Raw genomic sequence first — 288,358 nt, 5'->3', positions numbered from 1 at the left:
TATACTACTGTTGCCTTTATATATTCATGCCAACATAATGATGCAGATGAACAATTTTGAATTACTCGTATTGGTAAACTTTATTTTGAAATGAAATGGTCATTTTGACATGACCAGCTCGTAAAAGATTAAACAATGAATGATGAAGTCATGTTCAGTCTTTCAGTCACTGCGTAGATTCAGTAGTATGTAGACACTTTGCTTGCAGTCAATTAGAATCTGTTCAGGCTATATTCAGTCTGTTCGGTACTGGTTATTTTCCAGTACCCAACGAAACCTTTTAAATTATCTGAAAATCTACTGAACAGTACTGAATTGACTACAAGCACAATTTCTGAACAGTAATGAATTCAAGAGAAATTATCCAAATATTCACTTAAAACATCTTTACAAGACTTTTCAACTCTCGTTTCAGACTTTTTCAGGTTGATATTTAGATCAAAAAGTCCGTTAACGACTAAAGTTCATTTACTATTGATTTCACGAATAGAGTCTGAATATACTGGGTCTTAGTCAGAATATACTCTTGTCGTATGTCAAGCCTTAAATCAGTTGCTCAGTAGTCTTTGTTACAAATTTCATAGAACGTTATCTATGTTTAAGTTATTTGAATTAAAATATTCTTTGGGAATTACCAACGACAACCATTCACAAGGCTTCTGACCCTGGACATGTTGCAATTAATATCAAACTTTGCATAAAGTTCACACGCATTGGTGTAAAAAGTGCTATGGACAGTCGCTATGTAGTATGTCTTCTTTTAGAACTGTTTTTTTTTATCAATACGCTATTGGTTTATCAAATAGCAAATAACACCAATAATACTGAAAATATTTTTTTTCAGTTCTATGTTGTGGTCTGATTTCTTATCATTATAACGTCAGACATCAGAGGATGGTTTATCCGAGTATGCCTTTCATCAGTTATTAAAATTAGCTGTTATCTGCAATATTTAGATATCATGTCGAAACAACCTTTGCTACGATCTTTAATGGTTTACTTTTACAAATTGCGACTTGGATGGAGAGTTGTCTCATTGACACATCTTCTTATATCTATTTAAAACAGATACTAGTGCTGAAATATTGTCATGTCTAAAGCATAGTAATTTAAGTCTTGATATATATTTTCTAATCTGTTATCTATATGGGATTCAAATTATTCAGGCTCACTAGTTCAGTTACTTTAAAGGTCTTATTATCTTTTTGAAGCTACCAAATGACGTTTGGTATTACATTCATATATACCATATATAACACTGGTCTTACCTAGTTTTGTGTGCATTTCTCAAATCTGATAAATTTCCATATTCTACTATCCATACTAAATCAACTTATCAAGGGTTCATAAATTCATTAAAAACTAGGCTAGACTGGTAGTATTAGGTATATTTGGTATAAAAATAGAAAAAAAATAGTTTTTATTTCAAACTATGACAAATATAATATCGAAGTTTGGAAAATCACTAGGCGGTGTGATAAAATGGGCGCTGATATAAAACTTTTGCAGCTGATCTTCTACTTTTAAGGCATCAGCAGGTCTAATGTTGCTGCTTACAATTGTATGAATATTAAAATATATTGATTTGATTCATAAAAAAACTTTTCATCTCTCATTTAGTTCATCTGATGAAAAAGTACTATGGTCTCTGTTTTCTACCTTCTGTGATTTAAAATGGTTTGCACTTTGTGTATGAAAGTGGACATTATTATAGTAATACCATGTTCTTCAATGGTGCCTCGTGATTGGGTAGTTTCTTCATTTGATTAATTAATCATTGAATCCAAGTTTCACAAGTAAGATTATAAATTGGAAATAAAAAAAAAAACTCCCAATTTTGCTTGCCGTTACTGTTTATGTCTTAAGACAAATGTAAAGCTTAACATGGGGTTTTATAATTTTATCTTTCCCCTTTGTCTCGTGTTTGCTACACATGTCATTATTTTCTTTGAATTCATCTGTTCATATATTGGTAAAACATAAAGTACAGAATGTTTTATCGTTTTAACAGTGTAGAAAGAAGGCTACGAAAAGAAAAAAATCTTTATTTAGTTTAGACAAATGCAGTGGATATATACGACGATTAAATATTAGTTTTTAATTTTAGTTTTACAGACATACATGCTTTCTTCAGCGTATTGATTTGAAATCAGCCGTTTTAAATAGTTATTCAATCGTATTTAATATGTTATAAGAATCAGAATATAATTTGCTAACATTGGTATTTTTCGACGTTTCATTTATTTTACGTAATTTTAAGATTTTCCTTTTCCAGGTTCAAAATAAGTATACATGTACATGTGGTAATATAACTTTTCCAATGTAAACAGTGTGCTGATGACAATCAATTGGTAAGTTTATGTAGAAAACATTAATCAATAATGTATGAGTCAGATGGCAAATCGGTAACAAAAGTGAACGTGATAAATTAAAGTATTTTTGTCGCCATAGGCGATTATATTAGATTTTAAGATTTTGCTACTTTTTATTATAAAAGCAAGCGTTGACACAGATTAGTGTGTATATTATTGTTTATTTGTTTTAGTATGTTTGACGGGGTTTCTCCTCAGAGTTTATGAATCGGTTGTACCCCTTCAGATGTTTCCAGACCTATTTCTATGTTTCTATCTTAGTGTTCTATTTTTTAAAAACTGTGTTCCATTGTCACAGTCATCTTGCTTTTTCAGATAAGTAGCAATTGCTGAAAATTACTTCAGTGCGGGGTTCTACATTTTTGGGAACAACTTTAAGTAGACATAGAATATTACCTTTTTAAACCAACCACTTGTCCAAATTTTGAACTTGATTAGGAAACTTCTATACTGGTATATTGGACATAAGATCAGATGCAATGTAGCTTTCTGTTTTTCTCTCAACAGAAACACTTCCATGTTGAACGAATCTATCCCATCGAACTAGAGATAAAGGATACTACAGATACAGTTAAGTCTGCCTCATATCTTGACTAACATCTAGAAATTGACAATGAGGGTCGGTTGAAAACAAAACTTTACGACAAAAGAGATGATTTCAGCTTCCCAATAGTGATCTTTCCATTTCTATGTAGCAACATTCCAGCAGCGCCTGCATACGGAGTACATATCTCCCAATTGATACGATATTCCCGGGCTTGTATTTTCTATCATGATTCCCTTGATAGAGGATTGCTATTTAAGCAAGAGTTCAAAATGTTGAAGTTGAAATCATCCCTTCGTAAATTTTACGGACGCCATAACGAGTTGGTTGTGCGTTATGGAATAACCGTTTAACAGATGATATCGGATATGTTCCTTATGTCGTAACTACAATACCCTTCCCTTTTCACGAATGTGACCTACCGAATTAGACTATTTACCGGATTTGTAATAACATAAGCAACACGACGGGAGCCACATGTGGAGCAGGATCTGCTTACCCTTCCGGAGCACCTGAGATCACCCCCAGTTTTTGGTGGGGTTCGTGTTGCTTAGTCTTTAGTTTTCTATGTTGTGTCATCTGTACTATTATTTGTCTGTTTGTCTTTTTATTTTTGGCCATGGCGTTGTCAGTTTGTTTTCGATCTATGAGTTTGACTGTCCCTCTGGTATCTTTCGTCCCTCTTCCATAGAGTCAGCTTCCACGCCATCTGAAAATACAGGGTTTTGACACTTATTAATTAATGTTACATGCTCTCTATCCAAGGTCCATGAGCGCATTAAGTATATGTGTTCACACATAAACCCTTTCCTTATATAAAGTAGTGCTGAACTTTGAGAAAGCCCATAAATAGTTTTTATGTTTAAGGATATAGTCAGGACAGGTTAATGAATTTTTGTAAGATGTTCGGCCTCGCGGGTTTTTTCCTACGATACAGGATAAAATAATTTGCCTCATATCACCCACTTTTCTTTTATAGAAGACTTCAATAGCTCATAAAAAAGTCATTTCAAAATTTAAAGCAGAATCTCGATTTTTTTGTTACGATTTGAAAATCATTACTATACTAAATATAAGGTAAAAGTCCGATCCAGCCTTTTTCAAATATCTCCATAAAGTGTTCCATAAACTGTCAATATTATCAGCTTATTTTGTTCCTTAACTAATGCTCTTCTGATTTATAGTATCAGTTTCAAATTTTAGGTTTTTTAAATTTCACCTAAGTTTATTTTACTTTTGTTACAGATGTTTATTAAAATCAACAGTATGAAGGTGGTCTCCATTTTATATTATTTAATACGGATTCAGGTAGTGGTTCTTAAACAATTAAGTGTAATCTGCTTGATTCGTTAAAGAATGTGCGAACAACATAATCTAATTCTAATGGACCAATGCTTTTAAATGATAATAGGTAAGAAGAGAAAATACTAAAAATATGTAAAATTTTCGATATTGTCACTGTTATGTAAAATTTACTTTTTTTTGTATTCATATGGCTTTCCAAACTAATTGTATCGTAAAAATAAGACTCAAGGCTTATGTGTTTGTACGTCCGACACATGTTTCGTCTTCAAAAGACTCTAAAATGGCGCTCGAATCATAAACGTAGAAAAACCAAAATAAAGTACAAAGTTAAATAGCATTAAGGATTAAAAATTCTGAAAGGTTTTATCAAACACAGCTACGGTAATCTTCTTTTCTACTTTAGTGACAATGTTTGTTTTTGGATAAGCATCCGAATTCAAAATTGGTAAAAGAAAACCCTAGGTGCCTCATTTGGATGTTAATGTTTGGTATGATTTCTTCGAAGGTGTATATGAATATTCATATCGTTTGCATGGCTTTATTTTGTTTCACTGTGGTAGATATATTATATATAGGTTTGGCAAAAAAAAAATCCTCATGCAACGGTCCTAGTAAGTGCACAGCTTCTATTTCTTTGTGTCACTGTGTTCAATTAGGTGACCATTTTGATTTTATTTGCAAAAAAAAAAAAACACAACTAATAAACTGTCGGCAGAAAAGTATGAACAAGACAATCTAATGGACATCGACATTGCTAATTAGTTCAAACTTGCTGAAAAGAAATGAGAAGATCGAAAGTAAATATAAAAAAAAAATCATTTGACATTGAAACAGAGACATCAGAACGGCCAAAATGAAAAATAAAGGTTGAACATCACACATCATTCCATAAAACATTACACAGTAAATTAAAGATCAAGAGTTCACAGTCTAGTCTTATGTTGTGCTTTTACACCCCTGTTCTTATTTAGGAAGAGGATTGAGCATCACAGACACATTTTGTATTTGCCTGTCTCAAGTCAGGAAAATATCATTCAGATAATGTAGGTGGTTGCTGTCGGTTATGTTTGTTTTTCGTTTATTTTTTTGTAAGTAATCAGACCGTTTGTTTTCTCGATTGAATTGTTTTACATTTTGTCATGTCTGGGCCTTTTATAGATTTCTATACAGTATTTGTTACGCTAATGGTTGAAAACCGTATGGTGACCTATGTTTGCTTATATCCACTTATTTGGTCGCTGGTGAATATCTGTCTCATTAAAATCTTTACTACATCTTCTAAGTTTTATAAAGTAGTGAATAACGCAAAGCTTGTGGGACCTAATGATTCTTCTGATATACTGAACATTTCTCTGCTCTTAGCATCAAAATTAAGAGTACATTGTAATATCTAGGAAATGATCCAGTGAAATCCAAACATTTCTATCTATGTAAAACAAATATAAAGTAAGCTGTTTCAATCATTTTAGTAGCTAATATGCTATCTGTATGAACCCGTTTCAAGTTGATGTCTAAGTTGATTTTCATTTCTTGATCAAATTCCTCCATTGCAAAATTCAATGAGTAAAATGCCTTCATTTCAAGATATTTATAAAGCAACAGACATTGTATTTTGAAGTGATACTGACCAAAGCTATTCAAGTGAAAATAACAGTGCTAAATAGCATATATCGTCTTTCTACAGCCTCCATGTCTTAATATCTCCATTCACGAGACATTCACATATATCCCCCAGAACTAGAAATTAAAGAAACAACAGACACGGATTCCTCCGCCTCATTTTTAGACTTATACCTAGAATTTGACATACACAGTCATCTCAGTACCAGAATCTATGCCAAACGAGACGATTTTAATTTTGAAATTATCAATTCCCCCCACCTTAGTAGCAATATACCAACTTCACCTGCATATGGGATATACATTTCCCAACTTATTCGGTATTCAAGAGCTTGCAGATCCTACTCAGACTTTGTAAAACGTCACCAGTGTCTGAGCAGAAGGTTGATGAACCAGGTGTATGTCAAAGAACGTCTCGTCCTTTTTCTAAAAAAGTTCATCGGAAGTGAACCAAGACCATGTTGATAAATATTACGTATCAACTTCACAAATAATACACGATGGTCTTGAAGTATAGATTCTGCGTACTGACGTTGTTATCATCTTAATAACGTGTTATAGTATTCTTTTATTTGTCTTAAATTTATTAATATTAATTTTACTGTTAAGTCTGTTTTTTGTGATATCCATTTGACGTGACTCTGTACTTATGTATCCCGTCATTCTTTGAACGACAAAATTATTTAATTTTATTAATATTACTTTATTGTTAAGTCTGTTTTTTTGTGATATCCATTTGACGTGACTCTGTACTTATGTTTCCCGTCATATTTTGAACGACAAAATTATTTTATATCTACCTGTGTAACGTCAAACGCGCGATTCTACGCCAGTACTTAAAACCTTCCATCCTTTATGGGTGGATTTTACATAGATAAATAAAATCGTAATAATAAAAGAGCAAAATGAGAATGTAAAATTTGATGTATGCCTTATGTGCTTCTTTGTTACATTTGTTTGTTTTATAGTGATTAAGATGATACCACAATGTTGACTGCTGTACCCTTATTTTTGACATTTTTACCTATTGTGTCTGTTTGTTTTGTTCACGCATCCTTGTCAATATAATGGAATTTAATGCGACTGTCATACAAGTGGGAGGTTTAGCTAGCTATAAAACTAGGTTCAATCCACCATTTTCTACATAAGAAAATGTCTGTATCAAGTCAGGAATATGACTAGGAATATATGTTATATCCATTCGTTTGATGTGTTTGAGCTTTTGATTTTGCCATTTGATTAGGGACTTTCCTTTTTGAAGTTTCCTCGGAGTTCAGTATTTTTGTGATTTTACTTTTTACAGCCAATGTTTTGGTCATATATTAACCATGTTGAAAACAATTGTTCAGTATTGTTACTATATAATCTAGAAGATTTAAACCATTTAAAGGTCAGGACAAATATTGACAACAATCACAATTTTTTTTACAACGCCACAAAGCTGTCGGAGCCATATAATTTTACCCTTGTCCGTCAGTTATGTGAGTATATCAACCTGTCATTATAACATAAGAATCTTGTTATTATTATATTCTTTGGGTGGTCTGATGGAATTACTGACACCCAGATACAGAGAAACAGAGTGGTTCAGTACATAGGTCAGATCTAGATCAGAAGCAAATGTTTTCTGAATCATTAATACATTAAAACATTCTGTTTAAATGATTTTAATCTCTAGTTTAATCTGCAATCACCCAGGCAGTATATATAAGAATAAATTAAAAAATATAAAAATACATGAAACCAATGATACTTTACGTGTTATGTGTTATCTGTTTTTAGACATGGCATCAGATGTTGACAAGGAGAAAGGAGATAGTCAGTGCTGTGAGTATATTGATATTCCTTTATGTGTCATATATATATTACTTTTAGTGTACAATAAATAATGGAATAGAGAAAAAAGCTTTCAGGTTGCAATTCTGTAAATATGGACAATGCAATTTCCCATGGAAACTCCCTTTGCGGCTAAAACTGTGCCACTTTTACTATGAAGTTTCGTGAAAAATTATATCCCAGAACGGAAAGTTGATATGCACTACTATTTTATTCAAATGTCAAAATATAGGGCTGTGCGGCATATTTTCAACATTTATATGCCCTGACCTTCTAAGAGTTTAGACTTATACTAAAATTCCATACTACCCCTACCTCCACTTTTGGTCCTCCTTAGAATTAAATTCTAGGCGCTACCATGTTTTTCTATACTGGTAACATTCCCAAGTTATGTATTTATGAGATGAAACATATAGATCATATCTGTGAACCAGTATGTTAACAAATTAACATATCTATGAATATTATATATCTCCCCAAAAGAAGCGTGGCTTGTGAAACAGTTGCATTTGCAAAGTGCAACCTATAGAGTTTGTAAGCATTTTAAAAGTTGACTTGCACTTGTTTTTTGATGGTCCAAGATAAAGCACAAGAAAGTAAGACATATTTGATCTTTATTGGAAAAAAATTCAAGTCTCTTGAAAATAAACAATTAAAATATAGCGAAACCCAACGTCCACGGCTTCCCTCTTCATCTTCACACAATTCCTGTCTTTTTTTTCCCATAAAACAATGCAAGGTTCATGTACGGAACCATGTTGATCATATTAGTTTAACTAATGTCCTACAATTATTTTATCACATAATTTATAATTATGTTTATAAAGCGATTATATAGATTCCTTCTGATAAGAAATTATCAAGTTTGTATGATATATGCTGTTTGTGAATTATATATGTTTGCATCAATCCAAACCAACGAATTCTTTTCTATATTTGCACAGAAATAGATCTCATAAGGAGCACGTGTTTAAAGCATTTATCCGGGAAAAAATATTTTCTTCGCTACGCTCTGCGGTATGTAAAATGTTTGTATTACGCCCACTTTGAAAAAACCCTAATCCGTCCCTATATATTGTCAATAATACATTGACCAACGTCAATGCACGATAATCATAACACAATGGAGAGAACACAGAACCGTTTAATTATACAACTATTAATAAAATAATCATTATTGCATTTTCTCGATGGTCCGAGACTATTATACTAATTAAAACTTAGTATTATAGTTTCAATTAGGGATACATAGATTTGATTTTTAATGCATGATTATTGTAATCCTTTTCTCCCCATAACCATTCATTTTCTACGGCAATTCTGCATGCATATACACATTTGTCTTATTATCATGCCTTATAATGAACATTTAGCCTTTAGAAGATTTGTTTTAAAAGATCATAGGAAAGATTACACCCTAGGTAGATTGGATTACTTATAAAGATAAACATCCTGTTGTGCAAGAAAATCGTATATTGTGCGTCCTTCAATTTTTAAGACCGTAAACTCTTATTCCAAGTTTAAACACTCAAATTTAAATAATTCATATATAGGAATTCAAGTGTTTACAGATTCAAATAAATAATAAGTTGTCCTCTGAAGGAAATCGTTTTTCAACGAGCCATTAAACTCCTTTTAAACATGTTAAACACTGAAGTTCTTTATGTTATGCAACTATGCATGTTTTTCCTTTGACAAAACAGGGTTCTGCCATGTGAAATCTAGGACAAAACCGGGTTGTACACATTGACAAAACCGGGTCCTTCAATTTTGACATGACCCATTTCTTTCGTATTATACACAAAAATACAAGTATTGAGGCGCTCAAAGGGACTAGTTTTGCAATCTCCATGTCAATATCTTTCTTTCCGTACAATGTGATTAATTTAATGAGAAATTAAACAAATTCAAGAAAAGTTGACTAAATTCATCATATTGGCGTGCATTTTTACTTATTTCTCCGTTAATCTAGAACGGTTGTAGGAAATAATCTCACAATAGAAAATAGTTATATATGTATATATATTCTTCGATATCATAAAAATAAATGAATAAAGAGAAACTTACCTTTTCTTTGTCTATTGGTGTTCCGTCACCGTGCCGATTATTAGATACCATAGAGTACAAACATTTTTTGCCGGGGTAGTTTAGACATAATGTTAAAGAAAGTTCGCAATCTTCTTAGAAAATCGATCAAACATTTTAAGATACACAATCTCAGTTAAAGGGTATTATGATTTCATACTGCTTTACAGTTTCAGGTTATTCTACTTGTAAGTCGTGAAAATAAAATTGAGAACGGAAATGGAAAATGTCTCAAAAAGACATCAACCCGACCAAAGAGCAGAAAACAGCCCAAAGCCACTAATGGGTCTTCAACACAGCGAGAAAATCCCACAACCGGAGTCGGGTTTAAGCTGGCCCCTTAATAAAAATGTGTACTAGTTCAGAGAAACATAAATGAACCAAAATTTAAAAAAAAAACACACACACAAGACTAACAAAGGCCAGATATTGCTGACTTGAGACAGGCGCAAACATTTGGCAGGTTTAAACATGTTTTGTGAGATCGCAACCCATCTCCTATACCCCTAGGTAATGTAGAATAAACAAAAAAAACTTAATTTAATAGAAGTCCGAGTCCGATGTTAGAAAATGTAAAAGAAGAAACTAAGCAAAATGACAATGATCGACATAAATTAACAAAGGACTACTAACAGTTACTGACATGCCAGCTCCGAACTTATATTGAACTTATCGAAAGATTATGTCTTAGTATCATGCCATCATAAAATAAAATAGAAGAACATAAGCCATATTAAATACTTATATATGTTTCAAAGCAAAGATGGAAATTCTTAGATGTGTATGATTTGTTTATAGCTTCATTCAGTTCTGGAAGTCAGCATGTTTGAGTTGACTGGAATATCATTGATTTGTTCACTGTCTAAATTAAGCATCGAAAAACGGTAAACATTATATAAGTTTTGTTTTTTTCTGGCCCAGGCATAGGTAGCAAAAGATTATTTGGTTCATTTTTCGGAATTATGTTTGTGATGCTCTTCAACTCTGAAGATCAATTTTGCCTTCCAACTGTTGAATAGAGCGCCACTGATGAATCTTACGAAGATCAAATGTGCATATGGCGTATCAAGTTGTAAGTCTGGTTTCCTTGATGAGTTTTATCTGGAAGATGAAAAACAAAACACTGACTGATAGTTAATATATTTGTTTTGCAGTTTTAAAGCTGTCCTTCACACCTCAGGAAGATCCCTTACAAGATTTTCCGGAGGAAAAGTGCATAGCTAGAGCTTTATATGAAAGAATTACAGAAAATGATGTATTTATTAATCATGTTTCGTCAATACTTGCCAAGGAAGAGATTACAATATGCAAAACAAATATCATTTGCAATGAAAATCAGTCAATTACAATGCAGTGTGACTTTCATGGAAGGCATGAACGTGAAAAACTAAATACTGTTATAAGTGGTGGTCGATTGGAAATCAATTTAAAATCGTACATTGATGGATTGAAGATCAAAAGCAAAACTGGTAGACCAAACATACAGATAGTGAACTTGGATGTGAAAATATTATGTGAAATTGTGGAAAGAACTGAAAGGTTGGTCGCATATATATATTGGTGGCTTTTGGCTGTTTTTTCTCTTTGGTTGGGTTTTTGTCTCTTTGACACATTCCCCATTTACATTCTCATTTTTATATATATACTAGTATATTTATTTAATAATATTAAAATGTTTACTTGTTTGTAATGACAAATCTGAATAAAAGTAGCTCACACAAATATTAATTTACTTTGATATTAAAGGTAGATGGGGGTCTAAATTAAAATCCATAGATTATTTTAATATTTGGTCAAAATGTAGTTTGTATCATGCTTATTTTGAAAAGATATAATAAGAAGTATGAGTCACTGGGCTTTTTTTACAGGTAGGCAAAATAGTCAGATTTTGTATAGAAAATCCAATTTTGTGTGATCAAAAGAAAACTACACAATAGAATTTTACGATAAAATATGAGAAGATAGCTCTAATAATATGATTTCAGATATGAAAAGGAAAACAAAGGGGTCACCGGACTCGTTTTCTTGCAAGATAATAAAATAGGTAGTTCACAACACTTTCTATTATTAAAATTATTTGATTTGAGTTATCTTCCCTTATATTTGAGTTATATCCCCTATTGTGGCAAAGTTGGAAAAAAATTGAATCAAACAAAAATATTCTGGTTTATTTTTTGTAAAATACAGCCGTTATTATGATAAAACACTTTTTATATTAACATGAACAGTCTTACATATGAATTACAAACTACTCTCGAAGTTAGCACATTTCGTTAAAGATCTAGACCGATTGTTATCTGCTTTTTCAAAATTCAAGATGGAGGAAGACATTTTGGCTACCTTAATAACCGCTCTTGGGTTTCCTTGACTGCGTATGAAGGTTGTTGACGAGTAACACCTTCTCTTAGTTAAACGCAAGTTCAGATTCATTATTCTTGAGTAATTGAATTAGTTGGCTCTAAGTATATGTTATATTTGTTTTACTTTGACATAGGTTTTTATCTTAACACTTGAGTCATTTTTAATAAATGCCTGATGAAAAAATATAGTTTGCAGTACAACTTTATTTTACCCCTGAAATTTTTATCTATTTTCAAAAGATATGTGGCAAAGTTGCGCATGCAAAACAAAAATAAATATGATGGTTAATAATTACCTTTTTGAATAAACCTTCTAACGTATAGTCGTAAACTTAAACCACTGAAAATGTTAACAGCTTATTTTTTTCAGGACATGTCTGCCAAAGATCAGCATTTTTTATTATTCTAACGGTAATACTAAACCTGGAAATTTAAAATAAATAATGTATTGAATTTTCACGGGTATATATCAATAAGGTTCTTTAATCATAAAAAATGACAAACAACATCTGATCCATCAAAATATGAGACTAATTTACAATACAAACACATTTAACATTTTTGATCATCTTTTTCATCTTAAATTACTAAAATGAGTGCGTTTGTATTATGGTATGATTTTGTTTTCTGACTGGATTTAATTTATCAAAATGAGCGTCGTTTCTTCCTACGAATTAGTTTTATTTTTTTTAATCCAAGGAATGTTCATGGGCCGTTTACGCTCACATTTAAAATGGCAGAAAAATGTGAAACTGCCCTTTCCCCCCACCAATCAGAAGGTATTTGCCGCAACAAAACATGAATAAAGTCAATGTTACCAGGAAAAACAAGACATAAAAAACACAGGTCGTTATATCTAAATCACTGTGTGCCGGCTATGAAGAATTAATGTAATTAAAACAAATTTTCTTACTGGTCGTGATTGTGCTATCCTGATTCGAATGTGCATTCAAAATGCTTTATAATCGTTATAATTTTGAGTGTTAGTGTACTTATGAAGATGACTTTTTTGGGGGGAAAAGGTTGTATTGCAAGGTATCAGATAACACAGACTTTTAAATACATTAAAAAAAAACAAATCGTTATCAGCATTTATATGTAAAAACATATTTGATGCATTTAATACCCTATCTTCTTTATAAATGTCGTCACTAAATCTTAAACTTAGAAAATATACATATACATCAAGGCATAATACAAATTGAAGGTTATTGCTGTGTACCTAATGATATCATCCTGCAAATGTTTCTACAGTTCGAATCAACTTTCTGTTTTAATGCTTTCGGTGTCATTTGCGATGTACTTCTACATTTTAATATGCATTCGTTGGACGTATTTTCCACAACAAGCACGGCTGTATATAAGATATGTACTTAAAAAATGTCAAAATTTTTTTTCAGTGTATCAAAAACGTCAAAATCAAAATTGGTCAAAGTCATTCAGAAAACTGGGACAGAACAGGTAAGTGTCGGATAAATGAAAGTAGCAAACATGAAATTGATTATAATAGAAATAGACCAATAATAATTTTTGTGGGAATGTCCTACAACATGTACAATGCGAATATTACTTTTTTACTTATCATTGAGCTTATGTTCTTCTCATGTATTAACCCCTTGTCCAATTACATTGCTTTAATTTACCTTTGTTCAACATATTATTATTATATGTATATATATATAAATATATATATATATATATATATATATATATATATAGATTGCCTAACAATGTAATTTTAACACACTATTTAGTATGTAAATATAAGAATGTTTAAAATATTTACAAAATGATGAAAATAAACGCAATATTTCGCTAGACTAACTAGCTTTATCAAGCGTGCATCTATCCAGGTGAAATCGGATCTATATATATATAAAATGACTGAATAATAGCCAACAACAAATCTAACGGGGCGATGGATCATATAATTATGATACAGTACACTACAACATATGATATATAACAAGTCTAAAAGGGTACAACATCACCAAAAATAAAAACAAAATGTACAAATGTTAAATATTTCGGATAACAGATATCCTTCAGCAGTATGATTATGATGTAAAATGAATCATATCAATCTATTCTGATTATAAAACTATAACAATCTTGAAATTTATACAATAAAACAGTCAAACCGGAACATCATAGAGATGAAACATAATATTTCAAATTTGACAACGGTAGAGTAATTAAAACCGAGGCTGCGTAGTTAAACATTCCAAATAAATAGCAGTTTGGTAATGATTAAAAAAAATGATAAAAGGTTTAATAATTGAACGTGACTGCGTACTTGTACACCCTCCCAAATGAATAGAACCCTGTAATTTAAACTGGTATAATTAAAAAATTCCTTAAATCTGTAAGAGTCCAGTACGAAAGTCTGAGTTACTGGAAACAAGTGATGGTAGGAAAATGCGTAATTGTAGGGGAAATGAGTGACTCATTCTATGTTTTTTTTTTCATTTATGCCCTCTGTGGAGACTGTCCTTAGCTTTCTTATCCAAAACCTTTCCCTAGCAAGTCTGTCGGCCTTTGACCAACCCTTGTTGTGGTCTATGATTGTGATGGTAAGGTTTTTGAGATCAGCTTGGGCGTGCCCAGGTGATCTCAAATGACGACTTACGGGGAGGTCGGGCTTGCAGTTGTAGTCACTTCGATGACCATTCATGCGTTTGTTGAATGACTGTTCTGTCTCGCCAACATACTGTGTGCCGAATCGACACTGAAGAAGGTATAAAAATTCTGGGTTTTGCAAGTTACATTATAAAATATAGTGTACACAGACCCAGTGGAGAGGCAAGTAAATGTTTGGGTATTCAGTATTTGTTGGCAAACGCATGACCATTCCACTGATAAATGCATGCTTGCTATTTTTAAATGATCAAAATGTTAAGTTCCTCGTGCTTATTTAACCTTAGTCAAAATTTATTATTATTTTTTTAATCATTATCAAACTGCTATTTATTTGGGATGTATAAATACGTAGCCTCTGATTTAATTACTTTACCGTTGTCAAATTTGAAATATTGTACCAGCTTAGGTCGGGCAGTGCTGTTTATTGAGAATGTATTTCCACGCAATCGTTGTTGTAACATCTTAACTGTCGTCACCTTTGAAATTTTAGTGTTGTACCAGTTCATATCGCACATTACTTTTTTTGTTTGAAGCATATCTTTGCAGTCTCTGTTGTAAATAGCTATATAACCTACGTCATGTTTAATAAATTTTAGAATTGTACAAGCGTCTCTATGATGTTCGGGTTTGACTGTTTTATTGTATAAATTTCAAGATTGTTATAGTTTTATAATCAGAATAGATTGATATGATTCATTTTACATCATAATCATACTGCTGAAGGATATCTGTTATCCGAAATATTTAACATTTGTTCATTATGTTATTATTTTTTGGTAATGTTGTACCCTTTTTGACTTGTTTTACATATATATATATAATTCGTCTAAATATCAGCCCAACAATGTTAGATCTGTAAATTTGCGGAAGCAAATTTTTTTGTTCTTCCCTAGCCGGGATGAGAACTCATGCTACTTTATATATATAAATCAAAATTTAAAATCCGCAGACTACATTTCTCACAAATAATAACAGTTCGTTAAAATAATGTCACTAGCGCTTTCATGCCTTCTGTCAATCTTCAGGCGACGATTTAACAATGTCCTTGACGACACTACCGTTGGTAACGTTCATTACGTTACAATAATGGTAAAGAGAGATAAATCAAATGTGTTTACGTAGATCCATTTAAGGTTTTTATATATATAAATAAAATGCCTAGAAAATCAACCTAACAATGTTGACTTATCTATCGTAGAGGATCTTACAAATTAATGTAGGATGCAGTCACAGAATTATTTATATTATAAGTACGTCTGAACCAGTGACAACTTTACGACAGATTTTATCCATCGGATCATCAGTGATAGTGATACAAGGCTGAAAACACATTCTGTATATACTACCCGTATAACCCCGATACAAATGAATCCGGACGTTGACGCGTTCGAATCGAACACACCGTGTACCATTGAGTTCAGACAGTGAAGATTTTACAGTTTTAAAGAAAGTCCAATATTTATTCTTCGGATATTTTTCTCGAATATATTCTTTGCAGTACTACTCATCACTTACTGCAAGGTTTTTCAAATATGTGATATTTTTAAAGACAAACATTCAAAAACGCACCACAATTCCACTGATAAATGCATGCTTGCTATTTTTAAATGATCAAAATTTTAAGTTTCTCGTGCCTCATATTTTTTTAAAACATGTATTTTTGAAAATATCATCTTTTAAATTAACAAACTAATTAAGATCGTAGGTTTATGTGTTATCTAGAAACAAAGAAAAGCATGTCTAAACGTGTCTTTGTTTTCATATTGTGTACGGTTCGTTATCGTTACACGTATTATACTGTACGATTCGTTGCAACAATATTGTATTCGTCAAAAGCATGCTCTCATATGTTTTTAACCTATATACATTTTAAAAAATAGTTTACCACCATAACCTGCATAAAGCAACATATACTATCCGTTGTATTGTTGAAATACTCTTGGAGGTATTTTGTACACGTAAGAAGTTTCATTATCTATATGAAAGTGCAAATTGGTAGAAAAATACAATTCTCCACAGATAAACTCGTCCGACTGCCAATTTGATAGCATTTTTCTAATCTTTTACAAAAAAACATTTAACAATGAGCAATACCCACACCTTATGTTACCGTATAGGATAAAAAATACGTGGTCTAATTAGAAAATAATAAAACAAGAGATCTTATCTATACTACCACAAGAAATGAAAAAAAAAGCAAATCATGGTGGACAGCAATCAAAGACAACCAATGGTTCACAGTCTTTTGGCCTGAATCTCCGAGGCAGATTCAAGGGGTCATGCAATACTACTGTGATACCAATATCCAAATGATTTGTCGTTCGTTCTGATTATTATAAGCATCTTTAAATATTTACCCACACATATGAATTTTATTCAAATTTTGATTTCTTACGTGTTTTACACTCTTAAGTTCATGAAAAATAACACAAAAGTTCCAATATGAAGAACCAACGACTCCTAATAGCCTAATATTATAATGGGCTTTGTTCGTTATGAGATGGATATCAAGATCCCCGACAAACTCAGTATTTCTTGATTTTTGGTAGCCGATCTTGCTTAGTCCGAGTGAACTATCATTCGATACTAAAGTGTGGTTGTATTTGTGGTGTAATACAAATTCAAAGTTACCAAAGTTAGCAACTACAAGCATTTAGAAACACAAAAAGTTTGACTTTCCAAACATTTGCCCCTTTTAAAATTGTCAGCAAGATAAGAATGTTAGCATTAAAATAGGAAACTTAGGTTCCTGCATATTTTTTTAACTTAACAAATAGGATAAAAATGACTAAAGGGATTGACTGATGTACGTGCAATATGATAAATTATTGTTTTCCTAGCATCATATGGCAAATATTTCATGCATGTAATTATTTATTAACAATTTATAATACAATGTAGGTGGTCCTATGATAAGGATTGATCGGGATGAGATGGTGGTGGTGGTTTGGGGGATTAAAACTGGCATTGGAAAATGAAATTTAGCCTTACAAAATACCACCTCTGGGGCCCTCATAGAGTTGTTGCAATGGTTCATAACGTGCAGAGGGCATGGCACTCTAAACACATAGGCATCGGAGTGAACGTCCAAAATCTGACCGGCGTGGCCGCTAATTAAGACACTCAACACAGCCAAACGGAAGCTACAGTTCAACGAGAGCTTTACTGCCGCTATTTATGATCCAAAGTTACCCTTTGGGTCATCGGTACATAATGCGGTTGGGTAAAACATCAATCATCTACCTAACCGTAGACATTTGGTTTGTTGCTGCTCTCATGTCTATTTAAATATTAATAAAAAATAAACGCTTTCAAAGTTCGTATTGGTGAAAATTACCTGGATCCCCCTTTGTCAATGACACCAATAGGTAGGTTCTGTAATGGCGGCTGTCCAGAACTACGTCGGGGAAGTTTGGACTACCACTGGATAAAAAGAGGGTATTTTGGATCGGGACACAAATTTTGCCTTGCCTTGCAACAGGCCACTTCGGACCCCTCATAGAGTTGTTGCAAGGGTTCCTAAAGTGCAGAGAGCGTGGCACTCTCTCTACATGATGCATTAGATATAACATTCCTATTCTAACTAATCGATGCTGCGTACTTGTACATCCCGCACAACTAAACGGGCGAACAACTTCGCGAGGGTTTTACTGCCGGTCGGAAGAAGACCAAAGTGACCATATCTGTATTCCCCAGTCATCCTTTGGGGTCATCGGTACATAATGCGAATGGTTTAACGTGTTTCTAAATTTTTACGTTGATGTTGTTTAAATAGCCCGTAAATTTAGACACGATCCGAGTAAACTAATTGATCCGTAGAATATTCGTAAAGGAAAGGTTATCAAATTAACAGTAGTGAAATCTTTAAATATTGATTTATCGGTACAAACAATGAACTTGTGTGTGAAAAATCAAAGCATAACTAAATAAATATTACTAACTATTCATACTTATGAGAACTCATGAGATCGTACATCCTCTCGATACTGATTACTTATTTTTTGACATCGCACAAGTTCATGTGTTGCTATGACGTATTTACTAAATCCATTGGATTTTGATTTTGATTTTTGGTGTTTTAACGCCACTTTTAAGCACCGCTTTTGGGCTATTTCATGGCGGCCAGTTTTTATTGGTGGAGGAAGCCGGTGTGCCCGGAGAAAACCACCGGCCTTCGATAGGAAAACTGACAATCCTAGTTAATTAAGATTGGAGTCGAGTGCACCCGCACGAGCGGGGTTTGAACTCACAACCTCAGTGATGACTGGCTAGTGATTACAGTAGTAACTACTTAGACCACTCGGCCACCGAGGCCCTCCTAAATCCATTGGACATATACTGATTGATACTTAAGTCCTGAAGAACATGATTCATTTTTTAGTTGTAATTGGCTTCGAAATAACTATCAGTAATCTTATTTCGGTATTTTATGTGTATTGTTTTATGTTAGATGTTTTTGTGCCTCGTATCGAATTTTGAATGAAACCAATTGCAACTGATTAGTGCAGTTTTTTATCATGTTGTGCAGTTACACCAGTGTCCCAAATTAGGGTGATGGTTGAGGGTTCACATGTATAACCCCGCCGCATTATGTATGTACCTGTTCAAAGTTAGGAGCCTGTAGTACAATGGTTTGTCTGTCATATTTGTTTTTCGTTAATTGTTTAGTTATAAAATTAGGACGTTAGTTTTCTCGTTTTAATTGTATCACACTTTTTTTTTTATATCGAGACCTTTTATAACCGACTATACGGTATAGGTTTTTCTCATTGTTGAATGCCGTACGATAGACTATGATTGTTTACATCCACTTCATTTAAAGTTTGGTGGATATTTGTCTCATAGAATCTCTCTCTATATATATATATAAACAGTTTGAATGTCATCTAATGCATTCGACAAACAATATTCATCGAGATTCTATGGCTGCTTTCGTTTAGGCGAACTGTCCCCAAAATCTGCATTTGAAAGGGCTTCAAAATGTGAATAATAAGAGTTATTTAAGTTTACTGGCTGTTATATATTTCATGAAACTTTTTTTCATCTGGAATAACATTGAAATACCTAGCCTTCATTAGAAAAATTGCGGTCAGATGTGCGCTGGTCAAAACATTTCAATGTTGGCCTTGAAAGACTGATAATTTTATGGTCTACTATTTCGGCAAAGTTTACAGATAAAAAATGACAATGAAACACAAAAAAGGGTCGCTAATGCCATCTCGAATTGCTTAAAAAGACAGAAATTTGTGACTGTTTTTGTCAACGAATTGTACAGTGATTATTTGTAAAAGTGCAACGAACATGGTACACTTGGTGAAACGAACGGTACAGTAAGAGGAGACTTAATTAGTATGATATCGTGTTTATTCTGAGTTTTAGGGAACATTTGAAGGCACGTAGTAATTTAACTTGTAGTTATTTATTACTGCTTAAAGTATTGCTACGCAAAAGTTTATGTAAGAAAAGATATTCAACATTATTTACCTCATAAAACGAAGAAAATTGCACCATGTCTGTGCGTTTTGCGTCGAACAGTTTTATTAAACGTTCTATACAAAATCTGAGCATGCAATAGCTGTATAATTGATTAGATAAACTACCATGTACATAGGCACATTGATATATTCTCACATAAGTTATAGAAAGGCATTCGAAATTGTTGTCATCCCAAATGTTGTCATGATTATCGCTTCGAACGCATCAACGTCCGGATTCATTTGTATCGGGGCCATACGGGGTGATATATAATTCGTCTAAATATCAGTCCAACAATGTTAGATCTGTAAAAGAGGGACGAAAGATACCAGAGGGATAGTCAAAGTCACAGATCGAAAACAAACTGACAACACCATGGCCAAAAATAAAAAGACAAACAGACAAATAATAGTACAGATGACACAACATAGAAAACTAAAGACTAAGCAACACGAACCCCACCAAAAACTGGGGGTGATCTCAGGTGCTCCGGAAGGGTAAGCAGATCCTGCTCCACAGATCAGCTAAATTATCTATTGTAGAGGATCTTACAAATTAATGGAGGATGCAGTCACAGAAATATTTATATTATTAAGTACGTCTATATACTAAGAAATGTTGAATGATTTATTGAATATTGGTGTTAGCTGCCCCTATCAGTATTCTTTGTCGTATCATGACAGCCAGTTTATATTGGCGGAGGCCGCCGTAGAACCTAGAGAAATCCACAAAACTATTGCATCAAAACTGGCAGTCCAAGTCAATTAAGGGCGAGGTCTAACGCATTTACTACCAAGAGCTAGAGGTGAACACACAACCACATTAATGCTGACATCAGTGATCACTGTAGATAAACTACTTAGAGCACTCGGCCACTTAGGTCCCACAATTACGAATGGATGAACATGTTAATAAGATTATATTGTAATGTGATCAAGTATTAAGACAATTTGTTTTCTTGTTTAAATGAAAGTATTTGTCTAGATACATGTATATGTTTTTAATTAATGAAGCAATTTAATAGTATGATACATGTATCGGTTAGCAAATGGAAAGAAATATACGATGAAATTTAGTGCGAGAGCTATGACCCGTCAATTAATTTCATAGTATATCCCTTTCCATTGACTATCCAATTACGCACATATTCACAATTCGAAAAATCTTATAATTGGTCTGGTAATAATTGATGATTTACGCTGAGTACATGTTTCACACCTATTTGTAAAAAGAAGTTCATTAATGAATATTTGAATTCGTCAGTTTAAATTTATTTATTGGTATTTAAACTGTAATATCTGTTCAATTTGTGATAGTGAATTACCAGCTCTTAAGCATATATTTGAAGGAACCACGGAGATAAAAGGTGTCGATTAAACAAAAAAATAGGGATTGATTTTTAAAGGCAATAGACTCCAGAATAATAAAGATTGTATCCGCTGGTGGACATGTGTATATTAAGACAAGGCGATGTCTAGTAGAAGTTCTATATGTTTTGAAAACTTTTTTAGATTTCACTAATAAAACTAAACTAATATGAAAAATATCCAATATTTAGTATGATAATATAGATATATGTGTCTTATATATAGTCTACTGGATCGGCTGTATAATCAACTATCAATAGATCAATTATAAGGTTACATGTTTTTAAAACCTTCACCATAAAGCTCAAAGTTAGATTTATCGAAAGTTAAATATACATGACACATTTCCTGTAGAAATTACCACAGTCCTTCAATTCATAATGTCATCCTGATCAAGCATAAAATATATGCTACTGTTCGTTAAGCAAAAACAAATCAATCAATCAATCAATCAATCAATTCAAAAACAAGTTCCATAGATATATTTGATTAAATCATCGATCTTCATTTTATGCGACATTATTTATTTTCTCTTGATTAGAGTCACTACATCGTGTTCAATCAAATTTCTTGACTTTCGTTTCACAAAGTTTCAAAATACATATAAACTTTTTTATGTGTACAAAGTAACTGCAGGGATGATCACATTTATATAAGATTGCGTTATACTAGGATCGAGTTATTAAGAACACAGATCTTTTGATATTTTCAAATTAAAGTATCTTGCAATGATTGTACTAATAGTATACGTACTACTGTTTATAAAAACTGATTTAATGCAGGACAGTTTTTTTTACAATATAATAAAATCTTACCCTAGTGGTAATTCTTGCATAGTTACTTAGTACACAGAAAAAGTATGTGCTATGGAACATATAATGATTTAATTTTTATGAAAACTGTTACTCAGTCCTACTCGTCCAATGAAAATCTGTTTTTCTATTTTTCGAAATACATGGATTTCCATGCGATATAAAATGCTATATACGAATAACTTCCCATTGTAGATTAATATGAAAATGAACTCTTAAAATATCTGCAGTATAAACGCCCAAGAGGCAATTTCCATAGAAAAAGCAAAGACAAATAAATCATGAGCACTGTTGTTTGTCTAATGATTATGAATAAAAACAAGATAATATAGTTTTTAAAACATTTTAAGCTGAGTTTTGAATAGTGTAAACGTTATGTAATGGTACATAGATGGAACAAACAAAATCGGGAGTACAGGTGTATGTAAAATAAATTATATTTAATTAAGTTTGTATTTGATACTTTATAGTCAAGGTTTTAAGAAACATAACTGTTGATAAATAAAGTAAGGAAATTAAAAACAAAACAAAAATAACTTAACTTTCATCTATAAAAAGTAAGCATCTGATGATTGAACAATCGTAATTCTATCATTATCGTAAAAAATGCAATTTTCAAAAAACCTGATTTTTATGACAGTATGTGCTTTTTAAAATGAAAGATTTCGAGATATGTAGGTATTAAAGAAATTATTAACTGATAATGTAGTAAACATTTGATTTAAACATATGTAAAAATGTCCAGCTGTTTCAGTCATATATTCACAAATTGCGTCATTAGTTACGTATTCGTGACAACTTAATAAAAGGGAATTTCGTAAAATCATTATTTCTTGCAGAATTATGCAAAATTTATGACAGTTTTCTGAAAAATTAACAGTAGCGTCAACCTTCGCTTACACATATTTTTTGCTGAAATAGTCTTTATATACCATATGCTTTACTTTATAACAAAAAAATCAATGAACATCATGAAAAAAGATGGAAAAAGTTGACACATTTCTTGAAAAATGGACGAAAATGAAATCTACTCCTTTTCATGTTAATATATTTATAAATTAGAAGCAGATACACAATATTCGTATTATACTTTTAAATATCATTCGTTTAGCAATCAGGGTTGGCAAAAACCCGGTTTTTATGCGTATTGGCCAGCCCAGTTGGAAATACTGGGAAAACCCGATTTTTACTGGGTTTTACCGGGTAATACTTGGTAATATGAAATACTGGCCTGAATTTTAGAGGGGTTTTAGTGATTAATCACAAATTAAATACATTGAAGTCATAGGATTCAATTTTGTTTTTTAAATAATTATAACTAATATGAAAAATTAACAATTCTATGCTAGGAAAATTACTTTTAAACATTTTTGTTTATTACTAAAAATGTTGACTAAGTTTTAGCATATGTTTATGTACATCACTAATTAATAAGTAATTGTTCAGGTTATAATACAGATTTGTTTATATAACAATAATCAGCCTTTTGATGTCTATAAGTGTTCATGGCCTCTCCCCTTAGGATGTTTATTTAGCAATATGATTGTAACACAATCAATCTTTACAATTCACTTTAAAACTGCAATAAAATGCCTTTTTCAACTTTGATTTAATATTGAAACAAAGCTAGAAAATTTACATTTAGTATCCTGGAAAGTCCAAAAATGTATTTTCCCTACATAGAACTAGTGGAGAAAATGAAGAAATTGAATTTTCAATCTTCATGAATGACTCTAAATGGTTATCTGTACAAAATGTATGTATTTAGCTATAATACTATTAAACTACAATAAGTCTGTACTATTTTGTTTAAAAATAAGCTTGAAAAATCATATTACCCAGTATTGCCCAGTATAACTCATTGCACCTTAATATTTTTGTGAGGACAAAAATATATTTTTTTCTACTTCAGGTAAAAGGAGTAAAACCCAGAAACCCAATAAGCGGCCCTGTGAAGCTGTTATTTTTAACTTTTAATTATTAAAGTAAATCTTATGGGGATATATTGCTGACAGGGTTGGCAAAGTATTATCCGGGCGGGAAAACCCGGGGGGGGGGGGGGGGGGAGGGGGGTTCCCGTGCTGGGCAATACTCCTACAAATGAGTTATACTGGGCAATACTGGGTAATATGATTTTTCAAGCTTATTTTTATACAAAATAGTAAAGATTTCTCTTGGACATTAGAAATTGAAGAACAAGTTAAATTTACTGCATTTGCTATGACCGTCGAGATAGTAAAAATAAACTTACTCGTCTCATCTGACTACATAGAACATTAATATTATGTATAATTTGTAAAAGAATTATAGATTTATTTGATTTATGACGAGATCGGATTAGGAACGAAACTCAAATCTTCTGTTGATGTGAATAAAAGTAACAAAGACTTTCAAAGAGAGGCGGAAGTGAACAAAACGGATAGTAACACTCATAATGAAGTAGGATAAGAACTTAGAAGGCATCAAATAACAGGAACTTTTACTGAGATAGGTCTACCATTGAAGCAATTGTAAACAATGCATGAAATATATGCCAATTCACCAAAAACTGAATGAATGGTTTTAATGTAACGTTTGTGACTGCATCGAACCAGTTTACAAACCAAAAAATCACATGATTGTTTACCTAGATATTGTTGAAGTTATTTTCAATGCTATGACTTTTGGCCTCATTAAATTCTCTCATTAGCCGTAGTAAAAATGATTTTACGAAATGGCAAGATAACAAAATACACAAGTCCTTCAAGGATATGCACGTGGTGAATAAACCGTATTCCAAATATAAATTCAACCGCCGTCGTCAATCGAAAAAGAAACCAACATTTAGATAAACACAATCACAATATTAGATTTGTAATATTCCTGCCACTGGAAACGATCCAGAAACAACAAGGGCAATTACATAAACAATTTGAAGATTCTGTGCAATTATCAAACTGTCTCGGAATATTATCTCGACTGCAGACAGCATATCTCCTTGGCCTAGATGACAATACAACGGGGAAAAGGGACATATTTAAAACTTCGTCTATTGATATCATGAATATTGTTGATAAAAGAAATCAACAAAATAAACATTGTATAAATTATACACTTGATGATCCTCTATCTATATTTAGATTAGATAGTAAGCATCAATTATTATGTAAACTTGGTCAAATAACAATTAGTAAATTACAAGATATTTTCAAGGAGTCATAATCTCGTTTTTCAGCGCACTCTACGATTATTTGCGTAAAATTAATAAAGTATATTTAATGACTCAACCATTCAAAACTGTATACCTCCCTATTTGGATAACAAAGAACCACCTATTATTTCGTATGGATACATAAAAAAACCGTCGAATTATAGATATGATCTCTATGACCGTGTTATGAAAGGGGGGAGAGTCAATATCGTTCAAGATCGTTTCTAGTCTGTTCTTATGTTGTACTATTTCATCATTGTCACAAGTGGGGGAGGGTCGGCGCCTTCAAATTAGTTCAACCCCTCCACATTCTGTATGTGCCTTCCCCATGTCAGAAGCCTGTGATTGAGTTGTTTTCATTTTATGTTGTTTCTGATATTTGTTTTTCGTTTTATTGTTTTGTATATTTTGTTCGTATTTTGTGCCGTTGTATCACTGTCATGGTTAATGGGGAGGGTTTGATGCCAGCAAATTAGTTTAACCCCTCATATTCTGTATGTGTCTGTCCCATGTCAGGAGCTTTAAATTCAGTAGTTGTCGTTTGTTGCTGTATATCAAACTGGTTTTTGTTCATTATTCTGAACATAATTCTAGCCGTTTGTCAAATGTCAAATGTAGTTTCTCGTTTGTATGGTTTTACATATGCAGTATGGATTTTTACTAGTTGTTGAAGGCCGTACGATGACCTATAATTGTTAATTTTTGTGAAATTTGGTCTTTTGTGGACAATTGTCTGTCTCGTTGGCAATCATATTACATCTTCTTTTTTTTTTTATAAAAAAACATTTAAAAAAGGAAGTACTTTCCTCCTTCTGTTTTAGAAGACTGTAGGAATTAAAACAGGTCATCGTACATATCATTATTGAAAATGTAGCTTTTTGTTCGACATTGATCGCCTTGTATATATATTTTCATGATTCAGTGCTGTAATTTTTTTTTTCTGGTGATGATAACATCTTACTATCATTTTTATCACTCTCTTAAAGTTTAATTTTAATGCCAACCAGAAATTTTCAGACCTACAATAATACAGTTGTGACAGGTTTGATTGCCAAATTGTGCTTACATGAATTTATTCAACTTGTTCATATAGAAAGTATTTAGCATATTTATTATAAGCATGACAAATTGAAGTCTATTGGTAGCAGTTTGTAATAAATTATTTCTCTTTGTATTATAATAGTTACAATCAGAAAAGTTAAAATATGAAATCGAAGAAGCTAATGTCAAAGCAGTAGCAGCATCTAGTTGTAATTCAGAAAGTTGTAGTGATCAGGTGAGATTTAATTTCATTCATTAATCAAATTTATATGTTATTAAAATCAAAACTTTTATTCAAATGTTGAATTAACGGACTTTTTCAGAGGCTTGCAGCAATCATATGTTTTGTCACGACCAGTTTCCCAATCCCTTATAATTTGAATCTGTATGTCTAACTAGACTGAATGATAGGAACTTGTATTGATTTGCCTAGATCTGACGCCTGATAATACAGACTGTTAGTCTTTGAGATCATCTTTTTGATGTGAGATAAGCAATTTGGTTCGGATTGCATCCCTCGAAACATACAATATATACAGTGAACAGAAAAATAGAATCACGAGGAAAAAAGGTTAGGGAACACATATACATGTTTTTTTTTCAACTGCATTGCAATCAGAAAGAGACATAAAGGGATAGTGTTATATGATTCCTTTGCCTGGCGCGCGTCGTTCGTATTCCATCATCTGTTATATATTACCAGTTTTATAAAGCAGTTGGAAGTAATGTTTAGTTAATATTTCAAACAAGATGTATGTAAAAAGGACACAGAAGATACCAAATGGGCACAATAAAAAAAGTAATTGAAAAGAGATTCCCCTTTCCTCCCGATGAACTATAAATACTAGCAGAAAAACAAAAGACATGGTTATACTTGATTATAATTTGAATTCTTTGAATATACAAGGTCTCAACTTATGAAATATCACAGAAAGATGTCACTTTGTGTTCGACAGTTGTTAAAACATTGCGTATACTTAATTTTACGTCGACCATATATTTTCAGCCCAATAATAGTATCCCTTTCAGCTTATTCTGACACTAATAATGTCCATTCATGAGGTTTGGTTGATTGGCCCCACTGTTTTACTTATGGACATTCCACTGTTTATCTTAGTCATTTGCAACAGAAAGTTTATATAACAATCTGTTATCAAGTGTTTAAGTTTCATTATTATAGTTACAAGCAGAAAAGTCAAAATCCGAAAAAGAAGAAGAGATGGACAAAACAGTAGCAGAACCTAGTTGTGAATTAGACAACAGAGGTGAACAGGTCAGATATTATTTAGAACATTCACGTTTTTGATAAAAAATCATTTGTAAAACCTGAACGAAATTAAGTAAAAAAATAAGATTAAAGCTAATGTGTGGAAATTAGCAATTCATGGATTTTCTCAGAGGCTGGCATGAATGACTTAAGCCATTTAATACAACCCTTATCTCAGTCCTTTAATATTTGAATGATTGATTAGTTGTTGTGTAAAAAGCCACTTATAATTCGTTTTATCGGCCGTTCTACTCTCTGTATCAGTCTGCTCAGCTCTTTATAAGTATAGATTATCGCGTTTTCTACACATTGATATCGTAAAATATCAGCCGCGAGCCACAATGTGAACCTTTTTGGTAAGTGAGCTCAGCAAACGAGCTTAATAGCTTCACAATGTGTCGAGCGGCTGATATTTTACGATATCTATACGAAGAAAACCCGATTATCTCATGTATCTGTTTATCGTCTTTTCCCCCTCCCTAAGATAGTTTTACACTTGAGGAAAGCAAGCTTAATGACGTGTCCTCACACATTGGGACTTGTAATTCGTCGACCCGGCCTAAATAACTTTGACCCGGACATATCACCGACGTCATAATGAATGAACCGACGTATTACCCGAACTTATCAATTCTTCTTCTGGTGTGCTGGTGAAACAGAGAAAACACTTGTTTCCATCATGAAAAATACGCAAATACTACCCGATAAATTGATGATCAGGTTGTCTGCATATTGTTGTAAAATATGATCTGCTAGACACAGCATGAAGCCTTTTTGAACTCGTTCGCTGCTATCATTCGACAAAAAGCTTTATATTATTACTAAAAGCTGATATTTTACAAAATCAATATGCAGACAACCTGATAATCGCTACAGACTAAGTCATGGGGAAAAAGGATTATTTGTTGAAAGAAGCCAGTGTATCAAGAAAGAGTACCATAAACATAATAAAAAACAGGAAAACTGGCAAAACTTACCAATTAAGATCGGGGATCATTTATTTGATTTATCGACATTCCAACTGTATAGCTTATTCATTTGCAGCATCAATTTTATACAGCAGTCTGTTATCAATTGTTTATGTTACATTATTATAGTTACAAGCAGAAAAGTTAAGATCTGAAAAAGAAGAAGAGACGGTCAAAGCAGTAGCAGAATCTAATTGTGGATTAGACAGAAGAAGTGAACAGGTCAGCTATTGTTTAGAATCTTTGCTCTGTTGATGAAACTTATTTGCAAAACCTAATAAAATTTTGTAAAATATATAATTAGACCAAAGATATTAAGGGAAAATTAAAAAGTCATGGACTTATTAAGACAAATGTAAGAGGATGGTATGAATGACATTAGCCTATTGTCGCATCCTTTATCTCAGTCCATGATTATTTCAATGATCGATTGATTGTTGGTATAAAAAGCCGCTAATAGCACGTGAAGCTTAGTTATGGTGGATAGGTTTTATTGTTGGACGGATCCTGTATACCCAGAAAAAGAACCACCAACATAAAGCAGAAAAACTGACAAATCTTGTCAATTACGATCGGAGTCAAATGTACCTTGCCACGTGCGACTTATGAGTTGAATGTACCCTTTTGGTAATTTCCTATTCTCTTTTGCAAGTTTCAAACTGACAACCTCAGTCTTTACATGGTAATAGTCACTGTAGACTAACTACTACTTTCTATATTAGTCTGTTATGAAGTGATTATGTCTCATTTTTATTAGGGATGTCAGTTCGGTGAACAATAACTAATCTATTACTCGTTGGTTTTTATCAAGCGATACTCGAGTACTGGCTCTGGAATATATATACAACACGGAAACACAAAAAGACGTATTTTACATTCTGTGGTTTGTTGTTCAACAGGCGAAAAACGATCTACATAAGTATATGGGACAAGGAATTGCCCACCATAATTATATCTCATTACCTTCAGTTGCTAATTAAGTTAAAAAAAAGAATCTAATTAATTTGATTTATTGAACACACATTAAACAAATATAGCAAGGAAACCCAATATCAAACAATAGTATTTGGTAATAGTTAAGTAAATGATACAAAGTCATAAGGTTTAGAAATTAGACTTTTCACTAAGAGTCACCGGAGGATGCAACGAATTTATTTCATTTACTTGTCAAGTTTTATTGGGGACAGTCGATTGTGCAACTTTGTAAATTACAGTCTTGTAGACGAAATGTTTGCTCCGACGTCGGTACAGATGTGATTGAAATGGCTGAGACAGGTTTAGTTTAAACTGTTAGCCTACGTATAGCGCACGTATTTTTGGAGGTATTATAAATGACAATTTAGCACAAACATTCGAAATAAAATGTATTTTATTTACTAGTATGATTAATCAGTAATGTGTATTTAATTTTCCGAAAGAGGTTCCCAAAAAGATCAATTTTATATAAAGAAGACAGCAATATTCTAAAATGAAACCGATTAGTCGAGTATCGTTTTGGTATTCGATACTCGATACTACAAAGCGATACTCAATTACTTGAGTACGGGTTGACATCCCGATTTTTTATAGTTACAAGCAGAAAATTTCAAATCAGAAAAAAAAGAAGAGACGGACAGAACAGTAGCAGAATCTAGTTGTGAATTAGACAACAGAGTTGAACAGGTCAGTTATTGTTTAGAACATTCAGGTTTTGATAAAAAAAAAACATTTGCAAAACCTTATATAAATTTAGTAGAGTAGTTAGATCAAAGCTTATGTGTAGAAATTAACAATTCATGGACTTACTAAGAGAATGACACGGATGACACTTATCTGTTGTCACAACCCTTATCTCAGTCCATGATTATTTGAATGATTGATTAATTGTTGGTGTAAAAAGCCGATGATATAACGTTCAGCTTAGTCATAGTGGATATTTTTAATTGTTGTACGAAACCAGTGTACCCAAAAAAAGAACCACTGACATAAAGCATGAAAACTGGCCAATCAAGTCAATTAAGATCGAAGTCCAATATACCTTGCCTCTAGCGACTTATGATTTTGATAATAGGAACTGTAGATTAGTTACATATACCATTCGGCAGGTCTTTTTTTTTATCTAAAGAAAGAGCAAATACAAACAGCCAGCCTAAAAAACAATCAACTAGCGTATTATCTTTGAAAGATGAAAGTTGTTGTTTTACACTTATGTTTAAAATCGGTTCTTTCTTTCAGTAATAACATCCATTCTTGAGGTTTGACCATTTATTTAACTTATCGACATTCAAACTATTCAGCATATTCATTTGCATCAGACAAATTATTTACCAGACTTTTTTTTATTATAGTTAGAAGCAGAAAAGTTAAAATTAGAAAAAGAAGAAGAGACGGACAAAGCAGTAGCAGAATCAAGTTGTGAATTAGACAACAGAAGTGAACAGGTCAGCAATTGTGTAGAACATTCGCGTGTTTGATTCAAATTCATTTACAAATAAAGGCAACAGTAATATAACGTATAACGCTGTTCAAACGTCATAAATCGATTAAACGAAAACAAATCCAGGTCACAAACCAAATCCGCGGGAAACACACTCTTTTTATCAGAATTTAGATTGATCAGACAAAAAGGTATTAACCCTATTTGAAAAAGATTATTGGATATTTGAATATGATTGACAAAAATTTAAACCAATTTTCAATTATTTTAATCCATTTCAAACCATTCAAATCCAGTCAAATAGATTTCCTTGTCATTTCAGTTGTTTTAAGACGGTGCATTACATTTTCGCTGAAACATCATTACGTTTTCGTCCAGCTTTTGTTTACATTGGTTTTAATATTAAAGTTTAACAGTGCCCATACACAAAGAAAACATATATCCAATTACTATAATATTTAATTCCTATGTTTTTGTTTATATTCCTTTTTCACCAATGACTCAATAAATCACTTAACACTATCGGACAATTTGTGTTTTGTTTTTAACAATACTTATACCGATTTTTACATAGGGACAGATAATATACATGTATTTCTAAACTTTGATGTTTAAGTTTGAAGTTACCTATTGAGACTGAGAGATTGGCTAGAAATTAAAATATGTACTTTGTGTACTTTTTGAATTGAGGGAATTGGCAATGAGTTTCATGTATTGCTTATCTGTAGGAATGCCGATATTTCTGCTCCAAGACCGAAATTTATACCGCATATTATTATGTAAATAATCCAAGCATATTTCAGTGTTTTGATTTTAATGGGTTGTATTAGGCATATAAAATTAAAATTTTGGAAAAGGACAAACGATAATTAAAAAAAAATTAATCACTCTGGATTCTCTATTTATCATAAAAAGCTCCTGTCTAAGCTTTATAAATACCATCAAGATTTGACAAAATTATTGACCTTATTATACTTTTCTTTAGGTAAATTGAGAAAAAAAAAGTAAATTCATCTATCAGTAAAATATGGACAAACGAAATTGAAAAATTATCCATGATCTCTACAGGGATATAGAAATCCATGACAACAGCGTAGAACCAACAATCATGAATTTTAAAGTCTATATCATTTAGCATGTTTAGACCGGGGATCTGGCAGATTTTAACGATTTGACACAGCTCATAAAAATATATGTTTCAAGTAAGCAAAAACATCCGAATGATAAAAAAGAACTAACATAAATGTATTAGGCCCGGGAACACAAATATCGCCCTGGAGTCCATAGAATGGACAGTGCGTTAATGTCACAATTTTGTCATACACCTTATTTATTTCATCATGTTTACGCCTCAAAAAGGTCGAAAGGGAGTGAAAATACACTGTAAAAAAAATTGGATAAATTGTAAAATGAAGAAGTGATTTGGTTCAGTTGAAAAAGGTAAACAATTAGAATAAGTATCCATGAAGCTATCAAACAAAATTCAAGACGCCTTTAACTTTAAATTGTCCATGTCCTGAGTTAAGGCTAATATATAATTTTGATATTATTTGCCCAAAAAGCAGTATACAACACGGGGACGGATCCAGGATGTTTGAATTGGACGTAATTCCATAAAAATGAAAATATGTGTATCTATATGTAAGTACGTCTGAACCAGTGACAACTCTACGACAGATTTTATTCATCGAATCACCATTGAAGGTGATAAAAGGCTGAAAACACATTCTGTATATAATTTGTCTAAATAACAGCCTAACACAATTTTAAATCTGTAAATTTGCGGAAGCAAATTTTTGTTTTTCCCTGGCCTGGATTAGAACTCATGTACTGAGACATGTGAGATATCGTGGAATTAAATCGCTTTGCACTATAGATATATATACAGTTGGGTGCATACCAAGCATTACCCGTAGACGCACGAAAAAAGTTAATGCGGCGTTTATCCGTGTGCACTTCATGTAAACGCCGCGTTAACTCTGCGTTAACTCCAAAATTTTATTAGACATAAAGTAAACGGGCGTTTACTTTCACATTTAACTCTGCGTTAACGCGAAAAAGGCGAGTCTTCTAATTTTGTTCATACTAAACGGGCGTTTACTTCCGCGTTTACTTCCGCGTTAACGTAAAAAAAGTGCGTCTTCTATTTTTTTGTAAAAGGTTAACGCACGTTTAGTTACACTACTGACTGGACTAATGACAGGAAAATGACAGGACAATGACAGGACCAAAATGAAAATGTTTATAACTTATTTCATTTATCATTGGATTTATCTTAAATTTGAAATATAATAAGATTTCATCATTTTATGTTTGCTATATAAGACAAAAATACAAAAAATATTTCGAAGCTAGTGACTACGTGACCTGAGCAGCTTTGACAATGACCGGACTAATTTCGACAATGGCAGGACCAAATGAAAGTGAATATATTATTTTTTAATTTAGCAAAGGATTTATCTCAACTTTGAAATATAATAAGCCTGTACTTTTTATACCTCATAATGGATTGTAAGACACGAAAGTGAATAAATTTAAGTTAAGAATTGCAAAATTTGTTGTCGCATTAGAAAAAAGGTTGTCGCATCAATTTAAGATGTCAGTATTTTAAATTTTGTAAAATTATTATGTAACAACATTAAAATTCTGTTCTTTTTGTACTTAATGAGGTAACAATTTAACACAAATTGAGAGCTCTTTAAGCCTACGGTTAATTATATGTGTAGCGATAAAAATAAAAAAATTGTCAATATTTTGTTGTATTTAACTCAAGCTTGTACCATTGTACTGGCGGGATGAATTCTCGTATTATACCTTAGGATGGCTTGTTTGACATAAAAAGGAAGGAATTATTTCGATGATTTTTTTTATAAAAGATAATTCCTTATGTGTACAGGGATGAACAGGTTTAATAAAATTGAAATTATACATCGTATATATAAAAATGTCGACCAACTTAATCATTTATAAATTCAGAAAACCATGAAAATTTTGAAATTAGTGTATTGTCTGAAAACAAAGTTTCATACAGATCACTTTATTTCGTCCGTATTATTTCAAGCCTTGAAACATTGCTTAATCGTGTTAATTAAATCTACCGAAATGATTATTGTTGTTGACATATAAAATTTTATTTTTTAGCTCATATGGCCTGAAAGGCCAAGTGAGCTTTTCTCATCAATTGGCGTCCATCGTCCGCTGTGATCCGTCGTGGTCGTCGTCCGTTAATTTTTACAAACATCTTCCCCTCTGAAACTACTGGGCCAAATTTAACCAAACACTTGGCCACAATCATTATTTGGGTATATAGTTTTAAAAATGTGTCTGACGAAACCGCCATCCAACCAACATTGCCGCAATGGCTAAAAATAAAACATAAGGGTTGAATGCAGTTTGTGTCTTATATCTCTGAAACTAAAGCATTTAGAGTAAGTATAACAGGGTAAAATAGTTCAATAGGTTTAGATCTATCTGCCCTGAAATATTCAGACGAATCAGACAACCCATTGCTGGGTTGTTGTCCCTTAATTAGTAATTTTAAGAAAATTTTGCAGTTTTTGGTTATTATCTTGAATATTATTATAGATAGAGATAATGTTCAGCAAAGTTAGATTTACAAATAAATTAACAACACCAATTTTGTTAATTGACTCCCGTAAGGGGTTATTGCCCTTTATAGTCATGGCTAAAAATAGAACATTGGGATAAAATGCAAGTTGTGTCGATTATCGTGAAAACTGCTATAAGTACAGACACGCCATCCCCGTATATTGTAAATTTTACTAATACACGAATTACCCATAAGCTTGGCATTCACTTGTTGTTGACACTCGTTAGAAAATGCATTGTAAAGTTCAAATTGTTTCGAAATTATTAAGCAATATAGAAAAAATACTATTTTTCACAAATTAGCCAATTGTCAAAATTTTATTTTATCACAGACCTTCTCAAAAGTAAAATCACAAAAATACTGAACTCCGATGAAAATTCAAAAAGGAGAGTCCTTAATCAAATGGCAAAATCAAAAGCTCAAACACATCAAACGAATGGATAACAACTGTCATATTCCTGACTTGGTACAGGCATTTTCTTATGTAAAAAAATAGTGGATTAAACCTGGTTTTAAAGCTAGCTAAACCTCTCACTTGTATGACAGTCTAAATTTCAACTTAAATTAGTATCATCCCCAGCTCAATTCGATCAATGCTATTCATTAGAAATATATTTCTATGCAGTATATATATATATATATATATAAAAGTCTAAATTGAAAACAACGTTCAAACCGTTGCGTTGGATAAAAACCGCAATTTTTATACGTGTGCATGTAAAACAAATTTCGTGGTAGAGGGGTCTAAATACAGCACAAACAACAATTTCCAAAAGACCAAAAAAAGTGAAAAAGTCTATTTTAACAAAACGCATTTGACTAACAGGTCGAACAACTGATGTTCTTAAACCCTGCTGACTGCCATTGGCGATTGCCAAATAAATTGATCACCAGATCTAACAAAATGGATCTTAATATTAATTTAATACCAAACAGAAAACAATAAACTTGTGGAAAAGATGGTATACCACAAACATGAGGTGGAAAAATTTGTACACCATATCCGGATTTCGACAATTAATGTCTCTTCAGTGATGTTAGGGATCGAAACGGTATTTGGAAGGCGATATAATTTACCTCAATTTAGGAAAGACTCTTGAATTTTAAAGAGTCGAAATAGGATGAACGGATCATATAAACCCGAAGGAAAATATAATACAAGCCCAAACGAAAAAATATATAAAAGTCTAAATTGAAAACAACGTTCAAACCTATGATTGCGTTGGATAAAAACCGCAATTTTTATACGTGTGCATGTAAAACAAATTTCGTGGTAGAGGGGTCTAAATACAGCACAAACAACAATTCCAAAAGACCGAAAAAAGTGAAAAAGTCTATTTTAACAAAACGCATTTGACTAACAGGTCGAACAACTGATGTTCTTAAACCCTGCTGACTGCCATTGGCGATTGCCAAATAAATTGATCACCAGATCTAACAAAATGGATCTTAATATTAATTTAATACCAAACAGAAAACAATAAACTTGTGGAAAAGATGGTATACCACAAACATGAGGTGGAAAAATTTGTACACCATATCCGGATTTCGACAATTAATGTCTCTTCAGTGATGTTAGGGATCGAAACGGTATTTGGAAGGCGATATAATTTACCTCAATTTAGGAAAGACTCTTGAATTTTAAAGAGTCGAAATAGGATGAACGGATCATATAAACCCGAAGGAAAATATAATACAAGCCTAAACGAAAAAATATATAAAAGTCTAAATTGAAAACAACGTTCAAACCTATGATTGCGTTGGATAAAAACCGCAATTTTTATACGTGTGCATGCAAAACAAATTTCTTGGTAGAGGGGTCTAAATACAGCACAAACAACATTTTCCAAAAGACCAAAAAACTGAAAAAGTATATTTTAACAAAACGCATTTGACTAACAGGTCGAACAACGGATGTTCTTAAACCCTGCTGACTGCCATTGGCGATTGCCAAATAAACGGATCACAAGATGTAACAAAATGGTTCTTTATTATTAATTTAATAATAAACATGCGGAAAAGATGGCATACCGCAAACGAAAGGTGCAAAAATTAGTACCCCATATCTGGATTTCGACAATTAATGTCTCTTCAGTGATGTTAGGGAAATGTAAATATATATTTTCGACAGAATGTTATATATTTTGAATTTTGTTCTTCTCTGTGGTCACTAAATTGCCCATAGTTAAATGTCACTATCAGATGTATAATGGAAGGTGATAAACACTTTCGTATATATACCATCTGCTGTCACTTCTTACCTGGATACATATCTTATTACGCAATAAAAATAATCGATATGGTAAATGCAGTAAAATATACACTGTATCTCTAGCTAGACTGGGGTGTTAAAGATATTTTGATCTGACAACAATTTATGTGTCATTTAGTTTATTGTGGCAATCATCATGATCATACCACATCTCCTTATTTTTATATGTGTAATTTAGATTTATTTGTGTGTGTATGTCCAAACAATGCACAAAACCATTGTATTTTCACAGGATCTTTAAAATGTGCTACCTTGGAGCCTATTTCTGGAGACTGATTTTACCTCGTATTTAGGTTTTTGAAGAAGAAGCATTTAATAAACAAATTGTGGCTTTTTTAATATTTATCATACAGTCAAGGCAAAATTTTGCCAAAATCGATGAATAATTAGTCTTAATACGAATTGAGAGAAGAGCTTTCTTATTTCGTATAAAAAAAATTATTCATGGAAACGACAATGTCTAAGTTATGTCGCGTTAATATCTATTCAGCAAAATGGTGCAACTGGATGCACCCCTAAACAAAAATTAATAACCATAAACGGCAGGTATGCGTCAATCAGACAGAAACATAAAAATAACGAGATGTGATATGATTGCAAATGAGACAACTACCTACTAAAGTTCATACGAAGTGGATGTAAGCAATTATAGGCAATCCTACGACCTTCTAAAATGAGAAAACCCGTCTTGTCGTCTATTAAATGCCCCGAAATGAAATATTTAACAACTTCAATTGAGAAAACTGACGGCCTAATTTGTAAATAAATAATTTACGAAGAACGAATATGTCAGATATGACCAAACGACAACCACTGAACAGGCTCGATCCTCAATTGCGACAGGCACATAAAGAATGTAATAGGGATTCAACATGTTTGTGAGCACTTAATCATCCCCTAACCGTGGACAGTGGTGTTACAACACATTATAAGAAGAAACTATCAAAATCCGCTGAAAAAGGCTCAACTGATTAGATCGATTCGAAGCAGAAAAACTTCAAACAGAAACACACACCGGACCTTGCAGGATATTTATCCATCCCTCAACCCTAACAACTACAAAAAAGAAAATCTTGTGATCAATTATTTACATTTGTCAGCAATACGCGATGGTCTTTTATGTCAAAAAGACATGATAATTTAGACCCTTAGTCAAATAAGTAAAAGAAACTACCATTAGTTTGTTATCAATCCCAAATGCTTAATGGGTAAAAATACAGTATTCAGGAGTTACTGTTTTTGAATTAAACTAATTTTCGAAAGAAAAATCGAAAATGGGGTATTTCTGAGAAACTGTTTTCTCTGTTTTCGTAGCTTTTTTCTAGCAAGAATATTGACAAATTTATAAATGATGTCAAGCACCGACCATTGAAAAAACAATCGATTTGTTTAAAAAAAGAGAAATGAAGGAACTGTTTGTTTCTTTAGCAAATTAGTTTTAAAACAATATAAAGAACACTCATATCTACACAAATCCTTATTCTAAACTGTATGTTTTTTTAATCACAGTTTTAAAATATTGTTCCTTTTAAAAATATGCTCCGCCTACACAAAATGAATGGTTGGTGCATTAACATTATTTCTCTCTGTACTGTGCATGTTGCTACTACATGAAATTTATCCTTAAGTAGAGCTATCGATAGCACGAATAAAGAAGTTATACATTAAAAGAACATTAGAAAATGAGGAGGGTGCGATCTTATTCTTGGACCAACAAAAAGCTTTTAATAGGGCGGAGTGGGAATGGATAGATTTTTGTTTATTAAAATTTGGGTTTGTGGAAAAATTCAGGAGTTGGGTAAAAATGCTTTTCATTAACGCTAAGACGTGTATTCATACGAATGGGTTTACTTCTAGATTTGGAAGCATAACTCGTCCAATTCGTCAAGGATGCCCAATCGCTCCCATGTTATATATTCTGCAAGCAAAACCACTTGCAGCATCAATTAGAACCAACCCTAATATAGAAGGAATAAAACTTCCAACTAGAACTGGGGATTGTATTGAAACAAAGCTAAATATGTTTGCTGACGATACTCAACTCTTTAATAAAAGTGAGGAGTCTATCGAAGAAACATTTAAAACTTTAAAACTGTACGAAAACGCTTCAGGGACTAGAATGAATATGGAAAAGACTGTGGGTATGTATTTAGGCAAGTGGCGAAATAAAAAAAACAAAATTTAACCAAATTAAATGGTCTAAGTGGTCTGTGAAAGCATTAGGGGTTCAACATGGATATGGGGTGGACTTAGATCAAATTTTGTTAGAAAAAATAAATAGAATAAAAAGCTGTATGGAGGTAAGGAAATCAAGCGATCTCACATTTACGGGAAAATTTTTAATTATTAAATCATTTGTACTGGCTATGATTGGATACGAAATTGAAATGAGAGGTATTCCAGATATATACGAAAAACAAATAAATAATATTATCATATACTTGTAGAAAATAATAGTATAATTGTATCCCTTGATAAAACTAATTCATATATATATTTATTCAATAAATTTGAAGAATTGTCTTAGCCGTGTGATATGACTTTTGTTATCAACTGCTTCCGGTATATATCAACTGTTTCCAGCTTATATCAACTGCTTCCGGTTATTATCGCATGCCTTTCTTTAACGTAACCGCAAAGCATTTCGACGTCATTCTGCAAATTCCGGAAAATAAACCTTAGTGGTACATTTAAGTGAAAAACATAGCTAAGTAGAATAATAGAAGGAATATTAGGAAACAGGAAAATATGTTATTAAAAAACGCAAAACAAATAATACAATAATAGAATTTTATAAAGTTTTTAAAAAAGTTTTCATGTCTGTATGGCTCTGCTAAAGTATATGATAAAAAGAACATAACATATCATTTTTCATATCAGACCCCTTATCAGCCCATGGTCAAAATCATCCCCCGAGCTGTCGGCTCTCGGGCTGATATCATGACCTAGGGCTGTTAAGGGGTCTGATATGAAAAATGCCATGTTATAATCTATATTTATATGGTCTTTTATAAGGGACGGGAAAACAAACAAAATCGCAAGGACAGTGTGATGTTTACCAAAAGAAAAAGGGGGGACAGGAATGATAAACCTAAGGGACTTTATAAAATCAAAACAGGTGAAAAGTATGTACAGTATTATAAACTCAAAAACACATAAATGGAATGCAATAGGTAAATTCTGGTTAACGTCACTAGACGAAAAATATGATACAGACTTTTTTTTATATTATCCTGTTCGGACACTAGAGGTTTTGGGCAAAAAAAAATGTCTTAACATTATAAAAAAAAACTTTTGATTTCCTGGACTGACTTGCAGAAAACTCAAAAATCCGTCACGAAAGAGGACCTTTTAAAAGAAAATATGTTCGGCAATAGTAAATTCAATTTAAGGGTCATGCCTTATATTATGCAAATTTTGTCTCCAGTGAAATAAAAAAAATAAAAGATATATGGGACTTACAATAAATCCTTTAAAACTTCTTCCGAAATTTTTAACAAGTTAAAAGATAAAAGAAACTGGATAGCACAATATAGCCGCATTAAAGCTTCGTTAACGCCTGAACAAATTGACCTTTTAAAAACAGACACTATCGTCCAATATCATTCTGATAGACCTATGAAAATAATAAATTCTTGTCAATTTACAAAAAATGGAGTTGTCGTTGATGTCAAAAATTTGTGCCTTAAAGATATTCGATACTTTTATGAGAATAATACAACTCCAAGTAGTCAGTTTAAGTAGAATTTACGTTTAGGGAAGGAACTACCATTGGGAGATATTTGGGACAATTTGAATAAGAATTAAGCTAACAGGACAACTAAACAACTTCAATGGAAGTTACTTCATAATATAATTTACACGGAAGAAAAATTACAAAAAACGGAAAGTGTCACTTTTGTAATGAAAAAGAATCACTAGCTTGAAAACGTTTCCTCACACTTTGTGACGTCGGTGATAACTTCTCCTCAGACATTGTGACGTCGCTGATAATGCCTGCTCTCGTGTCAAAGCCGTGATACGAGAATTATGGAGCGACTGAACAGGATGATATAGGCATAGGGAAGGGCGATAATAGAGCATCTCTGAAGGGATACATCTGGTGCACTAAAATTGGTACCGTTAGTATTATACCGTATTCTGATATCAATAATGTCCCTATTGTTCATGCCAGAGGAAATTGTGTGGTATGAACCAGGCAAATGTCTAAGAAGAGTGATGTTGAACCTTAAGTCAATTTTAATGACTGCATGCCCACCCAAATAAATATATTTGACCGGCAATGATTTACTGTCAATGAAGTTAATTAGAATTGAAATGTGTGTTTGTCAACACTTTCGTTATCTGTATATAACAATATGAATTCCTGTGTGGCTGTTCAATCTAATGCATTGATTACTAGTGGAATAGTTCGCATTCGAATACTAGTAGATTGTTTGAAACAATCGGATCATGGCTGTTACTTTATACTTTATGTACGACACTGGATTGATACTGCTGCTTGTGGACTATCACTCCCCGAAGGTATCACAAGCTCAGTAGCCAGAACTTCGGAAATTAAATGATTTAGAACAAAACTTTCTAAAATTATTGGTTTATGAGTTTAGTATTTAACAAGAAACTAAGGTGTCTACTCACTCTGACAGGCAAAATTAACCTTAGATAGATTTGACCCTTTTTAGGTCCCTTTTGGTCATGTAAGTCTTCAATTATTTACATTTACATCCTTGGCTTTCCAATATTTTGCTTTGAGTGTTCTTGACGAGGGAAAATAAAAAAACGCTTCGATCGCATGTAATTAATCAAGTGTTTATGTTTCATTGTTATAGTTACACACAGATAAGTTAAAATCATCCAGAGAAGAAGAATCGGATAAAGGAGTAGCAGAATCTAATTGTGATTCAGATAGAAGTAGTGAACAGGTCAGTTATTGTTTAGAAGATTCATGTTTTTGATTAAACTTCATTTGTAAAACCTTTATGAAATTTAGTAGAATAATTGAATCAAAGCTAATGTGTGGAAATTAACAATTCGGGCACTCAATAAGATGATGGTATGGATAACATATACCTATTGTCACTACCTTCATCTCAGTCCATGATTATTTGAATGAATGATTGATTGCCGATGATAGTACGTTCAATTTACTATTGGTGGATAGCTTTAATTTTTGCACGAGGCCAGTGTACCAAGAAAAGGAACCATTAACGTAAAGCAGACAAACTGGCAAATATAGTCAAATAATTGACAATAAAGATCGGATTCATATGCACCTTGCTACTTGCGATTTATGAGTTTGAAGGTCCCTTTGGTAATTTTCTCCTCTCTATTGCAAGTTTCGAAATGACAACCTCAGTCTTTATTGTGTATATACACAAAATGTAGGGTTTTTGATGAAGACGAATCCAGAAATCGCTTCAAACGAAACAAATGTATCAAGTGGTATATGCATATCAGTTTAAATACAAGAACAAAATTAAAAGCTTAAATAATAAAACGTTGTCCAGAAAAACAATTTAGAAATGAATAGTTAAATGTATCATTTAAGATGCAGAAAAATACCAAAGAACAAACGTAAGGTCGTTATAAGGAGAAACCTTTTTCGTTTGACTCGACCAGAAATCTTAAAAGCAAAACAAACAACAATATTCTTATTGGTTCAAATTTGGATTCCTTTAATATGAATAAACCATGTTATAACTTTTCAAACTTACATTTAGTTGAAGGGATTTTTAGTTTACATGTGTTTAATGTATTCATTTCGTTCCTATCATTTGTCTTGTTGGTTCTAGATGAAGGTTTAAGTTCATAATAGCATAACTATTACCTCATTATGATTATCTTAAATATTACTTAAGTCTATTTGCATTTTACTCTGTGTAAAACATAATTAACACATTGTAAACAGGAAAAAAATGCATTTAAATGACAGATAAGTCAAAGTTGTCAAATAATTTATAGTTTTTGGTGAAAATTGTTTGAATGAATCTGATTAATAAATCATTTAGTACTTCTAAAAGGAATTGAGCGCATTGGTGTTGAATTAGCAGTTTCTGTGTTAATGTTTGTTTTTTTTAACTTTTTTCTTCAAACATTAGGAGCTGAATCAAATTTAATGTCAGCTAGTTGTTAATGTTGCAGACTGTGTACCTTATGTAGAACCATTCTATTCATTCTTTCATAACATGTTATCGCAAATGGATAATATTGAAAAGAATTAACAAAAATACCAGTCCCCAAGGCAAATTCACAAAGGGGGAGTTCATAAAAAAAGACAAAGTCAATCGTCAGACTTTATCAACAAACGGAACGGAAAGAAAACAAATGCCATGAACCTCTCCCAAAGACCTTGTTTTATAGCTAGGTTAACCACTTGAATTTCAGTTGTTCAAAGTTCCGTTGTACTGACAAAAAAAGGTAGGCAACCAAAAAGGACATACTAGGTTTATATGATAATAATTGTGATCCAAATGTATAAAGTGTGTTATGTTTCATTATTATAGTTACAAATAGAAAAGTTAAAATCACTAAAAGAAGGTGAATCGGATAAAGCAGTAGCAGAATCTAATTGTGATTCAGATAGCAGTAGTAAACAGGTCAGTTATTGTTTATTCTGTATCAACTTCACAAATAATACATGATGGTCTTGAAGTATAGATTCTGCGTACTGACGCTGTTTATCATCTTAATAACGTGTTAAAGTGTTCTTTTATTTGTCTTTATTAATATTACTTTTACTGTTTGGTCTGTTTTTGGTGATATACATTTGACGTGGCTCTGTACTTATGCATCCCGTCATTGTGTTGTTTGTATTATTTTTCATTTTTACTTGTGTGCTTTGTCCGTGTGACTTTTTATGTTTCTTTGATACATATGACGTGTCTTTGTACTTTAAACATCCTGCCATTGTTTTATTGTTCTATTATAATTTTTGCATACTTTGAACGACACAATTAGTTTATATCTCTACCTGTGTGACGTTACCATTCTGACGTAAAACACGCAATTTTACGCCAGAGTTAATGTTAAAATTACGATTCGGTCCCAGTGCTTAAAATCCCTCGAACCTTTATGGGTTGAAATTTGCATACATAAATAAAATACAAAAATAAGTAAGCAATGAACGAGGTTGTTAAATGTGCTTCTTTGTTAAATATTTGTTTGTTTTTCTTGTGATTAAGATTGTGACACGGTGTTGACTGCTGTGCCCCTATTTTGACATTTTTACCTATTATGTTTGCTTATTTTATTCACGCATCGTTGTCAATATAATTTGATGCGACTGTCATACAAGTGAGAGGTTTAGCACTATAAACCCATGTTCAATCCACCATTTTCTACATAAGAAAATGCCTGTACCAAGTCAGGAATATAACAATTGTTGTCCATTCGTTTAATGTGTTTGTGCTTTTGATTTTGCCATTCAATTAGGGACTTTCCGTTTTGAATTTTCCTCGGAGTTCAGTATTTTTGGTATTTAACTTTTTAGAAGGTTCAAGTTTTTGATAAAATTTCATTTGCAAAACCTTTATGAAGTCTAGAAAAATAATTAGATCACACCTAATTTGTGGAAATTGACAATTCATGCACCCAATAAGATGATGGTATGGATGACATTAAGCTATTGTCACTGCCCTTTTTGGGAAGTCCGCATACTAGATGTACAGTATTGTGCGCCGCTCACTTGTAACGTCACTACCGTTGACGTACTTCCTTTAGCTTTCTCAATACATTATCAAACTAGCAAGACGTCTGTTATTTAGTCCATGCCATCATACGATATCTTAGCCACTTTGCACAATATTGGTGCCTTGACCAGATGAAATAATGGAAGCGAAGTGGAAAGCTGTACGAGCGGGACACAAAAGCGCAGTCACGAAACTCCTGAGGAAATTTGAAGAAATTCAGCAAAGTTCGACGCGGATTATTACGAAATGTTAACGTTACTTGTAACTGTTACAAAGAAGAAAGGATCTTTAGAGAACATCAACGAGAGGAACTTAGAGAAAACTTCAGATGAGGATGTAACAGTGAACGTACAGGACTCAGATGAGTACATGTTCAATTATCAATCCAAACTTTTCTGATTAAGTTTCAATAATATATCCCCTAAAACTAGAAATTAAAGAATTAAATAGACACGGATTTTCCGCCTCATTTTTAGACTAATACCTCGAATTGAACATACATGGTCATCTCAGAACCAGAATCTATGACTAACGAGACGATTTTAATTTTGAAATTATCAATTTCCTCCACCTTATTAGCAATATACCAACTTCACGTGCATATGGGAAATAAATTTCCCAAAATAGGGACGAAAGATACCAGAGGGACAGTCAAACTCATAGTTTGGAAAACAAACTGACAACGCCATGACCAAAAAATAAAAAGACAAACAGACAAATAATAGTACAGATGACACAACATAGAAAACTAAAGACTAAGCAACACGAACCCCACCAAAAACTGGGGGTGATCTCAGGTGCTCCGGAAGGGTAAGCAGATCCTGCTCCACATGTAGCACCCGTCGTGTTGCTTATGTTATAACAAATCCGGTAAATAGTCTAATTCGGTAGGTCACATTCGTGAAAAGGGAAGGGTATTGTAGTTACGACATAAGGAACATATCCGATATCATCTGTGAAACGGTTATTCCATAACGGTCAACCAACTCGTGATGGCGTCCGTAAAATTTACGAGGGGATGATTTCAACTTCACCATTATTTTGGAACTCTTGGTTTAAAAGCTTCCTTGTGAGCAGCAATCCTCTATCAAGGAAATCATGATAGGAAATACAAGCCCGGGAATATCGTATCAATTGGGAGATATATACTCCGTATTCAGGCGCTGCTGGAATGTTGCTACATAGAAATGGAAAGTTCACAATTGGGAAGCTGAAATCATCTCTTTTGTCGTAAAGTTTTGTTTTCAACCGACCCTCATTGTCAATTTCTAGATGTAAGTAAAGATATGAAGCAGACTTAACTGTATTATTCGGTATTTAATAGCTTGCAGCTCCTACTTAGACTTTGTAAAACGTCACCAGTGACTGAGCAGAAAGTTGATGAACCAGGGGCATGTCAAAGAACGTCTCGTCCTTTTTCTAAAAAAGTTCATCGGAAGGTACCAAGACCTTGTTGATAAATATTCCGTATCAACTTCACAAATAATACACGATGGTCTTGAAGTATAGATTCTGGGTACTGACGTTGTTTATCATCTTAATAACGTGTTATAGTATTCTTTTATTTGTCTACTGTTTAGTCTGTTTTGGTGATATCCATTTGACGAGGCTCTGTACTTACACATCCTGTCATTGTGTAATTGTTCTAATGTAAACATTTTGTATTCGTGTCTTTCAGTTTTGCTAATGTGCCTTGTCTATATGCCTTTTTGAGCTTATGTTTCATATTTTTTTGTTTTCATAGTGATTATGGTTATAAAATAATGTTGACTGTTGTACCCCTATTTTTGACATTTTTTACCTATTATGTCTGTTTGTTTTGTTCACACATCGTTGTCAATATAATGGAACTTGATGTGACTGTCATACAAGTGAGAGTTTTAGCTAGCTATAAAACCAGGTTTAATCCACCATTTTCTACTTAAGAAAATGCCTGTACCTAGTCAGGAATATGACAGTTGTTAACCATTCGTTTGATGTGTATGAGCTTTTCATTTTGCCATTTGAGGGACTTTCCGTTTTGAATTTTCCTCGGAGTTCAGTATTTTTGTGATTTTACTATTTAGAATATAAACTATGGCAAATTACAAAATTAGCGAAGTCAGTTCAAAATCAGAGCTTACCCGCAAATGAATCAATTTTATTGAATGTGAACCCTCATGCTAATAGTTTTATACCGCATACACAATCAGTTCCATCTTCACGTATCAACCAACCATCAACAAATGTCAACAGCACATCAACAATATACAAACACCCCAATTGCATGCTCATTTTCTAGCACAAACAGTGAGTATCATAAGCTACCAAAGTTAAATTTAACTTTATTTACTGGAGATATAGTAGTCTGGCATTCATTTTGGGGGTTCTATGAACAAGCGATCTGCAAATCAAACACTGAGTGATGATAAAAAATTCAGCTGCTTAAAGTCCCTTTACAAAGCTAAGCGTTACAAACAATAGCAGGTTTTTCCATGTCGAACACAAATTACGACAAAGCAATTGTATTACTCCAGGAAAGATACGGACAAACCCATAAAATAGTCCAAACCTACATACAGACCCTACTTAATTAACAGGCTCCAATCCATAATTTACTATCCTCCGTTGTTACTATGATAAGATAGAAACTTATGTAAGAGGTCTCGAGTCATTCGGACAGACAGACGATACTATGGATCACTACTAGTTCCTGTCATTTTAAAAAAGCTACCTGCAGAGATACGTCAAAATTATGCACGGGAACACAGACCCACAAACTGGACACTACATGATTTACGCAAAGCAATTCCGACGAGTTTAATATAATGGAAGCCGAAAAATTACAGGACAAAGTAGAACGGTCACTCGCTACCGCTACAATTTTAATTAGCGGAAAACCCAAAAAGTGAGTTTCGGATAAAAAGCTCTACATTAAGTTTTGCATTTTTCGCCACGAAAATGGGCATATAGCCGTTAATTGTACAAAAAATCAATACCATTAATGCACGTATAGGCTTTGTTTTAACTGTCTCGGTCGTCAAAAATTAGCTGATTGCAAATCTTCAAGTATATATACGAAACGTCATCATACAAGTATATGTACTAAGACATTAAAGAATAATAGAGTGGATGAATCATATGAAAAACTAAACAAAAATAATGGTAAACCCGTATTACACTCCTCCCAAGAACTACAGAAACTTCAAATGATATCTTGAAAACCGCTGTTGCTAGCGTAAGCTCCGGAACTCAGTCAACGGTTGCTAATATCTTACTAGACGAAGGAGCACAGAGGTCATTCGTCAAAGAAGCACTCGCCAAAACACTAGATTTAGATATAAACGGGACCGAAATAGTTCCTCTTTCTGGATTTGGAGAGCAAAACAGACAAGTTAGGCATATGCAAATGCAACAATAAACTTACAAACTGACATCGGAGAGAACATACCGCTCGATGTACTTATCATACCTGAAATAGCATTACCGCTACAAACACACATGAAATCATAAACTTGAGAATGGAATTACATGAGTAGTTTACATGAGACATTTACTTGAGTTGAAATTTGCACATCCAATAACAGAAGATGAAATGTTTGACACTAATTTATTTATTGGAGCAGATTATTACTGGAGTTTAGTTGAAGATAAAATGATAAAAGGTAATGGACCGACTGCCTTCGAACCTTAATTTAGATATTTACTTTCTGGACCAACGCAAGTATTAGAGAATCAAACAGAAGTTCAATATTGAAAATTATTGTGTCTCATCAAACAAAAGAATGTATTCTTTCAAAGTTTTGGGAAATCGAGTCCCTTGGTAAAGAAGGCAAGAACTAGGCGAATTTCAAACGATTTATGAAAACTCATCAGTGTCATTTCTTGACAAAAAGTATGTCGCCAAGCTACCTTGGAAAACCGATCATCCGCCATTAGCAAAAAAAAAACCCAGTTGCCTTGCGTAGGACAGAAAATGTTATTGAAAATGCCTTTCTCAAAGTTGGAATAGATATTGAAGACCGAAACGTCACCACATTTTTGAGCCACCTGCTCACCCTTTATTTTGAAATGTTTTATCAAAACACATCAACAACCGTGAGACAGATTTACTGACAATTCGATGAGAGATTTGTGCGTAGACAATAACGTTTCTAGCTTTAATTCCAAAGACGAATTGTCACAATATTTTTAAATTATTCGCAATTTATTTTCAGAGGTGGATTCAGTTTACGCGCATAGGCATTAAATAACAAGCTATTTCAGCAACTTACAGAATCTGAAAAAGTTATCGATACAGCACAGGTAGTCAAAGTATTAGGCTTACGTTTGAATACAGATCCCGATACACAGAAGTATGCTGAAAATATTCTAGACAAGAAGCTATACCTGATCACGAAACGCGAAGTACTAAGAGAATCGTCCACGATCTATGAACAAATCGGGATCATAAGTCCAGTTACCGTACGAGGTAAAACTTTTCTGCAAACATTTTGGGGCGAAAATATGAAATTGGACAAAGCATTGCCTGAATATATAAGAACAGAATAGATTGACATCAGACGAGATATAAATGGAGCTACAAAGACCGTTGTACATCGTCATTACTTTAACAAATTGTTTGGATTCCAACAGAGACAATGTGATGCAGGTATATATGCATGCCAGTATGTAAGCTTACGGAGCTTGTGCATACATCGTGTCGGAAGGAAAAAAGTAAAATCTTAATGTCAAGAAGACGAGTTAAACCGTCAAAACAGATAACCATACCAAGACTAGAAATAATGGCTGCAGTAATCGGAAGTCGTCTTTTATCTCATAATTTAACTGATATTTATGTTAATCGTGTCGTATTATAGAGCGGTAGCCACATTGTGTTGAGCTGGTTGATTTCGAACAAAGACGTCAAAACAATTTGTCGCTTATAGAGTGAAAGAGATCAAAGAACTGACAGAAAAGTTAAATGGAAATACTGTCCAAGGGAATCTAATGCCGCCGATTTACTATCAAGAGTAATAATAACTCAAAAGTTAAGAATATTTAGAGACAACGTGTTATTGATGAACGCCTCACATTGGTTCACAAACAAGAAAAAAAATGGCCTGAATGGAAAATAGATGAATCGCAAATTATGTCTGCATTTTCTTAACAAGATGCTACGGTTGATATGATTTATATCTAATTGTAGATCAGGAGAAAAACGAACTGTAAATCTTAATACACAATAAATTCAGAATGCAACGTTAACTTTGAACAAGTAGTACAGCAAAGACACTATTTTGATGTAAAGCTAAGCTTACAAATAGGAGAGACCAAAACACACAACTAATTAGTTAAACACCTGAACCTTTATTTAGATAAGGACAACTTGATTCGTTGTGAAGTACGTATTCATTTGCACCATTGGATGATTCTACAAAAATTCATATATTGCTACCTGCAAAAGATATAATTAACTAAACTCATTATGATGGATGCCCACATTTCACATTTATACTCAGGACTGTAAAGTACCATCACACTACTTCGTCAGTCATATTGGATACCGACTATACGGCAAGTTGCAAACAGTATATTACGTAAATGTAAAAAAGTTAAAGGCCTATTGTATACAGCGCCAGATCCGCCACCCTTACCGAAAGACAGATTACGAGAAGCACCACCGTTCACAGTAACGGGATTTGGTTTTACGGGCGCTCTGACAGAAAAAAACAACGATGGAACTACTAGCAAAGCTTACATATGTTTATTTACATGTGCCAGGACTCGCGCTGTGCATTAAGAAGTGGTGGACAATTGAAGAGAAGAAACATTAATCTTAACATTTCGAAGATTCGTAAGTAGAAAATCAATACCGAAAACGATGATATCAGATAATGCTACTACATACATTGCAGCCGCTAAGTATATAGAGAGACTCACACGATCAACGTCACTTACAGAAACGGTGAACAACTATGGTACAACATATACATTTATACCAAAACGCGCACTGTGGTACGGTGGCATTAGGGAAAGATTGGTTGACATTACAAAAGACTGTGTCAAGAAAGTTTTGGGACGTTCCTTTATCAACATTGAAATTCTCAAGACAACTGTGACTGAAGTGGAAACTATTTTGAACGACCGCCCGCTAACTTACGTCTCGTCAGATCCTTTTGATGAACCGCTAACGCCATCACATTTACTTTACGGACGTAGGATCACAACACTATCATACCTTGATAATAGAGACTTTGAACATTCGACGTTTATGATAACTCATGAATCTGTGAATAAATTGTCTCGAATGAAATCTCAACTTTTTCAATAATTTTGGTACAAATGGAATCACGAGTATCTTACTTCTCTTCGATAGTATGAAGAATCACCGAAGACAATGTTGAACCAAGCAGCTAAAAGTATTGGCATGGAGAGTATAAAGAAATGGACAAACGAAAACAATTCATAATTCAGAGACTGTAAATTCAATTTTATTTACTTTTTCATAGACGTTAATTCATTTCAAAATCATTTAATAGACTTTACAGTTAATCAGTAATTTTTCAAGTCAATTGTTACATAACATTGTTGTACTGTTTTACTGTTTTTAATTTCATTCATTTGCGAGGCCCCATGAATTTTTGATCGAATCGATCAGACATCTTAGCAGCAAAACAAAAAGAATATTCGAATTTATTTATGTAAGATTTTTTTAATATGAATAAACAATGTTACAACTTTTTGAACTGTATGGATAGAAAGTCTCATATTACAAATCTGATAAATTAATATTGTAGTCGTGCAACTATCTTTGAAACTCCTTTTTGGACGTGACTTTTGAATCAACTTACATGTATTGCATTTACAGCTGTTTGTTTTAAGCAATAGTGCTCTCCTGCTGGTTTTTGTTCTTACATTATTTTTGGTATATCAATTTTCCCAAAATTGTGTCAGCATAACTGAGATTGATTTGTTAATTTAAAACACATGACTGGTGCACTTTAATCAAAGATTGGTACAAGTATTGCTTCATCCTATCCGCCTGGCAATAAATGTTGGTCTCAGGGTTCACAATCCGTCCTGTAGCAAGTTGTTTGGTATTTGCATAATCAATTTTAACAGTTTGTCCCTTTAATTTAGATGTAGCAACTTTTAGTTTTCATGTGTTTAATGTATTTATTTTGTCCCAGTACTTTTGCCTTGTTGGTTCTAGATGAAGATTTTAGTTCAAGTGCCTTGCAAAATGTAATCGGTATCTCACGTTTAAGATACTCGTTGTCTGCTAAATTACTTGAATAAATATAGGATGTAGGATATCAGATTCATCATTTTCTATTTGAAAATACTCAGTCAAGCTGATTAAAACTTCACATAACATTCTTCACTGAATTTTTAAATTTATGTTTTTTATTCGGACCGAAATGTTTTCTATCTGGATTTAAGAAATGATTATGTTTAGAATTTATATAAAGAATTCTTGAGAAGTTATCAAAATAACATAACTATTACTTCATAATGATTATCTTAAATATGACTTTAGTCTATTTGCAACTTTATTATTTGTTAACATAATTTACACTTTCTAAAAAAGAAAAAAAAAAACACATTTAAATGACAGATAAGTCAAATAATTTAAGGCTTTTAATGAAAAATAATTGAAGGAATCTAATTAATAATTTAGTTAGTACTTCGTACAGGATTTGAGCGCTTGGTGGTGAATAAGCAGTTTCTTTTTTAATGGTTGTTTTTCTTTTTACTTTTATAAATCAAATTTAGTGTCAGCTAGTTATTAATGTTGCATACTGTGTACCTTATGTAGATCCATTCTATTTGTTCTTTAATAACATGTTATCGCAAATGGATAATATCAAAATTATTAACAAAAATACCAGACTCCAAGGCAAATTCACAAAGGGAAGTTCATAAAAACACTTTATCAACCAAATGAACGGATAGAAAACAAATGTAAGGAACCTCTTCCGAAGACAATGTATGGTTAAACCTTGTTTTATAGCAAGCTGTCGCCCTTCGATGAGATGAGAATGAGAAAATGCATCTCGTTTAAAAACAAAATCTATAACTATTATAGTTACAAACAGAAAAGTTAAAATCACTTAAAGAAGATGAATCAGATAAAGCAGTAGTGATTCTGATAACAGTAGTGAACAGGTCAGTTATTGTTTAGAAGATTCATGTTTTTGATTAAACTTAATTTGTAAAATCTTTTTGAAATTTAGTAGAATAATCAAATCAAAGCTAATGTGTGGAAATTAACAATTCGTGCACTCAATAAGATGATGGTATGGATAACATTTACCTATTGTCACTACCCTCATCTCAGTCCATAATTATTTGAATGATTGATTGATTGTCGATGATAGTACGTTCAGCTTAGTCATGGTTGCTAGGTTCAATTGTTGCACGAGGCCAGTGTACAAAGAAAGAGAACCATTAACGTAAAGCAGAAAAACTGACAAATCTAGTCAATTAAGATCGGATTCAAATGCACCTTGCCACTTGCGCATTGTGAGTTTGAATGTCTCTTTGGTAAAATTCTCTTCTCTTTTGCAAGTTTCGAACTGACAACCTCAGTGTTTAAATGGTAGTTATTTTGGAATTTATTGCGTTTATTTATTTATTTATCGCCGATAAATTTTAAGACAAAAAAAAAAGGTTGCGTGTCAACTTTTTCGCACAGTGATACCACCCATTCTTGAGGTTAGACTAATCGGTGACCATTTTTCTGACTTATCGACATTCAAACTGTTTAGCTTATTCATTTGCAGCAGAAAGTTTATATATCAGTCTGTTATAAAGAATACTGAGGTTACAGGTTACAGGATATTTGATATTTAATGTGTAACTATAAGAAAAATGTTCATGAATTATATTATTATGCTTAATTATTTGAAACAGAACATGAAATAACCAGTTTGTTAAATGGTGTTGATGTTTTATCTGAATAGATACACGACGCATATAAAGAATTTCATTCAGGAAATGAAGAAAAGGCGACAAAAGCAGTAACTGAATATAGTTGTGATTTAGCAAACAGTTCTGAACAGGTGAATTTTTGTTTAGAACATTAACGCATTTGATAATTTATTTTTATCAAAGGAACAGTATCAATTGATTGTTAATGGAGCCAATAAGAATCACTCATGACGCAAATGTAGTGTCACCACCTTATCTAATCCCTGATTATTTGATGTTTAATTTCAATTAGAAATTGTTAGGGTAACTGCCTGGTTGTTCACGCGTTGAAACATACTCAGTAATTCTATAATAATTTGCGTGCCTAGGTAGTTATACATCAATGGCGTCCATTTTTTGTGTATACACAAAATATAAGCGTTCTTGATGACGACGAATCCAGAAAAGCAATAACCGAAACAAAAGTATCACGTGGTATTTTCATATCAGTCTACATACACGACCAAAAATTAATTATTAATAAAACATTTTTCAGAAAAAACTTCTTAGATGAGTAACATGTTATCGCAAATGGATAATATTAAAAAGTATCCACAAAAGCAACCAGACTCCAAGGTAAATTCACAAAGGGGAAGTTCATAAAAAAGACGAAGGCAATCGTCAGACGTTATCAACAAACGGAACGGAAAGAAAACAAATGTCATGAACCTCTTTCAAAAACAACGTTGGGTTTAACCTTGGTTTGAAGCTAGAAAAATCACTTAAATGACAGTTGTTCAAAGTTTCGGTGTATTGACAAAATAAGGTATGCAACCAAAAAGGACATACTAGGTTTTTATGATAATAATTGTGATCCAAATGTATAAAGTGTGCTATGTTTCATTGTTATAGTTACAAACAGAAAAGTTAAGATCACTAAAAGAAGATGAATCAGATAAAGCAGTAGCAGGATCTAATTGTGATTCAGATAGCAGTAGTGAACAGGTCAGTTATTGTTTAGAAGATTCATGTTTTTAATCAAACTTCATTTACAAAACCTTTATGAAATTTAGTAGAATAATTAGATCAAATCTAATGTGTGGAAATTAACTATTCATGCTCTAAAAAAGATGATGGTATGGATGACACTGAGCTACTGTCACTTCCCACATCTCAGTCCATTAATATTTGATTGATTGATTGATTGATCGTTGATATTAACGCAATTTTCAGCACTGTTTGGTATATCGTATCGGTTAGTGTATAATTTTGAAAGAAGCCTTAGGAAAACAACCCAACTATGATAGGAAAACTTAGAATCCTAGACAACTTAGATTGGAATCGGATGTACCTCCCACGTTCGGGTTCGAATTCACAACCTCAGTATTCACATGCTATTGATAAGTAGATGAACTACTTAGACCATTCGGTCAACGAGCCCCTCAATGTAATGGGATGTTTAAAGTCTAACTATAATAACATTTGGAAATTTTTAGCGTAGAACAACTTGTTTAGCTTTTTTTATAGAAAGTATGATAATAAGTGTTTTAAATGGTGTTTATGTTTCATTTAATAGTTACCAGCAGATAAAAAAATAAATTCAGACAAAGAAGAAAACGTAACCAAAGCAGTTACAGAACTAAGTTGTGATTCAGAAAGCAAAAGTAAACAGGTAAACTATATTGAGAAAAAAACCATTCACATCTTTAATAATGTTTATTTTATAAAATTTACAAATTCAAATCAATATTTTACGGACACACTAAGAGGCATGCCTGACATTAAGGTACTGGCGCCACCCTTACGAATTTCCTGATTATTTGATGTTTAATTTCAACTAAAATATCATGGTAGCTTAAGAAGTCTTGCCCGGGTTTAAAGCCTTATAAAAAATTCATTTAGTACCTGTTGATGAACTCGTTGCAATAGTCCCATTTATTCTTAAAGATACGTTTTTTATATAGCTCTCCAGGTGTGTAGGCAGTTATAGACCATTAGGTTTTATTTTTTGGGGTAAGAGCGTTCCTGATGAACGTGAATTTGGAAAGCAACCTTCGGACAAAGCAAAGGTATCAAGTGGATTTTAGAGATACAGTTATCTCTATTCTAATGCAAAATAAACAAATCATTCAATCTTAGCCATTATTTCAGTGTAAAAGTTTTATTAAACGAAAATTCCGCGATATGATGTTCTCTTCTTTGCGCATAAACTAAGTGACGGCATATGTATGTTTCCAGCATCGAACGTAAACACCAGGCGTTTTCTGGCTTCTTGTCCGCTTTAGAATGTACTAAAAGTTGATAAAAAGAAGATTTCTAGGTGCAAAATCTGAGTTTTTTTGCTTATTATTGTAGAATTATATGTTAATACATTCCGGAATTCAAAATGTCCGCTTCATTAGATACAGACAGGGATATAGATAATGTTACGCTTATTGTCATCCAATTTAGAACCATTGGTACAAAATATTTGTATTAGAATTTCTTTTCATTTGACACACATCATGTACATGGATACGGTCAAACGTTATATATATGTTGATGAAACATTGTTTGAATGTTTTTGCTATAAACGTATGTTTCGACAAAAGAAAGACATCAAGGGACAGTTTGGTCTAATTTTATCACCTGGCGTCAATCAGTCATATTCTATTATCAGTTATCTTGCCATAGTTCCATCGTAAGCTTAATTAAAATCTGTATTGCAAAAGTCACGTATATGAAAAAGAGACAGAAAGATACCAAAGTGGAGACCGTAAAGTCATAAAAGTCATAATATAGAGAAAAAAGTAATTTAACGAAAATACCGAATTCAAGGAAAATTCAAATCGGAATCAAATGGCAAAATCAAAAGCTCAAATACATCAAACGAATGAAAAACAACTGTCATTTTCCTGACTTGGTACAGGCATTTCCTTATGTAAAAAATAGTGGATTAAACCTGGTTTTATAGGTAATTAAACCTAGTCTCATTTGGAATTTTAAAAGTTTTAAAACATTAATAAATTTGATTGATTTTAAAATCATCATCGTGGCAATTATTTTGACTGATCAATTGTCCAGTATATTGATTGTTATTTTTTACCTAGAAATGTTAAATTAATTAACACAAAAACAACATGCCTATCAGCTCAGAGCAAGATATTGAGTGAACATAATTAACATACATGTATTTTAAGATTTAAGCCGATTGAAACTGTCATATTTACGACTTGGTACAGGCATTTCCTTATGTAGAAGTCTGGGTAGCAGCTGTAAGCTCTTGAATACCGAATGAATTGGGAAATGTATATCCCATATGATATGGAGTAAGTTGGTATATTGCTACTATGAAATACCATTTTCAATCGAATCATCCAGAAATCAAAGAAGCAAGAAGCACAACATCATTCCAATCGGTCAACTAATTTGAATCAGCAAAGTTTTCGATATGTTATTTTATATTACAAATTTGTGTTACTATAAGTGGTGTTGCCATGAAACTACTTTTAACATTAACCTGTGGACGTGACTTTGCAATCGGCCTATCTGTGTTCAATCAACAGCTGTTTGGGCTACCAGATTAGCGAACCAGAGGTCCTTCTGTTTTGGGTTCTTGCAATTATATGTTTGTCGTTTCAATTTCCTAGGTTATTTGAGCTTTATTTATCAAATGATACCTTAGCATCTGCAAACTTACTTTTATATTTGGACTTATTACAAAGATTGGGAGGTAAATTCTTCCAAAACTTGTGCAATTATTTCACACGTTGGTACAACTACTGCTAGATCCTATCCACCTCGGAATATCTGTTGGTCTCAGGGTTCAGCATCCACTCAGTAGCAAGTTGTTTGATATTCATAGATACATTTTGTCCTTAATTTTCAGGGAAAGGTTTAAATTTATTTGATGTTTTTAATTTTGTTTTTGCCTATTTGCTTTGTGTGTTCAAGCTCAATTGCCTTGCAAAATGAAATCGGGATCGCATGTTTGAATTACTCGTTTTGTGCTACAGGACTTGCATAAATGACGCATTTTATGCCACATAGGTTGTATGATATCAGATTCACCATTTCCTTAACAAAAACCATAATGTAGCTTCACATCAAAAACTTCACTTAATTTATCAATTTTAATACTTTTCTTTCTTATCTGAAGTTCACGGTGTTTCTTTTTGTTGATATATGCATATACATGTTTTAGAGCTATTATGAAGGTACTTGTGATGTTGCAATATTGGTATTTTTGGTTTAAATTTTTAACAGTTACCTGGCTCACTTACAGGCTCTATATCACATATTTATTCCATCTGATTATTTGTTTTAACTAGAATGATATATATTGTCTTGAGTTGTTTATGCTAGATATGATGTCTAATAACAAAGTTATTTTACTCTGTGGGATTATTATTTGGTTAGAGATGCACCAATTGCAGCGTACAATATTGACATTCTTCCCCTGGGATATCTTCAAAACCGAAGAAAAACTTCTGTTCTGGCATAAAATGCGTATGTTGTTTTTATTGTCATTTGCTGTTATAAAATTTGGGACTTATCTCCTACGTGCATAGCAATGAATTTTTGTCCAGGTTTGTCTATTACTGTTTTTCCTATTTGGTTTTATCAGCTCCTCATTGTTTGTTTTGGGTTTAGGATGGGTATATAATGATTTCAAACTCGAACATCACTGAAATAACATTACATGTGTACTTGTCGAAATGCGCACCTGGTGCAGTAAAATTGGTACCGTTCATATTTTTCAAGGAAAACGTTTTACAAAGAGTGATGATTAAATTTAAGTTAATTTTAATAACTATATGCCAACACAAATGCATATATTTGACTGGCATTGATTTGCTGACAATGCAATTAAGTCGAATTGAAATGTGTGTTTTGTAATTTGTTTAAAACAGTGTTATTACCCTTGTGGCTGATCAAGATAATATATTGATTACTTCAATGTTGTGACTCATTTCGCATTCGATAAGATTGTTTGAAACAATTAGAATATGGCTGTTTATTCATGCTTAAATAAGAATCACTGATCATTTTTGCCAAAAATGGAGAATGTGTCTCCGTGCTTGTAGTGTATACCCTTAGATGTTTTGCTTGTGAGAGAACTGTCCGCTGTTTGTTTTCAAATTCATTTCGCTACAGATTAATTGCATCCTTGGCTTTTATTGAATTCCCTTCCATCAGGAAGTTTCAAAACTAAATATTTGAACGCTTGGGATGTTCAAATACTTTAAAAAACAACGTAATGAGCTATGTAATGGAATGTCCCTTAAGTATAACCGACGATTGGGCTCAAGCAAAAAGACTATCAGGTGCTGATTTTTTAAACAATGAACCAATCTTACAAATCGTTAAAAGCTGAAAATACAAAATGAAATACAATTTTACAATGTGTTGAATTAATGTTATAATAGTCCAGCGGATTCTTGCATATTTTATTTAGAAGAATTGTGGGTTTGGTGATAAACGCATGAAACTTTGCACAATTCTTAATATATATCTGGTAGTCAATTTAAGCTATGAACCCACTCTGACAATTCCAATATGGCGATCATTTTCAGGATGTCTGCCAGTCAGTCTAAATTTCACCACCATGTATAGATTAAAGCAAAACATATTCAAAACAAATCTTTTGAAAACATATAAAATGCATGCAACGTTTCTAGTAAGTTATGACGGTATATTTGACTTTTCATTTTTTCCAAAATGGCGATAAATTTCAAAATGTCTGTCAAAAAAATCAAAATGAACAAATTGACACAAGGATTTGCTGATATTTATTTATTCTATCAAATTTCACTTTACAGTTCATACAATATTTTATGGATTGCGTTTTTATGATACATATATGCTGCTTGCATGAAAATTGAATCAAAGATCACATAAATGGAAACATTCAAATGTTTTCAGGACGTCATCAGAATATGTTTGACCGTTTAGTACCATCTGAGTCACAAATGATAATGGATATTTTCCACTACTGCTTTCCACAATCCTTTCTTTTTCACAATTTTGGTACCATCAAGATGATAAATAAATACTTATGATTTTGTACTTGAAATGAGTAACATCCCGAGTGCTACCAGTTGGCCAGAAACTACACAACCTTCTTAACACCTGCCCTGACCTCTAGTTTTGATGAAAAGGGACTTATGGTGACTCCATCGTTTTATCATCAGTTAACAACATATTTTCACAACAGTTTTCACATGTTTCTTAAGGACAGCCCATTTAGTATTTGCCCAACTCCCCACCACATTTTAAACAGGACCGTACATAACATCAATGTCCTCGGCATTTTCATCTACCGTGACATCTGTTTTATATCTGTCATCCATATTTTATGACCGCATTACAAAATGTTGATACCTCTGTGATAAATGACCAATAGGGTATATGCCATCCGCATTCACTCGAAGCAGCACTCTGGGTAAAAGGCCGAAACTTTTCACCACCTAAAGCTTTTACATGCTTTGAGAATTTGTGTTTTCCCTTTTAAACCATTCCTACTGTAGAACGTCATGTGGAAAACCTGATCACGTTATATTATTTCATATATGGGTTTAATCTCGTTAACTATCTTGCCCATTTCTAGACAAAACACTTTTAAATTCTGTAGTTGTGCGATATTGATAGTCAATCTGATTGCCCCACCTTCTCTTTTTATAAGTGTGTAATTCTGTCATGTCTACACTTGGGCTTGATCTATATTAACCATTTTCAAATTACGTTTGCAACACTACAGCTGTATAGTTAAATGGCATAATATCTCGCATTGGGTACTGGAGGTTAAAAAAGTTTGATGGAAAAAGCAAAGAACAAATGAATAAGCAGTATAAAGATATCTTTGTACATCTAGAAGGAATATTCTCTAACTGATGTTACATCAAAATGTCCAGTTCAATCCTCAATGTTGCAGCCAGTTGAAGTTAAGGGATCTTTAAATTTCCCTCTCATTACTCCATTCTTTCAATGTTACATAGTTCTCACCAGTGTCTCGTTCCTCAGTTGAAATTATGTCAGGATCTTAGCATACGAATGAGAAGTACACCTACTGTATAAACCTCATGGAAATGTCTTGTTCATGATGCATTAGAGCCTCTAAACAGACTCTGCTATTCATTAAGTATTATGTTTCCTTGACCGAACACTTGTCTATCCTCAATTCTGCTCGAAATATGTTTGTCAGGTTTCACTGGTCCGATTTTGCAAAAGCAAAACCAGTGATCACAATTGATAATTGATACATGTCTCGGAAAAGATTAACACATTGTTGGATTATATTCATGGAATGTCGAATGGTTGTGACAGGTTTGATCTCTTCCTCTAACACCGGTCAATGCAGACTGTTATATAAAGACGGATGACCATTTGTCTTGGCACTACATGGGTGGAATGCTGTCCAGAAATATTTAATGTTTTCATTATCATCTGCTTCAAGCCATATGTGTATATGTGTTATCATTTTGTTCACTTTTTTATAACATATAAGTATAGTGTTTCACAATTGAGTAATTATACCAGGTTGGCATATATGTATTTTTAGTAAGACATTTCTGTGCACGTCCTTATTATTAGATAAGTATGAAACATATGCATATATTTCAAAGCAAAATTTTATGACGAATTTGCCAAGTTCGACTAAAACAATGCTGAAATATTGAAATTGCCGTAATATGGAACGATTCGTTAGCAAAAGTTGAACTCTTGTTGTTGTCAATATTGTCCACGGCTGCTATTGTAAACCCACCAGATTTCGCGGGAGGAACCACATAATTTATTCCATGTTGAATTTTTCATAAATCTAGTTATGTACTAGATAAATGTATAATTTGCTCATTCAATAACGACGAACGTAAACTGATAATTTTGTCATTTAGTTCCTCCTACTTTCCCCGTCCTAGCATCCTAGTAGAAGGCATATGTACATTATGAAATTGTTTTATAAATTCACTTGAATGTAATACTTAGGAATAATAGAGAAATGAAACAGACGTAACTTTGAAATGGTTAATGTCATATTTGCCTCAATGGAATAACTTGACTGCTTCTGAATATTTGGCCAAACGATTTTCAACTAATGTTTTAATGACAATTGAAAATAAATTGAGGATGGAAACGAGAAATTGTCAAAGAGACAACAACCCGACCAAAGAGCAGAAAACACCCGAAGACCACCAATGGGATCTTTTGAAAAGAATGAATCAAAATAAATCAATGAAAAAATGTTTGCCTACATTATATCTTCTTGAACTACCTGCATGTGCAGCTTTTTCAAGTATCGTTGTCATATAAACAGATTGTTGCAATTGCTTATTAAATTACAAAACCAAAATAATCACTAAACAGGAGAAGCAAGGATCTGCCTTGTTACTGGCCTGGCAACCCTGATATAACTGCAATTTTCTGTTCGACTCGATATACTCGAAGTATACATTCTTGTTACGTGCAGCTTAAATATTGGAATAACGCCAGTTTCTATACGTGATCACTCTTTGTAGACTACTGTTCTGCAGAAGGTACCGTACTTACGATTTTCTATACTTTCCTCACAATGCTGTTTATGTTTGGCTTTAGTAAATAAATGTGGCATACACTTGGTGTTATAGAGCACTTAGCTTTACTGAGGTTACGTCAATACAAAACATTTTGTAACCTTCTATCAGGGAATTTTGTCGATTGTGATATCTCATGGTTGCCATCTTGTAAAACGCCGCCATATTAAAGTTTCAATTTGGGTTCAAAGCTTATATTGATCGAAGCACCCAGCACTTCTAACATGACAAATTGAACTAATATAAGGGATATTTGTTGAGTTTGATATTTTGTGGCGGCCATCTTGGAAACAGCCGCCATATTGAATTTTCAAGATGGGTCCATAGCTAATATTATTTGAAACGCCAAGAACTACTGCCTTGCCAAATTTGACAATAAATTTGACCTAGTATAAGTGATATATGTTGATTTTGATTTTATGGCGGCCATCTTGGAAAAGGCCGCCATTTTGAAATTTCAAGGTGGGTTCATAGCTTATATTATTTGAAACACTAAGAACTACGACCATGACAAAATTTGGTGTTTTTATCATCAAACCCACATTTTTTTCACCAACCTGCCGGACTATAATGAACGAAATGTCAAATATAATTGATAGCACAGTCCGTTGAATGCAATAATATGTTGTACTCTCAAGAACAGTTAAGATGTGAAAATAATCAAACAAACGCTATTAAATGAGGAGCAATGACCAGAGTAAGCTATATGACCAAAGTGAACCTGCAATAATTACCTTATTTGTGTACGGTCAGCTTTGCTAGAGGGTGCTTGAACCTAAGTTGATAGCTATATTTAATTTTTCAATATCATGAATTATATTATTTACTAATAAGATAAAGAAGATGTGGTATAAGTGCCAATGAGACAGCTCTCCATCCAAGTCACAATTTGTAAAAGTAAACCTTTAAAGGTCAAAGTACGGTCTTCAGCACGGAGCCTTGGCTCACACCGAACAGCAAGCTATAAAGGGCCCCAAAATTACTAGTGTAAAACCATTCAAACAGGAAAACCAACGGTCTAATCTTTATCAAAATGATAAAAGAAAAACACTTATGAACCACATCAACATACGACAACCACTGAACATCAGGTTCCCGACTTACGACAGGTGCAAACAAAAGCAGATTACAGCTGAGTTGAAGATAATACTCTCGTGGACAACCAGTATCGGTATCGATGCACTTAAAATAATTATAGAATAACTAATCGAAGATTTCAAATAGAGAAAAATTTTCAACGATTGACCAAACAACACATTAATTCACTAACGCGCGTAGCGCATGAGTTAATTATCAGTGTTGTTCGGTTGCAAGTTGAATATTTTTCAATATTTGAATTCTTTGATTAGTTATTCTTTTTATTACATTGACAATTGGCTTTTCAATGAAATAAATTAGAAAATGCAAGGAACTATATCTTTTCCTACGTATTCACTATTTGCTTTGATACTGCGTCATCAACAACGTGTTGGCAACAGCTACTGTTGTATGACGTCAGAGGAGTGAAATTATCGTTTTTTTTATTTAACTGGGAATCATGATAATTCATCGCAGCATATGTAATAACTCTTGATAAATTCTGTGCGTCCGATGCGATATTCCTGATATTACCTAACTGATCTGGAGTATTTTTTTATGATTCATTGTAATGGTGTTATGCTTAAACCACTCTAGTTTGTGAAAAGTCTGTGTTTTTCCTAAGGCTAGTCCACTAGGTAGTAATAGTATTTTGAAATAAGATGTATGACTAGTATTGATTGACAATGTCGTATAGTTTCATGTCGTTTATAAACATATTTAATTAGCACTTAATGACTTTCGAACTTCCAAACTGTTCATGTTTTTGTAAAAATAATTATCGAAGGACATAACTATAAACAAAATGAAATAATGTGTTTCCGAGTGACAAGATATAAAAATATACTGCTTCCTCCGGAATGTCAATTGTGCTGTTCGTTTACGTTTATGTTGACGTTGCTTATAATATATGATAAGGATGTACTCCGGTCAAGTTTAGGAATTTCTGTAAGATGTTCGGACTCCCTGTGTTGTTTCCTAAGATACAGGGTAACATATTTTACCTCATATCACCCACTTTTCTTTTCATAGAAGACTTCAATAGTTCATAAATGTGTCATTACCAAGATGCAGATTCTGGCTTTTTCTCTTACGATTTGAGACCCAAATATTAAAGCCAATGTGGAATATAAGGTAAAAGTAAATCCAAGTCGGCCTTTTCCAGCCATTTAATAAAACCAAATATCTCAAACAGGAGATCCATAACCTATCAATATGTTTAGCTTATTTGGTTGTTTAACTAATTTTTTCTGACTTATAGCATCAATTTTGAATTCTAGATTTTTTTTTTATTTAATCTAACTTTTATCCTTAAATAGTATTAATGTTACCAAAAACTTTTCCCTTTTCTCTGTGTTTTATTGCTAAATTATCTTATTAGAAACAGTTAACGTTATTGTAGGTAGTAAATTATATTTGTATACGGAATATGGAATTTGTCACTTGTTATTGACATTATTTGTGTGACATTGAGTTAAGCTCATTTGATGACTGATAGAATGTTTACATAATAAAAAATCATAAAACATTCAACAAGTATAACAAATCTGTATCACCCATAAAAAAGTGCATGTAAGCTCTGTAAATACTTTATATATTGTACCGATTTTTGCAGGACTTCAGAAAGAAAAACGTTAGACTGTACTTTGATGTTAAGGAAAAGAATGTCAAGAAAGTGGTATTAGTATTTGAGGATAGTAAATACCGTTTAATTAATACGAATGGTACAAAAATATGGCAAGTCGATTGTGCTGTTCCAATACAACATTATGAAAAGTTTGCGTTTTCAATTGAGGTTACATATTATGCCAAATCATATTTGGTAGTAACAGACAAAAAAAAAGCGAAAGCATCATTTTTGGATCGCTCAAAATCACAATATATTTTTATAGGATTTACCACTGATGGAAAATCGATTGAAAAAGAGGCATTATATGACATGTCTGTTGACATGATAAAAAACATTGCAAGCTTTAAACTTAGAAGTGCATTGTTACAAATAAAAGCTATGATGAATCAACAGGAGGTGGAAGTAAAATATGAAGGTAAAGACAGCAAGCATAGTCATGGAGTTGCATTTAATATGGATAAAACAACACCTCAGATATGTAAACCAGAAATATTAGTTAAAGATGTGATTAAACGAATTGACATTTCGTCAAAAACTTTGATGGCATTTTGCTATTTCCTATTTGTTATAAAGGCAGACAAAATAATTTTGAGGAATGATTCACCCCCAATATTTGAAAACCATACTGCCGAACTGATAGTTGACGCTTGTAAATGTGCCACAAAGGAAGAAATACCGCATGATTTTATCGAACCAATAATAACAATTGTCGAAAAAATTTGCCGAATTGTGTTCAGGGATACATTATCTGCCTTATTAGTAATAGATGTAGTTTACGATTTAGCTAACACTGAATTTTTATCAAAACTAATAGATAATTGCGAAGATATTGAAGAACGTTTTCCGTTGTATAAGCCAACTGAAAGGTTCGATTGGAAAGACCTATTACTGAAAATGTATAAAAACAATATTGAATTGCTGCAAAAAGTTGTTAAGAAGCTAGGACGAAGAATGCTCCTTGAACTACTGATATTTCTATTCGAAAATGGTATCATGAAAAACAATGTTGTTCAGGATTTTGAAAATTATCTTGATTGCCTCAGTTGTAAAGATATCAAAATATTTGGGCTGAAAAATGAACTACCTGAGGTTTTGTCATTATGGGAAAGTATTGCAAAATGCCATATCCCACGTTCGAAGAAATTCATATCTGAAACGGAAAACGCAATTATTTCTAGCGTTTCCACTATTGTGGAAAATCGAGAATTCGAATTACTCCTAAAAGTCATAGCAGATGATAATCTTTTTGAAGGTGCTCCTTTGCAAAATAAATTATTTGAGGTTTTATCTAGATCAAAAACAGCCGAAACTCCAAATTCTATCGAACAGTTGATTAAACTGTTAAACCACGAAAAACTCAAGGCATCCGGAATCGAAATTTGCAATTCAATTACAGTGTGGTTTAGAAATGGATTACTTATAACACAATTATCAAAAAAGGACAAGTGCAACTATAAGATAATCGATGAAGCATACTCCCGGTTAAGTGAAGTTCTACGAACAAACTATGTTATAAAGCATGATGAAGTCAAATATAGTTTGAAAAATGAAGTATTTCAAGTTATAGTTCAGTTCAAATCTCAAGCTATTGCCAAAGCGTTACATGAAGTTGACAATTTAAGTGATGTTGTCCGGGATATATTTGTAGCTCACATTAGACAAATGCTTCAAGAAGACTATTTTAGAGATGATGCTAGTACCTTTTTATTTGATATATGCAAAAAGGATGTACTGAATGTTGAAAATAGGTAAGCGTAGCAGGTTAAGTAACCAAAATGTAAAGTGAAAGGATTTCGTATGGTTTTTGATGAGACAATTATATAAAAGAGTAAAAATGGAATGGATTCAAGGAGTTTTAGGTCATCGTACAGCCTTCAACAATGCTTAATACCTATACCATGTAGTCACCTATAAAAGGTTCTGACGTGAATTAATTTTGACAGACAGCAACCAACAACATCCACTGAATTACAGCCTCGTGTTGATTATTGGCTATTTAGGTTGGATCATCGTGATTTCTGCTTTAGGATGCACCTACTTACTTAGAAAAAAGCGTAGAAGAGTTAGCCAAGGCATTTTTAATGACAATTACACCTCGTATTGCCCTAAAAAATTTCCCGCTCGGCCAGAAGAGTTAAAAATTCTAATGATATATAATGTAACCCTTTGGGATGCATGTGCGGTGCTGCCCTAAGATTTTCCCCTTCATGGGTAATTGCCTATAGTTTGACTTTCTAACTTAAGGTTGGTTTTCGTATTTTATGGACTAACACTGGTCTACTTATTTCGGAAAATGCGTCTTATAATTAGCCAATGCGTTTTCAATGAAAATAGCACGTCGTATTGACCTATAACATTCAATAGTTCAAAAGAGTAAAATAATTAGGGTTTGGTATGGTCAACATACGTCTGGAAATTTACTGGCGGGTAGGGGTCGACTTAAATTAATTTTAGCTTACGTTCGCAAATGTTAAGAATAAGTAAGGTTTCAGTCACATAGTAAGGACCATTAGCAATCGTGTGAGCTATAGTATACCCCTATGGCATGTCTGGACGGTGTTGGGGAAGATATTCCGTCTACGGATAAATGTCTATAGGTTGAATTTCTAGCCTTTTAGATTGATTAATTTTGGTTTCTGCTTTAGGACTCGCCTACTTAATTAGGAAAAAGCATCTATGGCATGCCTGGGCGGTGCTTGAGGAAGATTTCCTCCTCACGGGTAATTGCCTTTAGTTTAATTTTCCGACCTTTGAGGTTGGTTTTATCGTGATGTCTGTCTGCCTTACGGTGCGCCTACTTACTTAGGAAAAAGCGTCAAAGAGTTAGCCAAGGCCTATTCAATAATATTGGAACCTCGTATTGACCTATAAAATGCCCTGCTCGGTCAATAGAGTAAAAAGATCCGGGTTGGTATTGTCAATATTGGCGTCTGGGTATCTGCGGGTAGAGGTCGATTAAAATTGATTTCCGCTAACGTTCGCATAGTAAAGAATAAGGAAGGATTCATGCCTATAGCATGGATCCTAAACAATCGTTTGAGCCACAATATACCCCAGCCCTATGGCATGCCTGCGAGGTACTGGGGGAAGTTATTCAGTCTACGGGTAAATGTCAATTGGTTGATTTTCTGGCCTTTTTGGTTGGTTTGATATGGTTTCTGCATATTTCGTTAGCTGATATAAGAGTTTTGCCTCGACCATCACTGAAGAGACTCAAAGTGTCTTGATGTTTGTTTGGTGCAGAAAATTAGGTACCATCAATAAAAGTGATAACCATCAAATTTAATTAAATTTTACTTCACAGTATTAAACCCTAGTCTTGTGTCTTTTTTTTTCAGTGAGACTGCCGACGTGGTAACTGCAGTTGTAGAAACTATGAAAATTCCGGAAAAATCATCCCCAGAACGTATTCTTATCCAGGTTTTGAAAAAAAGCAAAAGTTGGAGTAAGATTTTAAATGTAACTGGTAAAATGAAAGAAAGGATTAACGATCATGAACTTGTCAAAACAGTTCAAGAATCAATACAAAAGACAGTATCTTGTATGATAAATTGTTCTATATCTTGCAAATTTGTACAGTATCTTGAATCAAAGAAAATAGAAGTTATGGCAATTTCATCACAGTCTAATAAGTTGATAGAAGAAACAACAAAATGTCATAAGAAAGTAGCCGATTTTCAGGATAGCCTTACAGTTATTGAAAAGCTTATTAGTTGTGTGACGGCAAATCACGTAGAGAAATTGATTCCAATCTGTACATGTCTAAGTTATTGTGTATCTCAGCAAAGGAAAAAAATTGATGATGGAACTCTAACATTGCAACATTTACATAATCCTAATCTATATTTGATGAAACTCCTCAGAGTTGCAGACATATACAGACGTTTCGAAAAAGTATCGACTACGTGTGTTTTCTGGAATATCGTTAGACAAGATTTGGAGAATTTCCCAAACTACGTCGATCAGAAAAAGATGAAATTTGTCGGTTTTGGATTTGGCGATACCGCATTTCTAGAGCTAGAGGATCAAATGTCATCAAACATTGTTTTTATAGAAAACATTCTCTGCAGCATTTCAGACGATTGTATGCAACATTATAAACTTATCTGGGATGATTATGCTCATGCCATGAACCAGAAAATAGCTGAGACTATACACATTTTTCATGGAATGAATGATATGGAATTTGAAATGAAAACAGCCGAGGAAATGTGCCAATTACAATTGCCTCCTGAAAATCGTAACAGTTTGGTTCGATTTTCAAGATTCAAACTATATAGGAAGACGGTTCAACTGATAAAAGAAGCAGGAAATTCTTTTCGATTTCAAGAAAAAACTAATTCTATATATTTCAAAACTGTTACAAAATTTGAGAAAATGATTGAAGGGAATTTTTCAGACTTGACATTGAAAGATATTACTCCGATTCTTGATCAAATTCATACTATCAGAGAAATTATAAACATGGAAGACCATTTATCTGACATTATCGGTGCTATCAATACATCGTCATCATTGCTTGATTTTCTAAGAGAGGTGATTGATGAAGATATCAGAAATCTAATTGATGCTGTTGAAGAACATTCTGAACAATATGTTAGAGAATCAACTGTCTCAGATTTAATTGAAGTGAAAAGATTTTTTGATCCAATACTTAAAGCTGATTTTACTGAAAAAATTGAAGAACTATTCAGGCTGTTACAGAAGCAATACCAGGAATCAGGAATACGTCAAATTCCTGCGAAAATTGGCGTTTGTCGAGATCATTTGCATTCTCTAAGGGCTCTCTATCTAAATGTAGCAAACAGAGGCGAGCACACCATAGACCGGATCAACAAAATTTTGGAGAAAGGAACTTTCAATTTTAAACTAGAAAAGGGGATGTGTAGAGTGTTTGTGCATTATGAACAGGAAAAAATCAAACATGATGCAGATGATTTGAATGACTTACGAAGTAGAGCACTTCTAATGATGAACACTGACAAAAAAGGTGAATCCGATAATAAGGATCCGGGGAAAGAAACATTGGACAAATTTGTAGTACTCATAGACAATGCATTCGAAATAAAAGCCATCTGTCTCAACCTGAAACTATCTGGTCATTTTTCTTTTGCGCAGTATGAGGAAACATGCGGAAGAGATGAGATGGTTTCACTGAAAAGTAAATTGAACAAAGAGTTTGATGATTGGACAAAAGAAATTAAGGTCATTCGTTCAAAGTATTTCTATATGAATTATTTATTCTCAGATCAGCTGTATGAACTCTACATGTTTCTAAAAGGAAACGAAAATGGAGATACAAAGAATGAAGAATGCGTTCTTGCACTTCTCAATTTTATGGGATTACCTACAGATGATTTATTAGAGATTCGTATGATCTATCAAAACAATTCATCCGTGGATTCTGACAACTACAGACAAATTCTGAAAAATATTGGGAAAACATTAAGTCATATGGGCAAAAAAACACTTACTACTACACGAGAGCATAAATTTATTGAAAAGGACAAACGGGCTTCATTTTTGGAGAAAGTTCAACCTGGAAAACCATATTTTGCGTGGTTGGATGATAACAGTCAATTAGTAATTAAAGTTTTATTGGCATTGTATCACAACACAACCAATATACTTCCAGAAGCAAATCAAGTGATATTCTGCTCCCACGAAACAACATCTGAGGAGATAGATCTACACATACAGAGGTGCAAGGAATCTTCAAGAAGATCACAAACAAAGGATGGATCACAAACAAAGGATGGACCAGAAACAAAGGAAAGATCACAAACAAAGGAAATGTTTTCAATAGTTAATACAGAGCTCCTTAAACGAGAAGTGCAAATACACCTGCATGACATAATTCGAAATCTTCCAAAAGGAAACTTTTTACTTTGCTTACTCTGTTGTGGAAGTGACAATTCTCCATTTTTAGACAAATTCAAAGATTCACTTTTCAAGGTTTCTCCGATATCAGAAAGACTGATGGATGAATGCTTTAAAAGACATTGCAAACACGTGTTGGTTGTCACATCTGATATACCTGGTGCAGGCAAGAGTGAACGTATTCAAAGTAAAGCAATTGAGGACAGAAAACGGTGTGTGACCATTCATATCAGTGGACCATTTAACAGACTGCGCATCCTAGAAGGGCTTTTACAACTGGAACTTAAATGCTATCACGCTTTGCATATTGATATTGGGACAGTTTCAGATCCATTTGGTCTTGACTTATTTCTGTTCCAGTTAATTGTTTTGAGATTTGTTTCAGCTGGTTCTATGGCATATGCACTGACATGTGAAAAAGTATATATAGAAATAGCGAATTCAGTCAAAAATGAACTGTGCGATTCTCTATCAACACTTACAACATTCCAAAGAGAACATTTGAAATGGAAGGATTATGAAGATATAAAAGTAAGCATGGAAATTAATAGCCCAATGCAGGTCGTTTGTCGTTATTTAAAAGAACTTGATGAAGATTTGATAGACTGCAAAAATTTGTATTTTAATGGTCACGATGCAGTAAAGCCTTTGTCACAATCGGAATGTAAAACAATTTTATGCAAAAACTTCAATAATTCAAACGATATGTCTTATACATTAGTTAACATTTTCATACGCGTGCTTGCTGATCAATTAAAAAAACTGTCATCAAGTGTGTATTTTCAAACTTCTACATTGCAAGCCATAGTGGGTGAAAATCAAACTCCACAAGTAAGGTCAAAAATAGTTAAGGCTTTAGTTGATATTGCAGGAAACTTTTCCATTAGGTCCGTTCACACTTGCAGGACAACTCAAGCCTCTTTTCTGTTTGAGGGTGCCGAAAAAGAGCTGGATATTTCAGAAATATTAGCAAAAAGAGTATCTGGCATGATTCGATGGGATGAAAGCAATCATTTTATGATCCTCTTCCATAACGACATGCAAACCATATCTGCCATATATAGACACCTTAACAATGTTCCAGATGCCTTAAAAAACCTTGTAGAAAGTCAGACAAAAACAAAATTGGTCAGTTTTGATTTAAAACAGACAACTGAACTAGAAACATTGCTCGTTCAATTAACTAAGGTGTCAGATACAGTAATATCTAAAAAATCTGCAGTTGATCTTCGTAAGACATATGTATTAACACCTGACAATGTCTTGAAAATGATATTGATTTCCCTGAGATTAAATACCAGGATACCAGTAATTATAATGGGCGAGACCGGATGTGGAAAGACCTCACTGATACAGTATTTGGCAAACTTGTGTGGTATTACACTGCACACTTTAAGCATACATGCAGGCACTTCTGAAGATGAGATTTATTCCACATTACGTATAGCAAGTCAAAAGGCATTAGATAATCTATATGAGATTCACTGGTTATTTGTTGATGAAATAAACACTTGTAATCACCTAGGAATACTAACAAGTGCAATATGTCACAGATTTTGTAACAATTTTCAGCTTGCCCCAAATCTTGCATTGTTAGCTGCATGTAATCCTTATAGACTACGTAGAAAAGATTCAATTTACACTGCAGGACTACAAGGCAAAATCAAAACGGACAATCTATCACCATTAGTGTACAGGGTGCATCCTCTCCCAGAAACTTTGATGGATTTTGTCTGGGACTATGGAAGTCTATGCCAAAAAGATGAAGTGGCGTATATTAGGAAAATGGTCGAAACAGTTAAATTGGGAAAGGACTTGTCAGAAACATTTCCAAATGTCCTGGTAATGTCTCAGTCATTTGTTAGGGAAAAGGAAAGAAATGATTACTGTGTAAGTTTGCGTGACGTTGATAGGTGTATAAGACTTGTTGTATGGCTGTTTGATAGTTTTCTGAACAAAAAAAATGATAATATAGATGATGAAAAAAGACGGGTTCATTCAATAGTACTTAGTTTGGCAATTTGTTATCATAGTCGCTTTGGTGATGTTGATATCCGTGAGGAGTATCGAAAAAAAATATCTGATATAATGTCTTTGGCACAAGATGACATAGAAAACATTATAATAACAGAACAAGAATATGTTTTGCATAAAATGGAATACTTACCTGAGGGGACGGCTTTAAATATTGCATTGCAGGAAAATGTCTTCATGCTGTTAGTTTGCATTCTAAGTAAAATTCCAATATTTTTGGTAGGCAAACCTGGATGTAGCAAATCATTATCAATTCAACTTCTTCGTAGCAATCTTCGTGGTAAAGATTCCTCAAATGAACTTTTCCAACACATGCCACAACTATTTTGTGTTTCTTTTCAAGGATCGGAATCATCAACTACTGAGGGCATCATTAAAGTATTTGAAAAGGCTAAAAAATATCAAGAGTACAATGATGAAAATGATGTATTGCCTGTTGTTATATTAGATGAAATAGGATTGGCAGAGATATCACGATTTAATCCATTAAAAGTACTTCATGAATTACTTGAGCCACGAAGTGGAAAACATTTGGACATAGCTGTTGTTGGAATTTCCAACTGGGCCTTAGATGCAGCAAAGATGAATCGAGCAATTTACCTGTCACGTCCAGATATGCATTTGAAAGATCTTAAGCTCACAGGTCAATCTATTTGCACAAGTATGATGAAAAGTACAGAGAAGGAAGAAGAATTCGGAATTCCATCGATTTCAAATCACAAAACAGATTTAGACGAGATTGCAGAGAACTTAATAAATGGTATTGCAAATGGCTATAACGAGTATTGTTCCAGCACACAGAAGTTTCCAAATTTTCATGGTCTTCGTGATTTTTACTCTCTCACAAAATATATTGGACGCAAAATGGAACATATCCTTTCTTCAGAGCAGAACAAAAAGGCTGAAGTGATACTTATTGGAATACTTCGCAACTTTAGTGGATTACCAACTGAACAAAATAATATATTAAAGACTTTCAGAAAGAACATACATTGTTTACCCTCTTCACCGGTTCCTGTCATGAGACTCATTCGCGAAAACATCAACGACAAAACAAGTCGACATCTCATGTTGATCACTAGAGGTAGTTTCGTCATAAGTGTCCTGGAACGTGAATTAAATGAGATGAATTTGCCTTTCGATATAATATTTGGAAGCAATTTTGAGGATGATTTGAATGATGATTATAATTACCGGATTCTAAGTCGTATCATTCTATGTATGGAACAAGGAATGGTTTTGATTTTGAAAGATTTGGAGGCGGTTTATGGTAGCTTGTATGATATGTTAAATCAGAACTACACCGTTGTAAGTAAAAAGAAAAACTGCAGGGTAGCACTTGGACATTATAGCAACCCAATGTGTCATGTTCATGATAATTTCAAGTGCATTGTTTTAGTAGAAGAATCCAAGCTTGATTATTCTGATCCCCCATTTCTAAACAGATTTGAAAAACAGTATTTTCAACTAACAGATTTACTTGAAGCAGAAAAAATGCAGTCAGTGGTAACCGAGGTAACAGAAGACATAACAAAGTTTTGCAAGATACCAAATTATTCATTCATTCCAGAGGATGTAATTCCATCATATAGCTTAGATCTTATTGTTTCCTTGATAGTTCAGTTGAGCAAAACAGTAGCAGAAGAAAATATCAAAGACTTTTCGTTTACAAAGTTGTTACAGCTTTTACCCCCTGAAGTGATAGTACGTGCAAAAGAAAGTGAATATGCTCAATCAAAAACCAATTTTATGAAAGATACCATCGGTGCATATATGAAATTACCCATTCATGGTGGAATATGCCATTTTTTTCAGAACTCTACCTTGAAATCAAAACTAACTCAAGATGGATCATCTGACGAATTTATAGACTCATGTGTTATATATACATATTCAAGTCTGCATTCAATCATTGAAGATGAGTTTACGGATCATAAAGTTCAGAAACATAAGATTGCAACTTTCAAATCGGAAAAGGAGTTTACAGCAACAGTGGAAAGTTTCTTTTTCTCCAAAAGGAGCGTTTTTCTTCTCCAATGTACTGCAGCTTCGGATTCGGAGATTCAGCAAGCTATGCTCTCCAAAGACATTATAGAGAAAGCTGTCCGAAAATATAAATCAACTTGTGTTACTGAGAAGTCCAGCAAATATGTGTTCATGGTCATTCATGTATATCGTGGCGTGTATGTTCATTTACCAATTAACTTTTTATCCCAATGGAAGTTGGTGTTTATGGACAGTATAGAAAAGCCAAAAACTCCATTAGACCGCTTTCTTAAAGTTGATAAACTAGAAATAGTAAGGGACAGGATGCCTCTTCATGGTTATATTACTGATTCACAGTTCTGGGTTCTTTCAAGAATCAAATTTACATCTGGAGATACTTTAACAGGATCTCTCTTAGAATTTATTTTGAAGTCTTTGAAGTCATGCCAATTTGCAATTGATATACTGGAAGAAATGATTGTTACTTGGATTGAGAAACGAACAAAGTCGGAGAGTTCCAGTAAATGGTGTACAGATGTTGCAAAAAGCCCGAGTGATTTAATCATTTCTGGTACCTTTATCAAGGCACTTGAGCGCAATATACAGGATTTCATCAAGACAATTCTCGCAAAATACGTTTTCCAAATGATTGACCAGAATATTTTGACGCCAGTAATTGTTTTAGATGAATTTACAAAATTGAGGAGAGAATCTTGGAGAACTTGTGTAATATCAACAGGACATTTGAATATCAAGGATATAGTGGAACCTTCAGGGCCTGAATGTTATTCCTGCAGCAGCAGGTTCTTAAACTTGAGAATGCCATTTAGCCAAGTGGTTAGTCAAACAATTGAAAGTAGAAAAGATTATTTCCTTAGGATTATAAGACGACGTATCATTGAGAAGAATATTGAAGAAGATATAGAAATACCAAGGGACATATTTCAACACGTAGTCAATACTAGTTTTGAAATAATTTGCAGCGATACAATTGTAATTGAAAGCTATCCTGGTCAGAACGATGACTACATCCACGATTTCAGTAATTTGTTTTTATCACAAATTAGTTTTGCAAATGAATCAAATAGAATTCAGGTCTTTATGTGGGCTTTATCAAATTTCATAGATCTTTCGGTATATAGGATGAAAAAATTTGAAAACTTAGTTGTCGTTCTGCATGCTTCAGTTTGGGTATATGGATCTGTACTTAGAGCAATTTGTTTGATAGCTCTAGAGCCAGCAGTATCGTTAGACCTCACTTACCACATTCCTTCAAGTAATGAGGATTCTAATGTTACTGAATTAGAAAACATCGCAGATGTCGAACAGGATTCTAAATCTATTAGAATAGCAGATTTAAATAGACAGTCGTTCGTCAAAGTTATCTGTTTGTCATTTTTACCAACACTATCAGTATTGAAATATTACGAAATATCAAACTGGTTATCAAAAGTTAAGCAAATGTTACCACTAGCACAGACAGTCTATAATAAGTCTAGAGCACTTCTTTGCTTGAAGCTGTGTCATGAAATATCGGAAGCTTTATTTGAACAACGTTTTACTGTTGACAATTATATTTACGAGATTGCTGAAATATTAAAAAGGTCAAATGGAGCAATTGATTCCACTGACGTATGCGATCTCATTTATAAAACTTTAAAAGATCTTCATAAATCTGGTGTTGATGGAAAAATTATACAGCGTTTGTTTTGTTCGTATATCGTTAGATGTCTTAAAAGCAGCGACGAAAATGTAAAGCCATTTCATTTTGCTCTGAGCAAAATAACATCTAATGACGTCTTTGATGAAACTTTAAGCTATTTCGGGCAAGTATTTAAGTATGCTTTAGCATTAGATGCTTCAAATGATCCAAATATATTTTTTGGGTTTCTTTCAGAAGAGGGAGCTTTAAAAGAAGAAATGCTTTTCTGCAAATGCTTGCATGAATGCTTATTGACATTAAATCACAATGTAGATGCCAACATGTATTTACCAGTTTTGGTGACAGATATATTAGAAAACGTGGCATTTAGTGAACATTTGACGATCGCTGAAATGAAAAGCGGTGAATCAGCGACATCGAATATATTTACCTGTCTCACAAAAGCATTACAAATGGCTGAAAAGGGGATTTGTGGGATAAAAACCCTTACTGCGGTAGCATACATCAGAATTTTTTTTAAAAATGCAGTTGTTATTTTGGAATCATGGAAGTATGATTGTAGTGATAAATCAGTTTTTGCTCAGCAGATCAATGCAGTTTTATGTCAAAGAAAGCAAACGGTTTTTTTGTCATTATTGTCATCTGAATTACTGCATTTATTTTTGAAAATCGTGGAGAATGTCGCTGGCCAAGAAAATGTTGAAAAAGTACTTCGTAAACTGGATAGTACCATTACTGTTTTAAAGAATATCAACTGGAGTAAAGACATTTTGGAAGAAATGCCTGTATATAATCCATTAATAATGTATGCTGAAAAGAATGAACACCTGTTAAAAGAATATCAATGTCAAGTATTATGTGTGTTGAAGGATAATACTCCATTGAATAAAATGTTGAATGATGAAAAAAATAGTCCTGGTCACCTATTATGTGTGCTAATAAAAGAGTTTTATATGAAAAAATGTTTTCGCCAGTTAAGCGATGAAGAAAAAAGGAAGACAAAGGCAATAGTTGAAGAAGTAGGCAAATCTGGTCTTGATATCAAAGTTAAACGTGTAGTTGAACTTGTTTTAGGTCTGAAAGATTTCAAGCCTAGTATATTCAATATTTCAGAAGTAGTTGAATCTCCAGTACCACAAATTGTTTCAGTGATGATTCATTTAGCTACTATAATAACTTTGAATAATAAAGAAAACACAAATACAGTATGGTGTAAAGCATTATTCAATCCGTCATCAGTAAAGTTTGAACTGCCAGCAGATTTACCACCGATAATCAAACATATCATCAAGCTATTGATCTACAGTTGTTTCACTTGCTCATATGGATTTGAATTCGTAGATGTAACACCTGAAAATACTGAATATATTGAAAAAAACTTAAGAAAAAAATTAGAAAAACGCTGGAAATATTTGCACCATATTTTGGAAATCAATTATTTTGATATCTGCCTGCTTCTTCATGAATTAATTTTCAAATTAATGAAACCTGGAAACTTCTGTACTGGTAAAACTCAACAAAACACGCAAAACGTTGATGCCCATTTTATATCTGAAAACGCTGCAACACTTGAAGATATCCTGGAAAATAGAATAGAAATTATTCACAACATAAAGAAAAAATGTGCAGTCAAGAGAGGAAGTAAACTTCAACAGTGTGTATTAAATGTTCAACCTTGCAACTTAGATGTTGATTTTTCCAATGCAGCACTTACATTACGGCTTTCAGGTACATCTTCTAAGAGTTTACTTCTTACTGAAATTCAAGCAGGGTGCAAGAACCGTTTCAAATTTTTAACCACTGTTGTTAAAAACATGCAAACACTTGATTTACCCAAGCATTTATCGTCATTAATAAAGTGGCATATGTCAGTTGTAACAATCGGCACCTATAAATTTAGAAAAGTGGATTTCAAGGACATGACTGTTTCGTCGTTTTTATCTGCAATTCAAGACGACTCTCAAAGAATTGTTTTAGAGAATGCTTTTAATGAATTTCATAACAGCTGGAACGAAATTCGTTTAGCCTTTCCAATTTTGAATTTTGTATCAAATTGTAGAACTGAAAGTGACAAACAAGGATTAAACTTAATGAAAATAAATTCAACAATGAAAGAATGTAGCATCATTGAGGATGATTCAATTTTTCTTGAAGTTATTAAGTGCCTTGCAAACATTCAAAATAAATTTTTAAAAGATTATGGTGTCATTGAAGCAAATGAGAAAAGTAAACTGATAAATAGCCTGCCAATACAAGATGTTAAAAGCGAAAATCTAATCAGCTTTAAATGGGACACATATTGGGAAGATTATTGTCAGTGTGAAACACGGTACGGCCTTGGACAAAAACTGAACTTTTACTGCGACATGATAGAAAAAGAACTGGAACAAGATATGTTATTTGGAAAAGTTTTAGTTGAAATTCCTAATCCGCTAATGAAAATTGGTTTCAAAGATGATTTGTTTCACAACAGTATTGAACTTTTGAAAGAAATTTCAAGAAAATTTGAACAGAAGGTTTTACCTGATGAAATAAAAATTCAAATAAAATTGAAAAAGTCTAAAGACAGATCACATATCAGTGAACTTCTAACACATGTAGGAATGGCATTGTCATTACTTCGAAAAAAAGGGCTTGGAACTCAAAATGCAGATATACCAATCGCATTTTATCTTAACAGTTTAGCCGATATAACTGGCATGAGCTCATCTGTTATCGAATCCTTATTTCCTGAAGATATTAGAATTAGTCATTCTGTTAACCTGTACCAGTGGCTGGAAGAATTAAATGGAGAAAGTATTATTGAAACTTTAGAAGATAAATACCGTGTAAAATTATCAGACAATGCCATACAATGCCTTCAAGAGGCGAAACAAAATATGAAACACTTGGAGAAACTGGATCATCCATTAAAAGTTTTTGCACATAGATGTCTTTTTGTAAAGGACAATGAGATTAGATCAGCACAACCGTTGAACGAATACCTTTCTAATAAAGATCTGTGGTGGCCAGACGATTTCATATACGATGATGCTTTAAAAAAGGAAGTTGTTGCAGCAAAAGATACCAACAAATCTTTAGAGGAATTGCTATCATCTTTAATCTTAGTAGAAAATATTTACGACACTGTCAAGTTTCTTGCTGAAGCAATCAAGGTATGTATACTTTTAACATGTTTGAGTGAACTTCTGGCTGAGTATGAATTCGTATGGCCGTAATGCATGCACAGGTAATTTCCCTGTCGACGCATCCGGTCACGCTCTATTTGAAGTGCATGCGATTCTCCCAGTTTTGTTGGTTACCTTGAACATCGGTAAACTGCAGTCGACTTGATAAATTGTAGTTGTTTTAAAATAATGAGAAACAGTTATTTTGAACATTGTCTTGAACAAATTGCATATCATAATATGATAATGCAATTTACACATGATCCCCCTTATCAATATTGGTAAAGAGATAAAATAGTTAATTTGAATAGGTCAAATATACATTAGTTTGCTAAATTAAGGAAAATATTAAAAAAATAGTAGCTGTCAAAAATTTTAATAATAATAGTCATTATGAAAATAAGAAGATGTGGTATAATTGCCAATGAGACAACTCTTCACCAGAGACCAAATGAAATTGAAGTTTCCTATATGTAACCGTACGGCCTTCAACAATGAGCTAAAGCCATATAAAGTCTAATAGGATTAACTTATCTCTAAATCGAGTTAAAGGAGAAAGAAACTAAAAATAAAAATGGGTGTTAAATACAATCTATCAAATATGATATCACATCCTAATTTTAACGACATTTATTTTTATAAAACACGTAAATTTATTCGATCCATGGAAGTTTATTGGTCCTTTGGGAAGACTTATTCTTAAAAATGAGTATCATTTGTAAAAACGTAGTAAGTTATTTGGATATATTTTTTGTCGGTTCTAACATTGATTTTGTTTCGATAAAACATATCTAAATATGTATTATTTTTCATTTATTTAAACTTATGTCCCACATCCTGTCGATATTATACACTTATCTATCGGCATTGCAAAAGTGATACTTTTCTCGGACTGTTTATGACTTCTGTATACTTAATCCAATAGATGTGTAATAATTGATACTTTCGTCTGAGAAAACATAAATTGTTTATTAGTTATGACTTTGAATTAGCTTTTAGTAACTGCGAGTACTCTTCGATCGGTACTTTACGTCTTTTGTCTATGTTAGCTGCTTTGTTCTTCATGTCAATCTGATAATAAAACTATTTCAGACTGATGTTTACAGTTTGTTCTCATGTTGTACTGTAACACCCTTTTCCCAGCATAGGGAAGGGTTGAACACTCACAAACATAAATCTGCCACTTTCTTTGTGTGTCTGCCCCAAGTCAGGAACCTGTAATTCAGTGGTTGTCGTTGGTTGCTTTGTGTTATCCCTATCCCATACGGTTACCTATAATTGTGTAAATCCACATTATTTGGACTCTGTTGAATAGTTGTCTCATTGGCAATCACAAATGAATCATACCACATCTCTTTACTTTATATGGTTTGTATAAAATAATATACAAATTTCTATTTCTAAATATATTGCTCAGGTTTAATCCACCATTTTCTACATAAGAAAATGCCTGTACCAAGTCAGGAATATGACAGTTGTTATCCATTCGTTTGATGTGTTTGAGCTTTTGATTTTGCCTTTTGATTACGAACTTTCCGATTTGAATTTTCCTCGGAGTTCGGTATTTTTGTTATTTTACTTTTTAGGATAGTTACACACGAGAAATACAGTTTTCAAGATTTTGTGTATATAGAAACATGGGGATGTGGTTAATAATTCAAACTAAAAAAAATGGACATGACCTGATGTTATGTATGCTAAAAAAACTAAACGCGATACAAATATTACAGACAGAAACTGACGAAAACCACATAATTACAGGCTCCTGACTTTGGACAGGCAATATGACTTGGGTAAACATGTTTGAGAGTGTTCAACCACCTTCAAACACAGGACAGTAGTGAAACAACCCAAAACATGGAATGGCTTCGCTTGTTAGATTGACACGAAGCATTGCTTACAACTAACAAAATGACCACAAGACACAAAATACCGAACTGATAGTAATTGCAGTAACAATAAGAGTCAAAGACAATTTCAACTAATACATATACCATGTTTCCCTACTGACATATCGATCAGTACACATACAACGGATATAGTGTAAAGATCTCATAATGAGTTTTGAAACAACAAAACCTTGTGCAATGCCAAAATGAAAATATCGACAGGGTGTAGGGCCTTCTGTGTTCATAACTGTATAGCTATACAAATTTTGATATGTTTTGATTACCCAAAAAACAAATTCAAATGTAGAACAATACATCATTCGAAAAGCTTACTACAATGTTTAATTGTTAATCTTCAAACGTATGTTTCTGCAAAGGATTAATGAGTTAACAGGGATCCTATCGAATAACATCCGCGTGAAAAGTTGAATGTTAAACATTTTCTATTGGTATGGCAAAACTTTCAAACTAAATATTTAAGTGAAAGAATTTAAAAACAGGTTTTAAGAATTGTATATAGAAAACACCTTCAAAGAGACACTAAGGTGTGGTAATAATATGGTTGTCTACGGTTTGAATTTCTGTTTTCAAAAAGACAAAACTGAGAAACAAAATGTTTGTTTTTAAACAATTAAGTATTTTTGATATTTCATTTCAATACAAAAATGATTTCAGCAAATATTATTATATCAGACTGTATAATGACGTCTTGACACTTAATCCATTGGATGTTGGATGGGTCCTGATTGATTATTTAGTCTTAGATGTATGGTTTTTTTTATTAGTTGTTATTGGCTTTGAACTAGCTTTCACTAACTGCGAATACTCTCAGGTCTGTACTTAGTGTCTTTTTGTTGTTGGGATGTACAAGTACCTAGCCACGTCCACTCTTGTTTTTGTTAGATGTATTTCTATTTGTATCCATCTGATGAGTTAAGCCTTTTTTCAACTGATTTTTATAGTTTGTTCTTATGATGTACTGTTACATCACTGTTCCGGGTAATGGAGGAGAATTAGGCGCCCGCTAACATGTTTAACCCCGCCACATTCTGTATGTGCCTGTCCCAAGTCAGGAGCCTTAATTCAGTGGTTGTCGTTTGTTGCTGTGTTACATATTTGTTTTTCGTTCATTGGTTTGTACATAAATTAGGCCGTTCGTTTTCCCGTTTGAATTGTTTAACATTTGTCATTTCGGGGCCTTTAATAGCTGACTATGCGGTATGTGCTTTGCTCATTGTTGAAGGCCTTACGGTGACCTATAGTTGTTAATTTCAGTGTCATTTGGTCTGTTGTGAAGAGTTATTTCATTGGCAATCATACCAAATCTTCTTGTTTTTATATGGAACAAATATTACAGTATTTAATTGATAAAAAAGTAAGCGCATGAAAGAGTAGTTGAAAGAGTACGGCTAATGTTAGATTTTTGTTTACTTGTAGGAGGCAGAAGAAAAAGAGTCGTCATTCTCCAACATGGAACAAACTAAAAATGAAAGACAAAAAGAAAATTCTAAAAAAGAACAAGGACGACTGGTAATAAAGAAAATGAATAAAAGATTGTAAAAATTAACCTTCTGATATATGTACATAATTATGTAGATCTCTGGTAATGTTACATCAACATTTTAAAATTACTGTTAACAAATAGTGTTTCCTACTGAACATACAACATATAAGCTTCTTTCAATTTTGAAAGGATTTATGTAACTTATATTTGTTAACAAGAAATGTTTAATATTTCTATATTTTTAAATCTTTTTATTTAGATTTTATTGAGGTCCAATTTTATTTCCACTTCATTACATGTGGAGCTTGTGGTATGGTATGTGTGCTCATTGTTGAAGGTCGTACGATGACCTATGTTTACTAACTTTTACGTCACATGGTTTCTGTTTGAGATTTGTCTTTTTTGCAAATCATGCCACATACTCTTATTTGTTTTATACTAATCAACCTCATTTTGACTTCTTATTACCCAAACCTCATAGTCGTCAGTGTTAAGGAGTTGTAAGTTGTATGCATATCATTAAATTTACACTGGTGCCTAAATTTTGTATATATATTTTTTAATTTTCATTTGTTTATAGATATAAGAAGATGTGGTATGAGTGCCAATGAGACAACTCTCCCTCCAAGTCAAAATTTATAAAAGTAAACCATTATAAGTCAAAGTACGGTCTTCAACACGGAGCCTTGGCTCACACCGAACAGCAAGCTATAAAGGGCCCCAAAAATTACTAGTGTAAAACCATTCAAACGGGAAAACCAACGGTCTAATTACATGTTACTGTTTTATGTCTTTTTAATTACTATAATTCATAAATACGACAATGGCACGCTTAAGAAACTTGTGCTTTTGGTAACAGTTACGATAAGTTACGCATCCCGTAATTTTATTTTAATTCTAGACATTTTTATATCTTTATTTGAAAACAAATGATTTCAATGACGGGATTTGGATACATTGAAGTTCATATTTCAAGCAGTCAAAAGTATATTACTTTATGCTTGGTGGTGCATTTATGTGAATGAATCATGTATTCAAACAAAGCTAGGTGAACTTGTTTTACATTTAATGTTGTATTGATTTTGGTATCCAGTTCACATCAATCTCACATTATGTATTATACGCCTCATAATCAGATTGAGATGAAAGTTCGTGTAATTTTGATCGGGTGACATCTACATGTATCTCTAATTTTGTTTAAAATCCTCTTTTTTGACTGGCTATACATATTCAAGCGGTTTTGTGTAAAATTGACATTTGTGTACTCTGATATGTGTTACAATGATAATATGTATGATGATTTGCCTCATGTTAGTTTGCAATAATTCGGGATAAAATTGGTTACATGATTCAGTTTTTTTTTTCGTTTGTACAGAATATTTTACTTTTTTAAATGCTTATGATTTTGAAATTTTGATAAATCCTTTGTTCACATTTTTGTATATTTGTACATAACCCATCTTTGTATTCGTAGAGTATTTATGTCTTTGTATTTCATATACACAATATAACTCGCTATTTTGATGTCTTTATTATAAAATGTTACTTGTACAGTTTCGACCAATATCTGAAAATACAACAATTTCACTTGATTTAGAATGACTTTAATAATCTGTTAATTTACTGAGATACAATAATGTTTAAGAGAATGTAAATATTGAATCTGATTTCTTTTTATCTAAAATGTAGTCATTAAAAAATTAAAGATACATAAAACCTGAAGTACTGAACATGTAAGTACTACATGTAAATCATGCTTCTAGTTTCATTATGCCTACTTATTCATTAAGACATGTCCAATATAAAAATACCTGATAACTCATCTCTGTTTAATTTCAATTAATTTATCCAATATTTCTATTTTTACTTATTTCTTAGATATAACATATATCCTTTTATAATGTGTCTTGTGTTTTGTGTATATATAATATTTGGTCTGTTTCTGCAATAAGTCATTTATTTTTATTCATCTATTGCAATGTCTTTTCTTCGAAAAATTCTGCTCATTAAAAAAATCTATTCAGATGAAGAACAATTATAATTAAGTCATATGCAAGTAAGCACAATATTAGTCTGCATATAAAAAAAATTGTAGCTTTGGACAAGAAGGATGTTTATCGACGTCATGGAAAGTTATCATAGTATGCGCTTTCAGAGCAGCCAACATGAGCTTAACTTAAGCTTTATATTGCAGTCTTGGTCTTGATCAGCTTATTGAAAAAGGAACACAATGTGATGAACATCTGTGTTCACCATAGCAGTTTCTCACTAGATTGCCTTCCAGATTGCCTTACATTGTTATAATTATAATTATCACAGAATCAGAACGATACCGCAAGCTGATTCTTTTTTTAATTATATTATTTACTCAAAGGAAAACAAATGTTTCTCTTTTATATATGTTGTAACAGTCAGCCAATAATGGGCTCTACATACTTGAATCAGCAGAGAAAATATATTAAATGTAATACTAGTATTGAATTATTTGTGTTGGGAAGAACTTGGTCGACAAAGAGGATTTATTTGAGATAATCCTCTTGTACCGGGATTGTTTTCTTGCACAACCTGTAAAGTGTTCTGCTAAATGTAATATTTTCAAATTAATTTAAAATACTATTCAAATAATTGATACTGAAATTGATGTCTTCATCAGTTAAAAACTATCTAGTGTTCATTAATACGTATTGTGCTTAATATATCAGAAGGTTAAATTTGTTTCCCGTAACTTTAATTGATGTATTTAAGTAGTGTTTAATAAAATGCTTCGCTGGGCGCAGCTTGATACGACCGCAGAGGTCGAACCCTGAACAGTTGGGGCAAGTACGGACACAACATTCAAGCTTGATACAGCTCTGAATTTGGATTGTGATTAAATATTTGACACAGCATAGGTTTCTGACACAGAAAGAATGTGGTCTAAGAACTTCAATTTTTTTAATTTACCTATTATGGTCCAATGTCCAAAATCAAAATACATGGTTAGATTCAGCATATCAAATAACCCCATATATTCAATTTTTGTTGAAATCAAACAAAGTTTAATTTTGGACCCCAACTTGGACAAACTTGAAAACTGGGCCCATAATCAAAAATCTAAACACATGTTTAGATTCAGCATATCAAAGTACCCGAAGAATTCAATTTTTGTTAAAATCAAACTAAGTTTAATTTTGGACCCTTTGGACCTTAATGTAGACAAATTTAAAAAAACGGGACCCAAAATTAAAAATCTAAAAACACACGGTTATATTTGGCATATCAAAGAACCCCAATAATTCAATTTTTGATGAAATCAAACAAAGTTTAATTTTGGACCCTTTTGACCTCAATATGAACCAATTTGATAGCGGGCCCACAAATAAAAAATCTAAATACATGGTAAGATTCAGCATATCAAAGAACCCCATATATTCAATTTTTGTTGAAATCAAACAAAGTTTAATTTTGGACCCCAATTTGGACCAACTTGAAACTGGGCCAAAAATCTAAAATCTAAATACATGTTTAGATTCAGCATATCAAAGAACCCCATATATTCAATTTTTGTTGAAATCAAACAAAGTTTAATTTTGGCCCCCAACTTGGACCAACTTGAAAACTGGTCCCATAATCAAAAATCTAAACACATGTTTAGATTCAGCATATCAAAGAACCCCAAAAATTCAATTTTTGTTAAAATCAAACTAAGTTTAATTTTGGACCCTTTGGACCTTAATGTAGACAATTTAAAAAACAGGACCCAAAATTAAAAATCTAAATACACGGTTAGATTTGGCATATCAAAGAACCCCAATAATTCAATTTTTGATGAAATCAAACAAAGTTTAATTTTGGACCCTTTTGACCTCAATATGAACCAATTTGATAGCGGGCCCACAAATAAAAAATCTAAATACATGGTAAGATTCAGCATATCAAAGAACCCCATATATTCAATTTTTGTTGAAATCAAACAAAGTTTAATTTTGGACCCCAATTTGGACCAACTTGAAAACTGGGCCAAAAATCTAAAATCTAAATACATGTTTAGATTCAGCATATCAAAGAACCCCATATATTCAATTTTTGTTGAAATCAAACAAAGTTTAATTTTGGACCCCAACTTGGACCAACTTGAAAACTGGGCCCATAATCAAAAATCTAAACACATGTTTAGATTCAGCATATCAAAGAACCCTAAGAATTCAATTTTTGTTAAAATCAAACTAAGTTTAATTTTGGACCCTTTGGACTTTAATGTAGACCAATTTAAAAAACGGGACCCAAAATTAAAAATCTAAATACACGGTTAGATTCGGCATATCAAAGAACCCCAATAATTCAATTTTTGATGAAATCAAACAAAGTAAAATTTTGGACCCTTTGGACCTCAATGTGGACCAATTTAAAAACGGGGCCCAAAATCCAAAAACTTAATACACGGTTAGATTCATCATATTAAAGAACCCCAAGAATTCAAGAATAAAACCCCATTGAAATTGATCAAGAAATAACTAATTTATACGAAGTATCTTCTTTTGCACAATACTTTGCAATTGAATATTTCTTGCTATTGCGCAATACTGTACAATTGACAATTTCTTGCTATTGCGCAATATTGTGCTATTGGATATTTCTTGCTATTGCGCAATACTGTTAAATTGAAGATTTCTTGCTATTGCGCAATACTGTGCAATTGAAGATTTCTTGCTATTGTGCAATACTGTGCAATTGAAAATTTCTTGCTATTGCACAATACTTATTATATAATAATTTACACATCCTGTTTGGTGTGTATCTCCTACCATATCATTATTATTTGCTTTTAAATATAAATCAGAAATAACCAACTTAAAATGGAAAATTTTAAAAGAAAAAAAAAAGGAAAAACAGAAAAAAAAAAAAAAAAAAAATCCCCCCCCAAATTTTTTGAACCCCCTTATGATTCATCACCCCCAAACTCAATCCCAGCCTTCCCTTTGTGGTATGGTACCTTGCAGTACAATTTCAGAGAGATCCATACACTTGAACACAAGTTATTGTCTGGAAACTAGAAAAATGCTTATTTTTGGCCCCTTTTTGGCCCCCAATTCCTAAACGTTTCGGGCAATTACCCCCAAACTCAATTCCAGCTTTCCCTTTGTGATATGGAACCTTGTAGTACAATTTCAGAAATATCCAAACACTTACACACAAGTTATTGTCATGAAACTAGAAAAATGCTTGTTTTTTGCCCCTTTTTTGGCCCCTAATTCCTAAAATTTTGAGGCAATTACCCCCAAAATCAATTACAGCCTTCCCTTTGTGATATGGAATCTTGTAGTACAATGTCAAAGAGATCCATACAATAACACACAAGTTATGTCTGGAAGTTACAAAAATGCTTATTTTCGGCCCCTTTTTGGCCCCTAATTATTTAACTGTTGGTACCATAACCCCCAAAATCAATCCCAACCTTCCTTTTGTGGTATTGAACCTTATGGTGAAATTTCATGGAGATCCATTCACTTAAACTAAAGTTAGAGTGCGAAAACCAATGTGTCTTCGGACGACGCCGGACGACGACGACGACGACGACGACGACGACGACGACGACGCCAACGTCATACCAATATACGACGAAAAAATTTTTAATTTTTGCGGTCGTATAAAAATGAAATAGGACTTGTGAATTGTCATCTTTTTACCACAACTTTAATTGATATATTTAAATAATATTTTAGAATGGAATTTAACTTGTGAATTGTATATCTGTTTACCATATGCCATTTTTATAAGGAATGCTGGAAGTCGTGAAGACTATGGTATTTTCAAGTATCGAGTCCTCCCCATTCCCTACCAAAATAAAAAAAAAAACGCAAAAAAAAAAAACAAAACAAACTCTACGCTAGTTTCATGCTGTCTATTCAATCTTGAAAACCTGACAACCCATTGTTTTCATAAATTGGTTTAAAAAATTAGTTTTACTTAATTTTTCAGTTCATTGGCTCAAAATAATGAAATATCATAATTAATGATACGTGTTTCTTAACAGGCTTATTTGTTGACAACCCCATACCACAATTCCTAGAAAACAGTTCATATTATCAGTTTTCCCTAGGTCCTTCAAATGACATGTAAACAATACATTTTCTGATGGAAAAGTGAGCAGATTATGCTTTCCCGACCCTCTTTGCTTTGTATTGTCTCTTCTTCTTCGTTTCATTAGTTTTATTATTATTATTTTTATTATTATTTGATAATAATTTTATTATAATAACCATTTATTTAGTATTATTATTGTTTTTGGAACATAAACGATTCATTTATTTACTTTTGTGATTTAATTTAATTTAATGTTTTTATCATTATCTTATTTGAACGGGAAACAATAAATTTCCAATGTGATTATGAGTTTTCCAATTCTATCTTGCACAGTCTTTGTATTTAATAGTCTCAGAAATGTTTTTATTAGCACTGGAGTATAAGTATGTAGTCATGACAAGCCTTTTGGGGTTTTGAATTTGTGTTCTTTAGTGTAACGTTGATTACTTAGATAATTAAGGGATGACTGTTTGAATTGAAGGGAAAGGGTTTATTGAAACACTTATAACAAATTATACTATTCATAAAGAAGTAGCTAATGATGCGAAATTATTCCATTTAAATATTCTCGTCTTCATACATGTCAGATGAAAATGGATACAAATATAATGTTCAAAAAATTAAAGATCGTCCCTTATTTATAGACACAATATTTGAGTATCCCTATTACAATTTGTAAATTTTTGAATTATGATTATACTCTGGTACTCTTTATTACATTGTAATGACATGTCTTGATGATGCAAACATGTTTTTTTTGCATTTCGACATTGATATCTATGTTAATAAATACATTTCTTTAAATTATTAGAATCTTTTAATTAACAATAAAAATTACACACACATAATTGCATCCACTTCAATAACTGTTCAGATGTGCAGATTCAATGGGCAATGCAAATCATAAGTCTAAGAAAGACAAACAATTCAATAGTAAAAAGAAAGATGGATTCTTTATTTCTTATAAAACCAAGTTAATGGTACAACGAAAGATATTATCACATATAATAACATACAGATTCTGCAAATCCGAATGAATAGACAAACAACAGTTCACAAAAAAAGACCCAAGGATTGAGCAACACGGACCTTAAATAAACTGGCTAAATCTGATTTTTTTCATAATCAATAGCAGCTAAATCATACAAAGTGGGCTTTATTGTGATGCCTTTGTCCTTTGATCTTTGAAGGATATCTGGCTGTCTCATCGGTAATCATACGTCTCTTGAAACATGTACTGTTTTAATATTCATACGCGCTTGGATTTTTTTTTTTTTTTTTGTGAACTCTTCCTCTGGTTGAATGCAAGCTGTGCAGCTTTTTGGTGCAGGATTACCTGGTGCAAAAACTGAAGTCAACACTTTATAAATTGCGTGCGTCAGAAGCGTTTTTCTGGACTTACCTTCATCAGGAACGCTCATGCTGAATATTTGAAAGCCACAAAAAGTTGAAGAGCTTTATGAGCTTAAATGACCTACAAAATAGCCAAATCCATATAAGGTCAACTTTGCCTGAGAAAGTTGAAACCTCAGTTTCTTAATAACATTTTTAATTTATAAACGAACATTTTTAGAATTATAGGTTTGCTGGGCTCATGATACCGTCGGGGACTGATAGTCCACCCGCATCGGTATCGACCCATGCAAACGTTTTCAAGCTTTTTTTGTAGAGAGGTTTCAATAAATTCACATTTAATGATTAACTTATCTGTAATGATATCCTCACAATACAGTTAAATATAAAAGGAAGATGTGGTACGATTGCCAATGAGACAACTCTCCACAAGCGACCAAATGACACAGTAATTAACAACTATAGGTTACCGTACGGCCTTCAAAAATGAGCAAATCCAATACCGCATAGTCAGCTATAAAAGGCCCCGAAATGACAAATGTAAAACAATTCAAACGAGAAAACTAACGGCCTAATTTATGTACAAAATAATGAACGAAAAACAAAAAAGTTACATGTAGCAACAAACGACAACCACTGAATTACAGGCTCCTGACTTGGGACAGGCACATACAGAATGTGTTAAAGTTTTCTTAAAGTTTTTTTATATTCTAATCTTCATGAAAAAAACCTTGCCATGACCATTCATCTAGTTTAATGGTTTTGCGTAAAAACCTGATCCACCTCTAACGATCTTAAAATTAATCAGGGCTGCAAGGTTAAATGTAAACAGATAAATTTATAATATCTAAGTACATGTTTGATAGAAATTATGGTTTCTGTACGTAGTTGATCATCTTATTACGTGACTGAACAGCAGCCTGCTGTGTCTTACTTATTATTCAAATAATTTATAAAAAGGTAAGTGGAATAATTTTAGAAAGTACATATGAAAACGTATGCAGTACAGAGATAAGTAGTAACTTACAACTTCTGGCTGTCAAATATGCCGATTTTTGTTTCTTTTTTATTTGTAAAAGAAAAACATGCACGATTAAAAAAAACTCAAAGCAGTGTCGCCCATTCTGAAATTAATAGGTTGATTGATAGATTGGTGATTGGTTTACGACCCACCACATAGCAGGAAATAAAGCTACCATAGTCAAAGCCATAGCCATTATGCATACCAAATTTTAACATCTGGCGATCAAATTAACAATATATCGCTTTTTAAACATGATAAACTGATCACCCACGTTTTTTGATGGGTTCGCATTGCCCAGTCTTCCGTTTTCTGTGCAGTATTTTGTTTCCAATGCCATGTAACGGTACTCGTCAAAAACCAATAAGAACAACAGGTATTGTTCATCTGCTTATTGTTTATCTATTTTAACGAAAATATAGAAAAAATAGCATATACTGTTTCGTAAACTGTTGTTTGTCTTTTCGTCGTTTTTATTTTTCAGCCATTGTTTTATCGGTGCCTCTTCCACTGGTAAACTTCCATTGTCCCTTTGTTATCCTCCGTATTGTTTTGTTGTTGTATTTGAACCCAACTCCTCAGAGATAGAGATTGTTTGTTAATAAGCTTTCATATTCAATAGGACTGTTATCATCATGTGTAGTATTAGGAGGGGGTATATACTCGCCTCCCATGCCGTTAACTTATATTGGCTTGAGAGTAACAAAAACACATCTATTGTTATGGTACATTTATTCAGAAGGGACAAATTACATTACACGACAAATTTCATCATTACACAAAGGAAAACAACTCTCATGACTTTCTACAAAACACATACGACCATACGTGGGTCTGGTCTGTATGGGGGTTCTTCCATTTCTGTATTCCTCAATTTTTCTCTATTCTCTATATATTTTGCCACTTATTCTCTATTCTGTAAATCGCAATCCAGACCCTCATACATGTGTTTAATATCATTCCCCCAAAATTGTTTTTTATTAAAATGGTGCATGTGCTTTTTCCATATACAATTTTATAGGAAAAGAGTAAATGCACTATAAATTCAAACTACCGAATCACTGCATTGTTGAACTAACATGTGTTTCTAATCAATCTTAGTAAGTAATAAATAAAACATTGGAGACTGCACAGTTGTAACATCTAGTATCCATAGGCTTGCACACCAGTATCAAGTTGATACTCTGCATCTACGAAACAGTACACAACATGAATAATTCTAACGTCTGGCATTTCGATCTACCCCTTATGACCTTATATGCACGCATTACGTTCATTAAACTCCATGCAGTTCTCTATACATATGAAACTGATACATTAAGCTCGCTCTTCCAAATGGAAAATACAAGGAAATCTCTGTAGCTGTATACAATACAGTTGTTCAGTGGTTGTCGTTTGTTGATGTGGTTCATAAGTGTTTCTCGTTTCTTGTTTTTTATATAGATTAGACCGTTGGTTTTCCTGTTTGAATTGATTTACACTCGTCATTTTGGGGCCCTTTATAGCTTGCTGTTCGGTGTGAGCCAATGCTCCGTGTTGAAGGCCGTACTTTGACCTATAACGGTTTACTTTTTACAAATTGTGTCTCATTGGCACTCATACCACATCTTCTTATATCTATTGATAGATAATCATTAGATGCTAAATTTAACTCTAAACAATGGTGAATATTCATTCAATAAAACCTTTCATTAGTTACATATGTCACGCAGTATAATAAAATACGACTACTTATCCCTACCTTTCATGACCTTCTCTAATACTTAACACGTACACACACACACATACATAAAGATGAAATATATGAAAGCTCCAGAAATTACAATTTTAACCTAGGTTTTATTTATGACTAATATCACAAAGCTACTGACAAATCTTTATCGAATCAGTTCAGATGTTTACAGAAATTTGGTGAATAAACAATTATTCACACATACCAGTTAATCTATAAAAATACTTGAAACAAAATTGAATAATCAAAAATGTTTAAAATAAAAGTATACGACGAGATAAATCTCATATGTACCGTCTCTGTAACCAGGCTGAAGCTAGCGAACAATAAGCCAGCGAACAATAAGGCGATATATCTAAAAACCGAAAAAATGAATAAGACAGCAACGGTAGAAAAATTCTAAATCGTTCAAAGCTGTTAAACATTTATCCTACGAAATACACACATAAGTCCAATGACTTTTTAAAAAAGACCATGTCCAATTACTAAGCAACAAGTAAGGGTATATGGACGTCACATTCAAACAGTTTTCTGCACACATAAACATAAACCGATGTACTGTATGATGTCCAACTCCAATACGGGTTCAAACTTTGTTAGCTTAGTGTAGAAATTTCTATCGAGTCCAATAAAACATTGAAGATCAAATGATATAAAAAAATAATTGCGGAAAACTTTCTATGATATACAGGAAGTTATCGATTCTTTAAGTATTTACAAACATTTTGTGTTGACGAAAAAACACATATGGTAACTTCTGTTATCGACCAAATCAACCTTGACATCCAAATTTAAATGAAATATCCAAAATTCGGTTCCGGCGACAAAATCATGTACAAATCTACATTACTGAATGAAAATTCCTAATTTTTACGTGTTCAAAATTTAATAATTTAACAACTTGAACCTCGTCGTCCTGAATTTAAAAGTTAAATCCACATCTATAGGGAAACAACTCATATAAAAAAACAACCGGACAGGAACGTTTCGGAAGTCCTCCGCAATAAAACGAACATGGGGGGTATATACCACAATTCCTCCACGTGCCACATAACTAAAATTGGCTTGTTATTAACAACAAAACACTTCTATTAAATTCTGCAGCTTACAGTATTCCACAGTCCACAGCGTTCGGGTACAATCGGGAGGCACTCCAATATAAAATTTTATCGTGCGCATTTTTTAAGAATGAAGCGTTTCCGCGTTTCATGCAAAATGTGCTTCGGTCAACGTTTTTCTTTGATTAGTGGTTTGCATTGGTTAAGAATGTCCATCTCCTCAAATTTTTTTATACTTACTAACAGTTTTCCAAAAATCGAGCAAAACTTGTAGGTTTTAGTCATTTTAATGCATTTATGACATGAAGTATTCGAAAATACGCTGAAATATTGTTTAAACCTCGAAGTAAACATATGAATAGGATATACTGTGGGTTTTAATAAAAGAATAATGAACTTTTGAAAAATGCACCTGGTGTGTAATGAATTCAAGGAAAATTGACTCGCCACCCAACAACACCCATGTAAGAAAATGGTCGGTGCCTTAGATATGTACAAATCTGATTGATAAATATGATAATTCGGAACATTTTAAAGTTAAGATTTTAATAACATACACCATTCTGATGCTGGTTGATTTGATACAAGATAATTTTTAGGATTTAGGATTCAACACCATTTAGCGCTCACAGTGGAGGATCCAGGGTTAGGGGGGGGGGGGGGGGTAGTAGGCTTAATTTCCATCTAATTCAGTTCCTTCAAAGGCTTGAAATTACATTCTAAGACTTGTGAGTACTAGTATTTTGTTAGGACACTTTAGTTTGTTAGGTAATTTTGATCTCAATTACTTGCCACTATCAATTTAACCCTAGTTCGTTATGCAAATATGCATTGTTAAATTAATGTAAATAATGAAAACAGACTGAAGACATAACTGTGGGAATTCTTAGTTAAATCTGAGTTTAAGAAACACTTTAGTTAAGATGTTTTATGCATACGGGTCCAATTTATGGCATGAAATTGCAAACCATTTATCAGTGTAAGTACTTCTAATGACGTCTACATATCGGGAATAGCAAATAAAAAGAAAGAAGAAAAAAAAACACTCTTACACACATAAACAAAACAATAACAACATTAAAAACTTAAAAAATAAAAATAAATCAAGAACAAGAACAACCCAACCGGACGACAAAAAACAAACCTGTATAAAACAAAATGTGATAATCTTTATTGTGAATATTTAATTTGGTGGTTTTGCCAATCTTTGCATACAAAACCTACAGAAAATTTATGTTTCGTTGATCATTTGAATTCGTGGCTTACCTGTAACCACGAAACCCACGAAAATTGGTATCCAACGAATAATAATGAATCCACAGTACTAGTTTATAAAGCCTTTTAAATACCTACCATTTTCTAATGCTAGGTTCTAAGCTCCTGGAAAGATCAGTAAAAACAACAAAAAAATGAAAATAAGTCACTGAGGCCAGGTATGGACTAGTGATTACCTTTATATTTTTTATAATAAACTCATGATACATTAAGTAAAATTCATTATTTGGACCAAGATTAATATATTTGCATACATATAACTATATTTTTTCACCTTAACCATTGAAATTATTTTCAATTAAAATCTTATATCTACCTTTGTACTAAAACACAACAAGGAATAAGCTGTCAAATTGACAGCAAACTGGGTATCCTGTAATTTGTTAGGCTCTCGCAGAATTTATTAACGTGCTACATTATATGCCTATTTCTCAATCCATCAAGGACCATAACTCCTGAACAGCAAAATTGAAAATCGTCAATTACAAACATGACCACCATTTTGTCATCAGTAACAGTATATTAAAATTCAAGACCATTAGTTGAATGGTTCGCCATTAATTGCATTGAAACGACATATATATATATATACATATATATATATGTGCAAATTTCAATCTGCCAAGAACCATAACTCTTGGATGGCAGAAGTGTAAATCATCAATATCGAACTTAACCTCCGTTTTTTCATCAGTAACAACATATCATAATTTGAAAACCATTGATGGAAGCGTTCATACGTTATTGAACGGAAACGGCAATAAGTGTAATTTTTAAATATATCAAGGACTATAACTCCTGAACGGTAGAAATGAAATCGTCAACATTGAACTTAACCTCCATTTTGTCATCAGTATATAACATATTATAATTTGAAAACCATTGGTGGTAGCCTTCACAAGTTATTGAATGGAAACGACATAAAGTGCCATTTTGTACAATATCAAGGACAATAACTCCTGAACGGTAAAAGGAAAAACTTGACCTCCATTTTGTCATTTATATCAACATATTAAAATTTGAAAAGCATGTTTGAACGGTTCATAAGTTATAACTGCACGGAAACGGGCTGCAGCTGCCCTCCCATCGCCCGCCGTACTTCACCAATTCAATAACTTTTTTTCCATAGGGAAAAAACAGTTAAAAAGCAAAGGTAGAGCGCTTGTATTGCTATTCTTCATCTGAAAGTCACAGTAATGCCTTCGATGCGGAGCAAAATAACATTTCATCTCACTGTAAGTTTAAGACGGCCCCATGCAACGGTTTGAGTGGAATTCTTTGCAAAATGACATACTGTCATAATTTTGTGTGTTTTGTTGACGGAGGGGATAAAAAATGTACACTGGCGGAAGCAAATACGATTTCTTCTGTTGAATTGAAGTCACATTAACTGTTGTAGATATTTTCTTTAAATGAGAAAAGGACAGAACTTAGTTACCAACTTTGTTATGGTCATGGATAAAAGGTAAATTATACGTCTAGTTAGGTAGAAAATTGGAAATCAAAGGGTTTGGAAACAACGGATCGACATTGTTCTAGCTGTTTGAGAAAACACGTACTTTAAAGTTTTTTTTCTAGTAGTTGCATGAATTATGATACTTATTATGAAATCGTAGAACTCATCTCATGTGTTTCGCCGTCGGTTTGTCATATTTTGTTTTAAAAAGCCATTCCTTTGTATACATTTGGTAGATTTGGCTTTCAAGCATGAGTAGTATGATATTAAAACAAAATGTATACATGACATAAGTTTGCTAAACTTTTTCACTATTTCTATATACCTGCACGACTTGGTGCTCGACATTTGGTTAAGACATTTGTCTATTTTAGAAGGTTGTATAGCGACCCTTGGATGTATTTTGTTTTGTGTCGTTTGGTTGATGTCACATTCGTGTATACCCCATACATCCTCTATTCATATTGTTGGAACTTTACGTATTCCATTTGGACGACAATATAAAAAAAATGAATTGATTAAAAGTTGTTTTAGTATCTTTTTTAAGATGATTTTGCACAAGTTTGTTATGAATTTAACAACAATAAATCTAGTAACTCTAAGAGGGTTAATTGTGTTGTAAGTTTTCGAAAAATTTGATTAAAGAAATCATCAATTTCGCTGATTGGTGAAAAAATAATTGATTTGTTTCTGCTGTGGTAAGAAACATTTAAAAAGTTTGAGAAAGAAATTCCGTTTTTTATATGTGCAATAGCCCCCCTTATTTCCAACCCCAATAATAAAGGAGAGAGAGAAAAATACCATAGAGACACTTATTTGTTTTATGTTCCGTATTGTAATAGATTATCGATCTAGCAGACAAGCAAAACGAGGCAACTTATGTCCTATTTTTCTTTAAAAGTTTAATGATTGCTCCCTAATATATTCATAGTCTAAAAAAAGAGAGAAAAGGTCCGCGAAGAAGTTGCATTAAACTTGTACATTTTTAAAAAGAACGGAGTTTTAATTTTTAGATTAAAACAGTTAAATATTCAAATTAGACACACATTTATAGTATTTACATGCGTACAAATATGTTACAAAAATTTGTCTATTTAAAATGTATTGTTGTCAGGGTTAAATGTATGTCATTCAATAGGTAATGGCTTACTTATATCCTTAAAATAGCTCAAATTATATCTATTGGAATAATCTTTCCGGGGATTCACACTTAGATAACATTCATAACGGCTGCCCCCTTTAGCAATATATCTGTAAGCAGAATCGATACAAAATATATTTCAGTATTCTAATGAAAGAAGAAAAATTACTACCATTTTTCACCAATTTGCCACTTGAATCAAACAATCTAAGGATTAAATACTTTTATATTACCGGGTATTCATTGTTAAATAGTTGGGTATTAATCAACTAACTATTGACTATTAGTACTAAGCCGGTATAGGGCGTCCTTAGTTACCAAGGTACGGTAACTCGACCGTGTTTTCGTTTTAAAGACTAAACAGGACGGGTATCAAAATTATAAAAGTTTTTCAACATTTGTTGGATTATTTCAGCTAAATTTTAAACAGGTAAGTTTTGTTTATTTTTTTGTCATTTATTTAATTTTCAGCGTTTATAAAAAAAAAGTATTGGAAAAAGTATTTAGAAACGAATCAAATATGACACTCGTATATTGTTAACTTGACATAATTACAAGACTTTTTTTACCGGATTATGTATTGATATCCTCGTAAAATATAATTTATTCATTTCAGTATCAAGAAACTTTACATACGAAATTGTATTGTTTGTGACTAGATGAGTAAAGGTTTTCGGTTGATATAAGTTGTTAAATGTTGGTGAATTGAAAAACCGCATAATTAATCGAATTTATGAGTCTATGAATTATGAAATTTGAGTGGACTTGGATTGTCATTATTCTATTGTATGTACTAGGGGGTATATACGGGGTAAGGCCAAACATAGACTTTTGCCTGTAGGCATAAACCCATCAACACAAAAGGTACGAATAAAAGTTTAATTTATTGGCCAATTTATGCTGTCGTTTTAGAATCACATTTGTTCGATCAAACTTGTTTTTCCCGTGACAAGTTACACATATTTCATTCAATTCATTTAATTTACAATTCAATTTGAAATAATTCTACTCCTTTGGCCAAGATTCATGTGATATTGTAACTGCCAAGATTCACAGGACGGTTTTGGAAAGGTGCCGTCTAAATGTCGAATTGTTTTGCCCATTAAGGGTTAGCTTCCTGTCACTCAAAGACACAACAAACTTATGACATACGTACCAATTTGATCACTCTGCAGTATCGATTTATAATATAATTATCGTTGATATGGTCATGGTTATAAATTAACTGTTTAAAAGTTTGAATTTTACGAAATACTAAGGATTTTCTACCCCATGAATAGATTACATTAGCTGTATTTGGCAAAATCTTTCGGAATTTGGGTCGTGAATGCTCTTCGAACTTACTTTATTTGTCCTTTTTAACTTTTTCGGTTCGAGCGTCACTGATGAGTCTTTTGTAGACGAAAAGCGCGCCTGGCGTACAAATTTTTAAGCCTAAATCTATGATGAGTTTAATTTATAATCAATTCAGTTCTTTCAGAAATGTAATCGCGATCACATCGTGAACAACTATTTAATTGGAAGGTTGTTAATTGTTTTGTTTACACCCCCTCTTCCTGAACTAACGCCTTTTGGATAAAAATGTTACTTTGTCCTGACCAGACAGATTTTAAATTCAAATCCTTAAAATCAGTATTCAATTTCTCACACACAATTAATAAATAACTATGATAAAATCAATGCAATTTAAATGTGATTTATATCTTAAAGCTAGCTATGGGGTATACAAAATCCGTTTTAATTAACATTTTAAACCAAATGTCATTCCCGTTACCGTTAATTGAATAATATATTTTTTACAGTTAACCGCCATCATTGGAATAATGTTCTGGGCGTCATTAGACATTAGCAAAAAGTGTTAATGCATAATTTCTGTTTGCATTAAAGTTCTAAAATGTCTTGTGAGTTTTGAAAACAAATGTTTCTTGATACCACTTCAATGGGGAACATCGTGTGTTGGCAATTCATTAAGTGCAGAAAGAAAGTATTGAGAAATTATGTAATAGTATATTTCTAACGATGGCAAATTGCAAGTACATTCAAATTAAAGATGTACCTACATAACGTCTCAAGTTGTCGATATAAGTCAAGTTAAACCTGAAAATAAAAATAGTATTGTTCTAGATAACCTTTTGAGTTTGTTCAGGTTAAATATAAGCAAAACCAGGTGTCACTAAAACTTTTGAGTACCAATATAAGTTTTTTGCACTAAGAGGTTGTCAATCAATGTACGACGACAAACAAATTAATATTCTTTTTTGAAGAAGTTTGTATCGATTGTTAAATTATGTAAGATGCATGAGTTGAATTTCAATAAATTTCAATCAAACGATATTTTAATATTTTTAGAGTTTATTACGCCTCATTGTGACTGAAAGTGTCTCTTCACTGAGTCTGTTATCACACAGTATGATAGTCAACATTGTTATCCGACTACAGAATGCATAGTTACCAACATCTTATTTTTTTGTAATTACTCTAAAAGTTTTGCATCACAGTTCTGGTGAATCATCATGGTTACACTCAACACAATTATGGAATATTTTGAATATTTTAAAGTGAACGATTCATATAAATGGTAAAGGCCCAGCCTGATACTACTATAACTGTGCCAAGAGTAGTCTCTAATCCAGCGGACAATCTAAAAACCATCATGTTAATGTTGTATTAATATAAACACGGTATGAACCAGATTGACACTTTTAGCTTGGTTTGTTACCCTAGTACTCGCAGTTGGGTAACAGAATGCTAAAAGACATGTACACCCACATGGACACGTTATATCTGGCTCTGAGCTGACCAGTCTTTGTCTTCATTCATAAATGACGAGTACCAGGCCGACACTCAATGCTGGATTTGTTAACCGAGCTCTGAGCTGACTAATCTGGGTCCTCATTCATAAGAACCATGTGTTTAACAGAGAAGAAACAAATGACAATATTCCAAACCTTTGTTATCAGGCGTAACTGACTAAGGTGATTCTAATGTGATTCTAGAAAGATGTGTACCCCCCCCCCCCCCCCCCAATATTCACCTCTGAGTCCCATGCACCCAGTAGTCAGGATTTTGTAATGGCACAATTCAAATAATGCTTTGGGCGGTTTAATTCCTGTTCATGATCATCTAATTAACTTAAGTTGCAACTACCTTAGGAAAAGTTAACCTTAGACGGGTTCTACTGTTCAGTTTAGGCTGTTTTGGTTTTTATCTTCTTTGGATTTCTAAACTATTGTTCGGAACGTACCTGTTGAAGATTTTCTAAAAACACAGTGTGTTCACGGAAATCATATCATACTTTTTGGAATGAACGTCGTTCCGATATTTTACTTCAATCAATCGAGGCGACCACGATTACATCAGACTATCGAACGGGTAAATATTTATTCGAAGGAAATTTTTAAACTTTTGACTGAGTGAGAACTGTAGGAATATATAAGAATCTGCAACACTACAACAGTAAACAACATCATATGTCAACTTCATAAGGTGGCCCATGAAAAATTCAACAATGCAAATTTTAAATAGATTTATTGAGCAACCAATTGCTCAAATGTTCTCTGATTTCATTTGATATTAATCTAATCAAAATGAAAATTGCAATTATACCTAGTTGTTTGAATTGATTATTGGAGAATAGTGAGGAAATTGCAATTTTAATATACTATTGTTCACATTTGAATCATTAATCGGATTCTTGAAACTATAACATTAAAACAGTTTCTGTTTTAAAAAGCTTGCATATAAGGTCTCTAAATTGATTAGTCTTTTGATTTCTGAATCATTTAACTGTACGTTTTAATATTTCTATGCAACCCAACAACCATGAAGTTGTTCTGTAAACTAAAACAGCTGGAGATCAAAGTGGCTGTTATGAGAATGAGTCAAAATCCATTTTTGGTTGATAGGGAATAAAGAAAACATACAAAAACAAACGAACAAAGTAATGCCAAAAAGTATTATATCATTTTGTAATAGATATACGTGGTTTTGCTTGATAAAAGTCATACATTTTATAATATCATTTATTCATTATGGGTATGAACTAATATTATGTCTTCATAACCCTAAACCGGAACTTCAACAATGGTTACTCATACATGTCTTAAATCTGTTACTGGTCATTTCAAATTAAAGTTAACCCGTAAAAGCGCTTCAAACACAACGAATCATATATTTTTTTTTTTTAATTTACTACCACTTCTCCGATGAAATGATAATGGATTAATATCATCGAGGGTCCAGAAAAGTATGTGCCTTACGTATGGCTCTGAAATGATTTATTAAAAAGTAACAGTTTTAATAAAATTTTGTTTAATAAATTTGAGAGATTTCAACTTAAAAAAATGATTTCATCTCCAATGAAAAATTTACCAACGACGGGACTGTGTCCTTTTTTTAGTCTAATGGACCCCACTTTTTACTTCGTTCGGTCGCTGTGTGGTCCAAGCATAAAATACTGAGGGAGTGTGGAGATCTAATTTTAATTTTAAAAAGCAAAGTAACGAGAAACGTAGTGCAAAGGTCTTGTGGGAACATAACATTCGATCTTCACATCAAATTTTTATATTTCTGAATACACGAAAGTTCGAATCAAGGTCGTACTCCTCAAGGTTCACAATATAACAAACTCAGACACTTTCAATTTGAATATGTTTTGTTGATTCACAATCGAAGTAAAATTACATAATCTTAAGGAAAAATTCCTTTTTAAAATATCAAATCTTAATGTAAACAAGTTTAACAAAAACTATATAACATTTAATGGATTTCTTCTCAGTTAAATAGAGAGTTAATTTATTTTAAAGAATAGGTTATAAAACCTTGTTTATTAAGATGTCGGGACATGTGCCAATGTAATTGTCAAATTTATTATCAAATTAAATTAAATGAATGTAAACTGAAGAAAAGATAGATTTTATGTTACATTTCATTTGAGAATTTGCATAGACTATAAATTGAAAATTATAATTTATGTCAAAATATGTTTTCAAGGACGTATAACTAATATACGTCCTTAATGTTTTATAGAAAAGTTTTGCAGTATCCTACTTGATTATAATTTTTTTTTTTAATTTCGGAGAGTTCATCTTTACATAGGCTCTCAGCTTAGACCTGTGCAATTTATCAATTGTTTTGAAATTCAAAAAATCAGGTTATCTTAGCAACGCTAAGACTGTATCCTGGTTTCGTTTCCCTTAAGGTATTAGTAATATCAAATTAAATTTTGACTTGTATGTTTTTTTTATCACGATAGATTAAGCTAGTTCAAGCATGTTGGTCACTTAATCCTCAGCGCACAAAGATACACACCATTAGTTGTAAGTTTTGACAATCTGGTGCAGGATATATGGTTTAGGACAAATCGGCAAACCTCGGGTGAATTCGGTGCTCTTCTACCAGATGGAGGCACGGAATCAGCCGAAGTTGCGACAAGTGGTGTCAGGATTTTTACTGATATGTTAACATATTTGTATATCATATAGTCGAATTCATAAACATTTGCTTTACACTAGCCGGTGTGCAAGCACTCCATTTAACAAATTATTAATTTTTAAATATATGATATGTATTTTTAGATGGTATAGCTTTGCTTTTTTTAATATGGCAGTTGGGTTTCCAGTTACTCAGTAGTAGTGGTTTATATGTCACATGACATCTTGAAACTTTTATTCGTTCAAAACTGAACTCAAAGTTAATATAAACAATCTATTAAACCATATTACATCAACAATCCTTACATAAAAAATAAGGCTAAAACCCGTTACGAAATCATAACGGTAATGTTTGATCACGATTGTGTATGTTAATGTCATGTTGTCCATCAATGGCCCTTAATTGGAATAATAAATAATCATTATTCTTAAATACTGGTCAATATTCATGAATTAAGTGCCATTTTACCAAAAGTTTTTCGATGTTGACAAACCTGGAACAAAACAGATAAGCTAACTAACTACAATACCAAGTTTCATCGATATCGCTATAAAGAAAACTATTTGTCGTATTTAGAAATAATTTATAACTATGTGTAGATAATAGTTTTGTAAACCTATAGAATTTACACGATCAGTGACATAACTTCAATGTTGATATATTTATTTGGTATATTTGTTTAAATACTTTTTTGTAAAGTGTGACAACAAAAGCCTTTATGGCAAATCGACGTTAGGGCGTAATTATCTTCACCTCAATAATAGTTTAAATATTCTATTTAAAAATAATTTGACAAAATCCGTTTTTTAAGATAAATCTTTAAGTTGAAATTAAGTGAAATGACATCTTGATGATAATGAATGACGTGTGTTACTATGGATAACTTATTTGGTTCTCAATAACGCTCGTTGTTGAATAAATGATAAATTTGGAGTCGGTAAAGAGATGTACCACCCAATGCCATCTATTAAGCTTGAGCCGTATTATAGGACCAAGTTTATGTATTTAGTAACCCAATTGTACATGCTTGCTGTTATTACTTGAATTTTATGTATAGCTTTGTTCGTGTAAATCTGGATCACCCATTTGGTGCATTTTATTATAAATCATACTTTGACCGAAAGACGGTATTTGCTTGGTATTTTTATTTTCAATTCCAAATTTAAACATGTATCCCAAATTACAATTCTTGTTTGTTTGGCTCAGAAGAAACAAATTCAGTTGAATATTTAGATATGTAAGTAGTGTGTTAAGTATTATGTTTTGAAAGTGATATATTTTACTGATCAATAAAGTAGGATCAAAATTAAACCTTTTTACAAACAATTTCACCTGACCAAACAAAGGCTTGATAATGTATGTATCTCAGTCAGTTTTACAATTCACCATATATACATTTTAATTGCTGGATCTACCTACCTGCCTTAATAATGATTATTCACAAAAACAATTAACCATGTCACCCCACAAATCTAATCAATATAGACAAATGTTTCAACTAACGTCGGTATTTTAACTTCATAAAAAATGTTAATGTTCTATAGTTTGAACTGTAGTGATTTGCTTGTTATCAATTCCCTGCTAGAGGATTGCTCCTTACAAGGAAGCTATTGAACCAAGGCTTCCAAGCGGTAATGTTGACGTCATTGTTTCAAAAGTTTTACGGACGCCATCACAAGATGTGTAACTGTTATGCAATATCTGTGACACAGATGACCACTGATACGTTCCAATTGTCGTTGCCCCAATACCCTTTCCGTTTTCCCGATTGTGACGTCATCGAATGAGTCTTTTCACCGAATTGGTACACACCACGACGCAAGCAACATGATGTGTGCCACTAATGAAGCAGGATCTGCTTACCTTCCGGAGAACCTGAGATCACCCCAATTTTTAGTGTTGTTCGTGTTGCTCAGTCTTGTATTGTTTTGTGACCTTGCATGTATTTTGGTCGTCTTTTGTTTTTTGCCATGTCGTTGTCAGAACCCCTTCGATTTAGAGGTTTTAAGTGTCCCCTTGTTATCTTCCGTCTCTTTATTTGTGTTAAAACAGATATTTGTTCATTTGCCGTTCTCAAAAACATAGTAAATGAATAACAAATCAGTCAACGAAAAGTCAACTTTCATTTTGAAGACTTTTATATTTTTTAAATCAGAATTATTGGATCTTATAGAAATAAGATATATAATGGTGAAGTTGAAATCATCCCTTCGTAAATTTTACGGACGCCATCACGAGTTGGTTGACCGTTATGGAATAACCGTTTCACAGATGATATCGGATATGTTCCTTATGTCGTAACTACAATACCCTTCCCTTTTCACGAATGTGACCTACCGAATTAGACTATTTACCGGATTTGTAATAACATAAGCAACACGACGGGTGCCACATGTGGAGCAGGATCTGCTTACCCTTCCGGAGCACCTGAGATCACCCCCAGTTTTTGGTGGGGTTCGTGTTGCTTAGTCTTTAGTTTTCTATGTTGTGTCATCTGTACTATTATTTGTCTGTTTGTCTTTTTATTTTTGACAATGGCGTTGTCAGTTTTTTTTCGATCTATGAGTTTGACTGTCCCTCTGGTATCTTTCGTCCCTCTCTTATATATAGGAATACGATTAGGTTTTGAACAACACACATATGCATGATCGGGTTATATTTTCGTGCAAAGTGTTAACTGAATATTTCACATGTTTATGTTCTGAAAGACCGCAATTCGTCGTATTTCGTATTTAAGGGCAACATTTATTTTCCACGAATTTACACTTTTATTTTATGTTCTTTTGTGCATTCCCCTTCACGCAAGCAATAATATGTAAATCAAATGTGCAATAAATCTTTTTGATATATATTTTTCCCTTAATCAATGCACATACAAGGTGTATATTCGATCTTTTATTACTTATCCTTTTGCATATCGCTGAAAGAAATATCAATGGTAAATCTATTTCAAAAGATTGTATTGTAAATGAAACGGAAAATGTGACTTTAGAAATCAAATAAATATCAACATTTACCAATAATTAACATCTTATACTAAACGAAATCAAATATAGCTGTGTGTTAGAAAGGAAGTGCTTTGTGTATCTGCTTAATACTCTATTCAGTCACCTGAAAAGCGACTATTTGTTCAGCAAAGAACGTAAGCGTGACTCGGAAATATAGTAATCCGTATACAAGTTATAAGGCGGGTATATAAAATCAATTAAAACGTTTCTTGCATTCAATAATAAAAAAATGGAAAGACATAGTACATCATTTGGGGCAACATCATTTATTAACTTAACTTCGGTCAAATTCAGACCCATATCAACTAGAGAGAAAAAGAAAACACTAAACACACACACAAACCCAAACAAACACATAACGTCAGAGTATATACATTTTTTTCAAGTATTTTGCGAAAAAAAAATTGACTGTTGTCGAAGACCTTATTATCCCTTAGATAGTCATTTTATTTCTTCTACATGTGACCAATTTTCTGTACTGACATAAAACAGTACTCGAAATAACACTTAACGTGGACCAAAATTTATGCGAAACAAAATACTAGGTAGTTTGTTTAAAACACGTCTCAAAGTTGATTCAATATAAAAATAAGGAGATGTGGTATGGTTGTCAATGAGACTCATGCGACAACTATTAGTATACAAAAGAGACCAATGGACAAAGAAGTAAACAACTATAGGCTATACGGACTTCAACAATAAACAAAACTCGTAGCGTATAGTCAGCTATAAAAACAGCACCGACATGACAAAATGTGAAACAATTCAAAAGAGGAAACCAGCAGCCTGAGTTATTCTAAAAACAATAATCAAAAACAAACATGGCTCATTAAGCATTCTGGGGCGCGACACCCTCCCCTTAACAGTGCTTTGCCTAATTCAGTTATTTTCGTTGAATAAATCTGACAATATATGAAATTAAACATTGAAATATGATTTAATAATTTTAAAACTCGATCTGGGAGACATATGTTAAACTTCATGTTTCATAAAGTTGATAAATTAAAACTATACATATATATTAATAGTTTCTACTGTGTACTTAAAGTGCGTGAAATTACGGTATACATTTTTCTGAAAAGGTCAATTTAATACCTGTGTGGATGTCATAAAAATTGGTTTCTTGGTTTGGAGAAGGGTTTAGTATGTTAATGCTGTGTGAATACTAAAAGAAGCATGCATATTTCTTTATAAGTTCTGAATAGAGGGCATCTTCATATCAATCAGTGAGTGACACGTGTTCTTGATTTTACCATTATTTCTTTATATATGAAAACGTATTTAAAAAAAAAATAAGCACTTATACAAAAGGGCCATACACACGTGGTCACACGATCATACTGATTTATAATGCATGCAAATATTTTACATGTTAAAGGGTGAATATATATATTTCAAATAGTATCCCGTGAACCTAATTTCATGCCCAATTATGGCCTTTATACTTCTCCGATATAAATATAATTACATTATTATTAAGTTGTGATATCGAGTTAGTGCAGGGGATTTTTTGGCCCACGAAAAAGGGGGACAGGGAGAAGGTCGAAATACATTTAATATTTGGTGCATCAAAAATGTTATTGGCAATCCGAATGGAATGATGCTATTGCTGCTGAATTTAGTAGACATCTTTTTGGCGTTTTTAAATGTATTCAGAAAATTTCATTTTGTTTAAATGATATAAAATTGGACCACTGTAGCCTAGCTTTCTGTTGATTCTGTTCTAGTATGATGCTTCTAAAAATGATGAGCTATTAATTTTAAAATATTTGTTGTTAAAATTGGTTAACTGACGTGAGTATTTACTTTTTTAAATTGCAACGTCCGGTAGATTAAATTCCATTGAACTGCGGAACACGTCTTATATAGAGGACAGCTTTCATCGTTATTCAAAGTATACATAATGATTTCATGCATTGTCCTTTGATTAATATCCAATAATCGAATAACTTTCAACCCTCCCCGTAAACGAAATAATAAAGTAAAAAGAACTTATAGATACAGCCTTATTAACGGCTGGCATACCCTGGTGCGATAATACCTTTTCCATAAATGGCACGCCGTATAAAAACGACGAATTGATTTAAAGATAAAACATAGGTTATTCGAAATTATTTTAATGATCCTTCAGTTTGTTATCTTTTTATCTTTGGAAAATGATTTGTGTTTAAAATTCAATATGTTTGTACTTATGAAGGTCGTCTTTTTTATCCATATGTCTATGATAGACACTTTTAGTAGGAGAAATTTTGTGTTAAGTAACGCTGTGTATTGGATAATGCATAGAAACCAGCCAGAAGTTCATGGGTTAAAAAATTATCACCATCAACGAATCTTTGTTTGTCTACAGGTCACCCAATTATACATATTGCAATGCATGTAAAATCACAAATCCAGTACATGGTTAAGTACTGGAATTTAACTTTTAAATTGGTCCTCATTTTATGACATGAAACCGATTCATAATTGAGTTTAAAACAAGAAGCTATTCAAATGAGAAGTTTAAACTTTAACGTTTGTTTTCGAAACCTATTATTACCTTCTTATTGTAAATTTATGAGAGTATGTCTCTTTTGGTAAATCGAAGAATTGCAACGGAAAGATTATACATAAAACATCGCAAAAATATAAACTGCAACATACAATTACTAAATTCCAACAGAGATATTCATTGCTGCCAAGACGTCTCCGAGTCAACTTCCGAAACAAAATCGTTGGCTCTCCGAGCTTTCCCGAAGTCCTCGGTTAAACTATTGCCGAGCTAACGAGCTTCGGTCTTTGCTTGGAAGTTTTGGAGTATACAAATCAACTGTTAACACAGTCTGTGTAAACAAGTCACATACTTAAACAAATGTTGACGCCGTAGACGCTTGAAACAGTACGCCTAAACTCCAAAACCTTAACAACCCAAAGGTGCAACCTCGAGATTTCTGAAAAGAGGTTGCGTTTACTTAGATAAAAATTTCAGATACCTTGTTCCGCAGAAATCAATTCTTATAGAAAGAAGACATGTCTCTACCCTTTGAACTTCCGAGTTGTGAAAATTAGTTTGTTAAATTCGTACTAAACATTTTTTTTAAAAGCAGTAAACTGCTACCATTCCTTTTGGTTTAATGAGTGATTAAATTTTCAAATGTTAAAAAGAAAGAGTAGAAAAAGGCATTCAGATCAAATTTAAACAACAACCGGAAATCGAATTCAAATTTTGTAATAAAGTAAGCAGATACAAACGGGGTGGGGTGAGGGTCAACATCACAAACCGATGAAAGATGAAGACTATATATAACCAAAGTATGTTACCAGATAAAATTCGTGACTTAATCATTTTTAATTGGCACCTGTACTGTTTCTTTATCATTTGAATGGTATCATTATTTATTCCGAGTGCTTTCAAATACATACCTAGTTCAACTCTTTTATTCCAAGGGCCTCTTTTTGTCTTAATAGTTACGTAATATGCTTTGGTAAATTCCAGGTCTACTTTCTTTCTGTCTTGATTTTGAATCGACAGCTACTTAAAATTCGCGTATCTTATATAACATGAAATATCTTTATAGATATGCAGGCATTCTATTGAATATTCCATTTATCATGTCATGCTTTATATAGTATCAATTGAAAATGAATTAATGGCGAATTTTATGCAAATGACTGCAATATAGTTTCAATTAAAAGTTATCAGTTATTGAAAAAAGTGTCTTCGTATAATGATTATTGACATGTCTGCACAAGACATGACCTGAGGCGGAAGTCGTAATGTTTTAATAGTTATTTGATAGTTTAAAAAAAATGGCTAATTAACAAATGCTCTTACATAGTACACATCTTTTTAAAAGAAGTCATAAAATTGAGAATGGAAATGGGGAATGTGTCAAAGAGACAACAACCCGACCACAGAACAGACAACAGAAGAAGGTCACCAACAGGTCTTTAATGCAGCGAGAAATTCCCGCACCCGGAGGCGTCCTTCAGCTGGCCCCTAAACAAATATATATACTAGTTCAGTGATGTATCTATATGCTTTGTCTATATGCCTTTTTTTGTTTCTTTGTTACATATTTGTTTGTTTTTATAGTGATTAAGATTATAACACAATGTTGACTGCTGTAACCCTATTTTTGACATTTTAACCTATTATGTCTGTTTGTTTTATTCACACATCGTTGTCAATATAATGGAATTTCATGCGACTGTCATACAATTGAGAGGTTTAGCTAGCTATAAAACCAGGTTTAATCCACCATTTTCTACATATGAAAATGCCTGTACCAAGTCAGGAATATCACAGTTGTTATCCATTCTTTTGATGTGTTTGAGCTTTTGATTTTGCCATTTGATTACGGGACTTTCCGTTTTAAATTTTCCTCGGGGTTCGGTATTTTTGTTATTTTACTTTTTATAATATTTTTCAAACTTGATTGCTTTATCGCTCACTAATGTAGCAGTCCCTGTACTCTAAAATATTATATATCTGTTAATTGAAAAGGTAATTGATATCAGGTAGAGACGAGAAATTGACAATTTATTATGCATAGCACTTTACGCTTTACTTTGTTTCTGAAATATCTGCCCTGTAGAGAATTTGACTCCTTTTAATTACACGCATGTCTGCAATTGTAGCCATGCCAACAGTACAGTCCCCTCTTGGATCAGTCCAGACTGGGAGGACTTTGAGACAGTAACATTTCTCTACACAGGCTTCCTACCGATAATTTAACTTATGATGCGATGTTTCAAATTGGAGTTAATGTACTAATGTTGGTGCTACTTCTCTCGTCTCTTCTGCACTACTGGAAGTTTTCTTGTCCCTCTTGGTCCTTATCATAAATGATGACGTCAAAATTATGTAGTATAATGGATGAAATCACAGTAGTTTCAAACGGTGAACTCAGTTCGGCTGATTGACCTCAAACATAGCAAACCTAACAAAATGTATGTTTGAAGAAGTTATTAGTTCAAAATCAGACTTGTTTGTATTGGCAAAAGAGTAAACATCTTAGGATGTCTGAAAAGCCTAAAAAAGATATTACGGTGTTGGTCAGGAAAGAGTATAAAATGACACTTCTGTGTGAAACATCTTTTCAAAACCAGTTCCAAGCAGAAGCGAAACATGAAATAGAAACTACCTTCTCAGAAAATATGTACAAATACAACAGTTAATGTTTTCTCACTCTATATCGTATTTCTTTCTATTTCAAGGTTAAAATCCTCCATACAAGTGTTTGATGTTGGGTTTATAGTTGGTATTTGTGTTTATTTTAACACGTGTTAAGTACGTTACAATGAAATAGGTAAACTCGAATGCTTATTTATAGGCTTTATAAATTCAATTAAATGCAAGCACCCTCTTTTAGATTCATGTTTTATTCTTTTAAGGCTCGACTAAGTTTAGATTTATGTCAGATCTACAAAGCCTACACAGACCTTTTCAATAGCACATAAAAGATAAAGATCTTTACTTGACAGTAAATTTTGTTAGGAGTATGAACTCTTTAAGTATCATTCTTTTTGTTTATTAAGCAATTATATGTAGTTGTTGGTTGGTGTAGTAGGTAGTAAATAATGAATATGTGTCGGACTTTGGGAATATTAATTTGTAGAATGAATTAGATGATAATTAACACGTAGAAAAAATTCAATAATGGTTAAAGGGGAGGGAGGTTAAGAGAATTGATATCCAGAGGACACAATTGAGAGAAATCAGAAGTAAAGAGACAGGTGTACGAACCAATAGTCGTTCGTTAATATTCCCATCAAAACTACGAGTGTTGTCAGGTGACCCGGAAGGGTCAGTATAACATTCTATCCATGCGACACCTATCGTATTGCTATAAAGTGGTCAAAGCCGGAAATTAGTCAAAATTGGTAAAGGAACGCAAGTGATCCACTTAGGGAAATATGTCTGCATGCGATCAAATATGACTTATGTGATAAAAATTGACTTTCTTGTGATGTCGACCGTACTATACAAATGTTTTTGAAATGATGCAGTTGGTCTCGGCAGAAAACAACTCTGATTGATCAATCTATATTGATCGTAAATTTATTCCTTCAAGGAAGTATCTGTAATAGAAACAATTGTTTAAGAGATACAAACCAGATATGGTCCACAGGTACATTGCAAATCAGAATAGAAAAGATCACTAATTGGAAACAAAAACATCCCGCTCGTCACTTTTAAATGGTAAAAGTTTGGAGACAATTATTAAGGTTGTGCGGAAGCTATATTCAGAGATTTGTTCCATTGGTGTCAAAGACAAGTCAATATCAATTTGAATATCTGTATAATCTTATAAATAAATTGCATATATTCGATCAAAAATGGTACACAAATCATTATGTCATATGAAACTTAACGTTTCTTTGGATAATGAAATAAATAGCAGGACGTTGTTATCAAGTTAATTTTCATGCATTTTATGATATAAAGTATAACTAGAGTAAAAGGTTTTCTGGGCACATTTATAACCCTACCACCGTTGATTCCACAACCCTGGCTTCTTCAGGTAGGTAAAACACATAGTTTGGTATCCAAGCCAGACGATTTTTAACTTCATATTTGTTGATTTACGTTTTATCTACTGTTTACAGAACAAAGATATCTTAAATTAATATTTGACAATAAGAACCCCTTTAAAAGGTCTTACTGAAGCAACAACGGTGTATACCTATTGGATAGAGTAATTTTATACACTACATTAAATTTGATCATACTTAATGATCTTAAATGAAGCTGGAATGGTTTAAAATTCTGTATACAGTGGATTACTCGAACTGTGTTAGCACTGATATTAAGGAAGATTAAAGGGCGGATTGAAACATTATCCGAGAGGAACATTTATAGTGTAAAGGATCTAAATAAACTGGTTACTTAGATTTGTTAACAATGTTGGAAAGGTATTTGTATATTTGTTTTAATTATAACACTTAGCTTAAAATTGCCTTAGCTTGCTTAACATGGGTTACATTCCTACCAAACTCTCACAGAATCCCTGTCATCGACAATATAGATGAAGATAGGGCTAATTGTGAGGATTATTCAACGTCTTTCCGTAGGATGCAGCATCATCTGTATATTCAAGAGTCTGCATTATTTCAAAAAATTCTTTCAGCTTGAATGCCTCTTGGTGTAATTTCATTAATGCCCTTTTATAATCGTTTGAACATAAAGATAAAGATCGTTTATTTAATATCTATTTTTGAAGTTATATAAAGGATTTGAAACAAATTAAAGTTGCACAATTGGAATGACATGTGTATTGACTTGTTTTTAACTTTGTGCTGTTGGTGTGCAACATAAGAACTCGCAAAGAATGTAAATATAATATCAAAAGCAACACAGCTATTCAGAATATTTTATTTCCTTTTTTTGCAGCATGAGTCAGTCTGAAGTATTTCGACCAACCAATGGTGAACTAATAGCACGTCCTGGACCTGTACATGAAGGTTATATGAGTCCCATGGATGCATTTAGAAAACAAAGACCATCAACACAATCAGGGTCAAGATTTGGAGCGCTTAGCCAAAATTCCTTTTTCACACGACACAATCCACACCCAGGAAGAGTGAGGCATATAAAAGGTAACGTTTAAAACGTCTGTAAGAACTAAGATAGGAATAGTGGAAGGTTAATGTTGATAGCTCACAAAGCAGACACATTTTTTTAAACGTAGCTGAATATTTGACCTGTTTACTCCAGCCATAACAATGCGAGAAAAGAAAACAATTGAAGCAAAATAAGACAACACGCACATCAGAAACTGAACTACCAACAAGCATTAACAGGACATACATCTGATTATTGTTTGAAAACTTAAAAGGAAACACAGTTGTTGAATTGTAACCAAAGTCAGACATTGCATGTTAGTCAGACTTGCATACATTGTTAAATTGTTTCAAAAGCAAAAGTGATCAGTAACCCTTTAAATTGATATACATATCAGATTTCACAAAGTGTTGTATATGTTCTTGCTTATCTCCATAGTTTGACTGATTTTGAATAAAGTTTGACAGAAAATGCTAAACGTACATATTTGTAAACAAGTAAACAATTTAGCACGTCGTTATGTGTAGTGTTTCTATAGAGAACGTATAATCTTTCAAGTATAACATAATGAAAAAGCAAATCAAGCGTTATATATATTTATAAGAACATTTATGGTTTAAATGGTTTAATCTGTCATTCAAATGCAACTTAATTGAAGTAATTTAAACTTGTGATAACAAACCATACGAGTTTTTAAACTTCTCAAAGTTGATATGGATAAATGGACATAGGTATAAGAACACATAAAACTATTCCAACAATCCAGTTACATGTCGATGAATAATAATACCCGACTTTTGATACCGAGAAATTTTAAAGAAGACGATACATAAAAACTAAGCAAATTCATTTATACCAAAAAAGTCGTAAATCAAAGAAATAGAGCAATTATTGCTGTTCTCCCTGTCGGCAGTTCAAGACCATAACACATAATGATAATGTTTTATCAATTTAATTCAAATACAATTAATTAAATGTGCTGTTGCCATCAAACACTATAATAAGGTTTGTGACAAACATTCAAATAAAGATAATAAAAGAAAATAACACTTGCATGTATATAACGAGTTGAACATACAGCATATATCGATGAGAACACAGTAACACCCGGCCACCGAAAGCTTTATTATTGTTGGGCTGATGTTTAGACGAGTTGTATAGAAGATTTTATATATAATATAAAAATAAGAAGATGTATTATGCTTGCCAATGAGACAACTCTCCACCAGAAACTAAATGACATAGAAGGTTAGCAACTATAGATCACAATACGACCTTCGACAATGAGTAAAACCAATACCGCATAGCAAGCTTAAGCTTGGTTGTTCTGTTCGTTTTTTTATTATTATATTGATCTTAAATTTGCATTTATATGACATTTTGGTCTCGAGCATACCGGATGGGGATTTTTTCTGAAAAAAAACCCATGTAGGGAACAATACTATCGGTAGCATTCGTTTAACTATAAAGAAAGATTTTCACAGAACTTCATGCATTTGGTTTACAAATATTGTCAGTTTCAACAAATTGGCACATTAGATAGTAATGCGAATGCGTGTAAAATGAGATAAGCTTATTGTTATATTAGTTGTTGTTTTCTGTTTCGTGGCAATCTGATGAGTCAATACAGTTTAGTCTTATTGCTGTTACAGCACTGTCCCAGGTAAGAGGAGGCTTTATCGCTCACAAACACGTTTTACCCCAGCACATCCTATATGAGCCTGTCTCAAGTCAGGAGCCTGTAATTTAGTGGTTATCGTTTTTGTTGTTTGTCATATTAGCTTTTCGTTTATTTTTTTTTGTCAAAATCAGGGCTTTGGCTTTTTTCGTTTGAATTGTTTCAAATTTTTCATATCGGGGTCTTTATTAACTGATGTTTGGTATGTTGTTAAAGGCCGTACGGTAACCCGTATTGGCTTAGATCCATATCATTTGGACTCTGTTGGATAGGTGTCTCATTGGCGATCATACCTCATCTCCTTATTCTATATTTAAGTAAAGCTTGTTATGATATCAACGTCTTTATTTTAATTAACATTTATATTTATCTTTTCAGGTTTATTAGATGTACCTATTTGTGCTGTGAACGACGATGGATATTTCGCAAACCCAAAATATTCTTTACAATTTCCTCCAAATAGTTTCAACAAAGAAAAATTAGCCAATCAGAGAATACCAGTCAATGCAATTAATGTGAACTCACAACTACACCCAATCAACACAGTGACAGGACTTCAGTATTTTACAGGACTGAATAGTTATCCATGGAGAGAAAAAGCAATTCCAAAAGTTGGTCTTGGTAAGTGTTCCTTTATTTCTCTTCCTTTTTAAAAATAAACATTTTACACGCATCGGCATGAACCAGATAACATACAACATCTCTGTAGTAGATTCAGTAAGATGCTCTTTTCATTTATCATAAAAGACAAATTGAATACTAAAATTCGACATCATATTTTGCCCGTTTTGTTCAAAGAAAAAAAATCATCAAGTTAATGTCTTGAAATAATAACGTATGTTGACTGATGTGTATAACAAATCGCTTCTGATCATACATCATTCATTTTACTACCCAAATTATTTTGTTAAAAATGTCTTCATGTATATTTTTGACCTTGTTGGTTTCGTTTCAAAACATCTATATGTTTAAATGTATCTGAAAAGAACTTTGCATGTGTAAAATACGGGAAAGATAGGGTGAATGATCTTAAAACGTTAAAATATGTTTATATTTATTCGTACAGAGCCTCCTCGACTTCCCGCTATTCGGGGTGGCTACAGGCCGACTACGTCCATGAAAATTCCTTATTTTCGATAAGTACTAGCGGAAAGGTCGGTCACGAGTGGCTTGCAGTTTTTTGCCATTAAAACATTTTGAAAAACTTGTCATCTGTTTGTTCCCTCTTCTATAGAACTTTCAATTTTTATGTGAACTATTTTGGTTTTAAGGATATTAACAGTCTAGTCTGTAAACATATCAAATAAATGTTTTTAAAAATCATTTTCTGTCACGATATTTTTTTGCCATATTTTCATTATAGATAAACAGTTATGCTTCTGGCTTAATTTGATATAACAATTTAGAGCTTTGTGGTTTGATGTGAATTTTTGCCACCTCGAATGTCACTTAGAATGTTTTAAATTCACAGTTTACACGTCTTATGATTGTTGTTGTCAAAAGGTAAAAAAAAACTCTTTGCTTACAAAAAAGTATTTTGAAATCAAAGTTATCAGTCCGTTATTGCGTAATGCCTAATCACTCAAGATAATTCTATCGACATATCTTTTAAGTGTAACACGATAGGTGTCACATTTGAAGCAGGATCTGCTTACCCGTCCATATCACACGAAATCACTCCCGGTTTTTGGCGGGGATCGTGTTGGTCTTTAGTTTTTTGTATTGTGTTTTGTGTACTGTTGTTTGTCTTTTCGTTTTTTGCCATGGCGTTGTCATTTTGTTTTAGACTTATGAATTTGAATATCTTTGGTATCTTTCGCCTCTCTTTTTTTAAGTATCGTTATTTCTTTGACTCTGTTTTCAGACTTTCATGTTTGTCTAATGTTCAGAGCACTTTTTTTTTTATATAACAATACCATTATACCGTGTCTTATTTTGTGCGTTTAATAGGATTTACATTTTTTCGCATCTTGATTATTTTGTGGTTTTTAAACATGGATTCCAGATCACTAATAAAATACACATAAAGTGCTCGTTTAAACCATTCCAGAAGTTTGAGGTCACTCAAGACTGGACCTCTGTGATGTGGTTGTTATCAAGGTTGCATTACTACCCTAGAAATAGATTATCTTAGCTGTCTGTATCTGGCAAAACCTTTCGAAATTTCTCAATGCTCTACAACTTCGTACTTCATTTGGCCTCTTTAACTTTCTTTATTCGAGTGCCACTTGTGAGTCTTTTGTTAACGAAACGCGCGCCTGGCGTACACAATTTTAATCCTGCTATCTATGAAGAGTTTATTTCCATTACTGTCAGTGGTTGTTTTATGTCGATCTTGATGCTTGTTGTTATTTGAAGAAATTGTTGATGATTGGAGATCTTTTTAAGAGTTTGGACGATTTAGAGTTTTACATATTGTATAGATATCTTTCTATTGAAAATTGAATGTTGACCTCAAGATGACTTGGTATTTGTACCTTTTGGGTAGCTATCTCATTGACGTATACCCCACATCTTCTTTTAATCTAATCTATTACAATTTAAATCTACAATACATACACCGTACTAATTTCTACGGTTATGTTGGTACTGTGTGATAAACTAATGACATAAAACAAGCAAACATGCCATGTTTTTGATATGAAGTAGCGATAATCAATTATGTTAATGGTGTCTCTCCAAAATGAATTGATTAGGAAAGCCGTAACTAACCATTACATTTTTGTAAAGCAAATAATGGGCGAAATAAACATTTAAAATCCATCTGTCTGTCAATAGTGTAAGTTTCAATGACTGAAATCGACATGTTGGTGCTTTTTAAAAGGACAGTAACCGGAATATGTAGTATGTTTTTGATAGCTATTGAATTTCTTGTTATTAATTCAGGTATTAAATGACGAATTACATCAATAGTAATTCTTTTGAAATTGTTCCATGAGACAGTTCAATAACTGAAATTGCTTTATTGAATGTGTTCCATATGGTAATTAAAAATTCAGATTTGAATTACCTCTTTGAAACGTTGTCGTTAATTTTTAAATCGATTTTTGGATGTATATTTTATTAAATATTAAACAATCAGGATACTCAAGTTTCAATAGATCTCAACCAATGTAACGCTTTATATATGAATGTAAGTAAAGAGGTAGGTCCATGGGATCATATAAATAGTGGAATTATATAAATGTACCTCGACAGTGATAGAATTGCAATAAAAAGGTTGAAACAGCAAAGAATTAGTTCTAACACTTTATAAATGTATTGCGTCCGAAGCGCTTTTGAAGATTTATCTTCATCAGAAACGTTCACACAAAAAAATAGCCAAGGATGTACAAGTACCTTAACACGTGAAGAGCTATACTATACTACAAGGGACATTAAAGAACGATCAAATCCACACAAGGTCAAACTTTTTTCAGGGAGTTGGATCTTTATTTTTTTTTAATTATATCTAAATTTTAAGTGGTTAGCCTATATATATATTCCATAGTACAAATGGGAAGTGGTCAAATATTTCATTCAGTAACAGCAGATATGGTAAAGTACATTTTCTACCTAGCGGAAGATTTTGCAAATCATTAAATGTTATTTTATACACCGTATAAACAGTAAATTTCTCACTGTTATTTTTATATAATCGTTTTAAGTAGATATAAGAAGATGTGGTATGCGTGCCAATGAGACAACTCTCCATCCAAGTCACAATTTATAAAAGTAAACCATTATAGGTCAAAGTAAATAGTTCACATGCAAAAGCGTTAACTTATTGGGGTTGTGGTAACCGCCTACCATATTTCGTCTGGATTCTGTTTCTGGGTTTTTTCCTCGTGATTACGTACTGGTATTCCGTTACATTAATCACGGTCAGGTTTCCCAATTTTCACAAAAATTTTCTTCGTAATAATGTTGTATATAGATTGAAAAGATCAAATTTTCTTTAAATGGTCTATTCATGATTTTTTTTACCATAAAATACATCAGTTTAATGTCATTTTAATCAAATGGATTTACTTTCAAAAGATAAAAATGTATACACAATCATAAATATATACATACTGGTTTCGATAAGTGCTTCGCACCATCCATCTTTCAATATATATTTAAACTCTAGTGATTGCATATAATTACGCTGACATGGACTGTCATTTTTGAATTTTTAAATGCACTTCGTTCCTTTTGAAAGCACGATTTCAAAAGCAGATAATAGTTTGTAATAGCACTTTGAAATGTTTATTAAATTTAATAATAATCATTCAGTTAAAATAAACGTTTAAAAGTTAATTTTTGAACACATATTTGTATGTTTATAACATGACTTGACTATAAGTTATGAATTTTATTATTAGAGGAGACTAAGAAGCTACATTAACGCAAACCTATAATATTCATAAAAAACTACAGGAGTCTTTTGAAAAAAGTAAAACGATGAAGTGGGATGTCAATAACATCCCGCCATAGACTGTTCGAAAAGTTCACATATAATCGTCCGTGACCGACTATACAACTAGCTCTAATAAATGGTGAAATATTTGAAAAAGTCAACCAAAAGGTCAAGGATATTTAAGAGCACATACCAAAAGGACGACATTATAGGTTTAATCAACAAATAACTTGGTACTACATTGTGTTGAACAGTTATACAGTTACTGCAAGCTTCATTTTGAAATGCCATGATCAGCTATCACGTTACTTAAATATGTACAGTAATTTACATTATCTTATGTTTTTGTGTTCTATGAATTTCATTTTCATAAGATACACTGCATAGATCTAGTTTAAAATAATTAGATCAAATACCTTCATGAGAGTATGAACGGCATCAAATTGAGAGATTTCTCAAACTAGGGACATTCTGTCACTCAGTGAACTCTGTGGCGGTGACTTGCAGTAATCGTCAACAAGACAGTTACCTAACAACAGAAGTTAATCCAAATAGACGATAAGATGACCATACGGTCTTTAACAATGGATATACATGTAGACCCTCACCGTATAACAAGCTCCAGATCGTCCCAGTCTGAAGTTGTAATATCGCAATTGAAAAATTCATGCTTTAAAACAAAGACATATTTCGTATGTTAATTTATTTAATTCATTTTACAGTTCCTGTAACAGAAAGATGGAGAGATGAATTAAAATCACTTACCGAGGGTCTTACTTTGCCAGATCAACAACAACAACAACCACAGCAACCACGAGAACTAGAACGACCAAGGACACAATATTCCGAAAAGACTGGTAGGATTATACCTCCACCTTCAAGAACGATGTCACGTGGTCAGTCTCGAGGACAGTCACGAGGAGGAAGACCAATGCCCAATTTACAACACATATCAGCCGAACCAGATTCAGAAGCTATGGTGTGTGGTAAAACATTAAAATCGGAAAGAACAAAAATATAAATTTTGTATGAAATATTCATTTAAACTTTTCCAGCATAGATTTTTTTTTCAAATACAAAGCTTAGACTAATTCAAAGCTACTATAGTTAAGATAATTTATTGTTGCACTAAAAATAATATTAACTGTTGAAATATGTTTATATTTTCAGGTATTGTCTATGTTATGTCAGATATTACAAACAGAAGATATTAATGCTGTTCAAGCATGGCTGTGTTCTGCTGGCGAAAGAGGTAAGAAAGATGAACCCTGGAAAACACTTTGAAAGTTTTTAGATGCGGAAACAGACGATTTAACTATAACAACAACAACAACAAACGGATTTGGTAGTCTTGAAAAAAGCCGGAACTTCAAACAGATATCATAAATGCATTTTAACAGATAAATCTGCCCTTATTAAAGTTTAATTAAAAAAAAGTAAGAATTGAAATAAAAAAAGGAATTCTTTTTAAATATACCAAGAGAAATTTTCAAATAAAAAATCGAAACAGAATCGTGTACTAGACTTCCACTGGGAAGTCAGATACATCGTTTGACGCCCAGTTATTTGAAAAATGACTAAAGTTTAATATTATGTATTTATTTTGCAGAAAAAGCCTTGGTACAAGATTTTATCAAAGCCGCTGTATCAAACAAAGATGATTATTACAAGAGAGATGTTCCGGTAGAATATATGGAAAGTGATAGTAAAACAAAACTTCCACCAATAAGTGAAAGTAATCAGCTTATACAACAACAACAAGCTGCTGGTGATGTAGATAGGTAAGTAACCCACCATAAGCATACAAGATCAAGTTATTAAAAGTCTGGTACATCAACGACAACAATTGTTTGTGTTGTAGAAAGGTAAGGTACACGCATTTTTTAAAAGTGCCAATGATTGAGATAGGTAAGTTACAAAGTGTTGGTGTTGTAAATATATAAGTTTCACACTATAATTCACAACAAGGAGTTAGTGTTGGAGATAAGTTACGAAATACAAGTCGTGATACAGATGTGCATGCTATCGGCAATTTGTTCATTTTCCCATTTGGTCCTTTTGTTGAATACATTTTGTATCGCGCACAGGACGGGGCAAGCATATCAGGAAACGCTTAGCCTCGCTCACATTCCTTCTGAATTTCATGATTCCCTCATTGTTTGTTTGTTACATCGATTTGTCTTTTCTTAATCAAATTCCGAGATTGAAAAACTGGTAAACTACTATCGCTTTAGTTTATTAACTGCTTCATATAATTTCGCATTCAAGAAACATATTGTTTAGACAAAATTGCCGATAAAAAAATAATGGCATTTTATTGAATTAGATCGCCCTAGCGGGCTCGCTTTTTTCTTGATGATAAAGTCAGTATCAAAAACCAAAATACTAGTATTGAAAATTACTTTACAACAACCACAATAAGATGCATATTATATAGATAAATTATTTACTTTACTGCTATAACAACAAGCTGCTATGATATAAGTGACAGGATAACTTCAGCAATGTGCTTGAAACATTGACAAGTAGGATACACAACAACTATCGCAACAAGCTGCTGATGATCTAAACAAGCAAGAATAAATATACAATATATGTACATTGTCGGAAAATATAAAAATTATTTGTATGAGCTTTAGAAACATGACGAAAAGCGAGGCTTATATTTTCCGACAATGTACATATATTGTTTTTATCCTGCAATTTACACCCAACACTTGAAACTTTAGTTGTTAAAATCCAAATCATTCACGATCTCTAATTTTTCAAAGAAATCGACATAGTTTAAAAGCGGAACACGGAGAGGCCTCCAAAATGAACTGTTACGCAAAAACAAATATCCACATCACCGCTTGCTCAACATGGAAGCGGGGTAACAGGAGACTTTATTTGTACAAGTAATCTGCACATTCGAAGAGATAATAAAAACAACTGGCTAGTTTTTACAATACACCAATGTATAAGTTAAAACCAGAATTTAAAAAAAATATCAATTGGCTGAAATCAAACAAATAAAAACCAATGCAAGATACAAGAAGCACACTAAAAACTGCAATCCAATAGTGCTACCACTTGCCAATTTAGAAAAAACTTAAAAGTGCAACCTAGACATTTTGCACTGAGGATTGATGACAGTTGTCACCAATTCGTTTGATGTGTTTGAGCTTTTGATTTTGCCATTTGATTAGGGATTTTCCGTTTTGAATTTTCCTCGGAGTTCGGTATTTTTGTTATTTAACTTTGAGCTTTCTTAGTTAGAGCATTTTAAAGTAGTGACAGGTGTACTTGTTGTTTTGTATCTTAAGTCCACGTATGTTCCCTTTGTATCATGAATGCTTTTTTCTGATTTCAGATTAATTGTAACAGAAAACAGACCACCAGTTATATCTGGAGGCATTGGAGATGGTATGTTTCATTTTTAGATATTTTATATTGGCAGATGAATTTTCCTCAAATAATGATCTTTTTTGAGACATTTTTAGATGTAATTGGAACAAGTATAAGCTTTTCAAAAAACATTCTTGACCCTAGCAATTTAAGAAAGAAATTAAAAAAATATATACACAGCAGTCCAGTTACCATTTTTATATATAAGGGTATGTGTAAACAGCAAAATATGGACAAAAGTATTTGATGCATGCAAATTTTCAATAAATAATCTGTTCCATTACACATATAATTCTCATATGTGTTTACAACATGAGAAAAAAAACAACTCAAGACATAATTATGAACAAATATACTAAAGAGAATTTTGAGTAACAAACCTAAACTCCTTCAAAATATCTAAAAAAAGAAAAATCTAGGTGATGAATACTCAGTGTGTGTCCATTCACTGCATATATTTGCTTTTTGCCTTTTGTTATGATTTTGGATACAATTGAAAGAATAGTCCAATTAACAAAGACGTTATCAACTATAAGTCACCATACAGCCTTCAACAATGAGCAGAACTCCATATCGTTTAGTAAGTTAAAAAAGGCACCATCGTAACAAAATATGAAGCAATTCAAACGAGAAAATCAACATATTTATTTAAAAAAAAATAATAAACAAAAAACAAATATGACAGACAGCCACCAAAGACAACCATTGAATAACAGCCTTCTGACCGGATACAAGTGTACTTTAAGTGCCAATCTGCCTAAGAATCAGGCAGTGGTGAAAACATTACAAACAAAAACCCACTCAGGTTGACATTAATTTTTGTTCAAAATGTATAATGGTGCATGAATATAACATTCGTTTCCTTGTCCTGTTCTGTTAATTCAAGATATAATTTGGTTGAAATGCACTAGAAATGAAAAATTAAGGGGAGCTAACACCGTAATTTGCTATCATTCTAACCAAAATTTATCTAGAGATTTCTCGAATTACCAGACACGCAGAAACGAAAGACCTACCATTTCTAACTCAGGATGAGGGTAACTTCAAAATAGGATGGTTAGGTCGGTGGCTTTTTTTCGGACATGTTTTGATTTTTTTTCAAAATTGCCTGATTCTTACAAAGACTGGCACTTTAAAAGTCCACCAGGAAGTTTGGTAATTAATTCTACAACAATGTAACAGGAATATAGAACCACCTGATCCATCATTCCCAATTTCCAATCCTCATTTCAGACTTTACTGTAGATCCTCTGGCCATGTTAGATGAGTTTTACCGTATGTATTTCATGGATTTTGTTTGATGCATTTATTATTGTTGGCTTGAATATACGATATACTCACTAGTATTTTCACAACTGATGCTCTTCTTATGCATTTACATTTATAACTAGTTTAGTCATAGTTTAGAAGTAGCACAGTTTAATTTATTTGTTTTTTTATTCATTAATACATGTTAGCCATACAAAGTTGATTGATGTTATATTTGATTTTGAATTTTGAAAATATGTTCTGTATTTAGTGAAATTTTAAACATTTCCCCTATAAGAAAATAACGACTACTTATCTCTTGAATAAGAATAACTTATTTGCTTTCAATTTGAACACATTCGCTGAATTATTTTTTCTAAAGTTATAATTTTAAGTTATTAGTGCATAAGATTCAATGACTCGGCTCATCGTTATTGCATAGTTAAAAAAAATCATCGTTTTTGCTGTTGTTTCAATCAACATCTTCACATAATCTTATAGAACATAACGAATAGTTAGCCATGTATAAGGGAGGAGAAATCTCCCCTGTATTCACATGAAAACTCATTGAAATTTCATTAAGATTCACAATATCACAGTTTTATGCGTGAAATTTTGACAACACTTTCTCTCACTCTGAAAAGTTTGAAAAACGCATGAGAATTGTATCAACAGATGAATATAAATGACATTCCAAACCAAACTGGAATTTTATCAAAAGTGGGGGTATGAATTATTTTCCAGACAAAAAGCATGCAACGCATCCTGGTTCCGGATGTCATTTAGTGCAAAGATTACGAAGCATTAAAATAATCGCAAAATTGCAATATTTCTTTATCAACAATCTTATAGACATTTATTATGAGAATGTTTTAAAAAAACTAACAAGCTTTTCTATTACACTCTTTAATAATTATATTATATTATATTGTACACATTCACATTTTCCAAACACCTTTTACTAAGCCATATATGCTATAAAAATTATAATTCCGTTTCAGAGATCATTTTATAACTTTAAATGTGATTTGAATGAGAACTTTCCTATAATCTTATCTTGAAATTTGCTTCGAATGTTATTGAATTTGACTGTAAAATGCTGTGTATAAATAGCAGTCTTTTTGCAATACTGTATCGTATGGTTGAAAACATCCAGAATATATATTTATATATTTATCGTAAAGCCAAACTAGCAGATAATGTTACACTTTTCATTGTAATTTATCATTTTAAACTGATTCAGAAGTCGAATCATTCATTTTGTTTTGCTTATACTAATGATGAATGCTAGTGAAAAAAAAACAACCGAATGGGTTTAATTCGGAACACTGTTTATAACGGCAAAACAGTGGGAAAATGCCAGGTTTCGGTACTTGGCTGAGGCACTTCAACACCCTTGGCAAATCGTGTTCATTTATGGTAATCATGAACTGAGGCACTCTATGGTTATAATATTCTTAGTCACGAATAAGGAGCAAATGCGTTATTGTCCTCTAAATTAAAAAAGTCATTATTTTGCGCAAACATTATTCAATTAATGGAATTGGTAAAAAAGACAGCCGTTTTGTCACAATTTGGCTGAATTAAAGAAAGTTCGTTGCTATGAAATTGACTCATTTCTGTTTTATATGCAATAAATTACAACTCAACATGCATGATAATATTTGCAATCATTTGTATAATTACATTTTTCTGTCAATACAAATCTAATATGCATACGATTGAAATAAAAGTTAGATGCAAATAAACTCATCATAGATACCAGGATCAAATTTTGTATTTACGCCAGACGCGCGTTTCGTCTACAAAAGACTCATCAGTGACGCTCGAATCCAAAAAAGTTAAAATGCCAAATAAAGTACGAAGTTGAAGAGCATACGATGCTAAAGAATAAAGATGATTCTCCTTAACGTTGAAATTTGTAAAAAAAAAGTTATTTTGACGAATTACTTCTCGGTGAGTTAATTCTTTAAAAAGAATTCATTTTAATATAAAATATTTGATTTTAAATGTATCACTGCTTAACCATAAAATGTAATTGTAGTAGGCAGTAAAAATTCTCAATTTTATTAAAGAAGAAGATTTAACTATAAGATTTCTTTAAAGACACCCACTAAAAACACCATGATTTTTATTCCAAAAAATACTTTGATCCTGTGCCGTTTGGATAGGGAACGAGAACACACCTTATATATATATATATATACACCAAAATCTAGGTTACGAATTAACATCTACTAGATAAGATCAGTATTTAGCAAAAGATGTGTTTGTGATTGGTTATAAGTGTTTTATTTGAGATTTAGTTTCATTGATGCAGAGGTTTCCAGTTTGTTGTGTTTCCAAACATTGATATAACAAAATTAAGAGGAAATCATGATCATTCTTTATTCTCTCACACCTTTTCCATGGCTTTTCCGTGATATAATTCAGTTTTGTTAGCTGGGAATTATTTTTTCAAATAGAGCATCGAAACGAAATAACATTTTCTAAGATTTTTTTATATTTCAACAGTTTTTAGTTTATCTTACACAATTTATATCATTTAATGTAACACGTTGAATTTATTATAATGAAGACAATTCTTTTAAGTTAATGTTTTTCTTAATATTGCAGCTGCTGACCAGGTAAAACCACCAGTATCAGAGCCTTTCAAGAAGCCTCCAACAAGAAGTGGATCACGCATGCGTACTCCTGTGAAAACTACAGTACCTGTTACAAATGGTATCAATACTGACCAGGCCGTCACACTAAGATATACCAACTCTGCAAAAGGGAAAAGAGAAAGTGAAAATCAAACCCAGGAACCAGTAGTCGAGCCCACATACCAAGTTACTAGTCCAAACACATTTTGAAAATCAAGAAGTTAGGCTAAAATTACTTGAATTCAAAAGTCTTTGTGAACCTTACAGAACAAAACGAAATTTCTGTTCGTTTCCTAAAGAATGAAGGAAATTATATAACAGTCAATTATCATCAATTCAATTAACTGACAAAATATTATTTAGTTTTAATGTTCCTTGGACAAACCGTACTTTTTCTCTCGTTTTCTTTGCTTTCATTTGTTAGTCATATAACTTCAAAACATTGTATTAAATTATCATTCAAGTGCTCCAATATCAGTATTATATACATATGGTAGTATTGTTTATTTATGATAACACCAGGGTTCCAAAAGTGAAGAGATAACTTTTTTTCACGTACGGCAGTGAACGATTGCTGTACTTTTCATTCCGTCCATTTCAAATATGTATAAGTCATGTTCAAGTATTATTCTGTCATTTGTTATTTTTCTGAAATCTGACGTCCTTGGAAATGTTTGGTCACTGAAACAGCTAGTTACCATATTGAAAGCATATAAGGTCGTTATATCATGAATATTTTTACGTGTTCTGTTTTATGCATTACATTTTCTGTTATTGTTAAGTTGTTCAAAAGTTTATTTATGTATAAATTTTAGTTTAGTTGTATATAAGAGTGTCTATGAAGTCATAATGCTCATGTTGAATGAAGAACTGAACATGATTTTGCTCAAACATACATTGTATTTATTTCCTTCAATAAAATCTGCTGTGATATATTTTTTGCCTATATTGTACTTTGGTTATATAGCGAATAAGTATTAATCCACAAATCAAGAAAATTACTGCTAAGAGCCAAACAACGGCCACAGAGTACAAAATTATGACGGGGAAGAACGTATTTAGCTCTTTTGAACCAAAGCGTCATGATAAGATGTTGACATCATTAGAGGTCTATCATCCGTACGTCTACTCTTCACATTCGATTCTGTTGATCTGAAACTACGTTAAGTAAATTTGATTAAACTTGATGAGATTTATAGACCTGCTTAACATAGAATTGTGTATATTTTGAGTTAGAGCTGAAATTTTCCTATAATTTTGATGTAATTTGTTCCAAATGTAATAGAAAAACAAAAGAATATAGGGCATCTATCCATGACACAAAATCAGTACATGCACAACAAAAAAACACACAAAAAGCAAAGGAACAGCGCTTTTATTGCTGTTCTTCATCTCAAAGTCACAGTGATCGGAGGCCTTCTACACGGAGCAAAAAAAAAAAAACAACAAAAAAACTCTCACCTCACTACAAGTTTAAGATGACCCCTAGCAGTAGTTCACTACACTGTAAAAATATGTTTGAGGTAGACCAGGTGCGAATTATATTTTTTTTCCTAAAAAAATCCTTACATCTTTTCAGTTGGATAAAAATGTGGCTGTCACAGGCAATTATCGATTCTAACAGGGAAAATATTCTGACTAGCGTGTTATGATCTGTTATGTTGTCCGATATTTTTGTTGGTTTCCAGCCAAAATAAAAGAAAATTGTCTTCAGTTTACAATTACAACTTTGAACTTACCAATTGTACTCTATAATAAGGTAAGGTATGTGTGTTTAATTACAGAGTTTCTGCACCAAAAGATATTTCAAAACCGTTATAATTCAAGTTTGAAATCGTTGTCACTATGTGTTTGTGCAGTACATCCGAACCGACAAAATATTTCAGGTGCTTACGTAGGGATAGTTAGAGCGTGGTGATTCTGAAACGAAATTTCTTCCAGTCATTTCGTAAAATAATCACCTACTACTGTCAAATATTCATTACTTTCACGACTTATTAGTACGACACCTACAATACCCACAGCTACAAAATGCATTGAAGCATTTGCATGAAATTATTTGATAGTCGATTTCTCATTTCCTGGACAATGTTTTTTTTCTCTTGCTACAAACATTTTGCACCAAATATTAACAAATTCTTTCATCCTTGCTATTAAATGCGTCGCTTTAAATCTCAATCATTTTTACCTAATTTACGAATGAATTGTTAACCCCACAAAATGTCTATTTCTTTCAATTAATAGTACATTAGACAAAAACTCCTGTTTTGTGGTAGAGTAATTTTGCAGTCATTTTTTCAATGTTCGCCTATAATATTTACAGGCTTCTACTCATTTTATATCTGGAAAGGAGAGCACTACACCCTAGGCTACTCGAATCTATGTGTAGGATAAGTTTTCTCTCAGTTTGTAGTGAGAAAACTAATTAAATAGTGCTGAAATCAACGCATTTTGTCAATTGATTTAACAATGTTTGCCACTTATTTTTCCAAGTTTTTTAATTCTACTTTCATATATACTAATGATGTTCTTTCAATCATTAAACTCACATTTCAAGGAGTACTTACATCTCATATTTCCCGGTGAACCTTATATCAAAGATACAACCGAAAGTAGAAGGTTTGCTTCATAAGTTGATCTTTTGATTTTATCAAAGACATACGTGATGATTTCAACTCTCCTATTGTCAACTTCCCATTTCTCGGTAGTCACAAATGCTTTGCTCCGTGGTTTGACGTTTACACATCTCAGTTGATACGTTACGCTCGTACATGTTCGCGCTATACCAACTTCGTTTACAGTGGTGTGTTCCTTTCAGACAAACTGTTTTAACATAGTAATAAAGAAGAACGAATGAATGAAATCCATAAAACATAAGTTACCACCACGAATTGGTTGACTCTAAATTGAAAACAACGTTCAAACCTATGATGGCGTTGGATAAAAACATAATTTTTTTTATAGATGTGCATGCAAAACAAATTTCTTGGTAGAGGTTTCTAGATACAGCACAAACAACATTTTCCAAAAGAACAAAAAAAATGAAAAGAGTATATATTAAAAAAACGCATTTGACTAGCAATTCAAACAACGGATGTTCGTAAACCCTACTGACTGCCATGGCGATTGCCAAATAAACGGACCACCAGATGTAACAAAATGGATCTTAATTATTAATTTAATACCAAACAGAAAACAATAAACTTGCGGAAAAGATGGTATACCGCAAACATGAGGTGCAAAAAAAATTTGTACACCATATTCGGATTTCGACAATCAATGTCTCTTCAGTGATGTTAGGAATCGAAATAGTATTTGGAAGGCCATTTAATTTACCTCAATTTTGGATTGACTCTTGAATTGTGAAGAGTCGAATTAGGATGAACGGATTAAAAAAACCCGAATCGGAAGGCAAATATAATACAAGCCCAAACGAAAAAATTTAAACAAGTCTAAATTGAAAACAACGTTCAAACCTATGTTTGTGTTGGATAAAAACAGCAATTTTTATACGTGTGCATGCAAAACAAATTTCTTGGTAGAGGGGTCTAAATACAGCACAAACAACATTTTCCAAAAGAACAAAAAAATGAAAAAGTATATTTTAACAAAACGCATTTGACTAGCAGGTCGAACAACGAATGTTCTTCAACCCTGCTGACTGCCATGGCGATTGCCAAATAAACGGACACCAGATGTAAAAAAATGGATCTTAATTATTAATTTAATACCAAACAGAAAACAATAAACCTGCGGAAAAGATGGTATATATAGTCGTTTGATCTGTAATGTTACCGGCTTTGTTCAATTCTCGATTGTGATATGTTTTTAACAGAAGGAAGAAAGTAGTGTATTTCTAAAGGATAAGTTAAAATATATGGATATGTTTTTATGAGTACTAATTCGCATGGTGGTTGGTGCATGCATATCAGCAGACGCTTTCCCTGTTCATGCGTTTTGCTCATTTATTGTTTGTTTCGATTTACGATATTTGAACATCGGTAATCTACTATCGCCTTAATACATCACATATAGATTTACTTATTTTCTATTGGACCTTTTGAATGGGGCTGCTCTTCCAGCCACGTTTTTAGAAAATATTTACAATAATAACTCGAGAAACTCTATAAAATATCTTTCGAATATTTTGGTTTCCATTTTTAAGTTTTAAGTTTTCATTTCAGTTAATCAGCACCGATGCCTTTCCAAGAAACTATACATGAAATGAATAAACTAGTTTAGCAAGAAATTTTTATTCTGTGAACTTTAAATTTGACATTTTCAATCTATGAACACTTTTATATCATGTAGAGCATTTTGTTTTTAAATGACGCCGGTTCGATGGTATGTCTTGTTCATTTAGGTTTGCCAGTACAATATTTGCATTTGAACTGAATTGAAACAACATAACCTAGAGAGCGCTTTAAAAGTGTCCTCTAGTTTTTTGAATGGATAAGCATCCTTCTTAGTAAAAGCGTTAATGACCCTAAAGTCAAAACAAAATCTAGGAATCTTACCTTTCTTGGTCCATATTACAAATAGGGGCTGACCATGGGCGAGTACATTGTTACATCATCAACATATTTTTTTAAAATCTTTTCTTTTAATTTCTCATCAACATCTGCATGTTCGGCCAATGGGATTCTACGTGCTGGAATAACAATGGGACTTGGTCTTCTGTATCTATTTTACGTGTTGTCAAATCAGTAATCTCAAACGGACTATTATTTTTTGTAAACACACTAACTTTTCAAGAAATAGTCAATTTATATACAAACGCATTTGAATATTGAACATTTATTTCTGAAAATTATCGTTTTTCAAGACCAAAATCATTTACTACCAAGCGCTTTAGTTTTTGTTTCTTTTCTTCCTTGTTATTCTAATTTTTTGTTAGATAGAAATGAACAATTTCGTCATTTACGAATGCCTACAATAGAGTTTTGATATACTTTTAATGTGTTATATTCTCATTCAACAAAAGTAAATATTCATGACTATTACTTGATTATGCTGCTATAACGCTTTCTTATTGAACAAACTTGTGTTTTCAACGAAACAAGCTTCATTAGCAAGATTTCAAATGAAATAAATTTCTACTATCATTTCACTATTGTGTTTTAAAGATTTAGGTAATAGTAGATTACTGATGAACAAATCTTCATTAATCGATAAGGAATATACAAATCAAAGGAACAAACAACATTAAAACTGAGGGAATCGCAGGAACTCCAAAAATGAAAAAGCGAGATCGCTACAGGGTAAGCGTCTCTTGCTATGCATACACCAACTGCTTTGTATATCTGTACTAAATCAAAAGAAACCATATCTTTCAACTTAACCTTTGAAAACAAACTACTTGCTTATATCGGATATTTTATTTTGTGTGTATTTTATCATTAAAAGACCATATTCACGGTAGGTATAGTGTCAGGCGAAGATCGTTTTCTTTTCGAGTGAATCGGTTCAATTTTTTTCAAGAGTAGATCAGGTTTTTTCGAGTGTATTTACATGCGATCAGATCAATTTACTGCTATATCGCGAGTATAATAGTTTTATTCGTGACTGTTCATCTTATTCCGAATGCTATACATGTTTTGAACACAAACGACGCAGAATTTCCTTTTTGTTCACTTTCAATATAGTTGTTTTATATTGTCGTTGTTTTTTCGAAAGCAACATTTAAAACATCCGGGTTTTTTCAACAAATGGTCCGGGTTTTAAGTAGAATTTGTGAATAAGAAAGAAGACATTTTTGGGGCTTAAAAATGACTTTTTCTATTTTTTAACTGTAGTTTAGCGAAAGACAATATTATAAGTCACATAAATAGATTCCTTTGATGATCAAATTCAACCATTTTGAAATCAACGATAACTTTCAGTTCTGAAAACATTCTACCATAATCTCGCAGTATTACGATGTATAAGAAATCAGTGGGTCCTTTTTAAAACGGTCTGAAGAACCAAGTACAGGGACTCATAATCGTTTTGATTTTATTGCATGTTACCTTTGTTTTTACAGTCAAAAATATTTTATGATTGATATATATTACAGTGACGCAAAAACATAGGAGCAAGAAAACTAAGGAAAAGGTGCAAACATTTAGAAAAATTCAATATAAACCAAAATATTCTACTAAAAGAAAGCCCTCTAACCGAAAAAAAATTATAAAACATTTGAATCGAATGGAATATCAAAAAAAAAAGGAAAAAGGAAACAACACTTTATAATGTTATGCTATATGACCAAAAGGACATGACAAATAGCCAAATTTATCTAAGGTCAACTTTGCCTGATGAAGTTGAAACCTTAGCATCTTTTATATAAAAGATTCATATTTATAAACAGACAATTCTAAATGATTGATTGTTGGTTGCTTAACGCCCAGTGGCAAATGTGTCATGCTTGTTCAGGACAAGAACAAATTAATAATCAATCCGATAAGTAGGTCCTGTAACAGAAAACGTTCTGGATAAAAGTCGAGAAATTTAGACTGCCACTGAGAATGAGAATATACTGGATATGGACAAAAAGTTTGCCAGCAACTGGCCATCTACGTACATACGGACCCTTCAAAGAGCTGTTGCAAGGGTTCTTAACGTGCAACGATTGTAGCACTCTCTCTACATGCCCCATTCTGACCGGACGTGGCTGTGTACTTGAACATGATCCCACATAGCCACATGGACATTCCACTTTGTCAAGGGTCGATTGGAAGAAGACTTAAGTGGCGATAGCTCTATCCCCCTGTCCCACTTGGAGGTAAATGATTTTAAAAAGTTTTTTTTATAAATCATGTCAATACCGAAGTACTGACTCCTGAGCTGATAATAAACTCGGGGACTTGTCCAGTGTATTTAATAAACATCGAAATAAATAATCAGTAAGCTTCAATACGATCCTTTTGAAATAATAATAAAAAAGAATCAATGCGTATATAAAATGCATTCACCTCACAAGTTCACAATACATGAACATCTTAATCTCCCAGAAGCCTTTTCTTCAATTTATTTAGTGCAACTTCTGCATTTAAAACAAAACAACAACAAACTTGTTTTCTGTGTTAAGTTAATTTTTATCTGAAATGTGATAACATTCAGTGTCATATAACCTTCTTTTATTGACATGAAATATTCAACCATATATAATATCAGAAGTCCACATACATGTATATATATATGTAGGACTCTGAACCGCGATGGTACTCCGAACCGCGATGGTCACGCTGAGGTGCGATGGCTTGACACTGAAGTGCGGTTAGATCACGCTGAAGTGCGATGGTGGCATTGTGACGCTATTTTAATTGTTGATAGCTACGCCGAAGACCGATGGTGGTAACGCTGAAGTGCGATGGTGTACACACACTACATTTGAAATGCTTTTCATATCAATGATGTATAAGTCAATTAGTATTTTATAGCAGTTTTTAAGATTTTATGTTGAAACGGGGCTTATAAACATTTAAAAATACCGGAAACGGGGAGCATTGGTGATTGGGGGAAATAAATCTTCTGTAGCGATTTATTTCGAAATCTACAAAAGGTTCTGTTTTACGTACAACGGAGTGTGACATTCTCTAAATACATACGGGTCCGCAGACAGACTCTCTTCATTATAATAATAAAGTTGAGAAAAACAATGTAAAGATAAAATGCTAATGCAGAATTATGTCCACATGTAGAAAATCAAAGATGACGATCTCTCATTTAGTATGCAACTGTAGTTAAGGACAGCCATGGACAATAGTGAATGTTAATTTATATACTAACTATTGTAAAATCTATTTCTCATGATAATTGCACGTCTGTAGATTTCAAACCAGCAATCATGCGTCAAATAGACCATTGCACATCAGCGTACGGACCATCGGACTTCGGCGTAGACCATCGCACATCAGCGTACGGACCATCGCACTTCGGCGTAGATCATCGCACATCAGCGTACGGACCATCGCACTTCAGCGTCCCCATCGCCTCTGAGTCCTATATATATATATATATATATATATATATATATCGATATTATATATATCCAACGCAATCATAGGTTTGAACGTTGTTTTCAATTTAGACTTGTTAATATTTTTTTCGTTTGGGCTTGTATTATATTTGCCTTCGGGTTTATATGATCCGTTCATCCTATTTCGACTCTTCAAAATTCAAGAGTCTATCCTAAATAGAGGTAAATTATATGGCTTTCCAAATACCGTTTCGATTCCTAACATCACTGAAGAGACATTAATTGTCGAAATCCGGATATGGTGAACTAATTTTTGCACCTTTTGTTTGCGGCATATCATCTTTTCCGCAAGTTTATTGTTTTCTGTTTGGTATTAAATTAATAGTTAAGATCCATTTTGTTACATCTGGTGATCCGTTTATTTGGCAATCGCCAATGACAGTCAGCAGGGTTTAAGAACATCCGTTGTTCGACCTGCTAGTCAAATGTGTTTTGTTAAAATATACTTTTTCACTTTTTTGGTCTAATGGAAAATGTTTTTTGTGCTGTATTTAGACCCCTCTACCAAGAAATTTATTTTGCATGCACACGTATAAAAATTGCGGTTTTTATCCAACGCAATCATAGGTTTGAACGTTGTTTTCAATTTAGACTTGTATATATAAAAAAAAAATTATATTATATATATATATATATAAGTGTATCACCTTCACTGGTGATCCAATGGATGGATCTGTCGTATAGAGTTGTCACTTGTTTAGACGTACTTATCAAAATAATTATTTCTGTTACTGTATCGTATACATGGTATAGTACGATCCTTTACGATAGATATTTAGCTAATCTGCAATTTATTCCATCTTCGTGACTAATATATCATGTTCTGTGTTACAACTCTAGATTCTACTGACGAGGAAAGGTAACACTAGGCCACCGAAAGCTGAATTATAGTTCTAGTGGTCTAATTTGCTATTTTGTCGGCACTGATTAAAATATCTTAATTCAAGCCGGCAAAATAGTATTATATTATATAGAAATGTCTAATTTACCGGCACCGGCAATATAGCCGGCCGGCGAGAGCCAAGTTAAAAACTATTCTATAGATATAAGAAGATGTGGTAGGAGTGCCAATGAGACAACTCTCCATCCAAGTCAAAATTTATAAAAGTAAACCATCATATGTCAAAGTACGGTCTTCAACACGGAGCCTTGGCTCACACCGAACAGCAAGCTTTAAAGGGCCCCAAAATTACTAGTGTAAAATCATTCAAACGGGAAAACCAACGGTCTAATCTATATAAAAACGAAAAACGAGAAACACTTATGAACCACATCAACAAACGACAACTACTGAACATCAGATTCCTGACTTAGGACAGGTGCAAACAATTGCAGCGGGTTTAGACGCTTTAATGGTACCAAACCTTCACCCTTATCTGAAACGATAGTGTAACATCACAATATAGAAAGACACTATAAAATATCAATTGAAATGGCGTAACTCAATCAAAAGACATATTAACACCAGTGAACATACACTGAACAAATAAATTTGATATATGATACAATGTAAATACAAAATAAATAAACTAAGTGAAGTATAATTAAAGTAACATGTTATACCGCTGTGAAATGTTAAACAATTTAAGAAAAACAATATGCTTGAACAAAAATATCAGCCATTTGCAATTACTTTAAACTCAGGTAAATGAAAATAATTTTGTTGTTAGGTATACGTGTACAGTTCAAAGAGAGAAAGGAAATATTTTTACAAAATAAATAATTTTGATGTCCATAGTACGAAGAAGTGAACATTTATAGTAATACCAAACACTTATTAAAGCTGGTATATAGACCAGATATAACCCTGAATAACATTAAATAACAAAAAAGCATTACAATTAGTATCAACAGATCAAATAAACAAGAAAGTACGGTTTGAGAGTACTCGCAGTTACTGACAGCTAGTTAAAGGCCAAAAACAATTAATAATAAAAAATCATGCATCAGAGACTAAAATCAACTAAAACACATTCCCAGGGATTTAGTATTTTAACGTCATGTACAGTCAAAGAAGACATGACTTGTGCAATGCCAAATATAAATGTATCGACAGGCAGTAGGATAGTTAGGAGTTAACCTCTTTATAGATCAAAATGAACGTGGGTGTGTCTTTATACATCCCGTTTGAAAAGAATACAAATTTAGTTATGTTTTAATTTGCTGATGATAAAATCGATATTAGTGCCAATGTAAACTATATTCAAAGATCTAATTACAACATTGACGGTAAGATAACCTTTACTTATAAGTTTGTTTAAAGGTTCGATGAGTTTACATGTATCACATAGTGATTTCCGCGCTTTAAGTACAATTCTGTTTACAAATATGCGATTCAAAGAACTGACTATTATTTCAATAGCAAATTTGATTTAAACATTTTTGATTTTTGAAGCCATATGTGATTGATTTTGTTATATTGTATAATGTTTTATCAAATTTATGATGAAATGAGATTTTTAAATTTTATTTTTTATAACATACAATTTAAATCAAAGTACTGAAGTACTGAACATCGGATGGCCGCAAGTTCTGGTGGATGGTCACAAACACTTGTCTCAGAAAAAATCACTTCTCTATACCTGAAAGTTAGATTGAGGTACATAGATATATTTTTTCTATGACAAGTTCCTGTGTGGATGATGAATAAATGACAGGGAATTCAACCTCACCGTAATAACTATTATAGTGTATTGATATAATCATTTGTTATCAGTATACTCTGGTTTGTTGTTATATATTATATTAATATTTTTATAACAGTTATATATAATTTGCATCCATTTGTATATCATTCTATTCTACTATTCTAATGATAGCGCAGTGCAAGTGCATGGTGGACACTCTTCTTTAATACTTCGTTTTTCTAACAGATTGTATTTGAGTAGGCATTCATATTTTCCCGCGTTTGTTACAAAACGTTCTTGAGATATTCTTCCGCTTGCGTTAACATAAATTTTCGGTTTTCTTGATTTGTTATTGATATATATATATATTTCTCACGAAAAAAAAATTTCATATCATTTATCTATGTTCTTAAAAATTATTTTCAGAAATATTTATTGATAAAACTACAAGCGATAAGGAATGTTATTTCGCACTCGATAATGTCCGCGTATTTATACGATCGGTTACCAGTCAAAAACGAAATAGAAATCTCTGTGGCAACAATACACCGGAATGCCCTCATTGTTATCCGATGTAAAAATCAAAGATTTTATTCTTATAAAATTGAGATTGTAAATGCATACACGCCTCCGGGTGCGGGAATTTCTCACTGCATTGAAGACCTGTTGGTGACCTTCTGCTGTTGTCTGTTCTATGGTCGGGTTATTGTCTCTTTGACACATTCCCCATTTCCATTCTCAATTTTATGTAGCATTAGACTGTGACTGATTTTAGAAATAATGTCAACTACATGTTTTGATATGATTTCATTGCAAATAATGGATACCCGTTATTTTTATTCTTATTTCTATGTAAAATGTAAAACTAATATTGTCGACATCACGATATTATTAACATTTAACATCGTTAACATTGTAAGAACTCTTATATATTGTTTACATCGTTATCACTGCGATGTGTACGTTGTAGTTACGATATCGTGTTAACTTTACAAAGTTTACATCGCAATACTGACGATGTTAACGATGTAAACACAAAGATATTTATTCGGTAAACAACATTAACGATGTTGTCAAAATCGCGATGTATACGATGTGAAAGATGTAAACACAAAGGTAGAGACTTAGGGGACGACCATTTGATATTCTGGGGAGAGGGGGGGGGGGGGGGGGGGGGTAGGAGGATTTTGAAAATAAATAACTCAGCCTTGATCATAACAAAAATGAATGGTTTGTTCTGTGGTAGTTTGAAAATAAATAACCTGACTTATACAATGTATTGAAAATAACTTGGCAGGTCTTTTAAGCCATTTTATAAATGCTATTCTGAAGTATGAGATGGCACCAGATTCTTCCAAAATTCGTCTTTTTTCATATTTTTTTCGGGAAAAACTTCCCAAATCTTTTAATAATATAAATATTAATGTATTTGAAATGTTTGAAAATGGGCTTCATTTCACTTGAGGTATATTGTCTCGTGAACATTTACCTCACTTTTATTTAACAGGGCCGTAACTACATTGAGGCAAATGCCTCATGTTGGAAATTTCAAAACAAAAGCTTGTCTTCATATCAAATTGTTTTCACGGCAAGTGTCTTGCAAGAAGCAAGTTCTGTTCACCCTCTGACGTAGCCACTGTTTTTTGAGATCCATGTTTCTCATTTATTTTTATTTTTCAGTGTTGATTGTCTTTAATGTTTGTCGTTTTGTGTTTTATCTGTTCCCGGGTTTGTCTTTTGTTCATTGATTGCCCTTCTTTATGACTATTCTCTTAGTGTTGCATTCTATTTGTAATTAAGTAATTATGTTTTAAACTTTAGTTTTATTATATTTAAGGACCTTTTGTCTATTACAAACTACTTTAAATTGTATCCCAGTTAGGAACTACATCAAGTTGTAATTGAAATGTGTTATAAAAACTGACTTGACATAATTATATCAATGATAATCAGCCCCCTCTTAACTTAATTTGAAAAAAACATAATTGACAGGTATAAAAGGTTTTTCTGCAAACTGAAACATTTTTTGCTTTGTCCTACATATTGGTCTTTTGATGTTGTCCCTAAAAACTAAAAGTCTTACACTGAATCTATATATTTTGCTTTGAGACCAGAATATTGTAAAAAAATTAAAACAGAACTTGCGTTTCAGATTAAGAAAGGGTCTGGGAAACGCGCATAATGCATGATTTTGCGCCATTTTTTCTATAGCTTCTTGGGGCCTTCAGCGAACCCCAGACTCTTCGCTGATTTTTTTTTCGCCTCGCTCCGCTCGGCGAAAATGTTTGACAACTTTTAAAAGAGGCTAGTTACAGCCCAGCTTTAATACCTTGTACGTATGCAATATATGCAGTTTGCAATTCAGAAGATTAACTTCCAGGGGATGATGATTAATTCTGATTGACTTAATTGACTATGTTATTTATTTAAGAATTTAAAAATTGTATGTTTTCAAATATTATAAATATAATTGTGAAAATAGATAATCAGTCCCTTGTTTTAATGAAAATGAAAAATCATGCTTCAACACTGCAGAAAATAAATAATCTGTCCTTTTGGTCCACAAAAAATAAATAACCCATCCAAAACAAATCCTCCCCCAATCCCCCCAGAATATCAAATGGTTGTCCCCTTAGATTGCAATATAAACACTATACAATGTGGTAACGATGCCATGTTTACATCACGATGTTGGCGATGTGAACGATATGAACGATGTTAACACAAAGGTATTGACCGTGTACAAAATATAAACACGATGTTGACTCGCTAAATTGTCAATATCGCGATGTCTACGATGTGAATGATGTAAACAAAAAGGTATAGACTTGGTATACAATAAAAACAACGCAATGTCTCATGATTATGAGAACAATTTAATAACAAGGTACAGACACTATACAATGTAAACACAATAATGACACGATTCAGTAGACATCGCGATGTTGACAATATCGATAAAACATCGTGTACTGGACATACGGCATTGCATCATATTTTTTTCACTTTGATAAATGTTTTTAAACAATTATATATGTATCTCAAATATTGTTAGCTGTTTTCTTATTTAACTACCGGTATATCAATAATTCTTTGATTTTTTTATGTTAACGGTGCACATTTTCGTATTTCTTTTCTAAAGTTATAGATATTAAATTTCACTCTTTACAAATAACCTGCATGCAAAATAACAAATTCATCATATATATTGCCGGTACAGGTAAAATAACCATTTCTATAGAAAAGAAAACGTTCAAATGTGTTATCAAATATGTTATCCGGGTCAATTTAAAAACATTTGAGTCTCGAAATGGTTTTTTAATGATAACATGGGATAAGTTTTTTTAACCCATGCCACCACCTTTTTAACCAGTTCCTGAAAAATAAATAACATTCGATTTCGGGGAAAATAGCAGAGCTGTCCGATTTTATCCGTGATTTAATTTCTTTGTGACTGGTACCCAAGCATAAATATGACTCCCTTGTCTCTACTATATTCCGACTTGTTGATACCAGATTATTTAAAAAAAAGGGGAAACCAATACAAATGTATTAGTAGAACTAAAGGGTAATTTTAAAAACTGCAAACACGTTATAATCAGATATATAACAGAAATACGGAATAAGATTGATTCACTGTTTTTTTCAATTGTCATTCGTGATCGTCAATGTTACATTTTGCTAACTACTGTACCGTACTATCATACTATGCTTATAATGGGATGCTTTCTGCTAATTTAAAGGCAATTTGCACCTTAACTTCAACCTCAATGCTTTGTTTTAAAACAATATTTATGGATGACCACCTGTTAATTGGCCCAGTGGGTAGAATTATTTCACTTCCCTAGCAGTCCATGGCCATGGTTAATGACCCCCAATAAAGCCTTACATCCTATGACTGTGTCATTGTCAGACACAGGGGATACTGATGATAAATCAGACAATGTCCCAATGTATCTTTTTCTTCTTCCGATTACCATGATTACGGGAAAGACTCCAGTGCCGGAGTGTGGAATATCCCGGAACTGGCGCTATTTAAATGAAAATGGAGGTAGAAAATTATAATATAAAATAAAATATTTGCCTCAGTCCAATTACAATACACCTAATCGCTATTTATTCCATTCCGGATAAGTTCTAAAATTACACAACTTTTTCATCCAGTTGAAGCTATCTGGGGCCCTGTTTAAACAATGCACCATGCATGATACTTGTTAATGAGATCTGTTTAAAACATCGTAAATACTTCAAAAAAAAATTTTTTTGACTATAATCATGATAATTTGAGTTTCGAAAAAGTGGATCATAATCTTATCAAAGTTTCATATTGATCGCTTTCTAAATTTTTCCCTCCCTCAGCTCGTTACTGATGACCAGTCAGGGGACTTATTGAAATAAGTGATTTTTAAATCACTTATTTAAGTAGCAAATTCGAAGTTTTGTCACAAATTGTGATTTTGTAGTTTTACCAAAATTTTAAACACACAGGTTTAGATAATTACTTTCATTAGTAAAATTGAAAAAAATGAACTTTTTGCTTATTTTAAGCAGCAAGGTTTATGCCTTTGATGCAATCATTTAGCTGCAAATTCTATTTTAGTTGAAAAAAATGCTATAAAAATGGCTTTACATAATGAACTGATACTTTCTTAACAGATTTTTCCCAGCAGTGGGAGTATTTTTCCTGTAACAGTCAAGGTTTCATCTTATAGATTATGTAATGAAATTCTACTGTTCGTGATCAAAATTTCACTGTTCGGGGGTGTTGAAATTAGTGGGGGTTATTAAAATAATGATACTTAAAGAAGTGATTTTTTGAAAGGAAATTGAGGTATGATACTTAAACAAGTGATTTTTATGTCATTATCCTAGATTTAATACAAGGTCATCACCTGACATGACCCGGTCATCCTATCAACACAGATGTTGGTTCTGATAATTTTAGCAACATAATTAGTACCTGGATCATTAGTATTCTATATTTAAAGCTACAATAAAATAAAATCACTTAGTCTAGTGATTAATTTGTACTACTTAAATAGGTGATTATTAAAGAAAGAGAACTCTTACAATGTACTTCCAACCTTTATGGACATAATATTACTTGAATCAGTGATTTAGAAAATCACTCATTTAAGTAAGTCCCCTGACTGATGACCTTTGTTGTTTGCCTGTTCAAGGCCTGTTGACCCAAACAGGAAGTTGTCTTAATGACTGTTTTTTCCGGATTGGACTAAATAGCGATAAGGTGTATTAAAATAACGTTGTAGCTTAATCATTAATGTTAAACATATTCACATTATGTACAGTGGCTTAAATACAATAGTTAATTTGCCAGACAGGATCCTCCAAATGTTAAGGTGGAGATATCACCTTTGAAGGATTCTAGGGAAGGTGACATGCAAATTGCCTCCTGAAGATCATTCCAAGCTGCAATAGTGCTTGGGAAAAAAAGAAGACTTATAATAGTCTTTACTTGTTTATATATGTCCAAACTTATGTTATCCTCTAGTACGCCTGTCTGATTGTGTCAGGACGTCATTAGGGACTTCAACCCCCCCATTAATCTTATAAATCAAAACAAGCTTTGCTTTTGTTTCTGGGGGATTGTAAGTAACCACCATGTCCACAGGAACTCTAATTGAAAAAAAGGCCCAGACATAACAAAATATAAACCAATGCAACAGAAAAAACCAACAGTTTGAATTATTTACTGAACAACTTTTGAAAAACAAATATGATATACAGTAACCTGGTAACAAACAACAACCACTGAATAATTTTACAGGCTCCTGACTTTGGAAAGGCACACCGATACATGTAATGTGTCTAGGCAAAACATGTTCTTGGGGAACCCAACCTTCTCCATACTAGGATAATGGTACATGTACAATTTATAACAATGCATATATAAGAACACACTTATTTAAATCCGTTGAAATGGCTTGACTCATCAGGTTGATTCAAGGCAAAAAAATAAAAAATACAAAAATACAAGAGGAAATACCCATAACTAAGATAAAAGGGCAGTTTTTTTTTTTATCATGGATACTTGGATTTCCTAAAACTTTTTTGTATGTCTCTTTTTACATGTTAACCATGTTAACAGTTTTATATAGAGAATAAATGAATCAATCCAATACTAATTGTGTACATGTATATACTAGAGGGTCTTAATGGGGGTACCTTTATGAGGAATATAGGTAAAAGATCTTGCCAAATGACGGTAATAGTAATTTTTGGTGCATGACGATAAAATGTACACTTTCTTTAAGGCTATAATAAAATTAACTGATTTTGACAAACCATGTTAATTTTTTTCCAAAAATAAGGGTAACGATAATTTTTTTAGAACTCTGACGAATCACAATAAGGATATTTTGACGAATGACGTTAAAATTTTAACCAGTTTGACGCTAACGGTAGCCAAAAATGACCGTTTGATACCTGACATTAAAGGGCATTTTTATCCTCATACTAACCTTGAGCATTAATATTGCCTTTACTTAGTCTGAAAATTGCTATTATTTCATCATGGTAACATCAATATCAATAGTGATTTGGAAACTTGTCTTTTAATAATATACATGTAGTGCAGACAATGGGATTCACATTTGCGGCACATCAGTGGTATTTAATGATCCAATGTTAAACAGGGTAATTAATTACATGTACAACCGTAGATAATTTACCAGCATTAATTCATTCTGAAGTATCACCACCAATCCTAGTTTTTAAGTGGATCAAATAACTGTTCGATATCATATGCAAAATATATAAGCGACATCTTACGAAACCACTATACCCTGCAAGAAAAAAATTTGGCGGAAGAAGAAAATTTTTTATTAAAAACCAATTGCACTTGTTCAAAGAACAATTGAAGGTCTTTCCTCATCAATTTTCTAAATAAATTATAAGAAGCTACTTCTGGTTTACTCAAAGCTACTATTGGCGTCCAATCATAGGTTTCTTCATACTGATTCAATAAATATATGGTTTCTATAGACTTTTGCCTGAACTAAAGGAGATAATTGCCAACTTCGGTTTAGAAAATTTCACTTCCGGTATCATATGATAGCTTTAAATATTCACATTGATTCCACAAATATATAGTTTGTATATACTTATGCCTGTATAAGGGAGATAATCTGCTACTTCCGGTTTATAAAATTTCACTTCCAGTCTCAAATGATAGGTTAATGTATGACCGTTCAAAAAATATATGGTTTCTATGTACTTTTACATGAAATAAGTGCAAAAATGACTACTTTCGGTTCACTCAAGGTCACTTCCGGTTTACATTTTTCACCGAACATTTCGCAAAAGATCTTATGGCTTTATCATGTACCAATCTGATTCTGAAGAAATAATCAATTTACCTTAAAATAAAACATGTTCAGGGGCAATAACTCCTATAAGATGTTGCTGTATTGTTTCAGACCAAATGTATCATATCTTCATCACAATATAACAAACATTTTGCACTAGTTCTTTTATATATAATGTTAGAAATATCGGAGAAAATGCAAAAACAAGCAAAAGTCACAATTCAGAACATGACCTTGGCCTTTGACCTTTACCTCATTCTCTAAGTTAGGACCCAAGGACCTCAAATAAAGATACTATAGCTTTCTACTGCTTACGGTTTATGAGTTACAAAAACTTTATGACAAATTTATTTGATAAAGGTAGATAGCTCCTATAAAATTTCACCGGATTGCTTCGATCCAAATTAGTCAAAAATTCCTTAGGATGTAATAACCAAATATGATAAAGAATTTTGTCGTTATCTTTTTTGGTTACAGAGGAGATACACTAACAAGAAAAACAGTGTTTGGGGAGATAACTCTTACAGTAAAAAGTCTTCGCCTTAACAAGATGAGTTTTAAAAGCGCAATAACTGTTCATTATAATATCCAAAATATCTAAGTGACATCATGCGAAACAACTTTACACCGCATGAAAAGGGTTTGGCGGAAGAAGAAAAAAAAAAAAATAATTAAAAACCAATTGTTCAGAGAACAATTGAAGGTCTTTCCACAGCAACTTTGAAATTTATTGAAAAGAAGCTAGTTTGTGTTAACTCAATGTTAAAATTGGCATCTTATCATCAGTTTCTTCATACTGATGCGATAAATAAGTGGTTTCTATAAATATATACCTCTGAGTGAAATAAGGGAGATAATTACCTAATTCCGGTGAAGTAAATGTCACTTCCGGTCTCATATAATAGTTTCTTTCACACTGATTCCAAAAATATATAGTTTCTGTATACCGGTACTTTTGCTTGTAAACCAGGAGATAATTGGCCACTTCTGATTTATCGAAAGTCATTTCTAATCTTCAGTGATAAGTTAATGTATTAAAATTACAAAATATATGGATTCCAAGTACTTTTCCATGAAGAAAGTGCAAAAATGGCTACTTCCGGTTTTCTCAAGGTCAAAAATTGAGAACTTGACCTTGACCTTTGACCTTGACCTCATTTTCTAAGTTAGGACCTCAAATAAAAAGATTCCAAGGTTATACGGTTAACGGTTTATGAGTTAAAAAAACATACTGACAAATTCATTTGGTAAAGGTAGATAACTCCTTTAAAATTTCATCGAATCGCTTCGATCCAAATTAGCCAAAAGTTCCTGAGGATGTAGCGAACAATTTAGAAAAAGAATTTTGTTGATATCTTTTTTTGTTACAACGGAGATGCACACACTTGATAAACAGTGAATAGGGAGATAACTCTTACAAAGAAAATTGTTCGACTAAGAATGGGTGAAAATAAAAAGCGCATAAACTGTATGATACTATATAAGAAATATCTTAGCGACATATTGTGAAACAAAAATTTTGCGCGATAACAAAATTTGGCGGAAGAAAAAAATAATAATCGGAACAAATACAATAGGTCTTTCCACAGAAAAGTGGAAAGACCTAATAATCAGAACAAAAACAATAGGTCTTTCCGCAGAAAAGTGGAAAGACCTAATAATCAGAACAAAACCAAAAGGTCTTTCCACAGAAAAGTGGAAAGACCTAAATATTTGATATATAGCAACAAATGACAATGTGATCTATTATTGTGAAACAAAGAGGTACAATGGAACTTTTAACGTGTTTAATATTATTTTTCAGGTTAAGAAGAAATAAGACAACATAGCATACATGGCATATCAAGCAAAATAAACCTATTATAAATTTATATAATGGCATCTACAGTTGATCCATTGGACTTAATAAATATAGAACAGAGGTTATTTACTTTGGAAGCAAATACTAACAAATTTAATCTCAACAGAAGTGAGAATCTCAGAAGAGTGCAAGAACAGACAAAAAACTGCTATACTGAAATCAGAGCTTTTAGAAAGGATGTCAACACCTTTTTGGATAAAATTGAACAGGCATTCTGTCAAGAGCTTTGGTCATTAGAAGTGGAACAAAGGGATAATATTCTATATGTTGTTCATGAACTTGAGAAAGTAAATCATGCTGTCATAACATTAAAAGCAACACTGAGAGAAATTAAAAACGGTGCCAGCAATGCCTATAATGAAAGTTTCGAAAAATTAAAAAAAGAATTATGTGAGAATGAAAACTCAGTGTATATTAAACTCTTTAACAGTAGTGGTGGGAGGGAACTGGACCTTAATATGTTGTTAAATCCTGAATTACAAACATTAACTAGTAAGATTCAATCTCTAGGTGATGTGTATTTTGCACGTGGTCCATCAAGGATTGAGTTTGATGAGAAGAATACATTTATGGTTGATACTGAAATGACAAAAGAATCTCAAAGTGAAAAAAATGACAGAGAAGATGGGAACAAAGAGGAGGGAAGAAAAGGTTAGAGCTCACATTTTATACTTTGAAGGACGCCTCCGGGTGCGGGAATTTCTCGCTGCATTGAAGACCTGTTGGTGACCTTCTGCTGTTGTCTGTTCTATGGTCGGGTTGTTGTCTCTTTGACACATTCCTCATTTCCATTCTCAATTTTATTTCTATGGGTTATTTTTCATTGTAATTGTGTCAAACATGTCAGAAAGTTTGTTAACTGACATAAAACTTGATAAAAGGTCTGTCAATTGCAAAGATTCTATTAATTAACCACACAGCAATGTCCACATGTCTTATCTTGTATAAGTCAGACACTACAATTGTTTACAAAACTAATATTATCAACAACTCTTATTAAAGAAGAGGGACGAAAGATACCAGAGGGACAGTCAAACTCATAGATCGAAAACAAACTGACAACGCCATGGCCAAAAATAAAAAGACAAACAGACAAATAATAGTACAGATGACACAACATAGAAAACCAAAGACTAAGCAACACGAACCCCATCAAAAACTGGGGGTGAGATTAGGTGCTCCGGAAGGGTAAGCAGATCCTGCTCCACATGTGGCACCCGTCGTGTTGCTTATGTTATTACAAATCCGGTAAATAGTCTTAATTCGGTAAGTCATATTATTAACTGTGCAAGATATGGAAACATATTTTCTTTTGTGGTTTTGGAATATTTTAAGAAGTAACAAAAACAGTGGAACATGAAGTTTTTTTGTTGTTGTTGTTACATTGTATGGATTGTGCTACCTTAACCAAATTGTAATACATATATAGTAAATAGAATCAGCATGCACGTGAAGCAGAGATTTGAATCCAATTTATCTGTTTGATTTTAAATTTGTCTAAAAGAAATAATGCTTTTATATTTCAGACGTATCAACGTTTATTTTTCAATCACAAGAAGATTCAGAGCTGATATGTAAAGTCAAACAAGAACCAATTGAGGATTGCCCAATTACTACAGAACCTTTGCCTTCTAATATGTCAGTACATGTATCTAGTGTTACTCAATCACAAGGTATTCCGGTAACCATGGTTACATGTACCACACCATATTTTATACGACCACTTTTGACGTCTGCCATTCATGCTCCTATTGTTATGCCTGCAAAAGTGTCTTCAGCGCCTACAATGCAATTTCCTGTTCCCATTCAGTCTGGAAATAACAGAGCCCCAGCTACATTTCAATTACCATCAGGTAGTAATGTTCAGTCTTCACTCATGGCAGCAAAACAGCCGTATCTTATTAGATTCATGCCAATAGATATGAATTCAAAGATAATCAGACGTTTTCCTTTGGTACCTGTTATGCCAGCTTCAACAAATGCACCTACCTGTACATCTACTGGTAATCAATTACCGGAAACCCAACTACAAATGGCGCTACAGTCAATCGATCAACCCAATCATCCATATTTATCTCCGGTTAATGAGCCTGGAAACATTCAAAATATTGTTGCTATACAGACAGATAGTGAATTAAAACAATATGACCAGCAATTAATTAAGTTAGAACCATTGAGTCCACAACCATGTATGTCACCTGAGAGTGAACAACCACCTTCTGTGGAGGAGCTACTATCAGAGATAGAAAAGAATAATGAGGATGACCAACCATCAACAAAAAAACGTGGACGATTCCAAAGAATGACCGATGAAGACATGGAGGAGTTACAAGAAACAAATTTTGAATCCAAATCTACGCAAGCCAACACAAGATGGGGTGTAAAAATGTTTCAAGGTAATCTAAAAGCGTTTTACTTTTTTTAATGGTAAATATATCCCAAGTAAGATTTTTTTTATTATTCAGTCAGAGGTCAGACTTAAACAATTCTTATTTTGCTTCTGACTTACTAGTCTAAGCCAAATTATGTATCATGATAAAATTATGTGTACAGCTTTGGACAAGTCTTAAGTCAGAAAATGTCAGACATGTCTAACAATGTTTAAGTCAATTTACGCTTCATTAAACAGCATGAAAACACTTTATTACACTATGGGTCTAAATTTCTTCTCCTACGACCATGATGACAATAAAAACTTCAGAGAATTTACAAGGACATTTTTTAGAACAGTTCAAACAAAGGTATCATAATTTCTTGTTTTTAGAACAAAAAAGCTAATTATCAAATTCTTACCAACCAAATAATGATTATCACAGAAATTTTTCTATAGTCATTTCATAGTCTAAAAAAAAGGAAATATGTTCTGGTCAGTTCATGAAATGTAGCACTTAAAATCTGTATATTTTTCACCTTTTGTTTTGCATAAAAAGCTGTATGTCATCATGATCATGGTCATGTATGTATGTACTGTATATATTATATTATTATATTTTGAGTTATTCAGAGGGCATCAGAGGAGATTAGTATTGTACTACATATAGCTAACTGATTTTACCCTCTTTAAATAAAATATTTATTGCTTCGCATCATGGTGCGGAGCTATCAGTTTCAGTCGACATACACGCCATCTTCAAATAATTACTTGTCACATAGATTCTCATTGGTTGCTTTATGATGCGGCTGAGATACAGCAACAGCTATTAGCTTAAATGAGATAAAGAATTACAGACTTTTCTCGTCTCAGAATAAGACATCAAATGCCGGAAAATTAACTATGTGTATTTCAGTTCTGATCAACTGTCATTAATTCATGTTCGTTTTATTATGCTTATATTGCACACTGAAATTCAATATTGAGATATCAATTATTAATACGTGTTTATTTGCTTTGTTAATCTGCAATATGCATGATCTGTTTTGCTAAACAATGTTCCTATACAATGTTTACAAAAATGCATTATTTGTATTTTATAACTTCTGCCAATCTAGGCACACCCCCAGAGAGGCCCACCTCCAGAGTCAATCAATATCTAAAAATACCACATTTCCAATACTAAATCAACAACCACATGCACACATATTACCATGATTACCTTAAATAAATTAGGATAGAGCGAAGCAGTCCACAGCTTTTTAGAAAGCTCAAACTTCTTATTATTATTATTATAAAGACCTGAGCAGTCTTCCAGTAATGATCTGATTGAACATGTTTTCCACTTATGTACGTTTTTTATCAGTGTAAGTGGTTTTGAATGATTGCATTAGAAAGTAAATAGATAGTATCTTCGTTCTTTTAGCTTTCATATTTTACTTCACGAGACAAAACATTGCTTTATAACGTTGTCTCAATTTGTTGTTGATACTTGAACTTCATATATTTGTACATGGGTCTTGAAGTTAGCCAATTTTGGTAACTTATATCTACTTGTAGAAGTCAATAATCACAGTATTTTGATTCATGAAAAATATTTTTATGCCCCACCTAGGGGTATTATGTTTTTCGGTCTGTGTGTCCGTTCATTCATTCGTCCATCCTTTCGTCCTTCCTTCTGTTGGTCTGTCCCGTTTCAGGTTAAGATTTTTGTCAAGGTAGTTTTTGATGAAGTTGAAGTCCAATCAACTTGAAACTTAGTACACATGTTCCCTATGATATGATCTTTCTAATTTTAATGCCAAATTAGAGTTTTGATCCCAATTTCATGGTCCTCTGAACATAGAAAATGATAGTCATGATAGTGCGAGTGGGGCATTCATGTACTATGGACACATTCTTGTTTGCTTTTGAAGTTGTATTTTGTTTTAAATCAAAGGGAGACAACACAAGAAACATACAAATTTAGACCTATGTGTATGAGCAAAATAAGATATATTTATTTCTGCAGTCTGTCTGTTATTGTCATAAATATTGCATTCATGTTCTAATTAAAACCTATTATGCTACTGGCTTAAAAGCTGTATTTTCCAGACCATATCGCTACGTTTGAGATAAAATAAGATAAAGGTAATATTAAAATTGGAGTGTCATGGACAAATAAAATTGTCTCCCATTAAAATATACCTTCCATTGCTAATGCAAATTTACATTGCAATGTTGAACTTTGAATTTACACGGCAAAATAAATACAATCTTTACCCTTCAGAGCTCACTAGTACTTTGATTAGACTATTAAATTACATAGATGTTTGATATGAAATGTATGATCTGATCATGAAGACATCATGTTTTTTTTTAGTTTCCGTTCTCTTTCTTAAGTTTGCCTCAACCAAATGTTATGAAACTTATACACAATGCTTATTACCACAAAACACAGATCAATTTTAAATTTTGGTGGCGTCACTTTAACCGTTCTAGAGTTATGCCCCTTTATAAATGGAAAAATTGCAAAATTTTTATTTTCTTCTAAATATCAAGTTTTATTTTAAATTGGAGTTATCTTCCTTTGTCCATGATTATAGTTGAATCAACTACAATCAATGCTTTAAACAATGCAATGTTTAATTTTGACTTCCACTGATAAAACACAGATCAAGTTGAATTTGGATAGTGTCACTTTAACCATTATTGAGTTATGCCCCTTTATAAATCGAAAGATTGCAAAATTTTTAGTTTCCATTCTGTAACTTAAGTTTGCCCCAACCAAACATTATGAAACCTATACACAATATTCATTACCACAAAACTAAGATCAAGTACAAATTTTTTGTTTCCTTTTTCTAACTTTAGTTTGCCTCAACCAAATGTTATGAAACTTATACACAATGCTTATTACTACATAATACAGATTAAGAACGAAATTTGGTGGCAACACTTTTACCATTCTTGAGTTATGTCCCTTTATAAACAAAAAAATTGCTGAATTTTTAGTTTCCGTTCTCTAACTTTAGTTTTTCTCAACCAAATGTTATAAAACTTATACACAACCGTTCTAGAGTTATGCGTGTTTACAAATAGAAAAATTGCTGAATTTTTAGTTTCTGTTCTCTACTTAAGTTAGCCTCAACCAAATGTTATGAGACTTACACACAATGCTTATTACCACAAAACTCAGATCAAGTTCAAATTAGGGTAGCGTCACTTTTACCGTTCTTCAGTTATGTCCCTTTATAACTATATGATATGCAAGCGGGGGCATCATCTGTGTCCACATGTGGACACTATCCACATTTATTTATTTGGAACATTTTCTGTTAACTCTGACATATATGCCCCTCATTGTCTTTTATTCATATGATATTTTATAACCTAAGATAAAAAAAAATGAAACAATTGAAACAAGATGGATTTCAGTTGTATGTATTAGTAACTTTTGGAAATGCTAATATTGTGCATTTAAATTAAATTTGGTATTTTATAACATGTATAACTTTGTATTACATTGTATACATGTAATATGGAATATTGTAAGATAATGGAATTGTAACGATTTATTTAGATTAAGACCAGAGAATTATATAGTTCGTAAAAAAATCCTTCAAAAATTGGTATGTACAAACTGTATTATACATCACAAAACTATTTCAGCATGTTCAGTATTTAAAAATGAAAAAAATATTAAAAATCTTTTTAACGATATCCTCTAGACAAAATGTAAGATGTTCACAAGACATAAAATCTGTCAATTGTACAATACATGTGTCTTACACAGAATAAAAGATGATTTGGGGTATACCATGTATACTATAGGCATTCAAACTTCTTGGCTTTAATGAAAAAATATGTAAAAAACTGTTGACACTGTCACACAGGGATATATATGTCTTGCCTGCATAACCTATTAACGACGTAATAAGTTTCAAAGTCAATATATTGTGTCTGACTGGTCCAGTTCAAATAGATCTCCATGGAAATAAGATGTGCAATGGTAATTCTACTTCTTCCAAACATCAGTAGTCATGGAAGTTGACCTTTTATAAGTGGTTCCCCTGAATTGAAGTGATCCTAAATTTGATCAATTATTGATGCAACCTGAAACAGCATGTCTAAGTCTTGCTTCTGTAACTTCATTGAAAAAAGAAAACTGCCAAAAATTGCCACATTTATTTTAATCTTCCCTTCAAGTATTAAGAAATTAGAAAAACCCTTACAGAAAAAAAGATATTTTGCTTTTAGATGCCTTATTCAAAGGTGTACTCTATTAAGGTTTATGCATTTTATGGGTGAAAACTATTGATGCTTTAATCTCCATGTAAAATGGCATTTTTTTAACCTACATTTAATGCTTCATTGACTTTCTATTTATAGACTGGCTGTTTTATTTTCAAGTTCATATCTCAGTATATTACATGTATTAGAGTTGTTAGCTCCACCCACCCTAAATGAACCAGAATTATTTTACCTGTATATTCATGATATTAGTATTGTGCATTGATAATATTATACTATTTGAGTGCTTGTTTAAAATAAACTCTTACATACTAATTATGAAATTAAAGATTGTCTGGACTTCTATTTCCGTGATTATGTATACTTATTTACACTCACAATTTAAGCCACCTGCAATCAGGGTCAACCTGAAGGCTGAAATAATATTAAATAAAAAATCTCAATTTTTTGGTGATGAAGAAATCAATTCATTGGCAGCCTAAGATGCCTCAAACTGTGATTTGTATATATAGTTAAAACATGTAAAAACTGCAGATTCATTTACATTACAAAATGATTGAGAAATGGGAAAAAAATCACTTGCAGCACCTATCAGACACTGTGTCCCTATTGTACAAGAAAACCAAAAGAAAGCTAGATTTAAAAAGGGATGTTTGATGAAGACTTACAGCAACACCAGAAAGACTTTCATCAGTCCAAATCCACAAAAGCAAACAAGGTGGGTTTTTAATTTTTTTAAATTTCTTTCCCCTAAATTTTTCTGATTAGGATCCTTTCACATATACTAGCCCGAATATCAAAAATATAAGAAAAATCTCTCATATGAATTAACATGATTAAAGGAAAAGTTTCACATAAATAATATTAGAAAAATGCTATGTTGATATGTATAAATGTTCCTTAGGGTATCTAGTTTATAAATTGTATCCGAAGTTTTGATCCATCGACAAACATGGCCGCAATGGCTAAAAAATAGAACATAAGGGTCAAATGCAGTTTTTGGCTTATATCTCAAAAACTAAAGCTTTGAGAAACAAATCTGACAGGGGGTAAAATTGTTCAATTGGTCAAGATCTATCTGCTCTGAAATTTTCAGACGAATCGAACAACCCATTGTTGGGTTACTGCCACCGAATTGGTAGTTTTAACAAAATTTTGCAGTTTTTTGTTATTATTTTGAATATTATTATAGATATATATAAACTGTAAGCAGCAATAATGTTCAGCGAAGTAAGATCTACAAAAAAGTTAATATGACCATAATTGTCAATTGACCCCTTAAGGAGTTATTGCCCTTTAAAGACAATTTTACACAATTTGTTCATCAAGTTTGCTAACATTTAAAAGTCTTCTCCTCTGAAACTACAGGGCCAATTACCTTCAAACTTTAACTAAATGTTCCTTAGGGTATCTTGTTTATAAATTGTATCCGAAGTTTTGATCCATCGACAAACATGGCCTTCATGGCTAAAAATAGAACATAAGGGTCAAATGCAGTTTTTGGCTTATATCTCAAAAATTAAATCTTTTAGAGCAAATGTGACATGGGGTAAAATTGTTTAATTGGTCAAGATCTATCGGCCCTGAAATTTTCAGAAGAATTGAACAACCCATTGTTGGGTTGCTGCCACCGAATTGGTAGTTTTTACAAAATTTTCAGTTTTTTGTTATTATTTTGAATATTATTATAGATATATATAAACTGTAAGCAGCAATAATGTTCAGCAAAGTAAGATCTACAAAAAAGTTAATATGACCATAATTGTCAGTTGACCCCTTAAGGAGTTATTGCCCTTTAAAGACAATTTTACACAATTTGTTCATCAAGTTTGCTAACATTTAAAAATCTTCTCCTCTGAAACTACAGGGCCAATTACCTTCAAACTTTAACTAAATGTTCCTTAGGGTATCTTGTTTATAAAGTGTATCCGAAGTTTGTATCCATCAACAAACATGGCCGCCATGGCTAAAAATAGAACATAAGGGTCAAATGCAGTTTTTATACGACCGCAAAAATTGAAAATTTTTTGGTCGTATATTGGTATGACGTTGGCGTCGTCGTCGTCGTCGTCGTCGTCGTCGTCGTCGTCGTCGTCGTCGTCTGGCGTCGTCCGGCGTCGTCCGAAGACACATTGGTTTTCGCACTCTAACTTTAGTTTAAGTGAATGGATCTCCATGAAATTTTACCATAAGGTTCAATACCACGAAAGGAAGGTGGGGATTGATTTTGGGGTTTATGGTACCAACAGTTAAGGAATTAGGGGCCAAAAAGGGGCCAAAAATAAGCATTTTTGTAACTTCCAGACAATAACTTGTGTGTAAGTGTATGGATCTCTCTGACATTGTACCACAAGGTTCCATATCACAAAGGGAAGGCTGTAATTGATTTTGGGGGTAATTGCCTCAAAATTTTAGGAATTAGGGGCCAAAAAAGGGGCAAAAAACAAGCATTTTTCTAGTTTCATGACAATAACTTGTGTGTAAGTGTTTGGATATTTCTGAAATTGTACTACAAGGTTCCATATCACAAAGGGAAAGCTGGAATTGAGTTTGGGGGTAATTGCCCGAAACGTTTAGAAATTGGGGGCCAAAAAGGGGCCAAAAATAAGCATTTTTCTAGTTTTCAGACAATAACTTGTGTTCAAGTGTATGGATCTCTCTGAAATTGTACTGCAAGGTACCATACCACAAAGGAAAGGCTGGGATTGAGTTTGGGGGTGATGAATCATAAGGGGGTTCAAAAAATTTGGGGGGGGGGAATTTTTTTTTTTTCTTTTTTTTTCTTTTTTTCCTTTTTTTTTTCTTTTAAAATTTTCCATTTTAAGTTGGTTATTTCTGATTAATATTTAAAAGCAAATAATAATGATATGGTAGGAGATACACACCAAACAGGATGTGTAAATTATTATATAATAAGTATTGTGTAATAGCAAGAAATTTTCAATTGCACAGTATTGCACAATTGCAAGAAATCTTCAATTGCACAGTATTGCGCAATAGCAAGAAATCTTCAATTGCACAGTATTGCGCAATAGCAAGAAATATCCAATAGCACAATATTTTGCAATAGCAAGAAATTGTCAATTGTACAGTATTGCACAATAGCAAGAAATATTCAATTGCACAGTATTGTGCAAAAGAAGATACTTCGTATAAATTGCTTATTTCTTGATCAATTTCAATGGGGTTTTATTCTTGAATTATTGGGGTTCTTTGATATGCCGAATCTAACCGTGTATTTAGATTCTTAATTTTTGGTTCCGTTTTCAAATTGGTCTACATTAAGGTCAAAAGGGTCCAAAATTAAACTTAGTTTGATTTTAACAAAAATTGAATATTTAGGGTGCTTTGATATTCTGAATCTAAACATGTATTTAGATTTTTGATTATGGGCCCAGTTTTCAAGTTGGTCCAAATCGGGGTCCAAAATTAAACTTTGTTTGATTTCAACAAAAATTGAATATATGGGGTTCTTTGATATGCTGAATCTAACCATGTATTTAGATTTTTGATTTTTGGGCCCCGTTATCAACTTTGTCCACATTGAGGTCAAAAGGGTCCAAAATTAAACTTTGTTTGATTTCAACAAAAATTGAATATATGGGGTTCTTTGATATGCTGAATCTAACCATGTATTTAGATTTTTTATTTGTGGGCCCGCTATCAAATTGGTTCATATTGAGGTCAAAAGGGTCAAAAATTAAACTTTGTTTGATTTCATCAAAAATTTAATTATTGGGGTTCTTTGATATGCCAAATCTAACCGTGTATTTAGATTTTTAATTTTGGGTCCCGTTTTTTAAATTGGTCTACATTAAGGTCCAAAGGGTCCAAAATTAAACTTAGTTTGATTTTAACAAAAATTGAATTTTTGGGGTTCTTTGATATGCTGAATCTAAACATGTGTTTAGATTTTTTATTATGGGACCAGTTTTCAAGTTGGTCCAAGTTGGGGTCCAAAATTAAACTTTGTTTGATTTCAACAAAAATTGAATATATGGGGTTCTTTGATATGCTGAATCTAAACATGTATTTTGATTTTGGACATTGGACCATAATAGGTAAATTAAAAAAATTGAAGTTCTTAGACCACATTCTTTCTGTGTCAGAACCTATGCTGTGTCAAATATTTAATCACAATCCAAATTCAGAGCTGTATCAAGCTTGAATGTTGTGTCCATACTTGCCCCAACTGTTCAGGGTTCGACCTCTGCGGTCGTATCAAGCTGCGCCCAGCGAAGCATTTTATTGGCTTATATCTCAAAAACTAAATCTTTTAGAGCAAATGTGACATGGGGTAATTGTTTAATTGGTCAAGATCTATAGGCCCTCAAATTATCAGACGAATTGAACAACCCATTGTTGGGTTGCTGTCACCGAATTGGTAGTTTTAACAAAATTTTGCAGTTTTTTGTTATTATTTTGAATATTATTATAGATATATATAAACTGTAAGCAGCAATAATGTTCACCAAAGTAAGATCTACAAAAAAGTTAATATGACCAAAATTGTCAATTGACCCCTTAAGGAGTTATTGCCCTTTAAAGACAATTTTACACAATTTGTTCATCAAGTTTGCTAACATTTAAAAATCTTCTCCTCTGAAATACAGGTGAGCGATTCAGGCTCTTGAGAGCCTCTTGTTCTTCTTTCCCCTACACCACTTTCTTCCACCCACATATATTTATCAAACCTTAAGGTAGATTGGGAATCTTAAATAATTGTTGGGTAGCAGCATATATATGTCTAGTCTTCATGTATGAAACTTTTCTTTTTAACTGAAAAAAAAAGTTTTTGATAAGGTCAGTTTTAAAGGAACAGCTATTGATATTTCGATGATATTTGGTAAGGAGTTTAAATTAGCATTGACACATCTCATTTTCTGGGTGATTATTTGTCCCCCACTCTCTCAGTCATGATCTATTGACTTTGAAATTTTTGCTTTGCTAATACATTTGTAGATTATGTCACTGTAAGCTGAACCACAAATGGTAATTCAATGATATTTCATATGCACATGATAAGCAGTTGTAACTGTTGTACATGTATTAGCATAAACACATCTTATACATGTATGCATGGAGATTATTGGCCCCACACCCTCAGTCTGTAATTTTACTGAATGAATACTTTCGAAATAGGTAAATGTTTGTATAGAAAGCACTTAAAAAAATGTGTTAACACACTTAAATTTGTCTTAAAATCATCAATCACCAATTAAACAAATGTATAGATTTTTCTTAAAAATGGATATGTTGTCTGATCTATGGTTGGGTTGTTGTCTCTTTGACACATTCCCCATTTCCATTCTCAATTTTATATATGTTGTTGTAACATAAATTTCCGTTTTAATGATGTAAAATAATATTAGTGCCACTGACTTCATTTTTACGGTAAACATTAATGAAAGTCGTGTTCTATGTGAAAAAATACCAAATATGTCGAAACAAAGAGTAATGTCATAGCATTGTAAGCTGTTTTCAACATTTTTCACTACCTACTAGGTAGCTGATTGGTTTATACACAAAAAAAAGTCTTGTGTTCAATAGTAATGGAAATCAATTAAAAAGAAATCAGAATTTATTGATAAGAGAAAAAGTTATGTTCTCAAATTTTTATTAATTACATAATCAACATATGATTGCTTTTATTTTAGAAATTGATATGTAATAATAATATACTATTTTTGTAATGTTTTCAACTTTTACAACGTGTAATTTTTTTATTTTCTCAGAATGGAGTGTGGAAACAACAGGTTCAGAGGTTGATTTAGAATCCATATCTAAAGAAGATCTCAACAACAATCTTAAGCATTTCTATGCTGAATTCAAACCTAAATATCAAGAAAAAAGGGCTTCACGTATGCCAGAAAAATATGCATCTGTTTACCATAGAAATACATTCATAAATGTTCGGTCAGCTTTAAATCGTCATTTAAAGGACTTGCAGAGAAACATTGATATTGTTCGGGATAAAGAATTTAGGAACAGTAACAATATGCTGGACTCTACACTAAAAATGATGACCAAATCTGGACTTTCGCGTCCTACACAGCACAAGGACATTATTGAAATGGACGACCTCAAGAAAATAAGAGATTATATATATCAGAAGAGTTGTACGCCAGTAATCTTGCGTCTCCGTGTGTGGTATTTCTTGTCAATTCATTTCGTTTCAAGAGGGCTTAAGTTTCATCAACAACTCTTAAAAGATTCTTTTGATTTCCTCAAAGATACAAATGGAGATGAATATGTTGTAATTAATCACAAAACACAGCAAAAAAATGTTCATGGTGGAGAAACAAGTGAAACGGGGCCAGTCAATGAACGTATGTACGCAATACATGGACATAAATCATGCCCGGTTGCAGCTTTAAGGCTTTTTATTAAGAAAACAGCCCCAGAAGCGAAGACACTCTTTAACCGTTGTGTGAAGGACAATATTGTAAATTTAGATTTTGAATCTGTTAACGTATGGTACACTGCCCAGTCTCTTTCAAGCAGATTTTTTTCTAACTTTATGTCTGACATTAGCCGAAACGCTAAATGTTCAAAATTATATACGGCTCAAAGTTTGCGAGCAACTGCAATACAAGAAATGAATGATACAGATCATTAACTACTACACATAATGTTCATGAGAGGACATAAAACATGAACTACTACACATAATGTTCATGAGAGGACATAAAACATGAACTACTACACATAATGTTCATGAGAGGACATAAAACATGAATTTTCAATCAGAAGTTACAATTGCTACTGTTCTGTCTAGCAAGAAGAATCACTTTCTTCAACATTGTCCCATATTGCAACTTAGGCATGAAATATAGACCACAGTGACTGAATTGTTGCCCCAGAGCAATTTTAATGAACCTTTGGTACACCAAACTCAAGAAGGCCATACTGTCAGCACCTCAGACATTGTTCCCATGTCAGCATCTAACTTATGTTGTGTCATCTTCTGACAATGTTTACACTTAAAATGCAATTCCATCTTAAGAACCAGTGGACAAGTGGATGTTAAGCAATCAGCAATCAATCAACCATCTTAAGGTTTTATGACTACTAATAAACCATTTGCCAATTGTGTGTTTAATATTAACTCTCCAAAACTAATAATGAAGGAACTGTATGAATTGTGTCTAATATAATACAACTACACACATGATACAAGCTTTAAGGACATGATGGACAAAGATAAGTTAGATGCTGCTTAACATACATGACATATATACTTAATTTTATTATTAACTAACTATCATGACTATGTTAACTGTTTTTATTTAATTGGTGATAATTAAAAGTTATAGAAATTTGAAAAATACTTAAAGTTTATGAGTTATCTACCTTGCCTGCTAAGCCTAAATAGGCTTTCTTTGAAATCATAATGCAAATTTCCCTTCTATGACGTACAATTGATTGCAATGTGGGATAAAATTGCTTTCATATCAATGCAGGATACAGGATGCCTGCAGAAGTTTTGTTAAATTCTTTACTTTCAGTTTAAAGATCCATGTTAACCGACACAAAATATATATTTCATTTCAAAGATTTAAGTTCTGCCTTTCTTGCTAAAAAATGTGATTCCTCACTTTGAATAAATAGAAAAAGAAACAGCATTTATTTCAATATTATATTCAAATTTATATCTCTGCAACCATGAACCATAACATGTACATGTACTGTGGATTCATTTATTTTCGTGGGTACCAATTTTCGTGGATGAAGGAAAACTTGCGTGTTCGTGGATATTTAATTTCGTGGTTTTGACGATGTCTTCATACAAGCCTTAAGAAAATTTGTCATTCGTTGATCTTTTAATTTCGTGGTTCACCGATACCCACGAAATCTACGAAAATTGGTATCCAACGAATAATAATGAATCCACAGTATAAGTAATTGGATCATTTGTAACTTATGTAAATATTGCATTTTGGGAAGTAGGCATGTACAAGAAGAAGTAAAATAAAAAAGATACCAAGCTCCAATGAAAATTCATAATGGAAAGTCCCTTAATTATCAAATATATATTAATGGCAAATCAAAAGCTCAAACCAATGGAAAACAACTGTCATATTCCTGACTTGAAACAAGCATTTCCTTTATATATATAGAAAATGATGGATTAGATCTGGTTTTATAGCTAGCTTCACCTCTCACTTGTATGACAGTCATGTTGAATTCCATTATATTGGCAACTGTGTGAGCAAAACTAACAGACATACTAGTTATAGGTAAAAATGTCAAAAATTGGGTTCAGCAGTCAACATCCACCGTGACCTACATTTCATGCTTTATTGACTTTGTTTGAGTTTCAAACTTTGTAACTTACTAAGTTACTTTAAGTAATAAATTCATCTAAACTGTTTAAATATACATAATCAGGAATATTTCACCATCTTGTCATGAGGTCACTGTAAAATTGAAATTGAGAATGGAAATGGGGAATGTGTCAAAGAGACAACAACCCGACCATAGAACAGACAACAGCAGAAGATCACCAACAGGTCTTCAATGCAGCGAGAAATTCCCGTTACCTACATGTCATTGCTGCACTGACACTGGCTTTTTTAACATTTGAGACAATCAATTGGTAATATCTCTACAAATATAAGTATGATTTAGATTTCTTGCTTCAATGACCTATACTAAGTCTTTTATGTGTAATATAATATACTAATCATGTTTAACCCAGCCACATTCTATGTGCCTGTCCCAAGTCGGGAGATTGTAATTCAGTGGTTCTCTTTTGTTCCTGTATATCATATTTGTTTTTATATGACCACAAAAAATTTGTGTTCGTATAATGTTTAATGCCATCATGTCGTTGTCGTCCTAAGACACATTTGGTTTCCGAAAAACAACTTTAGTTTAAGTGAATGGATCTCTTTGAAATTTTACCAAAAGGTTCAATACCACAAAAAGAAGGTTTGGAATGATTTTGGGGGTTATGGTACCATCAGTTTAGGAATTAGGGGCCAAAAACAAGCATTTTTGTAGTTTCCAGACAATAACATTTGGGTTAGTGTATGGATCTCTCTGAAATTGTACCACAAAGTTCCATATCACTAAGGGAAGACTTGGATTGAGTTTGTAGCTAATTGCCCCAAATGTTCAGGAATTAGGGGAAAAAAGGGGCCAAAAACAAGCATTTTTCTAGTTTCCAGACAATTACTTGAGTTTAAGTGTATGGATCTCTTTGAAATTGTACTACAAGGTTCCATACCACAAAGGAAAGGCTGGGATTGAGTTTGGGGGTAATTGCCCCAAATGTTTCGAAATTAGGGGGAAAAAGGGACCAAAAACAAGCATTTTTCTTGTTTCCAGACAATAACTTGTGTTAAATTTTATGGAACTCTCTGAAATTGTACATTTTCCTGAAAAGAAAATAATCTTCAAAATTTCAAAAAAAAATTTGGGGGTTCAAAAAGTTTGGGGAGGGGAAGGGGGGGATTTAAAAAAAAAATTTGGGGGCTCATACCAAGCTCCAATGAAAATTCATAATGGAAAGTCCCTTAATTATCAAATATATATTAATGGCAAATCAAAAGCTCAAACCAATGGAAAACAACTGTCATATTCCTGACTTGAAACAAGCATTTCCTTTATATATATAGAAAATGATGGATTAGATCTGGTTTTATAGCTAGCTTCACCTCTCACTTGTATGACAGTCATGTTGAATTCCATTATATTGGCAACTGTGTGAGCAAAACTAACAGACATACTAGTTATAGGTAAAAATGTCAAAAATTGGGTTCAGCAGTCAACATCCACCGTGACCTACATTTCATGCTTTATTGACTTTGTTTGAGTTTCAAACTTTGTAACATGTACCATAGTTTGTTTGATTTTCCATTGAAAAAGTGTGAGGGTATCTACACATACACCACAGTTCCATGTCAGCCCTCTGATTGGTTTACCAGATGCTTGAAAATGGTCCTGTGGTGTATGTTAGATACCTCACACTTTTAGCCAGAAACTACAATGTAACACATTTTCTTTCCTGGAATATTTTTCAACCCTAAAACCAAAGTGTTGGGTAGTTGTTTCATTGGTGAATACCCCGTATCCTTTCTTTTTTATATAATAAGTTATAGTTACCAAATTAAAAAGTGTTGGGTATGTGTAGATACACCATAGGAGGGACTAAATTCCACGAGAAAGCTCTGCTTTCGAGTGAAATTTAGTCCATCCTATGGTGTATCTACACATAGCCAATCACTTTTTTATTTGGTAAATGACATGTGTCAAAGTTCACAACTGATATCACGTGATGAAAAGTGCCTTTCCCGCTGCATTATCAATCTGCGGGTTTCAGTCGTCTGAAATGGATGCAAAAATGGAGGTCAGTGACATTGACTTTTAAAACTTTTTCTACAACAGTAAACTGTTCGGGCTTAGAGGTGTGGACAAGCATTGGAATCTGTCCATGGACCAGTTCGAACTTGGAAATGATCAGACGGGAAGCTATACTTTATTCAAGGGCAGAACCAACAAAACGTACTATGGTAAGTTTCATTTTTCTTACAATTTTGTAATATTTGTGCTTTTATTGTGTATTTCAATTCGTTCTTTTGTGTATTTGGGTCATTGACACTTGACTGACGGTTTTCAGAAAATCCAGGTGTCTTCCTCGAGGTCCGCGCTACAACAGGTGCTTTTTTTATGGAAAACAATAAGGTAAACACGGGTATATTGTGTCGTGTGTATGCTTATGACATTTTACCCAATCCTGGCCATATAAAATTGTTTTATATTTCAATAATCAGTTTTGTTCAATGTATGATTTTTATGTCACTGAATGTCAAGACTTCATTTTTTCAGGTGGACTCTAATCAGTGGAACTTAAGTGCCAAAATCTTAAAACACTACCTTCAAAACCGTGTACTTTTCAAGATTTATGAACAGTATTTGAATATTGTACTTGATCTGAATGGCACAACCTGTTACCGGAGACCTATTGATTAAGGACGTACATGTAAAGTTTGGTGAACAGTCAGTAGGCGTTAACATATTATCTAATATCATGAAAACGGAAAATCGTGAACCATCAAATAGTGCTGGAGGAGGCTTTGGAAGTTTATTGACTGGATGCATGTTCAATTCTAATAATGGAAGTTAATTAAAATGTATATGTGTGATCAATTCAGTATTTGTGGATTATATTGAATGGTTTGGTGTCTTTCATTCAAAGGAATGTTTGTATAATGGAATAATGTGCACCTTTTTTCTTTGTAGTGAATTTGTTTGCATTATGGAATTATGTGCATCTTTTTTGGTAGGATTAGAGGATTTATATATGTGGCGTTCAGTCTCACATTTTTTTTAAAAAATAATACAGTTATTAAAATTCATTGTTATACTTATTATATGAAAAAGAAAGGATACGGGGTATTCACCAATGAGACAACTACCCAACACTTTAGTTTTTGGGTTGAAAAAATATTTCAGGAAAGAAAATGTGTTACATTGTAGTTTCTGGCTAAAAGTGTGAGGTATCTAACATACACCACAAGACCATTTTCAAGCATCTGGTAAACCAATCAGAGGGCTGACATGGAACTGTGGTGTATGTGTAGATACCCTCACACTTTGTCAATGGAATATCAAACAAACTATGGTACATGTATAACAATGAATTTTAATAACTGTATTAATTTTTAAAAAATGTGAGACTGAACTCCACATATATAAATCCTTTGATCCTACCAAAAAAGATGCACATAATTCCATAATACAAACAAATTCACTACAAAAAAAAAGGTGCACATAATTCCATTATAAAAACATTCCTTTGAATGAAAGACACCAAAACCATTCAACATAATCCACAAATACTGAATTAATCACACATATACATTGTAATTAACCTCCATTATTAGAATTGAACATGCATCCAGTCAACAAACTTCCAAAGCCTCCTCCAGCACTATTTGATGGTTCACGATTTTCCGTTTTCATAATATTAGATACTTTGTTAACGCCTACTGACTGTTTACCAAACATTACATGTACGTCCTTAATCTAGAGGTCTCCTGTAAAAGGCTGTCCCATTCAGATCACGTACAATATTCAAATACTGTTCCGTGATAATTCTTGAAAAGTACAGGGTTTTGAAGGTAGTGTTTTAAGACTTGGGCACTTAGGTTCCACTGATCTGAGTCCACCTGAAAAAAAATGAAGTATTGACATTCAGTGACATAAAAATCATACATTGAACAAAACTGATTATTGAAATATAAAGCAATTTTATTTGGCCTGGATTGGGTAAAATGTAATAAGCATACACATGACACAATATACCCGTGTTTACCTTATTGTTTTCCATAAAAGAAGACGAAGACACCTGGATTTTCTGAAAATCGTCAGTCAAGTGTCAATGACCCAAATACACAAAAGAACCAATTGAAATACACAATAAAAGCACAAATACTACAAAATTGTAAGAAAAATGAAACTTACCATAGTACGTTTTGTTGGCTCTGCCCTTGAATAAAATATAGCTTCCCGTCTGATCATTTCCAAGTTCGAACTGGTCCACACCTCTGAGCCCGAACAGTTTACTGTTGTAGAAAAAGTTTAAAAAGTCAATGTCACTGACCTCCATTTTTGCAGCCATTTCAGACGACTGAAACCCGCAGATTGATAATGCAGCGGGAAAAGCACTTTTCATCACGTGATATCAGTTGTGAACTTTGACACATGTCATTTACCAAAATAAAAAAGTGATTGGCTATGTGTAGATACACCATAGGATGGACTTAATTTCACTCGAAAGCAATTCTTTCTCGTGGAATTTAGTCCCTCCTATGGTGTATCTACACATACCCAACACTTTTTAATTTGGTAACTATAACTTACTAAGTTACTTTAAGTAAAAAATTCATCTAAACTGTTTAAATATACATAATCAGGAATATTTCACCATCTTGTCATGAGGTCACTGTAACCTACATGTCATTGCTGCACTGACACTGGCTTTTTTTAACATTTGAGACAATCAATTGGTAATATCTCTACAAATATAAGTATGATTTAGATTTCTTGCTTCAATGACCTATACTAAGTCTTTTATGTGTAATATAATATACTAATCATGTTTAACCCAGCCACATTCTATGTGCCTGTCCCAAGTCGGGAGATTGTAATTCAGTGGTTCTCTTTTGTTCCTGTATATCATATTTGTTTTTATACGACCACAAAAAAATTTGTGTTCGTATAATGTTTAATGCCATCATGTCGTTGTCGTCCTAAGACACATTTGGTTTCTGAAAAACAACTTTAGTTTAAGTGAATGGATCTCTTTGAAATTTTACCAAAAGGTTCAATACCACAAAAAGAAGGTTTGGAATGATTTTGGGGGTTATGGTACCATCAGTTTAGGAATTAGGGGCCAAAAACAAGCATTTTTGTAGTTTCCAGACAATAACATTTGGGTTAGTGTATGGATCTCTCTGAAGTTGTACCACAAAGTTCCATATCACTAAGGGAAGGCTTGGATTGAGTTTGTAGCTAATTGCCCCAAATGTTCAGGAATTAGGGGAAAAAAGTTTGGGGAGGGGAAGGGGGGGATTTAAAAAAAAAAATTTGGGGGCTCATATTTTTTTTCTTCAAAATTTTTGAAATTTCAAATTTTTGAAGAAAAACAAAATGAACCCCCAAAAATGATCAGAAATTGTACATTTTTCCTGAAAAGAATATAATCTTCAAAATTTAAAAAAAAAATTGGGGGGTTTTGGAGGAGGGGGACTTTTTTCATTTTTAGAATGATTTTGGGGGTTATGGTACCAACTTTTTAGGTCACGATCTGGTAAACTTCGGCAACAAACTCGAAAGTTGATTAGGTAGCTTGTGATCAACAACAACTGAATGAAATAATATTTGTTGATAATACGTTATAGATGTGTAATAAATATAAAAAAGTGCATGCAAGACTAAGTTAAGTATATATGCATGCATTGGTTCTGGGAACAGTATATCTAACAATATATATGTTCCTGATGGTTCAATAATCTGGATAACATTAAAATTTCAAGAAACTTGTTTCATATGACTTTAAGGAAGAAATATTATTGACACAGAAAACAAGACAGCAAATGGATGCAATATAAACAGTTTAACGTTATTCACATCCTTCGTTATTTATGAAAACTATGAATCAGTATGAATATTCTTTTTTTTTCCATTTTAGAATGGAGCAAAGAAACTTCGGGAGAAGATACGGATTTAGAAAATATATCTGCAGAGGATTTAAATGAAAAGTTGAAGTATTTTTATGCTGAGACCAAACCTATGACAAAAGCAAATGAAAATATAAGTTATAGACATGTGAATCCCACCATTTATAAAAAACATACAATGAAGAATGCTCGAGCTGCATTAAATCGCTATTTTAAAAATATTAAAAGAGACTTTGACATAGTAAGAGATTCTGCATTCAAGGAGAGTAATGCTTTATTAGATGCAAAGATAAAAATTCTCGAAAAGAAGGGTTTGTTATCCAAGTGCAGATACAGGGAAAATATTGACAAAGAGGAACTGAAATTATTGTGTAGATATGTATATCGGTCAAATTGTAATGCTCTCTCATTAAGACAAAGTGTATGGTTCTGTATTACAATAAACTTTCTTTCGTTGACTAAAGAGAACCAGAAGCAATTGAAAATAGATTCATTTGACTTTAACACAGATGCTGACGGTACAGAGTATGTTGTCATTAACCGTGAGACTATAAATCTTTTCAACTGTCAGGATTTAGAAAAGGAGCGCATGTGTGCATCACCTTGGAAGGCTTTCTGTCCTATTGCAGGACTTCGCTTACTTATTAGAAAAACTGACCCAAAAGCAGATTTTTTGTTTAATTGTCTGAGCAGAGAAGTTTTAACATCTACTATAGAACACAAAGTAGATATATGGTATTATGCAAAAACTGTATCAAAAAGAACGTTTAACTTATTCATGTCTGATATTTGTAAATCAGCAGGCTGTAGAAGCCTATATAGTTCAGGTTGTTTACGTGATACTGCTTTATTTTCTAATCAGGATCCAGATTTGAGAGCTCTTATGTATAATTTGTAAAAGTTAGGTACTCTTTTAAGAACAATTCATTGTTTATGAGTTTACACTCCAAGCTCAAATATCTGTTTATCATTGTAAATCCTTTTTTCAGGTTTTCTAAAATCAGCAGTGTTCAAGATGAGGAGACTTAATACAGGTATTCGAAATTTCGTTTGTTTGTGCAACAGAACATGCTCTTTGAATATCATACTTATTAAAGAAATCCCATTTACACATTTATTTTTTTTAATTATTTATTCATTATATTTATTTCTATAACACCAGATATTATTTTTGGGTTTTTTCAGGTAAAGAATTTGTTATGTTTTAACTGAGACTACTGTGTGTTATAGTTAAGTCTCAGGTTTTATTCATTAGCCCAGGCTGCTGGATTGAGAGCATATGTACATTATGTTAAGGATGTTCCCTACTCTGTTTCAAAATAACAAGTTTTTTAAAAGACTATTATAAATTGATAGTATATAAATAACGGAACTAAAAAAGCAGAAAAAAATGAAGGGTCCGTGTGCTTGTTTTTGAGATATAAATGCCGTTGAAAATTTAGCGGGAAATGATTCTCTCTAGATTTTTTATACTATTAACATTGGCACTGTTTTTGTCTCGCCTTGATGAAGTCAAAAAGCGAGACATAGGTATGCTGTTTCCGGCAGTGGCGGCGTCAACATTGTATTAGTTTGTGATTAGGTCAAGTGTATGGTGAACCACTAGTGGTAGGTCAATGATATTTGGTATAAGCATTGGCACATCTCATTTCCATGGAGATTATTTGACCCTGCCCCCTCAGTCATGGTCTATTGACTTTGAAACTTTTGCTTAGTTTACATGTATTAGTTTGTGATTAGGTCAGTTCAAGGGGAACCATTAGTGGTAGGCCAATGTTAATTGGTATGCAGTTGTATAAGCATTGGCACATCTCATTTCCATGGAAAATATTTGGCCCCGCCCCCTCAGTCATGGTCAATTGACTTTGAAACTTTTGCTTAGTTTACTTGTTTTAGTTTGTGATTAGGTCAGTTCAAGGGGAACCATTAGTGGTAGGCCAATGTTAATTGGGTATGCAGTTGTATAAGCATTGGCAGTTTGGCACATCTCATTTCCATGGAAAACATTTGGCCCCGCCCCCTCGGTCATGGTCAATTTACTTTGAAACTTAGTTTACATGTTTTAGTTTGTGATTAGATCAGTTTAAGATGAACCGCTAATGTTAAGTCAATGATATTTGGTATGCAAATTTATTGGCATTTGCAAGTCTAGTTACCATAGATATTATATAGCCCCACCTCCTCATCATGGTTCATTGACCTTGAAACTTTTACATAGTTTACAAGTTAATGTTTGTCTTTAGGTTTGTTTAAAGGAAATGACTTATGATAAGTCAATGGTATTTGGTATGCAGTTGTATTAGCATTTGCACATCTCATTTCCATGGAGATTGTTTAGCCATGTACCTTCAGTCATGGTTCATTGACTTTGAATATTTGCATAACTTACATGTTAAAGTATTGCTCTTTTAATTTCAACATTTGCATTATCAAAATTACAAAAAGGTGAGACATATCTCTGTGTTAACAGTTTATTCTATCAAAAACTATGAAAAAATAACAAGGATTTTACAAGATTTTCAAATATGGCTTTTTAAACTATATGTTATAAAATTATGAAAAGAAAAGTAGGGCTTAGTGGGCAAAATTTTTAATGGCACTACATGGATAAAACCAGAGGATTCCGAATATCTGACAAAAATTCAAAAACAAGAGGAGTGAACATCCTTAAATTTGGACTAAAATTATGATTGCAAGATATTCTGTTGGATATCCTGATTTTAAATGTATATTGGAAAAGAGCTTAAACGTTTTAAGATTTCAGTTAACCAATAAAGGAAACAGTAGAATAATTAAATTGTTTTAATTCACCACATTTTGTGAAAATATAACATCTTTGTTGATTTCTTATAATTATGCTTCTTTCATGGTTTAACCCATGAAGATCAATGAAATTTGTTGATGCAAATTTCGTTCTTGTTGAAATAACTGTTGTGATGGCCACACCTAGTTTAAATTGTGCAAAAAGTAAAAAAAAAAAAAAATACCGACCTCAGAGAAAAATTCATAATGGAAATGTAATCAAATGGCAAAATCCAAAGCTCAAACCTATCCAATGAATGGATAACTGTCATATTTCTGACTTGTACAGGCATTTTCTTATGTAGAAAATTGTGGATTAAACCTGGTTTTATAGCTAGCTAAACCTCTCACAGACAGTTAAATGTCACTCTATTATGATATACTGGGTAAATAGTACATGATGGGGTTTACAAAATAGAGAATAATGGGCTTTACACAGAATAATTAAATAAGAAAAAATGAAAAAAATTATAATACAGAAATTAAAATCTGTCCATCCATACCCTTGTACATAGAAAAACTTAATAATAGATGCCAATCTATCTATAGACCATATACTGATCGCTACTTAATATTCTAGGAGAACAACATTTATTTTATAGTTGTAATTGGTCTTGAATAAGCTTTCAGTAACTACACCCTCACTGAGATTAGTGTCTTTTATTTTTATGTGACTAGGTTGTTTTTTTGTGCTTCATATCAATCTGTTGAATTAATCCATTTGCAATTGATTTACAGTTTGTTCTTGTGTTGTGTATTAACACCACTGTCTCGGGTTGAGAGCTTAGAAACATGTTTAGCCCTACCACAGTCACTTGTTTTTCATTTATTGATTTGCCATAAATCAGGCTACTGGTTTTCTTGTTTGAAATGTGTCATATTTTGTCATGTCAGGGCATTGTATAGCTTTTATACAGTATGGATTTTTCTCATTGTTAAAGTAATGTTTGGTGACCTATATATGCTTACATTCACATCATTAGGACTCACCAGCAATCCTACCACATCTCCTTTTATACAAGTAACACATTATGCAAGTAAGTTTATTGATGGAAGCGTTTTTTCTGATAGATGATTGATTGAGTGTTGACAACACTTTTAGAACAACTGGCTAAATCTTGGCAGCTAGTTTAAATTGGTGGAAGAAGCCAGAGTGCCCAGAGAGATTTGATTTTTGGTGTTTTAACGCTACTTTTAAGCACCGCTTTTGGGCTAATTCGTGGCGGCCAGTTTTTATTGGTGGAGGAAGCCGGAGTACCCGGAGAAAACCACCGACCTTCGATAGGAAAACTGACAATTCTAGTCAATTAAGATTGGAGTTGAGTGTACCCGCACAAGCGAGGTTCGAACTCACAACCTCAGTGTTGACTGGCTAGTGATTACAGTAGTAACTACTTAAACCACTCGGCCACCGAGGCCCCGTGCCCAGAGAGAACCACAACCTCTGGCAAGAAAACTGGCAATCCAAGTCAATTCAGATTAGAAACAAACGCACCAGCTGCTATGTGTAGGGTTTGAACTCACCACCTAAGTGTTGACAGGCTAGTAATACAGTAGATGAATGACTTAGACCACTCAACAACCATAACCCCCAACAGAGAGAAGACACATATCTCATGAAGTGATAGATTAGCCACATACAAGTAAACTCCAGAGCACCAGCCAACTTAACAAGGGACAAAAAAAAAGGAGTTTAAACAAGCATTCTGGGAGTATTACATGGCAATACATTGTCCCCTACCGGTTAAAAATTCATTGTACTGGAACAAGATGCTAACTTGATCTATAACTTGTCATGGTGTAAACTATATAAGAAATATCAAGTCAATATCTTCAAGGATGACGAAAAAAAGTGTGGAAAACTGAGTATTATCTATACTACATATGCCTATAAAGAAAACAACACAAACGCAAATATCAATTTGCCGACACTCCGGCCCGCCGTATTTGATGGACGCCGGATGTAATTTTATAATAACAAATACAATATTGTTTCTATTAAACAACAAATAACAAACATGTTGTAATTCAATGCTTCTATACATTATAAATGAACATTCTCTCTTAAATCTTTCCAAAATATTTCCCTCACGGATAGTCGAGGCCGTCCAGGAAAAACCATATTTTGTTAAGTGGAAACCTGTATCCGACGACAATGCACAAGCCTATCTCAGGAAAAAGGTAGTCGGACCTCACCTTCTATAACGAGAGAGATGACAAAAAACAAAACTTCTTGAAATGAATACATATATACATATATATATATATGACTTAAGTTTAAGTCATGCACGTACGAACGGCGGCTAGAAAGTGACAAACAAATCAAACATACCTACATACCCGGATCTAAATCAACCCCTCTGATTGGACCATACGCATATTACCCATAACGTCAATACAATATTTTCCCGCTTTACTTCGAACCACGAGAAAATATTAGTATTATCTATACTACATATGCCTATAAAGAAAACAACACAAACGCAAATATCAATTTGCCGACAGCCCGCCGTATTTGATAGAAATTACACAAAGAACGGGGGCCAGAATAAATAAGAGCTAAACAAATATCATAAACCCAATTCCTTCGAGACCTGTAAACGTTTCTCTGTGGAGTCAACAATGTAACGATCTTTGCTAGAGTCTGACTTCCACCGGCCGTGTTATTTCAAACACCTCTCGTTTACGTTTGCATTTGCAGCAGCCGTTGCACCACCGGCTCTGAAAGAATGTAGGCCTATATTACAATTTGGTGAAACTAACCTAACTCTACCTAATAAAGCCTCCCTAGCCGCCGTATAGCTTAGCTTTTTATCTTTATCTATAAGTTTACAATTTTTGCCCGATCTGCAAATCTGCCTAAATAAATATTTATTGGAGTCAAAATCGAAATTGGCCAATTCTAAATATCTTATGAACATAACGTATGGACAAGCTATGGATAAACCTTTCGAAATGAGAATTTCGTTTCCTTGACGATACTGATCAGTTTTACTTTTGTTAATATACAAAATCAAATAATTGTCATGTATAACGACATCTTTAAATCTTAACGAACTAATTTCATCATATCTCAGAAAACCAAAAAAACTTAGTAATATCATTGTCAAATCTCTAAATAGAATTGCCGTAAACGTTATTGATTTTATTTAGGACATACATGTGTTGGCGCTAAAAGACGTGAGACGTTATGGCGTTTAACAGTGGACACGTTTTGGCGAATAAAAATTATCGGACACGTTTGGGGGTTTTGAAATCGGACACGTTTGGGCCATATTGAATATTACGGACACGTTTGGGGAGAATAGACACGTTTGGGGGAATCGGACACGTTTGGGGGGATGGACACGTTTGGGAGTGTTACATATGTTTCTGGGTTTTTACTCATTATGGCTTGCACGCGCTTTTATGTTTATGGGTTTTAATATTAAAACAATAAAATATAGTTTTCAGATATTGTGTTGTCTTTACAGATGTAAGAATCAAACGAGAACACAAGCTGAAACACAAGCTATACACTTTTGATTTCTCATTTGTCTCTATTGAGAAATTATCAGATTTATACATAAAATACTGATTAATGCATAACTACAATTAATTATGATTTTATTTTAATTAAATGATGTTTATTCAAACACCGTCATGGATCTAACAATCAATTATGATTTAATTAAATGATGTTTTACTATTCATACACAATCATTTAGGATTTAATTAAATGATGATTTCAAATTTTGTTATTGTATATTTTATCAACGGATTATAATATTATGGTAACAATTCTTTTATTTTTCCTAATATATATATTTAAAAAAAAATGAGGTGCCGAATTGTCTTGGTCCCGAAATGTCCGGATCCCGAACTGTCCAAAATGGATGCCGAAATGTCTTCGGACTTGGGTGCCGATTTGTCTGGGTGCCGAAATGTCTTGTTACCCTAAACTGATGCCTGTTAAGAAAATGAAAATTATAAGTATCTATGTTTTTCATTTAATATTTAGAGCAACTAATCTGAATTTTAAGAACTGCGAGCCAAATATACCGTTTTGACCCCTTCCTCGTTTAGTGAGGCTCTCACCTTGAAAAAACCTGTAATCTCTTATGAAAGATTTAAAATGACCTACTTGGTCAACTAACATTGGCAAATAAGCGGCAGATGTCCACTCAGGAACAATCAAAGTATGACTACCTTTATCCAGTATTATTTTGTTAATGGTCTGTGGGACCAAACGAGGTGGTGGAACTAACCAATTATTCTCGCCATCCCATGACACAGAAAAAGCATTAATGCCTGATGTACCTGTGCACCAGAATTTCGAATTGAATTTGTTGCATTTTGCATTGTAATCCTGTGCAAAGCGATCAAAAGTATATGGACCCCATAACTTATTCAGATACGTAAAAATCCAATCGTCGATTTCCCAATCATCACAATCTGATTTTCTACTTAGACTGTCTGCTTTATCGTTATGCTCGCGTGGTATCCATACTAAATTTAGTTTGATCTTGTTCTCTTGACAAATTTCATGAACAGACATAACGCTTCTGTGTAATTCTTTTTTCTTACTACCGACTTTCATAATGTGTGGTACATTTTTATTGTCTGTGTAAACTCTAATTGTCATACCATGCAATTTGATCACAAGATTTCTTAAAACCCTTTTTACTGATTCAAGTTCTCTCCATGTAGAGCTTTTTACTTTTTCAGTGGAAGACCAACTTCCGTATATCTCTATCGGTTCGTCCTCTGAACCTGTGGTCAAATGACCCCCGAAACCTGTTTCTGAAGCGTCACAAAAGACGTGATAGTCTTGAACTTCATTGTATGTCAACTGACATAACTGAGATCCTATCTCATTTATTTTTTCTATATTATCTAACCAAAACCTGCATTCATTTACAGCTTCGAGACTAAACATCACGCTGGAATTCCAGCATTCTCTTGTAAGTATGCAATCATACATAAATCTAGATCTTAAACGTGCAAGATCCCCTGAAACAGCCTGAGTTGAGATGATCTGTCCAACAACACAAGCAAGTGACCTTACTTTGAAATATTTCATTCCCTTTTCATATTGCTGTAACAGATCACTCAAAGCGCTTTTTAACTTGTTCAATCTTTTATCGGTGACTTTCAGTACACCCTCTTCCAAACACCAACAAAAACCTAACCACTCCAGTTTTTGTACTGGAGACCAATTACACTTTTCATGTGCTATTTCGAAACCAAAATGATTTAAATCATTCTAATCGCATCACTAGCGGTTAATGCCTCCGAATAAGAAGAACCTCCCCCTAATCCATCGTCTAAATACATAACTATTTTTTAACCCTTTACTTCTCCAGTGTTTTACGACTTCCCGAACTACTTTACTGAAAATATAACCACTTGTTGCCAAGCCAAATGGTAACACGTTGTAAACGTAAAATTCATCCCCCCATTTGAAACCAAGGTATGTAGTGTCGAAATGTGAAATTCTAATATGATGATATGCACTTTTCAAATCGTATGAAAAAATGTAATCTCCTTTGTTAAACATTTGTCTAGCTGTGACCGCGTCTTCGTATTTGTGACGAAATTTAAATAAATGTGGATTTATATGTCTGGCGTCTAATACCAATCTTAGTTTTGACCCATTGTTAGCTAGTTAGAGGGTTTATAACATGAGGTTGTTCTTTTACTCTGCTTATGCACCCTTTTTTCAACAACTTTTCGATTTCTTCCGCAACAAAAATCTTATTGTTGCACGCCGACTTATTATTTTCTAATACTACACTCTCTGGAATTGTTAAAAACGGAATCACATACCCGTTTTGTATAACATTAATAACGTGTTCGTTAGCACCTATCTTTGTCCAGTTATTGACATTTTCTAATAAGCTACCTACAGGTGATATACCTGAGTGAACACGATTACTATTAATCGTAGTATGTGTATTGCTAAGGAATGTTGTGTTGCGTAACGTTTGTTTTGAATACAAAGGTGTACTCGGACTACTACTTACGTTACATAAAAACATATTAGTACTTATCTTGTTTGTATGCTGCACCGTAGCATGTGGACACTCTCTCCTCCAATGACCAGTTTCACTACAATTGAAGCATCTTCCAGGGCGAAACATCTTGTTTGTATTAACTGGAATCGGATTCTCTGGAGCCAGTTGTTTAGTCTTATAAGGTGTTGGCCTTGGATCGGTCTTGCGTTTAGCCTTCTCTTTCTTTATCTTGGAATCGGCTCTACTTTGTGCCTTGTATATTCTTTTTTCATCTTCGGAATCTTCTGCCAAAGGATTTGTAGTATATTCGTCGACAACACGCCATCCTGCGTCTGAAGAATCTGCTAACTTTATGAGCTTTTGCCTTGACTTTATCATTTCCATACCTTCGTAAATCTTTCTTTTTGCGGTTTGGATGTTGTCGTTGTTCAAATTTTCTGATTCTAACTGGCTGTTAGCTTCGAGAACCTTCACAAAAACCTTCTTGTTGTGTTTATACTGTTCTTCATTGCCCCTTTTACGGAACTTAAAGGTCTCTGTCATGGTCTCGTCGATTTTGGCCAACTGTGACTCGGACAATGCCTTCTGGCTATCCTGGATGTTTTGCTGGAAACCATTTAATCGTGTGTCAAGCAGAGAAGTAAAGCTGTTCAATAGTTTATCTTGAGTTCCTAGTATGGCACTTTGTACTTCGGCTTGGATTATTTCTCTGATATCGGCGTCCATTTTAAGTCATGCACGTACGAACGGCGGCTAGAAAGTGACAAACAAATCAAACATACCTACATACCCGGATCTAAATCAACCCCTCTGATTGGACCATACGCATATTACCCATAACGTCAATACAATATTTTCCCGCTTTACTTCGAACCGCGAGAAAATATTATTATTTGAGTGAATTTTCTAATTCCAAGGACCATAACTCTGCAAAAAATCATCAGACAGGAACAAAATTCGAACTTGATCTGTAACTTGTCATGATAAAACAATATACCAAATATCAAATCAATATCTTCAAGTACGAAGAAAAAAAGTGTGGAAAACTGATTTGATGGATGGACAGACAGACAGACAGACAGACGGAGTGCAAACCTAAAGTCGCCTTCCACTTCGTTGGTAGGGAACTAATAAGCTCTACATTTAAACTGACATTAAATATTGACCAACCACGCAGAAAAATCAGCCACACAAATCAGTCTCTTCTACAATCAATAACTTCTACAATTGAATTATACTTTATTGTATGAAAAATATAAATATGTAAAAAACAATCTAACAATAAATTAAAACTAAACTGACAAGATCAAATTAAATATACTAAATATCATCATTTCATTTCAAAATAAATTGTTTAAAAAAATCAAGTATTTTGAAGCTAATAATGTCATACATGTAAAATATCACAACCATATTATCAGATCTGATATTCAATATCACATAAAATATAACTACCGGTAAAAACAATGAGAATCGTGTGTTGATTTCATGACCTCACTAAAGAATCTTATTCGTTTTCAATACTAAGTATTGGTTATACAAGAGTGCACACGCTGAAATGTCTCGCCTTCTTTACTAATCATTGATATTATGTTGATAGTCCTAAATATAAAGCTTTATTACAACTGTCACATAAACTTAACATTAACCAAGTAAACTAAACATTGACCAATGAACCATGAAAATGAGGTCAAGGTCAGATGAACCATGCTAGGCAGGCATGTACAGCTAACAATTCTTCCATACAACAAATATAGTTGACCTATTGCTTATAGTTTAAGAAAAACAGACCAAAACACAAAAACTTAACACTGAGCAATGAACCTTGAAAATGAGGTCAAGGTCAAATAAAACCTGTGTGACTGCCAAATAGATCATAAAATATTTCCATACACCAAATATAGTTGAACTATTGCATATAGTATTAGAAAAAAAGACCAAAACTCAAAAAACTTAACTTTGACCACTGAACCATGAAAATGAGGTCAAGGTCAGATGACACCTGCCCACTAGACATGTACACCTTACAATCATTCCATACACCAAATAAAGTAGACCTATGGCATACAGTATAAGAAAAACAGACCAAAACACAAAACCTTAACTATAACCACTGAACCATGAAAATGAGGTCAAGGTCAGATGACACCTGCCAGTTGGACATGTACACCTTATAATCCTTCCATACACCGAATATACAAGACCTATTGCTTATAGTATCTGAGATATGGACTTGACCACCAAAACTTAACCTTGTTCACTGATCCATGAAATGAGGTTGAGGTCAAGTGAAAACTGTCTGACGGGCATGAGGACCTTGCAAGGTACGCACATACCAAATATAGTTATCCTATTACTTATAATAAGAGAGAATCTAACATTACAAAAAATCTGAACTTTTTTTTCAAGTAGTCACTGAACCATGAAAATGAGGTCAAGGACATTGGACATGTGACTGACGGAAACTTCGTAACATGAGGCATCCATATACAAAGTATGAAGCATCCAGACCTTCCACCTTCTAAAATATAAAGCTTTTAAGAAGTTAGCTAACGCCGCCGCCGCCGCCGCCGGATCACTATCCCTATGTCGAGCTTTCTGCGACAAAAGTCGCAGGCTCGACAAAAACACAGCTATTAACAGATGGTACACATTATTTCATCCTGGATAAGTTAAGGTTAATCTAAAGTGAAATTAGTAAATAATGTAAATAAAAAGATGGCACAGCTGTCCATGAGCTTTGGAATGACATTGAAAAATATTGAAAATGGCACAACCAATAGATTTTGCTTAAACTTGCCTTTAAATTAAACTTAATTGATGTTTACCTTTTTTTTAAATTCAGGGATTACCCATGTCTTTCAGAAAGAAAGAAAAATATTTTTTTTTGTAATTCATATAAAGAAAAGTAAACTGTTGACACAGAGATATGTCTCGCCTGTCCACATAAAATTCAGAAAAAAGACAATCTGATGGATAACAACATTGCTTATTAATTAAAAGTCGCTGGACTGTGATCTTGTCGGCAAGGCCTAGAAATGGTCGACATACTGAGTTGTACTGATAGTAATGCAACTTTACACAAAATATCATTGATCTGTCACAAGTAGTTCTTATCAAACTGACTTAAGCAGAAAACTTAACATTGAAAATTGCTAATTAATTCAAAGTCACTGGACCATGATCTAGGGGGTAGGGCCTCAAAATAGTCGTCAAACAGATAAGTACTGATAGTAATGCAACTTCATACAAAATATCCTTGATCTATTACAAGAAGATCCATTCAAACTAACTTAAGCAGAAAACATAATATTGAAAATTGCTTAATATTCAAAGTATCTGGACCATGACCTAGGGGGCAGGGTCTAAAAATAGTTGTCAAACTGATATGTACTGATAGTAATGCGACTTCATACAAAATATCATTGATTTATCACCAGAAGATCCTATCAAACTCAATTAAGCAGAACACTTAACATTGAAAATTGGTAATTAATTCAAAGTCACTGGACCTTGACTTAGGGGGCAGGTCCTCAAAATAGGCATCAAACTGATATGTTCTGATAGTAATGCAACTTCATATTAAATATCATTGATCTATCACAAGTAGTTTTTATCAAACTAACTTAAGCAGAAAACTTAACATTGAAAATTTCTAGTTAATTCAAAGATGCTGGACTATGACCTACGGGGCAGGGTCTCGAAATAGTCGTCAAATTGATATGTACTGATAGTAATGCAACGTTGTAATAAATATCAATGATCTATCACAAGTAGTTCCTATCAAACTTATATATAACTTAGGCAGAAAACTTAACAATTGTTGACGCCACCACACCCGTCACTGGAAAAGCAATCCTTATGTCTCGCTTTCTGCGGCTTTTGTCGCAGGCGAGAGAAAAATAGTGAAAATTTGTGTATGTTATCAGAAATACAACTACAAATTAAGTACTACTTAGTTTATTTTGAAAGAAGATTTCTATTTTATCATTTGATTCTCTAAGAAAACAAAAAACAAATAGTGGTCATCATTTTGTTTGATTCGCTAGAAAATACAGCTATATTTAAACAAAGGTAATATAAAATTTTGGATTTTTCATGAAAGCATACATGTATGCTTACTTATGATAGAGGTATACCATTTGTAATTCCAGAAAATAGATCCAAAATATCTGCCATCATTTTAAAAATGTCTTTCTACATTTAGAAAAAAAGCAGAGACAAAATAAAAATATTACAATGACATGTAACTATAAATCCTCAAATCTTTAAGTAAATACCATTTATAGCTATTATTTGTAACTTTTATGACATTAATCGTTGTAAGAAACCATAATTCTATATAGCTAATTGACCACAACTCTGAGTACATATTTCTGTATTCCTTTTTCTCTATAAATCAAGGTAGATGAATTCTAAATAACAAATAAATATTCATCAAAAACTTATTAGATAAAATAAAATAGGATAATATTGAGCTAGAACTGTATTATATCGGATCCCTTTAGGGGTATTGCATGAACATTTTCCAAAGTAGATTTTAAAATTGCATCAGCTTGGGAAGTGCAATTTATATTCTACAAGCAATACTGTTTACCAATATTCATGGAATAACCCTTTTATTGTAAAGCAAAGCTTGAAAATTTCTTTAAAACATATTTTTGTCACTGATGATATCACTAATTTTATGCTTAATTTATGATAGTGCAATACTATATGTTACTGCAAGCTAACTTTTGACTACGTTCTGTATGAAAAATATTGTTACTATACAATAATTAAAATCATACAACAACTTCTTTTCATCTCACTTCTTTCTACATATCCCAGTGTAGGAAGTAAACTATTTTCAAAAAATTTCAACATTGTTTTCTTAAAATGTTTTTCATTTTGATCATGATGATTCCATTGTTGACTGTGGTATGTTCTGACAATAGTTCAATACAGCCATTTGTAGCATCTTAGCTCTTTGAGATTCTTCTTCTCGGACATGGGATACTTCTAATTCACGAGACTTGAGACGTCTTCTTAAACTGTCTAATTCTGCATCTTTCTCCTCACATGCTTCTCTATATCTTAAAATTTGTTCTGCAATAATGACAAGAACATATACTGTAAATTCAGAAATTATTGCGATGTTTTTATTATTGCGAAAAATGCAACAGGGTTATAATCGCAATAATTAAAACTCACATTTTGAAATTCTTTATATGAATTAAACAGGATTTTTCTCAATATAGCAAAAATTAAAATCGCATTTTAGTCTAAAATGACAAAATCGCAATAATAAATGCACGCAATAATTTCTGAATTTACAGTAAATAAGAGTACTGTAGATCAATAAATTTAAAAATTTTAAAATGACCTTACACTCTTTTTGGGATAAATTTCCATACAGAAAATCATTTCTATGGCACAGTTTTGAATTAATTATCTAATTTGTTCATGATGTTATATTTTCATTTTGCAAAGTTAATGGGACTAATATGGACCTCATATTTTGAATTTCCCATATCAGACTGATTACTCTGACAAACAATAAAGTACATAAGTACATTTCTAGTACAATATTTCTCTGTAGGGCTTTATTAGGTCTGGCTGTGAGACACCATAGTGCCGTCTATAGAGACAACATGGAAATTGCAGACTCAATTTTGGGGCAACTAGTTTCTATCTCTAAATTATAACAGATCCATTTTCATCTTGATAAACCATACCATTCCAAAATTTCTATGACAAACTGACAAAGTTATAGATGTTTAAAATTATTTCAATCCAGACTGTATCCAAATGTTAACTGCAAATAAATGGGGAATGTGTCCTTGGGACACAGATGATGCCCCCCCTTGAATATATGATTATAAAGGGACATAACTCAAAAAAGGTAAAAGTGACACTACCCAAATTTGTACTTAATCTGTGTTTTGTGGTAATAATCATTGTGTATAAGTTTCATAACATTTGCTTCAGGCAAACTTAAGTGAGGGAACAAAAACGAAAAATTCAGCAATTTTTCCATTTGTAAAGGGGCATAACTCTAGAACAGTAAAAGTGAGGCAACAAAAATTCAAACTTGATCTATGTTTTGTGGTAATAAGCATTGCATATAAGTTTCATAACATTTGTTTCAGGCAAACTAAAGTAGGAGAACAGAAACGATAAATTCAGCAATTTTTCCATTTGTAAAGAGGCATAACTCTAGAATGGTAAAAGTGACGCTACCCAAATTCAAACTTAATCTGTGTTTTGTGGTAATAATCATTGTGTATAAGTTTCATAACATTTGCTTCAGGCAAACTTAAGTGAGGGAACAAAAATGAAAAATTCAGCAATTTTTCCATTTGTAAAGGGGCATAACTCTAGAACAGTAAAAGTGAGGCAACAAAAATTCAAACTTGATCTATGTTTTGTGGTAATAAGCATTGCATATAAGTTTCATAACATTTGTTTCAGGCAAACTAAAGTAAGAGAACAGAAACGATAAATTCAGCAATTTTTCCATTTGTAAAGAGGCATAACTCTAGAATGGTAAAAGTGACGCTACCCAAATTCAAACTTGATCTGTGTTTTGTGGTAATAAGCATTGTGTATAAGTTTCATAACATTTGGTTGAGGCAAACTAAAGTTAAAGAACGGAAACCAATTTTGGGACGGACAAACAGACAAGGGTAAAACTTAATGCCCCCTCCGCTACAGAGAAAAATCACATCTATTTATGCAATCTTTTTTTAAAAAGTCATTGCTGGTTTTTTTATTGGATGGCTGTCATATTAATGTATAGCCTATGTCTACGTTTATCCATACTACTAATAATGAATTACCAGATGTTTTCCTATCTGAATCAGAAAGTTGATCCCTTAATTCTGTTTGCACTTTTCTCTCTGCTTCAAGTTTGTTTAATGCTTGATTCAAATCAAGTTTAACCTTTCCAACTTCAGCAAAAGTTACTGCATTCTTTTCAGCTAGTTCCTAAAAACAAAATTATCATATCAATGTAATAATCAAATATTTTAACTACCAAAATTTGTTTGGATCTTTTCATGCAAAACAAGACAAATATTTTAATAAAAGATAATTTTTCTGAACATTTATAAAAATAAATCACATGTTTATGAAGCCCCCCCCCTGGTAATGAACTTTATCTAGCCAGTATTGATAAAATGACTACACCTTTGGGGCTTTGCACTGTTGCTATATATTTTGGATTTCAGATGTCAAAAATATATCTTTTGTTATAACTTAAATACTGAAATGCATAAAAATTAGATATATTTCGAGATAAAACAAAAAAAATAAAAAAATTCTTCATTTCTTTACATTTCATGTAAACATAATTCTAACTTAATAATAGATGTATTTTTGACAAATTCCACATTAATTGTCAAACAACCTAAACTCTAGATGTTCTTTCATCTTCAACTCCCATAGATATCGGGTTATTATTTTCAACTCCCATGTATCAGGTTATTATTTTCAACTCCCATATATCAGGTTATTATTTTCAACTCCCATATATCAGGTTATTGTTTTCAACTCCCATATATCAGGTTATTTTGACATCAGGCTTTGTTTTAGTTTTATAAAATTAAAAAGCCCCCCCTCCCCCTTGGTAATGAACTAGCCAGTATTGATAAAACAACTTTACACATTTGGGTTTTTGCTTTTAATTTTATAAAACTAAAACAAAGCCTGATGTCAAATGGATGGAGAGTTGTCTCATTGGCACTCATACCACATCTTCTTATATATCTATTTATAGCCTTGTACAATGCAGTTCAATTGACAATGAAACATTTGCATAGGCGAAATTTTGCGGTCAAATGTCTATCGCAAAAAATAGGACATACATGAAAATTTCCCTTTGTATGGTATTTAATTATAAAATGCTAATACAATAGAAATAAGAAGATGTGGTATGAGTGCCAATGAGACAACTCTCCATCCAAGTCACAATGTGTAAAAAGTAAACAATATAGGTCAAAGTACGGCCTTCATCAAGGAGCCTTGGCTCACACCGAACAGCAAGCTATAAAGGGCCCCAAAATGACTAGTGTAAAACAATTCAAACAGGAAAACCAACAGTCTAATCTATATAAAAAACGAGAAACGAGAAACACTTATGAACCACATCAACAAACGACAACCACTGAACAACAGGTTCCTGACTTAGGACAGGTGCAAACAAATGCAGCGGGTTTAAACATTTTAACAGGCACCAACCGTCACCCTAACCTGAAATAGTAGTGTAACATTACAACATAGAAAGACACACTATAAAATATCAATTGAAATGGCTTAATTCAATCAAAGAGACATATGAACAAAAACAAGTAAACATACACTGAACGAATAAATTTATATTATATATTATAAATATCAATAAAAAAGGGGGGGGGGATGTAAAACAATACAACCCTTTTTCTGACTGGCTTTTTTTGGCAAGGTATTTTGCTCAATCTTATCATATATAAGTTATATTAACCTGCTGCATCTCTTCCACTCTTTTCTTCATTGTTTCTGTTTCCAATGTTAGTGTACTATTCCTAGATGTTAGATCACTAACAGTGGAATTCTGTTGGTTACATCGTGACTGCACCTCATCTTTCAATAACTGTGTCACACGTAACTTTTCTTCTAATTGACTATATCTGTTTTCCTGGGTAAATGATTTACAATTAAAAAATATACAATTCTGTAATTCAAAAGGTTCTTATTCTACAAAAGTTATTATTTGGGGGGAAAAGAAAATATTTATTTATTAAAGCGGAAATACAGGAAGAAAAGTCTCTTTAAAAAATGTATGAGAAAGATACTTCCATTTGAACATGACTTCTAACTAAAAATACTAATTTCTAAAGTAAAAAAAAAAACAAAATTCAAAAGTTTTCAGGAATCAGTATCATCACTGATCACATGATCAGTAGAAATACCAGGATGGATCACATGATCAATAGAATTTCAAGGTTGTATGTTCATCGCATGTTCAGTAGAAGTTCAAGTTTGTATGTTCATTACATGATCAGTAGAAATACCAGGATGGAATACATGATTAGTAGAGATACCGGGATATAATTTATATAATTTAATCACATGATTAGTAGAAATACCAGGATGTAAAAGTAGAATTTATAACAGAATTGCCGTAATCTAATCAGCCAACACATAATAAATATATTTCGATAGAATGTCTGTGTATGTAGCTGACTTTTAATATTACAGTGTTGTCCAATATCGTAAATATTCTGAAATATTGCCATAATTTTCTGTATGATTTACACATTGGAATTACCTTTCCAAGTCCATTTTTTTCAAAATGATTTAATACGGCTGTTCTAGAAAAAACTTTCTGGGGTACTTTTAAAAACATTTGCATATGGAATTCTATGAACAGATAGATTTAGGACATATTTTTAACATAAAAGAAGAAAAAATGATTTCAGTGGTGGGATCTCTGAAAAAGTGCCTTCATTGACCTAAATATTTCCTTGTTTTACAGAAAATCCTTTGGTGGTCCATATACGTATATCATCATCTGATTCATTGTAAATTACCTCCTCAGACTGGAATTTTTGTTTGACGATAGTAAGCTGTTCTTCATGCTGTAGTTTATTGGACATGTTATGATTTTTCTGTCTACTTATTTCTTCTTCTAACTCAAGTCTTGTCATTTCTAGCTGTTGGATTCTCTCCCTTAGATTTGCTTCAACTTCATCTGCATCTTGTCTCACTCTGGATACCTGGAAGTGCATTAATAATTGTGTATGATCTTTTTGAAAGCTCTTTTCAGAAATATCCATCAATATATAACTTATCAATTTACAATTGATGGCATTTTAAAATATTGGATTATTTCATAAAAACTGCCCTTAGTGGAAAAAATATAAATTCACATCAGATCTTAATTTTCATAATTCATTAGAATAAAGAAAAATATAATAATGAGATTCATTTGTCTAAGAGAATCAATAAATTTAATAATCCACAAACTACAAACCAATGAATTATGCATAGACAACAAAGATTGCACTCAAATAAAAGTAATTTCACAGAATTGCATGAGTTTGTATGAAAAGATAATACAATGAAAAATTTTACCATTTTTTTTTGCATATCACTAGAAGATGTAATCCCCCTTTTTCTTTTCTTTATATATCATTATTGGTTTGCTGTCTCACAGGCTTTTACCCCACATTACTTTTTAATACAGAGTTCTTAAGAAGTGATGCAGCATTTCTTACCAATGTGATAACCTATAATGCATTTGCAATGGCTGACGCTACTCTTAAAACATTTGAATTATTTCCTTTGACCAGACAACTGATCAATATGTCACCTAGAAAGTTAAGTATTTGCTAACATAATCTGCTCAATTTTTTCAAATTATCTAATTGCTGGGGTATCTTTATATCTTAAAATTCGTTTATTGCTGCCATAAAATAAAAGAACAGAGTTCCAATGTCCCCTGCCTTGCACATATTTTATCTGTCCAAGGGCAATAACTAAAAAAATTGTGTTTTTCTTCTTTAAAACTTTTTATAAATATCTTAGAGAAATGAAAGCTTGAGAGCAAATGCAATGCAGATTCCATTATAATTAATATTTCAATGGGGCAAAACTCTTTTAAAAATAATTAATCAGCACTGAATTTCAAATTATTCGAGACATTGCTGATATAAACCTATGATATATGTTTCATAAAAATCAGACAAGAATTGTACACATGAGAGCATTAACAATGCAATTTTCCATATAATTAACATTTCAAAGGGGCATAACTCTTCTAAAAATAGTTGATTGGCACGTTTTTTTTAACCCTGCCATGCATAAAATTTTAATTCATTATTAAGGCTATCTGTCTAAAATAGCCACCATCCATCAAATTTTAATAGAAGTACCTTCCGACACCCCCATTCAATTAATTCTGAAAAAGCCTGAAGTGGATTTAAAAAATAAAAGTTTTCTGAAAATTCATGTACTGTCATTTAAAAAATTGTTGTATCAAATTGAATAAAGAAGAAGAGTTTGAAAAATAAAGTTTTAATAAATTAACACATGTTATTTCAAATTATACCTCTTTTTGTCTTATTTGTTCTGCGTCTCTGAGATCTTCTTTGTGTCTGTTTCTTTCTGACTGTAATCTTTCTGTAAAACAGGTTCATCTATATATATTGTATTCTTAGTTTAAAATGAAAAGGATATATTTTATGGGCTGTTCCAGAAATAGATGTATAAATGGCAAGGGTTTGAAGGCACTTTTTATTTAACCCTACCATGCATTAAATTTCAATTGATTATTTACAATTACTATTCAGGTTAACTTTCTAAAAATAACCACCATAGAAATGCAAATTTAAAGTTTTTTTTAATCATAATTTGCACAATAGTCAGCACTTCTGTGTTGACATGAGGTATCATTGATATTATCGTATTTAAAATTGAAAGTACAAAACTTTGAATTATTCGAAATACTAAGAATTTTCTACCCCAGGAATAGATTACCTTATATGTATTTGGTAAAACCTTTAGGAATTTTTTGCCTTTTATGCTCTTCAACTTCGTACTTTTTTTTGCCTTTACATTTTTGATTTGAGCATCACTGAATAGTCTTTTGCAGACACAACTTGTGTCTGGTGTACAAAATTATAAGCCTCGTATCTTTGATGAGCTTTTTTGTTTATAAATCAAATGGAAATGAAAGTTAGCATATACCTATTTATGAAGTCATAATGCAAAAATCAAATAGCACTTAAACTAATATACACTATTTACTGCTATTAATTCTAATTTGCAGTTAACCAGAGTTTTCAGTGTTTTACATACCTTCAAAGTGAGCACCTTTAATTTTGATTTCTGCTTGTAAATGTGTGACCTGTTCCTTCAGTTCAAAGATCTGATCTTGTTGCAGACGACATTTCCTCTCTGTATCATCCAACTGAAAAGATATAAAAATAGCAATAAATACATACAATTACTGAATATGAATGTTAAGCTACTGTAACTGTGGATTTTTTTGTGATGAAGTTATTTTTGTGAACACAAAAAATAATCTATCACACAAATTGTTTTAAGAAGGGGTGGGAGAGGGTTTCATCTGAAATTCCTGAATATATAAAGCTCTTTTTCGCAGATCTTAAAAACACATTTGTAATTAATACCCGAGTTCCAATAAGTGTAAACATGGAATTCCCACAATAATAAAGGCCAAATCTCAACGTCCAGAAAATGGTTCATCTGCCTCTCTTTTAAGAAAGATGTGAAGGACAGATTTAACTTTGATAAGCAAATTTAACCCAAATAATATAAATTAGGCATGGAAATCATGAAACTAACAACCCTTGGAAAATATCCTTGTTCACAGTATTTTTGTGTTTAACATAATATGTCACTGTAATTGCTGTATTCAAAGAATGTCAATATTTAAACCAGCAGCTCACCTCATCTTGGTCAAATCATGGTCTTTCAAGGGTCAGGGGTATCATTTTTGAGCTTTGCTCACATACCTTTAATTATTACAGTAAATTCAAAAATTATTGCGTCAATGTATTATTGGGATTTTTGAAGAATAGACAAAAATGTGAGATTAATTATTGCGAATTCAGGAATATCTGCAAACAGATATATGTAACAAATACCAGAATGCAAGTTCTTATTATTGCAATAATCACCAAGTCGCATTATTCACATTAATAAAAACCTCGCAATAATTTCTGAATTTACAGTATTATAGTTGTGAGCATCAGTTCTCTTTTGTAGTTTATTACTTTACCTTGGCCTGTAATTGTATATTTTTATCACTAGACTCTGACAGTTCTTTATGCAGCTGTGCTTCCATTGTTGCTCTTGTCTATAGTAAAAAATAATTACAGTATTATACAAGATTTGTCAACTTTTTGGCCATACTGAGCTCTTTTTCATTGTTGTCTCTGTATAACAAATATTCTAATAATGTTACTTCTAATAAGATATCAGAAAATTTTCTGGAAAACTATCAATTAAAGATGACATATTGATTGTTGCTGGCTTAACGTCTATTGGCATTTATTGCATGCATATTTAGGACAATATAAATTTTAAAAAATAACCACAGCATTAAACAAGATTTTTAATTTTTTTTGCCATACTGAGCATGCTGACCTCTTTTTTATTTTGACATTCTATTATAATCTGACTTCTACCCTAAGATGTCAGACAATTTCCTGGGAAACTATCAATACATTATTAAATGTTGATATTTTGATCGTTGCAGGCTTAATTTCCACTGGCATATATTTTATGCATATTCAAAACGATATCAATTAAAGTGATCAGCAACTCAATCTTAACTGATTTTTATAAGTAGAGCAGAAGGAATTTAAGTGTGCCTTCTTCATTGTGTGCTCAAACGGATAGCATTCAGCATCAATTTAATGAATCAATTGAAAAAGCTTTATGTTTACCTCTCGTTCTTTCCTCAGGTCCTCGTTATGAGAGCTGTGTCTGCCTGATAGTTCTTGTTTTAGTCTTTCTACTACAATTTCTACATCATGTGTTTTCTGTTCCTGTAAAGCTAGTTCAGATTCTGTCATTGATAATCTGTAATCATAAAAGTAAACTCAGGTTTATACCAGATAACACCAGGTTTCAATTAGCTGTAGAAGAATTAAATGCATTCTGGGTAATATTTTCAAAAGCATACACCAAAATGCTGTGATTGGTTAAAAAATGTCAGAGACAATCGAAAATCAACCAATGATATGCAGTTATTTACATTTTGGGGTAAGAACAATGAATAACCCATAGTCCTTTAGATTCTAATAAATCAAGCAGTTTTATGCTTTGTAAACTATTCTTATTTGGCATAACTCAAAACTGTTGAATTCTTTCACAACAAGTCTGGATTCATTATAATTATGAGTCTGCCACATGGTTTTGGTGTTTATTTATCATTTAAGGTGGTACCCAACACCTTGACTAACATTAATTTGGCTCGTTTAATTTTCCTAAAATTTTGACAAAATGTTTACTTTGACCCTTTGACAAAAATATAAAAATTTCAAAAAATTTGAACCAACCACTTTATCAGAAAAATTTCTTTGGTTATATAGCAGTTTGACAAACACTAATTTTGATCATTGAGAAGCTTAATATTTCCTTAACAATACAACGTAATTAAAACGTTTAGCTGATTTTTACAGAGTTATCTCCCTGTAGTGTTAGGTACTACCTTAAATGACTAATTTTGGTAAACTAGTATTAGAAGATTGCTGTTGTTTATCAATATTATTTTATTTGGTTGTTGTATGATCAATGTTTTTCCATGTCCTATTATTTATAATATGATATTGTCATATGTTTTATTCATAAAAATTTTAATGTAACAAATTACACATTTCTACATTAAAATTGTTTTTTTAGTAATATTTGTACTTTGTGCTTTTTTTTTGTATGAAAAATAAATTGACTGAGTTTTGTAATTTTTTGCATAGAGCACATAAAAAATCAGGTATCTGCTTACAAGAAAACATGTTCCCCTGTTTCAATACAATTTTCTTGACTTTAATCTTTTAGTCTTTCTTCGTACTTCTGAAAGCTGCATGCTTAGCAGAAGAGCAGCAACTGCAAATGTATTCATTTGTTTAGGCCTTAGATTTAACACAAAAATTCCCACACTAAAGGTAAGCAGACAATAACAAGAATACCAAGGCAATTGGAAACTGAATAATGTAATATTTTCAAAATAGTTCTCTTTCATTTCAACTTACTTTGAAGCTAATGCATTGAATGATGATTTCCTCTCCTCTAGAGCCTCTTGTAACTGTGCCACTTGCTGAGTAGTTGTTCTAATAAAAAAAAGCATTTACACGGTGTAGAATGGTAACAGACTTATCGGGTTTTTTTACGGCGTTTCCGCACTAATCGGGTTCGGCAACGCACTTATCGCGTTTTCAGATGACAAATTTGGCGTAAGTGGTTATTTCTTTCAACTTGTATTAAAGCAGAATTGATATTTCCAAATAAGCTTGATGTCACAGAATGGGGAAATTATTTATTTTGCTGGCTAGCTAATCATATATTCATGGGAAGCTACGATTTATTTCAAATTGTTTCCACCAAGGTGGTACCCGAACTTGAAAACAATCATTTTTCATGGAAAGATGCCTAATTGAAGCGTGTTTTAATCATGCTGTTTTCTTTTCCAAGTAAATTTTTGGTTATTATTCATTACATGTAGACATTTTCCCTTTCGGTACTGTTTCATGCACTATTAAGGTCTTAAATGATGGTTAATTTGAAAAATTAGTGGCACTGGACTTTTTGTGTTATTAGCACCGGACTTTTTGTGCGCAAATGAATATGGAGACTCCTATCTTCTCAGTCAGTCTATGTGTTTACTTAGCCTGGGTTAATCACCTCTTACTTTATACATTAATCACACATCACGCAATGATATATTTTATTAATCCACAAACAAATGTGTGGGATTCTATCAGTATCTCGTCCTCATAGCAGGAATTTAAGGTTTCAAGTCCATATAATTATGACGTCTGGGAAGGCAATTCTAAATTTTTTCCTTGATGCCCTTCTGCGACGATGTAAGGCGTCAAAGAAAGGAAAAAATATAATAAATAGCCTTTCAAGACGTCATAATTATGGTACAGCCTTCAACAATGAGCATAGTCAGCTATAAAAGGCCCCGAAATGACAATGTAAAACAATTCAAACGAGAACTTTTTAACAGCCTTATTTATATAAAAAAATGAACAAAAATCAAATGTGTAACACATAAACAAACGACAACCACTGAATTACAGGCTCCTGACTTGGGGCAGGCACATACATACATAATGTAGCAGGGTTAAACATCACGGTTAGCGGGATCCCAACCCTCCCCCTAACCTGGGACAGTGGTAGAACAGTCCAACATAAGAATGAACTATAAAAATCAGTTGAAAAAGGCTTAACTCATCAGATGGACAAAAATACAAGTGGACGTGGCCGGGTACTTGTACATCCCAACAACAAAAAGACACTAGGAACAGATCTGCGAGTACTCACAGTTAACTGACAACTGGTTCAAAGCCACTAACAACTAATAAAACAATCATGCATCTAAGACTAAATGGGTTAATAATTTAGGTTGTCACAGTTATTCACCGGCTCCATCAACAATTGTTTTTCATGACTGAAACATAAAGCTTCACTCATACATGCATCATTATGAATACGTCGAAAGAAGACTTGGTATGAATATATATATTTAGATATATAAATCATGTAACGTAAAATAGGCTAAAATTGAATTGAATGTTGCTGATTGTTTTTAACATCCTTGCCCTTAGCCTTGCATTTAAACGAGAGACATTAATATTAACCTGTCTTTTCTATTACGCCGGAATGAATGTGTCTTTTCGAAACATCCATCAATAGATCTGCACATGTTTATCTGGGAAAGAGCAGAAATAAAAGCCTTATTCCTTGACCATTTGTGTTTTGTTTGGCGTTGCATACGATATTACCCCATACCGGTGTACTTTTACTCAATGTCCCTTTATTTTCTATCATAATGTAAAAATCAAGATGGAAAAAAACACTTGTCCGTGATAAGTTCCAGACTTGTATATTCTAGCACAAGATGTCAAATGGGGTTTTTAAAATCTTTTATTTTTCATTTCCCAAACAAACAAAAAATACGAAAACATCATTTTTTACCCTGTTAAAACAATAAAAACACAAAAAGTCCTGTGCTCAATAAACCCAAACAGTTCCTTGCCAAAAAACATGTCATTTTAGGGAAACCCGATTAGTCCGCTGCCAAGCAATTTTGAAAAAGCTTTAATATATGATATTTTTTGTTTTTGAATGCACACAAGTGGTTCTAATATGTATTTTGCATGAAATAAAGGAGCACAAAAAGTCCACATTCTAATATACTGTGTATTTGAACGGAAACCACACCACTAGTAGCTGTGTTCGGCCGGTTGTCCTGTTTAGTGTGGAGCTCTTTGAAATAAACTGCTTCGCTGAGCGCAGCTGAATACGCCCGCAGAGGTCCAACCCTGAACAGTTGGGGCAAAAATGGACACAATATTCAAGCTTGATACAGGTCTGAATTTGGATTGTAATTAAATATTTGACATATTATAGGTTTCTGAATAAATTTAGTCAAAGAACTTGCTGTTGTGCAATACACTGTGCTGTTGCGCAATACTTAGTAAATCTGTTGTCAGACTATAAACAAATACAGTTCAATTAATTCTCAAATTCATATTAGAAATTTATGAAAATGTAAAGGGAGCTTACACCAATAGATATAAACAATTCACCAAAGTTTCATGAGAATTGCTGACAGCATTTTTGAGTTATTGTCCGAAAATTGGAAAATCCCCCCTTTTTTAATGAATAAAACCCCATAACTCAGAAATGTAAAATGTAAAATTTATAAAATTCTAAAGGGAGCTTACATCAATAGATATAAACAATTCACCAAAGTTTCATAAGAACTGTTGAAAGCATTTTTGATTTTTTGTCCGAAAACTGGAAAATCCCCCTTTTTTTATGAATAAAACCCTGTAACTCGGAAACGTAAAATCTAAAATATATAAAAATCAAAAGGGAGATCATGACAATAGATATAAACAATTCACCACAATTTCTTGCAAGTTGGTGAAAGCATTCATGAGTTATTGTCCGAAAACTGGAAAATCCCCCTTTTTATAATGAATAAAACCCCATAACTCGGAAACTTAAAATCTGAAATTTATAAAAAACGAAAGGGAGCTCACGTCAATAGATATAAACAATTCACCAAAGTTTTATGCAGATTGGTTAAAGTATTTTTGAGTTAATGTCCGACATGTTGACGACGGACGGACAGACGGACGGACGGACAGAAGGACAGACGGACAACAGTATACCATAATACGTCCCGTAAATGGGCGTATAAAAACCAAGAGTGGTACCTAGGCAAATTGAAAAATTTTGCAAAATTAGATCATCGGTGCCTTCCGTGATCATATAAACATAAACAATAACGACTTCTTTTCGGCTCATTTTGTGTCACACTGTCTGGAAACAAAACGCGATAAGTCCGTTGCCGTACCCGATTAGTGCGGAAACGCCGACAAAAACCCGATAAGTCCGTTACCATTCTACACCGTGATTTAATGAAAAGTAAATAAATGTCTTCTGAGAGTTTTATAATAAACTGCAGGAAGAAATGTTAAAATAACTCTGAAAAAAGTAGTGACTTTTTAAATCAATTTAAAGCATATCATTTGAACCAATTCATTTTTATATAATAGTTGAATACTGTTTTTTTGTATATGTTTATTATATTTCAGTTTGAATAAAACTTTTAATTTTCATGTTTTATGGTTGCTTATCAATTGCAGATCACTTTATATTTTCATATTTCATAGCTTATGTTGTAAGAATGAAAATAAATTATACTTCTGTATGCGAGAAAATATTTCCATGTTATATACATTATATAAATATACCTTTTTGTATTCCTGAGGACATCTTCTTGTTTTTCAATAGTATCCATGAGATCATTCATCTAAAAAATATATAAGAAGAGTGAAATTAAATTACTACATATATATTAATTGACAAGTAACAAAATTTTTTCCATAATGTGTGCTTTATAAGGCTTATTGACCATTTTCTTCAAGTAAGAATTTTTTACTTCAGATGCAGCACCAAAATGTACTATTAATAAATTGATTTTCATTTATAGATTTATTTGACGAAAAGCTTATCACCACAATGTATTAGATTTTTGACTAAGAATGGACTTTATTCACACAAACTTAATATTTAACATGGTTGATTTATACAAAAACCAAGAAATGAAAGAGTATGTGTTTTATGTAACCAAGGTGTAATTGAAGATGCATTTAATTTTTTGGAAATGTACAACATATGATAAGATAAGAAAGTTATATATTTAAAGGTATTATTGCACACAAATGCATCTGTTTTTAAATAGGTTCAGTTATTGTCAACAAGAATGTAAAATGTCTAATTTAAGAAAATATTCAAAATACGACATAGGTATGAAAATTTCTTAAAGATCCTCTGAATTATTGATCTAATGTTATGTCAATTTTATAGTCTGGTATCCCTTTGAATTTCAAAATGTTGTTTGATAGTTTGAATGTACATATATCCCTGATATACATATAAGTTGTATAGCTTTTGGTTTGAAACTATAATTGAGAATGTGACAAATAATTTGAAAAATAAATTTTGATGAAAATTGTTACATACATTTCTGAGATGTGATTTTCAGAAATCAGGTCACATGACAATTGCATAATTGATGTCAGTCTATGTTGTCTGTTACTTAAATTACCTGTAAAGATTTATCAGTTTCTATTTGTTTGACATGCTTTGTTAGCATCTGCATTTTTTTCTTGTGATCTTCACTCAATACTGCTCTGTCTTCATTTTGTCCAATTGCTGTCTCTGTTAAATCAAAAAACATTTTTATCATATTACAAATTCAAGCTCTTGTCAGTCTGATGCCACCAATAGCAATTATCACATCTTTGAGTCTCTGTATCATAAAGTTGAACAGAAACTTTAAAATCTTCCTAAAGTGGATATCTGTTGTTGTAAACATCTAATGAAAACTTATCAGCCTTAAACAACAGGAAACGAGATTCACAATTTAGGCCAATATAAGCTGTAAAGCTCATTTCTTTATAAAATTTGGTAAATCTGATTTAAATCACATTTTTTTATCTAAGAAAATTTCTATTGTACAAATGAAATACAACAATTTTCAAATGAAAGTTACATGAATACAAACTTAAAATTATCAACTACAACCCTCTTAATGAGACATGTATCAGATTAACAGCCAGTAGATGACATTTGCTTTTTATTTTTTCGGTTCCATTGAAGTCTTATTGGTGTATATCCTATGTATCCTTTTATTCATATCTATTATAAAAATTCTTTAACAATTGGAATGTTGGAAAGCTTGATCCAATAAATGTATAAATTTGTTTCTCTTATTCTCAACCAATTTATACATTCCCCAACCATTTGATTATTTTTTTTATAATCAATGTGTGGTTTGTTTTCTATCAGTTCTTTAATGGTCAAAATTCAATTGTGACGTCAAATTTTCTTGTATTTTCTCTATATTTGCTATTGTGACATCATGAAAAGGCAACCATGCCTGATGACGTCACATAAAAAGAACACATCTTTTTGCAGATCATTGGAAAAGAAAGATAAAGTTTGTCTAAAAATCAATAAAGAAACAGATTGCACAACCAAATCTCATGCAATACAATATTTCTCCACAATCGACAGTTAAATTCTAAATTTTTAAAACACTCAACAAGCCTCATGTTTTAAGTTTGAAAATTTATGTCTCGAGTGGAGAAATATTGTATCACACTCGATCAGCGGTAGAATCTATATATACGCAGTATCTTACCTAGTTTCTCAAATTACTTGAAGTAGGGGCTCAATTCTCACGATTTATGATACTGTAAGTTAAGAAATTTTTGCGTTTATTTATTTTTGTGACCATTGAGCAATGGTAAAAAGTGTGAGACTAATTATTGCAATTTCAGTTTTATTTGTGCGAACCCTTTCCAGCTGCAATTTTCACAAAAATAAAAACATTGCAAAAAATTTCTCAATTTACAGTATATAAAACCTAATGGCAGAAAAAATTGAGACACAATTTGATGGCAGCAAGTTTTGAAATGCCAATATAAACTATATTTATGAGTGTTGCATTCATTTATACTACAGACAATGTGATATAAATTATTTTTTAAATTACCAATAGACTTTAGTATATCACCAGGAATATTGTTTCCTGCAAGCTCTAGTCGGCAAACAGTTTTGTTAGTGTGTAACATCTCTAGAATAGCTCTTCCTCCTAATAGACCCACATTGTTCCATCTCAGATCTAGATAAATATACATTATTACATTAGAAAGAAAAAATTACTTTTAAAAAAATTGTATAAATAAAAAACAAACCTAATTGAAATAATAGTTGTTATAATTTTTATGTTCTAAGAAAATAAAAAATAAAATTTATTCGATGGAATAAACATCTTCTGATTTTCTTGTGTAAAAACAGCAAAAGGACAAAGTAGGATTGGTGCCATAATAGCCCTAAAATAAATTTTATTTGAAATTTTCTAAAATATACAGAATTAAAATTTGAATCAATATGCTTTCATAAAACATTGTGGTTTAAGTTTAATAAATTTTTAATAGTATTTGTAATACAGTATGTAAAAGACAATGAATTTAGAACACTGACAAAAATAAAGAGCTCTACATGTGTACCTACTTCTGACAAAAATCTTTTTGACCGACACTTATACCCTGTATTAACTTAGCCAAAGTGTGAATGAAATTAGCTTTTAGTTTTTTTGGGGATTAAATTAGGTGAACTGTCATTATGACATCACTACAATGACATCACAATCAAAATGCTTCATGAAAACTTTGCTTATATAGTCATATTCATAAAGGTCTACATTTAGTACGTTAAAAAAGTAACCAAAAAATATATCATTCAATAATGACACTTTCTGCCATTTTACAGGAATAAATAAGCACCAAACTTTATCATGTTTATCTTATACTTTCCCTTTTCTCTTCACCATTCCAATTGTATGTATCAAATCAGTTATAACATAGCTGCCAACTTTTCAAAATCTCCATGGGGGATTTTAAGCTGAAGAGGAATTTATGCTCCTCTTTTATTGTCATAAATGTTTTTAACCTACTACATATACTGTATTGTTCGAATGAGTATGTATATGCTTAAATACCCTTTTAACTCATTTGAATAAAATTGAGAATGGAAATGGGGAATATGTCAAAAAGACAACAACCCGACCAAAGAGCAGACAACAGCCGAAGGCCACCAATGGGTCTTCAATGCAGCGAGAAAATCCCGCACCCAGAGGTGGTCCTCAGCTGCCCACTTAATAAAATTGTGTGCTAGTACACTGAAAATGGACGTCACACTAAACTCCAAAACATATAAATGAACTAAAATTAAAAAACATACAAGACTAACAAAGGCAAGAGGCTCCTGACTTGGGACAGGCGCATGTTTTGAGGCGTTCAGTTTATAAAATAAAGAATTTCAAAATTCAACTCAACACCTCTCATGGGGGATATCCCCCATAAATTGGGATAGTTGGCAGGTCTGGTAATAACATTTATTCAAGCAAATTTTTTATAAAATTCTATGGCTTGTTAAAACCAGCTTATTGTCTGAGATTAATTCTTCATTTATACATGTACCAGTTTTCAAATGATAAGCACGGATGCTTATTCATGTAGTATGCCAAGATTGAATGTAACTTAACATGAAACTAAATCAAATTACGTTGGGTAAACAGAATTATCAAAGGTCAACTAAAAACATTGAGATTTTTACTTTCTGATTGAAGTAAAAGAAAACCATAATAATGCAGGGAATTTAACTCAATACAATTTTCAATTCCTAACTTTAAAGGTTAAAATTATGTGAAGCCCTGATTGTAATACAGCTTTTACAAAATAAATTATTTTCATTCTACTAAAACCTTGGTCATAGTCATTATCATATAAAACTTCATATTATATGAAATGTGAAAGTCAATAATATTTCATTCAATCTATAGACCAATTTTCTACAAAGTCTTTACCTATAGCTCTTAAAGTTTTGTTTCTCTTTAAGTTAGCTGCTAATTCAATGGCACAGTCATGATTGATCTGGTTGTTTCTAAGGTCCAGAGCCTGTAAGCATTCATTTGACCCAAGTCCTTCACAGAACAGTGAAAAGGAGTTGTCTAACATGCCAAGGGCATTCCATTCCAAACACAATCTGTAAGACAAGGAAATGAAATTTACATTTTATACTAAATTAAATATCATCAGACATTCTTTTTTTTGTGATTAACAAGAGTGTACACGATGAAATGTCTAGCCTACTATACTGACCATTGATTTTATGTTGATAGCCCTACATATAAAGTTTTACTAGAAGTATCACATTAACATTTTTAATCCAAGAAAATGAGGTCAAGGTCAGATAAACCAAGCCGGAAATACATGTACACCTTTAATATAATCCCTCCATACACAGAATATAGATGACCTATTGCTTATGGTATAAAAGAAACAGACCAAACCATGGAAATTCTATACTGACCAATGAACCATGAAAATGAAGTCAAGGTCATTTGAATCCTGCCGGACAGACATGAACACCTTAAAATCATTCCATACATCAAATATAGTTGACCTATTGCTTAAGGTATCTAAGAAAAAAAGTTAACCAGGAAAACTGAACATTGACCAATCAACCATGAAAATGAGGTGAAGGTCAGATGATACCTGTCAGACAGACATATGCACCTTACAATCATTCCATACACCAAATATAGTTGACCTATTGCTTAAAGTTCAAGAAAAACAGACCAAAACACAAAAACTTAACATAAGCAATGAACCATGAAAATGAGGTCAAGGTCAAATAAAACCTGCCAGACTGACATGTAGATCATTAGATATTTCCATACACCAAATATAGTTGACCTACTGCATACAGTATTAGAAAAACAGACCAAAACACAAAAACTTAATATTGAGCAATGAACCGTGAAAATGAGGTCAAGGTCAAATAAAAACCTGCCAGACTGACATGAACATCCTAAAATATTTCCATACACCAATTACAGTTAACCTATTGCATACAGTATTAGAAAAAAAGACCAAAACACAAAAACTAAAATATGACCACTGAACAATGAAAATGAGGTCAAGGTCAGATGACACCTGCCAGTTGGACATGTTCACCTTACAATCATTACATACACCAAATATCGTAGACCTATTGCTTATAGTATCTCAGATATGGACTTGACCACAAAAACTTAACCTTGTTCACTGATCCATGAAACGAGGTAGAGGTCAAGTGAAAATTTTCTGACAGGCATGAGGACCTTGCAAGGTAAGCACATACCAAATATAGTTATCCTATTATTCATAATAAGAGAGAAATTAACATTACAAAAAATCTTAACTTTTTACTTTTCAAGTAGTTACTGAACCATGAAAATGAGGTCAAGGACAATGGACATATGACAGACGGAAACTTCATATCATAAGGCATCTACATGTATATACAAAGTATGAAGCATCCAGGTCTTCTACCTTCTGAAATATTAAGCTTTTAAGAAGTAAGTTAACGCTGCCGCCAGATCACTATCTCTATGTCGAGCTTTCTGTGACAAAAGTCGCAGGCTCGATAAAAATGAAAAAAATTGTTGAAAAGTTGTGATATATTTTGCAAAGTTCATCATAGATGGTGATGCCTTCATCCTTTAATTCTGTTCTTATTTTTTCTTTCCAGTTTCTAGAGGAAGCAATGATGATGTATCATCAAATTTTAATAGGTAGTTCTATATCTCTACATTGTTAAAAGTATGATCTCATATGAATATTTTGTTTGAAACCAGTTTCAAAGTTAATCCTTTGCCTACTTAGATGATCTAAGAATCCATCTATTTATATCTTAATTACATGACTCAATATAATTTTGTTGGACTACAAGATTTCAGAACTGTGATGGTCCGGTGGACTTGAATGTCTTAAGTTAGAGTCAACAATAGATTTATGAGCTGAGTCTCACATAGATTTTTTGGTGAAGTAAGAGATCATATATTAAGTTTTTAAATCAAGCTTGAGGGGCCTTGGTGGCCGAGTGGTCTAAGTAGTTACTACTGTAATCACTAGCCAGTCAACACTGAGGTTATGAGTTCGAACCCCGCTCGTGCGGGTGCACTCGACTCCAATCTTAATTGACTAGGATTGTCAGTTATCCTATCGAAGGTCGGTGGTTTTCTCCAGGCACTCCGGCTTCCTCCACCAATAAAAACTGGCCGCCATGAAATAGCCCAAAAGCGGTGCTTAAAAGTGGCGTTAAAACACCAAAATTCAAATCAAATTAAATCAAGCTTGAAGCATATGCCATATTAATGTATCAAAATACATGTAGCTTGCTTGGAGCTTGCTTTTAGCAGTAAATATATGATGCATAACTGCGAAAGATGATGTTAATTCAAGTGTTATTAAACAATCCTCCCTGCTATCATTAAATTAAAAAAAAATTATCATAGAATCTGCTTGATGCAAAATCAGTTTTCAACAGTAAATATAAGAATGAATTTGCATACTTTAATAATGATTGATTATGATGTAACATTTTCCCCAAGGCTTCTGCGCCAGCTCCTCTGATGTTGTTTCCCTACAAGATAAAAACATAAATATTAAAGAGTAATGTGAAAAGAACATGCCTATGAGGCAAAATTTTACTACTAATAAGGTATAGCAGATGAATATGATTTTATCCACCTATATATAGTAACACATATCTTTTACTTTACATCAGTAAATGTTTTCATGAAGTTCCCCAATTTGTCTGCACTAGCTAATAAAACCAGAAGCTAACAGTAGGATGTGTAGCTCTGAATGATATACATGAATGAGTTACTGTGGATTCATTAATATTCGTGAGTACCAATTTTCGTGGACTGGGGAAAATTGTTCTTTAATGGGTACTTCCTTGATTATTAAAGTGGTTTTGACAATTTCTACATGCAAGTGGAAATGGATATTTGTCTTCTGTTGCATACTTGTGGTTTGCCTGAGCCCTATGAAAACTAATATTCAATGAATAATTAATCGACAGAAGCTATTTTTCTTAAAACTCTAAAATAGAACATTTTTTGAAGGTTTAACTTTCAAACAAGTTTTTCAAATCTTATGAAGTTTTAACTTGCAAACAAGTTTTTACAAATTTTTTTGAAATGCTTTTATATGAAAGGACATCATGTATGATAGCAATCTCTTAATTATGTCATTTAGGGCTATCCCTCCATTAAAACGTATGTGGGAGGGTAGGAAGGGACTTTCAAAACATCCCTACAACCAAAAACCAGTTATAGATAATTTTGCATAATGGTAATAGAAGCATACTGAAAAAAGACCCATGACCCACATTCAATAATTAAACTTCCCTTCCTATCCTCCTACATACATTTTAATGGAATAGCCCTTAGGTAAAGTACCATAACTTTGGAACTGATTCCATACAGACCTTGGAACAAAAGAACCCTTACGGTGGATGTCTATTTCAGCAAGTGATAAATATCTTCTCCAATAATATCAATAAACTTTTTATTCTGAACAGTAGAATAACTCACTAAAATGAACAATACCAACCTTCATATCCAGACTTTTGCAGTAAGAATTGTGTGCAAATCCATTTGAAATTCCTTTCACAGCTTAAAAAAATAATAATACATTAGAAAATAGAATTAATGTTGCATCATATTTGCTGGCAATATATTTTTTAAAAGTGTCTTTAGTATGAATGAAATATTTGCCACCAGATATTACGCAACTAACACTCAATCTATATTTCTTCCAAAAAATTCAAGTTCTAGTATACACCTGAGTGCAAGGTTCTTTATGGCATGGTTACAGAAAATATTTGTCACGGACGACCCTTTATATGTTATGGTAACTGAAGCTTTCTCCTCCCCTTTACTGAGTGGGATTTATTAGAGTATTTCACTTGTTACAAGCAAAACGAAAGGTGTCACTTGTGAAGCATGAACTGCTTACCCTTTCAATGCAGTTGAGTTCACTTTTAGCTTTTATTGCAGTAAATAATACTTCTTCTGTGTTGTATTCTCATGATTCTGATATATTTCTTTTTATAATTATTTTTGTTGTTTTTATAGGTATTTTTTTTTTTTTATCTTTCTTTGTCTTTATAAAACTGTTTGTATTTAAACATACTAATAGGTTTATAAAAATTACAGGCAAAAATGGTTTGTGAATTTGCTAAAATCTTAATTGATCGATTGTTGGTGGTTTAACATCTAGTGACAAATATTTAATGCATGTTCAAGACATACTAAAATTTTAAAGACAAGAGATCTACCTTTTTATCCCTGCATGATGTCTGATTATGAGTAACATGACAGATGTTTCTAGCAGAGCAGAAACTGCTCCCCTTCTGAAACACCCGAGTTCACCCCTTGATTTTGGTGGAGTATATATATATTGTCCAATCTTAAGTTTTCTGTGTGGTGTTTTGTGGAATATTGTTGGACCTTCTTAAACTTTAAATGTACAATTCTGATATCTCCTTGGTATTGTTGGACATTTTTTATTCAACATTTTTTCTAATTCTTGTTTTCAGGGTAGTTGAAAAATACACTATACATACTAATACTAATACTAATTTTTTTTCAATTGTGATTTCCTGTTTTGATATTTTTTTATCATGTTTATAAGATGACTTTTTCACTTTCTACATGTATTGTCTTTAGAAGGTTTCAGCATCGTACTTGAGAGGGTCAAGAAACTTTTCAAGTGGTAATATTTAGTTTGTTTACTGTTATTCAGATATTTTATGTTTATGAATACTGTGGATTCATTTATTTTTTTGAGTACAATGTACTTATTTTAGTGGATTGAGGAAAAATTGTATTTTCTTAGGTATTTCATTTTGTGGTTTTGCTAAAGTTTGCATACAAGCCTACGTGTATAGGAAATTTAAACTTTGTTAGTTATTTAATTTTGTGGTTCACATATTCACACGAAATTTGTGATAATGAATCCACAGTCACTGACAGTATATGTTTTCATTTCTATCTTTCTTTGTTATAAGTCACATAAATACCATCTTCACTCAGCATACAGTCTGCAAACTTGTATTCTAGAAATGTCCTATCTGTTGCAATGACTTTCCCCAAAATGTGACATGGTTTTGGAGACAAACTATTGGTAGACAAATCTAAGATTGCCTTTCCTCTTTTTGATGTGTTCTCAAAGCTGAAATTAGAGAATTATTGCATGTCTAATCCCACATGTGTGTTTGGTGCTATTTGCCTTACTTTTCACAATATGAGCATCAATTAATAAAAACATGCAAATCAAAAGTTTTACTGATTAAATGATTTATGGATCTCCTAATACATATTATTTTGAGACTTTAATTTGATCAACTGCAACCAGTAGAAACTTATAGGCCAGTCAAAGATTGCTCTGATGTCTGGCAGCCTTTTTTAGGACTTGAATGATTTATCTACTCAAAATCTGGGTCGACAATTTTCATGTTTTCTAAATGGACTGCACTCTGAAGTCCTAACCAGTCCTAAAATGGCTGTCAGCCTGTCAGAGCAATCTTGGACTACTAATTGGCTAGTTCATAATCAGCCTAGATATGTATAAAAGATAAAAGACATGAAAGAAGATGTGGAATATATGTCAATGAGACAACAAAACAATATTTATCGTATTTACTAAGTTCATTGAATTAAAATATCCACACTGTATTTCAATAATTACATAAAGGATGCACATTGAATTTACTGGCCATGAAAAAGCATAGACAATGAAAGATTATTTTAAATGATCAAATCACAGACTGATGTCATTGCAAAGTTTAATTAAAATATTGGTCAAACTTTCATGACTTTTTGAATAATAAAATCACAGAATGATCATGATGATGTCAGCAAATATTACTTTGCAACACTGGTATTGCCATTGAATAATTTTACATTGGTTTGCAGATATAAATTATCATAATTCTTCATATAGACTGGAAATGCTACAAAGCATGTGCTCAGGATCATGGATTGGAATTCACCATTTTAGAATCTAATGTAATCAGGGTAACATTTTCGTAAGCACACACCAAAATGTTAATTAGTTAAAGATATCCTTAACAATGAAATTCAACCAATGAAATGGCATTATTTTCATTTTAGAGTACAAACAATGAAATTACCCATAGACCTTTAGATACTGAAACAGGGAATTGACAATCCAGAAATGTTGCATAAAAGTGGTATGGACATCTAAAATACCTTTTTAACTGGTGAATTATAAAATCTGGGGGATCTGTATGATTGTCTCTACATAGTCTAACAAAAGTGTGTCTGAACTCATCCATTATTCTGTAATAGAAACAAATCAATGATATAAAACTTCTTTTTCTGGTTTTGTAAACATGGACATGTACATTTTTGTACAAATGTATATAATGAAGTATCTATCAGAAAACATAAACATGTTTATCTAATCCAACAGTGGATTTTTTGTTAGGAAGTCTAAGCACAATATGAACACACCATATACATGTACAACCTTTGAAGAGTAAGAAGAACAAGTGTACATTTTAAAGTGAAATACAGATACAATACTTTGCTTCACATTTATTTAACCCGAATAATTCAGTCGTTATATTCCACTGCTTTACAATGGCTACAGTAACGCCTGAAGGCCATGTCAATAATAAAATCATCAAATAATCATTCGGAATTAGCTCAGTATTTATCTATCTGGATAACATTGAGTTATTAGCTGATTGGCTCTCTCTCACAGAGAGCACCAATCAAAATCCTGGATTCATGACGCGTTTTTATTGTATAAAGATTTCAGGCCCTCGCGAGTGGGAGAGTCGATCACATGGAGGGACTAAATTATTCGGGTTACACATTTATTTAACATATTTATGACATTAGGGGGTCAAGTATGACCCTATTCCTCAACACAGCTAAATCAATGGTGCACTTACATTTGAAAAATGTTTTATAATACACATGTAGATGGCGGTAAAAAAGATGTATGGTTTCTGATTTCTTTTATATATATTTAACAATTAACAATATAAGGCGGTGGGTATGAACATTTTCTCTACAATAAATGACAAATAGCAGGGGCAGAACGTGATCCAAAAGGACAAAACAGATGGTGAACTAGAAGGGTCTTATCAACATGATCAAGGCATTTATGCTTTAGGGGTGGGAATCTGAAAATTTTTTATGATATTTAAGGATTTCTTATATGTAGGGGTGTTGCATTCCCCAGGGACAAACTCTAAATCACACTGAAAGGGTCTTATCATGAAAAAATGTGGTAGGCAAGACTACAATGTATATTAACAAGACCGATGGTTTTCGAAAATGAAGCGATATCTTAGGGTAAGAGTCAATTATCCATCTGCTATTGTGTGATGCCTTGTCAGTTGATATAAATCAGCAACATAATTTATAGGAGTAACACAATGGAAGTCTCATGAGGAGAAGGATCTACTAACCCTTCTGGAACACCTGAGATCACCCAAGGTTTTTGATGGGGTTGGAGTAACTCAAGTCTTTGGTTTTCTATAATGTGTTTATTATACAGTTGTTTGTCTTTTTGTTGCTTTTTTGCCATTATATTGTCATTTTGTCAATGACTTATGAGTTTGAATATCTTTTTGGTATCTTAAACCTCTCTTTTTGGTTCCCTACCCGAGGAATAGTATTTAGACAATTAAGCAACATTCTAAAAGAACAATTCTATTTTAAATGTAATTTTGCTTAAAATGGGAGAAGTTGCACACAAAAAATGAGCTAATTAATTGTAAGATACACCATTACACATCTTTAATAATAGTGGGTAATGTGTTCTAACATGCCTTTAGAAGTAAAACATATTTTCTTGGCAATAGAAATAAGCTTGCGCAGCAGAGTATTTGCATTTAAATTTCAATATATTCACAATATTGAATAGAAATGAAATTTTAAACTAAACATGGTATATAGCTGGAATTTACCTCTCGCTCTAGTTGTGAACTTACAAAGTTTGTTTACACCCGGGAATGTCGCTTCAGTACTTAACAAACAATATCCGTTTGGATGTTCTAAGATACGTTTTTCCAATTTAAAAGAGAATTGTTTGTTTTTATCAAGGTAAAAATTGTTAGCTATTTAAAAGTCATTGATTGAATTTAAACATATTTTTAAAATATTTATTTTCGATGATATATGCGTCAAATCGAAAACAAATTTTGACAGTCATACACGTGAAAGTATTTTTTGAAAATCTAGTATATCTGAATGGGAGACGGGGTTGCGAAGGTAGTCAACAGGCTACGAGAAGCACAAGAAAATGGAAAATTGGGTATGTAACGTTTCATGACAAATGATATGACTTGAAAGACGGACCTGAAAGACAAATATTTTTGTATGTTGTCTTGACTGTGTGGTGACTGGTGTCTACTTACAAACTTACACATTATTTACAAATGAAAATTCGTATACACCAATTTTGAGTTCCTGAACTTGATTTATATGAGGCAGGTAGCACCTGTGAAAGGGGATGAAGTCAGCAAACCTTTAGAATGCTTTACGATCATGACGATATTCTGTTAACAGCAAATTTATATGTGTAAACATTTGTTGAAAAAAAAACCCAGCTCTTAATTTGTGGTGAAATAGAAACAATTATGGAATTTTATATATGACATCATATTTAATGTAAACAAAGAAACATGATCTCCAGGTAGTGTTTTTTATGCCCCCGCCGTAGCGGAGGGGGCATGAAGTTTTACCCTTGTCCGTCTGTATGTACGTCCGTCCGTACGTCCCAAAGTTGGTTTCCGTTCTCTAACTTTAGATTGCCTCAACCAAATGTTATGAAACTTATACACAATGCTTATCACCACAATATACAGATCAAGTTTGAATTTTTGTGCCGTCACTTGTACTGTTCTAGAGTTATGCCCTTTACAAATGGAAAAATTGCTAAATTTTTTGTTTTCGTTCTCTAACTTAAGTTTGCCTCAACCAAATGTTATGAAACTTATGCACAATGCTTATCACCACAATATACAGATCAAGTTTGAATTTTGGTGCCGTCACTTTTACTGTTCTAGAGTTATGCCCTTTACAAATGGAAAAATTGCTAAATTTTTCATTTTTTTTCTAAAAATATTAAGATATTTTTAAAATTGGAGTTATCTTCCTTTGTCCATGATTATAGTTGAATCAACTACAATCAATGCTTCATACAATGCAATGTTTAATTTTGCCTTCCACTGATAAATTAAAGCAATTTTTACCCTTCATTTATAAAGATATTTTAAAGTCTGCTTTGAAAATTGGAGTTATCTTTCTTTGTCCAGAAGGGTAGTTGAATCAATTACAACCAATGCTTTATACAATGCAATATTCAATTTTACTTCCTACTGATAAATTAAAGCAATCTTTACCATTCAGTGCTTACAAGCACTTTGATTACCGTTCTAGGGTTATGCCCCTTTACAAATGAAAATCCATTCTCTAATTGAGTTTGTCTCAACTAAATGTAATGAAATGTATAAATATTTTGTTTCCATTTTCTAACTTTAGTTTCCCTCAACCAAATGTTATGAAACTTATACACAATGCTTATTACTACATAATACAGATTAAGTACGAAATTTGGGTCGACACTTTTGCCATTCTTGAGTTATGACCCTTTATAAACATAAAAATTGTGAATTTTTCGTTTCCGTTTTCCAACTTTAGTTTGTCTCAACCAAATGTTATAAAACTTATACAAAACTGTTCTAGAGTTATGTGTATTTACAAATAGAAAAATTGCTGAATTTTTAGTTTCTGTTCTCTACTTAAGTTAGCCTCAACCAAATGTTATGAGACTTACACACAATGCTTATTTCCACAAAATTCCGATCATGTTCAAATTTGGAAGCGTCACTTTTACCGTTCTTCAGTTATGTTCCTTTATAACTATATGATATGCAAGCGGGGGCATCATCTGTGTCCACATGTGGACACTATCCACATTTATTTTTTCTTGTTTTAATGTATAGTTTTTATTAAAAACATAAATTTAATAACTTATTCATAAAAAACTAGGAATATACAAAGTTGGCTTATTACTGGTCTTTGTACAGATACAAAAATCTGCCTGATTGATTTGAGGTGAGTTTGCTATAAAATTGTATGTTGAATAAGCTCTAGTCTCATTTTATTACATACTCTAACAGAATAAATTCAAAATGTTCATCCTCATTAATTATTCTTTTTGATAATAATCAGTTATACAAATTTGCGGGAAATCTAATGATTTACACTGCAACATGACAGTGTCTGTCAATAGAATAGGAACAGGGTAATGTGCAAGCTCAACTGTTAGAAAAAAAAGTTAATGATTTGAGTTCATTACTATCATGACTACATGTATTTTGATTTTTCAATTTTATTGATTTTCTTACTGTTATTAGGGACTTCGTCTCCATATATTAAACCCTTTTATGATTCTGTGTCCGGAATGATTTTTTGATTTGGCTAGCCTCTGAGTGTGGATTACATGTAGTCCATCAGTCAGGGGTAATACTTATACAAGTCATTTTTATTTACTTTAAGATGTAAGTAATATTTACTTGTATAAGTAAATTTGTTAGATTTTTATTTTATTTTCAAGGTTTGAATTATCTCCCCTCAATCTTCTCCAAAAATTTACTTATACAAGTAATTTTATTTACCATCCCTTAAATTCTTAAGATTTCTTAAGATGTTAAAACATGCCTAAACAGAATTTTCCTGGTTTGCTAATGAATTTTTAATAAGAGCTCATCTCCAGAACTATCAAAGAAATCTATTGCGCACAGCAAGGCTTTCAATAATTGCTCCCAAGAGGCTTGTAAATGAGCAGTATTTTGAAGATAACAGACAAATGAGATTTTCATTGTCCATGAAATTATACTTTTATGAATAGTAAAGACAACTATTAATGACAGACAATTTAACACTATTAGAGCAATGTAGTAAAGAGAAATTCAAGAGTAGAGGAAAATAAGACTTTTTTACTTATATAAGTAAAAAAAATCTGAATGTCTAAGTGATGTATAACTCTTCCTCCAAAATAATTAACCTGTACCAGTAAATAAAAAAAAACTTGTATAAGTATTACCCCTGACTGTCTATTGCTTGTTCAGTTCATTAACATAGTGTTTCCTGCAGGAGATTTTTCGGATGGTGTGGCCCCTTTTCTGTAGCCTTTTATAACACCCTGCTGTAATTTGTGATTGGAACTGCGATTCATATTTTTTATAAAACCATTTCAAGTTATTTATTTCCCTTTGGCATGTTTGGATAAAAATCAAAATTTTAATGGCTAACATTTTATCGAATTTCGTAATTATCAACTGATTATGTTTTCACATTTTTGAAGGGAGTATGAATACTGTTGATGATTTAATAGAATTATACATACAAAAGGAACCATGCGATCATTTGAGTTTTAAGTATATGATGCATGCGATGTTAGTCATGTTACATACATGTATCTAAACAGCTCATTGTACATGTATATATAATTATATTTTCATTTAGTATGACCTACATGTATTTAACTATAAGACAGGTCAATTGTGGGAATTGACAACAGCTTTCTTTCTGTAACAATTAATCAATAATAATGTTTTCTTAAGGCACACAAATTTGAATTTGGTGTATCATAATGAAATATACCAGATAGCTGTATATACATAATGTATATATATAAACTGCCTCGGTGGTCACCTTGAGTGCAGGAGGTCATGGGTTCAAACCCTGGTCGGGTAAAACCAAAGACTTTAAAATTGGTATTTGCTGCTTCTCCGCTAAGCACGCGGCATTAAGGAGTAAGAGCAAAGACTGGTCGGCTCGGAGTCCAGATAATGTGTCCGGGTAAGGTGACAAGTCTTCCTGCGGACTGTTACCTTGTGAACTAGCACTTTAAAAATCCAACTCAGCGTGTTGGTCTAGTACAAAGCAGGGTTAATATTCATATTCCATTAACATGTTCTCTTCCTGAATATGCATATCAATTTGCCGCTGGACGTTAAACAGCCATCCATCTTCATCATCATAATGTATATACATGTGGACTGTACTATGTATATTCCTTCTTTACCTCATTTAAGTGCATACAATGTATCTCTGCCCTGACACTTAAGAAAAAACATATACCCCTTAGTTTTTCCTATTTTCAAACAGTTAAGTAATTTTTAAATCACTTGTTTAAGTACCTAGGAATAGTTAATACATTTTTTTTGTACATTGACTTAACTACATTAAAATACTTTTATCTTAAAAAAAATATATGAATATTTATGGTTTTCTTTATCATGTTTATTGAGAAATTACTTCCAAGATTCAGAAAACATTTAAAAAATTTTGAAGTTTATTTTTGATTTATATTCAGTAACAATACTCAAATGACAAATTAGCACAGGTGTCAAGTAGGAACTAAGGAAGTAAAATTAGTAAATTACCGTAAGAAAGCTTTCATGAACTGTTTAGCACTTTTTTGATTACCAATTAACAATGTTTTAAATCTTTTTATTCATTTTTAGATTTATCAGAATGTGGACTTACACAGATACCTGATGCAGTTTATATGATGATGAAAGACATCACAGTTCAAAGCTGTGATTTATCACAAAACTTGCTGCAAAGTCTCCCAAAAAAGTTCTGTTCTAAATTTTCTAAAGTAACAGGTAAATATCATGAAATTTAGAACAAAGTTTATATTGATACTACAATGTCATGAATGTACAATGTATATGTATGTTGTATTGTCTTGATAGAAAAAGGAGTAGCCTGTAGGTGCTATATATGCCCTCAATTTTAAAATTCATTCATACATTTTTGTATTATTCTAAATTGTCAGTAAATTGTGTGTTCTACAAGCATGACAAGGATCACCAGTCCTTCACCATTCACCTTTCATCTGATACCTTAATTACTGAAATAAATGCTACATAGTTTAAGATTTACCCTTTAATATGCATAGGAACTATTTTGTTTTGAATATGTTCTACTTTCCAGTATGTTCTGTTTTGACCGGGCCAAATTAGGTAGTGTTACATCTTACAAAGTCTATCCATATACATGTATATTATCAAAGAATTCCGCTCAAGCCAGTGCTAGGAGCCGTCTTAGACTTGCAGTGAGGTGAGAGTTTTTTGCTTCTTGTTGAAGGCCTCACTGTGACTTTGAGATGAAGAACATAAATAAAAGCGCTGTTCCTTTGCTTTTTTTGTGTTTTTTTTTGTTTTTTTTTTGCTGTGCATGAACTGATTTTGTGTCATGGATGGATACCCCATATCCTTTGTTTTTCTATTACATGAGACTTGTTTAAAGTCACCCCATTTTGTGTCTGTTTTGAGACAGGCTATCTGGATAATGTGATAGTGTTGTTTTTGCCTATGTAAGTCTGTATTTTTCAAAGTAGTCTGGTGCAGGTGGTTGGTGTGATCACAATATGATGTGAAATTTGACTGTAATATTAGCCATTTTACAGGTTAAATTTATCTGATAAACAGATAAACAATATTGAAACAGCCACTAGATAGCAAAAAAATATTAGATAAAAATCACAGTAACTCATATTCATATAGTTAAAGCTTTATTTGTGACTGGATAAAAGAAAACAACAACAATCTTGTAATTTTTCTAACAAATATATGAACCATATTTCCAGCATGCATACCACTGTACGTTAAGCAACCAATAATCAATCAATCCGCATGCATGCATAAAAGTTTTGAGGTATTTAGCAGATTTCCAGATTTTGCTTTGCATATTATTGAATTTTTTCATGATATCCAGATTATGGCAGTCTTCAGAAAAATGTCCTTGACACATAACAAGCCTGAAAATCACTCTTCATAAAATTTCTTTAAACATATATGTGATGTAGATATAAAAATAAGAAGATGTGGTATGATTGCTAATACAGTAATAAGACAACTCTCCAACAGAGACGAAAGGCCTCTTTTCAGGAAAATATAACTGGCCCAACAACATTTTTATCGACTTGGTTATAGGCCTAGGCTTCTGGTATATGATGAAGATTGTTATGGAACCTTACTCTGACCAATAAGCATTACAACAGTTATTGTTTGGCTTTTTTGTACTATAATAGAACTAGAACAAGAACATATGTTATTTAAGAAATAATTCATGGAGGCTTGAATATATAGTGATTTTACCACGGGTTGGCCCTTTATGACAAATATTTTACCCTGAGCGATATTTTGATTCTAATAGGACAAATACGGCAATTGTTTTGGATCGAAGCGCTCTAGATAATGGCATTATTTGCCGTTCCCATGAATAAACACACTATTAAATTGACGTAAAAGACGGGGGCAAACTGAATAAATGACATGCTTAAACTATTTACAATAACATACTTAGATAGGTTTGGATGAATCTAAATGATAATTGTACTTATATGTCTTATATATGTATACAAAAAAATGACTTATATAACACATTTTAGCATCGTTTGTTTAAGTTTCCTTGTTGTGATGATTTTCGGTTTCACAAGCGTGTATTTTCCCGCAAAATGCTTATATTCTTACGTCATCGTTCTATGACGTCGGGTAGCTCATATGACGCGGAAGTACGATCGGAACAGCCCAAACAATATATTCATATTTTACCACGGGTGTGTACTCAAAGCGTTTGAAGAACGTCATGTTAGAATACCAATTAACAATATAATAACATATATAACAATATAATAGTTACCAGTGTATTGCTGACTAATATTACTATTTTACAGAAATGAACATAAGTGGAAACAAACTACATACACTACCAGATGAACTAAGAAACCTTCAAGAACTACAAGATTTAGACGCTTCATCTAACAACTTAGATAGAATACCACAAGTCGTCTTTCAATGTGTTAAACTAAAACAATTAAATGTACATAGTAACTGTATCTCAGGTTTGTAGAAAATATTTTATTTCAATTATTTTTATACCCCTATGGGACATATTATGCTATTCCATTGTCCCTCAGCCTGAACAATCATACAATAAACAAAGAATGCTTTGATTAAGTTTCAAGAAACTTAGGTGCAATATTTGAATTCATGGAAGAAAGCTCTTATAGTTTTGAAATTTTTTCAATTTGTTGTTGCAGGACTTTAAATTGTCAAATTTAAGGCCATTTTTCAGATATAGCACACTAATTCTATATATAGCTAGCATGTTGGATTAGTATACACTTTTGTATTTGAAACTTTATGCTGTTGTTGGGATTTGTTAAAATAAACTCCCTATTAATTTTGAAAATTTCCTAGTTTGTCATTTAAGAGTTGTGGGACATTACATTTACCGTGATTTTAGGGGGGGGGGGGGGGGGGTAATAAATTTATAATCGGCAATGTATAACAATAATGAAATCAATTTAAGATAGGATAGTAATACTCTAACATATCTAATGCAACATGTACAGGACAGGTTTATTAATCTAACATTTTTATCATTTTATGCACATTTCATCATTAAATTAAATGTAAAATTTATACATAACTGTATTCTTTATAAAAACCTTATTTAGGATATTTCATTACTGAATTCTTCATAACAGATTTTTTTATTTTTTTTTAGAAGTAGATGTGATGAGGCTAGAAGCTATGGATTCACTAGAAACTTTAAACATTAAAGGCAACCCTCTTCCAGATGACGTCAAATCACAATTGTCAGACAGCAGATTGAATATAATCAAAAGCTAAGCCTTCCATATCATACAATGATGAATGCAGAAGACTATCCTTTTTACAAGACACTGAGTTACCACAGATTTGTGTTGTTATATTATGTTGCCATTATTATAACTTCTGAAAGGGATCCCCACAGACAAATTTTCAAGGGTTAAGCTTATAAAATGATTATTTTAACAATTGACATTTTTGTTTATACCTTTTGCAATACTAAATAAATATATTTGTGTACAAAAATGTATATGGTATCTTTATTTATAACAAAAAAATTAAAACTTTATTATAGTCTTTCAAAATTATACTGCTTAAAAATTGTTTTCCATAATTATCTCTCATAATCTCTAAATTAATGGTGGTTCTGAGAAAATCAAGAGTGGTGCTAGAAATTTTAAGGCCGGTGCTAAAATTTCAAGGGTGGAGGAGCACCCCCCTAAATAGTCTGTGGTCATCCCTGTAAGTATATCAAATGTAAACCAGAAAATACAACTAGTATTGATATACGTAATATTATTCATTGGAGAAGATATTTATTACCTACACTGAAGAATTACACACAGCAAGAAAGATAGGATTAATGTTACATTAGAGACATTCTGACTTTCAACATAATTTGTACACAATCAGATTTAAATACTGATCCTGTGCCTATGCTTTGCTTGCAAGGATCTGACAACTCTCAGTTCTGATTTTTGTTCTGGTTATTATTACATCAGCCAATGAAATTGCAATCTCCAATTTTTTAAGGTGTGTATCATAAGGACAAAACCAGAGGATCCTGAAAGGTCTTTTAAACAGAAAGTAGAATGAAACAGTGTCGGATCCTTGTAAGCAAAGCATGGGCACTGAATCTTTATTTAAATCAGATTGTACTATACTTGGTCTTAGGTATATGACCTATCTTACATACATATAATGCATTTGTAACGTAAATTATGTTCTAATTGAATTTTTACAGGTAAGCAGGAGTGTTACGTTTCATTGCCCATAACAAATGCATTATACATCCGATACTTACGTTTAGTATATATTTTATATAAAGTAATATAACAAGTCTCCAATATTGGAAAAGATATTTGAATGCTTGAATTTTATGAATCATATGAACCATATTGAAACAATTGAACAAAAACCTTTTATTAATTATTTTTGTCGGTTTATTTATTATTGTGATATTTCAAGAAAGTATTTATAGGAACATTGTTTTGTGTTTATTTGTTTTATGATATCTGATACTAGTAGATTAGTCAGGAGTATTGAAAAATATTGTTTATATAAGATATTTGTATTTACTGTCATATCAAATACAGACATGCATTTATACCTATATACATGTGTTATAAATATTAAAACCAGATGTGAACTTCAAAACTTTTGTTAGAAGGAAGAAGTGTGCTGCTTATTTTACACATTTAAATGAAAATTTCAAATTCAAATTTTTTTTTTATCAATTTTAAGATTTTTTTTAATGTAGTTGCTGTTCCCTCAAAACTCCAACTTTGTATTTTTAATTAATTCCTAGCATTATACAATTATAGCCTTTGTATGAGGTCGATATAACATAGTATTGACCTCAACCAAAGGCTACAATTGTTATATTATTAATCAACAACTATTGCATGAACAATGTTAAATTGGGGATTTTTATAATGTATTTTTAGTAACATGCTGTATACCCTGTGCAATATGCTGTTTTTGACCTACGAAAAGCTACACACAACTGTTACAGTGTTGGCGTGCAAACTGAGTAAATACAGATGTGCATGTGATGAAGTTTAAACGAATCACAAATCCTTAAATATATTTGATAAGTAATATAAAGAAATACAAAAAGTGAACATATTATCCAGTCCTTATAATTGTAAACTAAGTTGCCATATGCTGTGTATTTATGTGTTTTTCCTGATTTGAGAAAAACTGTATTTTTATGGATATTTGATTTTGTGGTTGTGACAAAGTTTTTATAAAAGCCTATAGAAAATTTATACTTCGTTGAACATTTAAATTTGTTGTTAACATGTACTCTCGAAATCCATGCAGAGAAAAATTGGTACCCTACAAATAATAATGAATCAACAGTACTAGAAGGGATTTATTTCTGTAGTACATACTAAACTGACAATTCTTAATCCACTATGCTACATCTGTTTGCTGAGTACTGTATACATAAAGATGTTTAAACAGATAATTCATAGATTTATGTATGTTTTTAGAGGTGTTTATCAAAGGTTGTTAATGCTTTTCTTTTCAATATCTATTACATTTACAATTTTTTCTCCACATTGTATTATCTCTTTATAAAAAAAATGTATTAAGTCTGATCAACAAGTTAGCAAAAACAAACCTGAAGTCAAAGAGTTCCCCTTATTGTGTTGTTTGATCATGAGAAGATAATAAAGTATTTTTACTTTCAAGGTTTAATGTCAAAGGTCAAGGAAAAAGCATCAAATTGTAGGAAATCAATAATTCACTTAATCTTTACTAAACAGTCAGAGCTCAGACATAAATTTAATTTTGCAGTTGACTCTTAAAGGTCTAAATTTGTATGTTTCATGGGTTGTCACTTTAAGTTTAAACAAAATACAACTTCAAAATGTCAATTTATGTGAAGCAAAAAATATTTAAACTTTATCAAAGTGTTGAAATCTTGACTTCTTCGTGTTGATGAGCTACCGAAATTGGCGAACTTAAAGACCCATGTACAAATATAACACAAGCATCAACATTAAATTGTGACAACATTTGACCTCTGAAGAAAAATATGAGAGAGAGTTTAAAAAAACTGAGACAATACTTATTTTGTTTATTTTCTTTGGTTACATCTTCTGACATCAGACTCGGACTTCTCTTGAACTGAATTTTAATGTGCGTATTGTTATGCGTTTACTTTTCTATATTGGCTAGAGGTATAGGGGGAGGGTTGAGATCTCATAAACATGTTTAACCCCGCCGCATTTTTGCGCCTGTCCCAAGTCAGGAGCCTCTAGCCTTTGTTAGTCTTGTATTATTTTTAATTTTAGTTTCTTGTGTACAATTTGGAGTTTAGTATGGCGTTCATTATCACTGAACTAGTATGTATATTTGTTTAGGGGCCAGCTGAAGGACGCCTCCGGGTGCGGGAATTTCTCGCTGCATTGAAGACCTGTTGGTGGCCTTCTGCTGTTGTCTGTTCTGTGGTCGGGTTGTTGTCTCTTTGACACATTCCCCATTTCCATTCTCAATTTTAGTCACTTTTTAATGCAACCATTTATAAACACCGAAAAATGAAAAAAAAAACAACTGAGTTGTGAGGAAAAGAATGTTTAATAAGAATAAATGAAATAACAAAAATACCATACTCCACAAGGAAAATTCAAAATGGAAAGTCCCCTATCAAATTGCAAAATCAAAAGCTCAAACACATAAAACGAATGAAAAACAGCTGTCATATTCCTGACTTGGTACAGGCATTTCCTTATGTAGAAAATGGTGGATTAAACCTCTCGCTTGTATGACAGTCGCATGAAATTCCATTTTGTTGACAACAATGTGTGAGCAAAGCTACTATTATTTCTTATAGATAGTTCAGATCCTTGTTAATTCTAAGAAAGTTTTTATTGTCATAGGGAATGTATTTTGGCCACAAAGTCAAATAAATTGTTATCATCCTGTTTTATGAACCATTAATTGACCTTAACAAGTCTGTTATTTTCTGACTTAGACAAGTCCATGATTGTAAACACATTTTTATAATAATACATACTTTGACTTTATGTAAGTCAGAAACAAAAAAAGACTGTTTATGTCTGAGCTCTGCAGCTAAACTTTTGGTGGAATACCTGAATATTGCAAGACTATGAACCCTATTTATTTTTAAGGTAAAGGTTACAACATCATTTAAAATTATGTGGAATTGTGAAAAGTAAATTGATTTTGTAGTGGCCTTTTTTCCAAATTACTTAAGTCAAATTGCAAATCTTATAATCAATTAATGCATGATTCAGATATTGATAAAAATAAGTTTGAATTCCAAGTATTCTATAGAAAATTGTGCATAAAGAAGAATTTACCATGTTTCATACATATAATTATTGAATAAATTATGAATGACAGTGTATGACTAGAGCGTACATTTTTTCCCATCATGTTTTTAAAGAATTATTTCAAATTTAAAACAAAATTTGATATATTGTTTTCAAATTGAAATATTTTGTTTTCTTAATTTATCTTTTTAACAAAAATTTGTGTTAGAAAGTGACGTGGAGTGTTGTCAATAATGTTGAGCTTTGACATGAAATCTACAATACTTTTGTTCCCTAGCAGTTTTATATATGTCATATTTGTCATTGTTGGAGACAGTGAATCTTAATTTTATGGATTAATTTAAAATTTTCAGATATAATATGTATTTTGTGAATATATTTTTTTGATAGGAATGTTGTACAAGCCTTCCATTTAAACATTATTTTAAACCAATTCAGACGTGTTGTTAAAAGATTTTTAGCATATTTTTTTTGTAATAAATAAATTCAAAAGTATTTGTTTATTGTCATGTTGTCTTGTCTTAGAAATGAAGAGACATAGGTGTGTTGTTTCAAATGGCTGTGTCAACAATATGCTAAAGTTTGTGATTATGTTAGTTTAACAGGAACCACTAATAGAAAGTCAATGATATTTAGTATACATTTGAAGTACTGTTGGCACATCTTTTTTCCATGGCGATTGTTGGATCCTGCCCCTTCAGTCACAGTCTTTTGACTTTGAAGCTTTTGCTTAATTTACATGTTAAAGTTTGTGATTAGTTAATTTTGATGAAGACCAACAACAGTGATCAAGGAAACTTAGTTTGTAGTTGTATTAGTCTAAGCATATCTCATTTCCATGAAGATCACATGGCCCTGAGCCTTGAGTCATGGCTCATTGACTTTGGATGTTTGCATCATTTGCATGATTAAAAAAGTGTTTGCCTTTTAATATCAACATTTGCATTTTACTATCAAAATTACATATAGACGAGGCATATAAGTGTCAACTGTTTGTTAAAATGATAACCAATAAATAAGACAAAAGTATAGAACACAATCAGACAAAAGATAGCATAAAAATGTGGTAGAAAATTTTGCATTTAAATTCCATCATCTGTGCAAATAAGTGGGTAATTTGTGAAGTTGTAAGCATATGATCGGTTACCTTGTTTTAATAATACCATTTACAAATACTATGAGATTCCCTACTATAATCATCTTAGGCTCTAGTAGGGTACTAACTTAGGTCACACAGTCACGTTAAAAAATGCTTCGGGTCACCAGGACACTTTTAACCAAACTATACAGTTTTAAACTGATCTGATTCTTTGCTTGGAACATTTGTAATGGTCACAGGTCCCTGTAAAAAGTACGCAGGTCAGATTTGACCATGTTTGAGCCACATCATTTATGTGATTGCCAATCTAACCCATTTCGAAAGTCTGATATCATTCCTTGTTTTCGGCCAAATATTTGAGTTTATAGTGTTGTTATTTATGTAACAATATGTTACAGTGATGAATAGTGAAGCATTGGGCGATATATTTTTTTTGCAGAAAAGAACAAAAACTACAAAGCAAGCCTTTACGTACATTTCATTCTGTTCAATTTATAGTAACATAAACGATACCAATGTTAATGCACCAGATATTCATTTTGACAATCATTGTTTCTTGATTGATGCCCGAGTTATAAATGTTGAAAACTCAAAACCTAAAACAAACGTTGAGCTATGCACGAGGGAGATATATTTCTTAATTTTGAATAATTTCCAAAAATTTGTATCAGTTTAAAAAATATTCATATATCATTCTAGTACTAAAGTACTGTCTTCTGGGTTGGAAATACCCTCTGGGACTTACATTCCACATTACATGCAGAGGTATCGTCAAAGTGGTAGTAATACCATAAACATGACCAGTTTTACTGCACCCGATGCTCATTTCGACACTGAATATCTCTTCAGTGATGCTTGAGTCCAATATGATTGAAATTCAAAAAACTATAACAAACATTGAAGAGCTAAGAAAACAAAAAAGAACCAAAAGTGTATCCAAATTCAGACAAAGAATAGAGCTATGCATGAGAAAGATATAATCCTTAATTTAGAATAATTTCCTAAATTTTGAAACAAAAAATTTCATTAAAACATTATTTATATTTTTATGTCATTATTGAAGTGCTGGCTACTGGGCTGGTGAAACCCTTACGGAAAGTCCATCATCAAATGTATCGACCCGGCTAATAGTGATAACATAGAGGGTACAAAGTTTTCTGCACAAGATACCAAATGAAGAAAGGGAAAATCATTTATTTTTTTTTCTTGAAAATTCTCTTCTAACAGTCATTCATTTACGCTTATTTGGCTAAAAGATTCGTCTTACCGCGATAAAGCCTTTTGCGCTGATGAGGCATAGATAAACCATCTACCAATCAATCAATCTATCAATCAATTAAACAAAGGCCAGTATGAGCTTTTGTTTATCACTTGGTATCCATCTTTTTAAAGATATATTCATATGCAGTTAGTGAACTAATTCAAATGAAGCGTCACTCTTTGTTAATATCAATTGCTGTTCATCAACCAACATGGTAGTAATTGCTAAGAATAGAACACTAGGGTAAAAAAGTATAACATTGATACCGAACTCCAATGCAAATTGAAAAAGGGGAAGTCCATAAAAACTGCCAAAATCATAAGCTCAAGTCATTTTCTAAGATATTAATAACCATAATAGGTCAAAGTGTCTAGCGGGTATAAAATATTCAAGATCTAGCGGGTATAAAATATTCAAGATCTATGTACCATCTAAAGATGTCGAAATTATCAGAAAACTCCTTAAATGAGTTATTGCCCTGAAATGAAGAATTTTGACCAAGTTTAATATTTGTGTCTAGTGTATTAGTATCTTGACAAAAATACAAAACCTGTTTACTTTTCAAGTAAAATCACTAGGCGAGCCATTCAGTTTCCTGTTAACCTGTAATTGTGTCACCACGGGATATTGAAAAGGAGATATGGGGCATTGCAATGAAACCTGGACTTGATTTGGAAACTGATTGAACATGAATATTTATTTCATTAGCGGGTGCGACTTGGAGACTTAAAAGCAAGGATATCAGCATACAATTGAAGTACCCCCTAATATAAAAAATATTAGAGCTCAACTTCTCATTGTCAGTTGGAGGTTTGAAGAGTCCGAAATACCAACTTGAAAAGTTTGTTACTCTGCTATTAAACAATTAAGTTGTATTTTTGTATGAGATATTTATTATCCGCGAGATCAGGTCAAGTAACTGCTCCACTATGTCATTCTGTATACCTGGAAAGTGATAGAGGGTATATACCTCGTCTCGATATACCATTTTTTGCGTTAACGCAATATGAAGCAATCAAAAATCGTACAATCAGAGATGGTGCCTAGTTTGTGGCATATGTAGCTCAAACAGATTTCCTTCAACATCATTCAAACGTTCCACAAAAATTGTAATAAGATTAATGATGTGTACCTTTTATATTGGACATATTTGCGTAATTTTTTCTCGTGTTTCCTATGAGTGAAACTTGGCAATATTTTGTTATCGAATGCTGTAGAGGGTACCTTGTTTATGTCATGTGTAACTACAACAGTTTTCCACCAACATCCTTTGAACTTTACACAGTCATGGAACGCGAATGAATATGCGCAGCTTCTTATTTGGACAGATTTGAATTATTTCTTTGTCTGATTTCTAATGTGTTGAATTTGGTCATTTTTGGCATTATACATGCTATAGAGGGTACCTAGTTTGTATCAGGTGATACTCTAATCATATTTCATCAACATTATTCCAACTTTGTACAGGAATTGTAAACTGATTCAATACTATAAGCTCCTATTCTGGACAAATTGGAATTATTTCTCTATTTTTCCAAGTAGTGTTGAACTTGGTCATTGAATGGCATAGAAATTACATAGCTTGTTTAATTTGATTCCACCTATTTTGTAGCTTCTAAGTGTCACTTACTCTTACTGGAAACAAGTTCTTACATGAAAGATTTCAATGCATATGACATGTGTTTCTGGAATAATATTCCCAAAGTACGTTCGATACAAAACAATTTGACAACAGGTTACCAGTTTAGATGAACAGATAACATTTGTTTGTGAGCAGCGCTCCATTCGCTATAATCTTGGAGTGTTTTTTTAGTTCTTTAATGACTACAAAGGTAAATTATTTCTATCCGCCTTTTCTCTGTATTAATATGAGAGCTTGGTTTCTTTCTGAACGAAAGTTACTTAATCGTTCCACGTCTATTAATTTTACTTTCAAATAATGATGATATAACTAATGTTTTATCCTTATTCCAATGGATAATAGCAGATCTCCTTGATTATTTCTCATTGAACTTGAAATAAGCGAAACCACCGACAGCAGACTGTCTGCATCATATTTAGATTTTTTCCTGGAAATTAAAGGTAATCTTTCAAATATGGGATGGAAGATTGATGGTTTAAACTTTCCGGCTGTCAATTCTAATTACAGGTATATCTGGGACAAATGTAGTCTTTTCAATACTAATATGACACCAATAGTTTGAGTATATGAAAGTCATGCTGAGATAATTACTTTGAAAGTTGCTGTAGTCACCGTTTCCCCTTCGCTATGGTATAATTTTTATCTCCTCATGCGAATGACTTACCTTAGTTTCCTACGTAGATACTTATCACGATAGTGGATATTTTTGCAACTAGATTTAAAAGTATTCGTTTTGTTATTTTTATTCCTACAGCCACTTTTACAGCCAAAAAAATTTGGTTTCGCGTTACAGTTATTTCATGTGTTATACTACAGTGTGCGTACCAACTGGCATTTGGACGGAGTAATGCATTTCCTGTTACCAAATCTACTATTTGGTTGCATTTTAAAAAAATTAAAATTAATCAACCATAAAGTAATATTTACTTTATTACAAACGAGAATCTCAAAATTCCTGGTGGTCAGTTTCATAAAACCATCCAACAATGTCGAAGTAGTTTTCCGGTTTAATGGACAGGCAGTTCGGGGTGGGTGTTAATGTGCCAAGACGAAAACTGTATATCATTTACAAAATAAATGTTGACGAGTATGTTTCCAGTACAATTTGGCAGCCAGTAAATCCTTGTGGGTTTACTTAAAGTAATTTTACAGTTTCGCTACAGGATATAAACGAAACACCTAAAAGTCTTCTAAGACTGTATGGACAATTGTTTTAAAATTATTCGTGGGTCTGGGAAGACAAAACCTTCCGACCAAATATGATAAAAAATGAAATTATATATACCATGTAATGCATACTGAGAAACTATGATCCACATATTGAAAAGGCAGTCATTAATTTATATCAAATCCGAATTGCGAGCAAGGAGTTCCGGAAGTTCATATGGAATAAAAGCCGTGATCAAAATAAAGAATTTAAATGCTGGTTGCTGATTCCCTTTTTATCTATCGAAAACTGTTACTTAAAATTTTTGGTCAACACCAGCAGGATTCACCACAGACTATAAAAAAAACAACATCAAAGCAGGAAAAAATTGGTCCTAACTATTCATGTAAGAACTTATTTGTCGATTGTGACCAATATATATACATGTAGTTAAAAACGAAATTGAATACTTCATTGTTGTTTTTCGGATTGACTTAAATTTTAGATTGATATAATCAAAAATATGAAAGATAAGATAGTTTACAGACGCAATAAAAATGGTCACCTGTTCATTGATGAATATTATGGTCAATGACAGTTGCTGTTACAAACATACACACATGGGCGTGATCATAATCGCAACGCGATATTATATGAGGTGATTTGTCTGTATATAGAGCTGATATTATATCATTCTATTTTAAAAAAAAATGAAAACAACACGTTATAAATTTCATGCGCCTGAAGCGCTTTTCTGGATTTACCTTCATCAGGAACGCTCAAAGCCGAATATTTGAAAGCCAAGAATGTATAATAACCTAAACAGTTGAAGAGCTATATAACCAAAAAGGACCTGAAAAAAATAGCCAAATTTATCTAACATGTCTAAGGTCAACTTTGCCTGAGGGAGTTTAAACCTTAGTTTCTTATAATTTCAAAAAATTATTAAGAACACTTTTAGAAACTTAAGGTTTGTTGTAAATCATGTCACTACCGAAGTACTGACTACAGAGCTGATGATACCCTCGGGGACTGATAGTGCACCAGCAGAGGTATCGACCCAGTGCTGTAAAATGAAAACAACACGTTATAAATTTCATGCGACCGAAGCGCTTTTCTGGATTTAACTTCACCAGGCACGCTCAAAGCCGAATATTTGAAAGCCAAGAATGTATAATAATCTAAACAGTTGGAGAGCTATATGACCCAAAAAGGACCTAAAAATAGCCAAATTTATCTAAGGTCAACTTTGCCTGAGGGAGTTTAAACCTTAGTTCTTTAGTTTCTTATAATTTCAAAATTTATTAACGGACAATTTTAGAAATGTTTGTTATAAATCATGTCAGTAACGAAGTTCTGACTACTGAGCTGATGATACCCTCGGGGACTGATAGTTCACCAGCAGAAGTATCGACCCAGTGCTGTAAAAATGAAAACAACACGTTCGAAATTAAATATCGCAGATATAATACTTTTGGTTTCCCTCTTCTCCACAGTATTGCGTTTATATATCTCACTCAATACAGTACGCTAATAACATGTTCACACTGTGCGAACTTCATTAACAAGGGCGGGCTCCTTTCACCAAAATAAAAAACTGTTTCAACAGAGTTATCGGAAAGAACGACTGCAATCGACGCTTCATAAGTTGTACGGTCACCATAACGAATTGGTTGACCGAGTACGATGCGTCGATGTCTCAACTCTGAATGTCTACATGGTTTTGCGGTCGTAATTTTTTAGAGACCAATATAGTCGTCTGATCTGTAATTTTACTGATTGTGACATTTGACTTGAATTGAATCCGCATGGCGCGGGATGCATGCATAGCAAAAGACTCCTTCCCTGTCGACACAACCGGTCTCGCTCGTTTCGGCGTTTATGCCATTCCCTCAGATTTTGTTTTGTTATCTTGATTTGTCTCCTCTTAATCGATTTACGAGATTTGAACATCGGTAAACTACTGTCGTCTTAATTTTCCGATCGAGTAATTAATGATACCAATGCAATTCCCTTACTTATCAACCGTTTCCTTCCAATCTGAGAGAAGAGGAACTGATGTTTGTTTTACAGTCCTTATTTTGTACAATTCACATAAGATAATGCATACGACCTTTTGACAATAACATGTTGAGGAAAATATAATCTTTATTAATTTGTTAGGTGCGTTTAGTTAAATTTCTCTTTCAAATTTGAAATCTTTTCCCTATGTTTTCTTGTTTTTTATTTTATACGTATGGGACAAATTGGCCTTTCATCGCATAATATGTTATCGAAATATAATGGTCTTAACATAAAACAATGCATTAATAAATCTTTGAAGAATAATACCATACAATTTATGTATTTTGTCATTAAGCTAGACGAAGTAATTAGTGACGCATTGTCATGTAAATTTAATCTTAGAACGAGGAAGTACTGGCGTCGACTTAGACATTAGACGATATGTTATTAATGATGACGTAAAAGTCTATTTCATCCTAGATTAATGTTGAAATCCAATATGTTTGTAAAGTATCCCTCTGAATACGAAATCTAATTTGCTTTTTTTAAACTTTGCACCGAATTCTATAGTTCAAAATAATTGAATTCTAGAGAGACAAGCTGAATACATACAGTTTCTTTCAAAAAGACTTCATTCTATTATTTTATTTCCATGATTACATGTATTACATTAAATAATTCTGTTATCATTCAAATTTAAATTTTCTATGTACTCAATAATTATTAATCGTTTCAGAACCAAAATACCGATTTCTTTGAAGATAAGTAATTTGTATTTAAACGAACAACAGAATTACTACAGTTTGTTTTTTGACATGCGAAAAGTCCGGTTGAATTGTTAAAAAAATCGATTATACAATTACTACATATATCTGATTCCCATTTTCAGTATTTTTACTTTCAACTGATTGTTTGCTGCTTTATCATCATTGTATTAAATAAGGTCATGGTAACAGGACATTGCAACTTCTTTAATGAATTTATTTTTCAGCTTACAACTTCCAGAGTACTTGAGTTCTCCTTGGGTTTTTGCTTAAGTCAGTGTTTTCAATCTTTAATTTTGTGCATATTTAGTGGATATCATCTTTATTTACTCACAGGCGGAAACCCAGTTGAAAGAGAACAAAAGAATCGAAGCTCTTTGTTAGAGAAGGCGATAAATGCTTACTGTAATGTTTACTATAGTAACAAAATTTTTAAAAGTTAATAGAAACAAATAAAATGACAGTTTTCGGCTAAATTACGATGTATTTTTTCATAAAAACACAATTTGCATAAGTTTTCAATTTATCTATTATATAATTAAGCAGAACAATTAGATACCAAGTCGACGACATGGTTGTCTATTCAGTTGGATCTAAAAAATGCATAACCTCCGATTTTTTTTTTTTTTTTACCACGGACGGAGAACATATCAATCTATTTGTTCCTTAATTTTCGTTTCTGCCCTTTCATTATGTAACTGAAGAAAAAATTCAAAAAATGGGTAACAATTGCATCGAAAAGATCAAATCGAGTGCACCTTTTTATGTTAGGGCGTGTTTGAGTTAAATATTTTGTCTTGAAAACGTATAAAGCAAGAGTATTTGATACATCATCTCGCTTCAGATTCTATTATTTTTATATATCAAGGCTACAGGTTGACTTTATAACATCGAAAGTTCACAGTACTAAAAAATTAAATATATGGGTCAAGTGAAATACCTTTCTAATGAATCACAAAAACAGAATAGGTGTGTTTGAATAGCAAATTTTTACTAAAAGTACTTGACGACTGACTTTTAAGTTGGATCTTAAAAATGCATATCTTCGAAAAAACTTCATTTTTTGTGTGTGATAATGAGGGTTTATAGTCTTCAACCACTGAAAATTTTTAGTCTGACCTTCCACGAAATATTTAATTAGAATTTTTTTAAATGTTTATGAATTTCCAAAAATTCCACCTGACAACCGATCCGACAATAGTTTTAAGTTGACTGAATGCAGACAAGTACATTAACTGATGCTCATTAGCTAGTAGATACATTTGTCTTTTAAAATACACCTGGCATATAAGGATCGTAATGGTGCTATGTGGATAAATTTATCGGTTTTCAAGAGCTAAATTGGAAGCGCGTCATCCCTACAATGGCTTCCATTTTTACGATTGTAAAAATGAACTGGCGTAATGGGGAGATAATTTTGACGAAGTAGAATCCTGACTGCTCAGTTGTTGTCTTTTCTATTGACCTTGGTACTTCTCACTATTTTTTTTTATTAAGAATTCCTGTCTATCGTTGTCGAATTGAATGGTGTTATTTCAAAAGAAAAAAACTTGCATACGAAATGAAAGCCATTCACATTTTGCATGAAGCGAGAAATCACGAATGTGTTAAATATTAATAAAACTGGTATTCAACAGTACACGATAACCCAACAAACACATGATTTCTATTCACTGGCGTGTGTGACTATATGATAATGATTAGCCAAAATCGAAGTAAAAAGCACTTGCACAGTGTAAGTGCTTTTTACTTCGATTTTGGCTAATCCACTTGTCCTTGAAAAGCATCTAGAGGTCTGCAGACTTTTAAATTATTATATTCTCTGTGAAAACGAAGACTAGAACTAAGAATAATTCCATGAAGAATGGAATTATGAACAAAAACACTTTCAACATTTATTAATGATGTCAATTTTCACATGTTTATAAATTTAGTTGTTCATCTTTAAACGCACGAACTGTTATGTCTGGAAATGTTTTATAAGAGGACAGTGTACGGCCAACAACATTGAGCAAAACCCATACCCTATAGTCAGTTATAAAAGGCTACGTCATGACAAAATGTGAAACAATTCAAACGAGAAAACCAACGGCTTGATATATGACAAAACAATAAACGAAATACAAATATAACATACATCAACCAACAACAACCATTGCATTACAAGCATCTACCTTGGTACAGTCATATAAAGAATGTAACGCGGTTAGACATGTTTGTGAGCTCTCGACCATTTCTCTAACCTGGGACAGTGGTATAACATCACAAGATAAGAAAAAATCAATTGCACATGGATTGTTTCGTCAAATTGACACAGAGAAAAAAACACCCAAAATCAAACAACAATTAATATAAAGACAAAAGACATAAAGTATCGATCGAAGAGGACTCGTTGTTACTGAAAGCTAGCCTAGTTCAAAACCAATTACAATTAATAAATAATGTTCTTTCGGACCAAAATATCCTTTAGTTCATATCAAAGGGATTAATTGTAAATACGCCGTAAAAAGTCTGAGAAATGTGTGACTTTGTGTAATGCCAAAATATACAAACCTATCATAAACAGGATATAGGACCATAAGATTTCAGAGTTATGTTTAATTTATCAAAAACACAATCAATACAATTACCGACAAAAACAATATTCAAAGATAATACTACGATGTTAAATAGATAGCCTTTAAGAACAACTTTATTAAAAGGATCAATGAATTTGCTTTGACGACTTCTCCGGACCATTCCCGATACGTAGGACTATGCTACGAACGTATACGACTGCATTCAGAAAATGATAAGACATTCCAGATAATGGAGGATAGTTATCCGACTTTTTCACTTTTCATCCCGTAGCGCTGTCTGATCTAAAATGGGATCCATAATCGACTATCTGCGAACCCCGCATCACACGACATTGATCCGAAAATGAATAGTTTTATCTATACTTTTGCTTGTAATATAAAGGAGATAATTCTCTACTTCCTGTTATCAGAAATGGCCCGGTTATCCTGGTTAATTTGATAGATTACTTTTTCAAGGTCATATGTAGTCCAATACAAAACACATTTTGCCTTTATCATGCTCAGTATGAAGTTATAGCAAAGGTCAAATTGGGAACGTCAAATTGACCCTTGACCATGACCCCGATTTCAAGGTTAAATATCAATGGATCTCAAATCAAAAGACTCCAAGTCTTATATGAAACGCATGGTTAAGAAGTTACCATACGTTTTTTTAATATTTAAGGGGAGAAAAATCCTACAAAATCACCCTAGCACTTCAATCCAATTTTTTTGGCGTTACATCAAATTGCTACATACAATTTATGAAGCGATAACAAGAAAAACATTATATGGGGAGATAACTCCCATATAAAGATGTGGACGTTTGAACAGGGTGAGTTTCAAAAGAGCAATAATCTTATCGACATATTGCGAAAAAAAGTGGCGGAAGATAAAAAAGTAAAAGATAACAAAATGTATGGAATTGAAATTAAAACAAGAGGCTCTCAAGAGCCTGAATCGCTCACCTGTAGTTTTTTATTTAAATTTGTCATCAAAGTTTTTCTTTTGCTTTTAAGTTTCTAATGTATAATTAATAAGTATGGACTCAAACCAGCATTCTGAGACTATTGCATGGCAATTAGGAAATGTGAGCTAAATACAATAAACGAAAAGCAAATATGAAACACAGCAACAAATGACAACCACTAAAATTATTGGATTTTGAGTTGTGCAAGGAGGGATAAAATTTATGTACTGTATCCAAACCCTGTCTTTAACATGGGACTGTGGTGTTACAGCACAACATAAGAACAAACATTTATTTTTTTAAATATACTTCCTGTATGTATCAGTGTGTTTATTTATTCCACATTAGCTAAAGGTACAAAATTTATTGGTGATAGGTTTATATCTCACAAAACATGTATAACTTGCTGAATTTTTGTGCATGTCCTAATTCAGGAACATCTAGGTACCTTTTGTTAGTCTTGTATGTTTTTTTTTATCTTGGTTCATATCTGTTTTCAAGTGTAGTGACGTCCATTTTTTTGTACAAGTAAACATTAATGAATAAGGCCCTGATCAAGCATGCTTCTGCGTGTTGGATAATGGATTGTGTTAAAAGCCCAATGTTGTCCTTAAGCTATTTTCTGTTTTATTTTCAGGTTGTTGTCTCTTTGACACATTCCCAGTTTCCATTCTTTGTTTATTGTAATAAGTCAAAACTGGTACTATGACAAACATATTGTTTCATGATTAACTTTGATGTACATGACCATAAACGTTTAACCTGGGTTTTTTTAGGCTTTCGTATAATACCCTAAGGATCATTAAGCATAAGTTTGGCTGCAATTAGTTCAGTAGTGTCAGAAAAGAAGATTTTTAAAAGTTAACAACATGATGAACAAATTGTGTAAAATCGTCTTTGAAGGCCAATAACTCCTCAAGGGGTCAATTAATAATTTTAGTCATATTGACTTATTTGAAGATCTTATTTTGTTGAACATTTTTGCTTTTTACAGTTTATCTTTATCTATAATAATATTTAAGATAATAACTAAAAACTGCAAAATTCCCAAAGATCATCAATTCAGGGGCAATAACCCAAAAATCAGTTGTCTGACTTGTCTGATACTTTCGTGACAGGTAGATCTTGACCTAATGAACACTTTAACACCGTGTCAGATTTGCTCTAAATGCTTTAGTTTTTGAGATATAAGCCTAAAACTGCATTTTAACTCTATGTTCTATTTCCAGCCACGCCAGTCATGTTTTTTGACGAAACTCTTAATGAAACACAAAATTTATACTAGATACCATAAGGATCATTCTATTTATGTTTGGTTGAAATTGATTAAGCAGTTTCAGAAAAGAAGATTTTTCAAATTTGATCAAAATTATTCCAGCGCCAGTTTGATAGACCCTGCTACTTACTACTTGTAATAGCACCACATGGGCTATCCCCTGATGCAGACCTTGCACAACCCGGCGGCAGATGAGATGTCTATTCTCATCCTCTCTGTGGAGACACTCCACTTCCTGGCTGGCGCATTGTCGGGCAGGCAGGTTCTTCCTCTTACTGAAGGTTGCAAGCTGACTTGCTCAGGCAGGAACTCAAAATTTTATTTTGTATGCTGAGTGTTTCTCAAGGGCCAAAACTGATTGATTATTTATAATAAAATTATTATTCTAACATATCTTCCTGCTTTAAGCCAGTGTGACTTGCAAGGATTATGTTTTGGTTAACACACAGATATCCCTTATGAAAATTTGGTTTAGTTGTGTTTGGAGCTGGTGATTGGTGTACAATGCTCAAATATGTGGGTTGCTGTCTTGACTTTAATTGAGATTTGCTTTATCAGGAGTGTTTACTTGAACTAAATATTGAACTTTAGGACTTCTCATCAATACACACAGAAATTAATTTACCTAAATTACAGCTATAAAATACAGGTTGATGTGATCATTAAACTTTTCGTTTCATCAATGGAAGGCTTACATTATGAAACTCTTTGGGATAGGTAAATAAATATAACTCAAAATATTTAGTACGCCTCAGCCATTAGTGACCTACAATGTTTTGTTCACTGACGCTATACATTTATAAACGAAGTTTTTGCATACCACTCTACAACAACGAAATAATAAACAACCACCTTCTTAAACTACAGGAAATATTTACACCTATGAGATTTCAGAAAAGATTAGAGACTACAGGAAAATTACAATATGAGACAATTATACAGACTAACTACATACAACAAGTTTGAATAAACTGCAGGTAAATCTTGACCTAATGAACGCTTTTAGACCAGTCAGATTTGCTCTAAATGCTTTAGTTTTTAAGATATAAGCCAAAAACTGTATTTTACCCCTATGTTCTATTTTTAGCTATGGCGGCCATGTTTTTTGTTACGAAACTGTTAATAAAACACAAACTTTATACTAGATACCCTAGGATCATTCAGCATAAGTTTGGCTGCAATTGGTTTAGTAGTTTCAAAGGAGAAGATGTTTGAAATAGTTTACACCGGACGGACGACGACGGACGCAAAGTGGTGGCAAAAGCTCACTTTTCCTTTTAGGAAAGGTGAGAAAAAAATAATAAACCGAAAATCTGATTCGAATTTCATTTTAAAAAATCAGATTGATTTTCTTCGATTGTTAACATTTGCAATTTAAATATTGTTGACAGCAAATAACTCCTATATGGGTTATAATTTAATGTAAATCATGCTAGATTAACAAGTTTTAGATTTTTATAAAAAAAAAATAAGTTTTTAAAATATGATTTATGTTATTGAACCCCGATCTTGATTCGTTGTTTGAATTGATGCAGATGTTTGACGAGACAGACGTCTAGAAGAAATTATTTGAGAATCAGAGAGTTGGAATACTTTTAAGACGACACAACGACAGATCAGACAGTATTGATATTTAACCATAGTTGCATGTTTTGCAAACGGACAAACAATAATTTTCTTTTTTTGTTTGACTACATGGGTCATTTTCAAAAACATGTCGAATTTTGAAATTGCAAAATTGATTTAAAGTTACTTATTCAAACAACCCTCGTCATAAGCAAATCAAAACAAACAGTACTTATAGAACAACATATAAAAAGATGCAATCTTGATAATGTCATACAAGAATATATTAAAACATTTTTTGATAGGTGGTGCAATATTTTGTCTCTCCTGTTACCATGTTCAAAAGAAATTTCGGGTTATAAAATTTTAAGCTTGTTTTTCGTAGCCAATAAGATGGTTTTCAAGAGTAAAAACTTCTATATATATTCATTCTGTGAAGTAATAGATTATTTGCCAATTTTCCAAGTTGTACTGAAAAATACCTCTAAAAATTGTAGTTTTCAAAGGTTATAAAAATAACCACCAGTAATTAATGCGAGTCTAAGATAGCAATTCATAATGTTCAGCATTTGTTCTCTCTTTCAAATAAACCCAACATCAAGTAAATCCCTCGCACGTTTGTTTACTTTTGTCTTTACTTTATTGGTAATAGGAACGTACGTTAATGATATATCACTATACTAGTTCTGTCCTGTTACCTTTTTGTCTATCCTGTTACCTTTTTGTCTATCCTGTTACCGATAGCAGTATTGCACCTGCAAATGCTAAATTGCGACGATAAAGACATTATAACCTTTAGATGAGTTCAAACAACGGAACATTTCATTATGTGTGCAACTATATGTTATTATAAACTTTTTAAAGACGTTTCTGTCTACTATTGTCTATCCTGTTACTGTAACAATATATAGCAACCATAGTAACAGGATAGACATAACAGGACAGACAAATTTCTTCATTTTTGAATGCTGTTGTGAAATAACTACTCCCTTTGATGAAGTGATGATGCTTTTCTGTTGTGATTTTGGTTTCCAACACGTTATTGCACTTTTTGCAAGTATAATATTGGTGTAATTAATCAATATGTTGGTAACAGCATAGACATGACAAAACAATACCCACTATTTTTACTAAATGTCTTGAAATTTCTTTTCTCTACACTCTTATACAAGAAACGTGCTGTGTTAAATGTTTAGGTTAAATTGCGCTTTTGAAATCCACACTGACTAGTTCAATATTCATAGGGAGACAAATTTAACGGCTGGTTTAAGTAGCGGTAACAGGATGGCCATGAACTTCATGTACGCTGATTGCATTTAGTTTGTAGAAAAAATGTTACATATAATAATTAAGAAGCTACGATTTTTCGGTAGAGTTATTATTTACGTTTTAAAAAAGTCCCTTTTGCAGATATTAAGGCGATCAGAAAATAGGAAAAAAATCATTTGAAATGTGTTACTCGGACACTGTACGCACATAAAGTACGCAAAAATCGGACTTGCATATATTTTAATCTTATCAAAATAGATCTAAATCGTGTTTATTATTAATGTTCTGACTCATAAATCCTACAAACTTTCATTTAAACACTTACAACTGCATTTTCCATTAGAAATAAAAATTTTAGCATGGGTGTACTGAAAAGTCGACATTTTTGAAAATGACCTACATAATAACAATTTAGATTATGTCATTATTTAATTTTATGAGATCGTAAAAAAAATATTTTGATATCCACATTCCCAATAAACAAACGATGACCTTGAAAGATTAAGGTATTTATTTACTCTTATTCTAAAAGTTGACACTTGAAATGATTATTTATGAGAAAAATTTCTAAATCGTTTAAGCAGGGAAATCACCTGAATTGAGAAACCAAAAGTTGTAAAACAATTTTACTAAAAGCAAATAATAAATTCTGTTTTATATAACCTATTGATCAGTATTTGTCAAATATATGATTTCAAGTGGCATATGATAGGAGTTAAGTGCAAGTCTTTTGCAAATAAATTACTTTACATTTCTTCCCGATTGCTGGACATAAAATAGCTTACAATAAAAAATAATTTCCTAGTTAATTTTACATTCATGGCTATGGCAGGTACAATTTTGTTAGTGACACTATCAGTATTTGTAATTTACATTGAAGCCATAAAAGAATAATGGATATGAAGATGTAGTAATATATATTGCCGACAATGTTCCAGAAAACGCCATATCGACTGACAAAATAGAGGTCTGTTGTAATCAAATCTTATTGTAATATTTAGTCAACTGTTAGTATTATATGTGCAAGAGAGATTTTTATCTTTTATCATTGCTTCATAATTTTATGGGCAAGAATACCATAATTATCATATCAGTCTTGATTTTCGATGTCTGAATGTTGAAATTAATAGTTATTATAGTTTCAGTTGTAAAATTGCGTTGATGAAGGTATCCGATGGCTAAAAATTTGTAGGTTACCACTGAGATTCGTTAATGATCAACGACTGTGTTATTTTCTTCTCAAGAGTCCAAAGTAATTAATGAAAGTCAACAAAAGTTATCTTTAAAATGTTTGATTATTTCACGTATAAATTCTGTTCATTGTTGAAAACCTAGCAGCAATAAATTACCCTCCCCCTTTGCAAACACTGAGATATTGAACTCTTTAATGTTTTTCTTTGTTCTCATTGAGGACGATACTATTCATAAGCTCATATAAAACCGTTGTAGTAAATAGTTATAAGAAATGCTATCAAAATAAAAGCAAAAGAGCAATTCGCTATTATCGTTTTCCTTTGAAAGTCATGTGAAACAAGTTTCTGTTGATTATAATGTTAAGGAAATTATTGAACCAATACATGCATATAAACTAAACTACATGCAAGTCCTCTGTGCACGATTTCTACATTTGACACGAATCCATAACGCATAATCGATAGAAAGGTTTTATTCGGTGATTTTTGATCGAAAACTCTGGATGGTTATTAACTTTTGGGTTTTGCTGTCGAAGTTAACAGATCGTAACCCTGATAAACAATCAACACCGAATCATGGAGTACTTGTATACTAAGTGAGATGATAGAGCGATATGATAGAGCGATGTTTATATGTTTTTATATATTTTCCATGCACCTCTATATGGTGTTAGACGTTGTCGTAAGAGTTGTTTAATGATGTAATGTATTAATTTTTTTCTTTCAGTACCAGTTGATACTACTTTTTGTATCTTTCTTCCACATTTGTTTACTTTGTCTTCCAACACGATTTTCCCCTTAGAACTTGCGCTGTTCGATTGTCGAATTTCTAACGAGAGGGGTCATGTTTAAGTCACTGCATACGGTAAAGCTGTCAGCAAATTAGAATACGGGAAGACCATTATTCAATAGCAGTACATTTCTTAAGAATTGGATCAGATCATGACCAGTTCTTCAATAACTATTATGTTTATTTCATTGAGGAACCATGTTTTTAAAAATTCTCATAAATTCAAATTTTTCAAAACAAACTCGAGTTATTGTACGATTTCTATAGGAAAGAGTGAAGACCAGTCATAGTGATAACTATAAGTCACTACCATTCATTTAAATAAATTTTTTTCAGAATATGAAAACAAAATAAAGTTTTCTATGATTTTATAATTAACAAAATCATATGGTAAACAATTCAACAACTTCAATATAAAATTAAAATCAGGAAAATGTTTTATTAAAGGGACATCTCTCTAAACAGAGAAACCACGCCCCACCGGTCATTAACATGTAAAAGTCTGTTAACGACCGGTTTTCCGGTCCGTTTTTTTCTGTTAAAGACTGATAGAAATTATAACTGAAGAATAAAGAATGTCATGTGGCCCCTTGTTATCCAATAACTGATATGAAATAATTACATAATATTAAAAGAACATAACTATTTCATGAATATGAGTATTTAAATTAAACGAATTTCTTTTTTTTTCATTTTTTATTTTCTAATGCATAACACTTTTACAAATAAATAGCAAATTAACACTATCAAATTCATCAGTATTACATAATAAACGAAATTATTATTAATTCAAACCATTGAATTAATCATTATTGAAGGTATTGTCATTAACATAAGCTTAGCTAGGGGACTAACACTAAGGTTTTTTTCATCTCTTACAACTCGATCCCCATTAAATATGTCAGAAATCTTCAACATAAATAAATTGTATTTTCCATTGTGACATATGTTTTGTGGCATATCTATATTTCGCAATAAACATGATAAATTGGAATGTCTGTTCACATGCTTCGGAGTTGATATTTTTTAATCGTCATCAAGTCACATGTTGACGATGTAAACGATGTAAAACAAAACCAAACACTCGGGTTACATTATAAACACGATGTTGACACAATATTGTCAACATCACGATGTTGACGATGTGAACGATGTAAACACAAAGTCTCGGTATACAATATAAACACGATGTAGACATACTATTGTCAACATCGCGATGCTAACGATGTGAACGATGTAAACAAAATGGTATTGACTCGGTTTACAATATAAACGATGTCGACAATATGTAGACACAATATTGTCAACATAGAGATGTTGACGATGAGAACGATGTAAACACAAATGTATTGAGTCGGTAAACAATATAATCACGATGTTGATACGGTATTGTCATCATTGCGATGTTGACGATGTGAACGATATAAACACAAAAGTAAAGACTCGGTATACAATATGAACACAATATTGACACGATATTGTCAACATCGCGATGTCTTCGATATAAACAATGTAATCAGAACGGTTCAGAATCGGTATACTATATAAACACGATGTTGACTAGCTATTGTCAACATCGCGATGGCTACGATGTGAACAATGTAAACACAAACGTATAGACTTGTTATACAATATAAACACGATATTGACTCGCTATTCTCAACATCGCAATGTCTACTATGTAAACAATGTAAACGTAAGGTCTTGATACGATACAATGTAAACACACGTGCCTTATTGTAAAAGTAAAAGCCATGACAAGTATAAGAAACTTATTCATCTTTATTGTTAAAGCATCAGACTTTAATGATAAGAATAACACAATATTTGAGGTTTGTGTAAAATTGTTTTGAAATGTTGCTATGGGAACATATTCTTCAAATACAATCCCAATTTATTTTTCTGCTGACTTTATACGTTAGCAGAACACAATAATTCTCTGTATATAATAAGCAACTAGTTTAGAGAAAAAATATCAACAAAATTGATTAATATACATCAAAGATTAACAATTTTGAATTTAAGTAACTAGACAACTTCAAACGGACTTAACTATGATAAATGACATGAAGACCTGTACTTAAAATTATTAAACAAAGAGTAATCATTCTTGTCAAATTATATTCCTTTGATTTATTTACCTGATCAGATATAACATTAAAAAAAAGTTATATTCACACAAACACAATATTTTATATTGAAAAGTCCCGTGACAATGGCGCACTCGAACAGTTAGTTGTTAAACACAGTTAAATTTTGGCAAATTGTACTATACAAAGGAATTTGTTATGTGGAACACTCAAGATTCATTCTACTTTAGCAAGCTTGCAATGCCTTATATCAATAAATAACGAAAAGAATGTAATACGCATTTCCAAAATGCATATTTCAAGAAACATACTAGATGACATTTCGAATATGTAAGATTGTGGTTTCGAAATAAATTTAAATAAGTATAAAATTGAGAATGGAAATAGGGAATATGTCAAAGAGACAACAACCCGACCAAAGATAAGATAATAGCCGAAGGCCACCAATGGGTCTTCAACGCAGCGAGAAAATCCCGCACCCGGAGGTGGTCCTCAGCTGGTCCCTAAATAAAATTGTGTACTGGTTCAGTGAAAATGGACGTCACACTAAACTCCAAAACATATAAAGGAACTAAAATTAAAAAAACATACAAGACTAACAAAGCCCAGAGGCTCCTGACTTGGGACAGGCGCAAAAAAGCGGCGGGGTTAAACATGTTTTGTGAGATTACCGATTATGGTTACCGATAAAAACAACCTATGGATTCTATTCTTCCCGCTTCATCAGTTTAGCGTAACTTGACCCTTATGTTTAGTAATCAATTTGAGGCTTTGAAGGTAAGTTAAGGCCTAAGTGCGGTTTAAAGACCGCGATAAGCTGATTGGGAATGGATGGTTCGAGTGCTAAACCGGCGTCGCAAAAACAAAGTGTTAAGTATGTAAAAAGATGCAAGAGAGAGGCGAAAATACCAAAGGAACTTTAAAACACAAGTCGAAAACAGTATACAAAACACAACATAGAAAACTTAATACTGAGCAACACGAACCCCACCACAAAACGTGATCTCAGGTGCTCCGGAAGGGTAAGCAGATCCTGCACCACATGTGACACCGGTTGTGTCGCTCATCTAAGTACAAACCCGGTGATAAGTTTATTTCGGTAGCTCACATTCAAGGAAAAGAGGACGGGATTGTAGTTACGACAATTGGAACATATTCGTCGTTATCTGTGAAACAGATATACCATAACGGTCAACCAAGTCGTGATGGCGTCCGTAAAACTTTCGAAGGGATGATTTCAATTTCATCAATATGATCTATTGGTTTAATACCATCGTTGTGAGCGGCAACCCTCTACCAAGGAAATGATGATAGGAAATGCAAGCTCTGGAATATCTTAACAACAGGGATATATGCAGGCGCTGTTGGGATGTCTGCTACATACAAATGGAAAGTTCACAATTGGGAAGATGAATCACTTCTTTTGTCGTAAAGTTTTGCTCTCAGCCGACCTTCATTGTAAATTTCTAGATGTAAGTAAAGATATGAAGCATATTTAACTGAAAGTTTCTGTTGTATCCTTTATTTTAATTTCGATGGGTAGATGCATTTCATGCTCCGAGAACATAATAAAAATAATCAATAGATAATTAAGTGATATTGGTCGACCAGGATGAAGAGCTTTAACTTCGAATGCAACTGGAAAAGGAAGGCTTATTAGACATGAACAGGATTTTGCCTTGCAACAGCCCCTCCCCCTTACAGACATTTGAAAGATTTATTACTAGGATTCTTTATGATGCAGCTGCAGAAGAATTGACACTCTCCCCACACGAGGCATTGGATTTTACGTTCCGACCGGACGTGGCTTAGTATTTACACATTCTATGTAGCCAATCGGACGCATCTCTTAAGTATGGGTTAAAGTGCGGGATGGGAGAAGTTTAGGGATGAAAATTTTCTATACTCCAACTAACCCTTGCGGTTTATTCAGAACAAGAACAAAATATATCTAAAATGTATGTTTTTTTGCAAAAATGGGTCGATCGGAATGAAGGGCAAAAGATTTAGATTACCACTGATAAAAGAGGGTATGTTAGGATAGGGTCAGGGTTTACAATACCTTCATCCCTCATGGCGAAACGAATGCTTCCCCACCCTATTCATGGGTTTAACAGCTGCACAAAAGAGGTAGAGGTAAGTTGAATATGTTGTATATACTTGAATGGCTAAGTTTTCTGATAAAACAAGTGTACGTGTACTTTCTTGTAAAAAAATCCATTGTCTTATCAAAATCTTCAGAAATGTACTGTATGCAGTAAACTTAACTACGAGACCTCTCGTTTGAACTTTGACCACCACACAGCGCAAGTGATAGGGAAACCCGTGATGAAAGAATGCAAACAAACGTGGACATGAAAGTTAATAGTAAAATTGATTCTTAAAGAACAAATTAAATACACCATATCATTTAACAACTGTTATAAAAAAGTTTAACTATCAAATGGGAACGCATGGAAAATATAAATAAATATTAACATCATTCGGTCAAGGTCTTCAATTCGCTTATTTTTCACGTGCTCCAAGATTTTGTGTTGATTGTTAATCAAAGTCACGATCCGGCAAACTTCGGCAACAAACTCGAAAGTTAATTAGCTTGCGATCAACAATCACTGAATGAAATTTTATTTGTCGATAGTACGTTATAAATTTGTTGTAAATGTAAAAGACGTGCATATAGGACGTAGTTTAGTATGCATTGGTTCAATAATTTCATGAACATTAAAATTACTAGAAACTCGTTTCATATGACTTTAAATACTGATAATTAAAATTTGAACCAGCATAGTATCGTAGTTTTCAACTTTGAATCAGATACTTTTTTTAAAGTATACTTTGTTCGCCCTTGAAGCAAGACATGTGTGTCTACCTTGGTCAATTTCACAAAGCAAAATTATACTAATTCAACAATGAGGAATACGTGTGTAAAGGATAGAGAAGTCAAACGTTTGGAACTATCTCCATTATATACCACGGAATATATTTTGTCTCTCTTTTTCCTTTTCAAAATTTTTCTTGGTAAACAAGATATGGTAAGGCAGTGATTCTTCCCGGGTACTCCGGCTTCCTGTACCAGTAAAAACTGGCCGCCATGCACAGACAGAGAAGAGAGAATTTCGGCCCCAAATCGTATTTGATGAGTGTTATAAACGTTATTCCTACGTGCGATAATAGAACTAAGGTTAACCCCTATTACTTCTTAGGTGTTATAAAATAAACTATTGCAAGAATAAGAACAAGAACGAAATAATTGGATAATATTTATCAAGCGTCTATGAAATAAAGACGAAAATTTGCAATATTTTATTATGAAAATCTAGAGAATTTGACAGTTAAAAAATCTATTGACCAGAAAAGTAATATACCGATTATATTTAGGAATGGTTGACCGAGGCATCGTCGAAGCTATATGTTGCTTCCAGATACCATGTCTACTTGAGGAATATCATTCCATCAGCCTGGAAAACAAAGAACTTTTATCACTCTGTTAGTGGATTTGGCGGAGCTTCATCTGACATTATTATCGATGAACCAAATCCCTTGGTGGGTAACACACCATATACCTTTGGGCAAACAATTTGCGGAAAGGCAGCACAATATATTCATTTTACACCGGAAGTGATCAATCAGGGAAATACAGGAAACTTTGGAAATCTAGGTAGGTTTTAACACGTGTTGCATGATTGTTAAATCTGCAAAGACCAAAACTAGAAGTAAGCGTATAACCAAATTACTATATATCATTGACAAACTTAACATCTTTGCAACGTAAATTGTTATATTTCCATGACGGTAACGATTCATCGGCTAATCATGCGCGAGTTTAACTTCTCTTTGTGGTGCATAGTTGCTTGTTTGATTTTGCTCCTAGTAGATTTTTTATTGACACAACATTTTGTATATTATAAAAATGGAACAAATTATTTCTTGAAATGTTTTCTACCACGCCCGTACGCGTATACCATGGATAAAACAACATCTTGTATATGCCTACTTACAGCTGTATTTTTCTAAAAATTTAAGGCTGTTCGCTCCTCTGTTTTAAAATAACCATGCTTTTTAAAATATATTTATAAACGGATTGTTTATAAATAACCGAACTTAAAAAACAGAAAAAATGAAAGTTCCATGTCCTTGTTTTTGAGATATTATAGTCAATTAAAATTTAGCGGGATATGATTCAATCTAGATTCTTCATACATTTAACATTGACACCTATTCTTTCAAAAACTATGAAAAAGTAACGAGGATTTTATAAGATTTTCAAAAACGACTTTTTAAACTATATGTAATAAAATAATGAAACGAAACGTAGGGTTTAGCGGGCAAAATTTTTAGTGACACTACATCGATAAAACTAGAGGATTCCAAATATCTGATAAAAAGTCAAAATATTATCGGAATTTAAATTGTGATTTATTACTTAAAAATGTCCGGATAAAAAAAGAGATTGGTTTAGATAGATAGTTGATACTTTCATTTTTGACTAGTAGATGTATGATTATGAGAATTTTTTTCTTATTTTTTATTTTTGCCTTTATATTTTCTGCTATTAGTATTTAAAAATACTAACAATGTTCATAACATTAGTTTCAGTGTGGTTTAGTTATTCAATATTTTTAGTTTTTAAATGCGCCACTGATGAATCTTATCATCTTATGTAGACAAAAAGCAAAAAGTGCGTTTAGCATACCATATTATAATCCGGCTATCTTTGACAAGTTAACTTCACATTATCTAAAAAGCTATTTTCTGATGTCTAAAAATGTGATTAATCATGACATCAAGCAATGTATATTGGTGAATATACAGGGCAAGACAAGCCCCAAATATACCTTGTCCTTTGTCTTATTTCAACAGTCAGTAGTTGATGAACTTATGACTATGCAGTATGGGTTTTGCTCATTGTTGAAGGCCGTACGGTGACTTATAGCTGTTAACTTGTATGTCATTGGGTCTCTGGTGGAGAGTTGTCTCATTGGCAATCATACCACATCTTCTTATTTTTATATTATATTCAATTGATTTCAGGAATAGTTTTAACCCATGAATGGGGACATTTAAGATGGGGATTGTTTGATGAGTACCCATCTGTAAAAGATCATTATGGAAATCCGATTGAGTATTATCTTCACAACGGTAAATGGGAACCAGTTAGGTATGCTGTAATATAAAAAATTATCTATCTTTCATTAATAAATACTACTAGTAGAAATTGAAGTTAAGGCAGGTCCCCCAATTAACACCATTAAAGCAGACTATTTCATTTGTACTCTGCTGTTTAATAGACGGCAAGCTGTAGCAAAACATACGTTGACAGTGTTTAAGGAAATATGATTATCTTGTATGAACATTTTGGCGACTTCCATTTGAATCATATACAACTGAAAGATTTCGTATATTTTAACAGTTATGATTTCTTATAATTGAAAACTTTTCTTGAGGAACTCCTAAATGAAGTCTTCTTTGTAAAAATAATGAAACAGATCAACAAGAAGAGAGACAAAGTAGTATGGGAAGCTGTTTTACTATTCATTCTTACTTCAAGATATCTCATATAATATATGATATATCTCTTATGATATATAAGATATCTCAAATAATATGTAAGAAATCTTATATAATCTAGTTTTTATATGATATCTTATAAACTTTATAAGATATATTATATACTTTACAAGATATCTTAAACCTTTATAAGATATCTTATTTACTTTATAAAATATTTTATATACTGTATAAGATATCTTCTAAAGCTTAAAAGATATATAATAAAGTTTATAAGATAGCTTATAAAGAAAATTATATGAGATATCTTACAATTTAAATTTAAATTGTAAAACGGCTTGCCATAAAGTAAGACTCCATAGGAACACCGATCTTCGGCTGAGGAACAGATCATTAAAACACAACAACTATGTCAAGCATCTTGATGACGTCATTTTTAGAGAACGTTTCTCTCACAAAATATGATTTCTCCATTCATCAGCTAAATATTTGTATTTGTGTTAGCCATTCTTTGTTTGAAACAAAGTTGGACTTATTCTTTCAAGCTTAGACTGAGTGATACTTGTGTAAAGGTTAGAGAACCAAAATGTTTCAATATTTTTGCAGGAGGAGAGGCACAAAGATTGTAAGATATTCAGCGAACAATCGTACACTTTAGGGGAATGTAGTCAAGAAATCAATTACTGTCGCCTAAAGCTTATAGAACATTTGTATGGAACGCCACAGCTGTCTTATGTGGAACTCTGATATTACTTTATGTTGTTTTATTATTACTTGATGATATTTTGTCTTTACTTAATATGGTTTTGACATTACATAATGATGTTTTGATATAACTCAATATGGAATAGTCATTACTTAATGATATTTCGATATTACACGATATGGTTTCGTATTGACTTGATATAGTTTTGTCATTACTCAATATGGTTTTGTCATTACTCGATGTGGTTTCACCATTATATAATGTGGTTGTGTCATTAGTCAATGTGATTTTAACATTACTTGATGTGAATGTGACTTAACGTTATGTAGTTGTTTCATTGCATGATGTGGCTTTGTTATTTCGTAATGATGATTTGCCTATTCTTTATATGGTTTTAACATTACGCAATGATGTTTCAAAATTTGACGATTTTACACTACATGATGTGTTTGTTTCATTATTTGATGTGGTCCTGTCATTCTTTGATGTGGTTATCCCATTACTTGATGAGGTAAAACCACGTGACCAATTCGGAAAAAAATATGTTCTATTTTTAAACAGATTTCAATATATCGTTTGTTTAATGTGCTTTAGACGGGTATCGCTATCCATTAGGTTAAAGTTCAAATTAAAGTTCGAGTGGTTGTTCAGAGTTATTTGGTATTAAAAGGGGGAACGGCAGACAATAATAAGAAAAAAAGTATTAAAAAGTTTACAGTATTTCGGACATAATTGGGATATCCCCAAACCACTTGGTCCTGTTGTTTTTATCCTGTGTTTTCAAACGGAAGCAGTATTTTCGTAATAAATTTGTAAAATATTCCACGGAACCATTTGTCTCGCCTGATATTGCTGCTGTAAGTGTAAAAGCTTCATGTTGATCGGCTGTACATTTATCTATACATTTATCGGTAAAAACAAAATTAAAAAAACAATGTTTTTCTGTAGATGCTTTTTCTTGAAATTGAGGAATAACTCCTATACAAGTTTTAAAACACCTGATGGAGGTTTACAAATTTATCATGTCAAAACAGTTTAATTCGGTTTTATTTAACTAAAACAAAACTGTATGGTTTTCAACAATGAGCAAAACCCATACCCTATAGTAAGCTTTAAAAGGTCCCGAAATGAAAAATGTAAAAAACTAGAAACCTAACGATCTATAGATAGATACATAGATACTTTATTCTCTAAAAACTAAATACAAGCTTACAGAGAAACATACAATTTAAATACAGATACAATAGTCGAGGTAAACAAATACAGTATGATATTCTAAAAGTACAAATTTATGATGGCATACATGTTTAGTAACATGTATAATGAAAGGTTAAACTCAATAGAAATAAAAAAAAATGGACGCCACTATCGACGACGAAATATAGGTTTGTTGTGTCTCACTGCCGCTACATTGATGTCACAGGCTCGACACAAATCAAAAGACTTGAACTTTATTGTTAACAAATGAAACACTTCAAATCAACTCACACTAAAGTTTCAGGGAAACGGGGGGATGGGGGCTCGGACTAAGCGACAAAGCATCAATACTATAAAATAGAATTCTCCGAATTTTTTTTTAGCGTAAATGATCATTTGAACTTATACGAATATCAATCTTTTATTTGTAATCAATTGAATTCCCTGATCTACCTCGCACTAATTGAAAAAAAACTTGTTGGAATATCTGTTTCACATGTGACGACGGACATGTTCCAGTGGTCGTAACCATAATACCGTCATCTTTTCTTTGAATGTAAACTACCAAATAAAACCAAATCACTGGGTTTGTACTTTCTCGAATAACACGACGGGTGCCTTTCTGGAGCATCCGAGATCACCCCGATGGATTTATATTACCCAGTCATACCGATCTATTGAATCATCCAAATGAAACTGTTTTGTATGCCACCGCAACTGAAAGTTGGGGGACATATTGTTTTACCCCTGTCCGTCCGTCCGTCCGTCCGTCCGTCCGTCCGTCCGTCTGTCCGTCCCATTATGGGTATATAGTTATTCCGCATAACTCCTCCTACAGTTTGAATCCTAGGAAGTTTTCTCTTTACTGTCTTTTTGTACATATATTGAAGGTGTGCATGTGGTCAGGGTTTAATGTTTATTAATATTTGCTTTTTTGGGAGATAGTTGAACTTTGTTATTTTTTGGGAAATTTACTTGCATAAGAAGAGCGTTTCCAGATAACTCCTCCTACAGTTTGAATGCTAGGAAGTTTTCACTCTGCTGGCTGTTTGTACATATATTGAAGGTGTGCATGTGGTCAGGGTTTTAATTTTTTATTATCGTTTGCTCTTTATGGGAGATAATTGAACTTTTTTTTGTCATTTTTGGGGTATAAGCGGTTAAATGAGTTGAGTGCAGGGGCATCACGTTGTCTAGTTTACATTTTTTTCTCGTGTTGTGCTGTTACACAACTGTAACAGTCCGATGTAAGGTTAGGATTTAGCGCTCACATACATGTTAAACTCCGCTACGTGCACTTTCTTTATGTACCTGCCCCAAGTCAGGAGCATGAAGTTCAATTGTTGTCCTTGTATAAATGTGTGTCATTTTTTTTTGTAGAATCTTTATTTATAAATAAGACCGTTTGTTTTTTCGTTTTATTTTTTTCACATGGTGCATGGTGGCCTTTTGTAGCTGACTATACGGTGTGTTGAAGGCTGTACGGTTGCCTATGTATGATTTCTTACATCCACAGCATTTAAACTCTGGTGGATAGTTGTCTCATTGTCAATCACACCACATCTAGCTTTATTTCAACTTCTATGTTGCGTTTTGTATACTGTAACATTGTTTATCTGTTGTACGCATACCCCGGCCGGAGCCCTCTTTTCGGAAGCCCGAGCAAAAGTCCTTGTTCCGCGATAGAAAATTTTATTACGAACTCATTTAAGATAGCTCGAATTTCAACTCATAATCTTAATTAATCTAAATGAGACTTAAATTCGAATCTTACTCAAACTCTACCTCAAAAAGTGACTCAAATTCAATGTTGTAACTAGAACTCTACCTTTAAATGTGACTCAAACTCGAAGTCCAACTCGAAACTCAATGCTAACTAAAACTTTAATTCTAATAATGACTTGAATTCGAAATCGAAGACTAACTCAAAGTTTAACTCAAACAGTAACCCAAACTCTAATTCGATGGATGGCCACACTCATCCAAGGCACATACAACATGGAAATCTATCTAAAAATAGAACAGGGTTTTCCGAATTGGTCACGTGATTTTACCTCATCAAGTAATGGGATAACCACATCAAAGAATGACAGGACCACATCAAATAATGAAACAAACACATCATGTAGTGTAAAATCGTCAAATTTTGAAACATCATTACGTAATGTAAAAACCATATAAAGAATAGGCAAATCATCATTACAAAATAACAAAACCACATCATGTAATGAAACAACTACATAACGTTAAGTCACATTCACATCAAGTAATGTTAAAACCACATTGATTGATGACACAACCACATTAAATAATGGTGAAACCATATCGAGTAATGACAAAACCATATTGAGTAATGACAAAACTATATCAAGTCAATACGAAACCATATCGTGTAATATTGAAATATCATTAAGTAATGACTATTCCATATTGAGTTATATCAAAACATCATTACGTAATGTCAAAACCATATTAAGTAAAGACAAAATATCATCAAGTAATAATAAAAAAACATAAAGTAGTATCAGAGTTCCACATAAGACAGCTGTGGCGTTCCATACATTTGTATACTTTTTGTTTTGACGTCACTTTGATATAAAACATTTCAAAGTTTTAACCATTTTGACAAAACATATTTGAAAAAGAAAGTTCGAAAAAGCGACTTATACAGGATATGTTTTTATTCTTTACCATGTCAAAAATTCATAAAAATGACACAAGCTGCAAACAATACACCATAATACTTAAAGAGCCAATTAGGCATTTTGCCAAAACAGCCTGTGTATCAAAATGTTACATGACATAGTAAAATTCCTTCATCTAAAACACAGGACTACTCATATGACTTTAGAAATACCATGAACTACCAAGCATGTCCTAAACATCTTGATAAACCCTTGGTTCGCATGTAACAAAGGTTTTCTCTCGTATTTTTTGTAAAGTCTTATCATTTTGGGGAAATATTTGCGATTTTCATTTTTGACCTTCATTATAGAAACATGTTTTGTGAAAACAGTGTCGAACTTAGATTTAAAGTCTTTAATTGTTTCTTTGGAATGTATATCTCAAAAAAGATACACATAATGCTTAATGAAACCCAAATGATTGTATATTAAGAATACTTAAAATATTGTATTCTTTCTATAGTTATTCAGTATATTTACGGATGCATGTTAAAACCCTTAACACATGTATTCTTAACAGAATAATTATAGAAAAAAATATATTTAAATTCAATAGATTTCATTTGAGAACACATTAAAACCATGACACAAATGCTTAGAGAAAAATAGTCCTCTGCTGTTAAATTAAATGTTATTTCCATTTAGAACGTCACAAATGATATGAAGCAATAAAACATATGATAGGAAATCATGTCAATATGTATTTCTTAAAATTTAGTATATTTTCGTTGAATGTGTTGCTAGATGTTCGCTTGAGATCGCAGGAGAGAATAAAAAAAGACACAGCTCTCAGAACTGCAGATTAGACAGTACAGGGAAGCCCGAGAGGGATTGCAGATTCTTTCCTCATCGTGATAACAGAGCAACAGCTAAGGGATCCATTATGAGTCATTCATTTGTACCATCGGTATCAAAATTTAATTAGATTTTTAAATATAAACAAACGAAGATGTGATGCAAACGTCAGTAAGATAGCAATACAATAACATATTAAACATGCAAAAGACATTTGGAAATCAACATATGGTTTTCAACTATAGACAATTGTCAATTCCATATGTCAAACTCCAAATTGATGCAACATACCTTTTGAATAAATCCTACGGAGAACTACAAAACACCTTCTAATAACACCACATTCCTTGATAGACACAAACCAAATGATGCAAATGACAAGACTTGACGGTGATCCCACTAGGAATGTGTTTATTTGTAAAAGGTTCTTTTTACATTCCAAATTAAAATATTATATTATTGAAAACAGCGAAAATATTTTGAACGCATCTAAATGATGCCTATTTATTTTGTTATTAAGTTTTGATTAACTCAGGTAACCTGCAATATAAAAAGAGTGGATATCGACAAAGCAAAAAGAGGTTATTTTTATAAGTACATCCCGAGTAAACTATGCATCATCATATATTTAGTACGAATAACGAGAAAAAAGATGTGTTGACTAGAAACTGTTACTGCGAAAACCATGTGTGGATGTTGAATAAATAAACTAATATGTGTATAAAATGTAATGTTTTATACTGACATATTCGTTTACACCATTTACTAGATATGATATGGGTTTTGTTCAATTTTGAAGGCCGTACGGTGACCTAAAGGTGTTAACTTCTATGTCATACGGTTTCTGGTAGAGAGTTGTCTCAATGGCAATCATACCACATCTTCTTATTTTTATATATAAACAAAGATGAGCGCCATCCTTTCTGAAAGTCACGAATTAAGTGACTGGGAATGCAACATAAAACATAAATAAGTGTAAATCAAAAACGTAATTATTAGACAACCGACTGCGTTATGATTCAGATCTCCTTGATTAGACAGACATTCACGCGATACCGATAATTCTGAAATTTGTTCACTATGAAATGAATTAAATTGTTTGAGGTAAAACTTTGACGTCATCGACGTGCCTGAAGTAAACAACAGAGCTATAGTATAAAGTAACACAGAAAATGTTGCTTAAAATTAACCGTGTTAGAGGATTACACATACATTATTCACGATAAATACTTGGCTGCGTGTTTTGATGTGCTTTTTAGACCCATATACTTTCTGAAATGAAAAATATGACAGTTTAACAAATTACTTATAACAAATACAAACCTCATAACAATTGACGGGTAGCACTGAGAAAACGCATCAGTGCATGGCCATGATTCTTTATATCTGGTGATATACTTTATTAAACATGATCATACATACGAATCGTCTATAATGCAGATAAAGCAACAAATGCGTTATAATAAATGTATTAATCTAGATTATGGCGGCTTATCCAACAACGTATATTCAAAATACACGGTTTTATAGGTCTAACGAATGATAGCATGAGCAATATCTCCATCGATCGGGTTTGAAATACATTAAATCCCGATTCTGAACTTGTTCCGAATTGTATAACTCATTCAAGCCTATAGAATCGTAGCCACACAACTAAGAAACCAATGCGAACTAACTTTGGTCATATAATAATTTCAAAATGGCGCGTATATCGTATCAAACTATTAGCGAAGCAAGTACCGTTTGAAATATACAATCACCCTTTGACAAGAATGTATGTTTAATAGTTATTACGCATACAAAAATGTTATATAATTTATTAATTAGGTACACCAGTTTTGTGACAGCAAAGGAGACAGTTCGTCGGCCCTACACAACAACCTAGCCCCAAATCTTCAAAATTTTCGATGTGGCGGGAAAAGTGCATGGGATGTAATGAGGACGCATTCAGACTTTAAAGGTATTAATAAACATTCTTAAATGAATCACATATGATATTTATAGATTGAAGTGGAATACGTTGAAATTGATATGAAAATCGAATAATCGTAGCATTAAATTTGATAGCAGAGTTAAATTAGGCACAGCAAGCTGATATCAGATTTTGTTTTTTTTCTGTAGACTCCTTTTTATAAAGCTCTTATAGTATCTATACACATTTGTATTTTGATTTTGGGCGTTCCTTATAATGACCAAAGCCCATTTAAAGTTTTTTCTCTATTCCCGGATGAATGGCTTTCCAAACTTTTGGTTGTTAATGAGGTAAAAGCAGAAATGTTTGAGTCAAACACTGTATATTTAATTCTTATTTAGATAAGGGATTTATAAACCATTGGTCTATGTTATAATTAAGACACTGCGCGGCACATTTTCTGGACCGATTTCTCACGGCACATTTTCTGGACCGATTTCTCACCCTATCCTATGAGAAAATAAAAAAGTAGTCGTTTGTTTCCTTACAATTACATACAGATAAATACCTTATATGTTTATATTACTGAATCATATTTGTTTTTGGAAACCTGTAACTGAAACTAAGATCCAAAATTAATATATCGATCTGTAGCTAAATGGTACAAATTAATCTAAAGTAGTTTATTTATACTTTATACCTTAAACGCTCCATATAAGTTCGTATAAATTGTAATTTAAGAGGCACGCAAATATTGTTCGAAAGATGATGATTTTAAAGGGCCCTATTTGGCCCCCAACATCAGCATGAAAAGTGTTTTGAGTATATTGATGCATACACATTTGAAAAAAAGAATAGAATTTTGTTCAGCTTTTCTTATAAAGCGTTGATATTTATTACATGTACCAAGCAGACTTAACATAGAGAATTTGGTGAGAATTGAAAAAATCCTCTGAATTTCAAAAACTTGAAAGACTTCTAAACTTGAACTCTTATATTGTTCAGCTTTTCTTATAAAGTTCGACGAACTTATAGTCTCTGGTGATTATAATGTTCAGGAAATTATTGAACCAATACATGCATCAACTGAGTCCTCTGTGGAAGTTTTGTTTTACATCTATTACGGCAAAAAATATTTCATTCGGCGAATGCTGATAAAAGTTTTGGGGGCTAATTAACTTTCTGGTTTTGGTTATTTGCATATTACGATTGATTGATTTGACTAGATATCACTAAAATGTCTTTTAGATGTAAAAATTTGTATTATATACAAAATGAACATATTAGTTTTTTTATTTCATTTCTTGTTCATTACTGCGATACATTTCAAGTTCTAATAATGACAAATGCCAGTGTCCGTTTTACATAATACACAGTCCTTCAAATATAAATGAGTTGTGCTTCTGTTTTCTATTGCTTTCGTGTGCTTCTTTTACAATAATTTAATAATATGCATACATAAAAATATTATTTCCTATATCAAAGATTCCCCCTTTTTCCGAGGAGATTATTACGGAAATTGTAAATACATCCTGTCTTTTCTATTTCCTACTTCACTTGGAATAATTTAAAAGAGTAATACATGTGTTATTGTTTTTTCTGAAATCTAAGATTTATTTAAAGCAAAATATTTTTTTCTGGGGTTTCAGTTTTCTGTGAAGATGCAACAGAAGTTGACCTAAATTTGAAACTCATAGATTCACTAAGAGCATATAGATAGTAAATAAATCCTATGAATTCTAATAGGAACGAGACCGGGTGCATCGTCAGGGTAAGCGTCTCCTGCTTTGCATGTATCACGCTAAAATATGTTGTTAGAGAGTTGAGACACAGACACCTATATATATATGTAGTGCCGATTTCGGTCGTTCTCACTAATTATTTGATTGGAGTAGTTTTTGGTTCATTAAACATACCCCTGTTGTTAAATGTCCGTATAATAATATATTATAGTTTGAAATTGTTATCAAAGGTACCAGGATTATAATTTTAAACGCCAGACGCGCGTTTCGTCTACATAAGACTCATCAGTGACGCTCAGATCCATTTGTATCAAATTGAATATTTGGGAAAAGATCAGGACATGAAGCTAACCTTTTAGCACTTGGATATTTGAGATACAAGCACTCTCTAGAATGCGGGTTATTAAGTGACAGGACATCATCAGCATATCTTAAAAATCAAATTAAGAACTTTTAAAGATTCGTTTTCTTATGTCTTTGATAACCTTTTAAATGAATTCTGGTTAATAAGAGTGCGAAAAACAAGTCAGCAAGTAAGGATGCACCGTCAGTACCCTTTGGGATATCGACTGTTTGTTGAAATATTTATCCTGAAAACCCAACAAATATGTCGACAAAAACGTTTTGATGATATCATCTGCGTATTTCATTTAAGATACAATATCTGGTATGCCGAATAAGGACACCATTCCTTCGTTTTCTTACATCCAACCGAATGGTGTAGACAAAATCTGTCTTGTCATCGACGTGTCTGGAAGCATGTATGTAAGTACTCGATTAAAACTTAATTTTTAAAGAAAAAAACTTTGCAATGCAAAGATTTCAATGTTTGCTACAATCAATATTCAAGATGTAATGGATTATCTCAAAATGGTGAAAACAGATTTCATTATAATCCTAGATTCATTTGGGAATTAAAAACAATATAACTGTGCTTTGGAGAATGACTATAGAGTTACTACGTTACTCAAATATAAAACTCAGGTCAAATTTGATTTTCAACCTTACCACAATTACAGCTTTAAAAGAGTAAAACGAATTGAATTGTCTAAAAATGGCTATACCTGCTTCCAGAAGATAGCATACATTTGCTTTATATGGGTTTTGATAATTATTCGTTATTACTGAAAACTATGAAATGTAGTTCAATTGTTTTGGTTATTGCTTTCACCTTTCAAAAGATATCCTCTACACACGGTATCGAATGATAAAGAATATGTAGGATTCTAGATGTTAGACTAAGTTTGCTATGATTAAGGATTTAATATGATTTATTTTTACCTCTGTAAGTATGTCTTTTGGAAAGTATCAGTTAGATGTCAATTGGCTACTACAACTTTTGTCTCTTTTTGTTTTAGTCTATGATCGAACTGGCGAGAAATGCAGCTATCAGCCTCATCAAACTGATTATTCCCGATGGTAGTTATGTTTAGATTGTACAATTTCATAGTAGAGCATTCATGCGGAAGAATTTAACTAAAATAACTTCTGATAAAGTACGTGACGAATTGGTAGATGCCCTGCCTACGAGAACGTCAGGATCAACGTCAATTGGAGCAGGTCTACAGATGGCCCTTAATGTAAGAAAACATATATTTTATATATATCCATTTTATATTGAAGTAAGATAATCTGTATTTAAATAGAAAGATATGAATGTGCATTTTCAAGGACAAAGATTCTATAATAGTTTTCAGGTAAAACAAAAGTGCCAAACTAATCAAATATTGTCGTAACTTCATGCAAATATTTGTATGAAACCATAGCCATAAGTGGCCATCTGTATGATGGATATGACAAACTTGATAATAAATGTGATAAAATACATACGATTTCATACAAGATGACCTACTGACGTTTACTTTGATAGAAAAGATCTGAACATAAGAGTGAAAATGAGTAACGAGAGCAAAAGCTTCTATATTCGCTCACTAAAACTCATTTTCGACATTAGTTGTTTTAATTCTAAAGGTATAATAGTTACAATGAAAAAAATACCAAATATGATTGTTTTTAAAGAAATGATAAGAATGTGTTTTAACATAAGTCATACGACTATGATATTTCGTTCTTGAACGTTTCCGGAAAAAAAAAGGTAATATACGTAAATCCCATTTTTTTTCTCACAAAAAAGCAGTAGCCAAAATCGGGGTATTTTTTTAACACCTGGTAAATTACTTAAAAAATATATTGAAAGGGCTTAATTTTGATTTAATACCACCTCCACCCGGAAATAAACAAGAATAGGTTTCGTTGAGTTAGCGGTGATCGGTATGTAGCTTTGTTAATTAATCAATTTTATATCTGAAAGTACTCAGTCCAAATTAACTAATCTTGACTTCTATAATATTAATTATCACTTTCGAAAAATCTAGGAAATAATGCCCACTGCTTCCGCCGATGAAACAATATGACAGTAGTACTGTGAGAAATAAGTCTTGGAAGCTAAATCTCCTGACGAGTAGGCATTATACATTTTGTAAGAACATATAACTATTTATACAATGGCAAACTTTCCAATTATTATCATGAAACATGAACGCTGTAATAAAAATGGAATAAACCACTGAAAAAATTGAAAGGTCTCAGTAATTTATATCTTGTATATGTATAAAAAAGTATGCTTTGTTGTCCAAAATAATCTTGGCGGTCGTCGTTAACTTTTCACATTTTGTTTAATCTTTAAAACCACGAACAGAGTGAAAATACATTCGGCAAATATGGTTCTTATAAGGTTTTTAAGTGTGGTGATATATTAATACATGTTTGGCAATATAGCTTTATTAAATTTCTGGTTGACTGGTGCTAAGGAAAATTTCTTTCAAGAACAAATTGAAAACTATACAGATATATTTCTGCGAATTTACATAGTATGTACTACATACATGATTGTAATTCTATTGCTGATCAAAAATTGAAAACGGTCGCATGTGAAGGTTAAATTTTTATTGAAACCTTATGGGAAATTACAATCGTATATACTCTTAGATGATACCCACTCAGTTTTCTTACTTTTGACATAATAAATAGGGTGATACGGATTGAAGGGGATAAAACGTGGCTCAATTGGTAATGCAAGGGTCTTTTATAGCTTACTATGCGGATTTTTTTTGCTCATTGGTGAAGAGTGACCTAAAGTTACTAACAACCACGTCCACTAGTATCCACGTTTGTTAAATTCATATCTAGAACTTCTTAAGGAATAACACCACTAATAGCCCCTTGCTTTCTATGTTAAATTCTGCAACTTCAATTATGCATAGCTATTTTATCTTAAGTTTAAATAAAGTGATAATCAATTCATGTCAAAACTATACCTTACCTTGGCTTGTGCTAAAAATATCAACAATTGCATATTAGAGCACACTCGTTCCCGGAAGATGGGTGGTACAAAAACAGGTACTTCTGATCTGAGCAACAGGGCAAATATGCCCTTCTATCTTAATTTCGTATACTTTTTTATTTTTTAAAATAAACTTTTAACAAGGGTTCTACAGTGATTCCAAGTCATTTAGATTTCATTTGAAACCAAAATTTCCCAAAATTATTTACGTATTGACAAAGTTACAGCTATGCGTAGGATCTATTTTGTTTAAAATGTGTACTTCTTTCTTGTATGTTCTTTCTGATCGGGTCGAATTAGTGGTTCTATACCTGAAGTAATTAAAAGCAATCTAATCATACGTGATCTTCTTAAGGCCTTCCTCAATGTTTGTAACTTTGAAGAAGATCGGAAATACAAGGCGGACCTCAGCTGAGGTTAAACATTTCATTTCAGCTGAGGTCTAAAATTTCATAACATTTAAACCACGCAAGAAAGTACATTTTGCTACTCTTTTCATGAACAAATGAAGTTGAATGATAGCAAACCATGCGGAAGCGTCCCTACAAGATACTAGTACTTACAATGAGTTTAATTATCCCTTTGGTATGTGTTGCCTCTCTTCTACAAATTATTATTTCTTCAAGAAGTGAACAGTATAATATGGCTTTAATAGGACAAACAGTGGTGCAATTAGTTCTATTTGTATACCCTTTTCTTTTTCACAAGAGCTATGAAACCAAACTTGCTAGTGCTAGATAGCGTTTATTTTGTCATTTTTATGGACTTCCTCTTTTTGAATTTGCCTTGGAGTTCGGTATTTTTGTTATACTTTTTTTGCTACCAGTGTCCAGCTAAAAAGGGACGATGTAGCTGTTGAAATAAAGTGTAGTAGATAGTAAATTTGAAATTGATCAAGACGTCAACAAAAAAAGTTATTGTCGTTGACAGTACATTACGTATATAGTTGTCTATGTTTACAATGGCCACAATAAATTAAGAATTGACAAATTGATAAAAAACAAGAAAAGAAAAATCATTATAAGTCCAATTGCAATCACTATTTATCATCATTGTACATTCATGATTACTTATAAGAAAATAAAATATAACTAAAATACCGAACTCCAAGGTAAACGCAAAAGGGGGAAGTCCATAAGAACTGACAAAATCAGACGTTATCAACCAACGGATATTCCTGACTTGGTACAGGCATTTTCCGAAGTTATAAAGGTTGATGACTTTTTCTGCAAAATTGGTATCAGAGGAAGCAAATAAAATACGACATAACAAAGTATAAATCAAGTTTTGAAATCTTGCATACACCCCAAAAGTAATATACAGTAACTTTGGATTCCTTCTACTATGAACACCAAACCAAAGAAACAGATTGTTGCTAGAACTATTAAAAAAGTTTGAAATAAAATTATCAACCAAAATACAACATATTACAAGTAACAGGATAAAGCACGGCAGAATCATATTGGTTCTGAAAACCAAAGTTTGTTTGATTTCATGCGTACAAACTGTATGGTAAAAATAAACCAACAATGACTTTACTATTAACGGTCAGAAAAAGGACCATTTGAATGGAGTGGGGTGGTTAATCACAGTGCAACTAGTAATATTTTATTCTACTACGACTGCTATAAATAAATAAACTTGTTCAATTTTACCTGCTATTCTATTAAAAAAAATAGAATCATGAACATTCCTTTGCAAACATTTTTCCTTGTTGAGGAAGAGTTATCCATACAGATAAAATATTAATAAAAATTCCTCCTGTGCTAAAGTCATGAAAGTTAAGGAGAGAGACCGAGGCATTTAAACGAATAAAATACTTACGGGAACTGATTAACCTTTCGGAGAACCCGAGTCATCCAGGGTCATTTTCTATATTGGTAGTTTTGATATTTTGATTTGCGAGCTGTTGTTTGTCTGTTTTTCTTTCTGTCTTATTTGGTGTGACTGAGGGTTAAAAACTTATTTTCCGAACAAATGCATTTGCAATAACATCTCAGTTGTATGGAAAATAAATACAAATACTGTTGCTAAATATTTGTTGTATCGCTTCATGTCTTCAGTTTGACCACACACAAAAGATATAATCTTACTTTACTTTTTGTTTTATATGTTATTATATTTCTTTTCCCATATCCAACGCAATCAGAAAAAAATGTTTGACATTAGGGATTATAACGTACCGTCAATGTTAGGAAAATTGTTTCCCCAAAAAAAATTCGCATATAAAAATAAGCTTTGCATATTTTAAACGCACATCCCATCCGTTCATTATATAGTTTTTACACACACGCTGACTGTTTGGATTCAATAGCCAGCATTAACTGTAGTAATATATAAAAATAAGGAGATGTGGTATGATTGCCAATGAGAAAACTTTCCCCCAAGTTCAAATTAAGTGGATGTAAGCAATAATAGGCAACCGTACGGCCTTCAACAATGAGAAAAACCCATACCGATTAGTCGCTTTTAAAAGGCCCCAACATGAAAAATATGAAACAATTAAATTGAGAAAACTAACGGCATAGTTTATAACAAATCGATTTAAAAAAACAACCCAACAAATATGATATATATGTTTATTGTTTCCGTGTTTTACTTGTTTTTTAATTGACTCAATATGAAGCGTAAGGAGAGGCAGGGAAACTCACAAAAAATAATTTCGCTAGACGTTTCTGTGATTTATTACGTCCTACACTGGTCAAATGTAGCTGCCTCTATTTGTTGGTCACTACGGTGTTGGTCATAATGTCAACTCAAAGATAGTATGCAATTGCTATCATGTTGAAGGAGTATAAAAACGGGTCAAAACAAGTTATACAGATTTATTTTAAGGTAGATTCACTGTATACCACCATCTTGGATTGTACAATAGCAGTACATAATCGGTCTAGTTCTTTGCCTAAATCTGCTAATTTTGAGACAGATTTGCAATTTATTTGTAAGTTTGTTTATTTGCATAAATAAAAATAAGTGATTTATTGCATTATCCAAAATGTTTAAACAAATACCAAATATTTTTTGTTTTTAGAATCAATTTTCCAACTTAGCCATTTAAGGGGAGATAACTCTTATAATAAAAGTTTTATACTGAAATGATAGTGAAATTTTCATTTTTTGCTTGTAGAAAGAAAACAAGTTCGGTGACACCATTTTTTCTTTTTATTTACAAAATTATTTTTTTTCATGAACAATCTATGCAAATTTGTGAAATTTTCACGACTTGTAGCTTGAAAAATAGTACGGTGATCCATACTTTTTATTATATTTTTGAAAAGAGCATAGTACAATCTTCATTTTGGCAAAGTATAAGAAAATTTTATCTGAGGAAATATATACCGATGATCCACCTTAAATATATAAGTATTATTTTGTTTAGGAATTAAAATGCTACCTCAGTAAGAAACACGATGAATGTCTAACTGTTTTAATTGTATTGTTTTATCCTAGGAATTCATTCGACATAATTCATCGACGATTGGCAATATTATCTATCTCACATCTGACGGGGGAGAAAATGCTAGTCCATATATAAGGGATGTGCTTCCAGATATTTTGAATAGTGGGGTAATTGTCCATACACTCGCTATAGGACAACAAGCAGATAAACAATTAGGCGAGATATCAAGGGCTACAAGTGGATCTGGTTATTTCTTTTCTACTGAATCACAAAACTCGACCGGACTTGTTGATGCATTGGCCCAGCCATTTGTAGACAAACCAGGAAACAAAATTGTTAAGGTAAAATTCATTTTATTAATTTTACTAAACAGATAATCATAATATAGTATATTATATCGTATGTCTTTATTGGACCATCTTGAAATACGATTTGTTAAGAAAATAAGCGTCCAGAATAAATATATTAGTGTACAAGATACACTTGTAAAGCAAAATCTAACAAGAACTTAAACCACTAAACCACCTTATTTTGATTATTGTCTGTTTCTTTTTTCGTTTGTAACATTATTAATGTATCTAAACTGTAAAAACGAGATTTGTAGATTATGATAGCTATGGTAGCTACGATAAGACGATTTGTTTACCACGTATAAAAATTTACTATGATATCGTAATTTTTAATATGAATATAAGGAGATAGATGTGGTATGATTGCAAATGAGACAACTATTCATCAGAGTTCAAATGACGAAGATAAAAGCAATTAAAGGTCACAGTTGGCCTTCAAAAATGAGAAAAGCCATACCGTATAGTCAACTTTAAAAGGTCCGGACATGAAATATGTGAAACAATTCAAATGAGAAAAACTAACGGCACAATTTATACAATACAATTTACGAAAACTGACTTCAGACAGGCAAATAAAGAATGTGACAGAGTTAAATATCTTTGTGAGCTTTCAACCCTCCCTTAACCCGTGACAGTAGTCTTACAGCAGAACATAAGAACACATTGAAAGCATCGGTTGCAAGTGGCTTAACTTAATAGATCAGTTGCGAAACACAAACAAACCAAATAACGTAAAAACAATAGACACAAGGTACCGATATAAGAGAACTTGCAGTTACTGAAAGCTAGTTCAAAGCCAATTATAAATAATAAATAAATCATGTTTTCCCAGACTAAAGTATCAATCAGTACACATCCAACGGATTTAATAAAAAGACGTCATAATCAGTCTGAAAAACACATGAACTTGTGAAATGCCAAAATATAAGTAAACAGTATCGACAGGATGTAGGATCATGATTACAAATAACTGTACATTTGTAGCAATGTATAGTTAGTTATGTTATAATTTAGCAGAATCAAAATCAATGTTAGTTCCGATAAAAACAATATTTAAAGATTTTACTACTGTGTTAAATAGATTACCTTTAAGAACAATTTTATTCAAAGGATCAACGAGTTTACATGGACTGTATCTAAATGTACGGGCTTTATAATGAACATCACCGTAAATATTAGGTTGTGATATTTCATTTTTAATAAGAATTCTATAGGAAAGGCCAAACTTCCTAACAAAATCTTTGTATCTATGAATGTTTTGATTTAACGTTTTACTTAATTAGTGGTATCGAAATTGCTGACTTATTCATTAAACAGTTATACATGAAATACGTTCACTGAAATCTTAAACCTGACTACGAACTCGGGCATAGCGAACAAGTTGCAAAACATACACACCGCAAAAAGTAAAAAACAGGAACATCATCGCGTCCAAAAAGCTGTAGCGTAGCCGTTTATAACCGTTTTACGACTAAAAGAAAGGCGGAAAATAGCAAAGGGATGTGCAAACTCATTCGTCGACGACACACTGACAACGCCATGGCAAAAAAAAACCGACGAAAATACTAACTACAGTCTATAAAATACCATAAATGAAACCAAGGACTGAGCAACACTTACTCCACCAAAAACCGGAGGTGACCTCAGGTGCACAGGAATAGAAAACAGATCCTTTTCCTAATGTAGCACCCATCGTGTTGCTCATACAAGTACACATTCGGTGATAGGTCATATTCGAGGTAAAGAGGATGGGATTTTGATTACGACAATTCGAATTTAAAACATTCTAATTTTAATTATTTTCTATTCTCGATTTTAAGATACAAAGTAAATACATATCAAGTCACAACGATCAGGCTTACAACGACACCTTTGCCGTTGACAGTTCCATTGGAAACGATACGGTTATACAATATTCATCTAAGGTGTTGAAAAATGTAAAATTACACGTGACGGATCCTTCTGGAAAAACGTTTACTGAAATTGGAAAGTATAATTCACAGGGAGTGATTGCCGTAAAATTACCTGGGACAGCTAAGGTATATAAGTGAAAATTTATCAAATATTTTGCTGTTTGCATGCTAAAATGTAAAAAAAAGTTAATATTTTAACAAAAACAGCAACAACAACAAAAATAAATCAATAATAATAATAATAATAATAATTAAACTAATAATAATAATGAAAATGATAATAATGATAATATGATGATGGTGGATGATTGTTTACAGTCCAGTGGCAATTTAAATGAAAATTCAGGACGAGAACATGTTATTGTGATATGAATATGAACCCTGCTTTGTACAATACTGACACACTGACCTGGATTTTTAACATGCTAGTTTACAAGGTTACAAGTCCACAGGAAGACATTTTACCATTATTATTCTGACGCCGAGCGGAACAGTCTTTGCTATTTCTTCTAAATACCGCATGGTCGGCGGAGAAGCAGCTAATTATAAGTACCAATTTTGAAGTTCTTGGATCGACCGACCAGGGATCAAACCCATGACATTCCGCAATATACGCTAATACGCTAAATCGAAACCACCGAAGTGGTGAGAAGAAGAATAAAAAGCAAAACAACCTTGAAAACAAAATGTCTAAAATAGAGGCAATAGTAATTCCCGATGGGTTTTTAAATCTCATTAATCCATTAATAAACATAAACATCAAGGTAAAAATCAAAACCCGAGAGAAACACATGAACTCCAAATGTAGTGGGACAGAGTGTATTTTAAAAAATCAAGATATTGAGCGGACCTTTTTAGTTCTATGGTAGTGCATACATCATTAATTCCACAAGTTCACTGCAACATTTGAGATGCAAGCATTCACTCTCACGCAAATATGGATTATTTAGGGTCAAGACATCAATTTATCTGAAAGTGAAATTAAAGAATTTGGCAAGATGCTTTTTCTTTTTGTCTTTGAGATACAAACAACAAGTCGGACTGATTAGATGTACAATTAGTTTCCATCGGGTTGAAATATAAATGCACCAAACTCAACAAATATGTTGTCGATCAAAAAGTCCAGCATTTTGATGATATAATCTTCGATGTATTTGTTGTTAGAATCAGTTCGAGAGACTTAGAATAGAGTGAGCGCCGTTGTTTGAATACGAATTTTGCATGGGCAACTATGCATGGGTCTCATTTATTGTACTATACATGAAGCAACTACTATTTTCAGATGAGAAGCTATCTAGGAATAACAACCACTATATTTGTGTCTTCAAATTATACCAAGTAAAATATGTTCTCAGCTATTGACAATGACCCTTCGTCATACCAAATATACAATCCCAATCCGTTATCATAAAACTGGTGGAAAAAAAACAATTTTGTTATTAACACCCATTTTATCTTCAACATTGCAAACATTTTCTCTCTATATTCCAAGTCAAAATATTAATGAAACGCGTGGCTGCTTTTTCTCATAGTCGATGCTGAACACTCCATTGATAATGAATTTTTAGATAAATCAGTATAAAAGATAGTCTCAAAATATCCATTATCTAAACTATAGCATTAACCGAAAAAACCCGTATTTACTTCTTAAAAGGCTTAATATGATATTTTATTATTATCGAGATCGGTCTTGTGCAAATGTAAACGCGAACTGGTCTTTTTAAGATCGATTCAAATGAAGATCAGTTCAATTTCGTACAAGTGTAAACGGGATTTTACTAATCTCATAACGCACTTTGGTGACGCAGACAACTATTGCGCTTAGTCAAACTATTGATTGAAGGGTTAAACGCAAAAACTTTTCTGACTTTCATACAATGTACCTCTTTATTCGAAATATATATATCAAAATTGTAGACTTAAATAGAGAATAAGGAATACCCTCACAGAAAGAATTATGATTAATGAGAGAAAAATTGGGCACAAAATAAGTTACAATCTTAAGATGGTGCGACTGCTCACTGTAGGTTGACTGCTTGTCTTGACTTGTTTGCATGATTTAGTTCGATAACCAGTGCTTTTATGTTTTCGTGCTATTACTTGATATTGATGGATAGATGGATGAATGGATGGATAGAAATTTGAAGTTTAGTGTTAATAATACATGCTTATCAGAACGATGACACTTTAATTAGTTAAGGATTTGGAACTCTGGTTTGAACTAGACCGACTCGCTGATTCGATTGTTTAACGTGGTAGCGACAAGGTCACTGTCAGCAGAAAAGCATTTCTTCTTCCCTAACATACAATTTTGATTTCCTGTTTTACTACGATATTCCAGATGATTTTTCAAGTCTTTGCTTTGACCACATCCTTCCTCGAGCTCACACAATAGTAGAATAAAATATAACTCGAGGCTCCAAGAAGCATCTATAGCCCATTTACCAAAGATATATTATATTGATTTTCCTAAGAAATAAGAATAAAAAATATTTTCAAAATCCTCAAATTGAAATGCCTCCAATCAGTTTTCTTTGGCGTCGATGGCGATCTTTAATTTTTCTGTTTAATTTATTTACAATATTTAAAGACTCGGAACAATGTAAAACTTGAAATTTTGTACAGACACCAGTCCTTTGGTGAAGACTTTATATTGTCCTAATGTTTGCTTGCTCATTGGCGTATACCCTCATCTTTTTATCAGGGCCTTGATAACAGAGTGGTCTAAGTAGTTCATCACAGTGTCCCTAGCCTGTCAACACTGAGGCTGTGAGATCGAACCCCGCACATGGCAGGTGCATTTGACTACGATCCTAGTTGACTAGGGTTATAAATGGTGTTAAAACACCAACAATCAATCAATATATCTCATTTTTTAGAAATAAAAGTAATAGTTATACTTATAAAACTTATATTTGCTTGTTCATCAATTTTGATTTGACGATTTTCCACAGCTTGCGTTTCCTATCACGATTTCCTTGATAGAAGGTCTCTGCTTACAAGGAAGTTATTGAACCAAGGGTTCCAAGTATTAAAATTGAGGGCACCCTTCGAATGTGTTACGGACGCCATTATTAGTTGGTTGACCGTTACGTTTTATCTGTATCACAGATGATCACGGATATGTTCCAATTTTATAACCACAGTCCCGTCCTCTTTTCATCGATTGTCGCATCACAGAATGAGACTTATCATCAAATTTGTTCTTTCCATGATGAATATGGCTGGTGTAACATGTGGAGCAGAATGTGCTTACCCTTCAGGTGCACCTGATATCAAGCTTTGGTTTGTGTCGGGTTTATGCATCTAGTCTATATTTTGTTTGCATTATTTTGTGAACTAATTTATTTATTTATTGTTTTAAAATGACGTTGTCAGTTTCCTTTTGACTTAATAATATTGGTTGTTCCTTTGGTATCTTCTGCCTTTTGATTTGTAAAAAAAAAATAATCTATTCTTGTTTTAAAGATATCATTCAAAACATTTACAGTTAACACCAACAATAAACGGCAATACATCAAATAAAGGATTGATATTTCTGAGCATTTGCCCCTACAATTTTCGAGGAATACAGTTTTACACTATGTTTTCTATCTATTTTGTACGACATTTTGACATAGAATGGTTCTAATGACAGGTAATATATACATAGCAAGAGACACCCTTTCGATGCACACTGAATCGCTCCTGTTAGAGTTTATTCGAATCCCTCAGTTTTTACGTATCAAAAATGTTAGGTTCAATTTAAGTTGTTTCAATTGTATCGGAGGTGAAGATCTGTAAACAAATATAGAAATAATAGATACAATAATTAATTGTTATTTGAGGACAACAGTGTCAATAAGTGGTAAAATGACAGTTTTTTTTCATGTGATCTAATTGTAGATCTTGTAATTCGGATTATTTTGGGTGTTTTTAGTATTGTTTATCTAATTGATTTGTAAATATTTTTAAGATAAAAGGAATCAACGCTTTTTATTATTTAAACATCAGTTAAGGCAATATATCATATAACAAGTAAATTGAGGACTTTCAGTCATTCGTGTGATTTTGTAGATCTTGTATTTCTAATAGTAATATTTTTATGTGTCTATGTATTATAGTTTCAAACATGATAGGCGATTACAACAGTGATAAGAAAGAGTAATACTACGACTAAGTCATATGACCTTTTATGGCAGACCTTGTATTGCTGATTGTTTCTGCTGTTAACATTTTCTAGTGATCAAGCCAAAGGAAAATTACAGAAATTGACAAAACTCTCGTCGAGAAATGGCAATTTCTATAATTAGGAGTCAATTTAAGTTTCATTTTGATGGTCAATTTGTATAAAGCTGATAATTTTTGCTGTTCATAGTTTCCGTCTATCTGTTATAGTTTTCATCATCATTAGCAACACACACTAAGAATGATTAAATACAATTAATATAATTGTTATAAGGACTGGCTTGATAATTGTTTTTTTTCTAAAATAGTATTAGTAGATATATAGATAGATTACAATTTTTATCCCTGTCAGAATTTCGATACTATCATGGTTTTCAAGATATTAGATAATTACTTACTTTTTTTACCCTAATATCATATTCTTAGCTCTGGCTATAAACTCCATACATAATGAATTTTTCTGTAAAATTCTATTTTAATAAGGCCATTAGTGTCAGAGTACTATATATCTCATAAAATGTTTATGGACGACATATTCCGATGAAAATCAAGATGTTTAATGGCTGATCTTAGCTTCGTTTTTGTTGTTATCCTGATGAATATATTTTGAAGTTTTTTTGGTATTAATAAATACAGACTGTGTACCTCTGAAAAGAAATTGATTGTCGCAATACGCATGCATTGAATATAAATCTGAGTGTATTAATGCAATTAAGTATTATCAAAACGAAGTCAAAACGAAGTCAACGGAACAACTTTAGACTGATAATTTAGGAATACCAATTACAAATATTAATTATCGAAATAACAGATATGAAATGGTAAATTCGAGTGTCCTACCAAAAATGTGTTTCTTGTATTCTTGTCTTTCATTTTTGCTAATGTGCATTGTCTATATGCATTTTAGTGTTTCTTTGTTATATATTTGTTTGTTTTCATAGTGATTAAAATTATAACACAATTGACTGCTGTACCCCTATTTTTGACATTTTTACCTATTATGTCTGTTTGTTTTGTTCACACATCGTTGTCAATATACTAGTAATGGATTTTTATGCGACTGTCATACAAGTGAGAGGTTTAGCTAGCTATAAAACCAGGTTTAATCCGCCATTTTCTACATACGAAAATGCCTGTACCAAGTCAGGAATATGACAGTTGTTATTCATTCGTTTGATGTGTTTGGGCTTTCGATTTTGCCATTTGATTACGGACTTTCCGTTTTGAATTTTCCTCGGAGTTTGTTATTTTTGTTATTTTACTTTTTTAAGAGACTGATTTGAAATTTAGCTACAATGTAAATTGAAATCGAATGAGCTAAATAAAAAAAAGTTGTAAAGTGTCTAATAAAATTGATAAAAGGTTACTCTTCTCAATAAAAGAAAATAAAAAATGTAGAAACAAACAACTGTTATTATACTAAATCAGGCATTTCTTTATTGTTGGCTATTCAGTTATATCCCTTAAAAGCTTAATATTTGAGTTGCAGCTGAATTTGACGTTAGTATATGTTTTTACCTTTAAATTATATATATTGTTGAAAATAATTTCTAATTGGTATTATTTTGTTCAAATACAACGCGAACTATAAAAAAAAAGAGAAGTAATTTTTCCAACTTTGAAAAATTACGCATCAGTTAGAACGGATATTTTTTTACGAAAAAAAAAACATAAATTATTTGTTTTAATTTAGATATATTTTGTCATACAGATGAATGGTTCATAAAGTTTTAGACTGCAATAAGTTATATTTGCAACATTTTTCTTACGTACAAATGAGAACTAATGAATGATATTATGACATTTATTTTCAATGTTTACTTTTTGATTTTCATCCACATTTTGCACCAAAAATATTTTTTTAGTAACTTACTAACCGTTTAAATGTATTTCCTTCGTAAACGATGCTTCGTTAATAACTGATATTAAAAATGAAAATAACACTTCATAAACTTTATGCGTCCAAAGCTCTGTTCTGGATTTGCCTTCACCAGTAACTCTCAAAGCTATAAAATCGAAAGCCAACCACGTGTAAGTACCGAAACGCGTGAGGAGCTTTATGACCAAAAGGAACCTAAAATAATAGCCAAGTTCATTTAAATTTATCTTTGCCTGAGGAAGCTAACGTCAGGAATCTGAGCAGGTGTACTATTACTGTAACGCCCCTTAGCTATAATGTAATGCTCAGATTTTGCTCAATTCAAAAACAAAATACTCGAACACAATGAACATGACAAGGTGAACTCTATGTATTGAAAAGCAATAACTTTTTGTTTGCTTAGTATCACTTATTTTGATAGTTTTATATGTCCCAGTGCCCTAAAATGATTGTCTCGAGGTTATGAGCATGCATTTTTACTGTCTGATGTGAATATTGCAGGTGACCATATTTATTTACTACCAAAACTCGTTTGATCTCAAATATTTTCACTGTTTATCAGCAACAAAAATAGACGGCTGATGGATGGGGTTTGTTCAAATCGGATATTGTTTAGTTATATAGGCAGAAAAATTTACATAAGATATCATAACGTAACCCCTTTGATATTTGAAAAAAAACCAAACAATCATCTGACCGAAAACAAATGTATCGAGAATATAACGTCGAGATTCCCAGTTTAGTTGTCTGATATCCGTTTTACGCTTATGTTTATATTCCTTTTGAAGATAGCTCCTCATGTTCATAAATATTTATATATCTAACTTTCAATTAACTTATCATAGATACCAGGTTTACAATGTTGTACGCCAGGCACGAGTTTCATCTACAAAAGACTCATCAGTGACGCTCGAATCCAAAACGTTAAAAAGACCATTAACTGTACGAAGTTGAAGAGCATTGAGGACCAAAAATTCAAAAAGGTTTAGCCAAATACAGCTAAAGTAATCTATTCCTAGTGTAGAAAATCTTCAGTATTTCGAAAAAAAATTTAAAAGTTTTTAACAAATCTTAAGACTTGAACGTTTCAGATGAAGGTAAATCTAAAAAAGCGCTTCGGACGCAAGAAATTAATAAAATGTAATTTCATTTAAGGAGTCAATGAAATGTAGCGGTTGTGATTAAGAACGTAAATTTGTCATGCATTATGGTTACTTAAAAAATATAAGGGAATATTTTAGAATTATGATATCTGCGGTTGTAAGCCATATATAGTTATTTCAAATGATTACACTGATCATGTTTATTGATTGGAAATATTTCAATGTATAGAATGACAAATGTACAAATAATTGGTAGTTTTCAATTTTAATACCATATAATTTTCAATTTATACTCATAGGTAGGAAAATACACAATTAGTGTTTCATCCCCTACAGGCAAGGTAGACGGAACTTTAGGTGTGCAATCAAAACCCTCTACTACTGAAAATGATGTAATAAAGATAAAAGCTTGGATGGCAACATCTAATGTTAGTTTCAGTTATGATATGAAGTTTCCAGTATATGTATCTGTATTGCAAGGACGCATGCCAATTTCGAATGCCGAAGTAACAGTGGATATAGAAAACGAGAAAGGGGAATCAAAGTCTCTTAGCCTCAGTGACAATGGTGTTGGTAAGTCAGAATTTGATCATGACATCTCCATCGATTAAAAGTATGACATTTTACTTGTTACTTGTTATAAACTCCAACAAAGTTATTAATATTTACGAATAAGACAATCCAAGATCTTTAAACGTACATTATATGTAAAGGTTGTTCAGTATCAAATATTATACATCAAGTATAAAACAGAAGTTATTTCTCATGTTTTAGTTTACCGTATGATGATTAAAAAACCCTTTCAGAAAGTCAAAAAACATTTAGATTTCATTCAACATTCCTACTCAGGATATGTAGATTCAGATTCCTCTGAATGTTTTCACTCTTATGTCATTTCAAAAACTTATGATTGTTGTTAGGATTTATTATATCACATCTGTACATGTATGTCATCATTTATTTTAGTAAATTTTGATGTTCTTAAAACAACACGTGATATTGTTGAATAAGTAACGCAATTTTGATAAATTTTGAAAAGTTTCAACATGAAAGTTTTTTTATGTAACATTTACACGAACTAGAACGGAAATTGTACATCATCTCAAAGATAGAAAAACTCATCAAAGATTCAATGCTTATATTATGGTGCGTCACTCATACGACGGGTGCCAATCTGTGAATCAGGATCTGCATACCCTTCCGGAGCACCTGAGAAAAATTTGATGTTATTTTACATCACATTTATATAAAATTTTTCTATTGTATTATTAAAAGATAAAATACACCAAAAGAAAAAATCCTTTGGAAATCAAATAACATGTCATTTGTGTGTATCATTCACATAGAAAGGGAAAAGTATGATAAGGCAACTGTGTTAACCATCGCAGGTGACGATTTCACTTACGCATCCTTTGGAAATCAAATAACAAAAAAAGAAAACTCCAAGGAAAATTTAAAACGGAAAGTCCCTTAACAAATGGCAAAATCAGAAGCTCAAACACATCAAACGAATGGAAAACAACTATCATATTCCTGACTATGTATAGGCATTTTCTTATGTAGAAAATAGTGGATATAGCTGGTTTTATAGCTAGCGTAACCTCTCACTTGTATGACAGTCGCATAAAATTCCATTATATTGACAACAATGTGTGGGCAAAACAAACAGACATAATAGGTAAAAATGTCAAAACTTGGGGCAAAGCAGTCAACATTGTGTTTTAAATTAAACTTAATCACTATCAAACAAACAGCTATGTCAACAAAGAAAAACAATATGGCATGTAGACACTCTGTAGACAAAGCACAAAAGCAAAAATGAAGGAGAAGAATACCAAAAAAATGTCTATATCACAATAACACAGTAGCGGGTTGTATAAATACCGAAACCGCCAAAGGATATAACCAAAAAATAGACTAAACAGTAAAGGTTAAAAATATACAAAGACAAATAAAAAGAACACTATAACACGTTACTAAGATGATAAACGATGTCAGTATCTAGAATCTATACTTCAAGACCATCATGCATTTTTTGTGACGTTGATACGAAATATTTTTCAATAAGGTCTTGCTATCTTCCAATGAAGTTTTTTTTTAGAAAAAGGACGAGACGTTCTTTGACATAACCCTAGTTCATCAACTTTCTGTTCAGACATTGGTGACGTTTTACAAAGTCAGAGTAGCAGCTGCAAGCTCTTGAATACTGAATGAGTTGGGAAATGTATATCGCATATGCAGGTGAAGTTGGTATATTTGGGGAAATTTATAATTTCAAAATAAAAATCGTCTCGTTTGTCATAGATTGTAGTACTGAGATGACCGCTTGTGTCAAATTCGAGGTATAAGTCTAAAAATGAGGAGGAGGAAGCCGTATTTGTTGTTTCTTTAATTTCTAGTTCTGGAGGATATATTAATAGAACCCAATCAGAAAAGTTTGGAATGTTAATGGAAAGAACATCATCAATATATCTGAATGTGAATTAAATGATCTGGCTTCTTTAATCTTATTGCTTTTGACACGTGCCTGAAGGAACTCCGACTCGTATGAAAATAAGAAGAGGTCGGCAAGGAGAGGCGCTCAGCTCGTTCCCATAGGAATGCCGACAATTTGTTGAAAACGGCTACCTCCAAATTCGACAAATATGTTGTCAATAAGAAACTCCAGCATACTGACCACTTGTTCCTCGGTGTAACCAGTCTATGAAACTACCAGTATCATCTTTCCAACGTTCATACGAAATAAGCGTGATAGATTTGACCCCCCAGATATTTATATTTTATATTTATGAATTTTTTAGAATGTAATTATTTTTGAGCAATGCTTTTGATCTGATCTAATTTGGAAAAAACTTTTTAATTACACGTTTTAGCACTTGAGAATCCCTATTACCGTACATCGGGGTTTTTCGCGTGTGTTTAGTTTTCGCTCTGTTCGCGGCTGTTAAAGAAACGCGAAAATTTGACCCCGCATAAACTTCACTGCAAATTCCAAGATTTATCTTTGTTTGAAAGTGTCATTGGTTACTCTATTTGTTAATTATCTAGTTTGTTTGTGTTATTCGACATATCACAAGAATGGGCATACTAAATTAAGATCCTTGTTGTCGTAATAATTAAATTGGCTAATGATACATGTCTCACCTTTTGACAAGACAGTAATCAGTGACATGTTAATTAGCGGCGATCTATTGATTGGTATCATAACCTGAATATGTGGCATGTAATGTAAAAATAAAATAAAAATAATTCACATTTACATGGATATTTGTTTTCTGCAATGATCAAATCCTTCAACTTTTAGCATGCCCCAATGTACATAATTTACGTTCCTTGAAATTTTTCTGAATTATGCACGCTATTTTTATTTTCGTTTGTAGTTTTCATATCTATTTGTACTCGATTATCTGTCAGTTAAGTTAAACAAATTTATATTGTTTACATCTTCAACAATACGAAATAGTTAATTTTTCGCGTGTATTTTCCCATGCAACGAAAATTTACCCTGCCCATTGTGTTATCTAATCGCGAAAAATTGCCAACGCGAAAAAAAAAACGATATACGGTATATCATCTTTTTCATTTATGGATTAAATTAACACACTTTTGAAAGTTGTGATTCCATGTTCAAAAATTACTGTTTACTGATATTTTTTGCTTCGTATGATTTTTGATTATTTGTTTTAGGAGCAGACATCATTGAAAGAGATGGTGTGTATTCAGGGTATATAATTTCAACACTTATCCAAGGAAATGGGCGTCACAGCACGAAAGTTTTAGTACAAGGATATAATGCAACGGTTGCAGAACCAGTTTCAAAATCAGCTGGGATAGAAGACATTGTTGGTAAATCATGCTTAGTAAATCAAACAGTACAAAACAGGAACGCAATAGATATTTCATGAACATACTAACTTCTATCATTTCTTTTTTTGTTTTATACAAAATGTAAACTTTTTGGTTATTATACAAACGCTGAATTGTTAAAATTTCATTTACATTTGATATAAAAATAAGAAGATGTATATATATGATTGCTAATGATACAACTGTCTACCAGAGATCAAATGACGTAGAATTTAACAACTATAGGTCACTGTACGGCCTTCAACAATGAGCAAAACCCATAATGCATAGAAAGCCATAAAAGACCCCGAAAAGACAATTTAAACGAGACAACTAACGGCTTGACTTATGTACAAAACAATAAAAAAAATGAATATTATTATAAAGCAATAAACTACAACCGCTGAATTGGAGGCTCCTGACATGGGACAATCACATACATAATTTGGCGATGTGAAACATGTATGCAGGCGCAACCCCCCCTAATCTGGGACATTGGTGTAATTTCAGTTGATAAAGGCTTAAAATTGTCCTTAAATTATTGAGTGACAGTTTTTTTAATTTTCTATAATTTTGATATATAATGTGTCCCAAAATTAATACACTACACTGTAAAAATATTTTTTGGATAGAGCAGGTGCTAATTTTTGTTAAAATATTTTTGTTTTGTTTTAGATAAATTCACTACGTCATAACTGTTTTCTCGGACCAATGTTTGTTATATGTCTCTTGTTTTACTGACATCATTTTGTCGAGCTGTTCAATATAGTTTTTATAAGAATTCTTCGACTGTTTTATAAATTATTTATATATTCTGTTATTGTAACTCTTATTCAATGTTATGACTTTCGGCCTCATTTATTCTTCTCATTACACTTTAATTAATCATGATTTTACGCAATGGAAAGAAAACATTATACAATAATCCTTCAAGTATATTCACGTGCTCTAAAAACCTCATTCCAAATATTAATTCAACCGCCGTCAATCGAAATTCCCCATCTAAATTTAGCACTTTTTATAATTGTGTCAAAGGTGGCAATGCTGCTGCAGTCAGATTATTCAATAAAAATGCACGTGGATATTTACAAATATTTCCGTGCAATGCCAGAAAATGACAAACCTGATCTAGATTATCTTCTGATAATACTGTAAGGTCAACAGTGAACTGGAGAGCATTTTCGCTTTCCTTTTCCTGTGACATTACATGAAAAACCCAAAGCCTCATTTATCTGGTTACATGAACAAAGCCAAAGTGTGGTATACAATATATAGGACAAACAGGACAGGTTTTTTTTTAAACGAACACAGGAACATCTATACCGCTTCCGAAAACCTAAGAAATTCAAAAGTATAATTTATCAACATTTAGGTAAACACAACCACAATATTAAGTTTATTAGATTTCAACCGCTCGAAACGATCAAGAAACAACAAGGGCAATCACATAAACAATTTGAAGATTCCCGTAAAATTATCGAACTGTCTTGGATTAAACGACTTCAGACAGCTTATCCCCTGGGTCTTAATGACAATATACTTGGACAAGGGAACATATCTACAACTTCTTCTATTGATATCATGAATATTATGGATAAAAGACAACGAAATAATAGGTCTCATGACAAACGTATCAATCGAAATCAACGAATTAAACATCGTATAAATTATACACTCGGTAATCTCCTATCTATATTTAAAAACAATGGTAGGCATCAATTATTATGTAAACTGGGTCAAATACCAATTAGTAAATTACATGATATTTTCAAGGAGTGTGACACCATCTGTTTCTTCAGCCCGCTGTATGAATATTCGCGTATAATTACAGCTTTTTGCCACCATAGGCTGTTCCCGCGTATCGACAAACCAGATGATCATAAACGTCATTTTCTAAAAATTAAATATATTAGCAGAGGTATTGATTTTATCAACTTATCTAGTATAATTAATGACTCTACCGTTCAAAACTTCATACCTCCCTATTTTGATAACACAGAACCACCTATTATTTCATACACATACAAAAAAACCAGCAGAAGTTTAATTTTTAATTATACGCCGGTAACATCAGACGTCAATGTAGAAAATAATACTCCTTTGACTTGAAACTGTGAATCGTCGAAGTTGAAAGATGGACTTCACCATCTCATTAAACAGAGCTTTTTCTATAAAAATGGGAATCATAGATACAAATTTCTTGTTTTGGGTTACAATAATTCATATTTTGTGAAGAACCACACTGAATCTACCAGAAAATATACTGAAGATGATATTATCAAAATGCTGGACTTTTTGATCGACAATATATTTGTTGAGTTTGGAGGATTTATATTTCAACAGACAGTCGGTATTCCAATGGGTACTAATTGTGCACCCCTTCTGGCCGATTTGTTTTTGTACTCGTATGAAGCAGATTTCATTCAGAACCTTCTAAAAGACAAAAAGAAAAAGCACCTTGCGAAATTCTTTAATTTTACTTTCCGATATATTGATGATGTCCTATCATTGAATAACCCATATTTCAGCCAATACTTATTTCTCATATATCCCAGTGAACTTGAAAATAAGGATACTACTGATACTAGAAGGACTGCTTCATACCTTGATCTTTTCCTCAATATTGACACAGATGGACGACTTCACACGAAAATCTATGATAAACGGGACGATTTCAACTTCCCAATTATCAATTTCCCACTTCTCAGCAGTAACATACCCTCTGCCCCTTCGTATGGTGTTTACATATCTCAGTTGATACGTTATGTTCGTGCATGTTCACACTATACGGATTTCATATACAGGAGTGTGCTCCTAACGCAGAAACTGCTCCAACAAAGTTATGAGGAGGACAGATTAAAAATGACACTCCGTAAATTTTACGGACACCATCACGAATTGGTCGATCCATACGATGTGTCTTTGTCCAAACTAACTAAGGACATTTTTACCACGTGTTAGATTGTGGTTTGACATTACGTCGTCTGATCTTTTAATTACCGAACGTGACTTATTCCCGATTGTGACTGTTTTGCTGATTGTGAATTCGCATTGCTATAAGACGAGTCACGGTACTTTTCTATCCAAAATTCATGTATTTAGTTTTGATGTTATATTTGTTATTCTCATCGGATTTTGTCAAATGTCTTATCGTTTGTAGTTGTATATCTTATTTTTTTCTGTTGTATTCGTGTGTTATGGTAAAGATAATTAATCACCCAGTTCATTAATTAGATTTTAGTTTGGGTCAACTAAATTTATACGATATATTTGGTTTACAGTTTGATTTTGAAGAAACACCGACATAGCTAGATAATACTATTAATTATGTAATAACTACCACATTTTATATTAATTAGTATTGTAATTTTCATTGTTATTAATAAATGTTATATGAGTATTATAAACCAAATCTTGAAATCTATCCTAATTCTATCCTATTTTTGGGAAATTTCAGAAACTCAAATGTGACGTCACTTTTTTTGCGTTCTTCTCTTTGGCTAACTCGGCTGTGAATTTTTATGTGCTGGTTTATGTTGTTTTATGTATCCGTTTTTATTCTGTAGTTAGTCACCACTTCGGTGTTATCATGTATATCTATTATATAGTCATTTTTATAAATTTACTGTTTGCATAAGTATGAATTATTCTAAATACTAAGGATTTTCTTATCCCAGACATATAACCTTAGCCGTATTTGGCACAACTTTTTGGAACTTTTGGTCCTCAATGCTCTTCAACTTTGTACTTGTTTTGGCTTTCGTACTTTTTTGATCTGAGCGTCACTGGTTAGTGTTGTGTGGACGAAATGCGCGTCTTGCGTATTAAATTTTAAACCTGGTACCTTTTGTTAGCTATTATTCGTATGTTTCTCTGTCCTATATGTTATCCCATTTATTTGTATTGTAGTCCTGTCATGTAATGTTGTCATTTTAATGTTATATTTAACATTGCCATAAAAGCGGGAGGATTGGCTAGCCACAAAACCAGGTTCAACCCACCATTTTCTTCTTAAAATGTCCTGTACTAAGTCAGGAAAATGGCCATTGTTATATTATAGTTCGTTTCTGTGTGTGTTACATTTTAATGTTGTGTCGTAGTTCTCTTATATTTGATGTGTTTCCCTCAGTTTTAGTTTGTAACCCGGATTTGTTTTTTTCTCAATCGATTTATGAATTTCGAACAGCAGTATACTACTGTTGCCTTTATTTAGATATGTTCCCTATGGCCATGTCATAACGGGGGACCTCAATATCGTCCAGGACAGAGAGGTTAAAAACGTTTTGAAAAAAGGACCAAAATATCGTCCTCCATCTAAAATAGATTGGAAACAGTGTCGTCAGGTCACCAAAGATGCTCTTTCTTCGTTTTGTAAAAATTGGTTTAAACGGGAAAAATCTGATAAAAAATCTCTTGATTCTTATTTAAATAAATGTATGAATGTGGTAGATAATAGAATATCACATTTTGAAAATAATTTAGAAGTAAATAATAGGGTACATAATACGCCTATTTCCAGAATAAGACATTAACTTCAAGAACTTTCAAAGCGGTTTGTGTTTGTACCGGTCGACAAAGCAGCCAACAATGTGGTGGTGGTATGCCGTAAATACTACACGGACGTTCTTAAGAATGAAATTTTAAATTCATCTACATTCAAGTCCATGCGCCCCACAGAGAGTCATATAGTTAACAAACATATCATAACCACTTCACAGCTTAAGGCTTCTTCTGACCATTTGAAGGTCCCTACTATGTATTGGTTACCTAAACTACACAAAAAAACAGTAAAATATCGTTTCATCTCGGCCTCTAGTAAGTGTTCTACAACTAATCTTTCAGTGCTTTTAACAAGTTCCTTAACTACTATCAAAGAGCTTATCATAAACTATTGTAACAAAATGTATGAAAATAGTGGAATTAACTATTTTTGGAGTGTAAAAAATTCTTTGGATGTTTTAGATAAATTACGTGCCTTTGATGGTCCTTTTGATTCTGTTGACAGTTTTGACTTTTCTACTCTTTACACTACACTTCCACACAATCTTATCAAACAAAAATTTGACTATTTAATTAAATGGTCGTTTGGTAAATCTGAATGCAAATATATTTGGTGCAACTCATTTAAAGCCTTCTTATCTAATGAGAAAGGTAAATATGCTAGATATACTTACTGGAGGTGTAATGAGATGATTGAAGCTGTTAATTTTCTCCTTGATAATATTTATGTACGTTTCGGCAGCAAAGTTTATCGACAGGTTGTAGGTATTCCTATGGGCACTTATTGCGCCCCTTTAATAGCAGACTTGTTTTTGTACTGATATGAATCACAGTTTATGACCAAACTCAGTAAAGACCCGTCTAAATTGCATTTAATTGATAAGTTCAACAACACTTACCGTTATCTTGATGATATTTTTTCGTTAAATAATCAAGAATTTTCTCAATATACTGCCGAAATTTCTGTAATTCAGTGGTTGTCGTTTGTTTATGTGTTACATATTTGTTTTTCGTTCATTTTTTGTACATAAATTAGGCCGTTAGTTTTCTCGTTTGAATTGTTTTACATTGTCATTTCGGGGCCTTTTATAGCTGACTGTGCGGTATGGGCTTTGCTCATTGTTGAAGGCCATACGGTAACCTATAGTTGTTAATTTCTGTGTCATTTGGTCTCTGGTGGAGAGTTGTCTCATTGGCAATCATACCACATCTTCTTTTTAAAAATAAACTCATCATATCGAGACAAAGCACAAAACCACTAACAAAAAACATTAAAGACACAAAATACAAATCTGAGAGTACTAGCAGTTACTGAAAGCTAGTTTAAAGTCATTAACAACTACCAAAAAATTAATGTATCTAAGACTGAAATATCAATTCGTACACAAACAACATCCAATCAATTTAGTGTATTGATGTCATAAACAATCAGAGTAAAACATCTTATGCAGTGCCAAAATAAATTTATCGACAGAATATAGGACCGTGCATGTTTATAGGTGTATAACAACATTTTTTTTGGTTTTAATATATTGATAACAAAATCAATATTTTATACATTTTACAGTTGATGTAAAGCAAAAGATTTTACTACAGTTTGAGAGAACTGCCATGTCTGAAGAATTCATAATAGAGGATTACGTAGCACCAACATCACCAGATACAGACCATATTCCTCCTTCTGCAATACAATCTCTAGCACTTACTCATGCTGACAATGAAAACAATACATTTACTTTGAGTTGGAGGGCAGTGGGTGATGATTTAGATGTAGGCACAGGTAAGTTAAGAAAAGAGCGATAATTAAACTGGTCGACTATTTATCCTTTTTCTTGATTAAAATTGACTAATAACGCTTATAGCTATGGCTTTGAATAATAAAAAATGTGAATACAAATCTTGAGCAATGAATATAAGTAAAATTTGAAAGTACAGTTTATCTGTATTGTTTGGGCATATGTATTAAACATAAATTGGTATAACGTAAATATGCAAAAGAAAGTTAAAAATAAAAGTATATAAAAAAGATATTCAAAAAGCTAAAGTCAACTTGACTATGGATTTACAATACACCTTATCGCTATTTGTCCGCCATTACTGGACATCACAAAAGTTCCCGTAAAATTTTGACGTCACAATAGAAAATATCTGACGCCACAATGAAAAAGTGATTGTTGTATGACGTCAAAAGTTCAATCGGGACAGATTCTCGGGTCAAGCGGGAATAGCGATAAGGTGTATTTGAAAGCATGATTATATCTGAACATTTTTGTAGACTAGTTTCTGAATACTGTACCAAAATATATTTTGTATTGTGATTAAGCTTTTTAGAAAAATATAATTCATAGTATGTATCATCTTGCTTGATTGATTGCAACAGAACACAATTCTTATAATTATTTGGGAGTGATACACGAAAAATACTTTTATTTGAAATAAAGGGAAAACTTTATAATCCAATTTATATGTCGAATACTTTTGTTAATTTTTATTCAACATAATAGAAAAAAAACGAAAGATACCAAAGGGATATTAAAACTCATAAGTGGAAAACAAACTGACTATGTTAGGGCAGAACACAAAATAAAAACCAAAAAGAAAAACACCGGTATACAAAACACAACAAAGAAAACTAAAGACTGAGCAACAAGAACCCCATCAAAAACCGGGATGATCATATGTTATCCGGAAGGGTGAGCAAATCCTGCTCCACATTTGGCAACCGTCGTGTTGCTCATGTAAGTAAAACCTCGGTGATAGTGGGTACGACAGTTTGAACATATCCGTCGTCATATGTGAAAAAGATATTCCATAACGTCTAGTTGTAAATATTTCATGCATATTCAGGATGAGAAAAAATAAGAATATATCTATTGAGTATATACTGCAAAGTGGATTAATTGTGATGAGGGCACGAAATCAAGACAATAACGGGTCATTACGACATATGGGGGTTTTGAATATAGATGTAGTCTTGCAATTAAACCTAAAAGGATCACAGAGCTGTTTAACATGCATAGAGCATGACACTGTATAAAAGTGAGACATTAGGTTTAACGCCCCCATTACAACATGATGTGGTCTGCATAATTATATACCCCGAACAATAAAATAAATGCCGTCATATTTGGTGACTTTGTACCATACCATAGTCATGAGTGTCTGGAAGCGGGTCCTTTATTTCTTAATTATTTTAAATTTCTGTCATTTTTTCTTTTTCTTTAAAAATAACGCGTATTCTGTAAAATTCTCGTAAAATTGAATTTACTATTATTTTTTTTCTGTGATTATATGATTTCTTTATTCCATACAGCATTCATTTATGTAATCTATCTTTTATCATCTGATTTATTTGTTTTCCACAGTTATTCGTTATATCTTTATCAATTATCAATTCATTTTAGCCAGTTATTATGATATACGCATCTCTAAAGATTATGCAAAATTGAACTGACAGACGAACAGGAAATGGTTACAAATAATTTGGTTCCAAAAAAATCTGGTATGGTTGAAAATTTGATAATTGAACCTCATAAAGAAGAAAATATAACGTATTATGTGGCCATAAGAGCAGTTGATGAAAGTAACAATACTGGGGATCTGTCGAACATTGTTTTGATTTCTATTCTCACTGATTTAACTTGGTATTCACCAAATGAGCCTGATGTATCAGTACCGGTAACCATTTCTGACAACAAAAACATTAATGTTGCCGTGATTGGAGCCATTGTAGCTGTTCTGGTGATAGCATTCATTCTTACTATTGGTGTTTTTTTGAATGCCTTTTTCAGATGGCGAAATGAAAACAAATTAAAAGAAAAACTATCAGTGTAGTCAATATTGTTTTCACACAAGTACAATTCATGTGATTTATTCTTTAAATAGCATTAATTTATATTTATTAATTTTAAAAAATAGCATTGAGTGATTTTAGAGACTGTGAAGCTAAATGATTACTCTAATCGTTTGTTTTTTCTGTTGAATTGTAATCAATGGACAATGCATACTACACTAATAAAGAAATTTTAATTAAATAGTTCACAATAGACTGTGAATTTAATATCTTAATTTTTTTTAGGAAAAAATGCAAATGTGTATACAAGTGGCAGGTTTAGCTGGCTATAAAAGCAGGTTTTACCCACCTTTTTCTTTATAATATTAAAGGGAGATTTCAGCAGAACGTGCATATGGAGTGTATGTTTTGCAATCGACAATAAGTTATCGATGAGTTTCCGAACTTAACTTGACAATGATAGTACCCAACCATAGATTCCTGTAAATGAGGACAAAGTAAAGTTTTCTTTTAGATTAGCGTCTTTCCTGTAATAATAATTGTCAATTTTTCATGTCATTGGTGATCATGAATTCATTGCATTTGACTTTTGTGACGTTTTGTTCACCCGAGTGCAATTTAACCTCTTTGGCACAATGTTCAAAGTATGAATGCCATTTAGAATGAATTATCAGACACAAATATTACACAAAAACCATATACATATTGACAAAAACAACTTGTAAATCAAGTTTGTATTTTCTCAAATTATCACACATTAAAAATATATTTTCAAAAACAAAATGATTATGCTTCCACAATTACAAAGAAACCTGCAAATAGGCTTTTATAGGTAACCAGATGAACAAATATTACAAATACATGTATCGCAGATCGTTTACTTACATCCATGTTGTGCGAAACGAAATAATATTTATCAAAAATGTCTATATATGCAAACGTAGTCGTAGGGCAAACAGAATTGTGAGCATTCACGTAGATGCTTAATTAATATTGCTAATCACTCACAAATTATAAGAGCAAAACTGGATATATAATAATAATGGAGACGCAGTTTACCGATGTCAGTTTATTAAGATGTTTATGCTCAACAGGTACATATTGAAATGTTTAACAACATAAGGGATGCATACATTGCAGTACCATTATGTCGAACTTAGATATATTTTACAAAAGAGTTGATTATTACAAAAGAAACACATATAATTCAAATATGTGATGAACTCTTTTGTTAAAATTCGTTTCATTTTAAACAAAAAAAATATTCAACAGCAGTGCAGATCTCAACAAAACACCGTAATATAAAAAGTGAGAGTGAAATTATAAGCTTGGTATCTTTGGTGACTTTTGCACTACTGAATAAACTCATCATAGATACCAGAATTGAAATTTTGTATATTCTCTGCTTTTAAAAAGCAAGTCCGTCCCTTATTCAAAGAAAGTGCATGGTGTGAACAGAGAATTGTTGAATAAGAAAATAAATGCATACCGATTTCGTTTACATTTACAAAAGACACATTCGAAAGCAAGAAATGTCATTCCATGTAGCACACTGAAATAGTTTCATATGAAAATTTTCGAAGCTGAAAACAGCTTACCTAACTTCATGAACAATTAATAAATAATAATACGTATAAGAGAAATTGATATCGAGAAAAATTATAATTTTGCAGAAATTGGGTTCAAATGTAATTTGAAAGTGGATGTAGATATGTCCGTAACAGCTCTCGATTAAAGGCAAAGTTGTCTCATTAGCAATCATAAGACAGATTCTAATTTTTATAAAGTACTAGTATATCATGTATATGTTCTTTGGCAGTATTTTGGATTTTGATGAAATTTGGTATGCAGTTAGAACTCGTTGAAATGCATCTTAATATCGAAAACATGATATACATGATATACATGATATATATAGCGTCTATACTTCCAGAGGTACAAAATAAAGTTTGTGCAATATGTCTATAAATGTATATAGTGTAAATGAAAGCGGAAAAATTTATGCATTTTTTCACTTTAAATTGCGATTTCTAAAAAATCCGTCCACAGAATTTTGATTAATATCTAATGTTATTGTTGTGCAATATGTAAGCATTTTCGTTTTAACAATAGCGTAAATAAAATAGGTAGGTATAAATAGATAATTGAAATTGACAAAAAATGCACAGTGGCTCAACAAAGCCTGATTTTATCAAAACTAGCTAGTTTTCAATTGTATTTTCTGCATTGTGCTGATTTTATGTAAACTTTAATGAATTTAACTTACCGAGTTTCCTTATGTTATGAAAGATAAATCGTAGTATTGTAGACTAAGGATTCTTAAGACTAATCATAACTATAAGTGAATAAACCTGAACCAGATTGTCAATGCAACCAGACAGTGCAACAGTACTATTATATCATTTTAAAAAATAAATAACTTTTGTGTTCTTCAAGTAATTATTTTAAAAGTAAGAAGACTATGAAAATTAAGTAAGATTCTAATTGAAAGATTGTAACGTAAAAATGCGAAATGTGTCCGGCATTATTATATATAACAAGCTTGAAATACTCACTTTGTAAGATTTCTTGTTGACAATTTGAAATTTCAAAATGAAAGCACTCAGTAATAATCTAACACGCAAACTCAAAATAATTTCCTAATTGTCGCCGTTGTATTTTTTTTCTTTCGAACTTCATGTTATATATACCGCGGACTAATATATAGCTTGACATGGACAATATGTTGGTGGGACTCGTTTGCTTAGTCTTAAGTTTTTTATGTAGTATTTCTGAACTTGATTGTCTTTTTGTTGTGTTTTGTATTTTTGGCCATTGCGATTCCGGTTTCTCATCAACTTATGAGTTTAAAATGTCCCCCGGAACACCTGAGATCACCCCGGTTTTTGGTGGGGTTCGTGCTGCTCAATCTTTAGTTTTTTTATGTTGTGTTTTGTGTACTATTGATTGTCTATTCGTCGTTTTTCTTTTATTGCCATGGTATAGTCAGTTTGTTTTTGACTTATTTGTTTGAATATCCCTTTGATATCTTCCGCTTATTTACCTCTAGATGTATTTATCTATTGCATCGTTGAAATGCTGTCTCATTAGCGTTCACCGAAATATGTTTTTAATTCATAATCATAGTCATGTGTTAGAACAAAAAGGTCATGCAAATAGTTGCGTATGAGAGAATTATCAACCTTAGACTACTTGGAGAGTATAATAACCACTCGTTGAATCGTCAATGGATAGTTGACCAAAAGGAACTATTAACGAAATATAAAATACATTTTCATGAAAACAACCAACTTCTTATTTTTCAAATGGAAAAAACAAAAGATCATTGCTCTTTCATGGAAGCGTTTTATACATTTTACTCTGAAAATTTATCTTGGACTATTTTAGATTGTTGTATAATAGAATAGTTCTTCTAACGAAATCATGTCTTTCTTTTTGTTACTATTAGAATAAAAAACACAATACATCATTGAAATGTCTTTAGTACATCTGTATTTCCAACATTTTATGATTTTGTTCAGTTTTATAATATTCACATTTACATTTAACATATGTAATGAGCAAGAATATCAAAATTTTCTCAAATTCACATATCAAAGGGTCTAAATCACCTCAATATTGTGTATTTGTGAATATGTATGGAAAGAGATGTATCGGTTACACATCTGTGAAAAAGCAATCCTAAATACAAATAGTCTTCAACAATAGGTAAATGTCTATACCATTGTCGGCTGTAAATCTTCTGGGTCTAAACCAGATGATAAAAACATATATATGTTACACTGTTTGTTTTTCTAATCTTGGAGAGGATACATAAATATATACACATGTGTGTTTATAAAACGCATTTGTGTGCTTACGTTCATCTAATGACTTTCTCAAATTGTGATAACAATCTTTAGATATAGGATAAGAAACTGTGAAATATTCGTATTCGTATTCAGAGTCTAAAAAGACATCATAACATGAACGGAACCAATTTTACTGCACCAGATGAGCAAATCGAGAATTAAAGTCTCGTCAGTGATGATCGAAACCAAAATATTCCACATCAATTTTCTTAATAATTGATAAGAAGTTTACTCAAAGTTACAATCAAAGGTTTCTTCATACTGATTCAATAAATATATGGTTTCTATAAACTTTTGCCTGAAATAAGGGAGACAATTGCCAACTTCCGGCTTAGAAAATGTCACTTCCGGTCTCATATGATAGCTGGATTTACACAGATGCCAAAAATGTATGGTTTATGTATACTTTTGCCTGTAAAATGGGAAAAAATTGGCTACTTTTGTTTTAGAAAATTTCACTTTCGGTCTCTAATAATAGCTTAATTCGGAATGATTCCAAAAATATATAGTTTGTTTATACTTATGCCTGTAATAAGGGAGATACTTTGCTACTTCCGGTTATAGAATGTCACTTCTGGTCTCAAATGATAGGTTTATATATGCCCATATAAAAAATATATGGTTTCTAGGTACTTTTTCATGAAATAAGTGCAAACATGACAACTTCCGGTTCACACAATGTCACTTCTGGTTGATATTTTTCAATGTCATATGTCTTCAAACATTTTGCAAAAGACCTTATGGCTTTATCATGTACCAATCTGAAGTAATAATCAATTTACCTTAAAATAAATCATTTCAGGGGCAATAACTCCTATAAGATGTCATTGGATTAATTCAGACCAAATATATCATATCTTTATCAAAATAAAGCAAACATTTTGCACTAGTTCTTTTATATTTAACTTTAAAAGTGTCAGGGAAAATGCAAAAACAAACAAAAGTCAAAATTGAGAAGATGACCTTGACCTTTGACCTTGACCTCATTTTCTAAGTTAGGACCAAAGAACCTCAAATAAAAAGACTCTAGGTTTATACGGCTTACGGTTGATGAGTTACAAAATCATAACGACAAATTTATTTGGTAAAGGTAGATAACTCCTATAAGATTTCACAGGATCGCTTAGATCCAAATCAGCCAAAAATTCCTGACGATGTAACAATCAAATATGAAAAATAATTTTGTCGTTATATTTTTTGGTTACAGAGGAGATACACTAACAAGAAAAACGTGTTTGGGGAGATCACTCTTACAATAAAAAAGTCTTCCGCTTAACAAGTGTTTTAAAAACCCAATAACTGTTCGATATGATATCATAAATATCTAAGCGACATCTTGCAAAACAACTTCATACCACAAGAAAAGGGTTTGGTGGAAGAAGAAGAAAAAAAAATAATTAAAAAATAATAATGAAGGTCTTTCAACCCAAATTCACTGAAGATAAGAAAATTTGGATAAAAAACAGTATGTCCGGTCTTAAATGATAGCTTATCACACACTGATTTTGAAAATAGAATGTTGAAGGCACTTTTTTTATCAATTAAGAGAGATAATAAGCCACTTCCGGTGTAATCAAAGTCACTTTCGGCGTCAAAAATAGCTTACTTGACGCTGATTCCAAAAATATATAGTTTCTATATACTTTTTTTTTAAATAAGGGAGATTAGTTGCTACTTCCGGTTTAAAAAAGGTAACTTCTGGTTGACATTTTCAAGGTCATATGTCTACCAACCTAATGCCAAAGACCCCATGGCTTTATCAAGTATAAATATGAATCTATAGCAAGGGTCAAAATCTAGAACGTTGAATTTACCTTTGACCTTGAACTAAATTTAAAAGTCATAAAGCAAGGACCTCAAATCAAATTACCCTTAGTCTCCACTATATATGGGAAATGAGTTCTATCCCAATACAGCTAATTTTAAGTATAAGAGGGGAGGAAACTCCCATCAAATTTGAACGCACCCTTTTAACCAGAATATATATGTTATATCTATGAGTTTGACTGTCCCTCTGGTATCTTTCGTCCCTCTTTTACGACATGTCGCAACTAACAGTTTAGTAAAATACTTTGTCAATATCTTATACGGTTTCTGAAAAGAAGCAATAATAAGACAAAATCAAAATTTTGAACCTGACCTTGACCTTTGACCTTGACCTAATTTTCTTTTTGTTGGACAAAGGACCTCAAGTCAATAGACCCTATGTCTCTATGAATTATGGTTTAACAATTATAATTACATTTCACTTATTTTAAATACAGAATGGGAAATAAATCTCATATGGAGTCTCCGGAACGCTTCAGTCAAAATTATTCTTAAGATCCTAAGAATATAACAAATTGGTGAAATAATTTTGTCGTATCCTTTTACGGTTGCTTGAAAATTAAGCTCTTAATTGTTTTGAATTTTGATACAAATAAGCTTACTACTGCAATGCAGTTCAGAACTTAACTTATGTTTATTTTCTAATTTTTAATATATTTTCTTACTTTCAATCTATTTTCTTATTTTCTATGTAAAAGGTCTTAAATTATTGACAAACATTGAAAGTCATTTGTTTCAAAAGCTGAAAATACAGTAAATAAAATGGAGAATGGAAATGGGGAATATGTCAAAGAGACAACAACCCGACCAGAGAGCAGACAACAGCCGAAGGCCACCAATGGGTC

General features: G+C 32.4%; 6 protein-coding genes across 11 annotated transcripts; 5 read left to right on the top strand and 1 right to left on the bottom strand.

Annotated features, from left to right (window-relative positions):
* The first annotated feature begins 7,625 nt into the window (after positions 1 to 7,625).
* LOC127708506 (uncharacterized) lies at positions 7,626 to 54,316 on the top strand. The gene is made up of 9 exons (XM_052213397.1): positions 7,626 to 7,668; positions 10,917 to 11,017; positions 26,790 to 26,882; positions 27,828 to 27,920; positions 29,012 to 29,104; positions 42,010 to 42,102; positions 43,684 to 43,776; positions 53,796 to 53,894; positions 54,299 to 54,316. Exons 1-9 carry the CDS (start codon positions 7,626 to 7,628, stop codon positions 54,314 to 54,316), a joined length of 726 nt encoding a protein of 241 aa, XP_052069357.1.
* A 23,904-nt stretch (positions 54,317 to 78,220) lies between these two features.
* On the top strand, positions 78,221 to 79,779 carry LOC127708504 (uncharacterized). The gene has a single exon (XM_052213395.1). It carries the CDS (start codon positions 78,376 to 78,378, stop codon positions 79,777 to 79,779), a length of 1,404 nt encoding a protein of 467 aa, XP_052069355.1. The 5' UTR covers positions 78,221 to 78,375.
* An 18,586-nt stretch (positions 79,780 to 98,365) lies between these two features.
* Positions 98,366 to 128,482, top strand: LOC127707832 (protein TBATA-like). Of its 4 annotated transcripts, XM_052212587.1 has the most exons (10): positions 98,366 to 98,650; positions 103,475 to 103,538; positions 114,037 to 114,242; positions 116,264 to 116,506; positions 120,989 to 121,245; positions 121,437 to 121,518; positions 121,876 to 122,047; positions 123,619 to 123,671; positions 124,887 to 124,928; positions 127,518 to 128,482. In XM_052212587.1, exons 3-10 carry the CDS (start codon positions 114,038 to 114,040, stop codon positions 127,754 to 127,756), a joined length of 1,293 nt encoding a protein of 430 aa, XP_052068547.1. In that variant the 5' UTR covers positions 98,366 to 98,650; positions 103,475 to 103,538; position 114,037; the 3' UTR covers positions 127,757 to 128,482. The 4 variants fall into 4 exon arrangements, with proteins under 4 accessions (XP_052068547.1, XP_052068546.1, XP_052068549.1 ...); XM_052212586.1 differs by lacking the exon at positions 103,475 to 103,538 and having other exon boundaries at positions 98,368 to 98,650; XM_052212585.1 differs by lacking the exons at positions 98,366 to 98,650; positions 103,475 to 103,538 and adding an exon at positions 113,407 to 113,558.
* Positions 128,483 to 141,685: 13,203 nt separating this feature from the next.
* LOC127707827 (uncharacterized) lies at positions 141,686 to 170,816 on the top strand. 2 transcript variants are annotated; one of them, XM_052212578.1, is made up of 4 exons: positions 141,686 to 141,761; positions 147,326 to 148,033; positions 148,909 to 149,778; positions 159,722 to 161,314. In XM_052212578.1, exons 2-4 carry the CDS (start codon positions 147,397 to 147,399, stop codon positions 160,603 to 160,605), a joined length of 2,391 nt encoding a protein of 796 aa, XP_052068538.1. In that variant the 5' UTR covers positions 141,686 to 141,761; positions 147,326 to 147,396; the 3' UTR covers positions 160,606 to 161,314. The 2 variants fall into 2 exon arrangements, with proteins under 2 accessions (XP_052068538.1, XP_052068537.1); XM_052212577.1 differs by lacking the exon at positions 159,722 to 161,314 and adding an exon at positions 168,187 to 170,816 and having other exon boundaries at positions 141,694 to 141,761.
* A 9,058-nt stretch (positions 170,817 to 179,874) lies between these two features.
* Positions 179,875 to 207,681, bottom strand: LOC127707829 (leucine-rich repeat-containing protein 45-like). Of its 2 annotated transcripts, none has more exons than XM_052212581.1 (18): positions 207,613 to 207,681; positions 205,880 to 205,969; positions 204,688 to 204,839; positions 203,217 to 203,278; positions 202,169 to 202,239; positions 199,637 to 199,815; positions 197,762 to 197,890; positions 196,310 to 196,422; positions 195,453 to 195,511; positions 191,715 to 191,792; positions 190,410 to 190,545; positions 189,740 to 189,817; positions 188,794 to 188,905; positions 188,045 to 188,115; positions 186,525 to 186,710; positions 185,456 to 185,629; positions 183,795 to 183,942; positions 179,875 to 182,061 (listed from the first exon to the last, which is right to left on the bottom strand). In XM_052212581.1, exons 2-18 carry the CDS (start codon positions 205,963 to 205,965, stop codon positions 181,868 to 181,870), a joined length of 2,028 nt encoding a protein of 675 aa, XP_052068541.1. In that variant the 5' UTR covers positions 205,966 to 205,969; positions 207,613 to 207,681; the 3' UTR covers positions 179,875 to 181,867. The 2 variants fall into 2 exon arrangements, with proteins under 2 accessions (XP_052068541.1, XP_052068540.1); XM_052212580.1 differs by having other exon boundaries at positions 207,637 to 207,664.
* Positions 207,682 to 207,822: 141 nt separating this feature from the next.
* Positions 207,823 to 217,760, top strand: LOC127707835 (leucine-rich repeat-containing protein 40-like). Its single transcript, XM_052212592.1, has 4 exons — positions 207,823 to 207,959; positions 212,182 to 212,325; positions 214,401 to 214,568; positions 215,237 to 217,760. Exons 1-4 carry the CDS (start codon positions 207,896 to 207,898, stop codon positions 215,359 to 215,361), a joined length of 501 nt encoding a protein of 166 aa, XP_052068552.1. The 5' UTR covers positions 207,823 to 207,895; the 3' UTR covers positions 215,362 to 217,760.
* Positions 217,761 to 288,358: the final 70,598 nt, after the last annotated feature.

Source organism: Mytilus californianus, unplaced genomic scaffold, assembly GCF_021869535.1.
Source record: "Mytilus californianus isolate M0D057914Y unplaced genomic scaffold, xbMytCali1.0.p SCAF_7, whole genome shotgun sequence".
Classification (NCBI taxonomy): domain Eukaryota; kingdom Metazoa; phylum Mollusca; class Bivalvia; order Mytilida; family Mytilidae; genus Mytilus; species Mytilus californianus.
Note: the sequence above shows the minus strand (reverse complement) of the source record. Positions and strands in the feature narration are given on the sequence as shown.

Bases quoted from the DNA above. Each gene is read 5' to 3' on its own strand.
- LOC127708506 (XM_052213397.1), top strand. From the start codon at position 7,626: ATGGCATCAGATGTTGACAAGGAGAAAGGAGATAGTCAGTGCT. The intron at 7,669-10,916 runs GTGAGTATATTG...TTTGTTTTGCAG, and splicing joins GAAAGGAGATAGTCAGTGCT to TTTTAAAGCTGTCCTTCACA. The intron at 29,105-42,009 runs GTCAGCTATTGT...TCATTGTTATAG, and splicing joins TAGACAGAAGAAGTGAACAG to TTACACACAGATAAGTTAAA.
- LOC127707827 (XM_052212577.1), top strand. From the start codon at position 147,397: ATGGCATCTACAGTTGATCCATTGGACTTAATAAATATAGAACAGAGG. The intron at 148,034-148,908 runs GTTAGAGCTCAC...TTTATATTTCAG, and splicing joins CAAAGAGGAGGGAAGAAAAG to ACGTATCAACGTTTATTTTT. The intron at 149,779-168,186 runs GTAATCTAAAAG...TTTCCATTTTAG, and splicing joins GGGTGTAAAAATGTTTCAAG to AATGGAGCAAAGAAACTTCG.
- LOC127707835 (XM_052212592.1), top strand. From the start codon at position 207,896: ATGGGAGACGGGGTTGCGAAGGTAGTCAACAGGCTACGAGAAGCACAA. The intron at 207,960-212,181 runs GTATGTAACGTT...ATTCATTTTTAG, and splicing joins ACAAGAAAATGGAAAATTGG to ATTTATCAGAATGTGGACTT. The intron at 214,569-215,236 runs GTTTGTAGAAAA...ATTTTTTTTTAG, and splicing joins ACATAGTAACTGTATCTCAG to AAGTAGATGTGATGAGGCTA.
- LOC127708504 (XM_052213395.1), top strand. From the start codon at position 78,376: ATGCAAACACTTGATTTACCCAAGCATTTATCGTCATTAATAAAGTGG.
- LOC127707829 (XM_052212581.1), bottom strand. From the start codon at position 205,965: ATGGATGAGTTCAGACACACTTTTGTTAGACTATGTAGAGACAATCAT. The intron at 199,816-202,168 runs GTATGCAAATTC...CTTGTCTTACAG, and splicing joins CATAATCAATCATTATTAAA to ATTGTGTTTGGAATGGAATG. The intron at 189,818-190,409 runs GTAAACATAAAG...TTTTTACTATAG, and splicing joins ACCTGAGGAAAGAACGAGAG to ACAAGAGCAACAATGGAAGC.
- LOC127707832 (XM_052212585.1), top strand. The intron at 114,243-116,263 runs GTAACGTTTAAA...TTATCTTTTCAG, and splicing joins AAGAGTGAGGCATATAAAAG to GTTTATTAGATGTACCTATT. The intron at 121,519-121,875 runs GTAAGAAAGATG...TTTATTTTGCAG, and splicing joins GTGTTCTGCTGGCGAAAGAG to AAAAAGCCTTGGTACAAGAT.